Source organism: Mustela nivalis (genome assembly GCF_964662115.1).
Source record: "Mustela nivalis genome assembly, chromosome: 7".
NCBI classification, from domain to species: Eukaryota; Metazoa; Chordata; class Mammalia; order Carnivora; family Mustelidae; genus Mustela; species Mustela nivalis.
Genome location: NC_139026.1, coordinates 3,868,001 through 4,137,440, shown reverse-complemented (window position 1 = coordinate 4,137,440; position 269,440 = coordinate 3,868,001). Strand labels below are relative to the sequence as shown.

At 50.5% G+C, this 269,440-nt stretch overlaps 6 protein-coding genes and 3 long non-coding RNA genes across 31 annotated transcripts; 5 read left to right on the top strand and 4 right to left on the bottom strand.

Moving 5' to 3' along the window:
• Positions 1 to 3,579: 3,579 nt before the first annotated feature.
• LOC309869187 lies at positions 3,580 to 11,859 on the bottom strand. The gene is made up of 2 exons (XR_014314040.1): positions 10,427 to 11,859; positions 3,580 to 10,391 (listed from the first exon to the last, which is right to left on the bottom strand). It is a non-coding gene; the product is annotated as an uncharacterized lncRNA (long non-coding RNA).
• Positions 11,860 to 15,075: 3,216 nt separating this feature from the next.
• On the top strand, positions 15,076 to 35,334 carry NUP50 (nucleoporin 50). 4 transcript variants are annotated; one of them, XM_082739829.1, is made up of 9 exons: positions 15,158 to 15,532; positions 19,864 to 19,942; positions 22,339 to 22,422; positions 25,633 to 25,819; positions 27,007 to 27,648; positions 29,365 to 29,446; positions 31,147 to 31,265; positions 31,544 to 31,649; positions 31,947 to 35,334. In XM_082739829.1, exons 2-9 carry the CDS (start codon positions 19,874 to 19,876, stop codon positions 32,047 to 32,049), a joined length of 1,392 nt encoding a protein of 463 aa, XP_082595955.1. In that variant the 5' UTR covers positions 15,158 to 15,532; positions 19,864 to 19,873; the 3' UTR covers positions 32,050 to 35,334. The 4 variants fall into 4 exon arrangements, with proteins under 4 accessions (XP_082595957.1, XP_082595955.1, XP_082595956.1 ...); XM_082739830.1 differs by lacking the exon at positions 15,158 to 15,532 and adding an exon at positions 16,657 to 16,733; XM_082739831.1 differs by lacking the exon at positions 31,544 to 31,649 and having other exon boundaries at positions 15,076 to 15,532.
• Positions 35,335 to 38,243: 2,909 nt separating this feature from the next.
• Positions 38,244 to 73,574, bottom strand: KIAA0930. Of its 6 annotated transcripts, XM_082738837.1 has the most exons (12): positions 65,857 to 66,164; positions 64,892 to 64,984; positions 64,525 to 64,663; positions 53,193 to 53,344; positions 49,268 to 49,393; positions 49,026 to 49,103; positions 48,650 to 48,751; positions 47,655 to 47,795; positions 46,927 to 47,121; positions 44,063 to 44,225; positions 42,736 to 42,894; positions 38,244 to 42,475 (listed from the first exon to the last, which is right to left on the bottom strand). In XM_082738837.1, exons 4-12 carry the CDS (start codon positions 53,304 to 53,306, stop codon positions 42,435 to 42,437), a joined length of 1,119 nt encoding a protein of 372 aa, XP_082594963.1. In that variant the 5' UTR covers positions 53,307 to 53,344; positions 64,525 to 64,663; positions 64,892 to 64,984; positions 65,857 to 66,164; the 3' UTR covers positions 38,244 to 42,434. The 6 variants fall into 6 exon arrangements, with proteins under 6 accessions (XP_082594963.1, XP_082594964.1, XP_082594962.1 ...); XM_082738838.1 differs by lacking the exon at positions 64,525 to 64,663 and having other exon boundaries at positions 65,857 to 65,964; XM_082738836.1 differs by lacking the exon at positions 65,857 to 66,164 and having other exon boundaries at positions 64,525 to 64,652; positions 64,892 to 64,953.
• Positions 73,575 to 104,729: 31,155 nt separating this feature from the next.
• Positions 104,730 to 112,205, top strand: UPK3A (uroplakin 3A). Its single transcript, XM_082739857.1, has 6 exons — positions 104,730 to 104,886; positions 105,609 to 105,764; positions 106,658 to 106,937; positions 108,641 to 108,723; positions 110,336 to 110,468; positions 111,856 to 112,205. Exons 1-6 carry the CDS (start codon positions 104,835 to 104,837, stop codon positions 112,013 to 112,015), a joined length of 864 nt encoding a protein of 287 aa, XP_082595983.1. The 5' UTR covers positions 104,730 to 104,834; the 3' UTR covers positions 112,016 to 112,205.
• A 6,016-nt stretch (positions 112,206 to 118,221) lies between these two features.
• On the top strand, positions 118,222 to 144,322 carry FAM118A (family with sequence similarity 118 member A). Of its 14 annotated transcripts, none has more exons than XM_082739846.1 (10): positions 121,228 to 121,510; positions 122,295 to 122,383; positions 130,776 to 130,831; positions 131,583 to 131,835; positions 134,286 to 134,474; positions 136,254 to 136,382; positions 137,680 to 137,965; positions 139,613 to 139,645; positions 140,388 to 140,471; positions 143,161 to 144,322. In XM_082739846.1, exons 3-10 carry the CDS (start codon positions 130,785 to 130,787, stop codon positions 143,178 to 143,180), a joined length of 1,041 nt encoding a protein of 346 aa, XP_082595972.1. In that variant the 5' UTR covers positions 121,228 to 121,510; positions 122,295 to 122,383; positions 130,776 to 130,784; the 3' UTR covers positions 143,181 to 144,322. The 14 variants fall into 14 exon arrangements, with proteins under 14 accessions (XP_082595973.1, XP_082595969.1, XP_082595981.1 ...); XM_082739852.1 differs by having other exon boundaries at positions 121,243 to 121,510; positions 134,253 to 134,474; XM_082739853.1 differs by having other exon boundaries at positions 121,243 to 121,510; positions 122,292 to 122,383; positions 134,253 to 134,474.
• On the bottom strand, positions 123,676 to 128,143 carry LOC309869188. Its single transcript, XR_014314041.1, has 2 exons — positions 127,620 to 128,143; positions 123,676 to 123,811 (listed from the first exon to the last, which is right to left on the bottom strand). It is a non-coding gene; the product is annotated as an uncharacterized lncRNA (long non-coding RNA).
• Positions 144,323 to 145,683: 1,361 nt separating the features above from the next.
• SMC1B (structural maintenance of chromosomes 1B) lies at positions 145,684 to 221,332 on the bottom strand. 2 transcript variants are annotated; one of them, XM_082739820.1, is made up of 25 exons: positions 221,115 to 221,332; positions 208,311 to 208,499; positions 205,811 to 205,923; positions 205,519 to 205,722; positions 202,124 to 202,362; positions 199,905 to 200,163; positions 198,842 to 198,982; positions 193,921 to 194,003; positions 193,142 to 193,349; positions 190,068 to 190,253; positions 188,559 to 188,738; positions 180,722 to 180,868; positions 174,242 to 174,379; positions 173,635 to 173,751; positions 172,141 to 172,247; positions 160,936 to 161,077; positions 159,963 to 160,108; positions 158,506 to 158,659; positions 155,939 to 156,037; positions 154,004 to 154,160; positions 152,988 to 153,142; positions 151,806 to 151,957; positions 149,906 to 149,975; positions 147,393 to 147,503; positions 145,684 to 146,217 (listed from the first exon to the last, which is right to left on the bottom strand). In XM_082739820.1, the coding sequence occupies exons 1-25, from the start codon at positions 221,221 to 221,223 to the stop codon at positions 146,116 to 146,118; spliced, it is 3,708 nt and encodes a 1,235-aa protein (XP_082595946.1). In that variant the 5' UTR covers positions 221,224 to 221,332; the 3' UTR covers positions 145,684 to 146,115. The 2 variants fall into 2 exon arrangements, with proteins under 2 accessions (XP_082595946.1, XP_082595947.1); XM_082739821.1 differs by lacking the exons at positions 145,684 to 146,217; positions 147,393 to 147,503; positions 149,906 to 149,975; positions 152,988 to 153,142.
• LOC309869174 lies at positions 149,924 to 150,968 on the top strand. The gene is made up of 2 exons (XR_014314028.1): positions 149,924 to 149,996; positions 150,245 to 150,968. It is a non-coding gene; the product is annotated as an uncharacterized lncRNA (long non-coding RNA).
• Positions 221,333 to 221,353: 21 nt separating the features above from the next.
• Positions 221,354 to 235,820, top strand: RIBC2 (RIB43A domain with coiled-coils 2). Its single transcript, XM_082739822.1, has 7 exons — positions 221,354 to 221,657; positions 222,471 to 222,552; positions 225,408 to 225,752; positions 229,070 to 229,188; positions 230,107 to 230,334; positions 234,616 to 234,782; positions 235,667 to 235,820. Exons 1-7 carry the CDS (start codon positions 221,544 to 221,546, stop codon positions 235,743 to 235,745), a joined length of 1,134 nt encoding a protein of 377 aa, XP_082595948.1. The 5' UTR covers positions 221,354 to 221,543; the 3' UTR covers positions 235,746 to 235,820.
• The last annotated feature ends 33,620 nt before the right edge of the window (positions 235,821 to 269,440 follow it).

The window sequence follows — 269,440 nt, the reverse complement described above, 5'->3', positions numbered from 1 at the left end:
AGGCAGCCCTCTCTACCTTTTTAACTTCCTATTCAACCTTCTCTTCTTACCGAGTCCATGTTTGGGGGGTGAATCCTCACTCCAGCAAAGCTGGGGTTCGAGATGAGTGGCTGGTGAGGGGGGCGGACCTCGATCTCAGCCCAGCGGTACTAGATCGAGCTCTCTAGGCTGTGGTGTGTTGGCTTCCTCTCTCTCTTTTCTCCTTCACTGTCTAAGGAGTCACTTCAGTTTAACTGAGGCTGATCATGCAAGCAAGGAGACCAGAAGGAGAGGGAAGCGTACCTCTTTTACTGGAGTAGCATTTATGATTATAAGTGGAATAAGACACTTGTTTTAACAACATGAAGGCTGTCTCGGCTTATACAACCTCTTCTCTACTGTGAGTACTGACATCTTTACTTCACTCATGATCAGTGTTTTCCAGTGGAGAAACGAGACAGTCTTATGTGTTTTCTGTTTTCAAGTATCAGGAGGCCCAGAACACTGGCCAGGATGCTAGAACACAGCAGAATAAATGCTGCTGCAAACCTGCTTCCCCAGCAGGACTGCACTTCTCTCTACCAGAGAGCCATAGCCTTTTGTACCCCCACGTAGCTTAGCATATGGGAAGTTCCTAAAAACGCTGACTGGATCGGATATTTTATTTTATTTTATTTAAGATTTTATTTATTAATTTGACAGAGAGAGAGAGAGATCACAAGTAGGCAGAGAGGCAGGCAGACAGAGAGGGGGAAGCAGGCTCCCTGCTGAGCTGACAACCAGATGTGGGGCTTGATCCCAGGACCCTGAGATCATGACCTAAGCCAAAGGCAGCAGCTTAACCCACTGAGCCTAGGTGCCCCTGGATATTTTATTTTAAAATCTGCCTATGTATCATCATGATATAGATACAGTTTGTTATTTTTCAAATGATATATTATTTGGTGACTTCAGATACAAAGGATTTGGCCAAGAACTAGGCTCCAGTGCCACGTGGGCTGGAATTCAAGCTCAGGTCCTCCAGGGACTGACTGGCTGTGGCACAGAATGATTTTCCTGCAGAGGGAAAATTCAGATCCATCTAGAATTCCCTTTCCAGCTAAATATCAATACAACAATGAGGGAGAAAAGAGTGTTTTGTGTGTGTGTTTTTTTTTCTTAAGAGACTAAAAGAATACCATTATAGGAATTGTCACTGAAAGAAATACTACAGGATTTATTTCAGAAAGAAAACTCTTGGAAGACAGAAATCTAAGAAAAAGTGTTGGATAAAGTAATTGGCAACCATGTGGCAAATCTGAACCAGCACTATTTAAAAACTATAGCACACAGGGGCCTGCAGTGGCTCAGTTGTTTAGGCATTGGATTCTTGATTTCGGCTCAGGTCATGGTCTCGGGGTCATGAGGTTGAGCCCCATGTCAGGCTCTCTGCTGAGCGAGGAGCCTGCTTAAGATTCTCTCCTTCTCCTTCTGCCCCTCCCAAAAAACAAGACAAAACAATAGCACTGAGAAGTGATCTGAAGGCTACAAAAATGAGATGGAAGTTAAGTAAGGAACAACAATGGAATAAAGATAGGAGGGGTGTTTGGATTAAAGCATTTTAAGGTTTGGGTACTATTCAAAACTAAAGAAGAGGTAGCAATTAATTTCAGATTAAGTCAAAATAAATGTTAAGTATAGAAAACAAACAAAACCTCAAACCTTTAAGATGGGGTGGAAATGGAGGAAGGGATACAATGAAAACTCAATCCATCCAGACAAAGAGAAGAGTTTTTTGGGGGCGCCTGATGGTTCAGTCGGTTAAGCGCCTGCCTTCAGCTCAGGTCATGATCCCAGCGTCTTGGGATTGAGCCTCCAGACGGGCTCTCTGCTTGGAGGGGAGTCTGCTTCTCCCACTCTCTGCCCCTCCTCACCACTTGGGTTCTCTCTCAAATGAATAAATATTTTTTTAAAAAGGAGATTTTTAAAGTCAAATAAATAAAAAAACATTAAAAGTAGGAAGTACAAAAGTAGGTGACAGAAATGAAAGCACACGCATCTACAGTCACCATAACTGCACCCGGAGTAAAGTTAGCTTTGGAAGACAAGCTCACAGACAAGGCAGAAGTAAGGAAAGTGCACCTTTGCTTATTTATTTATTTATAAGAAACACACCATAGCTGAAGCGCCTGAAAGATTGAGACCAGAGGGAGAGGAATGGTTACCAGGCAAATATTACCCGAAAGAAACCTGGTGCAGTTATTTCAGTATTAGAAAAAAAATAAAAGACAGAAAGTATCATTAGAGTTAAGATGCTATGATAAAAGGAACATTTTTCTCACAAAGGTACAAAATTTCTGAACCTCTATTGACCCTAACAACACAATCTCAAAACATATAAACCCCAAATCGACAGAATTATAAGGAGAGATTAATAAATCCACAATCAAAGTGGGAGAATACACCATCTTTTCAAGGGCATATTGAACATTCATGAATATTGATCATGTACTAAGCTATAATGTGAGACTCAACAAATACAAAAAAACAATATAATAAAGACCAATTCCTGAATTTACTATCATAAAAATAGAAATCAGTGACAAAAATAAGCAAAAAATGTTTATAAGTTACAATTTTTGAAAATAAATTTCAAAATAATTCATGAGTCAAAGAAGAACTCAGCAAGTGTAATTTAGGGCTGAGTAATAATATTTTTACACTTACCCTTCAGTGTTCCCCTCCACCCCATCTTGACCAATGCTGTCAAAGACAACACACACACACACACACACACACACACACTGTGTTGGAAATGAAGAAACCAAACAGTCATTGTCTACAGAGGCTCCAACATTGAAAATCAAAGAGGATCAAGCACAAGCCATTGCTGGAGACAGTTCAGTAAGATTGCAGGATATAAGATGAATATCCAAAAGTTAATGATTTATCTATATGCCCACAATGATTATCTAGAAACTAACTTTTAAATTAGTTTTACAATAGTTATAAGTATTTAGGTATCTAGGAGCAATTTAAACAAAAGATGTGTAGGGGCACCTGGGTGGCTCAGTGGGTTAAAGCCTCTGCCTTGGGCTCAAGTCATAATCTCAGGGTCCTGGGATTGAGCCCTGCATCGGGCTCTTTGCTTGGCAGGGAGCCTGCTTCCTCCTCTCTCTCTCTGCCTGCCTCTCTGCCTACTTGTGATCTCTGTCTGTCAAATGGGTAAATAAAATCTTTAAAAAAAAAAAAAGATGTGTTAAATTGTAAAAGTTTCTGCACAAGAAACGGATGAGGAAACTTGATATTTTAGAGATGGGAATGCTCCTCAAATTAATATTAAATGTTAATATTAAATGCAATTTCACACAAAAATATCAACAGGGCTTTCTGAAGTACTTGTAGACTGATTCCAAAATGTATGTGTAAGTGCAAAAGGCCAAATGTAACCGAGAATGCTTTGAATAATGCAGGAAGACTTACTTTGTTGGTTATCAAGACTTACCATGATGTCATTATAATTAAGTTACTGGTATGAAATAACATACTGTGAATCAAAATACAGACAGCTGAAACAGACTTGGGCATATATGAAACACAATACGCAGCGAGCTGGTATTACAAAATGAAAAGATTTAATAAACGAGGCTTGACATAGTTCCTGCAGCGGCTTGCACACAGCTGGTTAGAGCTAGGGAGGGCAAACAGGATCCTGTTTTCCAAATCCATCTGAAAACTGGTGGTCTCAGCTCTGGTCACTAACTGTGGCTTCTGACTGGAGGTGCAGACAGAAGGGAGCAGCCATTGTTGTTGCACCCCCCTACATAGTCGGAAGTACCCCCTCCCAAGGTTCAAGTGACTTCTGGGGATCTAAAGGACCAGTGTCCCTTTATGCTCCCCCACCTTCATTATTCTCTTTTTTCTCCTCTTGGGAGCCAGACATTAAAGGTTAAGACATTCAAAAATACTTGCATATATGGGAAAAATTAGGAATGAGTCATGCATGCCCAAGGAAAGCCTTGGAAAAGACCTGAGATGTTAAGTTTACACCTCAGGTTGACCTCTAGCACAGAGCCACCCTGCAATTAAAAAATAATAATAACAAAAAACACCAAACACCAAGAAAGTGGGAGAATTTGATTTCCAACACTACCACATTATTAGATTCAAATGTCCAGTTTTCAACAATAACAAACATCACAAGGCATGGTGGCTCAGTCATTAAGCATCTGCCTTAGGCTCAGGTCATGATCCCAGGGTCCTGGGATTGAGCCCTGCATCAGGCTCTTTGCTCGAGGGAAACCTGCTTCTCCCTCTCTCACTCCCCCTGCTTGTGTTCCCTCTCTGGCTGTGTCTTCCATCAAATAAATAAACAAAAATCTAAAAAAATAAAAAGGCGGAGGAGAGGGAGGAGAGTGAGGAGGAGGGGGGTATGGGGAGGAGGAGAAGGAGAAGGAGGAGGTGAAGGAGAAGGAGGAGGAGAAGGCCCATTCAAAAGGAAAAAACAAAACAGAAACTGCCCCTGAAAAAGACCTGATGGTAGACCTACTAGACAAAGACTTTAAAACAACAGTCTGTAAGCTGTTCAAAGAACTAAAAGAAGATGTGAAGAAAGACAAGAAAATGATGTAGGAACAAAATGGAAACATGAATAAAAGAACAGTAACCCTAAAAAGAAACCAAGAAGAAATTCTGGAACTGAAAAGTAAGATAACTGAAGTGGAAAATTCACGGGGCACCTGGCTGCCTCAGTCAGTGGAGCATTTAACTCTTGATCTTGGAGTGGTGAGTTGAGCCTCATGTTCGGTGTAGAGATCACTTAAAAATAAAATCTTTAAAAATAAATCTATGAAATGGAAAATTCACTACAAAGATTCAATGACAGATTTGAACAAGCAAGAAAGCATTCCTGACCTTGAAGCTAGGACAGTGGAAATGATCAAATCTCAGGAAGAGAAAGAAAAAAAGATTGGAAAAGAAAATTAGCAGAGCCTAATGGACCTGTAGGACACCCTCAAGGAGCCCAACATACATATTGTGGGAGTCCCACAATAGGAGAAAAGGGCAAAGAGAATATTTGAAGAAATAATGGCGGAAAACTTCCTAAACCTGATGAAAGACACAAATATAGACATTCAAGAAGGTCAATGAAGTCCAAGCAAGATGAATCCAAAGACACCCACAGCAACACAATATAATTAAACTTGTGAAAGACGGAGAGCAAATCTTTAAAGTCGTAAGAGAGAAGCAAATCATCAAGTACAAGGGACTCTCAGTAAGACTATTAACAGATTTCTTATCAGAAATTTTGAAGGCTACAAGACAGGGGGCCAATACTTTCAAAATGCTAAAAGGAAAAAAGAAAAGAAAAGAAAAGAAAAAAACCCTGTCAACCAAGAATCTTATATCCTTCAAAAGTGAGGGAGAAAATAACCCCCAGATAAATAAAACTTGATGGAGTTCATACCACTAAACCTGCCCTGCAAGAAATGCTCAGGAGAGTCCTGAGAGGTGACATAATAGAACACCAGAGTAACAAAGTTGTACAAAGAAATAAGTATCTCAATACCTGGGCAGTTGTTTAAAAGCTAGTATTGTAGCAATGGTTCACAAATGCGGGTTTGTTTTTTTGTCTTCTTCATGACTTAAGAGACATACATTAAAAGAATTATCATCCTAAAAGCTAATATTATTGTCACTTTGATTTATAACTCCACATTTTTTCTAGATAATTTAAGAGATGAATGCATTTACAAGAATTATTAATTTATGTTTGGGTATACAATGCATAAAGATATAATTTGAGGGACATCAACAACCAAAAGGGGTGAGGACAGAGGTGTAAAGCAGCAGAGCTTGTGGGACACCTGGGTGACTCAGCTGGCTAAGTGGCTGCTTCGGCTTGGGTCACGATCATAGGGCCCTGTGATTGAACCCCTCATAAGGCTCCCTGCTCACCAGGAGTCTGCTTGTCCCTCTCCCTCTGCTGCTCCTGCTTCACTCTCTTGGTCACATTCTTCTGCTCTCTCACTCAGTCTCTCTCAAATAAATAAAAAAATCAAGAGGAAAAAAAAGAAGCAGAGCTCTTGTATGTTATTTAAGTTAAGCTGATATAATTTCAAATTAGAGTGTTATAACTTTAGGATGTGAAATGTAATCTCCATAGTAACCACAGAGAAAATAGCCCAGAATATAACCAAAAGGAAATGGGAAAGGAATTTAAACATTTCACTGCAAAAAAAAAAAAAAAAAAAAAAAAAAAATCAACTAAACACAAAAGGTAGTAATGGAAATGAGGAATAAAAAAAGCTGTAAGATATACAGAAAAAAAAAGCAAAATGACCAAAATGACCAAAGTCCTTCTTATCAGTAATTAACTGTAAATGAGATAAACACTCCAATCAGAAGACTGAGATTGGCACAACGAATAAAAGTGCATGATCCAACTATACACTGTCTACAAGATACACTTTAGATCCAAATACACAAATAGACTGAAAATGAGAGGTTGCGAAAAGATACTCCACACAAATGTAACCAGAAGAAAGCAGGGGTGGCTCTATTAATATCAGAGAAAATAAACTTTAAATCAAAAGAGGATACAAAAGACAATGAAGGTCATTATATATTAATAAAAGGTTTAAAGCAACAAGATATAACAATTACATTTACATACCTAAACATTTGTCCATTTCATCCAGGTCATACAACTTCTTATCATACAATCATCCATATTGTTTAGAGTCCTTTTTATTGCTTGAAGTCTGTTGGAACATCTCCTCTTGCATTTCTGATTTAACAGTTTGAGTATTCTCTCTTCTTGGTCAGTGTAGCTAAAATTTTGTTAATTTTATCTTTTCAAAAAATTGATTTTGGGTTTTTCTTGACCTTTCTCTATTTCTTTTCATGTATTCCCACTCTTTTAAAAAATATTTTATTTATTTATTTGACAGACAGATATCACAGGTAGGCAGAGAGGCAGGCAGAGAGAGAGGAAGGGAAGCAGCCTCCCTGCTGAGCAGAGAGCCCGATGTGGGGCTCGATCCCAGAACCCTGGGATCACAACCCACTGAGCCACCCAGGCGCCCCCCCCCTTTTTTTTATTTCTTAGAGTAGAAGTTTTGTTCATTGATTTGAGATCTTCTTTCTAATATAAGAATTTTGTTCTATGCATGGCATTTGCTGCTTTCCTTGAGTTCTGGTATATTGGCTTCATTTTCTTTTATCTCTACATATTTCCTAGTTTCTCTGGTGATTTTTCTTTGCCTAGTCATTATTTATGACTGTCTATTTAAATCTCGTATTTTAAGTCCCCCAAATTTCCTTCCTTTATTAACTTCTCGTCTCATTCCATTGTAGTCTGAGTACAGACTTTGTATGATTTCAATCGTTTTAACTGTAGGAGGCTTTATGACCTAACATATGGTCTATCCTGGAGAACGTGTTGTGTGCACTTGAGAAGATGTGTATTCTGCTATTGTTGGGGGAAGTGGTCTAAAGATGCCTGTTAGGTTTAGCAGGCTGAGAGTATTGTTTAAGTCGTCTGTTTCCTTGGGCATCTTCTGGCAAGGTGTTCTGTCCATTACCGACAGTGGGATATTGAAGTCTGTAACTATTATTGTTGAATTGTCTATTTCTCTCTTCAATTGTGTCACTTTTTCTTTCAGGTACTTTGGTCTGGAGGTCCTTAGTCCACCATTCCAAAAGTGCTTCCACCTTTAATGTCTTATTATTTTTTTTAAGATTTTATTTTTTTTTATTATTCTCCCTCGGCGCACACCACCCACAGAGGACAGGCTATGAGGACTCAGCCAGACAGCAGCCATCAACTGGCCAGGAACGGGCCCTGCTGGAGACTGACCTGAGTCCTTCCACCTCTGGAACAGCGAGAAAATAAATACCTGTTGTTTAAGCCACCCGATCCATTCTATACCATGTTTCTCTCTAGAGAGAGGCCAGTCAATCAGACAAGGCCCTAGGCTTCAGGAGCACATCATCTGGTAAGAAGGGCATCTCATGAGAATACAACATGGTCAGTGCTTCTAACTCAGCCTGGGAGTTCTGAAAGCCTCCACAAAGCACACATCTGAGCCAGGTTTTCAGAGGTCTGACCAGGAGAAGAAAGAGCGACCCAGGAAAAGAGAACCCCCCGCAAGGACTGCGACTGCAAAAGGCAGATGCAGCTGGTGAACACTGAGAGGCCAGAGGGTGCAGAAGGCACGGAAGGGAGCGTTGGGAGAGGAGACTGAACAGATGCACTGGGCACGGGATGGGAAGGTCCCGAGTGCCAAGACCAAAGAGCCTACATTTAACATAAGGTTATCCAGCCCCATACTCATTTACGAGGGCTGTCAGAATAAAATACTAGACTGGACATCTTAGCAACAGAAATGTATTTTCTCACTCTAGAGGTGAGAAATCTGAAATCAAGGCGTCAGCAAGGTCGGTTTCCTCCGAGGCCTCTCTCCGTGGCTTGCAGGTGGCTGCCTTCTCCATGTCCTCATGTGGTCATCCCTCTGTATGTGCACCTGTGTCCAAATCCCTTCTTGTAAAGATGCAGATCATACTGGATTGGAGCCCACCCCCAGGACCTCATTTTAATTACCCCTTTAAAGATGTATGTCCGAATGTGGCCGCACTGAGTTATGGGGGTTACTACTTCCACATATGAATGGGGGCACATCAGCCCAGAACAACAGCACAGGAAGAACACAAGTGAGTTCAGGACCTCGCCTGCTGGAGGACAGTTTCCTTTTATGCCATCTGTTCACTCTCCCCCCAGCGAACTCCCAGGTTCTGAAAGATTTCATCTGCCAACCTACACTTGACAAACTCTTAAAAACTTATAAACTTATAAAACTTAAACTTATAAACTCTTCATTTATAAACATCAAAGACAGCGTGGCAGTCAGATCGGATCAGCAGGCCACAGCGAGAACTACCATACTGAGCGGATAACATCTCAGCCAAGAGGGAAATTTGCCACTTACGTAACTCATGAGGCCTTGTTGTGGGGTATGCACGTGCGGCGAGAGACAGACCTTCTGCAGTGTCAGGAGTGCTGAAGGGTGCACTCCTGCATGCACAGATGCCGAGTGTGTCTCTGCCGTAGCACTTAGTATAGCGCGTTGCCATTCTGTGGCTACATGACTGCATCGCCTTCTAGCTTCTGAATCCCTGCCAACAGGGACCCTGTCTCACTCCTTTTACCACCCCAGCAATGCCCTCGATTGTCTTAAATGGATTAAGCCCATTATCACCTCTTTAAGGCCTCTGGAGAGCACAAAACCACAAGTTGGAAACCACTGCTCCAGGATTTTAAATGTATGTGGAAGACCCTACAATCATATGTTCTTACCCCCTCCTCCCCATACACTCTCACTTTAAATGCCAACACACGGCAGAAAAAAGACACCACAGAATACGGTGTTGAGAGTGCTGCGGGGTTCTGAGCAGGGGTGATCAAAAGCTGGGGTGTTCAGGGGGCGTCGGACTCTTGATTTCAGCTCATGTCATGATCTCAGTGTTGTGGGATCAAGCCCCAAGCCCTGCATTGGGCTCCCTGCTCAGTGGGGAGTCCACCGGAGATTCTCTCCCTCCCTATAATCTCTGCCGTCCCTCCCTAACCACCTGCCAAGTTGAGGGCCAGCTCTTGGACACTGGTGGTACCCTTCTGCCCTGATGTGAAAATGTTGGGGTTCGGGAGCAAATAGTCAACAAAGAATTCTTGAGACGTCTTTGGCGCAAAAAGGAGGTCTTATTAAAGCACGGGGACTGGACCTGTGGTTAGGAAGAACAGCACTGGGGTCGTGAGGGGTAGACCGTCATACGCTTTCAAGGTGAGAGGGGTTTACGGAGAGCGCAAGTCCCCAGGGAATTTTTGAAGCAAGGTTTCCAGGACCTTGAGGGGCTAGCTATTGTTAGGAAAAGGTCATTTACTACCATCTAATAAAATCCTAGTCATGAGACCCTTTGGGTGTTTACTGGTGGGTCATATGCTTGGGGGTTATTGCTAACATGCACCTTGTGGGGTTGGGGGGTGGATAGAGATAAAGAAGTTTCCAAAGGAAATTTTATATGCTCAAGTAGACTTACAGGATCCTGGAGGTTGGGAGGTTGGGTTGAAGTTGCCTTTTGCCCTTAGCCAAATTATTAACATTGAGGCAGCTGAGTTTTTAGAGGAAGGTTACTCTGCCTGTGTCAAGGGCTTGTCAGTGAGCTGTTGACTTGTAAGAAGTTTAATTCTTCCTCTTTTGCCTTTGTTCTCCATGTCACACCCCACCGCGAACCCTCCCTGTCGCCTCTTTCAATCGAAGTACTTCCGTTTTACAGATAAATAAACTGAGCTTCAAAAGGCGTGAGTACGGCTGCAGGTCACATATGGTGGGGACAGAGCTGGGATTCGGACTCTGGTGTGATCATGGAACTCGACCCTCTCAAGACTCCATCCCACCACCTCCTCCATTGCCTCTGGGGCCATTTCAGAGTCCCTCACTTCAGAGCCATACAGACTGGAATGGAATAGACACACGAGGAGACCTGCTTCAAATCTGTGAGAAAAACCTGTCTGTCCTCCTGAGTTTCTCTCTTCTCTGAGCATCTAAGTCCTCTGGTCTACCCTCAGACTGCAGGCCTGTCCCCTTGCCCTTACGGTCGTATCCGCTAAGTCGGTCTCATCATGTCCACGCGCTTCTTCAGAGAAGGCTCCCCAGAACGGACACGTGAGAACAGACCTTTCTGGGGTGCTTACGTGCCAACGGCTCCGTTCTCAACATTGCAATCACGTGACTTCAGTGTAAGCTTGACCACCCCGTCAGCCAGATCACCATTATTACTCCCCATTCTGGAAACGAGGAAAGAAGACACAGAAAGTAAGTTTCTTGCTCGAGGCCACTGAGCTAGGAAATGAAGGCTGCTATCAAAACGCAGGCAGCCTGTCTCCAGAGCCCTGCGTTCTCTCAACCTCCACCCTCTGTCCTGCCTCTTCCCGTGCCTACTCCAAGTCGGAAGAGACCACCTCCGCTGTTTCGAACATCATACTCCAAGTAACGCAACCGGAGATCATGTGGCAATTACACCCCGTAGGGGCATCTGAACATTGTTCAATGCGTGTGCACCCGTCCCTCTTCTTCCTGACCGAGACAGTCTCCTAAAGCCACAGACCTGGAGAAGTATGTGGCAGGGGTGGCAGGTAAGGGGTGGACGGGCAGAAAGGAGGCTAGGAATTAGAGAGGTCCAGACACGGAAGCAGTTGAGGGACCCAAGGGTACAGCAGCAAGCAGGTGGACGGGGAAGAGCAGCATCAGACCGGCTGCAGGAAGACGGCGGGCTGGCTTAGGAGAAGTCTCACAAATACCATTTGCATCACATTATTCCTACAAGTACCCAGAGGCAGGCCGGACACTATCCTCAGCAGCATCTGGAAATGCGCCCGCACACGGCGAACCCTTTAGATGTGGAGGGGGATGGAAGAACAGTTGGGTCTCTTCAAAGATACGGTAGATCTGCTCATGTGCCTTCTCTCCGGCTTCGTCTCCAAGACCCAGACACCTTAACTACTCCCCCCACCCTCCTTCGCCAGCCCCGCCCCCTTTCCACTCACACAACATCCTTGAGGCCCCTCAGCCTCAAGGCTGAATGTGTCCTTTCCGGCTTCTGCCCGTGGGGTCACTCGCTTTGGAACTCAGGACAATTTCTGCCTCTGCCACCACTGGGCCGCGACACCTCCTGATGATTTTCTTTCGTTAATTCCTGTCAGCTAATTTCATTCCCAGAAAAATTATACAAAGGCGCCTGGGTGGCTCAGTGGGTTAGAGCCTCTGCCTTCAGCTCAGGTCATGATCTCAGGGTCCTGGGATCGAGCCCCACATCGGGCTCTCTGCTCAGCAGGGAGCCTGCTTCCCCCTCTCTCTCTGCCTGCTCTCTGCCTACTTGTGATCTCTGTCAAATAAATAAACTCTTTAAATTAAAAAAGAAAGTAGAAAAATGACACAATATGCTACTTCACATCATTCAGTGTTTTGAGGTTTTTAAACGTACTATATGCAGTTTTCTGAGTGTAAAGCCTCAAGAGAAAACAAAGAATTCTAGAAAATTCAGCACTTTGTTTTCATCCTTCTGCACTGATGCCAGAGATACGAAAAATACAAAAACATAAGATGTGAAATGTTGGGAGTGCCCAATGTCATGGAATCTCTAGGACAAAACAGGCCAGGCCCTGCCCAGTGTTAAGACAATCAGGATACTGATTAACTGAACGTATGGAGGGAAATGATCCAGCCTGGGCAACCATAAAAATCCCTGGAGGTTAAGCAAAGTGAAAGGGTTTTTTGAAAGGCAGATTTCAGAGATAGGGTCTCACACCTTTGGAGAACTATTCTGTAGATTTTACAAAGAGCTTCACTAACCACATAGCCAAATTCAACTGAGGGAGATAGCTCAGCATGCAAACCATCTCTATTCTCCTGAGTTACAGACAGTTTAAAGCTATCATTTCATTAAGCACTGAATTCTACCACATAATGTGCAAGTCAGCTACAGTGCTATTGTACACATAAATCTTTTATTTGCATTAGAAAGGCATCAATCACCTCATGCTACAATATGTAATTAAGAAGTAAATGTACTATTTCCCTTAGGCTCACAAGATAAATGTTGCATTCCTGCAAGAACAGAAATTGTGATTTTAATTTTAACTAGCCACATTTCAAAGATAAATAGTATTGACCCTTGAAAAACATGGGAGTTAGGGTCACGGACACTGCCCACCCCACCAGCCAAAAATCCAAGTGTAACTTCTGACTCACCCAAAACTTCACAGCTCATAGCCTGTTAATGAGAAGTCACTGAAAACATAAACAGTCAATTAACATGTATCTTGCATGTTATATGGATTGTACATTGTACTTACAATAAAGTGAGCTACAGAAAAGACAATGTTAAGAAAATCATAAGGAGAGGTGCCTGGTGGCTTAGTGGGTTAAAGCCTCTGCCTTTGGCTCGGGTCATGATCCCAGGGTCCTGGGATTGAGCCCTGCATTGGGCTCTGCTCAGCGGGGAGCCTGCTTCCCCCTCTTTCTGTGCCTGCCTCTCTGCCTACTTGTGATCTCTGTCTGTCAAATAAATAAATCTTAAAAAAAAAGAAACAAAGAAAGAAAAATTATAAGGAAAATACATTTATTATACTATACTGTATTTACTGAAACCAAAAACAAAAACAAAAATCCACACGTAAGTGGACTCCCACAGTTCAAGCCGGTGTTGTTCAAAGGTCAACTGTATATCCGTGGAAGGCTACCACTACTTACCTATCTGTGCCCCAAATACTATATTGCAAGTAATCTAGAATTTATACTTGGTGGTTAAAAAAAAATTACAGCTGGATTTATAAAAAGGCACTAGAACCAATCTGGAATGAATGGGATTCACAGACAGAACCCAACAGGGAGATTCACAAGCTACTGCTGAGAAAGGAGCTTGGCAGAGTCTGGGATACCACTTCTTCATCTCAGGGTAAGGTGCCTCCAGTGCACTCAGAACAGTCAAGCCGGAGGTGCGACTGGGGGTCGGGAGGTGGAACAGGGCGGAAGGTGGCTGGAAAGGTTTAGTGAGGAGCGTGCACCACAGTCACTGCGAAGTGTGGGCGGGGACCTGGGGAGACTGAGTGGCCTCTTCGGGCTTGACACCAAACAGCTGTGGAGTCCCCGACCGTCGGCATTCCGTGGCTGTGCAAAGGGACCCCGGGCTGGAAGTGAGACCCGGGCCTTGGCACTAATCAGACGGACGGTTCCGGCAAGTCTCACGTCCTCCCGAAGGGGCTCTACGGCCAATTCTCTTTCCGATGATGGAAACGGGACACCAGAGCGCGCCCCCGGAGACCACGCGGTGGCACACGGCTCACACGCCTGGCTGCACGCGCGGTCCGCAGGGCTCCACAGTTCACGCGCCGCGCGGACGCCAGCCAGCCAGCCAGCCCCCGGCAGGACGCCGCTGCCCCCGGCGATCCTCAGGGGAAAAGCCAAACACCCGGCCTCCTCGGCGTTCTGTTCTTCGCGGAAGTCCCGCCGCGACGCGCAGGAAACCTGCCTGGACTTTAAAGGTCCACCGCGGGCGCCACCTGGTCTTGACCGTTCCGCGCGCCGTGCAGCCGCTCAGGCGTCCGGGACACCGCGGCCCGGGGCGGGCTCTCCGGGCGGGCCCCGTCGCACCGGGCACCGCGAGCACACCGGTTTCGACAGGGGAGACGCGCACTCCGCGAGGTTACCGCAGCCCGAGCCGTCACCACCTCACTCTCCCGCGGCTCCGGCGACGCTCCTCTTCCGAAGCACGTTTCCCGGTTAGATCCCGCGGGGCCTGGTGCCCCGGCGCCCGCGGCGGACAGTCTCGCGCCCCGCTGCCGCGGGCAGGTCTCGCCCCCGAGTCGCGCCGCAGCGGCACCGGCCCCCGCCCGGCCCGAGCCCCGAGCCCCGCGGCTACGCCGGAGCTTCCCGACCAGAGCACGGCAACACCCGCTTCGGTCCCGCGGCGCGACTCCTCTTCGAGGATCCCGACTCCCGGCGCGATACGGAGCGCGTCGCTCCGCCTCTACGGCGGCCACTGCGGAAGGCAGGTACCGGCGGGATGGCCAGGGGGTCCGTTTCCCCTCCGCCACCACCCCGGCCGGTCTCCGGCGCTCCGCAGTCCCAGGCCGCCCTGCCCTCGGCGGCCCGGCACGGCGCGGGCCATCCAGGCGGGGTCGCGGGGGGCAGCTCTCGGGGACAGGATGGCGACGCCGAGCATCCGATGCCACTCACGTTTCCCGAGCACCGCCGGCCTCTTCTCAGCACCTCGCACGAAACACCCGAGCCCCGACCACGCTCACTGGCGGGCCACGCCGTCACGAGCGCTTCTGGACCCGCTTCGTCCTCTCCGGCGACCCGCGCGGAAGCCGCGGAGCGGACGCGTCCGGCCGCTGACACGTGACCGCCGCGCAGACACTCCTGCCGCGGGCGCCGGCTCCCCCGCGGAGGCCCGCGCGTGCGTCAGTGCACGCATGCGCGCGCAAGCGCGAGACGGCGCGCGCCTCCCGGCAACGGTTTCCAGGCAGCTGAGCGCCTGCGCGGCGCGACGGTCCGCAGCCCGCGGAGGGAGGTACTGCTCGCCGAGGGAAGTACTGCTCGCCGAAGCACCGGCGCGCTTGCGCAGTAGCTGGACGCGGGCGTTTCTTTTCTCCCTCTGTATAGAGTTGGTTTAGGCCGGGGGCGGGTGGGTAGGTTGGAGTTATAAAATGGCGGCCTGGGGCGCGCTGGGCGCTGTTCTTCCCGCGGTCTCTGGTTGAGCTTCCTGCTCTCCCTCACGGCCGAACACAGAGAGGCGAGGCCCCTGGAGGACATGGTGTTGGAGACCCCGGGCTTGCTGACCACCAAGTTCTTCGAGAATCTCGGCGCACCGGAAGCGACCCGGCGCGCTCCTCCGGGCGAGCAGCGGCCGCTTCCCACCCGAGGCCCGCGGCTGCAACCTCGCACCCGCTCGCGGTCGTTCACCCGGCTTTCGCCGCAGCCCCAGCCCCGCGAGTGCCGCGGCGGCCGGCCGGGAGGTGAGAGGCAGGCGGGCAGCGTGGCAGGGGAAGGGGCCGCTCCCGGGGAGGGGCGCCGGGGTCCCGGCACCGGGGTGGGCCTGGAAGGGGGAGCCGGGCTGCGGGGCCCGGGCTTGGGGAGGTGGAACCCGGGGTCAGACGCAGTACCTGGGCCTGGGAGGGGGATCGTGGGCTGGAGGAGTCGGGTGAGGGACCCGGGCCAGGAGAGGAGGAAGCCGGGGTCAGGACGCGGGACTCGGACCTGGAAGGGGGACCCCGGGCTGGAGGAGCCGGGCTGCGGGGCCCAGGCTTGGGCAGGAGGAGCCCGGGTTCGGACGAGGTAGAGTCCCTGGGCGTGGAAGGGGGATCGTGGGCTGGAGGAGCCGGGGTCAGGGCGCGGGACTCGGACCTGGAAGGGGGACCCCGGGCTGGAGGAGAGGGGCGAGGGGCCCAGGCTTGGGCAGGAGGAGCCCGGGGTCGGACGAGGTAGAGTCCCTGGGCGTGGAAGGGGGATCGTGGGCTGGAGGAGCCGGGGTCAGGGTGCGGGACTCGGACCTGGAAGGGGGACCCCGGGCTGGAGGAGAGGGGCGAGGGGCCCGGGCCTGAGAGGAGGAAACCGGGATCCGGATTCGGGACTCGGACCTGAGCTTGGGGAGAGGGCTGAGGGGCCCGGGCCGCGGGGCGGTAGGGGTCAGCGGGCGGGGTGGGGCGGGATGGCCGCAGCGGCGCGCGGTCGGTGCTGGTTGTGAAGCCGGCGCGGGGCCGACCTGTCGCGGTTGCGGCGCCCAATTTGGGTGAGGCTCTCCCAGCTGCGGGGCCCCCGCGGCCCCGGCGGAGGCAGAGGCCGGATTGGGCAGAGGCTATCCCGGCGTGGCCCATCTCGGTTGACTTCCCAGCGCTTCCCCTCGGGACCGCTTCCTCCTTGGCTGGCTCCCCTCGCCCCGCTCGCTCCCTGCACTGCCTCTTCGGCGTGGCCTCCCACCCCGCAGTGCGTGTCGGGCTGCTGATCGCCCCTTCCCTCTGTTCCGCGAAGAAATTTTGAGACTTCGTTCTTCCCTAGCGTCTCCGCCTCCGGGGTCCGCCCCCTTGTCCTCGTCCTCTCCTCTCTGTCGAGCACGGTCACTTCTGTTTCCATCTTAGGGTGACCTGGTGTTGACTGAGGTTCATCCCGGAGCATGAGGCAGCACCTGGTGGCCCAGACCACGTAACTCGCCAGGCACGAGTAACCGCTTTCTCCAACTATGGAAACTCTCAATGTTCTATCACTGCTTCATACCTAGGAATCATTTTAAAATTTACTGCCCTTTTAACCCCAATCTTCACTTTAAAAAAACGTTTTTTAAGATTTTATTTTTACCGTAATCTGTCCTGGGGCTGGAACTCACAACCCCCCAGATGGAGAATCGCATGCTCCACCCACTCAGCTAGCCAGGCTCCCCCAAATTCTTAATGACAGCCAGGACTGGGCGCCTGGGTGGCTCAGTTGGTTAAGCAACTGCCTTCCGCTCATGTCATGACCCAGGAGCCCCGGGATGGAGCCCCGCATCGGGATCCCGGCTCTAGGGGACCCTGCTTCCCCCTCTGACCTTCTCCCCTCTCATGCTCACTCTCACTGTCTCCCTCTCCAATAAAGAAATAACATCTTTAAAAAAAAAAAAAAAATTGCCAGGACTTAAGACTCTTTGGGTGCTGGGCCTTGTCCTGAGTACTTTGCGGAGATTTTGGTTTTTTTCCCTTCCTCTTCTTGCATTTAAAAAACTATGTATATATTGTCTGGAGCATCTTGCTTTGAAATAAAATATGGACGGTGCTAAAATGTATTTTAAAGCCTGGCTCATAATTGAGTTTCTTTTCCTACCCTGTGCTTTTTACCATTTTGAGGAGAACGAATATTTTATAGCCTTTGCTTCTAGCAAAACTTGTTTCTTTAATAATATTCGTGAAGCCCTTCTGTGCTCCAGGCACCGTTCTGAACCAAGGTTTTTCTCTATCTTCCTTAATTTTCACAGCACCTTCCTCAGATGGAGAAAGTGAGCACAGCACTCAGATAACTTGCGGGAGGTCTGGCAGGAAAATGGGGAAACCGAGAGGCCAGTGTCTTGTATTTTCTAAAATAAATAGTGCCCCAGATCACGCTGGGTGACTGCTGGAGAGCCTGCCTAGAGCGGGCGGGTTTGGGACACCTGGAGGGGCAGTAAGCAAGAGATCCTGCCCTGTGGTCAGGTCACCTTACAGAAGTACGGTGACCTGGGGAAGCAGCCTCCGTAGTGTTGGTGGCTTTACTCCACCGGTTATCTCACTTGGGGGCCCCAGTTAGATGTTACAGTGTCACTGCGCTGTTTGCACTTCCCACTCCCCCACTTTCTTGCCTTAGTAACCTACTATAGATCTTAGCGAAACGGGACCTTCCCGCCTCTTCCGCCCCCTGGTGGAGGTGTTCGTTACTGACCGGGGAAAGAGTCGTGTCCCCACCCCCACCCCCAGACCCCCGCCTCTGAACAGTCCAAGTTCAGTAAGGAGCTATGTCAGAAGGTCCCCTGTTTGCTTTTGTTTGAGTGACCAGGATTAATGGCAAAACCTGACCGCGTATTTGAGGCGGGGGGGGGAGACCTTAAAAAGGGGGATTTGCAGGTAAGCTGAGTGTCATACTTCATTATCAGCATTATGGCTGTTAAAACCAATGATTTTACCATTAGGAAAAAAAACCCTGGACATACGTGTAAAGTAAAAGTTCAGGTGGTATTAGACTATTAAAAGCTGGCCTGGGTGGCTCAGTGGGTCAGGCCTTCGGCTCAGGTCATGATCTCAGGGTCCTGGGATCGAGCCCCAGGTCGGGTTCCCTGCTCAGCAGGGAGTCTGCTTCCCTCTCTGCCTGCCTCTCTGCCTACTTGTGATCTGTCTCTCTCTCTCTCTCTCTCTCTCTCGGTCAAATACATAAATAAAATCTTAAAAAAAAAAAAAAAAGCTGACAGTCCCCTTTGTAATTACTCTGTTGGGGGTTAGAATTTGAAGGACTTCGGAATGTCAGCATTTGAATTTAATTTCGTAGATACAAAAGAGAAATGGGCAATGTGTGAATGTGTGTCTTAATGACCACAAAATTCTACGATCCAACTCTGGTGGTTTGTGGTGTTGGGATAAGTGAGAGTGGGCAGAGAACATCAGGAGTCCAGACAGGTTTTAGGAACCCTGAAGGAACTGGGTACTTGCCCCGGGCAGGATGGGCAACAGAGGAATTGGAGGGGTTTTTTGGTCCATTTGACTGGTGAGTTAGAAAACAGCCAGGCCAGCACTCAAAATGGAGTTGAGTTGTTGGTTGTTGTACTAATGTTGGTTGTTGTACTAATTTTGTTGTTTATAGCAAAGAATATATATTAGGATCAGAAAACATTGCGGATTGTAAGGGATGGGCAGTAGCCCCCTCTCTGGCTAGGTTAGGTGCTTGTGTCCTGGGGAGAGAAAACTGTCAGTCCTCGACTCCTCCTGTGACACGGCTTTAGAGGAGCGGAGTGATGGCTTATTCTTTGAACTTGTAAATGATATTCTGGCTTAACAATATACACTTTGGGGTAATTAAATGTTCATTCAGTCTTGGGAAATTTATTTCTATCAACTGTCTGTAGCCTAAAGACTAGAGTACTTTGCGGTGAAGGTATTTCCAGTGCCTTGTTAACGTTCTTATCTAAAGATGAACTTCTTTACTGGATTGTCTTTAAGAGGATTTTAAGTATTTAAAATGTTTTGCCCGTAGCAAGACTGTAATTGCTACTTAGCATAGAATAAAGTAAGTGCTTGTTGATGATATATATAGTACTTAAGATTTCAGATTTTTAAAAGTCAGTGTTTTGTTTTAATTTTTTTTTTTCAAATGGAGCCGGTTTCGGGTTTTGCAGGAAGAGTGCCGGTGTTCTTAGAAGACCTGCGCTGCCTCCTTCTGTATTCCTTCATTGCGATGTGTACCGCTGTCAGTGCTCGTGAAGGCCCTTCCCACTGATCAGGAATGGGTTTGGGGTTTGTTTTGGTTTTTTAATCTTATTTCATGCTAGAGTGAATTTTTAAAATTCTTTGTAAAAATTTTTTGTAAATTCTTGGGAAACCTGGTGGTGCAGTCAGTTAAGCCATCAGACTTTTGGGGTTGTCTCAGGTCATGATCTTAGGGTCGTGGGATCACGCTCCTCGGCAGGCTTCCTGCTTGCTCGGATCCTCTCCCTCTCCCTCTCCCTCTGCCCTTCCTGCTTGTGCGCCTTCTCTCTCTCAGATAAGTCAGTACATCTTAAAAAAAAAAATTCTTTGTAAGTTCTTATATCTTGGTCTAGAAAAGGACGTTTCACTTCTTTCTACTTTTCACTTAGGTTTGAAAATATGGCCAAGAGGATTGCTGAGAAGGAATTGACAGATCGGAACTGGGATCAAGAAGACGAAGCAGAAGAGGTAAGCTCCTTCCCCAAGAATGATTTCCTGCCGCTTCTCAATTTCAATTCATTCTGGGATTCCTCAGGAAGATTTTGTAGTAAAATTAAAAGGTCTTTTAAAGAACAGCCTGAGCAGAAAATGGTTTGGTCTATTATGACCTGTTAGTTTAGAAATGAGTTAATTACATTTGGGGGTCTTTTTCTGCCAGCGCCTGCTCCTGAAATATTCTGCAGCTTCGCAGAAGCACCTTCCTGAATGTCATGTACTTCCTGCATTCTAAACCCGTAGTTTTAGTCAAGACAGAAGAGTGAGTAAGCGTTCTAGTCGTGAGCTCCCCAAGGCACCGGTGCTCATACTCGAGCCGCGGTTCCCCACCACGTGCATCTCAGTCTGTCATCCCCGCAATTGGAGATTTCAGATCGAGGTGCCGCCTGTGCTCTAAAGCCTCTTGGAGGCCTCTCTTCTTTCATGTCCACACGGATCTCAGACCTCCCCGCTCCCCCAAATTGCAGTAATTGGGATGGAATTTAGAGTGGCCTAGTTTCTTTCCTAACAAAATAAAAGTGGTCTTCCCTGAGGAAAAATTTTAATTTTTCTCTTCCAAATTGTAGAACACAGCTGCCTTTTTGTGCCTCATCAGCAGTTTGAGCCTCCCTGGCCAGTTCACTGAGGAAATCTGTAACCAAGTTAGCCTTTTGAGTTAGCAGAATAGTGCTAGGTTTAAGGGGAAAAAAAAGAAGAGGTGTGTTCCAAGCTTATTCCTAAACCATCTTCCTTTTTTCCGAATCTGTCTTGTGGTATGAACGTTTTCCCCTGTACACATAAACGTATTAGTATGTTGAGGGAAACCAAAATCACAAGTATATTAATATCTTGACAAGGTTTTTAATATTCCTAACTGGCTTGGTGCTTTTGAACCAACTCCTTGGAAACTTTCTCTGGGTCTTATGCACAGTGTTACATTCTGTGCCTGTACAATTTATGGTAACTGATTAGTGATTTGCTTTGACGTGACATATTGCAGGAGCGAAAGTGAGTCCGAAAGGACCTTGCCCTGAATTCAGGACACACACAGCCAGACGGGCCCTGCTCTTTAGTGCAGCGATCTCGGAGTTTAACATTATCTAAGATAACTACAGAGACCGTTTCTTACAGGAAGTATTTTATGCCAGCCCTGCAGGTTAGAAGGAGGGTTGAAATAAAAGATACTCAGCCAATTCCCGACGGCGGGCAGAGCTCTGTCAGCCGTGGGATGAGCAGCAGCTGCCACAGGGTCGCTTCGAGCCCAGCGTGTGCCCGTGTCTCCAAGATGATGGGCAGATGGACAAGGTTTCTCTTAAAAATCAAGTGCCTATTGATAAATCCAAACTTTTTTTTGGTAGCTGCAATCATAAAATCTAGGGTCTTATGACTGGCTCTGTTACCCACTGTTAATGATCTTTAAGGTATCTTTTGGCTTTTGAAGACCAGATTTTTGCTGCTTAAAACTGTTTTTTTTTTTTTTTTTAAGATTTTATTAGTAGGTAGGTAGAGAGACAGGCAGAGAGAGAGGAGGAAGCAGGCTCCCTGCTGAGCAGAGAGCCCGACATGGGGCTTGATCTCAGGACCCTGGGATCCCAGGCACCCCTAAAAGTGGATTTTTATTCTAAGTTATATTCATATCTTTGAATATATTTGAAATTCAAAGAACTTGTCCTGAATAGTTTCCTACCAAACTTGTTTTTGTTAACATCTTATTTATGTACTTTTATTATTTTTTTAAGATTTTATTTATTTATTTGACAGAGATCACAAGTACACAGAGAGGCAGGCAGAGAGAGAGGAGGAAGCAGGCTCCCTGCTGAGCAGAGAGCCCGATGTGGGACTCGATCCCAGGACCCTGGGATCATGACCTGAGCCGAAGGCAGAGGTTTTAACCCACTGAGCCACCCAGGTGTCCCTGATTTACTTACTTTCAGATTGGGGAGGGGTGCAGAGTGAGAGCGACAGTGTCAGGCCGACTCCACACCGAGGACAGAGCCCAACATGGGGCTCGATCCCACAATCCTGAGATCATGACCTGAGTTGAAATCAAGAGTCAGAGTCTTAACCGAGTGAGTCCCCAGACACCCCTCTAGAGACTTTTGACGGTCTTGGCCTTGTCAGCACTTTCCTGTGTGCTGTCCTCTGGACTGTGATTCAGAGCCTGGGTTTACATAGATCTGGAAGGTTTCGGACTCACCTGAGTAGCTTCAGGAGTCACAAGATAGATAACAGACGTCAGCTCTGTCGCAGGTGCCCTCTCCATAATCTGTTACAGTATTCACAGTACTTTAAAACCGGCAGATACTAAGATACGTTTGTCAAGCGTTTTGGTTAGCGTTTCTTCTCGTTTTGGGCCTTCTCTTACTGCTGTTTAATTTGTGTACCTACAGGTGGGAACGTTCTCCGTGGCCAGTGAGGAAGTCTTGAAGAACAGAGCCATAAAGAAAGCAAAGCGTAGAAATGTTGGATTTGAAGTGAGTGTTTTCTTATCACTTTTGGTGTTAAACACTAATTTGATTTCTAATTGCAGAGCCTTTCTACCTCTGGGAGCCGTCAGGTCGATAAATGCTTCTTCAGATGCTTTCTCTACTTGTGAAAACCCTTGAGGTGGACCAGGTGGACCGTGGGAGATAGAGAACAAGAAGTATGAGGCGCCCCTTATCCAGCTGTGGCAGTCCCGTGTAGAGCTAGCCAGATGCGAGCCGAGGGGCGGGAGGAGGAGGAGTGGGTGACAGGTGGAATGAGGGAGGGGAATGCAGGCTGTTCTCGCGCTCCCTCTGCTCCCTGGCATTGAGGCGTGTGGTGGGGGGCTGGGGGTGTCTGTTAGCTGTAAGGGAAGCATTTCACATGTAGATTTTCTTCCTAATGTAGTGTGTTACAGTATTTCCTTCCTGCATTCACAAGGGTTAAAGATGAGTCGTAACTCTTGAAGTCACATGGTCTGCATTCAGCCATCGCTCCGCATTTAATAACGCTTCCCTGGTACAGTCCTCAGCGCTCAGACACGTTCTAGATGCCTGCGAGCTGGCTGGGTGGCCTGGCCGTCTGTTGTCTCGCTGGAGGAGCTGGTGTGCACGCCCTGGGTGGCAGCCAGAAGGCGCCTATGCAGTGACACCTTTGTGGTGGCCCTGTCACTTTCCTCTGGTCAATTTCAATCTTAAAGACTGATGTCGGGTTGGATGTAGTGATGCCGGATGGCTCCCTACGGGGGAAGGACAGCTTAATTAGGGCGGAAGTGATTGGTTTACTTGGGAAAATGTATTTTAAGGGCCTGGGGTAAATCGCAGGGAGGTTCTGTAGGAGACCACGGTGTATATATGGGTGGCTACCTGGTGCAGGAGGAGGGGTGACTGCTGGATGCGGCTCTGGGAGTCGCCACCATGCCGGACGTTGCAACCAGGGTGTAAGCTGAGAGCGGCAGCTCGTGCCGTAGACTGAGAAGCCAGAGGAAGGAAGAGCGCTCGAGGAGGGATGGTGCCTCTCGGGAGTGCCGGTGAAGAGGTAGAAACCATGTAGACCACAATCCAGACTTGGCCCAAGGGAAGGGGGTGGGGAGCCCTCTGGCTGTTAAAGGAAATGAACATGGATGGCTGAAATCTACATGATCATTTCAGCTATAACTTTTAGAGCTTGAATAATAAGAAATTAAATGTTATGTCATCTGCTTCAGTGCCGAAATGTGCCTTTTCCCATAGAGTTGACTTTTGAACAACATGGGTTTGAATTGCTTGGGTCCGTTTATATGCGGGGGGTGAGGGGTGATTAATAAGGAGGGGGTCGGCACACCTGCCCCCCACATTAGTCCGGGGTCGCCTCTTGTGGTTTTGTCCATTCATTCAACAGACCTGCTAAGCGCTAGAGATACATTGGTGGGTAAAAACGGGAGTAAGTGAAATATCCATGCCCTGTGGAGCTCACATCGTGATGATGGAAGAGACGCGCTGAGTTTTTGTCTTTCTTCTCTAAGTGCCATGGAGGGAAATGAGAGAGGGAGACTGGCGGGCCCGGGAGCATGTCCGTTCCGTGGGGCCCAGGCAGACAGCTTCTCATTCACTTCTTTTTCTGGGTGACTTCCGTTCTTTTTTTTAAATCAGTGGTTCTTCAATTTTTGTGATAATCCTAGAACCAATTTGCTATTAACAGTTTCTAAAATCACTATAAATAGCCTGTGGCTTTTATTGATTTTTAAAAAGATTTTATTTATTTATTTACTTGACAGAGATCACAATTAGGCAGAGGCAGGCAGAGAGAAGGGGAAACAGCCTTCCTGCTGAGCAGAGAGCCGGATTCGGGGCTTGATCCCAGGACCCTGAGACCATGACCTGAGCTGAAGGCAGAGGCTATTAATCCACTGAGCCACCCAGGCACCCAGCCCGTGGCTTTTAAATCTCCCGCAGAATAATAACAGGCTCTGAGGAGCCACTCACCGCTTTCAGCTTTGCCCGTGGAAAGCCGTTGCAGGATGGTAGCTGTCCGTTTGCGGTCTTCGGGATAGTGAATGACCAAATCAAATGAAAGCATCAGGGCCTAAGGCACATTTATTACACATGTTAAAATTCATACAAGTTAAGGTGTTTGCCTTTTTTGCCTAATTTTATTGCCATAATTGTATCTGTGGTGAGTAACCCATCTGAAATTTCTGTGGATGTGATTGAAACTTTTGTTTTTTTTGAAAACTACAGTATTATTAGGCTAACCAGCCCATTCAGAAAATGAAGAGTTTCTGGTTGAAGTAATATTTTTGTGAGCTTCTGATTATAATTCATTTGGGTGAAAAATGGAAGGTTTGTGCACTCCCTTGGATGTCTGGAAGCACGGATTCCGTGATGTTTCGAAATGTTCCGAGAACGTTTCCTAGAGCCCCCCTTAGAGCTTGGATCCAGGAAGCAGATCATGCCCACTGTGGTGTGACTAGTCTTGAATGGGGGGGCGGGGGGGAAGGGGCCTTCAGCAGAGCAATGTAAACTGGGGAACATTCCTCCCGAGAGTTTGCAGGGGCGGAGAGCGGGTGTAGACGCTCACAGGGAGGACCAGACATTTCCAGAGCATCGTGGGTTGGGGATGCGAGGAAGCCAGCGGCCATGGGCAAGGTCTACTAGAAGGACCTTGCTGATGGAAGCAGGGAGAAAATCGAGAAGAAAAATGCTGCCTCTGGATTTCTCAGCCAAGGGAAGGTCTAGATTTGAGAGTCCACTCACGTTGCCAGAAGCTAAAAGCTACAGGAATGCTTTAGGAAGTCGTGGGAGGAAGGGTAAAGATACTTTGATCAGTCAGCCTGGCCTGATACTTCTACAGCTCCCTTAGACTAATGGTTTGGGCTGGAGTGGTGTAAGAAAAATGCTTCATTAGGGGTTTAGTCGTTTTAGAATATTTTCAGTCCTAATTCTGAGGCTGTGTGCACAAATTGATTGCATCAGTCTTTTTTTTGCCTTCTGTACCTTAAATATATTTTTAAAAACAAGTTTCACTGCACGTCCCTATCTTCCTGACTGTCAGGAAGGCAGCTTTGGGCTGCAGAGCTGTCACTGTGAGTTAAGTCGGGCTTAGGTCCGGCTGCTCCCGTTCCTCGGTGCTGGCCCCATAAGCGTTTTGGGTGCTGCTCAGCGGACACGACCCTGTTGTGGACTTGCTTATTTATCTGGGAAGCATTGAGTCATCTAGCGTGTGTTCTCTCTCTGTTTCAGTCCGATAGTGGAGGGGCCTTTAAAGGTTTTAAAGGCTTGGTGGTACCTTCTGGAGGAGGCGGGTTTTCTGGATTTGGCAACGGTGCTGGAGGGAAGCCTTTGGAAGGGCTGTCGAATGGAAGCGGCGTGAGCAGCGCCCCTCCCTTCTCCGGCGCCAGGGCAGCCACGGAGAGCAAGGCGGCCTTCGGTGAGTAGGTTCTTCTCCCCACACTCACATCTGTGTAAAGACTGTTGGGAAAATAACTTGGCAATGATGTTTTCCTTGTACTTCATCTGGGTCCTGGAGTGACATGAGCAGAAACAGCATGGTAATGAAAGGGAAATTAGGGAGATGTTGACTTTTTGCAGAGTGAGTAGAGCGCGGGCTTTTGAGCCAGAACAGACCCAGGTCATTGGCCCTGCGACCCTGGTCAAGTTCCTTAGCCTCTTAACCTCCAAACCTTGGACTGTGAAATGAGAACGACCCTCGGAACTGACCTGTGGGGGAAAGGAGAAGAGGAAGCTCTCCGTGGACCCTCCAGAAAGACCTGCCTCCCCTGTCTCATTTGTTCTCTGTGTACCAGGGACTTGCCCACACCTGCGAGGATCTTTCGGGTCCTCCCCCTAGATTGATTTCACTGGGGATGTGACGGCCTGATCCTGTTTTGAGAGACTTGGTCCAGAACTCTTGGGATCAGCAACAGAGAACGGACTCACGGGCTCCTGTCTTTGGTTTTCAGAAGCGATCCTGGCTGGTTGGATTACGCTTAGCTAGTGATTTTAACTGTTTACTGTTTTGTTTTGTTTTTCTAAAGATTTTATTTATTTGACGGAGAGAGATCACAAGTAGGCAGAGAGGCAGGCAGAGAGAGAGGGGGAAGCAGGCTCCCCGCCAAGCAGAGAGCCCGATGCGGGGCTCGATCCCAGGACCTGAGATCATAACCTGAACCGAAGGCAGAGGCTTAACCCACTGAGCCCCGCAGGCGCCCCTATACTGTTTTGTTTTAATGAGGTGGAACGTGTAGTGTGATTAAGCCGGCACTTCCTGTTAAGGTTTTGTCTGCATTAATGTCTGTTCATCCCTACAACCTGAGGGGTTAAGTTTTGTACTAATTATTGTGACAGTTCCGGGGGAAGCCAGCCTCCTTTTCAAGGAAAAGATTATTTTAAACTGTAGAAGTTTAATGCAAGCACATCATAGACTGTGTTCTTGGTTTTTGTGATCACAGATATTTTGTGATCCTAAATATTCGCTGTGCACATACTTCCTGAACTGTCACAGAAACACGGGACACAGTAAAAGCAGAAGACAGGAAGACAGAACAGCGCGCAAACCCAGGTCATACAATCAAATCAGGGCCTCAGTAAACTCTTCAACCTTTGATTTCCCTGTAGGATCCGTTGCTGCAAATGGTCCTACCTCCTTGGTGGATAAGAAGGTTTTAGCTCCCAAAACCAACGGGGACAGTCCGCAGCCCTCCGCTTCCGGCCCCCCCTCTGGCGCCGCCTGCCCCCGGAGCGCCTACCACAAGCAGCTGGCGGCCCTCAACTGCTCCGTGCGGGACTGGATCGCGAAGCACGTGAACGCCAACCCGCTGTGCGACCTGACGCCCATCTTCAGAGACTACGAGAGACACCTGGCGGGGATCGAGCAGCAGCACGGGAGCGGTGGTGGCCGGGGCTCCGAGCGTGAGGCCGGTCCAGTGCCGCTGGCCACCCAGTCCCCTTCCCTGTTCGGGGCCGCGAAGCCGCAGCAGGACTCGGCGTTCCCGTTCGCCGGCGGCAGCGCAGAGGACAGCGCCGAGAGGAAGACGGAGCCGCCCGCGGGAGCCGCACGTGCCTCGTTCAGCTTCGGCAAGAAGATCGACGGGTCTGTCCTGGGCTCCCCGAACTCCGGCCCCCTGACTGGGTTTTCGTTCTCTTCAGGAAACTCCAGTTTCTTCGGCAAAGATCTGACCCAGAATAAACCAGCGTCTTCATCGTTTTCCGCGAAAACGTTGGAGGTACAGGCCGAAGGCGGCACTAGCGACTACAAAGGTAATAACAGAGTCTACCCTCCTAGTCTGTCTCGGAACCGAATTCGGGTTTAGCGGCACGAACGTGGCTTTGCGGTTCGGGGGCCTCGGGACTCACGGTGGGACTCGCCGCTGCCCGGACGTGCTCTCGGACACGCGAGTCTGGCGTTTCCGTCCTGATGAAGTCCGAGCTGGTGCGCGGCGCTGCCGTGAGCGCTGCGAGTGTGAGTAAGAGTGACGGCTGTTTCGGTGTCGGGCACGGCGACTTGGAAAAGGATCAGATGCATGGTTTTGCACATCAGAAGGTTCAGTGAATTAGCGGTGATTGAGAATTGGGTCTTAACCGAAAGAAAGAACTGGTCATCAGTTCCGCGGCGTGTCTCGTGTTTGGAAGTTTAGTCGTAGGCGAAGTCTCCTGGCCAAATAGTACTCTGCTGTGAATAGAAAAGGGAGACTGTGCACCACCGCAGGAACCAATGGGCGGGACTTCCCTCGATGTGTCTGGACTGCAGCCACCTTTCCAGAAGTGTCTGCCTTGGGTGGCATCAGTGCCCCAAACTGGGGCCCTTCACTGCCTGTTCTTAGCTTTTTGGAAGGAGCGGTTAGTGGCCTAGGCCCTCCTCGTCCCGTGGTGGCTGCGAACACGTTGTGTGAAGTCACTCACTTGTAAGCGGTTAGAACGCGCGTCTCGCAGGAGGTGTTCCCTTCTCGATACTCCAGAATGGAAGAGACCAGCCGTTTTCTCCTGGAGCGAAACTTCCATTCCTTCGAGCCCGTCCTCAGGCAGGGGCCCTCCAGAGCAAAGCACAGACTAAAGATCTCCCCTTTTATTTCTCTGCCCTAAATACGACGGCTCCTCCGGCTGTCCCCGGATCGGCGAGGCTGTCTGTGCGGGGGCGCCAGTGAGGCTCCGTCCCCTCGCCGTGCCTGATCAGAAAGTCCTGCTGCTCGTCTGGTGGCTGCGCTGCTCCCCGCGCCAGAGGGACCGAGAGCTTGTTCGAGTCTCGCTGCCGGGGCCTGCCCTGGAGAGCCTCGCTCACGGCTGCCTTCTCGGGAGTTTGAGTCTTGTCCCTTTGACTTGTTGGAGCACCAGAATTGCTTTTCTGAGAGTTGCTGTTTGGCTTAGTGTGTGTCCTGAGACCATCTTTCTCCGGAGGCTGGTTCTTTGCCTCGGAGTGTTGGGGTCTCCCTGGGGCTGGGCTCAGCCCTCGAGGCCGCCCGGGGCCCGAGCCTCTAGATGTGGCGCCGCAGACGCGGCCTGCTCACGCTTCGGGGCGGTGTCGCCGACAGCCTGCCCCGTCCCCAGCTTTATTGTCCTCCTCTTTGGCCATGGCTGAGACCGATTCCTTAGCGGGACGCACACGGCGTCCCAGGAGCGTCGGGGCTGCAGCCGGGAGGGGCCTGCGCAGATTCTCCTTTTCCCGGGGGGGTCTGGAGTCTGTGTTTATTTCTGTTGAAATTGCTGCGCTGAGTCATAAGCGCGGATGGTTTTCATCCCAAGGCTTTCTCCACATTAATATTTAGAAGAGGGAAGCGTGCTCCATTAAAAATTGCCCGAATTTTTCACAAAATAATTAGAATTCAGTGAGTCGTCGTTCCTGTGCCCCCCACCCCCGCCCCAGGTCGATGCGTGCTTACGGGCAGTTTGTGGATTGAGGTGCTGGGGCATGAGTGACCTCTGCTGTGACGGTTCTAAGCTCCTGATTTGAATTTCACTGAGTTAGTGTTTTTCTAAAAGGCGGAGATGAAGAGGCGAGTGACGAGCCCCCCAAAGTAGTAGTGACTGAAGTGAAGGAAGAAGATGCTTTCTACTCCAAAAAGTAAGTAAGAGTCCGGGAGCCCATGCGCTGGGCGTGTTGTCAGACACAGAAGGACATGGAGGGCGGCCTTGGGAGCAGCCTCCTCCGCCCAGGACTTGCTGAGCGGCCCGTCCTGGGGTCGGGCTGGGCCTGGTCTCTGAATGGGAACCAGGGGGAATTCTGGACCGGTTCTTTGGAAAACAGATGAATTCTAGAAATTTCCTCCTGGGTATTTCCTATTCTTTGCTAGTATTTTTGTTCTTTCTTGCTTCTAAAGTGCTTTCGAAACAGGCTTTTCTTTGCCCCCCACCTTCCTGCACAAAGTCGGCGGGTCCCTGACGTCCGCTTCGGTCTTTCCTCTGCTCTCTGTCGGGAGGGGCCTCCCGTCCTGGAGACCTGGTGGGCCCTCGTGGGTTTTCGCAGCCAAAAGCTCTGCCACGTCCAGCTCTTCCTTTCTTCCCCAGTGACGAGAGCAGGGTCGGGATTTTGTTCACTTGTGTTTTGACAGGAGAGCTGGTGCTTTCAGCAGAAAGCAGAGGAGTATTGAATCATCTCATCCCAATGAAATGAAATTAGTACTTTTTAACATATTTACAGAAAAGTCAGTGGTGCCATTTTAGAACCTTCGCTAGATGTGTCTTTTTCAATACAGAAATTGTGGACGGAGCCCGCGGTGCGCGTTGACCGTCCCCGTAGCCTGTGGGATTCCCGAGTGTCGTCTATGAGAACGTTCAAGAGTCCAACAGTTCCTTTTTCTTGTTTTTTAAATTTAATTTCACAGGTGATCTCTATAGGAGTGATTTATTTCCTGATTGGAATGAATCAGAGGAGCGGGCAGTGGTTTGATGTGCGTGTTCATGACCCAGGGAGATACGTGACCCGGCAGGCTGGGGAGGCTGTTGGACTACGTTACAGCCCTTGCTTAATGGGGCGCCTGGGTGGCTCAGCTGGTTAAGCCTCTGCCTTTGGCTCAGGTTGTGATCCCAGCATCCTGGGATGGAGCCCCGCATTGGGCTCTCTGCTCGGCGGGGAGCCTGCTTCCCTTCCTCTCTCTGCCTGCCTCTCTGCCGACTTGTGATCTCTGTCTGTCAAATAAATAAGTAAAATCTTAAAAGTGTTTTCTGGGGCGCCTGAGGGCTCTGCCTTCAGCTCAGGTCATGGTCCTGGGATCAAGCCCTGCATTGGGGCGCCTTGCTCAGTGGGGAGTCTGCTTCTCCCTCTCCCCCTGCTTGTGCTCTTTTTCTCTCAAATGAATTATTTATGTTTAAAAAAAAAGGGATTTCCAAAATTTCAGCATTTTGGGAGAATAAAAATTGAAGGAGTCCTGAAGAAGATTCAAAAATAAGTAGAAAGGGGAAGAGCGATGGGGGAGGGTCCCGTATTCTTCCCGTGCCCGGAAGGCCAAGACCGGCTTCTTGAGCTCGGGGCCGGAGGAGCACAGCAGGCGTGCGGCGTGTTTGCCGTGGTGGCTGGATTAAGGCGGGCTTCAGAAAGTGGTGTTTCCATGCTCCACGCGACCCACTATTTTAATAATTGGGAAGAAGAGGGAAGGACGCTAGACTCTCTAACCTGATTTTCTTCCTTGGGTTTTACCCAGACCCAGGATGAGTCAATCCAAGATTCATCCCGGTCTTTGCCGACAAAGGCTAGATATGCAGCTGCTGCTCGCATATCTGGCTGTCTGCCGGGTGTCTGACGGCCTCGCTGCTTCCTCCCCACAGGTGTAAGCTGTTTTACAAGAAAGACAACGAATTCAAAGAGAAGGGTGTGGGCACCCTGCATTTAAAACCTACGGCCACTCAGAAGACGCAGCTGTTGGTGCGGGCAGATACCAATCTAGGTGGGCATCTCGCGTCTCGGGTGGCTTGCTGGCCCCAGGAGGGCGTCCTCCGTGTGAAGGGTTGTGCTGCGGGTAGGAAATGACCAGTCACACACGGCCGGCACCCCCAGCCTCACGCTTAGAATCGCCGCCAGAAGGGGCCCAGGCTGGGGGCCGGGGCTGGGCTGTGAGGAAGCGGTGGGTACCACTAGGCCCCGCCGGGCTGGGTTGCAGAAACTTCTCTGCGGCTTTTTCTTTCCTGTGGGCTTGACTCGTGGGTGATGCCATCGCCGTCGTAGCGCTCTTAGCCGGTGAGCCACAGAGAGCTGCTTTGCTGACCGTTCTGCCTTCGTTGGAAGGACCTCGTGAAGGCTCCGGGTCGAGCCAGCGCGTCCTCCCTCCGCTGTGAGCACGGGCCCCTGTCCAAAGGCCTGGCCGCTGTGACGGTGCGCGGGGGTACGGGCGGGAGGCAGCGTCTCCGCCGTGGGGCCTCGCGGGCCTGTCTGCAGGACACCGCGCTGACGCCTGCATCGGGGAAGCCGGGCCCTTCTCCCCCGACCTTCCCGACGCCTCCCAGTTTTAGATCTGTTCGGTCCAAGAGGGCTTCCGTTCTCTGGGTGTGGCTTGCCGAGGCTGTGGTCGCGGGACCGGGAGTGTGGTCTGTGTGACCGTCACGTCCTTTTCTCCCTTGTCGACTTGCAGGCAACATCCTGCTGAACGTTCTGATTCCGCCCAACATGCCGTGTACCCGGACGGGGAAGAACAACGTCCTGATCGTGTGTGTCCCCAACCCGCCCGTCGATGAGAAGAACGCCGCCGTCCCGGTGACCATGCTGATCCGGGTAAAAACAGGCGACGACGCGGATGAGTTGCACAAAATCTTACTGGAGAAAAAGGATGCCTGAACACGCGTGAACTAGGATTGCCGCCGAGTTGCTGCTGCCCCACCACCCCTTAGACACAGTCCGTTTCGCTTCTTACTTTGACATCCTGAGAACTTAGAGGTAACTGAAAACTTTGTGAGGAAGATGAATATGGCCAATAAAACCTTTAAATGTTAAGTGTCAAGAACCTGTATCCTCCCTTCTTAAGAACTGTCTAATGTGTAAAATACGTTTGAATGACATTTTATTGGAAGATCTTTAATTTTCACTTATTAAACTGACCACAAGTGGTTTCTTAATAGGCTGAAATCAGGGTATCGATTAGACTTCCCAATGGCTGCTCCGATCCACGGGTTTTGGGGTCTGCTGCTCCCACTGGCCAGGCTTTCGGGCAGCCCCCCGTGTCCCGGAGGAAGCTTGCCGGCAGTATTCTCCCCGGAGAACAGCACTCTTTGCAAACAAATCATGCTACTGCGCTGCCACCGCCACCGCCACCGCCACCGAGGTGTTTTCCTTTGCTTTCTCACGTCGCCGGGGTTTTCCAACAGCTGAACCTGGTCGGCGGCTGCCCCTGCGCCTGAAAGGTTTTAGCTTCTGTTTGCAGACTTGGCCCTTTAACCCCGCGGGCTGCTCTACCTGATTGAGGAACTGCTTTTCCATTTGAAAAGGAAACAAGTAGCTTGTTCTTTGGTTTTGTAGTTTCATTCTTGAGGTGCTCTTCTCCACCCCCCACCAAAGAGAATAGAGGGGGATTTGCCAGAAATGAGGTTTAAAAGCACAAATTTGGTAGCTTATCGTGTATGAGCCATGGACACCAAACCGTTGCAGAAATGAAAGTCGAAGCTTAGTACGGAAGAAAGAAGACGTCTCAGCTGTTTGGGCCACGCTGAACCCTCGGCATCCTCGGAGCTCGTGTGCGTTAGCCTGGAAACATGCAGTAAGGTAATGGAATTGCAAGTGTGCGCGTCAGTGTGGCCTTTAACTTTACACAGAAGTATATTCTGCATTTGATACCTGAAGCTTCCACTTTTTTTATAAGTCAGATACTCAGTATGTCCCATGCGGAAGGAGCCACGGTTCTGCGCCAGCGGCGCCATGGCCCTTCCCCACAGCTGTCCGAGAACGGATCCTAGTGTTCTTGGCAGATCCTGAGCAGGTGAATTAGATACAGATTTTCATGTTTAAACGTCCACTCTCATTCCTCATTAATCATTGGATGCTGGTACCATATGACCGCGTTTCAAGGCTCAGGGGCCGTGCCTGAGGGCTCACACTCGTATGTTCCGATCTTCAGTACGTCCTGTCTTCTTAGAAAACTGTAGAATAGTTGTAGATAGTACAGTTGCTTTTTAAAAGAAGCTATAGTTTTTAGAGATTTATAAAGGGGGCAGGGGAACCATTTTTATGATCCAGTACGTTAACTCAGGTGTGACACCTGACGTGTGGCCTCCGGCCGCCCGCTGACCATGTGGTTTTCGGATTCCGGTGAAAGACTCTGGTCCCGTGTGTGCCTCTGCACAGACGCAGCGAGGCGTGCGTGCACATGGGGGCTGTGGTCAGGCTCTCATGTTGGGACAGCTAGGGAGGGAGTGGCAGTCATTTTTTCATTTCCTTTGTAGAATCGAGAATACTCCTGAGTGTGTGTAACAGGTCTGTGAGTTCTAGGACGGGGTGGTCGGTGGTGTCCCAGCGGCCGTGGCCCACCCGGCCTTGAGTGCAGTTATCCAGCTGCTGGAGGTTGAGGAGATGCAGGGCACAGATTTCTGTCCTGTGCGGCCCAACCGTGGTCCCCAGGAGCCACGAGGCCACTTGGGCACTTTAAGGGAGGGCACTGCACTGGCGACAGCCTCTGCATGGCCAGTGAGACGTTTCCCAAACGTGGCCCGACAGTATCAGGATTGGGTCACCTTTCACCCCCACCCCGGAAAAAGAGTTGATCATCTTTTTTGCATCAGTGGGTGTGTGTGGCTTTCTCTTCTGACATTCCCAGCAAATTGTTGCTGCTAAGACTCACTGTTAAAGTGACAATTACAGGGACAGGTGTGATGCATGTGTGGTCCTCACATGGTATTTCCTTCATGTCGCTTCCCCTTTAGGAACTTGCTGGTCTCGAATTGTGTATTCATAGGAAAGAGCCTGAGTGTGTGCGAATTTTCCTGTAAAACCTAAATATTTGTATGTTGCTTGGGGGAAGAGGCCCCTTTGGCCCCCAGAGGGCCGGTCTTCTTTCCCTTGCTGTATTAGTAGCTAAATTCCACCCCACGGGTTTAGTTAGATTTATTTTTTAACAAAAACGTTAGAAATTAGGCTTTCAAGTGTTTAACGCTGACTGAAGTTTATACCATCTATGTGGCCTGAAGGGAGGGGTTTTTAACCTTTAATCTGAAATCAGTTGTGTTGCATCTTGACAAATACCGAGTGTCCCAGTGGCCTTTTTAACTGGTGTGTCCTTTTGAGAGTTCCCCAGTAAGCAAAAAAATGAGCGTTGTGCTGTCCTCGTGTTTAGAATTATAGGCTGGAGGTGTGTGTCCAGTTTTTAAAAGCAGTTTTGGTTGTGTCTGACCATGTATGGATTTTCTTGAAAAGGATTATAGTTTTACAATTTCAGTTCTAAATCATATTTTTGATATGCTGCATGCCAAAAAGAATCTACCTGTTCTGGGGTAGAGGGAAAAAAATTGCCATCTTACTCTCTGAGTGCAGAACAAGTCATCACTGAGAAAGCCTTTTTGGTTTCATTTTAAAGTTAAACATGTCTTTTGAACAGCTGTCTGTTCCTTGATTTCTGAAGTCAGAATGCAAGCACAGTGCATTTTGAAGGATTTGCAAACCCAATGGCTCCCTCCCAAACCCCCTGGGTGTTCGTTCTCATTCTGGAAGTGAGAATCTGTGGTAGAAAATGGTGAGTCCCGCGGTGCCGATGAGGGACTGCAAGGAGCCTGTTCAGTCCCGCACTGAGCACCGGGGGACGTTCTTGGCCAGAGGCAGTCATGGTTGGGACCCTGGACTCTGCTTGATGCGGACGCCATTGTAACAGATGTAAGACTTCTTAGCAATCAGATAAGTTGTTTGCTTTCTGTTTTACATAGGAAACTGTTTTCTTAAACTAAAATACTTGAATTGTCAGACAATGTAATCTCAGTTTGTATTAGTTTTTGAGGAAGTGTAATAATCCATGAAATGTGAATAAATGGAAAGTAACAAAATCAGTGTTTGACACTTTTATGTCCCTCGTGTCAATACAAGTCCGGTGGGCTGGAGGGAGTGGGAGGGCGCAGAAACCCCAAGGCGGCAGAGGCCGTGCTTCCTCTCAGCCCCTACGCGCGCCGGCATCCTGTTCTAAGCCACTTGAGGGTCTCTTACAAATGAGAATGGGCGTGGTAGCTGCATCACGGGGCCCCGACCGGAGCACTGCGCCAGGTGCTGAGTGCTCCTTTGGCCCTCAGGGCAGACTCCCGGACAGGCTCCATGGGGCACTTCCCAGAGCTCGGCGCTGGGGCGGGTGAGTGCGTTTCTTACGGTACACACATGGGTTTGGGATCTGCGTCCAGGTCCGTCTCAGGCAAAAATCTGTGAACCGTCCGAAGGGTATTTTAAAACTATAAAGATGAAGATGATCAAGGAAAAAACACATTGTAGTTCTAGAGCTTTAAATTTTCAGTGATCCAGAAAATCACTATTAAGGCATTAGCAGACTCAACTATAATACAGTTGCAATACGATTTTGGAGTCAAGTGCTGAGTGGCACAGACGTGTGTCCTAATAAGGTGCTGTGGAGACAGACTTACTCCTGGAATCAGTCCCAAACCAGTAACGTCCCGTGGGAACTAAGTGACAGGAGAGGGTGCTCGTCCTCAAAACGCACTGGTCCCTTGTAGGCACTCAGCAAATGGGCTGCTGAGAACGGGGTTCTCCAAGTGTGGAGTTGGCAGCGGCAGTGGCCACACCTTGGAACTTGCCAGAAATGCAGACTTGGTGGGAAGAACAGCGTGGCTTTTGTTTTGTTTTTTATTGGGAAATTCACAATTTTATTTTATTTTTTTTTTTTTATAAAGATTTTTATTTATTTATTCGACAGAGAGAAATCACAAGTAGGCAGAGAGGCAGGCAGAGAGAGAGAGAGAGGGAAGCAGGCTCCCTGCTGAGCAGAGAGCCCGATGCGGGGCTCGATCCCAGGACCCTGAGAGCATGACCTGAGCCGAAGGCAGCGGCTTAACCCACTGAGCCACCCAGGCGCCCCGGGAAATTCACAATTTTAAAGTGTAGGGTTCAGTCCTTGTTCGTATAGTCACAGAACTGGGCAAAGATCACCATTAATTCCGGAATATGTTCATTTGTGGGTGAATGAGTTTCAACAGACGCTTCTGACACAGGCTCAAGTCTGAGAACGGCCCCACCCTCACAGGCTACGTCCCTGCTCTGCTGTGATGCCCTTCTGGCACATCCCAGGAGCGGGGGACAACTGTGCCAGCCTCGGCACATGTCTCACCTCCACCTCTGCACCCAGGAAGGGAGGAGGTAAGGCTGGGAAAACCCAGGCCTGAGTCCCACGTGCCCGGGGGAGCCACAGACCCACACGGACTACGCCCAGCGTGCCACTCGAAGGTGTGCGTGTGTGCCCATTAAAGGACTAAACTTGACTGGCTTCCAGAATGGTCTCAAATCTTCAGAACAAAATTGTTTATTCGAAATATTAAAGTTCACTAAAAGCCATGGTTCTTTCAAACTGAGCAATCTAATTGTTTTATTAAAGTCAGATTCCAAGATGAAAGACCCTTAATCCACACATAGGAAAAGAAATAATCTTGTCAAACCTATTGGGCTTAGGTAGAGGCCAAGTCAGCTGTGAGCATAAGAAAGGAAGTCTTTTGTTTTGTCATCCCCCAAAACAAACATCCTCCCTTCGCACATAAGTTTCCCAGTTGTTCCCCTCATTTTAACAATCACGAAGCACAGCAGGCTTATCTGTTCAGCATGTATATATACAATGAACTAGGATAGTGCATGGATTAATTTATTTTACATTTTCCCCTCCTCCCTATAGAAAATTCCCAAAGGTTTTCTCTTCCAGCCAACATGTATTTCTAAAGCTAGGCCATGACGGTAGTTCCTAGACGTTCCTCGAGGACTGGCTAGGACTCAGACAGCAGCATTAGCCTCCAGGAGGAGGCAGCCCCTAGGACGAGGTTCTGGTGCAGCTTTCTCCAAGAAGAGCTGTTAAATAGTTTTCAGGCGACTGTTTTAAAGGGGCCTCCTCCTACCTCTTTAATGAGAAGGGGGTTTGACCTGGATGGCAACAAAGACATTGTCTTTTAAAAGTTTCACTACCAGACTGCCTGCTTGATGACCGCTCTCGCAATCTGCCCTTGGTGAAGCTGCCTCAGAAAATTCTCCCGGTTCGGATGTTTCTAATGCAACGGATGTTTGCAAGAGACAACCTTGATGTGATGGTTCGCACTGTGTTTCTAGATTTGTGTACATGTTCCTCTCAGACCCCCCTTCTGTGCTCTCACTTCCTCTCATGTAACTTCCCGCCGTGGTGGAGGCCTGACGCCTGCCCATCACCTGAGACACAACTTAGAGTTTGCTCCCGGGGCGAGTGAGCCCACTGCCGCCGAGCCTCCGTCAGCCTCTGGTAGGCAGAGTCAGCTCCAGAAATGTGCAACAGCGCGCCCACCCCCCGGAAACTCTCCCCGCAGCCCAGGGAGCCTGTTCGGAGGGACTCCTGACTCTGATCCTAGGCATTCTACCATGCATGAGACCTTTGTAAGAGGTACTCCAGAAAAAGCTACTGCTCTGTGGGGACTGGGAGCAAAACTTGAAACGCGTATCTTGTGTTTGGATTTTGCAAATACTACCTGGAACCAAACCCTGTCCGCGGGCGCCCTGACCCCGTGGCTGACCCAGCGTGGCCGGAGCCACGGCCCGGGCTGGTTTCTGTCCATCTCCAGCATTTCTAGAAAGGAACTCCTGTGAAAGCTCCAAAAACGCTCGAAGAAGAAATCTTTGGGGGCAAATTAAGGTTCAGTCACTAAGTTTATGCGTTGCCGTAACGACGACTGTATTTGATCTGAAATACCCGTTAAAGAAAGAAAAAACACCAAGTACAGATTCATTGGAGGAAAACACTGAGGAAAAACAAATTTAATATCCAACATGCAAATCAACTTTGAACAGAAATGCAAAAACTTAACAGCTCACAGCCAACCAAATGCTGCCCAGAGATGGTTTCTGTACGCGGAAGATGGTGAACCGAGAAGCTGCTTGTTCATGGAAATACCCCAGACCACGAGATCCTAACACGTTTGATTACACCATTCTGGTGCTTTTGCCAAAATATATTTTGTAGAAATCATTTTAGTTAAGCCTCAAAGTTGTGAAAAATTGCCCCAGGTTTTCTTTGCAGGTTTTGATTCTTCTCACAGGGAGAGAGTTTGCTTGGGAACCGTGAGTGCACGCTGTGAACACCTAACCCGCCCGGCCTTCGAGAAAAACGGAATGCCCCCAGCCGCTCGGCCGTGACCTCTGGTCTCCTGAGCTCCGGGCTGCGAAAAATCAAGGTGCCTTCTTGTCTTGGGGATGGTAGAAAACTGTAAACACAAACTCTCCCCACTGTGGGGGTCTGAACCCACGGCCGGCCGGGCCGCTTGGTGTCCGGGTGACTTGGCTTCTGCGGGCGGGTGTCCTGGTTCTCCAGACCATTCGAGACAGGCTCAGAGAAAGGGTCGGAGGATTTCTCCTCCCACCGAGGACCACGTCCACACCACATCAGCCAGTGGAAAGGAGCAGAGGGGAGCAGCCTTGCGTGTACCACCCCCCAAACCGCCTGAGGGCTCAACCCCCCCAGAGGCCATGTGGCACCCTGGCCATGGGACCCTGGAGGGCCTCCCACTTCCGCTCCTGCTCAGGGGGCCTGGTGGCAGCCGGCACGGGCTTGCTGCCCTCCCGGAGCCTGATGTGTTTTAAGAGAAACCTGCTTTCTGATCCAAAGGTGAGAAGAATCACCATCACGCCAACAGCCGCTCGATGTTGGAGACCAGATAGGAAACCCGGTTCTAGCCGTCACTTGCCAGAGACCTCTTGAGGCTCCCGGCAACGCTGGCAGCTTTTGCACACGTGACATCTTTGAAGGTTCTCGGCCAACGACTTCGAGCCTCCCTGTTGGGACAGCATCCGATGTGTTCTTCAAGCCAAGTCACTAGAATTTGCCAACCGCACGGGGCCTGCCTTCGGGAATGTCTTCTGATGAGGAAAAAGCAAGTTTTTATTTCACTTTTCGATTCTGCTGTCTAGACGGTCTATGCTTCCAACAGCAGCAGCAGCTCCCGGTCTCCTAGTTGGATCCTTGGAAGAGCAGTCCCACCGGGCTGGTGTCGCGTCGCGAGCGGCCAGGGCTCCGCGGAGGACAGGAACCTGACCAGCTCACGTGCGCGCCGTCCTTGAAGAGTCCACATTCCCGGGACCGGGACTCATCGGAAAATCTAGCCATCCACAAGGCGACCAGGCTCTGGAAGATTTTGTTCTGTCGCTTACATTTTAAATAAGATTTTTCTGAGATGCTGAGCCTCGGCTATTTCTACCAGCAACTGGAAGCTCCTAGAAGGCATCAGCGCACGAGACCGAATGCCCCCTCAGCCTGCGGGCGCTGGAAGGTGGACGAGAGGCCACAGGCCGCCCATCAGATGCCAGGACCGTGACATTTCTTATGAAAGGAGAGCTTGCTCTCTTATTCGTGTCCTGAAAAGTGACACCGCGGTGCCTTCACAGAAAAACCACACTTTGATTCCAGTTCCCACTGAAGAAATGTGCGCGTGCTTTGGTCATCCCCGCGTTACACAAGAGACAGGCGTGTTTCCAGAAACATGAAAGATGGCCTTACAAGAAGTGACAGCCGGACACGCCAGGACACTGGGGGTATGGGCTTGGCCCCATCACTTGTCATCTCTTACTCTGTCACTGATGTCCTTTGTCACTTTGAAAAGAACCTCAGGGTGACAGCTTACTGCCTAGTGACCAAGTGCCTCTCAAAAAAGCGTGATTAAAATTCAGCTTCAAACGTAACCTCCAGAAGAGGGAAAGGGCGGAGGGCGGACGCTGCCGCCCACACGCTCCTGTCTGTCGCAGGGCAGCCGTGTCACCGACGCCTGGGTGGGCCGTTGGCCGGGCCTGCGGCTGGGGATGACGACCGAGCCCGTGTGTGTAAGTGATGCCCCGGTGTGGGAGCGGAAACGGCCAAGCCGCGTGTACGCCGCTGGCACATTACAAACGAGGGGTCATCTCTGGAACGCCACTGTGGCGCCCATTTCTATGACCAGCAAAGCCCTTGTGCGCATTACTGCAAATGGCCCTCAGGTGACCTGTGATGTGCATCTGTCACTTTACAGAGGGGGCATCGGACGTGTCCATGGCTCCGCCAGCAGGGTTTGGTTCCAGTGGGGGGACCCTGAGAGCAGAGGGAGGGCCGCCATCTTCCTGCGTCTGTTGGACTACCTCATCCTTCCGTGGAAGATACACCGGGGCTGTATTTCCCCCAACACCTGAGTTCCAGAGTCTTCAGACCCCGGACGACCAGGGAGAGAGAATTCCTGAAGCTGTATCTTAGCCTCCCTGGACACAAACGTGGCGGCAGCATTTGGCTCTCCTGGAGAACACTTCTGGAACTTGGGACCGTGCTCAGGGATCAGAGGCTCTGCCCCAGCACGTGGCGGAGAGGCCCGACTCTGTGCTGTCCTGAAACACCGCTCTGGAACGTAAAATTGTGCAGACAACTGGGATTCGGCTAAGCGGGGGCTGGGCACTGCCACAGAAGACGAGAATGTTCCAGCCCAGCCCCACCACACAGAGGACGGCTGGGGGAAGCATCTGAGAGTCCGAGAGTCTGCCCGGACCCAAGCTCTGCAAGAGGCTGCCTGACCCAGTCGTGCACCAGAACCCTGGACGCTTCATGAGGTAGGTGGTATCAGCCCCATTTTACAGGTGGGCCAACTGAGGCAGAATGAAATGCAACAGCTGGCTTTAATAACAGCGTATAAAATCTAGAGAAAGCCCCAAGGTAGCCCCTGTTCCCAGAGCCCAGCGCAAACCCTCAGAGCGCGCAGAATAGAGCAGTGGGAGGAGGAGCCCTCCCCTCCTCCCCGCAGAGAGGGTCTCCGTGCACACAGCAAACCCCCCGATACTCCTGGGGACTCCAAACAAAACAACATCGCAACAGAGACCCAGCTGACAGTTTATTCCCAGTGGGGCAGGGGAACGCTTCCGCTCGAGAGGGCTCGTGGTGTTGAGAAGAGCACAGCGTGTCATCATCACAGGTGGGAATCCCTCCGGCCCCAACAAGGCCGCTCGCGCAAACCCACTGGGCCAGCCGCCTGGAGGTCAAGTCCTCTTTGCCTCAGTGAGTCGGTCTGAGAAACGGGACCAGCGCACTCTGCCAAAGCAAGCTCCAGGAAAACAGCCTATCCCCTCCCCGGGTCCCCGAGGATGGAGGTTCCACCTAGAACCTTCCTGGGAGGAGGCCAACCCCCGCCCCCAACCCTCCTCTCCTGGCTGACTACCAGGCTGTCCCACCTGCTCTCAGAGTCCCGATTCTGTGGGTCACGCCAGCCGAGGCGCAGCGCGGGATGTCTCCAAGGCGGAGGTGTGTGTGTTGGTGGTGCTCTTTGGCTGGAAGCAAAGGCCATTCTGGCAGGATTGGGGCCTTTCTGGAACCGGGCGTGGGGTGAGGTATTCCCAGCCCAGGGCAAAACCCTCCGACAGCTGCGTGCCCCGGCTCCCCGAGGCCGCCCGTCTGTAACCAAGCAGTAAACAAGGGAGGGCGGGCAAGTCGGGCCTAACTCGGGCGCGGAAGTTCATGGGTACAGCAGGACGGAACCGTGAGCCAGTTGTCGGGGAGGCGCGGACCCTCGGGGGCCTGTGCACCAGCGGTCTGCGCGCAGACGTCGGGGCGGTCGGTCCGGACATGCTCCGGCCGCCGGCCGCTCCTCTGCTCTCTCACAGCCTCTTGGCATCTCTGGGCCTCTCGGGGTGCAGAGGGTGCTGCAGAGATGGGCCGGGGGATGGAGGGGCGCGGGCGGGCGGGCGGGCACGGGGGTGGTGCAGGAGCCGAGCCGGCGGGGGAGGAAGAGGCACTTCAGTTTGGGCTGGTGTTCGTGGAGTCGGCCCTGGCCCCAGGAGGCGAGCGGCCCCGCCTGGCTCCGGCTCCGGCGCTGGGCTGTCACAGAAGACCCCGGTGGCGGTGAACAGGTAGGCACTTGGCAGCACCCCCAGGGCCGGGCAGGGCTGGGGGGCTCTGCGCAGGCTCTGCACACGGCTAGGTCATCAGGATGGGCTTCTGCCGAACTTCCAGGATGTCTATGATGGCGGGAGGCGGGCGGACAAGACAAGGAAGTGTGGGTCCCGGTCAGTGAGGCCCCCAGAGCTCCGCCTCACCTCCCCCCAAGCCAGTCACTCCACCCCCGCCCCAGGGCTCTGCAGCCATTCAAGGGGGGACGGGAGGGACCCGACGCAGACACGCACTGGCGGGTCCCAGACTTGAAACGGGGTCAGGGTTACCGACACCCCCCCACCCCCCGCCCCAGAGAGCGATGGCTTTCTGCTGCGGCCCACGCTACCTGTTAAAATCCGATGCAGTGGCAACGTGACGTAGGTCAGATGTGCATAGAGAAGGAAATTGCCATCCGCTCTGTTCAGCTTCAGCCAGGACCCAACAAGGGACCGCCCCGTGCCGGACAGGGACCGAGACCGGAGGTTGGTGGCATTATGCAGATCAGCTGGTGGGTGGAGGGCCGTGTCAGAGCCAGGCCGCAGGCCCCCCCGCAGGGCCAGGAGAGCACCTCCCACCCCAGGAACCACCTCTGCCACCAGCCCCTCCACGGCCCACACCCGCCCCAGAGCTGCAGCCCTGGCCTGGGACCCCGACTCCCCCATCCCTATCCAGCCCTCCCCTCCCCTCCCCTCCCCTCCCCTGCCCTGGAGAGGCTCTCGTGTGGGTTCTGGCTTGTCGCCTGTGTCATTTCTCTACTTCCCTGTGACCCCGTCTGTCACTGCAACACGGTACCACCAGTCTGCAGTGCCCAGGGCAGGGCTGGGAGGAGCCATCCTCCGGGTCACCCAGGGAGGCAGGCTGGGTGGTCATCAGCCCTTCCCTACTCACTGGGAAAGGAGCCGAGGTGGGGATGGCGCTTGCCCAAGTGCACACTAGAGCAGGTCAAGGCCAGGGCGTCTGTCTCTGGGCCCCAGTGCTCCAAATAAGGACCAATGTCTCTTCCGTTCAAGGTCACAGCCCCAGCTCTGGCTAGGGCCCCCCTGTGCTGTCGGCCACCCCCTCAGCCCCCAGCACACACGTGGGGTGCCACGCCTTGTCTCTGGGGGGCAGCCTGCCCCCCTACAGTCCTTCTCCACAGGGACGGCTGAGCAGTATTTCTGATCTGATCCTGTCACTACCCTGCCTAAACCCTCTTGGTGGCTTCCTGCTGCTTAGATGAGGGTGACCCCCACTCTCTCTGGCTCATGGGTTGCAGGGACCCCCACGGGCTTCAGGCAGAGACGTTCTGGAGGCCACCAGAGGGTGGGGGAGCCCGGAGGCACGTCCTGGAGGGAGGGAGGGCCCTGAGGAGGACCCAGAGCAGGAGGCTGACAAGGCACGAAGGCAGGCATGGGCCCGAGAGCTCACCTCACTGGGCACCGGCTTCTAGAACCCTCTGTGTGGAGCAGTCCATCAACATCAGGGAAAGTCTCAAGCCTCCTGTCCTTGCCCCCTATTCTGACCCCAGACTGGGAGCTCCATGAGGCAGGGATTTCTGTCTGTCCGTCTGCAGCTCCCTCCCCAGCCCTGAGGGGCCCCTGGCACCCACCAGCCCCCAAGATGTGAACACACAGGTGAACCCAGAGGGCCCGGGAGGGCCGCAGCAGGCCCTTGGTCATGAGCAAGGCGCTCACCCCCGCCGTTGTCCTCGCGGAAGAGCTCCTCACTGTCGTTGGCCGAGTGCGACTTCTTCATCTCCGCGATCCGGTTCCGGGGCACCTTCCTCTTGAGGGACGGGGAGAAGAAAGCGGGCCGGTTGTTCCGCTCTGGGGTGGGGGGCGTGCTGAAGGAGGTCACCTGGAGACAAAGAGCCTTAGTCACTGGCGCAGCCCGACCACCGCTGGGGCCCCTGACACCACCTGCCGGCGGGCCGGCCTCCTGGGCTGAGCACGAGCCAGCTGCCCTCCGCGGGCCCCCAACACCGGCCGGCCCGAAGCCAGACCAGCTGCTGATGCCGCTCAAGCCCTCCCACGGAAGCCTCCCGCTGATCCACCAGACGGGAATTGGTAGGAAGCCCGTCCAACCAGCGAGGAAATGAAGGTGGGACAGCGGCCTTGACCTGCCCAAGGTCACCCAACAGGACAGGGGCAAAACCAGGATTCAGCCCAGGTCTTCTGCCTCCTAAGGCCATACTCTTCACCCCAATTCCTTCCCCTTGGCTAAGATGCCCCCACCCCGTCCCTCTCCGCCCCAGCGCCCTCTCGTGGAGGGCAAAGGCAGAGCGGCCCAGGCTTCCATCCCCTGGGCTTGTAACCACACTGTTGAGCAAACGTTCTGCACAGCCACGCAGGGTCAGGCGGGGGCAGCACAGGAGACAGACAGGCACACAACACTGCTCCCTGCCCTCAAGGAGCTCACAGTCTGGTGAGGGGTGATAGACTTGGAAAGTGACAGCCACAAACTGAAGGCTGCTTGCTTAGACAGAGAAAGGGAAGCACAGGATACAGGGGAGCACCGAGCAAAAGGGGTCCACAGCCTGGGAAATCAGGAAAGGCTTCCTGGAGGAGACGCTGCTCGAGATGGGTCTTGAAGGACGAGTAGGAGTTCGCCAGGTGAAGAAGGGGGGGAAGGGCGTTCCAGGCAGAGGGAACTTGGCCCATCTCCTCCCTCCTCCCCATGCAAACAAGAATCTGAGGAACAAGGTGAGCTGGGACTGAGACTTCAGGAAGTCCCATCAGCCTCCTCGTCACGGCTTCCGACATCCACCAAAGTCCCGGCGGCCGCTGGGCTCCAGACGGTCCTCCCATAAGCCAGGGAAGGTTTTCCAAAGATAGAAAAAAAACAAAACACCAGAAACCACAATACACACAGAGTCTGCATTTGTCGTGCGCTGGTTACAAAGGGCCCTCTGGAAAGGGGGACACGGGACAGTAAGCACAGAGGTGGCGGGGGCCTGAGCAGCCCCCAGGAGGTCAGGCCCTGCCACTCGCAGCTGCGTGACCCTGGCAGGTCCCCTCCCTTGACCCTGGGCCTCCTTGTTCCCCTGAGCCAGGGACCTTGGCCTTCACCCCCAACGGCCACCCTGGGAGGGAGCGAGTCCCACTTCCATTCGGTGTGTGGGAAGAGCCAGGCTCAGCAGCTGTGGTGCCGTATCTGTGGTCGCTCAGCAAACACATGGCCAGAGGTGGCACCCGGCCAAACCAGCCCCGCTGGAGCTCAGGCTGCAGGGTTTCTGCAGGGCCTCGGTGGCCAACTCAGGACCATGGAGTAGAATCAGACTCCATTTCTCCCAAATCAGCTCAGAAATGTATCCACAACCTCCACTCACAAGATGAGGGAGGTCCCCCGCCCGGAACCCTCACCCACGTCTGCGAAAACTAGCCCGGGTTGTTTTTATTCGGCTTTCCAATCACAGTCATTGCAGAAGAAAAAAACCAAGAAAGGACATAAAGAAGAGGAAGAAACGTGCTGTGGGACCGGGAGACGGGCACGGCTAACAGTTTTACAGAACGAAAAGTCTAGCAAACACACGCTTGCTCGTCCCGGGCACGTCAGCAGGGCAGCACGCTTCACGCCCTCCATCACTTCCCCCAGCGGGTCAACAGCCAAGGGGAGCCAGTGGCTAGGGAAGCACCCCAGCGTCCCACCCGTGTCAGCCGCTGTGTTACAGCTCCCTGAGCCTCCCAACACCAGTGCTCCCCATTTCTGGGTGAGAAAACAGGCCGAGACCTGCCCCAGGTCACTGGAGCGGCCGCACCCAGACTCCAGCCCACACAGTCTCACCCCAAAGTCCCTTCCTGCAGACGGGCTGGCCAAGGCTGCTCCCCGGACCACCACCCCCCACCTGCCTGTCCCTTCGGAGACCTGGGGCTCCGAGCAGGCTAGAGCAGCTGGGGGCTCAAGACTTTCTCCTGCCCTAGCCCTGACCCCACTGGGGCCCCGGGGAACAAAGCTGCCCCTGACCTCGGCTTCCCACCCCCGGGGAAGGACGGTGTCCTAGAAAGAGTCGGGCTCAAGGGCTCGGTGCTATCACACCAGAGCCGTGGGACCTACAGTGGCACCAGTCCATCCGGCAAGCCCGAGTTTCCATGTCTACCCACGGGGCTGCTGCGGGGACCCCCAGCACTTGAAGGTGCACGACACCTTGTGAACAGGGGGCTGGGCAGAGGGAAGAGCTGGGCGGCTCCGGACCCTGTGCTCTCTTGCCGCCGAGCCTCACGGGGCAGGAGGGGAGGCCGGCCCATAAGCATCCCAGGGCACTCCCCGGGGCAGGCCTGTCGTGGGCGCACGCTCGGCCAGCAGGGCCCGGTGAGGCAGGGGCCGGGAGCAGCCGGGGGTCCCTTCGGCTGGGCCCAGCTGCAGCAGCTCAGGGAAGCAGAGACCACGCCCTGACCTGCTGGGTGACCTTGGGCAAGTCACTGCCCTCTCTGCATCTCGGCCTGCTCCCCAGAGGGTGGGACGATGACACCTACTCACCAGGGGACTTTAAAGATCAGGGAGGCGTTGGGAAGCGGATCCGAGGCACGGAAGGCCCCTCCCCGAGCTGTGCAGCCCTTACCCGCTCGTGCATGGGTGAGGCCGGGCTGGAATCCTCTTCAGTCCCGCAGGGGGACGTGTCCCCAGTAGACACGCGGCTGACGGCCATCTCCGCGTGGCCCTTGCCCTGTGGCCCCTTCATGCGCACGAACTCCATGTTGTTGTACTTGTAGAAGCCGAACGACATCTTCTGTGCCATCCGGGCAGCCACGCTCACCTGCAGACATGGGGAGATGGCCCGAGTCAGCGCCCATAGGGGTGGACACGGAGTCATGAGGATGACCATCCCCCAAAGAGCAGCCCCTGAGGGCTACCCGCTCTCCTCTGGGGGCCGGGGGCCCCCCAGCAGGCAGGGTCGTGCAGGAATGCTTGGGGGTCAGGCAGATGCTCCTCCCACCGCCCGACGACCCCCGCCTCGCAGCAGGCAAAGCGCCAGGCTGGGCACATAGCCAACCCCGGGGGGAGCCTGAGACCACCCCCACGCCTTCCCTGGGGGGACCAGCTGCAGGCGAGAGGCCCGTCCACCTGCATTCCACCCCTGCCCCAGCAGCCAGGTTCTGTTTTGGGAGTGTTTGCACACAGGGTGGGGCCGCTGTCCCTCTGACCCAGTGTGCCCAGACTGAGGAGCGACACACCAGAACGCAGGCCCTGAGCCACCTACGAGGGGCCTGGGGGGCCGTAGGGGCTCTGAGGAGCTGGGCAAAGACAGAGGGCCCGGGGGGGGGGGGGGGGCGGTGTCCTCACACTTACTCGGTTGTCGTACACCTTCTTGAGGGCTTCGTAGCGGATGGAGCCCTGAAAGATGACCCCTTGGAACAGGTTGGTTTTGTCACTGGCCACCAGCTCCACGCAGACCATCTCTCCCTCCCCCACGGTCATGTCGCTGAACACCTGGGACGGGGCACAAGGAAGTCAGCTGCCCCCACGGGCCCGCGGCCTGGCTCCTGGCTCCACCTCCTGTGGCCCGCCCGCCCACCCGCCCGCATCACGGCTCCAGGGCCTGGGGCATGGACCCAACTTCAAGGTCACACGGACTCCGGTTCAAATCTTGGCTCTGCCACAAACAGGCCGTGCCAGCCTGGGGACAGCACTTAGTCCTCCGAGCCTGAGGGGCCTCAAGGCAGCAGCCCATCGAGGAGAGACCCTGAAACACGGGCTCCTTCTTCCTGAGTCTTCCCTGGGGTCCTGACCGCCCCTAGGGGAGTACAGGCACCACTATGGGGACCTTGGTGGCGGCAGAGAGCAGCAGAGCAGGAGCTGGGCAGGGGCAGGGCACCGGGTGAGTCACTTTCTGCCATGAGTCCTAGTTTTCCCAGCCTGAGCACAGAAGCTTGGCCCAGAAGCTTCCACAGCCCCACCCCCTCTGACACCCTAGCATCCCGCAGCGTGGAGGCACCAGTTTGGAGTTTCCTCGCCGCCCTAATGACGCCTCCTGCCCGGGCAGCCCTTTTTATGGATGTTTACGACGCGTTCTCCCATTCACGAGCTCGTGGGATCTTCGACCCCAGTGGACACATGATCACGACACTTATTTTACAGATGAGAAAACAGGCTCCGAGGGAGGTGAATCCCACCGGCTCCAGTCCAGCGTCAGGAACAGCGGGAGCCAAGGGGGTAGGAGTCAGGATGCCTCCGCTGCCTACTGCCTTTGCCGGGCTGCAGGGCTGTGAGGCGGGAGGGAGGCCGGCTTCTCGAAGCCCTAAGCAGAGCCCTTGGGGACACATGGCTGGGCACGAGGAGCTCACCTCCTCGAAGCTGTCGATCATGAAGAAGATGTTGGGGTAGCTGATCTTGGATTCCTCCCCCTTGCTGTCCATGGGGTGTTTACTGGGGGACGCGAACACTTGCTGAAAGGGAGAGGTTTTAAAGGACTGATGAGGCCTTGCCTTGTACCCAGGTCACAGCCACTCAAGGGATAAGTTCCTGTGGTCACATGGCTCAGACCCAGGTCAAAGCCAGAGGGAACCACTTTGCAAGAAGCCTGATGGACGGAGTTTTGGTCAGACCTGCCCCTCCAGGCGGGGAAGGAAGGAGGAGGGGGCGGGGGGAGGGGTCGGCTCCCCCACCCAAATGCTAAGCAGCCACAAGGCTGAGCCCCCAGGTAGGAGGCCTGGGGCTTACCTGGGATTTCTTCTTATGGATGTGGATGTCCCCCCCGTCAGTGCGCGTGCACACGGCACAGGTGACCATGTAGTCCAGCTGCAAGGGAGCAGGCAGGACACCGCGCGTGGAGGGGTCTGCTGTCCCTCAGCCCCGCCACAGCCCTCCCCCCGGAGCCCGGCCCCCACCACACTGTGCCCCTGGAGACCCGCCCCCACCAGACAGCCCTCCCCCTGGAGCCCGGCCCCCACCACGCTGTGTACCTTCTGCAGGATGAGGTTCAGGCAAACACTCTCCTCCCAGTCAATGTCGGGGTCTCCAAGGCCCGGCAGCTTCTTGGAGTCGCGCCGGTACACCTCCACCTCCACCTCGGGCTCCGCCTCGGCCCGCTGAGGGGCACAGGGCACAGATGAGTGCCGGCCCCCTCTCCCTGACTACTGCCGGGACAGCCGCTCAGGCAGACACGGACTCCCGCCTGGCTTCTCCGTCTCCGGCTGTGCGGCCCCAAATCCATTGAGAAGGAGCCTCCGAGGTGGTCCCTAGAGCCCGGCAGCTCGGCGTGGGGATCCCAGCCGCCTGTCCCACCCACACTGCTTCTGTTCAATCTGCCTGGAGGCGACCGTCCACCCATCCGCCCACCACCACCACCCTGGGCCTAGCGCAGGAAGCCCGCAGGTTGCTATGGCAACCGGGTACCAGCTCTGCGGCAGGCTGGGGAGGGGGCGGGAGGCGGCCCTGGCTTGCCACAGAGAGGCCACAGTGCGCAGGCGCCTGCCCTGGGCTCTCCTGGCTCTGTTCTTTTGAGTGGCGGGGGCAGAGAGGCTGCCGGGAACGGCTTGTCCAGTCTCCGGTTTGTCCTTCCCTGCCCACCCTGCACGCTTTGGGATTGCGGGGTCTCCCCACATCACTGCCCAACCCCCTGCCCTCCAAACATGACAGACACCACAGGGTCCCCTCGAGGAGGTGCCGAGTCACGTGTGTGCCTGGCACGCCCCCACCAGCACCCCACGGGTTGGTCCCTTCAGTGGGACTGTCCTTAGGCCACCGTGGACCCCTTTCTCTGTCCTACAGCACTGAGGCCCGGTGTCACAGCCTTCTCTGTGTGGCTCCCGGCTGTTCCCCCCACCCCCCCACCCTCTTCTCCCACTACCGCAGCACTAAGCGCTCTGATCACTGGTGATGCTGTCTCTCTGCCCCAGGAGACGCGGGCTCCCCAGCACAGGGCCAGGTCTGAGTCATCCCTGGGCTCCCAGTGCTGCAGGGAGGGGCAGCTGCCTAGGGCTCACTGCGGTGTTTGATGGAACATTCTCGCATATCAACAGCTGGACTGCCACATGTTCCCCCAACGGACCTCAACACCCCCAAACCTTCTAGGAAGCCTGCACACGGTCCGGGGACCCCAGCCCCAAACAATGCAGTTAGGATCAGGGAACTTCTCTTGCTACCTCTTCACCTGGCCTCTCCCTTCTCCCGCCTGCTTCCTGGAGAACTCAAGGCTGAGAAAACCATCCCTAACCAGAGCTGAGGCCTCTCCCCACACCAAAATTCAGGGTCTGGCTGAGTCTCTGATCCTTATTAGAGCCTCTGGTCTTAGCAGGCTGCCTTTGGGAAAAGATGAAGATTTTGCAAAACATACAAAAACCAACCCCCCCGCTCCCCACAAAACCCAAACAAAACCCAACGTCTACAACGTGAACTCCAGCAGATGCCGAGGGACCAAGGGTGCAGGCTGTACCCTCGCTGCGTGCCCTCGGGCAGAACGGCCCCGTTCCAGTTGTGCAGGTGAGCCCTGGCGCTAGAAGCCTGCGTCCCTGGGCTGAGCTGAGGGAGGACAGCATGCCCACGGTGGGTGTCTCTAGCAGTGAGGCTCCCTAGGGGCTCGCCACCCTCTGCCAGGAGACTCCTGTGGTCACACTACCCCACACACCTGGCCTCCCAGGTGTGCGCAATGGAAGGACCTTAACCTCACCGAGCAACTGCCCAGCCCCCATACCAGGCCAGGCTGAGCGGCAAGTCGGGGCAGACAAAGCTGGAAAAGCTGGTCTGTCCACGACACCCCCCGACAGAGCAGGCACAGCGAGCAGGGACGGCGGAGCTCTGGGCCAGGTCCAGGGCCGCTCAGCTCACGGGCCTGTCCTCCAACACCGAGCCCCGCCAAGTCCCACCCGCTGCGGCTTCTCTCCTCCCTTCCAGGGCGCGGTCCCTGCCCACCGCCGAGGCTGCTCTGCCCACGCCTCCCCAGCCTCTGGTCCCAGGTCCATCGGGCTGTCCCCCTTCTCGTCCTGCCGGACTTGGCTCCTCAGGTCTCGCCTCCCTGCTGGTCACGCCCCTTCCTCCCGGCACCCCTACCTGGCCTGCCACTTGGTCTCCTGCTAGTCCCTCCAGTGTCAGGCTAGCTCGGAGCTCTGTCCGAGGCCTCTGTGACTATCCCGCCTCCAAGTCCCCCTCCTTTTCCCACACATTCCCATGCCCCAGGGACCATCTTGGAGCCATCGGTCCTGGAGCCCTGCCTCTGTCCCTGAGTCTCTGCTGAGTGTCCGACAGGAGACCCACCACCAGAAGACCCCGGAATCTGGCGTCTAGGCTCCCTGGCGCCTAGGACTCAGCCTGTCCAACACCGAACCCTGCCCTCCTCTGACAGCACTGGACCTACCCTGAGCCCATGGCAGCGACCCGGCTGTCACGTGGAGCCTTCCCGCAGGCCCCCGTCCAGTCACCCGGAGCCCTGCTGGTGGAGCCTATGCCCCTGGCCTTCGTGCCGCCCGCCGCACTCCCTTGCTCCCCACCCCCTCCCCTGCCTCTGCTCCAACCTCAGTCGTTCCTCCAGCTGCTGCGCAGGAGCTAAACGGAACTCTGACCACGTCCCCCTTCCTCACTTGCTCAGAGCTCCAGGGACCGACCCGAACTGCAAGGCATGGCCTTCAGCATCCACATGATCTGGCCCGAGCCTACCTTGTCTCTGCTCCCGCCTTTCTACACGGGGCCACATGGTACCAGCACGGGCCACCCGAACGAAGGGGCTTTGACAAGCTTCAGGCCCACGATTGGGGTTACTGTCCCTTCGTCTGGGAAAGCTCTTTCCTTCCTGAAGGCTCACCTCACCCATGTGGCCTCTGCTGACCATTTCTGTCCCTTCCAGCCACTGGATTTACCCTTTGGTACTAGCTCTATGATGCGCTCCTGGGTCCCAGGGACAACACTCGGTCCCGCAGCCGGCGGCTGGCATACCACGTGAACACCCCAGGACCCAGGCCAACCCTGGGCCTTCCTGCATGTCCCACAAGCCAGCCAGACCAGCTCTCTGGCGGCCAGCACGCAAGCCACTGTGTCTCCTCTGCAGAAGGCACCAGGCCTGTCCATACACAGAACTCCCAGGCCCTGTGTGTCAAGCTCCGCGAACAGGGACAAGCAGGGACAAGCTCCAACACTTGACATGTGGGCTGCAGCTCCCAAGCCGCGGCCCAGGGATCAGAGGGCTCTGGACTTGGAGCCACGATGGCTCTGAGTTCCAGACCAGACTCCCTCACCCTCCCGATTTTGTGATTAAAGGAAAACAGTGCATTCCCCTGTTTGACATAAGGTGCTTACACATTCTAGAAGCTAGTAGCGTTTCTGAAAAACAGAAAGGAACACATGAAGGCTGTTTTACTAATTCCTCCACGCGCTTAAATGTGGTGGATGAAATGGCTCGGCCGAGCCCCTTCGCCCGAAGTCCCTGGGCTCCCCACCTGCCTCACTGAGTTGCAGGGAGGACATAAGAGCTTCGAGAAGGAAAGAGCCGAGCACGGCGTCTGCTGCAGGGCGAGGGCTCAGAACCGCCAGGCCTCCTCCTCATCTTCGAAGCCGCTCAGCCTGCCGCTGGCCAGGGAGGACCCTAGACTCTGGGTTCAAATCTTTGCTCTCCTGTTGATTGACTTAATAGTATGCTGGTCAAACCACCTCACCTCTAAACCTGTCCCCTCAAAGGGACAACAGTGATGTCATCCCTGCCTCTCAGGGTCCTGGTGAAGGGCGGCGGGAAAAGCTACGCCCCGCCCCAGTCTCCACACAGCTCCTGCCTCCCACGACGTGCTCAGTCAACTGCGTTTCCCCCTTGGGACCTGCTCGAGGTCTGCAGGGAAGCCCACCCGGGCAGCTATGGGCAGACCCCGCAAGGATGCTTGGCTGGGGCCGGAGGGGGCCGCTCACCTTCCTCCCGTCCACGCTGCCCTCACTGCCTGGGTACGCCAGCTTCCGGCGCACGTAGAAAAGCATGTCGTCCTGCCGCGGCGCCCATTTCTCCATGAAGTAGGTAGAGAACATCCAAGTCCAGAAGACGATGCGGTCATCCTTGAAGCACCCTGCCGAGGGAGGCGAAGAGTGAGAAAGGACGAGTCAACCTGGCCCTTGCATGTGACCTTGGCCAAGCCCTGTCTCCCTCTCCTCCCCTCCCCCAACCTACACTTCTGGTCTGTGATGTCCAGAGCCCCCTGCTCCCTCATCACCACCCCCCGACTCCCCCCACTCCCAGCCAGGGGACAGGGGCTCAAGGACACCTCCTGCCAGGCCCAGTGCCTCCACCCAGCAGAGCCCAAGAGCCCCGGCCCCCGGTCCCACAGCCCAGCCGACCGCAGTGCGCATGAATCAGCAGCTTCAGGGGGGAAGGAAAGCCCTTTGAGAGGCAGCGTCACAGCGTCTGGGCTGGGAGCAGCAGCCGGGCTCTGGAGGGAGCTCCGGAGGCTGGCACCACCCTCGGCCAGCAGCCCCCACCCCCACCCCAGGCTGCGGCAATTCCCACGGAGAACCCGACTTAAAGGAACAGCTGCCCTGTGCCAACCAGCCTCGGCGGCCGGCAGGGGAGGCCCCCACCCCCCCGCGCCCAGCGGAGCCCGTCATCAGGCAGATCTGTGCTCCCGTGATCTTTGCGGAGCCTCTTCTTTTATGACAAATAAGTGTTTCTTTAGGATCCCTAGATCTCTGTCGTCACCCTTCTCGGAGGAGGAGAAAAGGCTCTTGGGCTCTGGTGGGAAAGCCCCGGGTTTCTGCCCTCGCACAGCCTGCAGCGACCGTGACAGGCCGTTTGGCCTCTCTGGTCCCCAGGTTCCCCCGCGAATGTCGGCTGCCAGACACCTGCCAGGGAAGCGGCACAGACGGAGCCCGCGCCTGGCACAGAGCAAGCCCAGGCAACGCGGGCCTCCTGCCTCTCCGGGCAGATCCCATGCAGTCTCAGGACATGCGACAGAGCCGTTTCCTATCATCGAAACGCTAGATCGTTGCTGGTTTCTTCCTCTCTTCTGCAGAGCGTACTTTCCCACTGTGACCCAGTCCTTGTACTCTGGTGCCAGAAGGACCAACCCCCACCCTGAGAGACGGGGAAGCTAAGCTGAGCACCCCCGGTGGACTCCCCCGCGCCCCCCGCCCCCCCGGCAGTTCAGAGGCCCCACCAGGACTGGCAGGTCCCCTGATCAGACTCCTGGGGGCTCAGCCATCAGGCTCTAGAAGGCGGGGTCGCTCGCAGAAACCCCAGACTGCTCACTCCAGCCACATGGTGACCAGAGAACCTGGGCTGCAAACCAGCCCGAACCCCCTGCCCAGCCGCTGCCCACAGCCTGGAGCCTACCTATTCCCATGACCTGCTTGGGTCCCGGGTGAGGGCAGATGGGGGTCTTCCCATCAGGGGTCTGGGTCAGTGCGCCTGCCTGGTGGCCCCGGGCGGAATCAAGCCCCCCGCCCCCCATCTGCGTTCCTCCTGCATCACTCCGTAGCGGTTCCCACCCACTCTGATGACCCGCAACGCCCAGTCCCACCACTACAGACCCCCTGCAAAGGAGAGCGAAGGCGCCCTCCCTGCGGGTCCTGGGACGCCCCCGAGAAGCGTCTCTGGCTGTGATGGACTGGGTCCACACCTCAAACCCCTCCGTCTGCCACAGAGACAGAGGGTGGCCACCAGTGTCTGTCCTTGGGGCCAGGCACTGCCTTCCGTGGGTGATCCCTCTCGTGGCGCTAACAGAAGTCACCCCATCGTGGCCTGGTGGTAACTGGGCGCCCGGTCAGCATGGATGAGAAGTACGCCTGCCACCTGTGGGCCCGGGCCACATGGCCTACACAGGCTTTCGCCTCCCACGGTCACGACGCCGGTCATCCCTGCCCTGGCACAGACAAGACCAGCCCTCGGTAGGTTCGAGGACGTGCTCAAGTTCACAGCATTAGACACTACTGAGGCCCTCGGACCTGGCCAACCCCACGCTCAGGCTCCGGAAAGATGTTCCGCGCTCCACTCGGCAGCTCGGTGAGAGTAAGGGCCGGGAGGCTCCAGACCCACGGCGTGGCGAGCAGCGGTCCTGCCCCGGGAGCGCAGTGCACGGATGGCGTCCTGGGCTGAGGGACGAGGGGTCCGGCTTCGGGAGGACGTTCTGGACGGGGCACAACATATGCACCCTGTGCTATTAGCCTCCGCGCCCAGCGGGGGCCAGTAGGGGGTCCCATTTCCCTGCCTGGCAGAGCTAAGCACACCTTCTCCACAGCTCCCCCACCGGGGTCCCAGGAGCCTGAACCACACTGACGGCCAGGGCGGACTCCTCGTGGGAAATCCCAGCCGCCCTCCCAGGACCCCACCCTCTCCGGGCCACACAAACGCTCCCACCAAGCTCCCAGCAGCCACACGCCAAGTCCTCCTCCCCACACTCACAGCCACTGGTACGGGAGCGAGGGCCACCTCCGCGGGGACGTGCACGGCCGCCCCGACGGCCCGCCCTCCGCACCACAGCCACAGGACATTTGTTTAAACGCCGCTCCCTGCCCCGCCTGCAGCCTCCCCGGAGCACTCCGCATAAAACCCAGAGTTCTCACCCGGCTCCGTCCTGTTCTCCGGGCTCCAGCGCACACTGACCTCGGGTGCTCTGTCCCTGCTTCCCCTCGTCTTCCACTCCCCTGCCCTGGGCCCCTCCCGGCAACACTCAGAGCCGCGATGTCGCCTCCTCACAGAACCCCTCCAGGCCCCACATCAGACGTGCCCCCTGCGCTCTCCCTGTCACGTCACCTGGTTTCACGGCTGCCGCAACCTTATCCCCCCTGGTGTTCCCACGTCTGCTGTCTGTCCCCACAGCGGGAGAGCATCCCAGGAGTCGGGGCTCTGTCTTGATCTCAGAGCCCAGCAAAGTGCCAGGCATGCAGCAGGCACTCCCTAAATGCTGCATGAACGGCTTAGCCCAGCTGCACAGTTGGGAGGTGGCCCCGCTAGAGCCGTCTCCCGGGAGCCTGGGCCTCCTTCCATCAGCCACAGGCCCTGACTTCACAAAGATCTCCCGGAGAAGCCTTAGAAGCCCTCCTCGCTGGGCTCTCCGGGGCCTGGGGCCACGACTCCACGGTCACACCGTGGGGAGCTGTGTGGGGCAGTGGGCCTGCGGCGGGCACTGAGAAGGTGTAATGGGAGAGGAGAAGAGAGGGTGTCCAGTCTGGGCCAACCGCCACCCCGCTGCAAGGGTACCTGCAAGTTCGGGGACCCAGTGCCAGGGAGCTCTGAATGCAATAAGGGGCTTGAAGACTCGCTGTGCACTGTGGGACAGAATCCTCGACGTCACGATTTCAGCACCGGCCTGACGACCCCAGAGGGAAGACACCCCAACTCCAGCACAGCTTCCTCTAACACGAAGCCAAGAAGGCCCATCGTGAGGCGGGAGCGGGGTTCGAGGCAAAGAGCCACAGGGACAAGGGCCAGAAGGGGGCCGTGGGCATCACCGCGGGGAACAGGCCCGCAGACCACCTCCACGCCCGGGACGCTCGAAGTCAGAAGCACAAGAGAAGTCACAGCGGTCAAGAGCCGCCTTCCCGAACATTCCAAACTGCCCTCTAGTCCAAGAGAAGCATCACTGAAATCAAAGGGAGCGTGAAGCCGGGGGAGGCGAGCCGCGGTTCGGTGACCCGCGTCTGGGACACAGAGGGACCCCGACCACAGCGAGCATTGAAGGGAAACGCCCACAGACCCTAAAAATGGGGAACATACCAAAAAGGAAACGTAACCAGTTAACAAAAATGCGGGAAAACACTCATCTCACAAGTAATCAGAAATTCATTATGGGGCGCCTGGGCGGCTCAGTGGGCTAAGCCTCTGCCTTCGGCTCACGTCATGATCTCAGGGTCCTGGGATCGAGCCCCGCGTCGGGCTCTCTGCTCAGCGGGGAGCCTGCTACCCTCTGCCTGCTGCTCCCCCTGCTCATGCTCTCTCTCTCTCAAATACATAAAACTTTTTTTTAAAAAGCAGAGCAGTGGTTGTCCCCACGCGTTCTGTTTCTCACGCTGGTGGCTTCACGGGTCCATACGGCCGGCAAACCTCATCCGCGTGGCCACGTGGACGCACTCTGTCTCACGTGAATCACGCTCTGGTAACGCTGATTCGAAGTTGTAAGAGGCAAAGCCAGCAAGGGCGCTGCCCGGGGACGCTCGTGCGCTGCGGAAGAACACACACCCCCTCGCCTTTGTGAAAAGCAGATGGACGTTCTCCTACTCCTCCGAACTACTTTATGCAGGGAAATAAAAACACAAAATAACAGCCGTGGGCACAAAGCTCTTCCCTACGACTGTGCATGAGGGCCAGCAAGGTAACAGCCCAACAGAGGAAAAGAAAACAGCTCGCTGTGCTGCCCCTCGGTCTGGGGGGATCCGCTCCATCTGCTAAGCCGATCTCCGTCCCTCTCGGAGAAGAGCACAGGTGCACCTGCGGCCACAGGGAACACCAGCAGCACACACCAGAGTGACCGGGGCTGTGAACCTGACGGGGAATAGCTTCCACTTCCTCCTGCTCTGACTCTCAGTATTGCTGAGTCCGAGGATACCTCCTCTTCCCGTGAACGTACAACCTGATCAGTGTCCACAGGCTGATGAGAGAGGGAGGGAGGGGGGCGGAGTGGGGACTCCTGTCTTCAGAGAGACACTCCCAGTCCGAAGCGAGGGGCGAGACTGGGCGAGAGAGAATTCAGACTCCAAGCGGCACAGAGCAGCGACCGGCTCTGCAGTCACACACACCTGAGGTCAGGTCCCGAGTCACCCCCGCACTAGCCAGGCAGCCACTCCATGCGACCTCTCTGGATCTCAGGGACCCCACCCGTGAGATGGCTCTAACCTCCCACCCTCCCAGAATCCACGGTGAGGACCAGGCGAGAGGCCGACAGGAACACCCTTTGTCAAGGCCCATCCACGTGTGGGTTCGTGGGGACGCCCTGTACCACTGCTCTGCTTGTCTCTGTCCACAATGTGGCCTTTCCCCAGGCCTGCCCAGCAAGAGATGCCCTGGGTCACAAGCCCAGGCAGGTGCCACTCCAGCAGAGAGCTCCCTAACCACCCCACCTCCCCCCATCCCTGTCTCCCCGCCATCCGGCCGCCGTGGCAGGAGGTTTTCAGGATCCTGAACCAGTGGACACACCTGTGGCACAGGGGCAGACCCTGATGCGGAGCCGCTCACCTGGGCCACACCACGGACCCTCCATACCCGAGGGCCCAGCTTCCCTGCTGGCCTGGGGTCCTACAGCAGCATCCTAACGGCCCCCTTCTCATGATGCATGGTCGTTCCGTTCTGGAGTAGCCATGGGATGAACAGTATCGCACCAGTGCTCCCGGGGGAACCCAGGTAGCGGTTCCTACGAAATCTCTGGACACAACATTTCCGCCAATCGATCAGCACGTGACCTTGCTTTACGTGTGTTTGTTTTGTGACTTGATGTAGTGTTTTGTGACTAAATGTAATTTAATGTAGCAGTGGTTTGTCAACAGTGGACGCAAGGCCAACAGCACAGTAACTTGTGCCGAACACACACGTGTTATTTAAAACATGTGATCTAAAAAAAACACCAAAAAAATCCCCAAACAAACCATGTGATCTTTTCCATAAGGGCCAGTTACAGCCTTCTCATGCCTGGGGCAGACTCTAGCATTCTGCTCAGGGACCACTTTAAACAGCAAAATCATCAACACAGAGCACAAAATGCAAAATACAGGGACTAAAGTGTCCCCAAACGGACACTTGTGGAGAACATGACTGAAATGAGGCTGAGGGTCACCTCATTTGACCTCGGGGTGGGGGGAGCGCACCCACTGAGCTCCCCAAGTTTTCTACTTTGTGCATATCTGCAATTAATTGTGAAAGCGCCATAAGTACTGAGTTGGGGGCTACAAATAAATTTTAGCAAGCACGTGAATTTGCAAACATGGAATCCATGAATAATGAGGACGGACTGTCTCAGAAATACTGGCATCCGTCAGCTCCAAAGGGCCACGAGGGCCAGCTGTCTCCCCTGCCTCAAGCAAATTATTTTCCATTGACCAGACCTTTGAAAAATCATGAATTAGATTTTTGGGAGGCACTCCTTGAAACCACCCCAGCGCTCTTCAGGACCATTCAGCCACATGGTTAAGCCAGCTAGAGTACCGCCCTCATTAGAACAGTTTCCAGGGCACCTAGGTGGCTCAGTCTGTTCGGCGTCTTACTCTGGAACTCAGCTCAGGTCTTGAGCGCAGCATTGCTGACGAGCCCCATGGGGAGCTCTGTGCTGGGAGCCCACTTTAAAACAAAACAGACAGTCTGCAGCCATTACAAATGAGGACTATGCATTACAATAGAGAAAACTGTCCAAGAACTACTTCTAAAAAGGCTATATTGGAGTAGCACGCCAAGAGATGTTTTTGAGAGGGCAATTCTACCAGATCCTCAATAAACAACAGCTCCTATGCTACTCACACATTTTTAGAGCCTAAGAAATTTGCACATTCTTTTAAACAAGGAGGCATAATGTTGATTCCAAAAATAGAGCATGCATACACACACACACACACACACACACACACACACACACACACACATGCACGCACACACAAGGGAAGTAGAGGCTAATCTCACACATGGAAAGAAACATAAAAATCTTAAATACAATATTAAAAAGAACCAAGCAATCCACTAAAAGTGTATCCCATTTCCAAGTCAGATTTAATTTAGGAATATAAAATTGGTCCAATACTATGAAATGTATTCATATATTCACTATATATTTACAGATTAAAAGAAAAATAATATATGATCATCTCTATGATGCTGAGAAAACTCCAGTAAAATTCAATACTCCTTCTTGATTAAAAAAAAAATTCTCCATAAAATGAGAATTAAGGGTATTTCCTTAAACACGATCTATATCTCAAGTAGAAAAGGAAACAAGTTAAGTATTACCGCAATCCACTATGATTAACATTGTTCTAAAGGTACTAGACACGTTGCAGTTAGACAATGAGGATGTTAATAACAGAATTTGTGAGGAGAAGGTAAAATTACCATCTTACCGATGACATTGTACCTGACCTGGAAGATGCAAAAAATTCAATTGAAAACAACAGAAGTCATAAGTACAAAGTCACCAGTACATCCAGAAGCCAGCGGTTCTGAGACACACCACCATTCCGGCTAGAACGTATAATGGGAAGAATTAACTCCATTCAGAATTTTTTTTTTAAATAATAATAAAAAAAAAACTGACTTGAATGATTGAAGGTTTGCGAGTTCTTGGGTAGGGATATTCAAATCACTGAAGGAAAAACTCCACTAATTCGTTAAGTTAACACGAGCCAATAGAAAACACCAAGAGAGTGTTTCAGAATAAGTGGGAAGAGCCAGGACAATTCCGAAAGAACGAGGTGGGGACAGGGTCTCTATCAGAGAGCTAGGGCCTCCTGCCACCCCTTGGTGTTGCAGACCTAAAGCCCCTAGAACTGTGGGATGCGTCTGCCTGGTGCAGAAGGCTGGCTTGCAGGAGAAACCGGCCAGCGGGAAGAACAGGGACCTGTAACCCAAAGGATCCTAGCAAACAAAACACCGAGTCTCATCAGACGCTAAAAATACAAACCGAAAAACAGCCCTCAGCCCTACAGCGCCAAGCAGAAGCCGACTCCAACAACTTCTCCACCATTTTCCTGGACAGATTTGGTCATGTACACACTGGTTAATTTCGACCATTCCCCGCCCCCCGCAGAACGGTGACTTCATCACTGTACCATTTCATTGATTCTATCTTCAGACAAACCTGGAAGCCAACCACCTCCCACAAACCACCCTTCTGCCCAGAGCCCAGCCACCAGCTCACGCCCGCCTCACTGGCACAGCTTTCTAACTGGTCCTCACGCCTCCATCAGTTGCTGTCGCTTCCCGGCTCAGAATCCCCCTTGGGTCACGCCCACCCTTTACTCTAGAGTCTACCTTCTCCGCAAGTCCTTCCCAAACCACCCGGTTTAAAATCGCCAACCCCACCCCGAGCTTTCCCGATCCCACTTCCCGCACCTGTCACTACATAACGTCATCTGCGTTTTTACCTGTTTATTTTGTTGGCTTTCAGGCTTTTCTTAGGACAGAAGCCAACATGCATTTTTCTGCAAAGGTCTAGACAGAAAATATTTTAGGTTCTGTCTCAACTACAACATCGCCCCGGGCAATGCACAGCTAGTAGGTTCCAACCCCTTTATTTACAAAAACAGGCAGTGTCAGAACTGGCCCGGGGCAGTGGTTCGGCAACACCTCTCTCTGCTCCTAGGACTGGGCTGCGTTTTCACAGAGGTGCCCCATGAGAACGTCCGCTCCGTGAAGGTCTGTGTTTGCGCTTTGGTCATTCGGTTCATTGCTGCATACTCAGGTCCTAGAATAGTGTCTGGCCGAGAGGAAGCAATAAACTTTGGCCAACGAAACAAGTAAGTGACATGAACTCCGTGACCGGTGAAGCCAGGACAGCACTGCGCATGAACACACCGATCCGTGGCCGAGCACAGAAACTACCGAAACAGGAGACACGCTGTGATTTCGTGCACATCAAGGTCGCCCTTCAAACCCGCAGGATGAAGACGACGGGCCTCCGGCCACGGGCCTTGCGACAACGGGCTAGCGAGGGGAAAAGCAGCAGCCTGGGTCCCTGCTCATGCCGACACAAATTCTAAAAGATCAAAACGTTTAACGTTAAAAGTAAAATCATAGAAAGAAAAAAAAATGGCGGGAGAACTTTTTTTATTCTCTCAAGAAACGAAAAAAACCTTTCTAAGTAGAACACCAAGGCTTTCAAGGAAAAGATTCATCGAACGACATAAAAATAAAAATTGTCTATGGGGAAAAAGCCCCACATGCGTCATAAAAGAAAACAATGCACCAGAAAAACTACTGGAACTCTGATCTTGTGTCTAATTTCCCTAATAAATAATAAGCTCCATGTAACAAATATAAAATAAGACAGAATAGGGGCGCCTGGGTGGCTCAGTAGGTTAAAGCCTCTGCCTTTGGCTCAGGTCATGATCCCAGGGTCCTGGGATCGAGCCCCGCATTGGGCTCCCTGCTCAGCAGTGAGCCTGCTCCCCCTGCCCTGCTTCTCTGCCTACTTGTAATCTCGGTCTGTCAAATAAATAAATAAAATTAAAGTAAGACAGAATGGAAAGCAAAGGAAGATACAGCTTTCCAAACGCGAAAACCAGCTCAACTTCATACAGTGAGAGGAATATTCTTTGAAAACCACCAAATTCTACTTTTCCACCTCGCAGGTTTGTAAAAATCGGAACACCTGACCACACTCCCAGGGGGAAGGGAACGGCGAGAAACAGGACCTCACGTCCGGCTGATGAAAATCCCCACGGAGATGGCAGGCACTGAAGAGCCGCACCTGCTCACGCCTTCTAGCCGGCAAGTCCACCCCCTCGGGTTTTTTCCGAATTATGTAATTATGACAGTGGTGTTTGCAAAATACTGCAACGTTCCTCTAAGATCTCTGGGACAGAGGAAGTGCGACGAGGGAGCGCAGAACCTGGAGGAAGAGGTTCTCACTACTAAGGCGAACAGCCGTGACCGAGTGAGGCCTGGGGGAGGGGACGGAGCGCAGGCGCGGAGCAGTGCGGGCGCTGGGCTTCCTCCAGGCTCCGGCAGTCCCAACAGGGGCCAGTGAGCCCCGAACCCCTGGAGGCGTTTCCCACTTGTAAAAGGGTAGTGAGAAGGGAACCCACCTCCCCAACGCTGCGGGGAGTTTGCGGGCGGGGACATGTGAGGCCTCCTGCAGGGTGGGCCCTGGGCAGGCGCCCAGGTTAACAAGCATTGCTCAAGCCGCTGCCGCCTGTGTCAGCCTCCCGGGAGGCCAGAGAAAGGAGACTCTCATCTTGAACCTCCTCATACCCTTTGGATTTGATGCCCTTGTGGCACGTTTACCTACTCAGAAAGTCTCAAAAATATATTACTCTTCCCCCCAATTGTTTTAGTAACAGTGCAGTTACTTGGAAAAATGCATAGGCTAGAAAGTTTAAAAAACAGAAACAAAAAAGCAGGCCAGCAAAGTGCACAGAAACGCCTCAGTGAAAGAAACCGTGAGACGGAGGGAGTCGAGCAGATGCCCGCGGGGTTAGGGTTCAGTCGGCCTTCCTGTCGCCCAAACACTACAGAGATGCCCGTGAACTTAAATGCCACTGAAGGCTGTGCCAGGCGCTGTGCTCAATGCTTACGTTCCCGAGTCCACACTCGGAAGCGGGTTTTAGTCACCAGTGAGGTCACGGGCCGTCCGAGGTCGCAGGCACTGCACCCCTCCCCACCCCATCCACACCTGGTCCGGTCTGGAGCCCACACTGACCGAGGGCCGCTCTCCGAGGCCGGGTGCCGGGAGCTGGGTGGGGGGGGCGGCGGCAGCCCCCCGGAAGTATCACACAGGTGTGTGTGGCCCACCGTGTCCTGAGTCTACGCAAGTCAGAAGCCACTAGGGAGACTCCCCATCTGAGGGGTCACACTGAAGTGGGCGGAGCCAGGGGCAGGGCCACCTGGTGTGGCCGGGCTAGGGGTCTGGAGGGGAGCGGGGGAGTTGGGGTGTCTCTGCTGTGGGAAGGTGCCCCCCGAGTACACGCCTAGCTCGGCAGCCGCCTCTTCTCTGCCTGGCCCCCTCCCAAAGGCGGGCGGGGGGGTGGTCAAGTGGCCTCTCTGGGGCGAGTCCAAGGCAGCCCTCAGCCCCCGGACGCTCCCCCGCACCCCTGCAGTGGCCGGATGATGAATAGGGCCTCTGTGGTCCCCTCAATGGGCCTTTCACCGACTCGTGCCTCTCAGTGCTCCTCGCCAGCTCAAGCCCTCCCTCGGGGCGCAAGAGACAGAGCTTCTGCCCGGGCGCCCTGCCTGTGGGGCCGAGGCAGTCAGACAGAGAAGTGCGGGTCAGACGGGTCCCCACGGCCTGGCCAGGGCTCTGCTCCGGCCTCAGGGAAGCAGGGCTCTCAGGGCGGCAAGGGGGCCGGGTCAGGAGAAGCCCAACACCCCTGCCGGCTTCCCTGTCTTCTTGAAGTCCGGGCTCCTTCTCCAGGTGAGCCGGGCTGTCCGGACAGCCCCGCAGTCTGTGGCGTGGTCCCCCCGCCCTTCTTCCTGGACCAGACACCGGTGTACCCACAGCCCGCCACGGTCCGCCTCTCCTCGCTGACAGGTCTCCACCCTGACCATGCCCATGGCCCCCATGTGTCACCCCAGCCGTCACCTCCCCCCGCCCAAGCCCTGAGGCCTCCCACCTCGTGCTACCTCTCCTCTGTCCACCCTCCGCGACACCCTGCGGCGTCAAGTCTCCATCTTCGTTCAGCTGATGAGGAAATGGGAGGCTCCAGGCTTGAGTCACCTGTCTGATGTCACTCCCGGCTTGAGTCACCTGTCTGATGTCACCCTGCAAATCTCCAGTCCGGGGATGTCTTCCCAGCCTCCGCCTCCGCATGGTTTCCCAACCCCCGAGCGCCCCGCCCCGCCCCGCCAAGCCAGGCCCCCCTGCTGGCAGCGGGACCAGCACCCGCGCAGGGCAGGGTACCCAACAGCGGGTGGGCAAGGGCTGAGCACGGAACTGGGAGGGGGACAACCACCGCCAGCTCACAGCACGCCCAGAAGCTCTGAAACTCACCCAAAGCCTCCACCACCAAGGCCTTTATCCTCCGCCCTCTGTTGCATTTCCAGCCCTCAGGTCACGGCCGGGATCACCCTAAGAGCTGACTTCCTGGGAGAGGAGAGCAAAGCCGGACTCAGGTCACCCAGAAGGACCACAATGGCAGGCGTGGCTGGGATCCCGGCCAGGGTGGACCCGCTCCGCTCCCAGAGTGGCTCTGTGGGAGGCCCCCAGCACAGTGGGAAATAGACCTTGACTCTGTCCTCAAGGCCCTCTCTTGGGGCATCCGCCAGACTGGTCCACCGCCCACCCGCTGTCTCCAGAAGTGATCCTCTGGGCTCCCCCACCCCTGCCACTCGGTGCCCTCCCCTAAACCTTTCCAGGTTCGAGCCCACCCAGCAGTTTGGGGCCCAAAGAGATGCCCCCCAGTCTGCGGCCCACCTCCTGAGGCTGGGACCTTATTCCAACTCCTGACTCATTGCTCTGATTCGTGAAACACGGGGCCTGTAAGACCGGCTGCAGGTCCCCCGAGGAACCTCCGAGGCTCCCACAGACACCCAGGCAAGACGCCCCATCCCAGACAGGAGCTGGGAGCTGGGAGCTGTGACCTCCTGGCTCGCCCCACCCCCGCCCCGCCACCTAGGCTTGAGATCACTGGGTCACTGGCCGGGCCCCAGCACAGCGTTCCTCTTCCCGGGGCCTGCACTCTTTCCCCCGAGACGGGGGTCCCAGCCCTCTACTAGGCAGCTTCCCCCAGAAGGGCCCCCTCCCACATCCGTCTCCGCCTCCTGATCCCCCCTCCCCTCCCTGCTTCATGGTGGAGACGGGCGGAGGGCGGCAGGGCTCCTGCTCTGGGCCGCACCAGGGTGAGGCCGCTCGGGGAGGAGGTGCCAAATGCCTCTCCTTGGGGAGACGGACGCATCTGAGGGAGACACTGCATAGGCCACAGCCTCACGTCCCAGAGGACTGGGCCCCAAACCCACACTGACTGCTCTGGGACCGTGAACACCGTGCCCCAGTGGCTCCAGGCCTCGCCAGTTCCATCTGCCAACAGGGCGAACACAGCCTCTGCTCAGGGCCGCCACGGGAAGGACACGCGGCTGGGCGCACCCCCGCCTGCAGGAGCTGCTCTGGCTCCCGCCCTCTTCCGGAGCCCACGGGCCTCCCCAGCCTCCCCGGGTGCCCTGCGGCCCGGAATGCAGACACAGCTCAGGAGTCCCACCGTGGGGGGCCGCTCCCCTCCACCCCGGGTCAGAAGGAATCCCGAGTCACCCCAGGAGGCTCTGACCCCCAGGCAGGGGGCTCAGAGGCTGTGCAGGCTACAGCCCGAAGGGGAGGCCACGGCTTGGGGTTGTGGGATGACAGGGTTCCCGTTCCCCCTGTGCGGGGTGGGATTCGGGGTTCTTCCTGTTTCTGCCTCTTCCCGTTTCACTTCCGTCAGCTTGAGCCAAAGCACCCGAGTGGCAGGGACCTCCCTGAGGCGTGGTGTCACCGGCCCTGACTGTCACAGGTGGCTGGGACTCACGCGCCACACCTCGGGCTGAGAATGGCGCTGCGGGTCAGTCTGCCCTCCCTCCCTTTATGTAAGAGGACAGTGAGGGCCAGAGGCAAGGGCCTTGCTCAAGGTCACCCTCACAGGCCCCCTGGATTTGGCCCCGGGCCCTGTCACCTGTCCCGGCAGCCTCCGTGATACTCTCTGCGGCTCTAGGTCTGGAGACTGGCCTCTGCGCTGGGGGGAGGCAGAACAGCCATCGTGTTTGCATCCTACCCCCCGGGAGAGCAGAGGCCCAGAGAGCGGCAGGGATCTCCCCGAAGCAGCACAGCACTGGGGGACAATTCAATTTGGAACGTTCTCTGCCGTCCTCCTCAGTCTGCCTCTTCCAGGGAGGCCCTCTGTGAGGAATGCCCACTCAAGGGACACCCCCCAAGAAACGATCACCTCTTCACCGCACATACCCGTCCTCCGACCCCCCCACTGCCCCCCCACCCGCTCCCTGCAGCCTTGTCTGCTTCCCCTTCTCCCTCCGCCCCTCCCCCGCCCCCTCATTCCCCCTCTCTCAGATACATAAATCTTAAAAAAAAAAAAAGATAAACAGTAACCACAACTCCACCTACAGAAAAAAAAAAAGAAAACCGAAGCCGCCTCTTTCTACTTCTGTCAACAGACATCCTTCGGCTAATCACTGGTCAGGAACAGACACTCAAGCTAGCTGGGCGCTTGTGCCATGTCACGTCAGAGGATTTCCTTTTATTTATTTTGAAGATTTATTTATTTATTTGTCAGAGAGACACAGAGAGTGAGCACAAGCAGGGGGGGCGGCAGGCAGAGGGAGAAGCCGGCTTCCCACTGAGCAGGGAGCCCGATGCGGGGCTCGATCCCAGGACCCCGGGATCACGACCTGAGCTGAAGGCAGACGCTTAACAGACGGAGGCCCGCACGTGTACCAGGATTCCCTTTTTAAGAGGAGGGGGTCCTCCTCAAACTTAGCTGTGGCTTCTGGGGCCCTGGGTTGTAAAGGCTCCACCCCAAGCTGGGTTTTCCCAGACTTTAGCCCCTATCCCTGGTCCATGTCTCGGATCCCCTATTTGCAGGTCCAACGGCAACACCCCAGCCCCCATCTGTGGCCAATGGGACCTAGGACGAATGTGCTTGAGGACACACCCCTGCCTCGCCCCTGACTGGCCTGCAGCTGTGCCCCCTGCATGGGCTGGGGATTGGGGGAGAATCAAATCAGGCATTCATTCCAGCCCTTGGGACCCACCGGGGTCAGGGTCCTCTCTGAGCCCCGCCCGACTGTCTGTGACACCCCAGGCTCAGGCTGGTGGACTTCCACTTCAAGTCTGGACAACATGGAAAATGTGTTAGGAATTTTAAGTCAGAAACCATGACTAAGAAACCAGAGAACAACGAAGAATTCTTTTATAAAAAGGCTTCGCAAAGTTAATAGTTGTCTCTGGGTGACTGCAACGGTGAGTAATTTTTTTCCCATTTTCTTAAATTTTCCAGTTCCTATAATGTGCATGGAACTTTTTTTTTCATTGGGAAAACATTTGTTTGGGGATTCCGAGGCTGTTTTCTCACGAGGATCCCGCGTGGGGCTCCCCCTCCACGGCCTCGGGCTCTGCCACTGTCCCAGGCCGGTAAAAGAGGCAAGCATCAGCAGCAGCCAGCAGCCGCTGCAAGGAGGGGACACAGCAGGGGCAGAGTGGCCGTCGCCTGCAGGCCCAGGGGCGCCAGACGATTCAGCCCACTCTGGTCTGACAGAGACACCCCTGCAGCCCGGACCCTGGGGCTCTTTAAAGTGGGAAGTCCAAAGTCCTCGGAGCTCCCAGAGTCTCTGCCTGAGGAGAGAACCACCCCACAGCCTCCAGGCTGCTCCAGCCCCAGACACGGCCTGAAGCCAGAACCCACAGGCCTTAAAAACAGGCCCAGGAACCGAAAGAGGCAATGCCACCACTACAAAGGGTCACACTTCCTCCCCAGAGCATGGGCCCAGGACCAGCCTGGCCTGCCTTAGCTGGGCTGGAGGGCCCGGGACCCCAGGGAACCCCGGGAAACTGTCTGCAGGGAGTGCACAGCAAGGCAGCCCCCCAGAGCACACATTCAACTCCAAGTTCACGCCGGGGCACGGGGCCAGGCCCTTCCTGTCCCTCCTAATGACAAGGGCAACAGCGAGGAACCCTGCGCCAAGTCTCAGCCGCTCCCCACGCTTGTCCGTGAACCTGCCACTTCTCACAGAACTCCCACAACCCACAGACTCTGCCATCGCCGCTGTGCAGGGTCACAGGCCCCCAGTCTTCCCTTCCAGGCACATCTCCCACCAAAATCTCCCGCCCCTCACCAAAGTCCAGCCGCACTGACCCCGGCAGAAGGGTGACGGGCTGGGCCAAGGCTGTACGGTCCTCTTCCCGATTCTCAGACTGGCACCAGGTGTCCGGCGTACGTGGGTGTTTAGCCGGGGCAGAAGCTCACCGGAAGGCAACGTCCCTGCTTAGTGCCCTCTGGCTCATCGCAGGACTCCCTGCAAGGCAGCTCGTGGCCTCTGACAGGTCACACAGACCCCAGTCCCGCGGCCTCCCAGCGACCTGACCTTGGGTGAGTCAGTTTGCTCTCTGAAGCTGCTTTTCTCATCTGCAAATTGGGGAACTACCAGACTGCCAGGGCTGCCAGGCGCCTGGCGCACAGTGGGCGTGCCGGGTGCCAGGCAGGCCACCCCACAAGTCAACAGCCACCACAGTCCCCGAGGCCCGGCCAAGGGCTCAGCCACTGCTGCAGCCCCAGCTCCCACACAGCTTCCCTTGCAGCCGGCCGGCTTCTCCTCCTCGGCCCCGGCAGGCCCTGCCCCACCGCAGCCCCTCTCAAAGGCCACACCTCGCACCATCCCCCCATCAGCCGTGGGGACTCCCTCCTCCGTGCCTCCGGAGGGAACCTCTCATCCTTCGACTTGAGCCCTTCCTCAACCCACCTGTGCCTGGGAGCAGTGCGCGTGTGTGATGACCAGGCTGCCAGCACCCCGAGGGCAGGTGTGGGCGGGGTACCCCTCTGCTAAGAGCTTAGGTTTATAGACAGATTCGGCCCCTTCCCAGCCACGTGAGTAGGGACACGTTACTACACCTCTAAACCTGCCTTCGCTCATCAGGACGAAGAGAAGGGTACCACAATACCTACCTTATAGGACTGTTTCAAGAATAAAAGGAAACCTTGAACATGAAACTCTCCTTTGGCCCCACAGAGAGAGAATGCCCTCAGCCACCTAGAAGGGGGCCAGAGGCCAGGCAAACAGCAGTTCTACAAGGTGCACAGCCTAGGCAGGGCCTGAAGACAAGCAGCATGAGGGGGCCTCACCCCTCCCAGCACCTGCCTGTCCTTGGTGGACACCAGGTCCCGGGGCCGGGTCAAGTCCACGGGGCTTTGCCGAACGTCAGTGGCGCGCCGCCCCTGCTGAAAGGGAGCCTTCCTGCCCAGCGTGCTGGAGCTGACGTCCCAGGCCCACGAGAGAGCCCAAGCCCCAGAGGAAGGATCAGGCTATGTCCACTTTTGGTCCAGATGTCTGCATCGCCCATAATCTGGGCATTGGACCTCCTGACTCTTCCCAGCTCAGAGAACCCGGAGCCCCACAGAAGCTCGCTCAGCCAGCCAGCTTGGTTCATCTGTTCCCTGGAATCCCAAGCAGTTTCCTGTATATAAACCACCCCCAGTCCTGCTCGGAGCAGCTGCTGCCAGCAGGAGCTTTGCTTCGGCTGCCACAGTGCACCTGGCTTCTTTCCCCTACTCAGCTGTGGCCTCCCGCAAGGCAGGGTCAGGCCCGATCCCCCCACCCGGCACTCACGAGATGTTTCCAACACAGATGCTGCTGAAGGAAAGATGCAACCATCATGTTTGCATCCACAAGGTGCCTTTCATCATGACAGCCGAGCGACAATCCCTGTGTGGGGGCACCAGTCCCCTCTCCCGTCTTAGAGGCTGTGACTCAGAAGTGACAACAGTGTGTCTGGGGTCGAGCATCGCCACCAGAGGCTCCCTGACACCTTTGAAACAACCTCAGGGAACATGGCATGCTTGTGAATGACCGCAGCTTTAATGACACAGCAACGGCGGCCTGGGCGGTTTACATTCCTCCATCTAACAGGTTGTCACAGCTGTAAAGGGAAGAAAGGCGGAAGTGGTCCGCGGGCCGTGTCCACGTCCTGGGTTCCCGTCTGGGTGCACAGGCCAACCACCGGGTCCTAACTCTACTTTGGCAATAGGTCACTGTTAAGCTTGGCCCTCTCTGAGCCTCCCCTCTCTCATCTGATAAATGAAAGATGGTCAAAGTGAGCCCTGCTAAGAGGCCAAGATTCCACGTTCTATACACATGCTCATCCTTAATTTACAAGCCCAGAGAGTCTCTCATTTGCCTGCTAAATGTTTCCTGGGCACCTGCTCTACTGGGCCATGCCCTCGAGGGGCTCACTTGCTGGGGAAACAGTCACACAGACTCTCACAAAGCCACAACAGGCCTGATAAACCCACAGACATGCACCTGGTATGCAGAGCCCAGGAGGAGGGACAGGACGTGGAGAAAGGGTTCCCAGAAAGTGGCAGCGCAGGAGTGGACGCTTAAAGGACACCTGTAGGCGTGTGTGGGGCAGGTGAGAAGGGGTGGCTGTCCAGGAAGAGAAACAGCATCAGAGCACCGCAGACCAAGTTCAGGGGAATGCGGGACGGGCGGGATAGGAGGGTGGGGGCAAGACAGGAGACCCTGCACGGGAGGGAGGCGAGGGCGCCAGGACAGGAGACCTGAGGCCTTGCTCCTCCCCAGAGGCAGCACAGCAGGCCCCGGGGGGGCTAGCTGGAGGCATCTGGGGGGGCGGGCTCTGGGGTCAGACTGGCCAAGGGTCAATGCCCGCCATGCTGCTTCCTCGCTGACCATCTCTACGCAAGTCTCTCCCCTCTCTGAACCTCTGGATTCTCTGTGGCATGGAGAGGATATTCCTATCTGGCAAAGTCAGAATCAAACTGAGCACACACAATGTCCTTGCACATAGTAAGCACTCCGTAAACGCCAAGTGCTAAAATTAATTACTACTGTCCTTAAGGAATGGCCCCGTGGGCTCCCTGGGACAGGGCCTGACAGGGGAGAGACAAGATGCTCAGTGGTCGAGGACGGTGGGGGAGTGCTCACGTGAAGCGGGGAGGGGCTGCGTGGGGCTTCCGGGCAAGCAGGGGGAGGGGCCTGCAGCAGATGGTCCCTCGGACCCCTCCCATCGCAGACAGCCTGAGCCAGGTAGCAGGTGCGCCTGCCACCTGGCGTACAGCCCAGCACACAGTAGGTGCTCAGTGAACGTTTGCTGAATGAACAAACAAGGATCCTTCAACATCTGTGCAAAATGAAGTCGTGACACCTTTTCAGAAAAGACACCTGAGAAACCCATCTCCTGGTCCATCCTTACTTGGTAGGCACCCCCAATGCCACGCCCGCAATTCCCACCCCTGCCCACAGGAAAGGTCGGTCCTGGGGCAGGCTGGGCTGAGGGGACAGGTGTCATGCCTGGAGGACTGGAAGGAGGGCTGCAAGTTACTTCCTCTTCTCACTCGCTTCCAGGGCGTGGCCTGCTGAGGGGCCTGGAACCCTAGGGCAGCGGTGACCCCGCTGCTGTGTGACCAGAGGGGTTATGTTGGCTCTCTGGGACTCCCTGACGGTGAGCAACGAGGGGAAAGGTAGAATCTCCAAAGCTGACATTCCCTGCTTCACAAGGCAGTCACCCACACCCACACCCCCCGCCCCTCCCCAGAAATCCCCAGCTCAGACTGGGGGTGGGGGTGGCTGACAATGTGGAGTGAAATCCTTTCCGCATGAAGAAGGGAGGGGTCTTTTCACGGAGAAAATGAAAAACCCACCCTACAGGGGAGGGGGCTTCTCAGCTTCAGTCTGGGCAGGATCCAATCCCAGCGATGACCTCACACCCAGCCAGGCAGGGAGACCCCACCCACACCTAACAGTCCCAGGCTCTTCCAAACAATACCAGACACCCCCACCCCACCCCACAGCAGACATATGACCTACGGCCTCAACTGAACAGGGTCACACCCAGAGAGGCAGCAGGTCCTGCTCTCTGTGCTAAGTGGGTGTCTTCTGGGGGCCAAGGCCCAACAGGTTCCACTTGGAGCTGATGGGGAGCAGGCGAGGCAGTGCGGAGAGGTGCAGGAGACAAAGGCTTCAGGAAGCTGGGCATGGTGGCCACGACACACTTGCAGGGAGGTGTGCCTAGACCCCACTGGGCCCTGCCCCCCCATTCCCGTGCTGATCTCCTGGTCTCCCCAGATCCCACGCCCACACTCCCTGCAGTGGAACTGAAGCCCCGGGGAGGGCTTCCCAGGGAAGGGAGGGACCTGCCACAACCACGGGCGAGGAAGAAGGGTGAACAGACATACTCGAAAGGACAGACAGAGGGAGACACCGAGAGACCCGGGAAAGGGGAAGAGACCCAGCAACATTCTCTTGCGGAGTCGCTCTTGGGACCGAAATCAGAGACCAACACACAGGAACGCAGGAAAAACCTATCCGTGGGGAGCTGGGGGCGCACGGAGGAGGCCAGGACACGCAGGGGGAGAGCCAGACAGAGACACACACACGCACAGAGACACACGCAGAGACGGACACGGAGACGCACGCAGAGACGGAAACACAGAGAGACGGAGACGCACGCAGAGACCGAGACGCGGAGACCGAGACGCGCACGGAGACGGAGACACACGCAGAGACGGAGCCCGGCGCGGAGACCCGCGGAGGCGCGCACTGCCCCGGCGGGCGGCCCCGGCCCGCCCCACTCACCGAGGCCGCAGACCTCACGGCGCAGGCTGAGGCGGCCGCGCTCCTCGGCTATGGCGCGCAGCATGCGCTGCAGCGAGCGCTCCTCGGCCTCGGCGCCGCCCGCAGGCTCGGGGGAGGCGGCGGCAGCGGCGGGGAGGGCGGGCGGCCCGACCCGGAGCCCCGCGGGCGCGGGCGCCGAGGCGCAGGCCCGGCCCGGCGGCCGCGCAGAGGCCATGCCGGGCCCCGGCTCATCGCCCGCGCCGCGCCCGCCGGGGCCCCCGGCGCGCCCCGCCGCCCCCGACCCGGCGCCGCCCGCCGCGAGCACCAGTGAAGCCACAATCCGCCTTTGTGCGCGTCGCCGCCGCCGCCGTCGCTGTAGCCGCCGCCGCCGCCCGGCTGCCGAGCCCAGGGAAACGAGCGCAGCTCCGCGCCGCCGCGGCCGCCCGCGCGCCTCCAGGCCACCGCCCGCCCCGCCCCGCCCCGCCCCGCCCCGCCCCCGCCCGGCCCGCGCCCCGCCCGCGCCCCGCCCCGGCCTTCCAGGCCCCGCCTCCGCCCCCGCGGGCCCCGCCCCTCCCGCCTACCTTCTGCTTGGCTGGGCCCCGCCCCGCCCTCGCCACCGCCCGGCCGTGTCCCGACTCACCCCCGGACCGCCCCGCCGCGCCCCCGGCTCGGGCCCCGCCCCGCGACGCTATCGCCCCGCCTCCTGCCCGCTCCCGACCGACGAGGCCCCGCCCCGGGCCCGGCCTCGGAGGCCCGGAACCCGGCGGGCGAGGTCCCCTCCCCACCCCCACCAAACCTGACCGCTCTGGCCCCGCCTCCCTCGACACCAGCCACGCTCTTCCTCCAACGGCGGTCGGGAGCCCGCCTCGACCTCCCACGCGGGGCCTCCTGATCTTCCCGGGCCTTGGTCCCTGCTCCCACCTCCTCCAGACGCTACCCGCTCCGCGGTCCCCGAGACCCGCCCCCGCCCCCAAACCTCGTGCTGCTGTTCGCCCGCCCCCTCTGCGCTCCTCTCTCCCGCTCCTGTCCCATGCAAGAATAGTTTGTCACCTGCTCCCCACACTGCCACTCTCCTCCCGGTGCAGTTGCGGAGGAACATCCTCGGCAGAACCCAGCGAGAGCTCACCCGTCCCCATAAAGTCAGAGGGAGTCTGATGCAAAGCCCCGTGTCCCGTACGCAGTCCTTCGCCGGTGCCAGGCAGGGCGCTGAGAAGGGCTCTGAGCCTGTGGCTGACTAGGTGGGAGGACATGGAGGAGGAGGGACGCACGAGGTCAGCTGGGCTGTGATCCTGATGAAGGCCAAGGTCCAGCCAGGCACCCTCGTGTGCCGGCCTCTGCTGATGGGGAAGACCCTGGCAGGAAGCAGCCAGAGGCCTTCCCAGGACCCACGCCTGCCAGCTCACTTCTGGAGCTGCTGGGAATGGACAGTCCATGCTGGGAGGGAGTCTCAACTCTGACCCACAGGAGCAGGTCCTGCTTCCAGGCCCCACCTCACCCCCCAACATCCCTGATGTGCACTGCGAAGGTCTTATAGGCAGATTTTTTTCCCAAGAAATACAGTATAGTACTATAAATGTATTTTCCTTATGATTTTCTCTTTTTTAAGATTTTATTTATTAGACAGAGCACGAGCAGCAGAAGGGGCAGAGGGAGAGGGACCAGGCGACTCCCAGCTCATCAGGGAGCCCCAGGACCCTGGGATTGTGACCAGAGCTGAAGGCGGACACCTAACCGAGTCACCCAAGCGCCCCAAGCTTACATTATTGTAAGAAGACAGTACACGGTAGATACGCAAACATGTACAGTACACACGCAAACCAACACAAAACATGTACTTATCAACTATGTTACCGGCAAGGCTCCTAGTCAACGGAAGACTATGGGTAGTTAAGGTTTGGGGGCGTCAAAAGTTACATGGGGGGTTTCAGCTGTGTCGGGGATGGCATCTCTGCAGCCCCGCCAGGCTCAAGGGTCGGTTGTGCTCTTCTCCCCCGTTCTTGTACACGTTCCCTGATTTCCCAGGTCCCAGTGTCCCCTCCTCAAGTGGCCTGTTCTGACCATCTACCTGAAACCCCCCTGCCCTCCCTCTCTTACCTGCTTTATTTCCCCGCCCGGCATGGCCCTCACGTCCTCCGACATCACACCGCACACCAGCAGGCCGTGTATCACCCAATTCCTCGCGGCTCACGGCTGTGTTCCTGATGCCTAACCCGTTGCTGGGCACATGGTGGACCCCGTGTAAAGGAGCTTCGGATGGGTGGGCAAAGAATGGGTGACAGGCCTGATAGAAAGCAGGAAAGCCTCTTGGACAAGGCAGTAAGGAGGCCTGGGACCGTGGGGCCGGCGAACAGCCTGGAGGAGGAAATGGGGGGTCTGAACCCTGATCCAGGCCTCCCTGCTGGTGTGGTGCCTTTAGGCCTGTGTCCTCAGCTGTACAATGAGGTCACCGGACTGAGGGCTGTAGCCTCCAGCTCCGAGTCTGGACAATGGGGCTTTGGGTTGCAGGAACGGGAATGAGACATGCTGGGGGCTCACAGGCAGGCAAACCCAATGGCCCTCTCCCCGTCTGTCTCCTCAAACTCCTTGAAAAGCCCTGCCTGGCCTCCCCTTTGTTCACGCTGTTCCCTGTGCCTGAAATCCTCTCTTCCCCCGTAGGCTCGCCTTGGAGGCCTGCTGTTGCTGGGAAGCCGTTCTGGTTAGGCTTGGCCAATGCACTTGTGTTCTCTTCTGCTTCATAAACTGCACACACACACACACACACACACACACACATGGCCGCCTCCCTGGACTCCGTGCCACAAGACCAGCACGGGGTCAACGCCTGGGTCTAGAATGGCACAGGTGGCAGAAAAATGTTTGTCGAGCGAAAAAATGGATATCACTTTGGTTCTCTGCTTTTTGTTTCAATAATACTCCTGGTAACTGTCCACATAGGGAACTTTTTAAAAAAGATTTATCTACTTATTTTAGAGAGAAATAGAGAGGGTGCAAGGAGAGGGGCAGAGGGACAGGGAGAGAGGGAGCATCCTAGAACAGACTCCCCACTAAGCACAGAGACTTGGGGCTCTGTCTCAGGACCCTGAGATTGTGACCGGAGCCGAAATCAAGAGTCAGACTCGTAAACAACTGAGCCACCCAGGTGCCCCGACATAGGGAACTATTTTTTTTCTTTTGAGAGTAGATATTCTATCTTTTAAAAAAAAGATTTTATTTATTTATTTGACAGACAGAGATCTCAAGTAGGTGGAGAGGCAGGCAGAGAGAGAGAGAGAGAGAGAGAGAGAAGGAAGCAGGCATCCCACCAAGCAGAGAGCCCGATGCAGGGCTCGATCCCAGGACCCTGAGATCATGATCTGAGCCGAAGGCAGAGGCTTTAACCCATTGAGCCACCCAGGCGCCCCCATAGGGAACTTTGTCATGTCAGCAAATGTTTAGTGCACATTTACATGAGCCTGGCCATAGGGCGTATTCTGTTTCTTGATCTGGGTGTGGACTCCCTAGTGAGTGCACAAAAATCAAGCTGTAAGTTTGTGAGTTATCTACTTTTCTGTATATAAACATTCAGAATATAAAGTAGAATTAAAAAAATAAAAGATTTAGGGGCACCTGGGCGGCTCACTGGGTTAAAACCTCTGCCTTCGGCTCAGGTCACCATCTCAGGGTCCTGGGATCGAGCCCCGCATCCGCTGAGCCCCGCATCCGCTGAGCAGGGAGCCTGCTTCCCTTCCTCTCTCTCGGTGGGTCTCTCTGCCTACTTGTGATCTCTGTCTGTCAAATAAATAAATAAAATCTTTAATAAATAAATAAAAGATTTATAATTCCTGATAAAAATTTGGTTTAGCCATATTTCCTATGACAACGAAAAAGCTCTTTTCTGCAAATAAATGAACTGCACGTTTAGAGAGACTACTTGGGGGGGGGGTGTAGGCACAATAGTGCTCCCCAAAGATGTCTAACCCTAAATCCTGGAGTCTGTGTGTATATGTTACAGAGCAAAACGGACTTTGCGGAGGGCATTAAGGGCTTTGAGAGGGACTGATTCTCCTGCATTATCCACAGAAGCTCAGTCTAACCACATAGATGCTTAAAATTGGAGGTTTCCTGGCTACAGTCAGAAAGAGACGTGACAGGAGGAAAATCAGATAAGCACATGGTCGCTGCCTCGAAGGTGGAGGAAGGAGCGACAAGTCCAGGAATGCAGGAAGCTTCCAGAAGCTGGAAAAGGTCAGGAAACAGATTGTCCCGCTAGAGCCTCCAGAAGCACATTGATTTTAGCCCAAAGTGAGAGCCCCGTTGTACTTCTCTGGAGCTGTAAGGTAATACATTTATGTGGGTTTAGGGAACTTATTTTGTTAGTCATGCCGGCGATAGAGAGAGCCCCTGGCCACCAACCTTCTCTCCTCCAAGCTTCTGTTGACTGTGCAGTGGTGCACGGGTCCGGGGTGAGAGCTGAGACCGTCCCCCCTGCCCGTAGTGTTCCGTGGATCTGGAACTGGACTCTGATGGTGCATCTTTTCTCCTTGAGAAGACGGTTCTCCGGGGCCGAGTCAGGTCAGCACAGCCCACCTTGGGTGAATGAGCACAGGAATGGCAAAGGGCAAGTTCACGGGCTCTTGGATCGCTCCAGAGAATCCGCTGAAGCCCTCCTCGCGGTCATGTGAGTTTCCCCGCCTGACTTCTCCCGCCTTATGACTCGCGGTTCTCCTTTGCCGCAGTCCCTGGTCCTCAGCCTTTTGCTGCTCTGGAAAATGAAACCCAACCACTCCCAGACAGAGACCTCCTGCAACACTGGGTCTTTTCTCGGCTTTTCTCACCGGCCACGGAGGTCGGGGCGCCCCCCGAAAGGTTCCCCGCTGCCCCCCCTGTCCTCCTCCAGCTCTCTTTCCGCCACGCGCGCGTCGCACACGAAATATTTTTTCATCCTCGCTGTTGTCAGAAATGCCACCTTTAGCACTCTACATTTTTAAAATAGATCCCTGCTAAAATTCCCCTGGAGGGGATAACCTTAAAGCTATTTTAGGCACCCGCACAGTAGCGAGAAGAAAGGACTCAGAGATTTTGAAAGAGAACGTGCCTGATGGGACTGGGGGTGGGGGAGCGGGCTTGATGCCGGAACTGCTTGATGCCGAGGAACTGCTTGATGCCGGAAGCTTCCTGAACGTGGACAAGTATAGCCCTGAGCCCTGGAGGGCAGCTACTGTCTTTGTGGGTTAGGTCAGACTCGGGTAACCTAGAAAGGCAGAGTAATGTTCACAGTCACTCAGCACGTGAAACCCGGAGCCCGGAGCCAGGATTCGAACCCTGGCAATCCAGGAAGGAGGAGACAGCCAGGCACACACCCTTTGGCATCAACTCATCCCTTTTCTACTTTTAAGTCAGAAGGAACATGGGATGATAAGCTTTAAAGGGAGAAGGCTGGCTTCATGGAACTGCACGGCCATGGGGTGTTTGCTGGGAAGTACAGTTGTATACTTGTGGGCTGCCCGGGGATGAGGGCGTGGTCTGTGCTAAGTGCGGGCAGGGACGAAATAAGGAAAGAAATCTCACCATCAGGAGGGAGACCTGGGACCCACACAGTTTGAACTTGTCTAGGCCCTTCTGCTCCAGAGCCTTGGGCTTCCCATCTGTCAGCGAGGAGGCTGAATTAGATGTCCTCTTGGGCCTTTCCAGCCCCGACATTACGGAAGGACAGGTGGGGTACGCTGGGACAGAGAGCGAGAGAGCCCGCCCTTCTTTCCTGGTTCCCCCAGTCTCCTGCTGCCAGAGCTCCTGCCGAGAACCTGCTTCCCCCGTGCGTGAACACACAGCTTTCTCCCGCTTGGGCCAGTAGACACTCTATTAACAACCAACGTTGTGCACGACTGTGAAACCCAAAAATAAAATGGCCAAATTAAGGGATGCTTCGTTAAATGCCTAAAAGATATAACATGGTATCATCTCTATTTCGTAAAAGATTTTATTTATGTATTTATTAGAGAGAGAGCGTACCGAGACACTCAAGACTCCCCACTCAGAGCAGAGCCCAAGATGGGACTCGATCTCACAACCTCCAGATCACGACCTGAGCTGAGATCAGGAGTCAGTCGCTCAACTGACTGAGCCCCCCACGCGCCCCTCATCTTTATGTTCGATTTGATATTTATAATAAAAGTCTCACTGCGTTAGAGAACTCTTTGTGGATTAGGTTTTTCTCAGGTCACAAGGACTCTGAGAACACCGGAGAGTTGGTGGGAAATCCGAAATTAAAGATAGTGATATATTTTGTCTTGTTTAGCAAGGATGCAGGACCCCCTGTGGGCTGGGCACTGTTTTCTGACTTCGCAAATGCTGGCACTGAATTCTGTGACTTGGGGACATTGGCGTCCCTCTTCCGCAGATGAGTCCGCTGGGGCCCAGAGACGTTAGGTGACTCGTCCACAGTCCTCCAAGGCAGAATCCGGTGGCCAAGTAAATTCAAGAGCAAAATTATAAAAATCCTTGCAGATTTTTTTTTTCCTTGGGGGAAAAGCACATTTGGTAAAGGTACATTCATGTTTGAGATGATGTAGGCACAGAGACTCCAAAAGCAAGAGTGCCTCAGGCCACCGAAGGCCTGAGAAATGACTCTGTCCCCCGAGGCCCAGCATGAGGCCTGCACCAGGAAGGCAACACTCAGAGGTACCGGGGCGGTGGGGGCTGGGGGGAGGGCGCATGTCTCAGTGGGTGAAGCATCTGCCTTCAGATCAGGCCATGATCCTGGGGGCCCGCATTGAGCCCCACATCAATCTCCCGGCTCAGGGGAGAGTCTGCTTCTCCCTCTCCCTCGGCTTCTCCCCCGTTCATGCTCTCTCTCTCTCTTCAGTAAATAAATTAAATCTTTAAGAAAAAAAGGAAGAAAGAACGCTGACCGCTCGCTGTCCGCTGTGGGGGTGGGGGGCAGCGGAGAACCGACATGGCGCTTCGGAAACACCCGGCCCTGGGCTGAAATCACGGCATCAGCTCGTTTCATCCACACAGTAGCTGGCCGCTTGTGCTGAGAGCGTCCCCGTTTTATTGGACAGTAAACTGAGGCTCGGAGACGCCGAGCAGCGCATCATACAGCCAGGGCTCAGCACAGCCGGGCTTTGAGCCCATCGGCCTGGAGAAGAAGGCACCGGCTGCACGGGTGCGGGGGGCTCCCTTCGGTCGTTTGGGTGTATGTATTAGCACCTACTTTGCGAAGGCTCGTGGCTGAGTGTCTAGAACCCGCCGCTGTCCTTTCCTGGCGGAGGCGTCGGAGGCAGTGGTGGACCCTCGAGCTTTGGGAGCCGCCCCGAGGTGCCGCGTACGGGGCTTCATAAGCGAGACGAGGGCGGGCGTGTCCGTTCCTGGCACCTGCCCTAGCGAAAGACCGCATGCTGGGGGCTTACAGCAGAAAGCTCTTCTCTCACGGTTCTAGAAGCCAGAAATAGGAAATCAAGGTGTTGGCAGGGCTGAGACCCTCCAGAGGCTCTAGAGGGGCCCTTCCTGCCTCTCCAGCTCCTGGAAGCTCCGGCAGCTCTTTGGCTCCCGGCCACGTCCCAGTCTCTGCCTCTGTTGTCACATGCGCTGTCCCCTCTCTGTCCACGTGGCTCCTGTCCCTCACTACCTCTCTCATATAAGGACACTTGACGGTGGCCTCGGATGTTCTCATCTCAAAAGCCTTAACTTAATTATATATCTGCAAAGCTATTTTCCAAGGAAGGTTGCTCACCTTCACAGGTCCCAGGAAGACCTGTCTGGGGGCGGGGGGCGGGGGAGGGGGTCCTGCTACCTTTGCACGCGCAGCACGCATTCCATCTTCTGATGGTGGGTCTGGATATTTCCTCTGGGACATACTCGGCCCCCATTCCAGCCCACGTGGGCGAGCCCTCTGGGCCAGGGCTGGCCCCTCCCAGCAGAGCAGCTCTCCAGCACAGTGACTGGTCCAGGGCTCGTCCAGCTGGAGCTGTCTGGGACTCTGGTCGTCTTTGTGGGGGGCGGGGGGGTGTTCTGAGGGCAGCGGCTTGCAGCCACAGAGAGGAGAGCAGGGCTGAGATTTGGAATGTGAGGCCCAGGCTTTCATGTGCAGGGGCCCACACACTGCCCTTCCTGCTAAAGCCAGCTCAGAGGGGGTTTTGTCCCTTGCTCACGACCGGAGCAGAAGTACACTAGGAACAACCCCTCATTTGACATGGGATGGATTTTGGTGTCCCTCTTGCCCTCAGGGTCCTCTTAGCCAGAGATGGAAAGGAGGGGCAGGCAGTGAGCTGGGAGCCCCTGGTAGGGGCTGAGGAGGCCTCGGGCCCAACCTGCTCATTGCACAGATGGTGGGCCGAGGCCCAGAGTGGTGGGACCTCCCTGAGGTCCCTGCTGCCTAGAATGTCCCCGGCCCTCAGACCCCGACCTGGCTCGCCCTGCCCTGCCCCATCCGTCCTGCTGCTGCTGCCTCGGTTTACTAAGGTTTTCTTCCTTCTCGGCGAGGCTGTTCTGCTGTCAGTGGGCTCACTCGGGCCTCGCGTGGGCCGAACTCCCGCTCTTCATCCCGGGGTCTGTGGGGAGCATTCGGGCTGTGAACTTGAGTGGGGAAAACATCACACCTTTATCTTCACTCACTTCTGACTCAAACTGAGCACCTTGTTCATTATGGTCGCACGTTACAGACCACAGAAATGTCACCGACCACGGTAGGATCTGCAGCTTTGTCAGCGACGGGCACCGGGCCTGGGCTGGGGGTCTTGCCCTCCCAGAGCCGCCGCAAGAGCCCAGGGAGCCCCATGGCCTCCAAGAGGGGACGCGATCTCAGATTTGAGTGTGTAAGGATGACCGCAGAGTCAGGGAGGCCCTTGCGGGGAATGAGGCTGCTGCCTGGGTCAGGGGAAGGGCCAGGAGTCCTGGGCTGGGGGAGGCGCTGCAGGAATGGGGAGGGAGAACCAGGCCAAAGGTGAGGAGGTCACGGTGGGAGGCCTCAGGGGCCTGTATGATGGGCAGCCCGAACGCCACTGCCCTCACCCCACCCTGAGGCCTCTCTCCTCCCCAGCTTTCGGGACACCCCCAACCCCGACTTCCCGGACCAGGTCCTGTAGGCATTCAGTCTGGTCCTCCAGGCTCCGCCCTGGGTCCCCCTCCTGACTCCCACCCACCAGCCTCCATCGCATGCGGGCGACTGCCCTTGCGAGCCGCACCTTGCCCTGGGCCCCGCCGACTGCACAAGTTCACCCAGAGCCCAAGACGCCGCCGGCTGCCCGCCTCCTCCTCCTGCAGGCTCTGCAGGTCCGCCGTGCGGGCCAGAGATCCAGGAGGCTTTGCTGCCGTCCCTCGACCTCGTTCTCATCTCTACCCCACCCGGTGATTTCTCTTCCCCGCTCGTGCGAGTCCCTCTGCTTCACACCGTTCCCCACTGTCACTGCCCTGACCCACGCGGCTGGCTCTTCCGCCTCAACTCTGCGGACACGTGCCTGCTTTCTGTTGCTGTGTGACCAGCCACCACACATGTGGTGGCTCGACGTCTTGTGGTGGCTGTAGACCAGAAGGGCAGACCCGGCACCCGTGGGTTCGTGCTCAGTCGGGCCAGCTGGAATCCTCGTGCCAGCAGGAGCTGGAGTCTTATCTGATGGGGCAGGAGTCCTTTCCCTGCAGCTGTAGATCTCGTGGAATCTGTGTCCTCAAGGTCACAGGAATACACCTCTCCGACTGCCGCTTCAAGACTCCCTCTTGGAAAAACTCACCGGATTAGGTCAGGCCCACCCTGGATGATCTCCCTTTGGATTAACTCGACTGATTAGGGACCTGATTTACTTTACACCTGCCAAATTCCCTTTTGCCATCTAACTTAACGGGTTATGGGAGTGATGTCCCCTTGTAGCTATAGGTCTCGCTCACACTCAAGGGGAGAAGATCATACGTGGGCACCCAAGCTCATTTTAGAATTCACCTACAACAGACAGCCTCTCCATGGGGTCTCCGCAGCCTGAGACCCCTGGCCCCTCCAGCCCAGCCTCTGCTGGACAAGCAGGGTGATCTTTCTTTCCTATCCGTCTGTCTGTCTATCTGTGCTTCTACCTATCCTTGATCTATCTTTCCTACTTCATTATTCTTTTTTTTTTTTTTTCAGCTTAAATATGGAAAATTTCAAATAAATCCCAAACCAGAGTGAATAACATCACGGACCCTCCAGGAACCTATCACCCAGCTTTGAACAACTGTTAATATCCTAACTTCTTTTCTTCATGTCTCTTTTTTCCTGAGTATTTTGAAGTCAGTTTCAGACGTGGTGCGTGTTCCCTTCTCAATACGTCAAGATGTGCATCCAATTTTTTAAATGGGTGTTTTCCATCACCACAGCTCCATTGGCCCTGTAAGAAAATTAACCCTTTCTAAACCCCAGTAGCACTCACATTTCTCTTCCAGCCCCTCAAGCATTCTTCACCAGCTGCTCTGAGCCAAGATCCGAGCCGCTCCAACATCCAGTGTGCGCGTGTCCCTTCGCCACTTAGCACCTCCTGGTTTCCCTCGCTCGCCCCATCTGGTGCCCCTCCCACCCCTGCCCCCCGCCTGCTGGCCTCCTTTCTGCGGTCGGTGGACCCTGTCCTCCTGGCCACCGCACCTCTGTGCCTGTGCTTTCTTGCAGAATGCTCTTTGTGCCTTCTCTTCCAGTTCAGCTGTCTTCCCCCAGGGAGGGCCCAGAATCCCCGAACCAGGTCCCACTCCCATGTCCTCTGATCTCTTGGAACCTGTGTTTGCCCTGAACCTACTCTTGGTTCGTGATGACCCACTCACAGGCGTGATTTCTTGCCTGCTCTCTCACTGCCCAATCAGCCTGCAGCGCCTGAGCGCGAACATGTCAGTTCGCTCACCAACATTTCCCCACCGCCTGTCCACAGCCCCCAAGTCAGTGACTGAGTGAGTGAGCCGGGGTTCCGTTAAGGTCAGTGCCGTCCCCACAGGAGCCTGGGACACCCTGCTGGCCAGAGGGGAGTCGATGGCAGAGGGACGTGGCCCTCAAAAGTACAGGGCTCGCCGTGAGAGTGCTGCTGGCCCAGTGGTCATTACAGGACACCAATAGCCCAGAATGGTTCCCGGGACGCCTCACCCCTCTCACCTCCATCTGCCTGGCCCAACAGGATCTGGGACCTGCCAACCTCACCCAGCTCGCCCACAACCAAATCAACAGAGAGATGCCACGGGGAGCAGGGGGCCGCCCTCCCGGAGGAGGAGACGTTGATGCTCAGGGTGCAGGGGTCGGCGGGAGCTAAGGCCTGGAGGCAGGAGGTCTCTGGGGAGACATAGTCAGGGCCAGTCAGGGCCCAGAGCAGGTGGCTCAGAGATGGTCTTCTCTTTGGTCTGCACGGCCTGTTAGAACCGACAGTCTAGAAATAGACCCACACATACACGGCGTAGTGGGGAGAGAAAAGGATTTCAGCAAATATCATCGGATCAAACGATGTCCGGATACCAAAAAACAAAACAAAAAAAGGACCAAAAAAGAACCCCCCAAAACAAGAAACAAATATTCACTCTGACCCCACCCTGCATACGAAAACTAATTTTTGCATCTATGAAATGGATCATAGACCTAAAAGAAATCATTAAAATAGAAAACATCTATGAGAAAACATGAGAGAAAAGTCTCAGTGGCCCAGGGAAGCTGTACACAGAAGCACAAGCCATAGAAGGCATGATTGATACATTGGACTTTGTCCAAGTTTAACATTTTGCTCTTTGTGAAGCGCGTATCCAGCAAAGGACCTATCTCTGAAACCTCATTTCCAACCTTTTTTCATCCCTCAAGGAGCCCTTCTGGACATTTCTCTCCTCATTGCCCTCATGAATGTTTAGTCCCACAGCTGTTTCTGTCTTGTACGGACCTCCGTGCCCTCCACATAAAGAGAGGACGCACTCCCCCTCCTCCAGGAACAACTTACATCCCCGTGGGGGCATACACCGAAAACGAGTAATGGAGAACACAAAAAGAACCCTTATAACCAGGCAGTAAGCAGACATAAAACCCAACTTTAAAAAAAAATGTTTTTTATTTTTAAGTAATCTCTACAAGCCCAGCACGGGGCTTGAACCCATAACCCTGAGATCAAGAGTTGCACACTCCACTGACTGAACCAGCCAGGTGTTCCCCTAACACCACTTTCTTTTTTAAATAAACCTTTCAAGGGGCACCTGGGTGGCTCAGTTGGTTAAGTGTCTGCCTTTGGCTCAGGTCATGATCCCAGAGTCCTGGGATTGAGCCCCAAATCTGGCTCTTTGCTTAGCAGGTAGCCTGCTTCTCCCTCCCCCTCTGCCTGCTGCTCCCCCCAATTGTGCTGTGTGTGTGTGTGTGTGTGTGTGTGTGTAAGAGATTAAATAAAATCTTTTAAAATAAATAAATAAACAAACAAACAAACCTTTCACCAAAGAAGAGACTGGGATGACCGATAAACCCATGAGAAGCAGCGTGACTTCATTAGTTGTTAGGGAATCAGATACGAGACACCACCACCCACACACCAGAATGTCCAGAATGTTCCAAACTGAAAAGACGGACCATTGCAAGCATCAGCAGGGACATGGCAAAACCAGACCCCTCATACCCTGCTGCTGGGAGTAAACACACGCCCACACCCACTTTGGAAGACAATTTGGCAGTTTCTTAAAAAGTTAAGCATATGCCAGGCACCTGGGTGGCTTAGTCGGTTGAGCGTCTGTCTTCAGCTCAGGTCATGATCCCAGGGTCCTGAGATCGAGTCCCGATTCGGGCTCCCCGCTCGGTGGGGAGTCTGCTTCTCCCTCTTCTTCTGCTGTGCTCTCTCTCTCTCTGTCAAATAAATAAATAAAATCTTAGAAGAAGAAGAAGAAGAGGAAGAAGTTAAGCATACACCTCCCATGTGACCCAACCACTCCCCTCCTAGGATTTCCCCCAAGAGAAACGATAGAGCGCTGTCACCCAGAGACTTGTACTGGAGCGTTCGCAGTGGCTCCTTGGTAGTAGCCAAGAGGAAAAAAATGGAAACAATCCAGTGTCCCCCACAGGCAAACGGATCAACGAATTGTACCTCCTTACAGTGGAATACCACTCAGCGCTAAAAAGGAGTGAACTATTAATACACATAAGCACACTTGAATGAAGCCCAAAATAGTTCTACTGAGTGAAAGAAGCCAGGCCAAAAAAAGAGAACACGTATAATTCCATGTATATGAACTTCTAAAAAATGCAACCAAATCTCTTACAGAAGAGGCACCAGGAAACTTTTGGGGGTGATGGAAATCATTACCCCAATTACCGTGATGGATTCAAGGAACTATGGGCATACCTGTCCAAATTCATGTATCTGTCAAAACTCATCACATCGTACGTTTCAAACGAGCATGTTTCATTGCATGTCATTTACACCAAAAAATCTGTAAATCAGTTGCCCATCCAAAAAATGGGGCGATGTCAATTAAAAAAAAAAAAAGTTCTTATTGCCGATTTTACCTAAAAAATGTGACTGGCCGGGGCCCCTGGGTGGCGCAGTCAGTTGAGCGTCAAACTCTTGGTTCCAGCTCACGTCAGGGTCTCAGGGTCATGAGATCGAGCTCCGCCTCGGGCCCCATGCTCTGGGGAGTCTGTTTGAGATTCTCTCTCCCTCTCCCTCTGTCCCTCCCCTTGCTTGCACGGGCTCCCCGGTTTGCCTGGACCCCGACTCCCTTGGTTTCTCTGCACTCGGGCATCGGCATCTCGGCCCCCCAGGCAGATGAGCTTTTGGCCTGGGGGTAAGGCAGCTGGGGCTGGGTTCTGAGCAGGGGGCGACACAGATTTGCACCTGCAGACCCTTTTCAGGTGGCCCAACAAAGCCCCTCTCGGTCTGGCTGCCTCCAAAGGTTGCCAGGGATGGCTGAGCAGCCACTGTAAACCCAGGTTTTGGGCTGAGTCTGGGCAGAATGAGAGCTCAGGGGCGCCTGGGTGGCTCAGTGGGTTAAGCCGCTGCCTTCGGCTCAGGTCATGATCTCAGGGTCCTGGGATCGAGTCCCACATCGGGCTCTCTGCTCAGCAGGGAGCCTGCTTCCTCCTCTCTCTCTCTCTGCCTGCGTCTCTGCCTACTTGTGATCTCTCTCTGTCAAATAAATAAATAAAATCTTTAAAAAAAAAAAAAAGAATGAGAGCTCAGTCTGTTCACGACAGACATCAGACCGTCAGAGGTAGGGTCGCTGTTGCTTTCTTATTTATTTATTTATTTATTTTTATTTATTTGACAGAGAGAAATCACAAGTAGATGGAGAGGCAGGCAGAGAGAGAGAGAGAGAGGGAAGCAGGCTCCCTGCCGAGCAGAGAGCCCGATGCGGGCCCCAATCCCAGGACCCTGAGATCAAGACCTGAGCCGAAGGCAGCGGCTTAACCCACTGAGCCACCCAGGTGCCCTCGCTGTTGCTTTCTAGAGAGGACCACAGGGGACCGTCTGATGGGTGAGGGGTGAGGAGGGCCACAGAAATTGTGCTAGGACTCCCTTGTACATGATTTCTGTGCTGGGCTGTTGAGTCTATGGCTGACCTGGAGCTCTCTGCCCACAGGCCCCTTCCACCCTGTCTCGCTGAGACGCAGGGGACCCGGCTTTACCACACCTGTAGCTCAGCGACCCAGTCAGTGCAGCTGGTTGTAAATATTTGCAGACCTGTCCCATGCCGCATTAGCCACAACCATCCCTCTCTCCGCTGCCTCAGTGCCCCCCCCCCCAAGAGGAGCAAGGCTTGCTTCTCTGAGGACACACCTTCTCCTAGCCTGTCCCTCTTTGGAGCTGCTAATGACCAACATCAGTTAGGAAACACGAGATTTGGAGGTTCCAGAAACTGGGTCCATCCTGTGACCTGGAATTTGCCCAGAGTTTTGGGGCTCTTGTGGTTCCACCAAACCTGGAGGGGGGTGTCTCCTGAAATCTCCCACTGACTCCTCTCGGTTCTCGAGCACTGAGTGCATAAAACAAGCAGAGGGTTTCCCTTTGCGCTCTGGTTTCCAGGAAGCTCAAAGGCACTTCTCCTTGACGTCAGAAACGGCGGAGGATTTGCTTCCCGTGAACCTGCAGGAGTGAGGTGGGATGCTGGGACATGCGTGTCCACCTGTGTGGGCCTCCCCTTGCACATGGAGGGGAGCACGGGAGCGGGGGACCTGTGGGGGTTGATGGGGTAAACTAGGAGAGAGAGAAGGGGCCCCAGGCAGGGGGACAGAGCGAAGGGGACGCACACTCCAGGGAGCTGCTGCATGGCTTCCCAGCTGGGCTCCCTGCTTTCACTCTCAGGCCAGCCTGTCCTCCCGCCCGCAGCCAAAAGGGCCTTCTAGCGCCCAGGCAAGACCCCACCCGCTGGCCGCGCCCTGCTGGAAGCAGAGGCAGAGCCCGAGTCCGCCCCAGGCCCCAGGGCACCGGCAAGCCTCCCCGTCGGAACAGCGCGTGGGGCCGCCGCCAGGGGGCGCCCGACACCAGAGCGCTGCCCTCGGGGCCAGGTCCTGCTCTGCTGGCTTTGCTCCTGCCGCAAAAAAACACACTCTGTGCACATCATGGCCTCCCTTCCCCCTTAAAGACCCAGTTAAGGTATCACCGCCTCCAGGAAGCTTTCCTGGGCCTCATGCTGGGCCAGGTTTTTCTCCGAGGCTCCCACAGCCGGCTGGGACCTCATTCACTCTGCTGGTCACTGCTCCTGTCTCCCAGGAGGTTAAGACCTATCACCCCAGAATGGCCACTCTGACAGTGGTGTCCAGGTGAATAAATCCGGGAGCGTTGCTGGGTCATCAGTGGTGGACGTCCTGGAACCCCCACCCCTCCTTGCTTAGGAATGTTCGGGAATGGGCTCCCTGGCTCCCACCCCGTCCCATCTCATGTCTGTAACCCTGAGGACGTGCCCTCCTAGACTGTGGGCTGTTCCTGCCTCAGTTTCCCCACCTCTAAAGGCGAGGTGGCCTTTGCAATAGCTGCTCCCTCCCCCAAGACACCCTCCCGGCATCTCTGCCCTCGGTCTCCTGCTTCAGAGGGGCGTTCGGCTGGGGTGGGGATCGTCGTTGAGACGCCTCTTGGATTTGTGAGCAGTAGTAAAGGACTCGGAGGTGTTTGGAAATTATTTTCTCACAACTAATCAACCAGAGAGGGTTCCAGGGGTCTGTGTAATGATCGGTGACACTGTGTGATCTGAGCCTCCGGGAGTGGCAGCTGACGGACGTGGCATGCCTCGTGGGCAAGACGGCTTTGCAAAAGCGGATCGGAACGTTCTAGAACACTCAGACCCCCGCTCCCCAGAGTCCCTGCCGGCCTCTGGTCACATAGGCACCGTGTAGGTGATGCGTGACAAAAACCAGAGGGACACTCGCTGGGTTCATGTCCCCATTCTGACTCCGGCTTACTGTGTGATCTTAGGTGAGTTACTGAACTTCTCTGTGCTTCAATTTCTTCATTTGGCAAATGAGGGGGTGATATTAAAGCTAGTCCCCGCCTCTTCTTCTCAGGAAGAGTAATGAGTAATGAGACAGGAAGAGTAATGAGACAGCGCCTGCCTAACGCTCAGGGGAAGGCCCGGCACAGAGGAGATGCTTGGAAATGTTGCTTAGAAGTATTGCTGTGACCTAAGCGGAGGGTCTGCCCATCACCTGCTCAGGGCCGTGAGAGACCAAGAAAAGGCTGGGCCCGCGGGGCCTGGCAGGCCTGTGCCGTCACGCTTTGGCTCCCAAGACCTGTCTCCTTGTGCCCTTCTCTCGTACCCCCGAACACATATGGGAACACACCTGTCCCCTTAGCTGACAGTTCCTGGAGGAGGACAGGGGTGGGCAGAGTCATGATCCCTGGGGGAAGAGAGGGGTGTTCCTGTCCTTTCCTGGGCGAGGACTCTTCATCCCGTGTCCCAGATTTAAGGGAGGGGGAGTTTCCTGTGTGGGCTGAGAGGAGGAAGGAATGAATGAGCAATGGGTGAATGAATGAATGAGTCTGGGCTGTGGCAGCGGGCGGTGCGCAGGGCCATTGGCTTTCCGCGGCCTTGGATGGAAGTTTCTGGGCCCTCCACCTGCCAGCTGCGCGGCCCCAGCTCTGAGCTGCCGCGTCCTCCCCTGAGCCGCCCGGCCCCGGGCCCAGCCTCTCAGAGGGACTGCTTGTGTGCTGAAGGAACGTGCCCGTGAATCTAGCCCCCCAGGGCGGCGGTGTGGCCATATTGGGGGGTGGGGCCTACAGGAGGGGGTTCAGTTAGAGGAGGGCAGAAGGGCGGGCCAGGATCCCATAGGGTTCGTGTCCTTGTAAGAAGAGACTCCGGAGAGCCGGGTCCCCCTGCGTGCGCATGAAGGAGAGGATGGTCTAGGTCAGGGACACGGAGAGAAGGCTGGTGTCTGCATAAGGAGAGTCCCCACCAGTGGGGTCAGCGGTCCTCCGTGGCGCACAGCACGTCTGGGTTCTCGAACAATGCTGGGGCTGGACTCTGGCTGAGCACCAGGTCCCAGGCTTCCCTGCTCCCTACTCTCTGCAGGGAGGGCACCAGCGTTCCCCCTCTCTCCTCCCCGCTGCCTAGGACCAGCAGAAGGGGCCCGAGCTACCATTTCCACCTCTCCCGAATTAGAAGGCAGGCTCCTGGCCCCTGAGCGTTCCCCAGGGAAGAGTGTCCACCGAGGAAGACTGGATGGTGGGACCCCCTTTCCCAGAGGATCTGGGCTCAGCCACTTACAACCTGCCTCTCTCGACACCTGTGGGCCAGGCACTGCTCCTGGGGCACCAAGACTGCCCTTGGGGAGGTTATGTTTAATGCAGGGACACAGACAAGAAACAAATACACCTCGGATAGCCCTCAACAGGTCAGTCCTGGAAAGCTCCAGCAGAGCGTGGCACCTGGGGGGGGGCGCAGTGGTGCCCTCTGGGGTCACCTGTCTGGGCGTCTGCGGCTCCAAAACGGGGGGTTTCCCAACCTCTGTGATGCAGGTGCTCCCAGCGCAGAAGTGCACACTCGCCCCCATGCCTCTCCAGTATCAGGAGACCAGCCATGACGCCCTGTCCCTCGGGTGGGCTTGGTGTCTTGTCCCTGGGGAGTGAGCAGGCCCCAGGGAGACCAGAGCTCAGGGGTCACACTGTGGTGCTCCTGGGCCCGCTCTGCCACCCCGACACAGTGGCCTGTGGTGTGCTGAATGGTGGCCTCCCAAAAGATGCTTCTACCTCCCGATCCCAGAACTTGGGCATTGAACCTTCCAAAGACGATTAATTAAGGGTGTTACTAGAAGGACTTTATACTGGGTTATCAGTGTGAGTCCCAAATGCAATCACATGTTCCTTATCAGAGAGAAGCAGAGGGAGTTCAGAGACAGGGAAGGAGCCCATGTGACCCTCAGAACAGAGATTGGAGCCTGGCGGCCACCAGCCAACCCTGAAACTGAAAACCAGCCGTGAGGAACAAATTCTTCCAGGAGCCTCCAGGGGGAGCACGGGCCCGCCCACACCTGATGGCAGCCGTTGGCCCCAGACCCGGGCAGGGATAAATCTCTGTTGTTGTAAGCCTCCCGTTTGAGGTGAGGTTTTTTACATCAGTCCCAGGAAATTGAACATACCCACCTTTAAAATGGGCATAACAAGAACTCCTACCACAAAGGCTATGGTCAGGACCCGAGAGGAGGTAGAAAATTCTTTGATCGGCTCCTGGCTAGCACCTAGCAAGTGCTGAGTACACGAGACCCTGATCTTTCCGGGCCACCCCTCTGCCTGCTGAGGTTAGCGAGGGCATGGGCCAGCCAAGGCCTGGCTACAAGGTCTGAGCAGGTGAGCAGGGAAGATCTTACCCTAACGAGCATCTCCTTCTCATGCTCGCATCAGCTCTAGCCCTGCGCTAAGAGCTCTGTACTGTGTACTTCCTCCATTTAAGGCACCGTCCCAGGCTCTGGGGACATAGGGAGCCCGATACAAATGGTTTTTGTGGCAGGGGGGGGTGGGGGTGGGGCGTTGGACTGATGAACAGGACGATATTTTCTGAAGGCAGCAAAGCAGGAGCCCGGGATGCTGAGAGCCTGTGGGATGCGGGTCAGGAACCGGTCCCCAGAGGGAGGCAGAGACATTTCAGCTCAAGCCATCAAAAACTAGACTAGAATCTGGCACGGAAAGAGGTGGGGACAGACGGGAGCAGGTGAGCTCTCGAAGGCAGAGAGGACAGCAGCAGCCTGATGGGGAGGAGGGCCGGCTCGTGTGGCTGCAGCTCGACACAGAGGCCAGGCTGCTGTGGGAGGGGCACCTGGGAGCCATGTCCACGGTGGCACAGGCCACGCATGCCGGGCTTGGAGGGTCAAGGGGAGGGTCCTGGACTTCCCCCTGAGACACACAGGAAGCCGTGGAGATATTCCAAACCAAATAGTGCGATCCCCAGGTCTTGTGAACCTCTCTGCATCACGACATACGCTTTCACGCCTGCTAGGGTGTCTGTCATACACAAGACATGGGATGTGGGGGGAGTGACCCCTCGGGCACTGCTGGTGAGAACGCAAATCAGTGTGGCCGCCGTGGAGAACAGCCCGGCAGCTCCTCGAAGGGTTGACTAGACCGGAACCGCGCGCCCTAGCCATTTTGCCGCAGGTGTCTACCGGAGAGAACGCGCCTGTCCGCGCGGGAACGTGTGCGCGGAAGTTCATGGCTGCAGGAATTTTAATGGCCTCAAAGTGAGAACAACCCAAATGCCGATCAGTGCATGAATGGGGAAGGACCGCGGCGTGGCCTGGCCATATTGTGGAATATGGCTGTGCAAAGGGACAGAGTCCTGATAGGTGCTGCGACTGAGGGCGCCCGGGTGGCTCAGTTGGTTAAGCGCCCAAGTCGTGATTTTGGCTCAGGTCAAGATCTCGGGATTGTGAGATTGAGCCCCTGAGCCCCTGACACAGAGTGTCAGGCTCTGTGCCGAGTGCAGAGTCCGCTTTAGATTCTCACTCCCTCAGTTCCTTCCCCAACTCGCGCTCTCTCTCTCTCTCAAATAAATAAATCTTACCAAAAAAAAAAAAAAAAAAAAAGGATGAATCTTGAAAACATTGTGCTTGGTGAGAGAAGACAGCCGCAAAAAGCCTCATAGTGTGTGATGCCAATTATATGAAGCTCCCAGAATAGTCCTTAGAGACGGGAACTGGCCTGGTGGTTGCCAGGGAGAGCGCGAACAGGAGGGAGCTGACGGGTGTGGGACTTCTCTGGGGTGTGATGGAGACGTCTGCTCGTCTGCTCGTGGTGAGGATTGCACAGCCCTGCAAATAAGAACCACAGATTTACGCACTTTATATTTCATTTATTTTTTTTTAAGATTTTATTTTTAAGTGACCAATCTCTGCACCCAGCGTAGGGCTTGAACTCAGAGCCCTGAGATCCAGAGGCAGATGCTTCACCGGCTGAGCCAGCTGGCGCACCGAACGGTGCACTTTAAATGGGTGAGTTCCGTGGGTTCGGGCGGAGAAGTCTCTGGGATGCTGCTCTCCAGCCTAACCCACTTTATCTTTCCCCAGATGGTACGTTGTTGGGACTGGTTTTTCCTGGAGTTATAATCACAGTTGACTCTATTTCCACTTTTGTGGTCCTGCTCCATGCTTTCAGCCGAGGTTTGCCTCACTAGTCTAAGCTTAGTCTTCGGCCGTGCATTCTTGTGTGCACTTGCCCTGTGATCTGTAGGATGTTTGCAAACATTTTGGGCTCCACTCCCTAGATGCCAGCAGCACCCCTCCTCGTCACCCAGCGGTGTCAATCAACAGTGCGTCCAGACATTGCTACGTGTCTCCCGGGGGCAGAATCATCCCTTGTTGAAAGGCATTGAATAGAGCATCCTTCGAAGGTGTCTTACGGTCCTGCAGACAAACCTGGCCGCATCAGGGTGTCGGGGGAGGAGAAGGAGGGGGAGAGAGGTTTTAATAAACTGGCTTATGTGATGGTAGAGGCTTGGTAAGTCCCAGATTTGCAGGGCAGCCATCAGGCTGGAGATCTGGAGAGGCTGACGTTCAAGTCCAGGAGCCAGCTGGAGACAGACCTCACTCTTGCTCAGGGAAGGTCTGTCTTTTGTTCTATTTCAGCCTTCAACTGATTGGGTGAGCCCCACCCACATCGTGGAGGGTAAACTGCTTTACTGGGAGCCCACTGATTTAAATGATAATCTCATCCAAAAAACATTTTCACAGAAACATCTAGAATAATGTTTAACTAAATATCTGGCCCCTGTGGTCCAGCCAATTTGATGCATAAAATTCACCATTACAAAGTGAGGCTACCCACAAAATGACTTGCTAAGAAAATCTTTTTCTTGCTTTGGTACTTTTTTCTTCTTCCCTCCTTCCTGCCTTCCTTTGGGTTTTTATACCGGCAGAATTATTTTGGAACTATTGTATTGTATTGTAAACAAAAGCAACTAAGTATGTATGTCGGTGGGTTAGGCATCAAGATTTTCAGGTGAGAACATAAGGAACAATTATAGAATTCAATAATAGAAGAATGTTAGAACTACCTCAGAAATATTGACACAAATTCATGTTTCAAATAACTGCAGTAGCCAGCCATTAATGACAGGTATGTCCCCACGTCCCTGTGGGTGAGCTAGAAGCCTCCTGCTGAATCTGGAACGCTGTGGTGAACCACAGGGCAAGAAAGACTGTTAAGGATCATTGGGGTTATGTCACAAGGATGCCAGGGCTTGGTTAAGGGCTCCCTTTGGCCAAGGTTCTGACAATTTGAAGATCAAAGGAAGAAAACTGACCCTGCTTGATTAAAGCGGACTAACTCTATGAAGAACCACGCCCATAGTGATACAAAGTTACCATTAATAATGTCCCCGGGAGGGGGGCCATACTAGAACGTGCTTACACTGTCTTATCTCTCATTCCATTATTGTATCAATAAAGAATACATTTGTTTGAAGATGTATTCTTGCTCAAGGCAAGGACTCCTAGAATAACCCAGCATTCTGTAACTTCAATCGTTGCAAATTAGGATTTGTTTCATAATCACCTCAGGGATGGGCAAATGGGCGTGAGCAAAATAAGATTGATAGAAGTCCATCATTGTCAACGCTGGGGGATGGGTACTCGAGAGTCATTGTGCAATCGCTCTACCTTTGTATATATTTATAATTCTCCATGATGAAAAAAAATTTTAAATCAACAAAATTAGCCAAGTCATTGGTGAGGCTGTACACTAGGTACATATTTTATTAGCTCTACTTCTGTGTGTGTTTTAAATTCTCCATAACAAAAATAGTTTTCTTTTAAAGATTTTATTTATTTATTTTTAATATTTTATTTATTTATTTGACAGAGATCACAAGTAGGCAGAGAGGCAGGCAGAGAGAGAGGAGGAAGCAGGTTCCCCACTGAGCGGAGAGCCCGATGCGGGGCTCGATCCCAGGACCCTGAGATCATGACCTGAGCTGAAGGCAGAGGCTTTAACCCACTGAGCCACCCAGGCACCCCTAAAAATCATTCTTTCCTAAGTGTTCACATTTGCTAGAGCCATATGTTAGAATCTAAGGTTTGAAAGTTGAATTCAAAAGCTGGGGAGGAGACCCTTAGCTTGTCCCTTCCCGTGGGGCCTCCAGCCTCTCCCCAGACGAGACACCCTCCATCCGCCCCTCCTGATCCCAACAGCTGGTCTAGAGGTGGAGGTCACGGGCAGGAGCTGGGTCTGCTGTCTTCCAGCATACTCTCTTCTTGCCCCTGAGGCCTGGGGGTCACGGGCAGCAGGAGGGGCTGCCCCACCCCCTGCTGGGGTGCAGTTCTAAATGTCTTGTGCCAACGTGCAGTCCTCTCCGCACGGGCTTGGGAGCCTCTGCCTGGCCAGACCTCACCCCCCAGAGCCCAGCCGAGGGGCCGCTCCCTCGGGGTGCGTGTCCTGCCAGCCTGGAAGGTGTCCCAAGCCCAGACTCCAATAGCCTCTCCCTAGCCTGGGGTGGGTTTTGGGGGATGTGTTTTGTCTGATTATTTGACGAATGTCTCCCTTCCCTACTATACAGCATCCTGAGCGTGGGGTGTCTTTCTTCCCACGATGGTCAGGATATTGTATCCCCAGTGCACGGTCACAGGCCATTGATACGCACTTGCTAAATGCACGTTCATTTGAGGGAAGGACACGCAGCCATTGTCACAGGTGCTCTCCCGCGTCCCACCTCTTATGCCTGTCCCGTTCTAACCAATAAATGGAATCCCCGTGGGAGGCCTCATGGACGGCCATCCCAGCCTCCAGACAGTGCTAGCAGAACCTTCTGCAGGGACAGGAATGTTCTAGCTCTGTTGGGTCCTGCATGCCGTGTGCCTGGCTACCCCACACTGACCAGGTGGCGAATACATTCGGGGAGCTGAGTTTGCTCTTGTAGTTATTTTAGTTTAGGAAGACGTGGCTAAGCAAGCAACTGCCCAGGGAGCCTTCCTTCTACACACACTGTCTCAGCGAATCCTCCCAGCCGAGTCCTTTGCTGTCTATACGGGTTTATTTCATCCTCCGAGCAGACCCGTGAGGGACAGATGATGATCGTTTGCAAAGGCTGACACTGCGCAGTGAGCCCTTTGCTGGCCCAAAGCTGCACAGGCGGGGTGGGCGGTAAGTCCCGTGTGCTTAGCCTGGATGCCTCCGGGCCTCCTCCCTAGGCAAGTGTCCAGGGAGGCCCAAGGCATTCACAGGTTCACAAGAAGACATTTGTCGGGCATCTCAGATGCCCTGATGGGGCTTGACTTAGGGTGGGGACAGGACAGGGAAAAGTCATTTTAGATGTGCGGCTGCGGGCCGGGTATCTCCAACACCCAAAGGGCAGGGGCAGAGAACACCCAGTAGGAACTGTTCTGTATCTGAGCTCGAGAGGCAGCAGACAGAGGCCAGGCCCCCCGCGTGCGTGTCGGCAGGGATGCAGGAGCACATGTGGGGGCAAGAAGAGGGGCTCCTGAGCCCGCCTGCTGGGGCTGTGCTGTATGGCTGTCCCCAGCTCTTCCTTCTGGGCCTCGCTGGGTCTGGGTGCTCGGGGGGGCCCTTCCTGCTGGCCAGGCAGTGACTGGGATGGATGGGGCTGGGGAAGGGTTGAGCAGGAGCCAAACCAGACCGAGGCCTGGAGTCCGGGCTCCCAGTGCTCAGCCATCCCCCGGGGCCCAGCCATCCCCAGGGGTCCTGTTTTCTCCTCTGTAAAGGGGAGGGGGTGTGGCGAGGGGAGACCCCAAAGGCCCACCCGAGCTGGTACAGGGAGGAAGGGACACGAGGGAGGGGGAGGTGCTTGGGACATGAAATGCCCCCTCTCCTCCCTCCTGGGCCTGGGCTCATTCTCCTGGCTCTGCGCCACCTAGGTCGGCTCTGGGTGAGGTGCCAGTGGGGACTCCCCCAGGCGGCTGAGGGAGAGCAATTCTGAGCCAACCAAGACCTTTGTGGCTGGGCAGGAACGGCCCCCCCAGGCCTGGCAGCCTCCAGATCCCACAGAGAACGGGAGATGAACGTCTCAGCCGGCTTCCTGCCAGAGATGGACAAAGCACTTGGGCTCTTCTCCACCAGAGAAGCCTCACCTTCCCCAAGGCCAAGGGGGTGGGCACCTGAGCATCCCACGGACGCCCTCTGCTTCAAGGACAGCCCTTGGCCTTGACTCCGGGGCTCCAAGAGCTTCCCCAGAAACCCAGCGGGTCCTACCGCCCTAGGTCCCCTGTGCCCTAAGGAGCTTGGGGACATTCGGGAAAGGTAAGTTCAGGTTGTAGATCAGTCCCCCACCTCCTGCAACCCTCAGCCGTTGCTGGGTGGGGGTTGATGGGGAGAAGCTGCTGCTGCTTCCTCTGACGGGGAACCAGCCCCTCGGATCCCAGAGTGGACACCATTGCAACAGTAAGAATGCTGCAATTTGACCAGGGCCGGGAGTGGCTGGGTGGCCCCACTAAGCTACTTTCCACTGTTGGACTCCAGAGCCTCAACTGGGAAATACCGAATGAAAAGTTCTAAAACCCATGTCTTTTTTTTTTTTTCCTAACTTGGTTTTATTTTTCTCAGTGTTCCAAGATTCATTGTTTATGCACCACACCCAGGGCTCCATGCAGTCCGTGCCCTCCTGAATGCCCACCACCAGGCTCACCCAACCCCCTCCCCCCTCCCCTCCAAGCCCCTCAGTTTGTTCCTCAGAGTCCACAGTCTCTCATGGTTCGTCTCCCCCTCCGATTTCCCCCAACTCCCTTCTCCTCTCCATCTCCCCATGTCCTCTGTGTTATTCCTGATGCTCCACAAGTAAGTGAAACCATATGATAACTGACTCTCTCTGCTTGACTCATTTCACTCAGCATAATCTCTTCCAGTCCAGTCCATGTTGATGCAAAAGTTGGGCATTCATCCTTTCTGATGGAGGCCTCATACTCCATAGTGTATAGGGACCACATCTTCCTTATCCATTCATCTGTTGGCTGCATAATATTCCATTGTATATATGGACCATATCTTCTTTATCAATTCATCTGTTGAAGGGCATCTTGGTTCTTTCCACAGTTTGGCGACTGTGGCCATTGCTGCTATGAACACTGGGGTGCAGATGACCCTTCTTTTCACTACATCTGTATCTTTGAGGTAAATACCCAGTAGTGCAAAAGTAGTAGCTCTATTTTTAATTTCTTAAGGAATCTCCACACTGTTCTCCAAAGTGGCTGCACCAACTTGCATTCCCGCCAACCGTGTAAGAGGGTTCCCCTTTCTTTCTTTTTTTTTTTTTTAAAGATTTTATTTATTTATTTGACAGAGAGAAATCACAAGTAGATGGAGAGGCAGGCAGAGAGAGAGAGAGAGGGAAGCAGGCTCCCTGCTGAGCAGAGTGCCCGATGCGGGCCTCGATCCCAGGACCCTGAGATCATGACCTGAGCCGAAGGCAGCGGCCTAACCCACTGAGCCACCCAGGCGCCCATGGGTTCCCCTTTCTCCACATCCTCTCCAACACCTGTTGTTTATGGTCTCGTTGATTTTGGCCATTCCAACTGGTGTAAGGTGGTATCTCAATGTAGTTTTGATTTGAATCTCCCTGATGGCTAGTGATGATGAACATTTCTTCAGGTGTCTGTTGGCCATCTGTATGTCTTCTTTGGAGAAGTGTCTGTTCATGTCTTCTGCCCATTTTTTGACATGCTTATCTGTTTCATGTGTGTTGAGTTTGAGGAGTTCTTTATAGATCTCGGATATCAGCCCTTTGTCTGTAGTGTCATTTGCAAACATCTTCTCCCATTCTGTGGGTTGCCTCAAAAACCCATGTCTTGATTCCCCCTCCTCTCCAGACCCATCCGACCTATGGTCTTGCCCATCTCGGTTAAGGGCCGCTCCCTCCTTCCAGTCCCGCAGGCAAGAACGTAGGCCACCCTCAATTTCCCCTCACCTGTTCCCCATATCCCATCATCAGCCCAAGTCCTGGTGGCCCATCCTGTAAAATGTGTCTACTTTGTGACCATTCCTCCTGCTCACGCTGATGTCAGCCTGCTCTGTGCCACGATCTAGCTCCTTCCAGAAGAGTCTGCTGTGAACTGAGACACACTTGGAACCTGGAAAGACTTTCTTCTCTTCTACTTCTGTTCATTTAAAAATTCTTCCAATTGTTCATTCAACACTGATGGGCATGGACCCTGGGCAGGGCACAGAAACCATCGTGGGGAAGAGGACACTATCATGGCCTGGGAGGGGCTCTTCTTCTGGGGCTTGGGGGAGGAAGATACACCAAAGGCATGATGATATCAAAGCCCACAGGTCACGTGCAGGAGAGCCACGGAAGGAAGACTTCCGGAGGAGAACGGATTGGGGCTGGGCTTGGAGGACAAGGGACCTCCATGCAGAAGCACGGCCCAGGCCCCCCAGGCAGTGGTCCCAGCAGGTGCAGAAATGGCCTCAGGGCAGCAATCCAGGGGAGGGGACTTGAGAAAGCATTAGTTGTTGACACCAAAGTCAGGGACAACAGAGAAAGCCCTTGCTTTTGGAGCCACAAAGGTCAAGAGAGAGCATGGGGTGCTTGGGGACATGCCAGTGTCCTGTGGGGCTGGTGCCAGTGGTGAGGGGTGAGGGGGAGGCAGACAGGTTGGCCATAGTGAGCTGCCACGCAGGGCCTTGGACGCCAGGGTCAGAAGCGCGGCTGTGTCCTGAGGACCGTCAGGGTCTCTGAGGGGCTTTACACAAGGGAGGTGACAATCAGATTTGTACTTTAGAAATGCTACGGTGGCTTCTGGGTGGAGAGGCCCTGGAGAGGTGACAGGCGAGAGAACGGACTGAGGTAGAGGCAGGGCCGGGTAGGGTCCCATGGGGCCCCATGACTTAAATTTAAAATCTGTTTCCCTATTTCCTCCCTGGGGGTCACTGGGCATGTCCATCTGTCCAGTCAACTGTGTCCCCCCCAAATCCATAGGCTGAGGCCCTCAGCCCCAGGACATTAGAACATGACTGTGTTTGTAGACAGGGCCTCAGAGGAGGTAATTAAGGTAACATACAGTCCTTAGGATGAGCTCTAATCCAACCTGCCTGGGGTCCTCAGAAAAAGAGGAGGTCAGGATACAGACACACACAGAGGGACGTCATGTGAGGACACAGGGTGCGAACGGCCGTCCGCACGCCCAGAAGAAGGGCCCTGGGAAGAACCAGCCCTGCCCACGCTTTGATCTCAGACTTCGGGCCTCCAGAGCTCTGAGAAACCAAGTGTCTGTGGCTCAGGCCCCGCCTGTGCTATTCGGGTCCGCAGCCCCAGCAAACTTATATGGTGCGCCAGGCAGCGTAGCAGGATGGGGAAGGAAGAGACAGATTCGAGTCACTTGGGGGACTGGTGTGCCCAGCCCATGGTAGGCACTCAGGACAAAGCTATTGAATAAGGTTGGATTCAGCATGAGAAGGGCCAGAAAGGGGGGACTGGGGCAGCCGGGAGAGGGCAGGACAGGCCTGACCTTGCTGCGCAGCGGGTGGCAGCCAGGAGGCGGTGGGAGACATGGAAACTCCAGCCTTGTCCACGCCCCAGTCCCAGAGCATTCACCGCCCCCCCCCCCACCACCACATTTCTTGCCTCTGTTCAGCAAGGGGGCACCTGCTAGCCCAGCTTCCCTGAAAAAGAAACAAAGGCTTTGGAAAGGGGCAGGGTCTTCCGGGACTAGCAAGGTGGGAACGCTGGGCAGGACAGGTGTCTGGAGCCTGGGGGAGCGGGAGGGGAGGCCGAGAACAACCCGGGGCTGCGGGTGAACCCCTGAGCCCCCAAGGCCCGGGGCTTGGGCCGCTTTGCTTCATTTTGTTTGCTTTCATTTCATTTGGTGTCAAGGGGACCAAATCTGAGCACATTGGAAAGTTTGGTTTTCAGGACCTCTCGGATGTAGCAAACACGAAAAGCCAGAGAGAGCCTCTGGGGGCAAAAGTTACCCACAGCGCCTCTGACTCCTTAAAAAATGAGTAGCAGAAACCAGCTCAGGCCTCTCTGGTGCTGGGAGAAACATTTCTGGGTCAAAAATTTCCAACCCATAAATTCCCCATGTTTCGAATTCAAAGGAGGACTGCGCAGGGCTGGGCTTTGCATAACCTTTCACATCCCAGAACTTCCTGCTTGGTGGCCTCCTGACAAGCATGTCGTCTGGGCCAGGGTTCACAGAGACAATCTGAGGTGCCGAGGTAGAAAAACAGATTTAAAGTCAGACTCAAAGCTTGGTGCCCTGGAATTTGCTTGATCTGAAAGGGAAATTAAAAAAAAAAAAAAATTTCTTTTTGGCAAAAAATGTTCTTGGAATGTGCACCTGGGGTGCGAGGCTGCAGCAGGAGATTGGTTTGGGGGTCCCTCCTGTCCCCCGTTTCCCTCTACGAACACCAGCCTGGGAGTCTCCCCGGTGAAGGGACCACGGTGACCCTCTTCTACACTCATCGCTCTTCAGAACTGGCCAACAAAAGTCAGCATCTTTGAAGTGCAGACTTGTTTATAAATGCAAGGCTTTTTTTCTTTTTTTTCCCAAGAATGTTTTGGGGCCTTAGCAGATTGTTATTTTAACTCTTTTCCCCAGATGTTCTTGCCATATTTGGGCAAGACAAGAGACCGGAGGACTTTTTGTATGTTTTTTCATGAGAAACTGCAGGGTCTGGGAGAAGACCAACGTGCCTGGGGTCTTCTCCCTCTCGTGGGTGACCTTGGGCTGAACCTTCATGATCAGCTCAGCCAGTCCCTATTCAAGTCCAGGTTCACAAACAATCGTTGGACGTTGAACAAGAAATGTCAGCCCATAAAAATTCTTAGAGGAACCCCTACTGCTTTGCCCAAAAGATCCTTATCTCTGGGGCAGAGACTTTCTGCTACATTCTGTCCCCGGGTGATAAGGATCTGAGCGTCTACTCTGCATGTCAGGGCTCCGGCGATTGGACGCCTCCCCATATCTCTGAGGCCCGGAGACAGGAGCAGCACGTTTGGTTTTTAAAAACATTTTTTTTTAAAGATTTTATTTATTTATTTGACAGAGAGAGATCACAAGTAAGCGGAGAGGCGGGCAGAGAGAGAGGAAGGGAAGCAGGCTCCCCGCTGAGCAGAGAGCCCGATGCGGGGCTCGATCCCAGGACCCTGAGATCATGACCTGAGCCGAAGGCAGCGGCTTAACCCACTGAGCCACCCAGGTGCCCCTTAAAAACATTTTTACTTGGGCAAATTTCAAACTATAGACACATCTCAGGAACAATATAATAAATATCCATACATTTGGGAGGGGGCTGGGGGTAGATGCAGGCTCCCCGCTGAGCAGGGAGCCCAATGTGGGACTCTCTCCCAGGACCCTGCCATCATGACCTGAGCCGAAACCAAGAGTCAGCTCAGTCAGCTGAGCCACCCAGGTACCCCTACAGGTTGTTTTTAGTAAGAATTAGCCGAGGGTTGCAAGGGGCAGTGAGTTGTTTGGTTTCCTTCAGTCTACAACGGTTCTCAGCCTTTTGTTTTGTGTTTACCTCTGCTTTTGCTGATAGAACATTTGAAAGCATCCGGGCCAGCGGGCTTGCAGAAAGACCCTCAATTTGGATTGGTTCGAGTGTTTCCTTTTGTTTGGATTCAGGCTTAAGTTTTTGGATAGGAGCATTATCCAGATGGTCCCGAGCCTTCTGAGGCACCACCCGGGAAGATCAGGAGGTCAGTCCACCCCGTTCCTGGTCACGTGAGGTTCGAGTCCCTCACGAAATTGGCACCCCGATTCCTGCACCTGTTGGTCCTTAAAATTCATTCCTCTGTGGTTTTCACACTGATTGAGAAGATGCTTTCCTGAAATCCGTTATTACCAGCATCTTTGCAGAACGCTGATTTGTGTCTGGCATTTCTTGTACATTTATTAGTTGGTATTCTTTGAAGAAAAATGTTTTCTTCTACAACTTTTTTAAAAAGTACCAGTATTGACTCATGGATTCATGTCTCATCCAATGGGCTAAACACGTCACTTCCACACACACTTTATTTTGTGTGCAAATTCCACGGCGCCGCTGGGAGCCCGTTCAAGCCCCTCTGTGCCAGTACCTCGGACATCCCCTCATCACCGTCTAGCACTTTAGCATCTAGGCTCCTCTTGACCTTCCCTGTCCCAGCCCCAGAGTGACCCTGTCTCCAAGGGGCCCTGGTGTCATTTACTGGGGACTGCTGTTTCACAACCCAGAGTGCTGAGTGGGGGCTCCTGCCCCTTGGGAGTCACTGGGGCAGACAGAAGAGCTTGGGAGTTGTTATTTTGTCACCAGGAGACTGCGAATTCAAAACTCCACAAGTTCTTCCTCCTCCTTTCCAAATCTCCCTCTTCCTGCAGTGAGGGCCTGGGTCCTGACCCCAGTTTAGGATACCACGGGTCGCTCCAGAACCCTCTGCCCTCCCAGCTGCCTGGCTCCTGCGGAGTGGGGTCCAGCTAGAGTCCTCTTCGCCCTTAGAGAGCTCTCTACAAGCCAGCGCAGTCCGACGAGCCTTCCGGAGTCTCTCACACGGAGTGTTTCTACATGGGGCTATGACCTTCGTGTTATACCTGGATTCCTTACTTTCTCCTGGTTTCTAGTTTTAGTTTTCTCCTATCCTCACTGACTTATGTCTGAAATGTAGAATGTAATATTTAGGGTGCTCCTGGAGAAAAGGCACGATTCCGACGCTGGAAGGAACCATCTAGACCAGGGGAAGCCCCCAGCACGGGTTTCAAGCCCAGAGCAGGCCTTTTGAACCAGCAGGGGCTGGGAGGCAGGACTGCGCTCCCCCCATCTGGGCGTTCCCGGGAGTCCGTTCCCGCCCTGGCCTCGCACCTGTGAACCCAAAGGGTCACCCTGGGGTCCCCGGAGGGCTCACAGGCCCCGGACTGGAAGGTTTCCGCGACGCACCTTCTCGGATTAGCGGGTCCTTCTCCAGCAGAGCCCAGCCCGCACCTGGCGCTTAGTGGGGTCTCCATAAATAGCTGCGGGAATTAGCGCCCCCATCTCCCAGGGTGGAAGCGGCTGCTCAAAGAGGGGATGTCTTGCCCCCAGCCCCCCGTGTATCCCAGACGCCGGGACAGCGCCACCCCAGCCCACCCCAGCGGCGCACCCTCGGCGCTACGGAAAGGGCGCGGGGAGAGGCCCCACATCGCCGGTGGGGTCCTCTGGCACGTCGTGGGGCGGGGCGTATGCAAATAGCTCGCGAGGGGGCCGGGGATTGGTCGGCGCGGGCGGGGCGGGGCGGGGCCGGGCGCGCCGAGGGAGGGCCCGGGCGTCCAGGTGCGCGGACGGTGAAAGGCGCGGGGCTCCGGGGTCCCCTGCACCACGCGCCCGCGCTCCCGCGCTGTGTTCCGGGCTATGCCTCCGCTCTGGGCCCTGCTGGCCCTCGGCTGCCTGCGGCTTGGCGTGGGTGAGCGGGGAAGAGGGAAGGGGTCGTGCCCTGGGAGGGCGGGCGGCTGAGTCCCGGGCCCTGACCCTCCCGCTGTCCTCAGAGAAGCCAGGGTGGCGCGTGGCCTTGGGGACGGGAACTTCGCGTGTTCGCTCCAGGAACAGGCAGGATGCTGCTCTGCGCCACGCCGCAGGCTCTGGGGATTCAGATACTAATAATAAAGACAACACTGATTAATAAGTTTCCTTGGGTGGGGGTTCCCCGGCTCATGGTCACAGGTCCCTGGATGGGTGCTGTGGAGAGGCAGGGACAGCCACAGAAGGGGCCCAGCAGGAGAGTGACAGGGTCAGACGTGCGTGTTAGAGCAAAGGACTGGGGTTGGGGAGAGGCTGGTTTCTGGGGTCCCAGTGAAAAGAGTATAACTCCAAGACTGGGCTGACTGGGTGAGGAGATGCTTTGGAGAAGCAGTGGGGTCCTTGGCAACTGGCCATCTATGGGTGGGGAGAGAGGGCAGCCGTTAGCCTGGACTGCTTGGTTTGGGCGGGGAGGATGGCTGGTGAGGGCTGGGGAGCTGCCTGGGTGTGAGACAGATTCCGGAGATGGCTGGTGGGAAGGTCGAACCCCAGGGCCCGTACACCCTAGGTGCCCAGTGTTGTATGCAGACATGCGGGTGGCACAGAGTGTGCCTGCGGGTGTGGACAGTTCTACTGGAGGTCAGCTCCCGTCCTCACTGCCTCCTCTAGGTGTGAACCTCCAGCCCCAACTGGCCAGCATGACCTTTGCCACCAACAACCCCACCCTCACCACGGTGGCCTTGGAAAAGCCTCTCTGCATGTTTGACAGCTCAGCGGCCCTTGACAGCACCTATGAGATCTACCTCTATGTCCTTGTCGACCTAGGTAAGGGTTCTGCTTCGCTTGGGCTGCGCTGAAAGGGGGATTGGCCTGTCTGCAGTAGGAGGAAAGGAGGCAGGTTGTGGGATGCTCTCGCTCTGCCGTTCAGCGAGAACGCTGTGCCTGCCCTGGGCCAGCCCCGGGCTGAGTGCTGCAGTCACACATTCCTTTTTGCCCCAGAGAGATGTCCCGGCTAGCGGAGAAGTGCAGACAGCACTGGTCACTGAGCACATACATGACCCTCAGTGCTCTGCATACCTTAGCCCTAGCATTGCAAGACATCTGTCCCATCACAGAGCCAAAAACCAACAGAGGCTGGAACGTGAGCCCGGATCTGTGTGGTGCCTCCAGCACCAGCCCTTGCCCAGCTTGCCCAGGTGGGGCACGGCCAGTGTTTGTCAGAACCACGCGCTTGGACCCGCGTGCTCTGCGCCAGTCCCGCCTGGTCACCGGAGCAATCCTGGCTTCTGGGAGAAGGAACCCAGTGACAGCCCTCTTGCATTTCTGGTAGCTGGACGTGTGCAGGAGCTCATTCGGGGCCCTCCCCCGGGCCCGGGCCCAGTGTGTGCACACCGCGGGCTCTTTCTCTCCCATTCACAGTTGGGGCCGGCGCTCTCGCGGGGAGGGAAATGATCGAAGTCTGTCGGGATGGGAGGACCCGGCAGCCCATCCTGGCCCGCAGGAGGAGGAGCCGTCCTCTTGCCCGAAGTCCAGGGGTGCTGCTTCCTGTCTCCCCCAACGTGCAGGGAGCCCCTGAGGCAGGCCCTGCCTGGGACCCTGGGGCCCAGCACCTACTCAGAGCACTGCTCAGGGGATGTTCGGGGATTGGGTGACCGGCTGAGGGAGTCCTTTTGAGCCCGGGGTGGCCAGGAGCCTCACCGCTGCCGCCGTCCCTACAGCGAGCTCCAGGAACGCCTCCGTGCAGGACGACAGCAGGACTCCCCTGAGCTCCACGTTCCAGCAGACAGAGGGAGGGAGGACAGGCCCCTACAAGGCTGTGGCCTTTGACCTGTCCCCCTGCAGCGACTTGCCCAGCTTGGATGCCCTCGGGGACGTGGCCCGGGCCTCGGAAATCCTGAATGCGTACCTTGTCAGGGTGGGTGCCAACGGGACCTGCCTGTCAGACCCCAACTTCCGGGGCCTCTGTAACCCGCCCCTGTCTGCAGCCACGGAATACAGGTGAGTGTGAGCGGTCGCGGGGGAGGGGCCGCTATGCCCCCGCCCTGCTCAGGAAGACCCAGGAGGGGTGCAGCCTGGGGGGCCTCATTTCTTGTGCCAGGACCATCCCGGGTCTCCTGAAGGGACATGCTTCGGGCCCGTGTGACCCGCCCCAGGCGCTCAGAAGGAGCCCTGCTTGCCTGAATCCTCCGCCACTGCCACTTTGAGATCTGCATTTTTTTTTTTTTAACAGGGGGCCTGTCTTTCCATTTTGCACGATTCCACAAATTCTGCGCCTGGTCCTGGCTCATCCCCCGCGTGGCGGTCACTTCCCCAATGCACGTCATCCGCCAGGGGAGGAAACCAGCTGGCCCAGAGAGGGAAGGGGTCACTGCATGAAAAGCAGTGGCCTCACACGAACTCGAGCCACACTCAGGGCTGTTCCAGCTCCTGCATCATCCTCGCTTGTGCTTTTTTTTTTTTTTTAAGATTTTATTTATTTATTTGACAAAGAGAGATCACAAGTAGACAGAGAGGCAGGCAGAGAGAGAGGAAGGGAAGCAGGCTCCCCGCTGAGCAGAGAGCCCGATGCGGGACTCCATCCCAGGACCCTGAGACCATGACCTGAGTCGAAGGCAGAGGCTTCACCCACTGAGCCCCCCAGGCGCCCCTGGCTTGTGCTTTTTATCTCCTCCCATCCCCATCCCCAACCCCAGCAGGTCCCTGATTCCTTTTCACACTCGTTTCTTCTCCGTGCAGAATCCCGTGGCCATGGGGTCTTGCCCGGTACACCCACTCCCGTTACCATGGAAACGCCTAACGTTGAGTCTCTGCACCTGCTAGGCACACCTGGGGCCCAGACCATCGCTCACCTGCCAACCTGACTGAGGGCTCGCCTCTCCTTTGGCCCCCACTGTAGGGCAGGATGAAAGCCTTAGTGTCTCCTCCCCATCCTCAACCTCTGACCTCTGACCTTATTCTTAATGTGGGAAAACCTCCCCCTCCACCTACCTCCTCCAGCCTCCTGCCTGGGGGACACAAGGCCCATCTCCCAGCGTCTGGAATTCTCCTCTTCAAACCCAGAGAAATGGGAGATTAGGCAAAAAAACTGGAAGCTGTAGAGATCCGAAGGGTCTTCATTTTTTTCAAGTGTTAAAGGAGAGGCTGTTGGTTTCGAGTTCTCAGACCATCTGTCTTTTTAAACTGACCGTATCTGAGGCCTCAGGTGGGAATCTTGTGCTAATCTTCCTTTATGATTAGTGACTTTCAGCTGGGGTTTTCTACATAAAACGGTAGTCCTGTCCCGGGGCAGTTGGGATGGGGATAAATATTCTTTCTTTCTTTTTTTTTTTTTAAAGTCCCTTTTGTGATACCAAGGACCAGGCTGGGAATGGTGGAAGGCAAGAATGTGATGAGGATAACTGAGTCAGTATTCAGCAGATACGTTATATCCGTCCTACAGATAACAGAGAGTCGGGGGCCCCCAAGGGGGGCTGAGAGGAAGGCTGCTGAAGTCTTCATGGAAAGTGTCTGGGGGCAGGAATAGGGGGTTACAGCGCCATGGCCACGCCCAGGACTGTCCTGCTGCCCAGAGCCCACCCTATGGCTTCCATCGTTTAGAAGGACCCTCTCTGCCCCCCACCCCCATCACCCTAATCTCTTCACCTGCCTGTGGCCGGGCACACGGGGTAGACAGAAGTCCCCGTCTCTCCATCTCCCTGCAGGTTCAAGTACGTCCTTGTCAACACGTCCACGGGCTTGGTACAGGACCAGACCCTGTGGTCAGACCCCATCCGCACCAACCGGCGTAAGTAGAGGGTCTGGGCTGGGGGGCGACCCTTGGGCTGTCACTCGGTCAAGTCTCCCCAGTCACGGCAGGCCAGTGGGTTGGTGAGGAGACGCATCTTCAGATGATGTGACCGGAGATGCCCCGGGTGCTGTGGTGGAGGCAGGTGAAGAGCAGGTGGGCACGAGTGAAGTAAAGGCATTTGCCTCCAAGGGTCATGGACTTGACCCTGCCTTTCCCTCCCAACCCGCCCCTTTGTCTGGGCCTTACAGCCACGTGACACGGCTCCAGAAGGTTCTGGGTGGTTCCGGAGGCTAGGACTCAGTGCAGGGGCGAGCCTGGAAGGGAGCAGGAGTGCTGCCCACCTCTCCACCCCGTTCTCTGGAGACTGGGTGGGTGGGCTTCCTAAAGGCGGGGGGCTCCAAGGTCCAGGCACCTGCCTGTGGCCCTGCCCTGTCCCTCCTCAAGCCTCCATCCGGGTTCTCAATACGCATTCGAGGTTTATACCCAGAACCGTATCTGCTGAACCTGAGGGGCAATGGAAGAGATTTCCAACGGCAACCTTGACAGCACTCGACCCTAAGTTTAGAACCTTCTCCCCCAAGATGAGATTCATGCCAGGATGGGCTCATCCTAGAGCCGAGAGCCTACAAGCTCTCGGGTAGGGGGGAGACAGATTCTGACCTGGGTCCCCGCTTCGTCCTGTAGAGCCCCCACCCCACCATGGGAAGCTTGTGGGGCACGAAGTAGTTCTCACAGCTTGCTTGAGGTCACATAGCTAGTGAGGGGTATAGACAGGCGTGTGTGCACGTGTGGCCGGGGTGGCCCCCTCCCCACCCTTCCAGTGGCACGCCCGTGCATTGTGGTCCCCCAACAACAGGGCTGCCTTGGGACCATGAGTGCCGAGTTCAAGCCCAGCCTCTGCGCCTCACTGCTCTGTGCCCCCCTCAGGACCTCAGTCTCCACATCTGAGAAATGGGAAGAAAAATCCTTGCTCTGCCTCCCCAGCAGGGTTCCTTGGAGTAATCCAGACAAAAGCGCTTGGCCTGGCTCTTTTGGGGCAGGGCCTGAGGTCGGCTTGTGGGAAGAGTGTGCCCTCTGGGACCCGACAGACCTGTAGGCTTGAGTCCGAATGCCCTTGACAGGAACTCGAAATCCCTGCGCGGCAGTGAGTGATCTAAAGAATGCGGGTCTCGTCCGGTCTACATGGGAATGGCCAGAAAGCGGCCAGCTCACGGGACAACCTATAAATTGTCCGCTTAGTTCCAGAAGGGTGACACAGGCCGGAGCAGAGTAGGGGTCGTGGGGTACCCCACTCCCTTAGGCCAGGGCCCGTTGTCTCATCTCTACTTGCTTGTGATCCGTGTCCCATCCATCTCACCAGAGTTGAGTCTGGTTAGAGTTTAAAATCATCCAGAAAGACAGTTAAAAGAGGAGGAGACGAGGGAGTCGGCAAGCGGGTGTGGGGCAAGCAAGGTAATCGCACCGCGGACCGGGCGGAGACAGATTCTGACCTGGGTCCCCGCTTCGTCCTGAGATCTGTGGCTGCCAGGGTGGGGTGGGATGGCGGGTATTCCCGGGAGAAGGCTGGGGGTGCAGCATCTGGGGGCTAAGTGGGCCTGTGTCCCTTCAGTCACCCCATACTCAGCGATCGACACGTGGCCCGGCCGGAGAAGCGGAGGCATGATCGTCATCACGTCCATCTTGGGCTCCCTGCCCTTCTTCCTGCTCGTCGCCTTTGCCGGTGCCGTCGTCCTCAGCCTTTTGTGAGTACCTGCTAGCTGGAGGGCAAGACCGCGGGCCACCCTGGACACACTCCGCCCAGAGGGGCTTCCGAGGTGGGGGTGACCCCAGAAGGCGAGGGAGCTGCCTTCCATCCTGGGTGTGCATGTGGGGGTCCACGGAGAGGGAAGCAGTGTCCTGGGGTCGTCCGGCTGGGTAGGGAGGGGCTCAGCCCTAATACCTCTCCTTCTATGCCTCAACGTCCTCATCTGGGAAATGGGGTGCTCATACATCTTGTCCTTCCTGTCATGACTGTTAAGTGACATGATCCCCGCAGAGTTCTTAGGCGGCATCTGGACCCTGAACAGCTCTTAGCTTTTTTAGTCATGATTCACCCACTGGCTGGACAGGTGGGGAAACTGAGGCCAGAGGGGTTAAGGGTGGCTCAGGGTCACACAGCCAGTTAAAACAGAGCTGGGACCAGAGCCCTGGTCTCTCGAAGCCCCCATCGGCTCCGCCGTGTGTGTGTTTGGGTCGGGACTCGAGGTCTCCTGTGTGTGTCTGGAGCAGTTAACAGGCTGCCTGGTGGGTGTCAGGTGCATTCACGATCCTCTGGTCCTGGGGGGCTGGCACAAGGGGGTGCATCGGGGCTCCCGCGGGTCTGTGGGAATCCAGAGGAAGGTGAGGAAGGCCCCACCTGGAGCACCAGGGTGGGCTTCCCGGAGGAAGCGGCAGCAGGAGCTAAGTCTCTTTGGGATGGGAATGAATCCTGCGTTTCTCAGCCAGAGGGAGGGAGCCCCCAGGAGGCTTTGAGGACGGCAGGGGGCCTGTCCCAGCGTGGATGGGGAGAGCCGATGGAAAAGCTTCCCGGAGTAGGTGAAATGAGTGCACACAGAAATCAGCTCGGTGGGACCGCCGCGGGGAGGATGGTTGCCTTCTGACATCTAATAATGAGAACACAAATAATAGATAAGATTAGCCACCAAGAGTCTGGTCTGTCTGGCCAGACCTGGGAGTGGGAGGACATTCTTCTGTCCCTCCCTCCTCTTGGACAACACGTCCTTCGGGAACCCAAGTTCCTGTTACCTGACTGTGGCCTGGCTCCTGCATTTATCCCTCCTCCGGCCCCTTCCGGCTCCGGCCCCACCAGACTTCCCACGGTGGCCCCAGAACTCTCAGCGCTTCCTGTCACATGCCTGGAATGCCTTTCCCAGCCCCACCCTCCTCCTTCAGGGCAGAGCAACTGTCCCCTCCTCCGGGAAGCCTGCCCATGGTTCCCACCTGGACTGCTACGTTCTGTCTGGGCATTGTTTGCTGTGCCTGAGACGGCGGCCAGGAAAGCAGTGTCTAAGTAGAGACTCCCCGGCCAGCTGGAGGGGTTTAGACTTGCTTGGTGCCCCTAACCCTCGCCCTCTTCGTCCCCTTGGTCAGGGACACGGGCAGCTCGGACAGGGAAACGACACATGACACCCAGATCACGCAGGAGGCCGTCCCCAGGTCCCTGGGGGCCTCAGAGGCTGCGTACACATCTGTGAACCGGGGGCCGCCGCTGGACCGGGCCGAGGTGTACACCAGCAAGCTCCAGGACTGAACCCGGGCTCCCCCCGCCCCGGGCGGCCACACTGTCCCGGCTGGCCTCACCCTGGGGACAGTGGGGAGGGGGGGTGAGGAGGGGGGTGCCTGCGCACAGCAGGTGCTCACGCCCTGACCCCACCCGAGGAACAGGGCACGTTGGTCCAACTTGCAGGAAGGCTTCTAATAAAATCGTCCTAAGATTCTGAGTTCGATAGAGACGTACTAAAGGAAGGAGTGAGAAGGTGGGTGAGTGAGTCGGCGTCATATGGAGGGTCGCATTATTTCTCTGGAGGGTGGGGGCAAGGGTCTGATTTTCCATCGGAGTCGGGGTGGTGAGGGTTAGGGAAACTGAGGCTATGGGAACATCTGGACAAAGGGTCCTGAGAAACGGGCTGTGCGTGCAGTCATTAGATAGTGTTTGGGGTCTGCTGGCCATGAGGTCCTAGAAGCTAAAGTGGGCACCCAGGGGGCAGCTGCTGGCAGCTCCTGTCAACCCCAGCAGCCGTCTCCTTCCCTCTGGGGCTCAGCTTCCTCATCTGTAAAATGGGCTGATATAAATGGCTAATTTCAAGGCTCCTTCTCAGCTTTCGCTGAAGACCCAAGGTGGGCAGGCAGAAGAGGGGTACCAAGTCCACTTGGGGGATGAAGGGACTCTCCCAGCCCTGCTTCTCGGCTCAGATGACTCACTTCCCTCTTCTGAGCCAGGTAGTAAGACTACTTCCCTTTGGGGAATGAGCAAAAGGAGTCACAGTGCCACTTCCCTTTTCCCTGAAAGAAGAAATGTGTCAGAGCAGGTCCGGGGTGTAAGGCAGGAACACTCCCCGTTGGCTGGAGGAGGCCGCATTCCTGAGAGGTGCCATGCTCCCCACGGGCCTTCATCACCAGTGTCGGGACGGGGTGCTCTGAGGGCCCTGGATCGTTCTCTGGGGGCACGGACGCTGAGACACACACAGATCTGCTAGAGGGTTCCAAGGCAGAGGAGGCAGGAAGGAGGCAGAAGCTATGGGAAGAAGCCTAAAGGCAGGGGTCTGGAGAAGCCAGAGCCACTGAGGGTCCCCGGAGCCGAGAGGAGCCCAGACCCTGGGCAGCGGGGCTGGGAGGGGGCGATGGTGCCGCTCTCTAGGGGGCGCCCAGCCCAGGTGTGCCTTGGACTAGCTCCCGATCCCTCCAGACTGTCTTCCAGGACCCCGGAGTCGGCCTGAGCAGCCACTGGAATTCCCGCCTCCCCCGTCTCGTGTGTCCTCCCCAGCCCCGGCTCCGTTAGGACAGTCCCTCAGCGCTTCCCTCAGAGCATGCCCGGCTGCGGCGGAGGGGAGGAAGCGCTCCCTGGCAGTCCGCTGCTGTTGGACCTTCGTGCAAGTTTGCATTCTGCTTCTAACATGCCTGTCTTCATTTTTATTTTATTTTTAATCGAGGTGAGATTGACATAACATAAAATTAACTGTTTCAAAGCAAACAATTCCGTGCCATTTCGTACATTCTCAGTGTTAGGCAATCCTCACTTCTACCTAGTTCCAGAATCTTCTCGTCACCGCAAAAGGAAACCCTGCACCTATGAAGCAGGGACTCCCCGTTTCCTCCTCCCCCACCCCGTGCCCCTGACAGACACGGATCTGCTTTCTGCCTCTACGGATTCACCTGCTTGGGACAGTTCATATCGATGGAGTCGGACGCCGTGTGGTGACCTTCTGTGCCCGGCTGCTTTCACTTTCTCCTATTTTTGAGGTTTATCCTCATCGTGGCGGGCGTCCAAACCTCATGCATTTCTGTGGCCGAGGAGTAAGCAGTGCGGTACCCGGGTCTCGTTCATCGACTGACTGGTGGACGCTCGGCTTCTTGCCAGCACTTGTGACCGCGCTGCCGTCCGGCATGGCTCTGGGCACGCCTCTTCATGGACTTTGGTGAACGCCCGTGTTCAGGTGTCTTGGGTGTGCACCTAGGAGTGGAATTGCTGGGCTGCACAGCCGTTCTATGTCGGACGTGCTGGGAACCACCAAATTGTTTTCCAAGGGACCGTACCGTTATGTGTTCCTGCCAGTGACGTCACGTTTATTTTAGGATCAAAACTGCTGGAGTGCTTCGGTCGCTGTGGAGAGGGCCCCAGAATTATTCTATGGACTTGGGTCTGGATCCATTGCCTACCCCGCTATTTGAAGAGCAAGACCCCTCCCCGCCCGCGGGAACCCAAGCCCCTCTCTGTTAGCAAAAACTCCCACCTCTCTGGGGCAGCGGGTCTGTCGCTGTCCCTTGATGCCAAGTCCTCTTACCGCTGGCCTGGGTGATTGAGGGCCCAGGGCAGGTGTCCCTCCAGCTATGGGGACACCTCAGCACTAGCTCACGACACAGAAGCTGGAGGGACAAGCCGCTGGAACACAGATGGGCAGACCCATCCTGGGGCCGTGAGGAAGTGAGCGGATGAATGACCTTGTGTCCCTCACTCAGGCGGGACCCGGTTCCCTTGGTCAGGAGTCTCCTCTCCCCAGGGAGGGTTAATGTGGTCCTGCTACTGGCCCCAGGGAGACTGTCGGGAGAGGCTGCTGGCCTCCCTGGAATCAGACAGATCTGACGCACCTGTCAGCCGGGAGACCCTGGGAGACGCACTGTGCCTCCTGCCGGCTCTGCGGCCTCATTTATAAACAAGGTGCCGGGAGTGGGGTGCGGAATGCTGTGCGCCCGCCGTGCGCTCGTGAGGATGAAATGGCTGTCATTACTGGGCCTCCCTCCATGACGGCTCCCTCCGCGCGGTTGTCTCTGTCTCTGTCTGCAGCGGTGTCCGGACTGAGCTGGGGAGCACGATTCATGTCCGTGACCCCGTGTCGCCCGGCTCGGCACGTGGCAAGGGCAGGAAGGGGCAAACGGAGTTTGGGTGTGACTTCTGGGCCGGGGGCCGGGGCTGCTGGGTCCCTGGTGGTGCCCTCAACCAAAATGGGGGACAAGCAGGTTGGGTCGGAGGGTATCAGGACTTTGGAGTCACTTAGAAGTTGCCTCTGGTGTAGCCGGTGGAGCTGAGTGGAGACGGTGGTGTGCTCAGGTCTGCAAAGCTGGGGGCAGCTCCGTGGTGGTCTGAAAGGAGGATGGGAGGTGTCGGAGATCCCCCGTGCCCACCCCCCACATGTTGAAAAGGTTATGCTTGCCTTCCCCACCAGCATCAGGCCCCACCGGGATGTGCTGTGGCCACTTCTGAGCGGCAACTCAAGAGCCATCAGGTGGTTCCCCTCTAGCGAGGGAGCCCAGTGCCCAGGGGCTGCCCTGCCCGCCAAAGGCATGGGGGAAGAAGGCCCATGCATGCAGCACAGCCTCAGCCCACGGGTGCCGCTCACGGGAACGAGACCTTGTGTTGCAGGCCACTGGGACCTCAGGCCTGGCTGTCCCTGGAGGGGAACAGCTCCCAGCCTCTGCCCGGAGGCCCCTGCGCATAGTCACATAGGCCTTGGAGGAAATACTTCCCCACAGCTGCTCTGAGTCTTGGCCAAATTCCCCGGGGATCCCCCCTGGACAGATGAGCCCAGGAGGCGTGGGAGTTGTCGCCACAAGGCTGAGTGGCACCCGCCTCCGCATCTTCCCGGGAGGCTGCCGGGAGCCGGTGTCCCATCCTCGGGTTCCGATGAGGTCTGAGGCTTCCTGCCTCACCTTCCTCCCCTCCCGGGGGTGAGGCTGTCCCAGGAAAGGTCGGTCCAGGGTGTCCCATGATCCTGTGACAGCCTCCTGGCCCCTTCTGCTTCGGACTCAACCTGGGGCACGTGGAACGCAGGGCGCTGGGGTCTTGCTTGGCTCCTCCTTCGTTGTCTACAGCTAGCAGGGATTCCGGGCGTGTGTCCGCAGCTGAATCCGGCCGCCTGGCCCGGACACTCGGCATAAGCTGCAGCAGGCTTTCTGATACGCTGAGCAAACATGACGCGTGGCACTGTGGGACGGGCTGGGCTCACTAAACGGGGCTACAGAGCAGGCAAAGGACAGAGCCCGTTCAGCATGGGGACCGGGAAGGAGGGATGCCCAAGGCGCAGGAAGAGAACTCACTAGAAAGCTGACCCCCACCTACCCGCTGTGACCGCACTCTGCCTCTGGCCTCCGTTCTCCCGCTCAGCCCCAGAACCTCCCTGTCACGGAGACAGTGGCGCTGCTGCTCACCGTGTCACCCCAACACACACTTCCGGAGAAAACCCAGCCTGTCTGGAGTCCTTCCATCGGTCCCTGGGGAATGTGGCTCCCACGCCCCCCCCCCCCCGCCCCGCCCCATGCAGCAGCAAGGAGGGAAGGTCAGCCAGCAGCCTGCAGAGGGGGAGTTCAAGGCACAGGCCAAGAGTCTGCTAAGTGCCAGCCGGCGGTCTCCAATCCGAGCAGAATAACCCGCGTTGGTGGGCAGAGACAGATGGGCCATGCTGAGTGGGGCTCATGAGTTCTGGTCTGGACTGATGCCTCCCAGAAACTTCTAATTCTATATACCCGCAGGGGAAATTTTCCTGGCTCCCGTCTCAGGTTCTGAGGCAGCCCCTCTCCCCGCTGTCCCGCGGCCGAGGTGGCAGGGCTTTTCCAGCTAAGCCTTCTGCCTCTGCACAAGTATTGCTTCACCTTCCTGCCCACCCCAGTCAAGGCTCAGAAATTAGCTAATCACACAGACATGCTGTGTGACCTGGGGCAAAGGAGGAACCTCTCTGGGCGCCCTTGACCTCATCTGTGCGAAGAGGGTCAGACTGCTGTTGTAGCCTGCTCTAAAGCAGGTGATTTTTTCCCTGGGATCTGATCAATCACAAAGTGAGGCCATTCAGTTCAACCCAATCAAACCCCGAACTCTGGGCTCAGGAAAGCTTGGAGCCACCCGTCTCGGCAGAAGAACAGAAATGCATGGAGGAGTTGTCAGAGCAGAGCCTTGCACCAAGCACAGTCTGGCCTTCAACACACAGGTCAGGCTAGAAGCACTGCAGGAATCAGGGCTGGAATAGTCAGGAGGGCTTCCTGGAGGAGGGGGTACTTTTTCTCAGATTCCTACCATTTCCAGATCCAGAGCGCCTGAGGTCTGTCAGTGGTGTTTACTTAGATGCTGAGTAAACATTGACAAGTTCCTGGGATGTCGTGTTTCTTGTTCCTCCAGTTTTAATAATTTTAAATTTCACAAACAACGCAACATTGGGCTGCTTGAGAAAAGAGAAGAGGAGGCCACAATGCCCTTGAGTGAGGCCTCAACCTCATGTCCCGTGCTCTCCTCTGGAGTTCCGAGGTCACATTCATTTTGTCTCCTCTTAGCCTCCTCCTCAGAGCCCTCTACCTGCTGGAGAGGAGCCTGCGTCACTATTGCCCCTCCTTTGTGGCTCATGTGACCATCTGAGGATGGACATGGCAATTGCCCAGAGGCAAGGGCTGGTGTTCTGGGCAGCGTGGGCGCCTTGCTCACCCAGTCCCTCCCTTATGCCAGCCGTGGGGTGACCCTGGGGACGTGGCTGCCCCCGGGAGCTCAAAAACTCCTGCTGGGGCCCCTGTGGCTCCTTCCCCTGCCCAGGGAGGCCCTCACCTCGTCCTCCAAAGCTTGCTTTCTCCTCCCACCCCCAGTGAACTCCGGTGCCCTGGACGACAATCCCAGGCCTCCGAACACGAAGGGTCAGTGGGGGAGGTTTGTCCCAAGTCAGACATGCCGTCGGAACATGAAGGACGGCCCAGAACCTGGAAGCAGATGCATCTGGCCTGTCTACCAGCTTGTCTCCCTGCTTACACCCCCCTCTTCATCCGGTTCTCCATTCGGCAGTCGGTGCTCCTAGCATGTCGTGTCCTCTCACGGCTGCTCTGCTCCAGGTTTCACCAAGTGCAGAAGCTGGAATCTTTCCCCGACGGTGGGACTGCCGGAGCGGTCCTGCCCGCCGGCTGCCGGCTGCTCTCACTTCCCCCAGCCGCAGCGTTCCCTGGCCAAGGCACACTTGGGTGTTTCCAGCCTCGGGCTGTTAGGGTTACAGCTGCTGTGAACATGTGTGTGAGCTTTGACGTGAGTGATTTTCATTTTCTTCCGGGATGGAGAGCCAAGGGTGCAGTTGTTGGGTCACAGGGCAAGTGTGTGGTCACTTTTTAAAGAAACGAGCAAACTACTTTCCAGGGGGGCTGGAAACCACTTACATTTCCCCAGCGGTGGGTGGATGAGCCGATTTTTCTGCATACTTCCCAGCATTTGGTGTTACCACTATTTTTGAAAAATATTTTATTTGAGAGAGAGAGAGAGCGAGCGAGCATGGGAGGGGGGAGGGTCAGAAGGAGAAACAGAGTCCCTGCTGAGCTGGGAGCCCTATGCTTGGCTCAATCCTGGGACTCTGGGATCATGACCTGAGCCAAAGGCAGATGCTTAACCAACGGAGTCCCCCGCGCCCCCTACCCCCCGCCCTAGGCGCCCCGCCATTTTTTATTCTAGCCTTTCGGTAGGTGTGCACTGGTTGTAACACTTCACGTTCCCAGCGGCCGTGCGTGAGAGTTCCGGTTTCTCCACACGCTCAGCAACAGTCGGTGAGGCCGGTGTTTTTCATTTCGGCCGTTCGAGCGGCACGCGGTGCTGTCTCATTAGGGGTTCGATTTGCATCTTTTCATGTTCTTATTTGCCATCCACGGAGCTACACCGACGAAGCATGTGTTCAAGTTTCTAGAAAATTGGGTTGTTTGTCTTAGAATGCGTTCTATATTCTAGATTGGGCCCTTGCTCTTCTGATATGCGTCTTGCGAATTTCTCCCTGGTCTGTGCATCACCCTTTCATCTTTGTTGTGGGGTCTGTCCCTCACCCAACTTCCCTTTTCTTTATAGCCTCATCCTTCCCTGACAGGCGTGTTTACTGCCTGCTTCCCCTCCGATGGTGTCAGCCCCATGAGTTCAGGGGATGGCTCTTGGGTCACGTCCTCAGCTCTTAGCACAGTGGGTAGGCAGTACCTATTTGTTCAGTGGCCATGCCGGTCCCCCGGCCATATCACAGCTGCAGGGGTAGGGGACATGGATTGCTGAGTGGAGACCCTACAGCAGGTTGTTGCGAACTTTTAGGTCAGCATCAAGGAGGTCTGAGCTGGGGCATGGGCACGAGTGGCGACGGGGCAGAGAAAAGGCCAGACCGACTTTTCCAAGGTACATTTGCGAAGCTCCCTTCCTCCCTCTCCTGCCAGCAGAACCATCCCACTAGCCATACACACCCCACCTCATCCGGCGCTGGCATCGCGGCCCTACCTGCTGCCAGGCAGGAGCAGCATGAGCTTCTACAGGAAACTGATGGGGGAGGGAGTGTCCAAAAGTCATAATCAGCTCCTTTTCCATTGGAGTGTCTACAGCACGCATGCATCATGCAGGGACATAAATGCACAGGGGGAGGGTGTGTGTGTGCCATGTATGTTGTCCTTGGCAGATGTGGTCCAGGGTGTTTGACGCCTGGATGTCGGGCTTCTTACACCAGTGCTATGCGTGTGTGTGCTGCGGTGTTGGCCTCCCCACACAGTAAAGCAACAGCTTCTTCTCCAGGACGGAAGGACTGTTGGCTGGTTGCTGCTGTCTTTTCTGTTTCCCCCTCCCGGAGACCTTGTCCGGGACTTTATGCCTCTCTCCTCTCTGCCAGTGCCAGCCTCCCTCTGTAGCCAGACAGCCCCTGGCCCCGGTTCCCAACAGATCCCCACTTTGCAACTTGGCCTGCATACCGAATCCTGTTGTCCAGTCTGTTCAAGGGGGGTAATATCTACCCGGTACGGTGACTGCGAGGATGAAAATGTGCAGGAAGAGTTTATAGGACGTGCGTGTAGCACGTGCTCCATAAACAGCAGTGAGCACACGCACACAAAAGCAGGTCCGTTCCAAGAACTGCAGCGTTTCACCGGGCAGCCCCTGTTGCGTGCCCACCAGAGCACCACCCCTCCGGCAATGAGTGGAGTCCGTCCCTGGGCTGGGGACGCTGGGCCTCCGTGTCTCACGGACACACCTGTTCACTCTTTTGTTCAACATCCGCTAAGGCTCGCGCCAGCTGGGTGGAGGCTAGGACACAGACGACTACACCATGTGACACGCACAGGACCATGCCAGCGCCATGCCAGCCCCTTATCTACCCCGAGAGCGCTTAAGGCTGCCAGGTGGCACCACCTCTCAGTAATTTTCCACAACCCGAGAGAAGCTGCGTCTCTCTTGAGATCATCACGATGGCGCTTTCCGAAGGGGGCAGCCCCGAGGGCTGAATGAAGGGACGAGGGCTCAGGGGAGTGCCCCGCACCGCACAGGGAGCCCTCTTCCTCCTGTTTACTCCCCGGCCACCATCCTCCCCCACAGGGGTCCCCCACAGGGCCCTGGCCCGGAAGTTCACAGGCCCGCTGAACCTCAGAAGCTTCCCGGGTGGGCTGGGCTGGGGAGAGCAACCAACTTTGAGACCAGGCCCGGAAAACTGTGCGAGGAGAGAAGAAAGAATCATTAACTCGGTGGCTCGGGCAGGGCAGGGCAGGGCAGGGCAGGGCAGGGCAGGGCAGGGCAGGGAGGGCAGATCCGGGAAGGCTGCGGGGAATAAGTGTTTTTCGATCCAACCGGGTCTTACTCAGGGAAACCGATTCCAGACCCAGACGAGAGGCGGGACCCCTCGGGAGGGGCATGGCCGCGTGCTCCTGCGCCGCGTCCACGCGCGCGGGGCCGGGAGTTCGCGCCGTCAACGGACGCAGCCCCTCGGGCACAGACCGACAGGCCCCAGGGCCTCGGGCCCCAACCGCAGCCCGTGCCACTCCGCGTGTGGGGCGCGCAAGCGCGGGGCCCTCGCGCCTCCACCTGCACCTGGGCGCCGCGCCCCGGGCTCCGTGCACGCTTCTGCGGCCCCGGGGGCGCCCGTGGGGGCAGGGAGAGAGACGAGAGGCGCGCGTAGTTTCCGAGTGCGAGGGGCTCCGAGAGAGCGGGGCGCGGGGCTGGGGACAGGACCGGCGACTTCGGGTGGGCAGGCCTCTGGCCAGCAGCGCCGGCCTGGGGCGCGGAGAGCCGCCCGGGGCCCGCGCGCGATCGCGGTCCGGGGCGCGGCAGCCTAGCGGCGCTTCCGGCCTCTGGGAAACGCTCGCCGCGTCCCTGCGAAGTGCGCCTGCGCCCATTTCGCAGACGCGGGGAGCGAGGACGCGCAGCGCCGCGGGTTCGAAGGCGCGAGCTCTCCGCGCGCCCTCCACCGCGTCTGCGCCGGAGAGCCCGAGGGGGCGGGGCTCCCTGGGGGCGGGGCCGGCGGCCGAGGGGGGCGGGGCCGTGGCCTCGGCGGGGCCGTTGGTTTCGCGGCGGAACCTCCGCGCGGCGACGGCGGGCGTGCGGGGGAAGGCTTTGCGGCGGCGCCGAGGCCGCGGCCCAGGGGAGCGCGGCGGTGAGGGCGGCGCGGCGTCCGCTCCGGCTCCGGCCCTGGCCCCCGCCCCGGCCCCGGCCCCCGCCCCGGCTGCGCGCGCAGCCCTCCGCCCGCAGGCCGCCCTCCGCCGGCCCCGCCCAGCGCGGGGAGCGCGCGGCCGCCCCGAGACCCGGAGGTGAGGTGGACCGCTGAGCGGGCGGCGGGAGCTGGCCCCGCAGGTGAGGGGGCCGGGCCCAGAGCCCTTTCGGTCCCGGGGACCCCTCCCCGCCCTCCCCGGGTCCCCCCGAGACGCCCGTCGGGACCGTCGGGACCCCGAGACCCTGTCGCAGCCCCTGGCCCCGTCTGCCCCTGCCGCTGGAGGGCTCCGGAGCCCCGAAGCCCTTCGGGATTTCGCCTAGACGCCCGGACCCCCCGAGGGCCTCCGAGATTGCCCGGGACCCCCGAGCCCGCCCCGGCTCCCCCGTCCGGGTGCGCAGGCCCTCGGGGCCCTCTCTCCCCAGCGCCCCCTCCCCCAGAGCCCGAGGCCGCTGCATCCCCCCATGCCCCCCGCCCGGGGCGCCCCCTGCCTGTCCACCTCCTGCTCTGAGCGTCCAGACCCGGTCGGCTCATCTCCAGGCTGGTTTCTCAAACCCGAGGTCCGGGACCCCCGAGGGGCATCAGCGACAGCCTTCCCTGGGGCTGGAAATTGCTGATGATAATATAAAAGTGGGGGCGTCTCCTCGGTCACCGGCTGACCCTTTGTAACGGAGCAGGGGTGTGATCTCGGCCCCCACGTTTCCTGTGTGTTCACCGTTGCACTGAGGCCGGAGCAGGGACAGGGTTGAACTTTTAATGCTCTTTGGTGAGACTCCAGCGGCCCCGCAGAGGAGTCTCAGAACCCGGCTGAGCTGGTGGGGGGAGGACTGCGCAGGGGAGGGGTCGGGGCGAGCCCGGCGCTGAGGCTGCCGGCTTGGCTTGATTTTTTCATTCTTGGAGCTGATCGTTTTTCTGAATGCCCAGTAGTTTCCAGGAATTGGCACTGGAGCTGGAGACGAAGAAGTCCTTGCTGTCAGGGCCCATGCCCGCGGGGTGGACCGGGGGAGGTGAAGCAGGTCGGTAATTGTCACCCCGGGATAAGAGCCGAGTGGTGGCCTTGAGCCCAGCTGGGGTGGGAGCCCAGCTCCCAGGAAGTGGTTTTGGAAGGGGAGGAAAGCAGACGGGTAACAGGTGCGCTGGTCTTGAAGGTTGAGGTTGAGAAGTTTGCCACAGTCATTCCAGGGAGGGGGGTGGAGTGTGTGTTTGTGAGAGGGAGGGGGAGAGTGTGAGGAAAGGCAGAGAGTGTTGCCACAAAGCATAGCAGATCTTGGAAACAAGCGTGGCCACAGCACAAAACTGTCCTGGGGGACAGCTGGAGGTGTATTGCTTCGTTAATGAAAGGGGTCCTCAGGGTAGTATTAGAGGGAGTCTTAAGTGGGGTGAATCCAGCTTCGTTCCCCGAGGCTCGTGCCCTTGGTCCTTTCTTGGATCACTGCTTCTGCTGTCTCCTGAGGAGATGGCCATGCAGCTCAGGGCAGAAGGAGGGTAGGAGTCGGTCCGTGGGGAGGATTGAGGGAGATTCCAGGGAGACCAGAATGGGGAAATGGAAAAGTCTGGCAGAGGGCAGGGTTTGGGGCGCAGAGTGGCGGAGAAGGGGGTGGGCGAGGGGGGTCAGGATGCAGGCACGGGGTCGGGGCCCACAGAGGGAAATGGGTTTCGTGTTCATGAAGAATCCCTGGCTGTGGTGGTGGGGCGGGGTGGGGGCTGTTGTCTGGAGGAAGCTGGGTGAGAGAGAGAGGGGTCCTGGACCGGGGTGGTGGCAGTGGAGACCGTGGCTTCCTCAGTGTGGGTGTCCTCCTCAAGTCTGGACCCCGGAGACGGCCGTTCAGTCCTTTCCTGGCGTAGCCTACACTATGCTGCCTGGAAATTGACTTTGGAACTTACCAGTCCCTGTAGGAGAAGTTTTGTCCTTTTGTCCAAAGGGTGGGTGGTCCCGAGGGCTTCATCAGGGTAACTGTATGTCTGTGTGTCACCGAGAGCCCAACACCCACACAGGAGATGCACGCATGGCTCGGGGGTGGGGGTAACATGAAGGGGCAGGTTTGTAGAGATGGAGCAGCACAGAGGGTGTGGAGGTTGGACTTAGGGGCTCTGAAGGAGAGGCAGGTTCAGATGGGTCCTGGGGAAATGTCCCTCCTGAGACCGTGTGGTGGTTCTCAGTGTCCACACAAGTTTGTGAGGACACAGGCAGTGGCCGAGGGCATGGGATTTTGGGTGGTAGTGAAAATGTTCGGGGTCTGTGTTCCCTGAGGCACTAGTCTCGTGCAGCTCTCAGGTGCTTAAAATAAAGCTGGTGGGACTGAAGAACTGAATTTGTTAGATTTATTTAATTTTAACTAATTAAATCCAGGAAGGACAGCCAGTCACATGCAGGATGTAGTGGGAAGCATCCTGTTCTAGGCTGTGTTCTTTCCAATGTGACGCTTTCACTGTTTCCAGCAACCCTATGAGACGAGAGATAAGATTCCTTTTTTACAAAGGAAAGAGAGTCCCAGAGTTGAGTAACCTACGCCGGTTTTGTAGTACAACCAGCATGGGCGTTGTTTAACTCCTACCTACGGCTGGGCCTTTTCCTAGAGAACCTGCTAGAGCCTGGAGCCTCTCCTTGTGGAGGAGAGTGAAGTCCTTCTGCAAGGCAGCCTTGTTCCCGCCCAGCCGGCCCAGCCCTCCCGGTCAGGGCCCTCCCCGCTGAAATCATGGTGGATGGTGGGGTGGAGAGTCAGGCTAGACCAGAAACCTGCTGGAGCTGGTGGTTTTGCCTGCTGCCTCTTAGACCTTCCTCGTGGTGGCTGTTGCTTTTAGCACTTCTGGAAAAGGAGCCCCATAAGAAAGCACGGGAAACTAGGTCAACCAAAACACCATGGCTAGTTATTTGTGAAGATTTGGTGGTGAAAAGAGATGCCTTAGTTGCAGTAAGTGCTTTAGATGAAGTTGGACTCACAGGGGAACAGGGAGTGCCCAGGATGGTGCGAGGTTAGGGGCCATGAGCGAGGAGTGAGTTTCTAGCTTGTCCCTAACTCCTTGGGGGGCTGGGACTAAGTCACTGCCTCACAGAGTCTCCATTTTCATTTTTCTAAAATCAGGGCCTCTGGCATCCCCTAACCATTTGGATCCCTTCAGCTCTAGAATTCTGTAATGTTACATCTCATTAGAGGTTTACTTTCTAGAACATCTTTTTCTTGGGATAGCTAAACGCTGGTGGTTCAGCCTGCCTTTAGGCCTTCGTGGGGGTGTGTCTTACCCTTACTGACTTATCATTGAGGACCGTGTCTGAGTTAATTGAATGTCTGATGGACAAACTGGAAAGCAGACAAAGCAGGTTGGCAGGGCTCTTGGTGAAATGTCAGGTGTGTGTGTTTGCCGTTCTGAGCCACACTCGCGTCAGGAAAAGGTGCGCAGAACCGTATTTACCGTGGTGACCCGCCTCTGGGAGGGTTTGCGGTCATCCTCGCCAGATGAGGGGCGGTCGTGACGACCACTTGGTCAAGATCACAGCGTCGTTGACCGGATTAAGTGGGATGAAGCATGTAGAGTGCGTGTACTGTCCCCTGAATCTATAAGGGTACGGAAAACGTCAGTAATGAACGTGGCAGTTGGAACCAGACCGTGACTTTGACATTTCCTATGAGCTGCGGGTTTTGTTGTCCTCTTCCTTTGGGATATGTGCCCAGGTCAGTCTGGAGGCACTGGTTGCAAGAAGCAAATGAATACAGTATAACTGTTAAAATTAAGCTTTTTTTTTTTTTTTTTGCTGTCGAACTTCTTTGACCGCCTTTAGAAAGTGATTGGTTCAATGTCACATGTTCAAATTAAGGTTTTCTGTAAACTGAAGAAAAATCTTTCATCCTAAAGATGCCCAGTTAGCAACGGCTGGAGGAGCTCTAAGCAGAGCCAGGGCTGAACGAGTGCGAGGTCGAGCAGGAAGCCCCCTGATGGTCAGGGCTGGCCGCTGCTGCCCCGGTAGTTCATAGCGGGAAACATTTTACATCTGTTCAGGAACCTTCAGGAACCTTCAGGATAGTGGACGCACCGGAAGTTTGCACAGCCGTCAGTGGCGTGGGGGGTGGAATTCCCAGCTGACCCGTTTGGAAGCAGCTTCAGAGAGGTGTCCCTGCTGGGGAAGGGGTGGCGTTGTCTTGACTCCATATCTCGTGTTTTCCTTGGTGTTGGTGTGTCTGCACCCCCCCCCCCCCCCGCCTCTGTTGCAATTGCAGTGGTCTCAGGGCTAAGCCTCTCCTGCAGTTCTGGAAGCTTCATTGTTGCCCATTCGTACCTTGTTTCCAGATCAGGTGAACCTAGTCATGCTAACCAAGCGCACCAGAAACACTGTTACCACTTCCAGATGGTTTCCTGGTGGTCGGAAGTGTGGCTGTCCATTGTCCTTGAAAACCTACTCCCATGACCCAGTGATTTCTGCTTCTGTGCCCGAGTCTACCTGGGCAGCCAGGTTGCTCTGAAAAAGGCAGTTTGTGGGAATCCCATCAGACTGAGAGGGGAGGGTGGTGTGAACCGCTGGGTTCGGTGTCGGGAGCTCGGGGAGCCGCACCGGGAAAGGCTTGCTCCGTGCTTGCCAGGCTTCCAGGCCTGCTTGGGGGAGCGAGAGTACAGCCTGGCCTCCTCGTAGGACATTCTAGCCCTCAGGAACTGCACTGGGGTGGCGGATTACACTTAACTCCAGCTGGCCTTGAACGACACGGGTTTGGACTGTGTGGGTCCACTTACAGATCGTTTTCAGTAAATCTCCTGGACGTTTGAGACTTGTGACAATTTGAAGAAAACGGACAAGCTGCACAGCCTTGAACTAAAACACTGAGAAGTTAGGTATGTCCTGAATGCACAGGGTATTTGTAGATACTAGTCTATTTTAGCATTTACTACCGTAAAGTCTACACAAATCTATCATAAAAAAGTTAAACAAAATTTAGACTGCACGTGACTTCTCAGTGGAGAGACAATGTAAACCGATATAGAGAGGCAGCATCGAAATGAACTGTGCAGTAATCCTGTCCGAGGGCCGGATTTTGTGGCTCCCTCTCGCTGCACGTGGTGCGGCGAGTTCACGGACCGCCCTGCCTGCCTAAACCCGTGTGCACACGTCTGCCCGTGAACGGCTCATCTCCGTAAATTTTGTGTCTCAATAAAAACTGCTCCCTTGTGCCTTTTCCTATTGGTAGTTCAGTTTTTGGGGGAGTCCAAACTTGGATGAAGATTTTCAACCCTGTGGGCTGCCCCTCACCTGTCCCCCGCCGCCCCCCCCCGCCCCCGGTGAAGGGTCCACTCTGTTTCCAAGTCTCCTGTCTTCTGTGAGCAGCACACGGATGCGTCATTTCTCAGCGTGGGTCACTGGGTAACAGTAGCATGCAGTATGCTTGCTAGTATGTTCTACAAAGGCGGGCCCTGCTGCCAGTCACTTAGAGTCACAGGGACCCATGTTGGACTTTTTCCACGTGTTCTGGGAGCGTCTCATTCCATCACTCTAGGGATCGAGTACAGGTGACGTAAAAGCTAACATCTGGAAACTTCGACAGATGTTTGCAGAATCCCCTCCCCTGGCGTGTGCGAGGAACGTGTGTGCACGTCCAAGTTCAGCCGTCTTCCCTGTCCTCGGGTGCCACACGGAGCGCGCTCCCCTCCTTGCTGTCACGCCGCTCAGAGTGCGTGGAACCCACGTAAACGAAGAGGTTTTTCTCAAGATGCTTCTGAGGACCCCACAGATTCTCATTTGTGCCTTGTGCTTGTAAAGTGAAAGTATAATTTGTAATAGAAAGTGGTTACTTTCCATTCTACTTTTTTTCCTGTGCTGAGATCATTCTCGAATGATCAGCATTTTCTCCTTCCCCCTAAAGTGTGATTCGAGCGCTCCCTGAGCAGTTCGTTCCTTTTATTCTTCTCTGGTGCTTTTCTCGTCTGCCTTTTCCGCCCGGTGCTCTTGCTGGCGGCAGAGACCAGTGGGGGCGGTAGGCGTCCCGGCCAGAGGTCAGTTCTGCGGGGCAGCGTCTGGGCCTGCTCCCGCGGGTCTTCGGCTGGCCTCCCTGGGGTCTCCTGCGCTTGTGTGCGACCTGGCTGCGGGACTGGCACCGACGAGCCCCAGGCAGCCTCGGACGTGTTGGGGCGTCAGGTGTCGGGCTGCCCGACGGTGTGCCTCATCTTCCCACACACCTCCCTGGAGGCCGTTCACCCTCCTGGGAGGCGAGACCGTGCTCTTCGGGGCCCGAGTGCCAACCCAGCTGGCCCCAGAGTCAAAACACTCACCAAACGCTTGCTTGCCGGTCCCTCCTTGGCCGGAGACGTCACACGATGAGGTCCAGAGTTAGGAGTGTTGGGACTGCACGGGCGTGCTTGGCAGGAGGCAGGACGGCAGGCGGGGTCACGAGCCGTCCGGCGCAGTGGGGTTAGGGAGTGGTTCTGCTGGCTGTAAGTCACGGAGGCCGTGTCCATGGTCGATTCTCTTTTGTGCTGGAGTCCGTGTGATGAACGTTTACTTTGCACTGGAGCGGGGGGTTCGCGGAAGAAGGCAGTGCGGCTGCTCTCAGGCCGGCTCATGACACGCTCGTGAAAACATCCGTGAACACTTTCATTCATGGCTTTAGATGAAAACGACAGAACTGCTTCTGCAGATCTGTGTTGGGGCCTGAGTTTGCTTTCAGAAAGTGCTGTTGGGTCTTTGAAAAAAAACGGGTTGCTATGATGACTTGGCTCTGGGCCTGCAAACTGTGGTGACGGCATGGTCACCAAGGAAACCAGAAGATGCAGCTTCTGAAGGTCTCTGAAGGCTTTTGTTGGCTTGGCAGAGTGGCGGTGAGTGTGGGAGCCGCCTGGCAGGGGCTCGCCGTCCTGCCAGAACGTCTGGGATCTGGCTCTGGTCGCTTTGGAAATCTCCTGTTTGGCTCTTGGTTTCAGAAGAAGGGGTTCGTGGGGAACTTTCTCGGTTCTGGGGAGCTTTGGCTGAGAGGCCAAGTCTGTGGATGGAACAGGAAGTGAGGTCGTGTCTTCAGCGCCGTGTCAGCACGAGCCCTGCATGTCTGCTCGCTCCCCCCTGCGGGCGCGGGCTGCTCTCTCACTGGGGCCTTCCCCACTGGCGACCTTGCTTCCTAAATAAAGGTGACAGCGGTGTGCATGTCTAGGGGCCCCTCTGCCTGTTGCGGTTGGAAATGGGGCCTCCGTTGGACTTGCCGTCCAGGAGCCAGCTCGTGACCTTCCTCAGGCTCGGGCGCAGAGAGAGGGCTGAGCCTTTACACCAGCAACAGGCCGCGTGCGGGGGCTCGCTGGGATCCGCTCGTGCGTGTGCGATACCCCCCGGGCGAGGCTCGCTCAGTAAACTGGAGGTCACGTCGTTTTGGAGTTACGTGTAGCCCGCAGGGGTCTGAGGTGTTCATACCATCGACCGATGTGTGTAAATGCAGTGTTTGGGTTCCTGGTTGGCACGAGGGTCCCGTGTGGGCCCCCGCAAGCCCAGAGTTGCACAAGAATCGAAAGAACCACAGGTAGACCTTTTGAAAGGTCTTTACCTTGGAACCGGTGAGGGGCATTTCTGAAGTCTTCCATGGACCAGTGACCATTTAGAAAATCCCCCACGGTGTTGGGTAGAGGGGCCCGAGAGAAAAGGGCCCCCTTCGCAGGAGTAACCGGGGGGTGTGCGTGATTGGGGGGCAGAGCCGGGGGGCGGTTGGATTCGTCTGCTGATGAGCATCTCGCTCTGACTCGTCCGCCAGGATCGCGTGGGTGCGGGCCTTACCTTCTGCCCGGACAGGGAGGTTAGGACTTGACTCGCCGGCAGCTCAGTGCCCGAGCTGTTCGTCTCAGCACGGCGAGCCCCCCCAGCACCAGACTGATGGGAGCTGCCGGGCTTCCAGAACCGAGCTGCCGGCAAGAACGTGTGTTCTATAGTTGTTAGAACCAGGGCTGGGAGAAGGGTTAGGGCAGCCGCTGAAATCTCAGGGCCGGCAGGCAGGCAGGGCTCCTTAAGGCAGTGGGAAGCCTCCCTATTTGTTACTGTCCTTAGAAGATATCTAGTAGGTTTCACGAGACTCTGGACTGAGATTGCTTAACATTTGGGGAGAGGTCAGGGGCGCCACTGGGAGTTTAAAGGAAGCTCTGAACCCTTCGAACAGGGGTGGGACGGGGCAGGGACGGGGCAGGAGGAGGCATCTAGGCGTCTATGCTGTCGTGTGCACATCGTCAGGGGATACTCTTAGGATTCCATGTAGCTCTAAAATCTAATGATGCCATAGGGTGATTGAGCGTTGTTTACTTACTGGGAAATTATTTCTGGTGACCTGATTCTGAGATTAAAAAAAAAAAACCAACAAGACTGCATGTTCAGAAAGGTGGCTTTCCATCAGGGCACCCACATGTTCTGCTGAGCACTCTTCTGGAGAGTTTGCCGGTATGTGCTGAAGTATTTTACGGCATTCCTTAACTCAGCAATTCTACTTCTCAGAAATCTCTCCTAAAAAAATAGTTCCAAAATGGAGAAAAATCTTTGTGCCCAAAGATGGTTGTCAGGAGGTCCTTTTTTTTTTTTTTTTTAAAGATTTTATTTATTTATTTGACAGAGAGAGAGATCACAAGTAGACAGGGAAGCAGGCGGAGAGAGAGAGGGATGCAGGCCCCCTGCTGAGCAGAGAGCCTGATGCGGGGCTCAATCCAAGGACCCTGGGATCATGACCTGAGCCTAAGGCAGGGGCTTAGCCCACTGAGCCACCCAGGCACCCCAGGAGGTACTTTTTAACATATATATATTATTTTTTTTTGAGAGAAATTTTATTTATTCATTTGGCAGAGAGAGAGAGAGTGATTGTGTGTGTGCACACACACGAGAGATTGCACAAGCAGGGGGAGCAGCATGTAGGAGAGGGAGAAGCGGACTCCCTGCTGAGCAAGGAGCCCGATGTGGGGCTCAATCCCAGGACCCTGGAATCACGACCGAAGCTGAAGGCAGATGCTTAACCGACTGAGCCACCCAGGCTCCCCAGGAAATGCTTTTAATATAACACATGGAAAAAAAGTGGGCTCTGACCTTTGGACACAAATGATGGGGAAAATGTAAACCATCTAGAGGCCGTATACAAATGTTCGTAACAGTCCTTGCTCATAGGCAGTAGGGTTCTGGGCTTTTCCAACTTGATTTTTCTGTGTATTTCCTTGTTTACAGTAAATATTCTGGAGTTGGGTGAAAGTGATTCTGCAAAATTTGTAGACTGTGGAGATAGCTTGGCAATAGAGACCTAGCTGGTCTACAGTTCTTGTTTTACATAAGCTAAGAATCAACTTTTACTTAGTTTCTTCTGACCGGATTTCAGTGCGGCAGACCTTTGATTTTAATGCCAGCTTGAACTCTCTTCGTGGTACTAACAAAAAAACTTGTCTGGGAAATGGGAGTCACTTCTCACTAATTTTTCTCTTTAGGATTTACAGATGGATCCAGCGGAAAAGACCACAAACAGAAGTGAACAAAAATCCAGGTAAATAAAGTCAGCTGCACCTTCACACGGGTAGGTGGTCCCGTCGTCCGTCTGCTCGGGCGCTGCGTCTAGCGCCTGCAGAGGTGAGCGCGGGGTGAGAACTTGTGTCAGGAGGGAAGCTCGCGTCTTCTGCCGCCGCTCTTCGCTTCCGTGGGAGACGTGTTCCAGAAGGCAGTCTTCTCTTTGCCCCGGGAAGTGACGGTCACCTAGTCTCCACGTGACCCGTGGTCCCGGGGTCCCGTCGGAGCCGAGGCATGCCAGTGCCGCTGGGGAGCACTGTGACCTCCGGGGCCGTGAAGCTAGATGAGGAGGTGTTAGCTCCAGTGGGGCTCGGGGCCTAAGAGGCAGAAAGCCAGCTTCGGCCAGGAATCTCCTTACCTGTCCCTGCCGGCAGGGATCATTGTGCCGTCATGCCTGGTATTACAGGCTCTCGGCAGCTTCAGAGGAGTTAGAAGTGCGAGCTTTTTGTTCCCGTGTGTGTCACTCCAGCGGATGCTTACCACCCCGGGGGCCTCAAGATGAGCAGGACATGCCTGTCCCCAGGTCGCTGGGGGTCGAGGGCAGAGCACGAGCAAGAGATGTGCAGAAGGGAACAGCACAGGCTTCATCCTCTGGGGGCGTGCGGGAGCGGAGGGTGTGCGTGGCCGTGTCTACCCGCACACTTCGCCCGTGTTCCTGGACGCTGTCTTTCCTTGAGGTGGCGATACTCGCCATGGTGACTTCTGTTCTCCCCTTCCGTTGTTTCAAGTAGAAAGTTCCTGAAAAGCCTCATCCGGAAGCAGCCGCAGGAGCTGCTGCTGGTCATCGGGACGGGCGTCAGTGCAGCCGTGGCGCCCGGGATCCCTGCCCTGTGCTCCTGGAGGAGCTGCATCGAGGCGGTCATCGAAGCGGCCGAGCAGCTGGAGGTGCTGCACCCGGGGGACGTGGCGGAGTTCCGCCGCAAGGTGACGAAGGACCGGGACCTGCTGGTGGTGGCGCACGACCTGATCCGGAAGATGTCGCCTGTAAGTCTTTCCACATAGGCGCTTCCAGCTTCCCCTGGGGACGCACTTCTGGACCCGGTCGGTGGACCCGTGACCACCACAGCCACGTCCACGAGCCGTGGTCAGGCCCTGCGCTCTGCAAAGGGCGGCTCAGGAGCTGGGGGTCTCGCGTCCGGGAGACTAGTCCCTGCGACAGCCGTGGCCGTGCCGGGTGCACTGGGGCTCCTCGAGTCCCCCCCCCGCCAGCTGGAGCCTGAGTCTGGGCGGGGCGTCTGCCGTGTCGCCATGCCGCGGGGTTTCCTGCTGTGGGCGGAGGGGTGTTCTTGAGGTGCGTTTTGGGTGGAAGCAGGCCAGCCACAGATCTTCAGATGACGGCGGCTCCGCAGACTTTTGCGGACGGGAGAGGTTAGAGCGGCTTTGTCTGCACGTAGAGGAGACGTAGAGCGGACGGATGCGAGAAGGTCGCTGAGGGGTGCCCTCGAGGCAGGGGCGCTGGTGCGGCTGTGGGGCTCCGCCTCGGGCAACTGCTCGGCCAGGTCAGCCGCCAGGAAGCCACGGAGCATGGTAGAAGCTCGTGGCGGGTTTCCGCTCGCTCCTTCCAGACTCGTTAAAGCACAGCCATCCTCTGAGAGTCCAGGTGGGGGTCGGTGTTGGAGATGCTGCGCAGAAAGCAGGAAAAGGAGTGTGCAGAGCCGCTGGGGAGCCTGGGAGAGGTTAGCTGCTGTAACGACACCCAGCTCTTGGCTTCCATGTAAACATTTGGGCCAGCAGCTGCAGGGGAGCAGGTGTCTTGCCAGTGTTGGGGCCCTGGGCCCTGTCTTGCTGCTCTGCCATCTTCCTGGTGTGGCCTCTGCCTCATGCTGTGAGGTCGCAGGAGCTGGGACGGTGTGCCTGTCCGGCCAGGGGGACGCAGGGGCAGCTCCTGCCTCCTCCCCCCCAGGGCCTGATGCGGGAGGCTTATCAGCCATGTGGCCGCTTCACACGTGGACGTACCCAGCTTTCTGGAGCCTGGGAAGGGTTTTCAGCCAGACAGCTCTCCCCCATGGGGCTCTTCTGTTAATACGGAGCTCCTGCAACCTAGGGCAGGCTGGCCTGCCGCCCATCTGGTAAATACGGCTCCGGGGACACAGGTGCGCACAGCATCTGGTGCCGCTTTCCAGCTGTGGCGCAGAGTCGAGCAGGTATGACTGCACCTGGGGATCCCACACAGCCTCCAGCAGTGGCTCTCTGGTCCTTCAGAGACGGGGTGCTAAGGCCTGTCCCCGGAGTGGGGAGAGGGGCGAGGACAGAGAAGTGTGGGGGTGCTGGGTGGCGTGGGGGGCACGTTCGGGCGAGGTTCGCTTGGAGGAGAGGCCGGCGAGGCCAACACTTGTCTGGCCTGGTTAGCGCCCCCGCACGCGTGGAGCGTAACTATGCTTTACTTTGTGTATTTTGTGAAACTTCCTAACGCAAGTTATAGGCTTGTCTGGACGGCGGGGTTCCCCGCACCCCGCCGAGCAGGCTGAGAACTGGGCGGGCTGGGGGGCGCTGTATCCATGCTCCCGAGGAATCCAGCAAAGCGCAGGAAGGGCGGTGGGCTGGGAAGGTTGAGGGGCTGGGGCGGTGGATGCAGTGACGGATTATGGGGTGTCAGCTGCTGAACGGGACAAGTTAGGCTGGCGGGGTGGAGACCCGGGTCCATGCTGCCGAGCCAGTGGTGTGCCGGTCTTCGTGGTGGTGGGACGGCCCTGGGAGCCAAGGTGCTGCAGGGTCAGAGGGCGGCAGCCTGGGCCAGGAGTTCTGGAAGGGTCCCGCTCTTGGTGGTGATAGGTTTGGGATGTGACCAGAGGCTGGATGACTGAGATGGGACGAGCTCTGTGGAGGAGAAGCCGTGATACGGGACGGTCATTTCAGTGACCGAGAAGGCAGCAGGGACTGTGACAAGTACAGCTGTGCCTGTGCGGCGCTCTCCGGGGAATCTGTAGTCTCTCCTGTGGTCTTCAGAGCCTCCCACGATCTGCCCCCGGGTCAGCTCACCTGCTGGCCTTCCCCCTGCTCCTGTCCTGTGACGGGGGCCCCTTGCTCGCCCTCGGACCCAGCCGTGCTGCCGCTACCTCAGTGCCTTTGCACTTGCTCTTTCCTTTGTGTGGGACGCGCTCTCAGAGGCCCTTGATTTCCTTAGTTCTCTAACCAGCGCCCCTTATCAGAGGCCTTCCCTGGTGCCCTTTGGCCCACCAGCCCCTGCCCCCAGCAGCACGTGGCTTTACTTCCCCATGGCATGGGCCACTACAGACGTATCACTTGCTGTTTGTCCGGGGTCTGTGTCCCTCCTCTAGGGTTTCAGGAAACTCGGCGAGTCCGGGTTTCCTTTCTTTAGAGCCAGCGCCTGGCGTACTGCTGCTCAGGGGCTTGGCGCTTGAAAGAGGACGCCTTGTAACTCCTGTTCCGCCTCTTCGTAGCGTACAGGTGACACCAAGCCCAACTTCTTCCAGGACTGCCTGATGGAGATTTTCGACAACCTGGAGCAGCACATCCAGAACCCGCTGGTGCTGCAGTCCATCCTCAGCCTGATGGAGCGAGGCACCAAGGTGCTGACCACCAACTACGACAACCTGCTGGAGATCTTCGGGCAGCAGCAGAGCAAGCCCATGGAGTCTCTGGACCTGAAGGACAAGACCAAGGTGCGGGCTGAGGGCGGGAGCGGGGTGGGGGGGATCTGCGCTGCAGGGGGCACGGCCCGAGCTTCCATTTTCCAGCGCGTTAGTGACCGTGAGGCTGACGGGTGATGCCTTTCCTGTCTCCGGACTTTGCTCACCACCCGCCCTTGTCTTTCTCGTGCCTTCTGTCTGGCAGGCTTCCCACGTGCGTGGACTCCTTACAGGCCGGGGCAGGGGTGCGGGGAGCAGGGGCAGGAAGGGCCACGATCGCCCCCGGTCCTCGTGCTGTGGAGCGTGGGTGCTCCCGCCCTTGCTTATGCATCGGGATTATGCCACGTGGAGCGTTTTCATCTTGGCCTTCTTCCTTACTGTCCGTCTTTGAGCCTTTTGCCGTCATGAAGCGTGTTCAAAAGCACGCTTGTAAGCCGCAGTGTCCCGGTTAAAGGACAATTGTCCTTCTCTTACCATTAGCGAATTCCTATGATTATAAGGAAGGCTTTGGTGAAAATCCTTATGCTTCCGTGTCTTTCTGTTTACTTCTTTAGGGTAAATTCCTAGAAGCGTTGTGGGGTGAGAGGGCGCAAGTATTTTAGGCAGATGATACGAATTAGCAAATTGCTTTCCAGAGAGTAGCCAGTTTATACTCCCGGCCACACAGGAGAGTATCCACTTCCTGCATCTTGCGAGCACATGGTGTCACTGGAAAACAAAACACATTTCCCCCACTGAGGTGAAAATTTTACATTTTTGTTTCTCTCCTTGCTTAGGGTGATCACTTGTGTTTCTTTGGCGACATGTTTGTGTCTGCTGCGTATTTGTTCAAGATTTTATGTCCTTGCGGATACTGGGCTCCCCACTCCTCATCTGGCTCCGCCCTCTGGGTGGTCTTGCAGGCCCTCTGCGCAGAACCCCAGATCTAGAGGTGGCCCCCCCGTGAGGCCCCGCGTAAGCGTGTGACTGTGGCCCGCTCAGACCCCGGGCTTCTCTTCTGCAGCTCCTTCCCTAGATCTCGGCAAAAGCCTGGCACATGGTGATGTGCCTGTGGGACAGCCCATGAGGATGGGTCGCACCCTCTCCTGAGCCGTTAGTGACACGTGAGGGGACACGTACTCTCCGTGCCCGAGCCACCTGTCCCCACTGTGAGGCATGCTTGCTGTTGGGAAAAGTGTCTTTGGAAATATGCGGCCGAGGGCTTGGGACTGAGCTGCCGGTGGGCTCCTCTGTTTGGGTCCAGCCCACCAAGCTGTGGGGGTTTGTCTAGTCGTCCAGCGTCCTCCACCCTCGGGACCACCTGCCGCCGTGAAGGCATGAAGGGTAACGGGCAATTGGTGGGATGTGCCTCTTTTTAGGGACTTTTGTTCTAGGTCTTGAGATGAAACCAGTGTAGAGCTATTTGATGTTGTTTTTTCATATCTATTTTTTCTGGGCGTAAACACTGCATATACACGCAGGAATTAAAACACAACGTGTCACTTAGAACCTAGAAGTTCTAAGTGTCACTTAGAACGTGTCACTTAGAGCGTCCTCTCAATCCCGGAGTGTCACCCGTCTCCAAGTGTGTTGTGGTCTCAGGCTGGAGGCGGTTTCTGCGCAGCTGTCTGGCTACCGCCGTCCTCTTGGATGGGGCGGGAGCACCAGCAGCCCGGTCGCCCTTGGGCTTTGCGGGTGGCAGTGTAAAGTGAGACGGGTCCCTCGCTCTCTCCGGGGTAGGTCGGAGGAGCACGCGTCCAGGGGAGAGGTTTTCCTCGTCTGCCTGCTTCAAGTAACGCCCGCTTCCCCCTTGTCTCGGCTTGCTTCTGGCAGGTCCTGCAGTGGGCCAGGGGGCACATCAAGTACGGCGTGCTCCACATCCACGGCTTGTACACGGACCCCTGCGGCATGGTCCTGGATCCGTCGGGCTACAAGGACGTCACGCAAGACCCAGAAGTAATGGTATGGCCTGCCTTTGTTAGGCACTGGCTGTGTCCCTTGGGCCGTGGTGGCCATTAGTTCCTTGGTGGCCCTCCGGGTAGTCTCTTAACCTCCAGGCCTGCTTGCCCCATGGTGCCCACGCCTGGCCTCGTTCTCAGCTGTCTTTCCAGATGCCTCAGACTGACGCCGGCGCTCACGCGGTGAGCCCCGATGTTGTGGGCGGCCTGCGGGGCCCTGTGCTCTCTGTGTGCTCTCGCTCGGGGGCCACTCCTGCCGTGTCCTCTGTGTGTGCGTGTGCGCGTGCTTATGTGTGCGCGCACACACACTTTCAGGCACCTCCTCTCCTGTCTCTGCTTGGCAAGCGAGCTTTTAAAACCTCATTTTTTAGTTTCATTCTCTATGAAGCTTTTTTATGTCCTGGAAAAAATGAAGAGTGGAAAAGCTGCTTTTCAGCTTTTGTAAAGTTTTTTATTAGTGCACTTAGAAACCACAGTATCTTCGCTGAGTCCCTGGTTATCCAGGGGTCAGGTGCTCTGGTCCTCATGCTGATGCTGGCCTGTGGCCCATGGCACAGGCGTGGCCCGACGGGTGACTGGTCACCGTTGGGAACTGAGAGAGGCCGGGGTGGACACAGGCCTCTTGCTAAGGTGTCGGGTGTCTGAAGCGGTGACTCCCCATTATCTGCCTGAGCGACCCCCTGAACCTTTGCCACTCTCTCTGCCCTGCTCCCTGGGGTCACTGTCACGGGTCCCCTCCCTCCTCAGCTCTTCTGCCCTCACTCCCGAAAACCCCGTTCTCCTGACAGCAGCCCCCTGGTTCCCCTCTGTGATCCGTGGAGACCATCAGTTCCCGAGCATGTGTGCAGTTCTGAACAGAAACAATTGGAAAGTTCTTGTTTTGTGTTCTAAGAATTTAGAATTGTGCCCGGTCCCCGAGAGCCAGGTTGAGGGCTGCAGCACCAGATGGCTGGCAGCTGTGGCGGGCGTTAGGCTGTGCGCACGCTGAGGTACACCTAGAGTGTGCCTGGGATCTGCGTGCCTGGGATCTGCGCCCGTGACCCTGCCTGGGGGAGGAGGGGGCTCCCATGAGTGCTGAGCAGGGACCGCACTCAATGTGGGCCCGCGGGCTCGCCTGTGGCACCAGGCGGACGTGACCAGCACATCTGGAGCGCGCGCCCCTCTCGCCGTGTCCCCAGCGAGGCTGGTGGGGAGGGCCTGTCACTGGGCCCCTTCTGAAGTGTGGGTGCGTCGCCGGCAGTCGGGCCGAGGGTCCTGCGGTCTTATGGGCGAGCGCTGCAGTCTCCCCGCTCGTCTTCTAGGAGGTCCTCCAGAACTTGTACCGCACCAAGTCCTTCCTGTTCGTGGGCTGCGGAGAGACGCTCCGGGACCAGATCTTCCAGGCCCTGTTCCTGTACTCGGTGCCCAACAAGGTGGAGCTGGAGCACTACATGGTCGTGCTCAAGGAGAACGAAGACCACTTCTTCAAGCACCAGGCGGACATGCTCTTGCATGGGATTAAAGTCGTGTCCTACGGGGACTGTTTTGACAACTTTCCTGGCTACGTGCAGGACCTCGCCACGCAGATCTGTAGGCAGCGCAGCCCAGGTAGGGGTTTTTCCTTTTTGGCTTCTCCAGGTGCAAGGCTGAGAGAGTTCTTTCCAGTTCTTCCTTTTGTTTCGAGATACAGATACAATTTACACGCCATAAAATGCAGCGGAGACATGATTCTTATACCACTAAGTTCCCGGGCCCTCCAGTGACCCTTAAAAAGGCGAGTGTGTCAAATAGAAGGTCAGGTAGTCGGTGCGATGGTGACATCTGTGCATGGGACGTGAGCGCATCGAGCTGTGCCGACAGCAGTCTGCGGCTCTTCCGCTGTCGGAGGACTCACCACACACCTGGTCACCTCAGCCAGGAGATGGCGCCCGCCAGCAGCTGCGGGGGGGACGTGGAGGCTGGGAAGGTGCAGAGCCCTCATGCACCCTTACCCCTTGCTGCGTTTCCCAAGTTCAGGCTGCAGAGGCACAGAATGCTCTCACCATAATGCATGACCGTGTTCCCCTGCGGGCCACACACCTTTTCAAGTGATTCTCCTGGGCCAGCTCTTGGCGAGCTGCCAGGAATGACCAAGATGACAGAGCAGATTTCAAATTGGTTGTCCCAACTTAGGGCAGTTAACGGTTTTGAGTTTGGGTCATTAAACATGGATGACGCAGACTCGGAAAGGTCTGGACTGGCTGGATTTAATTACAGCAAGAAGCCAGCCCCCTGCCTGGGGCAGTTGGGTCAGCCACTGAGCCGCTTGCCTGTGCCTGCTGTGACCTCAAAGACTAGAGGGTGCCAAGGTCATGGGTAACTGGACACACACAGGGTCCAGCAGCGTCGTCTGTCCCCGCTAGTGCCAGTCAGAATCGCGAGGGTTAGTTAGTGCGCCGGCTTCGGGTGCACGTCCACGGGGGAAAGCAGAGTCAGGCCACTAGTCTGTCTCCCGAGGCAGAGGAGGAGCCAGGCAGATGCTTGCTGGGCCACACTCTGCTCTGTTTCATCTCAGCCTTCATTTCCAGTCCCAGTGTCCATGGCCACTAAGTAGGTGATCTGACAGATGGCGAGAGCAGCTCAGAGAGGGGTGTCAACTTGCCTAGCTCACGCCCAGACATTTTGGAGCTGGGACTGGAATGCAGTGTGTCCCAAACAGGCCCACGGGCCCGGCTCTGGAGAGGGGCGGAGCTGCTCCCCGTCCTGCCCCTACCCACAGCCACTCCTGCCTCCGCATGCATGGCTCCCCGGGGGACCAGGACCTCATGGACACCTGCGTGAGTGTGGGCCACATTCCCGGACCTGGCAGCCGAGTGGGTCTAACGAGGTGTCGGGGCCAAGAGATCTTTGGATTTATAATTCGTGACCCGGTCCTTAAGGACGTTGTACTTAAGGTTCACGAAGGATCTCTTGACCAGAGAGGGTGGTGTCCCAGCACTGGCAGTCCTGACGGTGGCAGCGGGTACCATGCCCTTTCTCCGTGTGTACCAGCAGCCACATGCCGACCCCCTGGTCCCCACGCCGCCACTGGGTGGAGGAGAGGAGAGGCGCTTGCTGGCTTACCCTCGCCCCCCGGGACGCTCGAGCTGGCATTCGGGGTCCCGGTCACTGTCGCTGTGCCTCTCTGAGCAGGCCTGGCTGCCGTCCCTGCCGCCGGCCTGAGGAGGAGGAGGCCGCTAAGTCTTGGCTCTGCTGACTGTTTTCCTTTCTCTCCAGATGCTGACCGAGTGGACAGCACCACACTGTTGGGTAAAGCAGATCTTGATTTTTACCAGCCGGGTTTTTGCCTCCACGTTCCGTTACCTTCCTGCCACCGTAGAACCGTGAAAGTGTTTCCTACAGTAAATCCCTAGGCCGTAGTGACCCACGTTCAGTGGAGACGGGGGCCAGTGGGGCCTTAACGATCTCTGCGACAGTGCGGGGATCACAGATGTGTCCCCGCCGTGGGGAGGCACAGCATAAACCTAGCTTCTGTGCTGGCACCTGAAGGTCCTTTCCTGTCCCACAAGTACGAGCCGCAGGGCAGTCGGAACCAGGTTCGAGTCGAGTTTGAGCCCCGGGTCTGCGTTGGAGCAGCCCTCCGGGCCCCTCGGACGCCTTCGTCGCAAAGGTTCTGAGTGTCCGTACGCGTCTTCTGCGTGCTGTTCCTCCGCTCTGGCTGGTGACAGTCACAGGCTAGGACCGGGTTTGGTGGCCGCGGTGGCCTCCTGTGGGGGCCATCTGCTCGGGTCAGTGGGGTGGGGGTGGCAGGGACCCCGCCAGCGTCATGCTCCACCTCCCATCTCTGACTTGTCACTCCGCGGAAGGACGCCTGTAGTCGAGTCACTCCGTCACCCGTGACTCCCACGTCCATCCTTTGGGACAAAGAGCACCCTGGGGCATCTGGCAGGGTTGCGGGCCGGTGCCTCAGCACAGTTAGATTTATAAACGGGTCCTTGGGGGGTGGCTTCTGGAAGAGATTGGCTTGCAAGTAAAGGTTTTGGTCTTTCAGGGAACGCGTGTCAGGACTGCGCCAAGAGGAAGCTGGAGGAGAACGGAACGGAAGTCTCCAAACGGCCTCGGCAGTCGGACGCGGGTACGGTGCTGTCGGTGCCCCGCGTCGTCGGGAGGTCCGGCGGGGTGGCGCGGTGGCAGGCACGGTCTCAGGTCAGCCCGCAGATTTCACAGGGCGCGTCCGCCACGCAACCACGGCCAGTGCACTGAGCAGTATCATCGGGCACCTGGGGCTACCCGCTGTCCTGACCTATGTCCCCTCAGTCTCCAGAATAAACCACTTCCAGTCACTATTTCATTTTCCCTCCGTCACGGACTGAGCTGTTCGTAAACCCATTACCCGAGTGGATCAGGCCTGGGGCCTCCGGGACGGGGTCTGGTGGCGCTCACCCGGCCCGGCCTCCTCTCCCGCGCCTCATCTCTCGCTGCCCGTCGCGGGTGGGACTCCCGGCTCTGCCCTGAACCCCCTCAGCCCCCTCAGCCCCGAGCCTCTTCTCTGGGGGCAGCGCTGGGTGTGTGGTCACGGCCCAGGCTGGAGCAAGCCTCCCGGCCTGTCTGTGGGTCGTTGCTAGGTTGGGGAACAGAAGCGCTTACCTCGGTAACGGCGCCCGCCTTCCCGTCCTGCTTCAGCGACGTGCGAGCTGCGTGGCGGGGCTGGCGTCGCTGGTGGGGCATCTTCAGTGTCGGGGCGGGTCATCTTTCTGTTTGCTGGATGCTGGCGTCGCTGCTGTTGCTCTTTATTTTTTGAGGAGTTTCTAGATTACTGTTTGCCTTGTCCAAAAACTCACGTTTCAGTGTTTTTAACGTGTCATTCTCTTGGTCATACCGCCCGGCCCGCTTTCCTGAGACCCTGACCTTCTGCTCCGCTGGGCGCTCCTGGCCTCCCGCGCCACTGCCCCGCTCCTCCTTCCCTGCACGGACCCCACGGGAGCTATCACAGCCCCATGTGCGGGGCGCTAGCTCCCCGGGGCTCGGGGGGCCTGCAGGTGTCGTCTTGTGGTCCTGCCCCTCCGCACATGGTAGGGGTACGGGTTTTGCTTCCCACTTTCCGAGGGACTCCGTGGTCTCCGGGTCCAGGGTTCCTGCTGGGAGAGAGTCTGTTGCGTACCCAGGTCTCGTGACCTTTGGGTGATCTGCTGTTTTCTGTTTTGGAAGCTTTTAGGATCACCTTTTCTCATGTTCAGAAACTTCACAAAGGCGTGTTTAGGCGGCCGTCTTTTTTTCCACACTTGGCTCAGTTCCGCCCCCTGCTTCGCCAGCCCCGGGTTAACTGTGGTTTCCTTGTTTCTTTGGCCTCTGTTCCTTCCTCCTTGATTTCGTCCTGCTTGGAGCTCCTGGAGTGATTCCTGCGGTCTCTTATTTTCTCTCACGTCGTGTTCATTTTCAGTCTTCATTTTTTCAAAAGCTTTCTGGGAGGTGCTGTGAATGGTGTTGTAGCCTTTGGGTTAAATTTTCATTTTGAGAGTGTTTCCATCCATTTCTGAGAGCTCTTGTTTTCTCATTTATTTTCTGTCGTAGGATCTTCTGCCCCTGTGACTGTGACAGCTTCTCAAATCTGTAGAGACACTAGGGGCTTGCTGGGATATCTGACTTGACTTCATTCCAGAAAACACTGGGACTGAGGATTTTCAGATAACAGTTAATTTTTAATTCCTTTAAATAAGAAAATCTCTCAGCTCTCTGATAGTTGAGAACGTCTGGGGCTGTGAAGCACGTCACCTGTCGGTACCTGTCACTCAGCGTTTAAACGAATGCTTGGGGGCGTGTTTGAGTGGCCTGGGATGCGGCGTTTTCCTGCCGCAGCACAAGGAGCTTGTGCTGTCGAAATGGTCTGTTGTGGCTAAAGAGATTGCCGAGGAGGGCAGGGGACGCTGAGAGCCAGCTCGAGGAGCGGCTGCGCGCAGTGTCGCTCCCGGGTAGGCCTGGTGGCAGGCGGCCACTGAGGCACCCCTGCAGCAGGCCCTCCCGCATATACCTCTGTAGGGGGAGGATGCCGTTGGAGCAGCAGTTCAAGTAAAGTTCTTTCCAGTCTACGGCAGATGTTTGGTGTGGGAATTCAGCTAGTAGGGACATCTGTAACCAAGTCAAATGAAAACAGTGAAATGAGCTTGCACTGGCTTCCTCCAGGACAGGTGGCTTTTTCCGGCAGCCTCTCTCCTGCTCCTTGCTTTCGTCCTGCCTGGGACCGCTCGGCCACTGAGCGAAGCAGGCAGATGTGTCTGTTCTCAGCCCGCGGTGCTGCTGCTGTGCTTGCGTGCCTGTCCTCCTGCTGGCCCCGGGGCACGTGGCGCTGTGGCCGGAGAGCCAATGGGTGTCCAGGGTGTCCCCCCGTGCCAGCACCCCCTGCCACCGCCACTTTTCCCTGGGCAGGCATCTCCCCTTCTAGAAAGCCTTCCGGGTCCCCGTGGGCCGGAGCGCGAGGAGGAGTGTGGCCGGCTGTCGTCTGCTCGGCTGTCCCACAGTGCGCTCCTCCCTGCCCTTCGGTGGGCTCCTGCCATCGGCATGGTGGCATGGCCCCCACTGCGGGCTGACCCCTGCAGTCTTCTAGGAAGGGAAGGGGCACCCCACCTGTGGGTCGGGATTCCCTGATGGCGTGTACGAGTCAGAGCCATGTCTAGGCAGTGGCTCCTGCTGCTGTCTGGAGTCACTTTGAAAGCGTTTAGCAGGAAGAAAAGCTGTAGATTGTTCCGGAACTAGATCCTCTTGGAAATACTCCTTTAAGCCGAGTTTAACATTTCGTATCCCTTTTTTTCTTTTTTTCATTGAAACAGATGATGCTGGAGGGTCTTGAAATCTTTAAAACCAATAAAACCTGCAACTTGAAAACCAGCCTTCTGTAACCGCAGTGCCGTAACCCAAACGATGAGGAATGTTCGGAGACCTCCGCGGGGGCTCTCTTCCCCGAACCCACCCTACCCCCGACGAGCTGTGTGGCCGCGCGGCCTCGGAGGCTGGTGCGATCCCACCGTGGGCTTTGGCTGCTCGGGAGGTGAGGCGCCGCGGCGGGGCCCGCTGTGCGGCCGGTGGCCGGCTACCTCAGGGACCGCGCGGCGGGCAGCCAGCCCGGGCCTCCTGGCTCCTGCTCCGCACGCCCCCATCGTCAAGGTGGTTTTTCTAATAAAAGGGGAGGGTGAGGACTGTCTAAGCAACAGGAGTTGCCAAAGAGGAAAAAAAAAAACAACAAAACTAGACACTTAAATTTTCTAATCTTTCTGTGGAAACGTCTGTTATTGTAGAGAAACGTACACGTGTTTGTCATTGGCTAGTGGAGCAGGAGCCGGTGCTCGGAGGCACGGCACCTGCTGCCGAGAACAATGTGTTTGAAAAAGACCAGCTCAGTGGGCTTCTCCGGAATTCCCTAATTTTGGCGACTTCGGCTCCCGAGAACGGCAGGCCCGAGCTCGGCGGAGGCCCCGGACGGCAGCTCCCTCCCGGCCGAGTCCGCTTGCCGGCCGCCGGCTGAGAACCAGCAAGTGCAGCACGAGACCAAGATCAAAGCTTTTAGTTAGAGGGTCGAGTCCAAGTTTTCCGAGTTTTTATTCTATGGGGTAAGGTCCAACCTTTCTGTCCATCTCTTCTGAGTCTCTTCCTCCAGCCCAGTTGTTAGCAAGGCAGGCAGAGCCTGCGGTCCGGGTCTGCTGGGCACAGAGTGCCGTGCCAGGCGCTGCTCCAACTGTGACCCTGGCGGGGACCCTGCTTGCTTTCCCTTTCAGAGGCTGCTGTTTTTGATGTGGTTTCTTGTGAAATCCCACGACACTCTCATTGATGGCGCTAGAGCTCCCCCTGGTAGAGGGAAGGTTAAGAACAGGAAACACAAGGTTGGGATGTGTCATGCGTGGGAGAGAAGCCAGAGACCCGCTTAAGACTTTTTTTTCTTTTTGAAGCATGAAAAATCTTCTGTTATTCTGGTCATAAATAAAATTTTAACTTCAACTTTGTGTGCTCGATTTTAGTTGTGACAAGGCTGGACGTGATGTAGTTGATGAGGAGGTTTATCCTGAGTTACCGGTTGTGAAGTCAAATGATTACTTGAATGTGTTTAAATTTTTTTAAAAGGCAAGTATTTAAGTTGTTTTTTTAAATACACGTTTACAGAGTGCAACCGGGGATGAATGAATCTGGAAGTTGGCTGCACACAGGGTAGACGAGCATGGAAGCGCTGCGTGGGCAGTTCTGCCGACACTCGTGAAAATGCCAGTGTCTTCCAGCGCGACCGATCTGTTAGGAACGACTTGGGTGTCACTCATCTGCCTGTGTGTGATCTCGCTGGGGAGAAACACTGGGTTGGGGGTGATGACAGGATGGCCGCACGCCGCCCCCACTGTCTGGTGGTTGGCAGCAACGGAGGTGCGTGTCCTCCCACAAAACAGACCGCACCTCAAGGGATCACTGAGCGTGAGAACGGCCCAGGCAGCGATAAGGGACTGCCCTGACCTCATGGGGCCCTACAGGAACATTTCAACATGAAGCTGATGTTTCCAAGGCAGAGAAAGTCCTTGATTTTGAGGGTGTTGCTGATGTTTTCTTAATAAAGGAACAGAAGGTAGCCAGAGCGGCTTCTGCTATCTGCAGCCGATAGAGTTGGGCCGGGGGAGGGCAGGAAGCCTCTCTGTGGCTTCGGTTCGCTTGCTGGGCACAGAGTGCCCTTCGCTGGCGTGAAGCAGGGAGCAGTGTTCCCAAGTGAGGGCCTTATTCCTTCAGCTGCCTCCCGTCAGCACCTGGGCCCAGGCTTCAGTGGAAGACCATCAGCACCTCAGAATTTCTTTTTAATTCCATTTTGTATTGCTTTTTATGTTTACATATTTACAAACTCGTGTCGAGGGGTGACTTTCAGTAGATGGCAGTGAGGGAGCTACTCGGCTAGGTATTAAATTTCATTCCATTTTGAAATGGAAATATTATTGAAAATGCAGCAATTTCCTTTCCTCCCCATAACAACGTACGTAATAGTCAGTTACTGGGGAAAGCCTGTGTTCTTCAATATTTTGTTAAGAGAAATTAGAGAAACTTAGATTTCACTAAAGCAGACATAATTTAGTTTCACCTTAAGATAGTTTTGTTTCGGGGCACCTGGGTGGCTCAGTGGGCTAAAGCCTCTGCCTTTGGCTCAGGTCATGATCTCAGGGTCCTGGGATTGAGCCCCGCATCGGGCTCTGTGCTCAACGGGGAGCCTCCTTCCCTCCCCACCACACCCCCCCGCCTGCTACTCTGCCTACTTGTGATCTCTGTCAAGTAAATGAATAAAAAAATCTTAAAAAAAATAGTCTTGTTTCTGGAATTGTAGATTGGAAACGTTTAAAATTAGAACATTCTTTATTGGTATTTTCAATATTGATAACATCCTCTGAAATAACTTCTATAAAACACAGGCTCGATGCCCTAGAATTAGTATACTTAAGAATCAAGAGTTTGCCTTAAAGATTACTTAAACATAAAGGCAAGGCCTGAGTGAAAATAATGCAGAATTCAACATTTTTCTGACTGGCTTTCAAAGTGGCAGTTGAAATTATAGCACAAAATTGTACTTTTTTTTTTTTTTAAACCCATACAATGCTAACTCCTAAAAAACTTGACCCACGGGAAGGGCCCTGAACTTGGACAGAAGCAAGCTCCAGCATCTCGCAGGTTGCAGCGGCACACAGGCTGCTTGACTGCTCCCACACGGACGGAGCACTGGTGACCCTGACCTGCCAGACTGTCCTGTTGGCTTAGGGTCACTTGCGGTCCTAAAGCAACTCTCGGTTTCTTTTGCTGCTTTCCCGGCCTTCGGTGTCTGGATACTGAGAAAGATCCAGGGTCAAAACTCTGCTGAACATGCAGTCATCGTGCTGAATGAGAGAGGACATGGGAGAGTCAGCTCTCTGCTTAGGGACAAAGTGTCATCAAACATCAAGGAAGGGCCACTAGGGAGCCTGGATTTGCACTTAAAAAGGGGCCCTTTTAGAGCCACTGGTCTCCAGTTATGCGAGCTTCATACCTGTGCACATGCCAGCCCAGAGTACATCAGTGGCTCACGGAGCGCTGTGAGCGAGGGGCTGCGGACAAACAGCGGCTCAGGAGGGGCGCCAGCAGCGGACACAGGCGTCCCACTGGCTAAGGACATGTGCCGCTGCAGGGGCAGGCAGTCGCTCCACCTCCCCACACTAATGTGCACCTCGCCCTCACCTGCCTCCCTGACCCAGATGCCCCAGACCCCTTCTTCTCTGAGCCTGGAATGGTGTGGAAGCCCCAGTGCCAGCCAGCGGCCCGTGGCGGACTCCTCACCAGGTGCGTCTGCCCTGTGCACCTACAGTGCCCGTGAGAGTGAGCGCTTGGCCTCGCTCAGCTGACTTTGCCGGTCTGATGTACAGAGCCCCGGCCCCAGAGAACCAAAGATGGGCAGAGGAAAAAGATCCTTTTTGCTCTCCTGCGCTGGTATGAGAATTTCCAGCGGCCCCTAACGTCTTGGAGGGACAGGAAGGGAGGCTAATTTTTATCTTCGTTTAAATGAAAACTCGGGAAGTCAAGTGTCCCCAGACTGAACAATCTGAACTTCCTGAGCTGATGGAGTAGCTGAAGGAAGGTGAATTCTGAGTCACTAGACAACCTGGAGTGTCTGATCAATTTGTTCTTTCCTCTAGTCCTTTTAAAAGCTAAATGGGGTCCTTTAGTGCGGCCCACAATGCATTTGTTTTGCCTGAAACATTCAAACACTGGAAAACATGAAACAATATTAATATTTGCTGGGTATGTCAGTGTGTACCTTAACAAAGCTATCCCGCTGTTCTGCAAGTTTGGATTTGCCTTTTCACTTGAAGCATATCTTAAAAATATCTTTGTACTGCCATAGAAAAAAATTAGTTTTTAAAATCTTATTTGGTTTTAAAAAAGTCACTTAAGCCTGTATTTATCAGGCGTGGCGATGTGGAAATCAAACCGTGTCTCCAGACTGCACTGGTGCACGTGGTGAGGTGTTGGGAAGCAGCCGAGGGACGCTTCTCCTCTCCCCGTTGCTGGTCTTTACCTCTGGATAGACGCCGATGAGCGCGTCGGCTCGGGAGTAGAACTCCTCCTTCAGGGAAATGATGATCATCTGAAACTGTTCTTGACTCTGCTCTTTGATGTAACTTGAGACCTGAGGGGACAAAAGTCCACATTTCACCAGCAGGGAAAGGCCTTGTTGCTGGGCCCCCGGACAGTCACTATGCCTAGTCAAGTCTCCAGCTTGGCCCGTGGTGGGTGACAAGGTACCTACTTGCCCTTCCGGTAACTCAGTAAAATCCACTATGGAAATAATTCAGATTCTAAAGTAAGAGATTAGTTAAAAACCTGTAAACCTTATTAAATCTATCATCTAAAATGTCAAGAATGTTTTTAAGAACAGAGCACTAATTTAAGAGACCGTCCGGTGAAATTGCAGTCAGCGTTCCTAACTGAAACTGACACCCAGACGCTATGTGCGCGTGCGGACCGACTGGTATTTAAACTTACAGTTTCCTGTGGCAGGAAAGCCAGGAGTGGGAAAAATGGCAATTATATATGTATTCAGGACCATAATATAATTATTTGGTTGGAGTTGAACTCAGTGGCTCCTTCAGGAAGTTCAAATCCAAGTCACGAGAATGAGAACAAAGTGGGCTCTGGACGGAAATGTCTTGTTGAATAAACTACTCAGAACCCAGAGAAAGATGGGGAAGAACGTGGCCACAGCTTCACAGATGTCTGCCAATTCCCAGCAGGTGTCTGCAGGGCCATAAGGGCTCTTCTCTGTCTGTGTCAGTCCTGACTGCACCAAGGCCGTGGAGGCAGGCACGGCAGCCCCGGGCGGGGAGCAAGTCACTAGCCCAGGTGAGTGATGAAGAGGGGGACCGCCCTTGGCTAAGAGGCTGGATCCACCAGGCAGAAGGAACTCCATCCGGCATTTGAGGTGATGGGAGCCACTAGAATGTGGCACTGTGATGTCCTGGGATTCTGACACAAGTGGAAGGTGTGGCAGAAGGCATACGTTTGGCCTGGAGAGTTACTTGTAAATGGGGGCACTGGACCATGGGAAGGGCGGGGGAGCTACTTCGGGTCTCGTCGTCCTACATCTGCTCATACTCAGGGCAGTAGAGTGGCCAAGAGGGTAAACCTCAAGGGAAGACTGAAAGTTAAAGGTTTTTAATACAGAGGATGGCTGCCAACAGAAAAGCCTTAAGTAGGAGTCCCTAGAGATGGCGGTGATACAAACATCTACATTTTGCTAGAAGAAAATGTAGAAACATCTACATTTTGCTACCTTAAAAGAGGCAGTCCGCAAAAACAGATGCCACCCCAGCACACACAGTGTGGGTGCGGAGTGCCTGGAGCGCGCTCTTGGAGATTTCTCCCACAGGAGTCAGGCCATTGACTCCAATTAGCGGATGCACACTGGCTGGCATTCAAGAGAAACAGATTTTCTCTTGCCCCATGTCTTCCTTCCCTGGTCACCCTGAAGCCTTGTGGGTCCCAGAAGGTGGCTCTGTGCTGTCCTCTACAAGGTTCAGGGGACTGGGGGTCCGTTTTCTAAATTTTGTGACTGTGGAGCTGACAGGCTGTCCTCAGGTGCTCAGTGCCCCGTGTGGGAAGCAGGGGCCGGGAGAAATCTGGGTCGGAGGAGGCCAGACTGAGCAGCGCTGGGGGAAGACCGGCCCTTCCCGGCAGACTCCACAGACGGAGAGAGCAGGCAGGCCAGCTTCAGAGACAGCCTGCCGGGGTGGCCCCGGGCACTGGTCTGAGAAGGACTCCTTAGCCAAGCTCACAAGACGAAGGTATACAGCAGGACGCCAGCTTCCACTGGGCCTGGAATCAGAACCAGAGCCTGATTCACGCATCCCCGAAACGACAGCCCAGGCAGTAGGACCATGAGACCAGAGTCTGCGGGCCGGAGTTATCCCGTCACTCAGTAGCCACGGACCGGGCACTTTCCAGAGACCAACTCTGGCCTTTGGTTGGGCTTCCATGACTGACTGTTCGCATGTCAGAAAGTCACAGTGGAGGTAGGTGGCTTCAGTGTTGCCCTCTTTCGGGGGGCTTTCTAGATCTACGCTGTCATCTTCACGATGCAGACCTGTTTCCTTAGTTCCCTCATCTCAAATCCTGAGAACAGGATCCTGAAGTACAACAGTTGGATAAGTTTTAATAAATTCATGGGGGGACAGAATTTGGGGCTTTGTTAACAACTGATTTGGTCCTATTTGCCACAGGGCCTCTGCGTGATCCTCTAGGTCCCAGTATCTAGATCTGGGGACAAGTTACCCACTAGCAATGCTGTGGATTCAGTATAGCAATCCTCCTCCGACTCCCTGTTTTGATTCCCCAATAATTCATTGAGAGTCCCCTAAACCTTGAATGAAAACTAATTTTCAGATACTTAGATTTTTAGATACTTAGATTTGATTTTTAATCAGCAATTATCCAACAAACCGTGTGTGTTCAGGATAAACCGTCTTTCTGACCAGACCGCGATCCTTGAGTGGTGCGTGACCTACGGGAAGTTAACAGCAGAAAAAACCTGACCTTGCCAATGTTTGTGTTGTCCAGAGCCGCGTCTACTTCGTCTAACACAAAGAACGGAGCAGGCCGGAAACTGGAACGAGAGTACAGCCCGGTGAGTCACGGCTTTCTACTACGAGGGTTAACGGTATTCAGAGAAAATAAGATAACATCATCTTGGATGCTTTAGCCTCAGTGACCCAGGAGCCCGCCGATGCTACATCGAATGTGCAACGCTTGGTCCGCGTCTCCCGTGACCGTTGCACGTGGCACCTGGGGCTGCCCCAGTCCGTGGCTCTGGCGTCACGGATGACCGTCTACTCCCCCGACATGACCCCTTGCTCCTTCCATCTCTTCTGCCAGCTCCTCTCCGTGCAGTGCCCTTGGGCTGCTCACCCACTGGTCAGCTCCCCCGGTGACACCATCTCCTCTCAGGGTACCGATACCATCCACGTGTGGACGGCTTCCACGCCTGCCTCCCACGGCCAGTGGCTTACTCCACAGCTCCGTGTGGGTGTTAATAAACAGCTCAAGCTCATCCCAAATCCCGCTCCTCACCTGGCCCTTCAGACCTACTCTCTCCCAACGTCTTCCCACTCTAGTTGATGAGGGGTCATCCTTGCCATGTCCTTCACACCCCATGCCTTGTCTGCTCGCCTCTGCTCTCACCCTCGTCCAGCCTACCCTCATCTTCCACCTGGACTGCTACAGCAGCTTCCTAGCCCTGTGCCTGCCACTGTTGTACACAGTCTATTCGCTACCGATGCCAGGTTCTCGCTGGCCTCAGGACATTTGCACTTGCTATTCTTCATGTCTAGAACATTCTTCTCTTAGCTATCTGCAAGACTTGCTCCCTTCCTTCCTTCAAGTCTTTGTACCAACACTGCCTTCTCAAACAGGCCTCGCAGGTGGCTCTTTAATGCCGCAAACCCTACACTGCTCCGGCTTCTTAGGGCCTCCACTCCCTACTTTGTTTCTTCTCTGTAGCATCTGTCATTTCCCAATAGTCTCGGTGTTGGAGAATTAGTTTACTAGTCTATCTTCTCATTTGTCTTCCCCAATAAAAATGAAGTCTCTCCGAGGCAAAGATTTTGTTCTGTTCACTGCTGTCTCCAGAGCCTACACCAGCCCGTGACACACAGTGGATATGTAGTGTCTGCTGAATAAAGGAGGGTAGTGGCACCTGGTACTAGCTCTGTTCTGCTGAGACTTGCTCAGAACAGGCTCATGGTCTGATTCCTGCTGCCTGCTCTCCCCAGGTCTGCTGGCTTTAATGCTATTGTCTGTGCCTGTCCTGTACTGGCCTCTTTTTTTTTTTTTTTTTTATCCCTGGGAGCAGTAACGAGCAGCTGGAGAACTTAGGTTAATCTTCCTGGTCACGGAAGCAGAGAGAAGGCATCACGGGCACCTAGATCTTCATCTAAGGATTTGCATGTTGCAAGTCATTTGCCCTAATTTTAGCTACTCTTTTGATTTACTTCACCAACTGCCACCATGACTAGTGGAAACGAGGAGGTTAAACGTTTTTTTCAGAAGAAATGCTTCATTTAACATTCTCTACATAAACACAGGTCCCTGAATTGGCGCTAGGAAAATAATATACAGGTCGGGAGTTTTTGTTCCCTTTGGGTTTGTTGTTAACTGTCGGCAATCCTGATTTCACTTCTGGCTGTCAGTATTTTTTCTTTCTTTTCTGTAAAGCTGGAATATAAGCAGCTACTGATAATTATAGAGATTTAATGAAACTCTGTCAAAGACTGAATTGTGTGTTTGATTTGCAGTCTAAATTATTATAGGCCTAAAACAAGCCTGAATGTTGTCGGGCTCAGTGAAGCAGTTTTGTATCACATATGCTAAAACACCTTCTGTGGAAGGGTCCATTTTGTTTCTGCCCTGATGCAGAATCAGGTCACTGGGACCTTACCTGTGCACGGCGAACAGGAGGGCTAACGCGGCCACGCACTTTTCTCCCCCTGACAGATTGTCCATTGGCATGAACCGTTTGCCTGGTGCCACGCAGTTATAGCTAATTCCTTCTAGGTAAGGCTCTTCTGGGTTCTCTGGGCTAAGAAATGCCTGAAACACAGGTTATTTATTTAGCAAAATCAGAAAAGCCATTAGTAAATTTCAACTTCAGAAACTGCAACAGAGTTTGGCTGCAAAATATTCTGCCGGTTAGGTTTTCCTCCACTGTGATGGCAAAACATGAGCGCCCGCGGCTCGTGTACAGAGCTGGCTCTACAGTGTAGTCACAGGAAACAGGGCTGCTAGGTGTGGAGCAGAGGGAAAACATGCTCACACACACGAAGAATCAGGCCTCCCCACAGGCCTGCCATGCAGACCTCAGCAGCACGTGCCACGAACTGGACAAAAACAATCTCATTCAGTGCACTTGGGGCCCATTTCCCAGCCACTTACTGAACACCTACTGTGGGCCAGGTACTGTGGCTACAGAGATGAACCCAAGAGTTACTGGGTTTATTTCAGTTTATTTCAGTCTTGCTTTACCAAAAATAAGTAACTGTTTGTGGCTAAAATTCTAAAAAATGATCCAGGATCAGCTGTTGGCCACAGAACACCCCGAGAAAGGTAAAAGCAGGTGTGGCAGACCCAGTAGACATCTGAGTCCACATTCAGTGCCGCAGGCTCTGCCCCGGGGATCAACCATGGAACGGGCAAGGGTTCTAGCAAAGAGACTGTGGACACAATCCTGCCTTCGGTTCTTTCTTTCTCCTGACCGCAGGTCAGCCGTCTCCCAAGACACTCTACGTTATATGTCCCTTCACTACAGAGACTGCTGACGGTTCCATAAAATCAAGTTACCAGACAGCAGAACTGCAGCACTGCAGAGAATCTGGAAACTAAGTGACCTAACCCCTCTTTCAGATGAAGAGATGGGCCCAGAGAGATTCTGCCTTGTTCAGGCTAGCCAGTGGTAGAGTGAATGGGATCTAGAACACACACAGTTACTATGGTAACTGATCTTCTGGAACTGACTTTGCTCCAGAAGTGGGTCACTCAGATGATGTGACATTTATTTCCCACCAGAAAAAAACCACCAGCAACACAAAGTTCCCAGGAACATCGGTGGGTGAAAAATACATACTTGGGCACTGACGTTTCTGCAGAGCTTCTTGTAGATTTGATCGATTGAGATCGAGACGTGCTCAAAACACTGGCTGAAAAGGTCATATCTCCTTTTTTTCACCTGTTCAAACTCTTGCCTACACATTCTGGCTTCCTTTCTGCTGGCCTCAAAAGCTAAGAGAAAATCAATGTTCTTTATTTTGCAGACCACTGAGGGGCTGGCTCCTCTTATTTCAATTTTAAAGCACAGAATATTTTATTATTATTAATTTTCTTTTAAGATTTTGAGAGAAAGCACACAAGCAGGGGGAGCAGTGGGGAGAAGGTGAAGCAGGCTCCCTGTTGAGCAGAGAGCCTGATGCGGGGCTTGATCCCAGGACCCTGGGATAGTGACCTGAACCGAAAGCAGGTGCTTAACAGACTGAGTCACCCAGGCATCCCGAAAGCACAGAATATTTTTAAAAACTGGATTTTGAGTTTGGTTGTCTTGAGTAAAATCTACATTTAAAATATCCTAATTGTTATTAATTCCAAGAACATGGCTCTTAAAATTGATGAGCCCTTTATCTGCTAGGGCTAATTTTAAGATAATAATGACAAATTATGAAAGAGTATCTAATATGACCATCCTGCTTGTATAAAAAAAAAAAAAATACCTGTTCTAAAATAACCAATACACCTGGGGTGCCTGGGTAGCTCAGCTGGTTAAGCGTCTGACTCTTGGTTTCGGCTCAGGTTAATTTCAGCATCATGAGCTTGAGCCCACATGGGGGTGGGGGGTAGTCTCTATCTCGAATAAATAAATGTTTTAAAAAATAACTAATACACTTGTTTTTAAGTTAAAGCAGAACACTTTTAAGAAGGAAGCAGTGCATATTAAAAGTGCACATTACTATAAGACAACAGAGGAAGATATACAATACAAATAAATAAAGCTAGATAAAAATAAAGCTACAGTTGCTAATAAGTGTTACGGAGATCCAAACCCATCAACCCAAGAACATGGCCTTGCCAGCAGCTAGAGCTCAGGCTCACCGTCTGTGGACTCCTGAAACTTGTCTCGGACAGTCTTCAGGTTCTCCAGGGCTCGCAGGTTTGGGGCCGCTGTCTTCAGCAGGACGTCCTCCTGGGACGCCACCTGCTGCAGCAGGAGCCTCAGGCAGGCCTCCACTTCCTTATCAGTTTGTAAGGCCTGTTAGCCCGCAAGGAACAGGGATTAGCTTGCCCTTCCAAACTGCTGAGTAATTAGGGCCCTTCAGAATCCACCCCCTGCCTCCCTCCCTCCACACCCACGCACTCCCTCGCACAAAGCCGTCAGGGTCTGAACCGCACTAGTGCTCGCTTCCAGAGCAGCTGCGCAGCTGCGGCTCCGCTGTTCAAGATGCCTCTCGCCCGGACCACGCTTCCCTCCTGCACTTCGTGGTCTGGCTAAAGGGCAACAATTCACATGGTACCTTCGCTTACTCATTCATTACAAACTACTGACCATTTCCTATGTCGGAGACACTCAGTGATGAAAACTGCTCTGGCCTTGCCCTTAGAGAGCTCACAGGGAGGTCAGACATACACATGGGCATTGACAAGCGCCTGAGATGCTCTGACCGGCAAAAGCACAGGTAGCATGAGACAGGGAGAAGGGATCTAGCCCACAAGGAGGGGTCGAGGAAGCTAAACCAGAACAATGGATAGAGCCTGAGTGAGGATGGAAGGGAAACAGTGGTGCTGGCCTGGTTTTCCAGGAAAGCCTCTTGCCCTCCCAGGATCTTTAATTTATATGTGATAAAGGCGATGTTTTAAGTCATTGAGAAGAGAATTCCTTGGAAAATGTTGCATAAACTGGCTCCATAGGTAACTTCTTAAAAGCAGACTCTTACCTTTTACCATATGCCAAAATAAATTTCAGATGAATTAAATAGGTAATGAAAGCAAAACCATGAACAGGGTAAATATTTACTCAGTAATAATGTGGGGAAGGATTTTCTAAAATGAAAGCACTAAATAGATATAGAAAAGACAAAGCTTTTTTCTGATTGCCTAAAAATAGCATAAACAGTCCAAGAGCCCAGTGAATAACCAATACTAACCCAAGAACACAACATATATTAAGAACACGAAATTAAAAGATGTGGGTATTGCCACCTGCCATCCACGCTCTACTCCCTCCTTTCTCATGGAGCTCGTGTTTGACCATTTCTCCCTCAAGCTCCCACTGTAGCTGGGGGTGGGGGTTGGGGGACCCTGTTTGATGTAAGCCTAGACCACCCTGTGCCCAGAGCTTTTGGTAGGGAATGAACATGTGGTCCAGTTCAGGACACTGAGATGCGGACACAGTTCCGAGAGGTCTGTCGGACAAGCCCTCTTCCACTTTTAAGAACATGTCACTACAAAGGCAGCCTGTCTCTTCTCTGAAGGTCATGGCTGTGTGTGGCTGGAAAGCCAAGAATGGCCATTTTGCCCTCACCACGAGAGGCAGTCTTAGGATGGAGTCAAAACAGAAAGAAACCTAGCATCGTAGGAACTTATAGGGATGTCTATGACAGAGCCAGAGCTGCCCAATTAAAGAGCCCTTGAAACCGGACCCCAGATATGTGCCCTACAGCCGTGAAGGTGGTGTCCCCTACTGCAGGGGCCGCTAGAGTACAGTGGCTACTCTGTCTCTCGCACAATTGCTCGGAGACTAATAATCATGGTGACTCTACAAGGAGAAAGTCCTTCAAAAAATGCTGACCATAGAAACTTTTCTTCTTTGGGAAAAAATTTCATAGTACTCATGTTCTGCTGAACACACAGTGAGAAGTGGTCATCTCAACATTCTTAAAAAGCTACCTACTTAATACCATTTCTTCAGACGACGTTAAGAAATCTACTTTTCTCCCTGAATGTAGGCTCTATGGTCCAAAACGTGTGCTGTAGCATATTTAAACATTCATTGTCACAGTGAGTCAGTCCTAATGGGAATCTTTTGATTACCTTCAGATCATCCGTCAGAGAGCTGTAGTCTATCTCGAGGGCTTCTTCTTTCTCATAGATGTCGACCGTTGCCTGGGTACTTTCTGCTTCAGTTCCCAACTGAAACGCAGAGGAAGCCCTTTGTTATATGAAATGGTGATCTCATCCAACCGCCCAAGGCTTCCGGTTGATGCCCACCTCACTCCTTACTGGGGCCTCCAAGGCCATGTCGATCTGGCGACAAGATGCCCAGGTGCTTCCACCTGCACGGTAGGAGTTCCGAACTAGTGATCTAGTGCAGTCTCCCTCATAACAGAAGGAACTTCTGCAAGAGCCCTGGTAGGTCTAGTTAACGTACCCTTTTTTTAAAAGATTATATTTGTGAAAGAGAGAGAAAAAGAGAGAGCAGATGAATAGCGACAGAGGAGAGGGAAAAGCAGGCTCCCCCCTAAGCAGAGAGCCCAATGTGGGATGTGATCTCAGGAGCTGGGATCATGACCTGAGTTGAAGACAGATGCTTACCTGACTGAGCCCCCCAGGCGCCCACATATCCTCTATCTGAACACCTCCAGTAGAAGGGAAATCTCAGGTCCCACCTCTCAATTATGGGAAGACAATTACTCCTGTAACAATTATTATAAACATTTCTACCCAGTGATCCTCATTCAGCCCACTGGAGAGAGACACTTTAGATCTCATGCCTTTTCTATTTCAGGCTTTACAGAGAACATCTTGTACAGCACTTCTGGATGTGCCTACAAAATTCTGATCAGGAAGCTCACCACAATAGGCCCTCCGTATTTCCAGTAGAAATTGTTCCCTAGGAGAGGAAATCTGTCTCTGTGGCCTCTACTCCCCAACCCTATATCCCCCTTGGGACCAGAAAGAACAAATGCGATCCTCCTCCTGGGATGGACAGTCTTCTAATGGAGGAGGACGACATATTCCTGAGCCTTCCCTTCCCAATACAACACGGGCTGGACCTTTTCACTATCCTGAACGCTTTACTCTTTAGAAGCATCATACTTTAAAAAGTGAATGCAACCCTATCACTTTTTCTTTTGAGATAATGATTCAGTATTATTCCAGTGTAAGGCCTTTAAAACTTGCTCTGAAATACCCCACCACGAGTATGAAATTCTTTCAAGCCAATAAAGAAGTCATTTCCGTTCAGGTGGGCATGCTGGAGAACCATACTGAAGGTTCAGTAACCGAAAGCAATAGAGCAAAGCAGCGGCACGAACACTTGACCAGTAACACTCACTTCGACGTCAGCCATTAAAGTTGCTTCCTCCTCTCTGTAACCGCTTCTAAAATGACATTGCCTTTTATTTATTTTTTAATATTTTATTTATTTGACAGACAGAGATCACAAGTAGGCAGAGAGGCAGGCAGAGAGAGAGGAGGAAGCAGGTTCCCTGCGGAGCAGAGAGCCAGATGTGGGACTTGATCCCAGGACCCTGAGATCATGCCCAGAGCCGAAGGCAGAGGCTTAACCCACTGAGCCACCCAGGCACCTGGCATTGTCTTTTAAACAGATGTTCTGTTTCTTTCTGTAGTATGATAACTATTGTTTTTCGGCTCCCATCTATTTTTGCTGTTCACAGACCCATCCCTTCTCTCTCTGCTCCTACAAAAGTGAACCCATGACCCACAGTTCTTCTCCAGGATTTTCCCAATAGAGAGCACAGGGGAGGGTTCTCTTTCCCTCTGGTCAGAGCTGGTGGTTACAGCTGCAGCCATGTGGTGAAAGCCAATTTGGGAGAACAAAGCCAATATATACACTGAGCCAGAAAGAGTTCTTGACAGTGTTCAAATTCCCAGACTGGGTCAGGCATGAGACCTCCCCCTATCCTGCCCCCCACCCACCCCTTTAAAGCCATCGGAGTTGGGTTTATGTAGTTTGTGGCCAGGAAAGGGTTTTCTCCTTTCCTTACCTCCTGTCTGGAATGTGACCTCTGCTACTATTGAGAAAAAAAGACAAAGACTTTTTGAGTATGAGGTTATGAAATCAATACTGGCAAGAGAAGACGTGTTGGTATGAAAGATGCTTCACTCTGAAGACTCCAAAGGACTCAGGGCCTTCCTGGGGCGGAGGGTGGATGGAGGGAGTAGCTGTCCAGCTGTACAGCAGAGCAGAGAGGGGAGGGGGATGTGGAAGGGAGACCCCAGGGCAGAGCTCAGAGATGACCCATGAGGCAGGACAAACCCGTCTTGTCACTGGCTGTGGACGGGGTAATGGGAACATGCACGTTCCGAACACAGCAGCAGCTTCCCTAAAACCCCACCAAAGGCCATTGACATCAACAGCTCTCGATCTCCGACTCCTCTCGGGATCTAATGTGTAGAAAAGAAACTGCGGCCCTTCCTGTGGGGCTAGGAGGACACGGATCAGCGAGAGACGTAAGAAACTGCGTGACATGCCCAGTCCTCTGCAATGAGGACCGTGGTGGGAGGATGCCTTTCCACCCCCCGGAGCCTTAGCAGCAGAGGGAGGATCTGCGAGGCTGGGACCTCGAGAAGCAGCCAAAGGGCGTTGCAGGCAGCTGCCCGCGGCCACTTTACTCTGCAGTCCTGCGGGCGAATACCTCCACTTCAATGATGTCGTCCAGTGACCCCAACAAGAGGATGATTTCAATGTCTTGAACTTTGCAATCAAGCAGCAGATTATGCTTCTCTAGCCGTTTCTGTTCCAAAGAAGTTTGAATGATTACAACTTCTTTTTGCCATTTTCCCACTTCCCTGTAAATACACAGATATGAAAAGTGATATTTTACTCCTTATGTAAAGTTGCACCAAAGAAGAAAAATGAATGTGTTGTAAATGAATTTACATGGAAAAAAGAGTCTTTTCTTGAGTGCGATAAGTTCTAGAGTTACCTCACTGATGCTTCTAATAAAACTTTAACACTCTTGAGAAAGGCCATGACTGTAATTAGTTAATCCAAGGGAGCATTTTTAAAATAATAAAGATAATTTCTTTAATCAGGCTAGCTTTGTTTCAAAATCTGTATAATTTTTCAAGCTGCATTTCTCCTTCAATATAAGCTCTACACTTCAGACCTCAAAACAAGAGAAACAACCTTTAAACAAGAAAAATGTCTTACCAGTTAAGTCATTACATATCGAATGGTCTGAATGGTCTGAACTTTTCTATTACAGCATTAGTATAATGCTCTCTATTTTAAATGAGGGCTTGGGGATTTTACTACTTAAAACAATGTGGGATTTTAAAGAGGATCTAGAAACAGGACCAAAAAATAAAATAAATTAAGAATATGATTTTCAAAAATATGATGATGAACAGAGATGTAGTTCTGTTTAAACTAACTACAAAAGTGAAAAAATTCAAGAGTAAATGAACTTTAAGTCCACTCAAAAATCGTAGACAAAGAACTTTCTGGCTCTATCCTGAAATGCTGTAAGTCTTCAATCAGTGGGCAAAACCATGAAATGCTGAGTTGACCAAACCAGAGCACATTTCATCTAACTGCTTACAGTCGTGCCCATCATACAGGAAAGCAGAGGTCACACTGGTACAGTGGGTCGCCTGGTTCCAAGTGTCATCGTCCCCTTCATGACAGACACACATGCTTAGCACGTGCCAGGTACTGTTCTAAGTGTCCTATGAACAGCCCCTCATTTAATTCTTACAAGTGTCCCGGGAGGCAGCCGCGGTGAGCGCCCCCAGGTTACCAGAGGAGGAAATGAAGACGTAGTGTGTAAGTGGCAGGGCTGGGGGACGCGACCATGCAGACCGGCTCCAGACACCCCCTGCAGGGTTTGTCCCACAAGCAGAGTCACAGGGATTTAGGGCAGGGGCTCTTAGCACAGGCCCACATTGTCATCTGCCAAAGAAAACTATTCACTCTAAACAACTAACCACCTCTTTTGGTTTTTCCCCAGATGAGAACATACTTGAAAGGTGTGATGTGGGACCAAAGGCAGCAAGGGCACAAATTCAAATAACAAAGCTTCCTACAATAAATTTCAAATTGGCAGTAAACGTCTTCAAATTGCTGGTTGTGGTCCTTCCAACTAATTACCTATCAATAGCCAGAAATCGCTTCCTCTCTTCTTCCAGCTGAGCTTGGACCTTCTCGGCGCTCGCATTCTGAGTGAGAAATACGTCCTTAAGTTGCTGCCGCTTTGCCATGAGATCATCCACAATCTGCAGACAATTTTCTTCAGCCTGAATGAAGACGATTTACATTGTAGACTCACCGTCTTTTACGTTAACAAGGCCCACAGATCATCTTAGTGTCAAGAAACCAACCCAGTGATTCTGGGATAAACCCTCGTTCTGGGTGGTGCACGAACCTCTATCCCACTCTGTGGGACCCACTCTGGCTCTACGCCTCTTGGAAATTGGCGATTCCTACCTTTCTTTGTCCTTCATTTTGGATTCATTCCCCAGCTTAATGCCATCTGACTTCTGTTCCCATTGTCCAATGAAGACGTTCTTGCTACTCGGACCTCTTAATTGGCAACCTGACAACCGCCCCCACGTCCTCTTCCCGGCATGGTGGGGTTTCTGGCTCTACCTCCACAACCCGTGCGACCACTCCTTTCAGAGTCCCACCCTGGCCTCACGGCCCCGCACAGTGCTCCGGCCTGCCTGGGAGTCTCAAGCACTTACAGTTTCAATTCACTTCCAGAAACAGGCCTGGGCTCCTCCCACCCTCTGTGCCCCCCTCACTTGCCAGAGATCGCTGCTTCGGTGTCACACAGGCAGCTCCAGCTCCGCGGGTCTGGAATGTTCTCGCTCTTACTCGCTCTTCTATCCACCCATCACCCCAACTAGGACTCAGGAGTCATCACTGGCGTCCCTCCTAGGCTTAGGCTCCCACTTCAACATCCAGGAATTCGTGAAACTGCTGATTTGACTTCCAGTATTTCCCAAATCTGCCCTCCACACTTTCTGTGCCCAGGAGGACACTTCAGCTCAACCCGTGTTTACTCAGTGGAGGAAGTCATCGTCTCAGTGACAGGGCGCCTCAGCCACCTGTTCTTAGTTACCTGCTTTAGGTTATCGATGTCTTCTCTGCCTTTCTGGACGGTCTCTTTTAATTTGTTGATCTTACTCAGTCTCTTCTTCAGCTGATTGCGACTGTATTCGAGTTGAACATTAAGCCGAGTTTTTTGTTTTTCAAATTCTAATCTAGTATAATAGAGCCAAGCGTTACATGTGGTAAGGAGTCTCTTAATTCTATACTTTTTAGTTGTTATTATGAAAAATTTTAAGAAAATACAGAAGTAGAAGGAATGCTATAAGGAATTTAGTTCATGGTCAAGCCTGTTGTATCTACAGTTGTATTTGTGACTTTGCTCCAACCCTGGCACATCTCAGACATCATGTAACTTCATCAGTAAATATTTTAGTTTGTATCTCTGGAAGTGGAGTGACCATTAACACAAAACCACAAGCTACTGTAGATACAGATGATGACAATTCTTCAATATTAGATTGCTCTCGTTACCAGATTTCCGGAGTCTCATTAAAATCAAAACAAAACAGGGATGCCTGGGTGGTTCAGTCGGTTAAACCGCTGCCTTTGGTCCTGGGATGGAGCCCTGCATGGGCTCTTTGCTCAGCCGGGAGCCTGCTTCACCCTCTCCGCCCCACTCATGCTCTATCTCCCCCTTCTCTCTCAAATAAATAAATAAATAAATAAATAAATCTTTAAAAACAAAACAAAACTGGTTTGAATCAGAGTCCACACACTGCATGTGGATATGTGTTTCTTGAATCTTCTGTAATCTGTGGGCTCTCCCCTCCTCTTTAAGTTACAATTTATGTGCTCATTCTCATTTATTTAGTCTGTCTTTCCAAACGGCTAGTCACCCACAAACTGCCAACGTGGGAATGGAAGAGCACCTCTCTCCTGAAGCTCCTTCCCCCTTCTCCAGCCTCACGAACGCCTCATAAAGAACTGCAAGACCAGCTGTAGCTCACCCTTCCCATCCTCTCGCCCTCACATGCCCCGTGAACAGGATCCTTCAATCCAGACAGACTTTCAAGCACTAACTGTTACGAGAAACCACAACAAGAACAATAATGATAAATAGAGAGTGATATTCAGTGAGAGGTCACTGGGTGCCAGCCTGCCACATGTGCTTTTACACGTGCTTTAGTAGTAGGACTCTGAGAGGCTAATACCACTCTTGCTGTTGATAAGGAAGCTGAGCAGACATGGCACAGAGCCGAGTTTGTTGCCCCAGGCTACCCCATGAGGAAGTGAGGGAGCCCCGGTCTGGTCCGAGACACACTCAGAGTCTCTGCTCTTAACCATCGAGCACAGTGCCCGCAGGGGGAGTTCAGAACAAATTCTTGAAGGATTTCTTCCTGCTGCAGGAGGCAGACATGCAGACTATGGGAAACACCTCTTCACTTGGCTCGGGAGCACCATACCGCTCTGGCTTTCCTGCTCCCTTACTGGCTGCTCCTTTGATGGTTTCTGGTGATCTTACCCAGGCTTTAAGTACCACCTGCATACAAACAATCCAAGAATTTATACCTCCAGCCAGGACCTCTCCCATGGACTCCTAACTTATAGACTCAACTGCCTACTCCACATCTCCAGGCAGATGTCAAAGGCATCCCAGCGCACATAATGGGTAAGTTACTAGAAGTCGTAAGAGGTTTTAGCAAAATCATGTTACAATCGAAAATTTGATAGCATTTTTCTATACCAGTAGGAACCAATTAGAAAAATATTATAAAAATAAATATTACTCATAAGAGGAAAAAAAACCTATAAAATATCTGGGAAGTAACTTAAGATCACACAAGATCTGTATGAAAAAAACCTTTAAAATTCTAATATAGGATATGGATGATTAGAATAAATGAAAAGACATATTAGGTTCTTAGGTGAGAGGATTTGATATTTTGAAGATGTTCTTTCCAAATAAATCTATAAATCTGACACAATCTCAATCAGAATTCCTGTAGGATTTTTATGAGAAACCCAGTGAACATATATAGGCATAGTTCTTTAAAGAAAATCTATCAAAGTTCAAGTAGACTTCAGAAAAAAGAATATGATAGGGACTAAAAAGGGGCATTTCACAGTGATGAAGGGATGAATTCACCAAAAAGACATAATGTTCCCAAATTATGTATGGACCTAACCACAACACTGTAGAACACAGGAAGTAAAAACTGACAGAACTGGAAGAAACTAAAAGATCCAAAAGTATACTTGGAAATGTCAACACTCCTCTCAGTGTTTGCTGAACTAGCCAGAGGACCAGTAAGTACAGAGAGTACTTGAGTGATACCAACCAACTTGGTTTTAACTGACACCCAATACACACTGCTAAATGCCCCATGGGTCACTGAAAGAAATCATAAGGGATATTAGAAAATATTCTGAATGGAATGAAAATACAACATACCAGAAGTAGTAGGATACAGCTTAAGCAATATTTACAAAGAAATATAGTTTAAAATTCTTGTATCAGGGGGGGTCTGCGTGGCTGAGTTGGTTAAGCATCTGCCTTCAGCTCAGGTTGTGATCCCACAGTCCTGGGACTGAGCCCCACATTAGGCTCCCTGCTCAGTGGGGAAATTGCTTCTCTCTCTCCTTTTGCCCCTCCCCCTTCTTATGCTCGCTCTCTCTCAAATACATAAATAAAATCTTTAAAATAAATAAGTAATTAGAATGCTTATAATAGAAAACAATTAATCCAAAATAAGTAGAAGAAAGAAAATAATAAAGGTAAGAGCAGAAATCAACCACACAGAAACAGACAAACTACACAGAAAATCAGGCCAAGTGAAATAAGTCAAGCAGAGTCAATTATCATATGGTTTCACTTATTTGTGGAGCATAACAAATAGCATGGTGGACATGGGGGGAGTTAGGAGAAGGGAGTTGGGGGAAATTGGAAGGGGAGGTGAACCATGAGAGACTATGGACTCTGAAAAACAATCTGAGGGGTTTTAAATGGTGGGGGGGTGGGAGGTTGGGGGAACCAGGTGGTGGGTATTAGAGAGGACATGGATTGCATGGAGCACTGGGTGTGGTACAAAAACAATGAATACTGTTATGCTGAAAATAAATAAAAAATAAATTAAAAAAAAGAAACAAAATGTATAAGAAAATTTTAATCACACACACACACAAAAAGAAAATCAATGAAACCAAGAGCTGCTCTTAGAAAGGATTAATAATAAATTAATACACTTACAGCTAGGCATTAAGAAGAAAAGAAAGAAGACAAATCACCAATATCAGAAATAAAAGAAAGGACACCAGTACAGATCCTACAGACATTAAAAAGGCCAGAAAGCAAATATTATTAATAACTATGTTAATAAAGTTGACAACTTGGATGAAACACAAAAGTTTCTCAAGACACAAACTACCAAAACTCACTCAAGAAAAATGATATCCTGGGGGCACCTGGGTGGCTCAGTCATTAAGCACCTGCCTTCAGCTTAGGTTGTGCCTGGGACTGAGCCCTGCCCTGGGCTCTCTACTTGGTGGGAAGCCTGCTTCTCCCTTTTCTATTCCCCCTACTTGTGTTCCCTCTCTCCCTGTCGCTCTCTGTCAAATAAATAAATAAGATCCTAAAAAAAAAAAAAAAAAAAGAAAAGAAAAAGAAAAAAAAGAAAGGAAAAAGAATATGAATAGCACTATATCTATTTTTTAAAAAGATTTTATTTATTTATTTGAGACAGAGAGATAGCAAGAGAAAGCATGAGCAGAGTCAGGGGGAGAGGGAGAAACGGGCTCCCCACTGAGCAGGGAGCCCAATGCGGGGCTCAATCCCAGGACCCTGGGATCATGACCTAAGCCAAACGCAAAAGCTTAATAGACTGAGCCACCCAAGCGCCCCAGCCCTATATCTACTAAAAGAACTGAATTTGTAACTAAAAACCTTCCATAAAGAAAAGTGGGTGGCCCCAGTTGCTTTACTGGAAAATTTTACCAAACTTTTATGAGAGAATAATACAAAATTCTACAAAAACCCTTCCAGAAACCACAAGAGGAGACAACAATTCTTGACTTATTTTATGGGTCTCACATTACCCTGAGAGAAAAACATGGTAAAGATGTTGCAAGAAAACAAAACTATATATTAGTATGCTCATGAATGTAGATGCAAAAATCTTACTGAAATTTTAGCAAATCAAATCCAGAAATATTTGATTTTAGCAAATCAAAATAAAAAATACAAATATGACTGAGTGTGCTTATTCCTAGGTATATAAAGTTGGTTTAACATCAATCAATATAATTTACCATATTAATAAGTAACAACAGAACCCTAACCAAGCACTCACTCAAAAAATGGCAGAAAAAGTATTCTACAGAATTCAATATTCATTCCTAAAACATTTCAGCAAACTAGAAATAAAAAGGAACTATCTCAACCTGCTAAAGGGTACCCTAATGTTAAAACCATACTTAACCATGAACGAGTGAATGCTGTGGCCCTAAGACTGGAAGAAAGTCAGGATGTGTGCTCCTACCACGTCTATTTGTTCAACATTGTACTGGAGGTCCTAGTTAGTGCAATAAGGCAAGAAAAAAGAAATAAAAGGTGCACTAACTGGAAAGGAAGAAATAAAATTTTTTGTCAATGAAATATGATCACCTATGTAAAAAATCCTAAGGAATCTACAAAAGAGCTCCTAGAATTAACAAGTGCAGCAAAATTACAGGATACAAAGTCAATTTATAACAACTAATCCTGTTTAGGGGAGCCCAGGTGGCTCAGCTGAGCATTGATTTCAATCCAGGTCATGATCTCAAGGTCTTGAGATCAAGCCCCATGTTGGATTCTGTGCTCAGCGCAGAGTCCGAGATTCTCTCCTTTCCTCTTGTCCCTCACCCCATTCTCTCCAAATAAATAAATAAATAAATAAAATCCTAAAAAAACTTATACCAATCTTAATTCAATATACTAAGAACATCTATTTGTAACTGATAATTACAAACAATTCTATAAATAATAGCATAAAGATATAAGGTACTTACAAAAAACTGAACAAAATATAAGACCTGTACACTGAACATCAAAGAACATTAATGAGAGAAATTAAGGAAGATCTACATTAGGTGAAGACAGACACTGTGTTCATGAATACTGTTAAAATGTCAATTCTTCCCAAATTGATTAATGGATTTAACACCGTCCCAATCAAAATCCCAGCAGACTTTTAAGAACAATTGAAGAGCTGATCCTAAAATGTACATGGAAATGCAAAGGACATAGAAGAGGCAAGGGCTTGACCCTCCTTGTTCACTGCTGTAGTCTCAAGTGCCTAGAACGGTTCCTGGCTCATGGGATGCTTACAGTAAATAGGTGTTGAATGAATGAATGGACCATGAGAGAATTAGAATTAAAGGAAATGGGCCAAAATATTGATGGTTTTTATTTCTGGACAATGGGATAATGACTGATCTTTTAAAAAGTTTTCTCTATGTTCATCAAGAGGCACATACTACTTTTGTATTTAAAAATTCTACTTGAGGGAGCCTGGGTGACTCAGTTGGTTAAGCATCTGCCTCCGGCTCAGGTCACAGTCCCAAAATTGAGACCCACATTAGGCTACCTACTCAGCAGGGAGTCTGCTTCTCCCTCTCCCTCTGCCCCTTCTCTTGCTCTCTCTCTTTCTCTCAAATTCTTAAAAAATTTAAAAATTATACTTGATTATATGAAAACCACAGTTGGGGCTTCTGGGTGGCTCAGTCAGTTAAGTATCCAACTCTTAATTTTGGCTTAGATCATTATCTCGGGTCGGAGAGCCAGTCCCGCGTTGGGCTCTATGCTGGGCATGGAGCCTGTTTGAGATTCTCTGTCTCCCTCTCCCTCCACCCCTCTACCCATAGCCCCCATTTCTCTAATAAATAAAAACAAAAGCCCATAGTTAAGATTATGCTCAATGGGGGAAAACTGAGAGCTTATTCTATAAGGTTAGGAATAAGACGAGGATGTCTACTCTCACCACTTTTATTCAAAATAGTACTGGAAGTCCTAGTGATAGCAACCAGATAAGAAAAAGACATAAGAAACATCCAAATTGGTAATGAAGGAGTAAAGCTTTATTTGCAGAGGACGTGATACTATATATAGAAAACCTTGAGGACTCCAATAAAAAACTACTAGAAGTGACAGATAAATGAATTCAGTAAAGTTGCAGGATACAAAATCAATCTACAGAAATGCATTGCATTTCTCTACACTAATAAGGAAGCAGCAGAAAGAAATTAAGAAAACAATCCCATTTATAATTACACCAAAAATAATAAAATATCCAGGAGTAAGCTTAACCAAAGAGCTCAAAAACCTGTACTCTGAAAATTATAAAACACTGATGAAAGAAATTGAAGAAGATACCAAGAAATGGAAAAATATTCCATGCTCATGGATTAGAAGAATAAATACTGTCAAAATGTCTATGCTACCCAAAGCAATCCACAGATTTAATGCAATCTTACCAAAATATCAATAGCATTTTTCACAGAACTACAACAAACAATCCTAAAATTTGTATGGAACTACAAAAGACCCCTAAAAGCCAAAGAAATCTTGAGAAAGCAAAACAAAACTGGAGGTACCACAATTCCAGATTTCAGGTTATACTATAAAGTTATAGTAGTTAGAACAGTACATAACTGGCATAAAAACAGACCCACAGTTCAATAGAACAGGACAGAAAGCCCAGAAATAAACTCACAACTGTACTGTCAATTAATCTTCAACAAAGGAGGCATGAATATGCAATAGGAAAAAGACAGTCTCTTCAACAAATGGTGTTGGGAAAACTGGACGACTACATGCCGATGACTCAAACAGGGCCATTTTCTTATTCCATAAACAAAGAAGAAACTCAAAGTGAATTAGGGACCTAAATGTTAGGCATGAAACCATAAAAATCCTAGACTAGAGCACAGGCAGTAATGTCTCTGACACTGGTCACAGCAACTTTTTCCTGGATAGGCCTCTTGAGGCAAGGCAAACAAAGGCAAAAATAAACTATTGGGACATCAAAATAAAAACCTTCTGTACAGCAAAGGAACAAACGGTCAACAAAACTGAAGGACAACCTACGGAATGGGAGAGGATATTTGCAAATGATCTATCCAATAAAGATATATATATATATATATATGATATATAAAGAACTCATACAACTCAATGCCCCCCAAATCAAATAATCTAATTAAAAAATGGGCCAGGGCACCTGGGTGGTTCAGTGGGTTAAGCCTCTGCCTTCTCAGGGTCCTGGGATTGAGCCCTGCATTGGGCTCCCTGCTCAGTGGGGAGTCTGCTTCTCCCTCTCCCTCTGACTCTCCCCCTTGCTCATGCTCACTCTCTCTCAAATAAATTTAAAAAATCTTAAAATAATAAAATAAAAGGACAGAAGACATGAACAGACATTTCTCCAAAGAAGACATAAAGATGGCTAACAGACACATGAAAAGATGCTCAGCATCACTCATCATCGGGAAAATATAAGTAACAGTGAGATATTATCTCACACTTGTCAGAATGGTGAAAATCAAAACAAAAGAAACAACAGGTATTGGCAAGGATCTAGAACAAAGGAAACCCTTATGCACTTTTGGTGGTGCAGCCACTGTGGAAAACAGAATAGAGGTTCTTTAAAAAGTTAAAAATAGAACTATCATATAATTCAGTAACCACACTCCTGGGTATTTACCCAAAGAACAGGAAAACACTAATTCAAAGGGATATACGCATCGCTATGTTTATAGCAGCATTATTTACAATAGCCAAACTATGGAAACAGCCCAAGTGTCCATCAGGTGATGAGTGGATAAAGAAGATGTGGGATAGATATACAGAATGGAATATCATTCAGCCATAAAAGAGAATGAAATCTGGCAATTCACAACACCATCGATGTAGCTAGAGTATTAAGCTGAATGAAATAGGCCAGTCAGAGAAAGACATACACCATATGATTTCACTCCACTGTGGAATTTAAGAAACAAAGCAAATGAACAAAGGAAAAAAAAGAGACAAACCGAAAAACAGACTCTTACCTATAGAGAACAAATTGTTATCACAAGGGGAGGAGGGTGGAGGATGTATGAAATTGATAAAGGAGAGTAAGAGTATAGTTACCTTGATGAGCATGGTGTAACATGCTTGATGAGCATGAACTTATATTGAATATATATATATGTATATATATATAATCATTATATTATACACCTGAAATTAATATAACACTGTAGGCTAACTATATTGGAACTAAAATATAAAGTAAAAACATAAGTAAAAATAAAAATTATATTTGATTTTTATATCTATAGGAGATGATAGATATTAACAAAACTTAGGCAGTAATCATTTTACAATACATGTAAGTCAACTTGTTATGCTATACACCTTAAACAGTGATGTATGTCAATTCATCTCGATAAAACTGAAAAAAAGGAGCACCCAATCAAAAGAAACCAATCATCTAGATAAGTACAGTATAGAGACCTTAAATAATCTGCAGTCATAAATGCTTTGTTTCCTATTTCTGTATGATTTGACTCCTTTTAAATATAAGATGACTGTATCTCCAGCAAAGGGACTGTCCTCTAACCTACAATACAATCTTGTCATTGTCACTATTGTACCCTTATATTCAGAATTTATAGTCATAATGCCAATGCAATTATATTCAAAAACATAATACATGGATGTGGTATGAAGTTAAAAAGATGTAAGGATACACAAAAAGTAAGTATCTCTATCCCACACTCTCAGTCTCCTCGGAGGCAACCACTCTTCATGCTCTCTAAACACACGTGTACATATATTTTCCCCCCAAGAATGTCATTTGTCTCAGTTTTCTTCGTGATGCTATTGCCGTGCAGAACCTGTTATTTCTACACATTTGTATTTTATCTTTTCTTTTACAGCTTCCAGCATTTATGTCATACCTTCCTTAATCTGAGATTATTTTTAAAAACTTTCTTATGACATTCTAGTATTCCTATGTTTTCATTTATTTACTGAAATCTTTGATCCAGCTGACATTAATCTGAGTATAAGGAATGAGACAGGGATCCAAGTAGGTTTTTATCCAGGTTACAAACACATGTATCCCAACATGACTGCTGAAAGTATATTTTTTTCTCCACTGATATGAAATGCCAGTTTCATATTAACTCGAATTTCCCTTCGAGATCTGAGTGTATTTCTAGACTCCATTTATGAGCAAGCACCTCAAGATTTTAGTTAATCCAACTTTACATATGTTTCAAAGTCTGGGAGTTCTAGTCTTTTCTCATTATCTTTCCCAGATTTTTCTTAGCTAGTTCAGAATATGAACTCTAGAATCATCTTATCTGTTTAAAAAAAAAAATCTTGTCCACACATATATTGAGAGGGTATGTAAATTAGAGATTAAGTTAAGGTGAACCAACTTCTTTATAAAACTGTTTATAGGGTCTCCCTATAAAAAACTAGTATGTTTTTCTTTTTATTCAAGATTATTTCTCTGTCTTATTTAAAATATTAGATTTCTTTTATTAAGTAAAGTCTATCCCCAATTTGGGGCTTGAACTCACAACCCCGAAATCAAGCATTGCATGCTCAACCAACTGAGTCAGCTGGGCACCCCTGAAGGTTTCTTTATGTACTTTTGGATTTAGTAAGTTTACTCCTAAGTATTTTACCTTTCTCATCTCTTAATATTTGAGGTATTTTCTCCCTACATATTGTCTCCCTGGTAGCTTCTATATAGAAAGTCTAAAACTTTTTAAATTAACTTTTATATTTTTAAGTTTCATGTTAATATTCATATCCAGCCATATTACTGAATTCTCTTTGTTTCTAACAAAAAAGTTTCTAATTTGTTTTCCAGGAATTTCTAGATATATATCATATAACCTGCAAATAGTGGAAGTTTTATTTCCTCCTTTGCAAATGTTTATACCTTATTTCTTGTCTAACTCTATGGACTGGGATTGCTAGAAGAGCATTAGGTAAGAGTGGTGATGCCGAATATTCTGCTCATTTCTCACTTTACTAGGAACACTCCTAGTGTTCCTCCATGAAAACATGATGCTGATTTAGAAGAAGGTGTATTCTAGCTGAAATTAATGATGTACTATATGTTGGCTAAATGAATTTAAATAAAAATTTTTTAAAAGATTAAAGTATATTTAAGATTTTTAAATCAAGAACGGATGCTAAATTCTGTCAAGTGACTTCATCTTCTCTAGAGTTGATTGTGTGATTTTTCTTCTTTGATCATTAATATGGTAAAAATTATAGCAATAATTTCTTATATTGAACCACCCTTCTATTTCTGGAATGAGGTCCACACTAGATAATGGTGTATTGTTTTGTTGGGTTGTTGCACTGTTTGTTTCTAGGTAACCTTATTTTATTTCATTATTTATAGATAAGAATGATTTAGAGTTTCTTATGGGATGTGTACATAACATTTTTTGGATTTTTGCATCAGTATTATTAAATATTATGTTCATTTCATAAAAGGATGTTTCTTCCTCTTCTATAGTATAAAGTAGTTTAAATACTGAACATTTGTTTAAATATTAAATGATGAAGTTACTTGTGCCTTTAAAGTTTACTAGTTCAGTAAACTTTAAACAGTGATGTTTACTAGGATGATTCTTTGTGAGACCTCATGTGCCTGGTGAATCTGGGGAAGAGGGTGCTGGGTAAGAGGCTTTTCATGTTCTTCTCTTATGGCAACTGATCTTATATTTTTCTATCTTGGGAATATGTTATTTCTTGAAGATTATCAATTTTATCCACATACATGGGTATTTACAGAGAAATAATTAAATTATCTTACTATTTTAAAAATAACTGCTATGTGTGTAATTATGTCCCCATTCTCTTATTTTGTATACTTATGCTTTTTCTCTTTAAAAAATTATGGAATAAAAGAATTATAGCTCTTCATAAGAATATGAATGTTTACTAGCTATTTCTTGATGAACTGAAATAAAGACTCACTCAGTTGCAATTGCCTTAAATTAAGAAATTAGGGTTACAGGGGAGCCTGGATGGCTCAGTTTTGGCTCAGATCAAGATCTCCTGGATCATGAGACCAAGCCCCACACTGGGTTCCACACTCAGTAGGGAGTCTACTTGTCCCCACCCCACTCTTTCTCTCTAAAATGGATAAATAAATCTCTAAACAAAAAGAAATAGCAGTTACACTTATATATATGTGAGTTGCTTACTAACATTTTCTAATAAAAATACCTTTTCTGATCAATTTCTTGTTGCTGTTTAACATGTTTCTTCTCAAATTCACGAATATTTTCCACACCAATTTCTTCACAGAAGTGTTTGAAAATCTCATCTTCTACCTTTTAAATTATTTCAAAATAACTGGCTTAATAATTAATTTTAAGAAAGTATACATACAGACAATGCTTAAACCTAAATTTTTCCCACCAAGAATTTCCTATGTTAGGCCAAAAACTAATCTGAAAAGCATTACTGTACTCTGAGGAGCCACTGTTTTTTTTTTTTTTTCTTTAATTCCTCAAACTACACCCTCTATTTTCAAATTTCTTACTCTAAAAACTAAAGAAAAAAGCTCATAAATGGCTTTATTAACCCTTTTGGCTTTATGAAGTGTTAGAAACCAAATCAGCACCATTTCCTTTATATTAGCCACACCATAGTATAACATTCTACATAAATAAGTAAAATATTCCTTAGATATGAGTGTTTATGACTATAGAGTCTCGGGCAATAGAAGCCAAAAGGACTGGAGCATAGAATTAAGACAGAAAGATTTGGAAGATCTAGAATGAGCCAAATCCAACAAAACAACATTTAACCTTGATAGTTTTAAAGCCTTGAATTTATATATAATTACAGGATAAGAGAGACCTGTTTTAAACAGCAGGACATATTAAAATAACTTTCAGAATATAAATTAAATATGAATGGGACATGATTGATGCAGTGACAAGTTACAATGTACATAACTAGATAATCAAACCTATGGAAGGTGTCAGTTCCACGTGCTGAGGCCATGGTACTCCACGCAGGCCGGGCAGTAGTCCGACATTAAGCTTTGCTCTGGGCATTGACAAACAACAGAGCACCCAGAGGCTGGCTGCCAGAGCTGGTTTTAAATCCACGATTAAAGCATTAGGAGTACTTAACCCGGAAAAGAGATAATTAAGGAGCAACAGAAGTGTGGTTTCAAATCTTGCGATACAAGGCAGAACAAAGCAATCGGTGGAAGTTATTAAGTGACAGTGGGACAGACAACTTTCTAAGGATTAGAGAGGATCAAGAGCAGAATGAATTAAGTCGGAAAGGTCCTGTCATTTTATAAGCAGAGGCTAGATGACCAAATCTTTGTTGCATCAGAGCCAAGCACCCCATATACATAACAAATGTTCAAGAAATAATTACTGAGGGAATGAGTAACTTTAAAAGATAATCTGAAAGAAAGGGTCTTCCTTTCTGGTGGTAAGGACAGTGGGAGAAGAAAGAGGCTGTAATTCTTACAATGGGCAAAGAGAGGCTGGAGAGCAGAGTAACTACACACTGGTCATTATCTCTCCGGGGGGGCAACAGTGGTTCTCCAAAGACACAGAGAAACTCATTTGGCAAACCAGTAAAACTCGGGACTTATCAAACTGCTTTAGAGTATACTCAAGAAGCCCTAAGTCTGGTATCTGGTCTACAACTGTATTTTACACGTCCATCAGTAATAAATACAGCATTCAGGACCTTGTCTATCTTTTCTTGAAATTCTTCAATTCTTTGTTGGCGCTCTTTGATGCCTTCACTCAGCATGGCACACTGAGACTCAATATTCAGTAGTTCACTTTGTAGCTGAGACTGTTCCTAATGACAAAAGAGAAAGATTATTTTCAATGGAACTGTTTTACCTTTATACAATGAAGCAAACAAATGTGAAGATATCTTTTAGAACAAAAAGGGAATCCTATGGGATATGTGGATGGCTCAGTGGGTTAAGCGTCTGCCTTTGGCTCAGGTCATGATCCCACAGTCTTGAGATTGAGCCCCGCATGGGGCTCCCTGCTCAGTGGGGAGTCTGCGTCTCCCTTTCCCTCTGCTGCTCCCCTCTCCTTGCGCTTTCTCTTTCACAATGAATAAAACCTTTTTTTTTTTTTTTTAAAGGGAGTCCCTGAGGTAAGGTAAATGGAGGAACAGCTGAATGTCAAGATTAACAACCATAAAAATAAACTAGAATATAATCTCAATCATGGGGTAAAGTGTAAAAAGTACATTTCTATAGCGTATAGAAATGTAATTCCTGAAGTTCTCTGTCTTGGCTCTCAACTCCACCCAGTTTTCTGTAAGCCCATATTACCCGGAAAAAAGCAGCAAGGTGCTTCTTTTTAATCATCTCTAGTTCACTTTGGGAGTATTTGAGTCGTGTATGAGTTCCTTGTACTAGAGTCTGTATTTGTTTCAAATCTGCTTCCTTGCGAAGTATCTTCATTAAATCCTAAAAAGAGAGAGAGAAATAGAACATTTTACAATAGAAAGGCACTTTCACTTTTTAAAGAGCTTCCATGTGTCATAAGTCACCCACACCACATCTTCCCCCTTCTGATAAGAGACAGGCAATTAACTACACAAGCTACATGGGAGTGGGGGGCCACAATGCCCTACAGCACCTTTGAGACTAAACTTTCTAGTAGGAAACAGGAGTGAGAAATGAGGAATGGGAAGTGTGTGTTCCACCCAAGGCACACGAGTGACCTAAATGGCATCAGCCTTGCTTTTAGTGGATGAATTTAGAGGAAGCATTCCCTTCCTCCTTCACCCACCCCATTACTCAACCAAATTAACTCTAGTGTATGTATATTCTATATTTTACTCCCAGTCTTTACATGAATACATGTGTAACAGTCACCTATGTATGGTTTTTTTCACTTGTGTTTTACAAATTTAGAATCCTATTGAATGTGCTTTTCTTTCTTTTTTTTATTTTTTAAAGATTTTATTTATTATTTTACAGAGAGAGATCACAAGTAGGCAGAGAGGCAGGCAGAGAGAGGGGGAAAGCAGGCTCCCTGCTGAGCAGAGAGCCCGATACAGGGCTCGATCCCAGGACCCTGAGATCATGACCTGAGCCAAAGGCAGAGGCTTTAACCCACTGAGCCACCCAGGCGCCCCGAATGTGCTTTTCTATCTCCTGTTTTTCTCATTCAGTTGCTCACGACTGTGTATTATTCCAGGATGTGATTGTACCATTATTCAACTGTTTTCTTAATGAAGGGCCCTCACTTTGTTTGCAGGTCTCTGTCATTACAAACAAGGGGGCAGAACATACTGTTTATTTCCATGCAGTAGATTTCTCAGGGTGAAATCAATGGGTCAAAGGTATTCATGTGTCTAAGAGCTGCTTCCCACTGCTTTCTTAAAAAGCTGTGACAAGTCACGTTTCTATAATGTATGACTACATGTTTCTTTACATCGCCTCCAGCATTTATATATTTTTTCCCAAGCCTTACGGATAGGTGTGGAGTAATCTGAATTTAATTTGTATTCCCTTGCCATTCCACTGAGCACTTCCTCATGTTGATTAGACAATGGACTTTTCTGCAAACGGTCTAATCTTCTCCTTTCCCCAGATGTTCTCTCATAAGGCCTTTTTCATGTCAACTTATAGAGAAATCTTTGATGGTATAGAAACTAGTCTTCATTTTAAACTTAAAAAATGTATATATAGGGGCACCTGGGTGGCTCAGTGGGTTAAAGCCTCTGCCTTCAGCTCAGGTCATGATCCCAGGGTCCTGGGATCGAGCCCCACATCGGGCTCTCTGCTCCGCTGGGAGCCTGCTTCCTCCTCTCTCTCTGCCTGCTTCTCTGCCTACCTGTGATTTCTGTCTGTTAAATAAATAAAATCTTTTTTAAAAAAATGTATATATAGTGGCTTTTATCCTTACTTAAATTTTTTTTTGCATTCAGGTTTTTAATTCATCTGGAATTTACTTTTGTTACAATATGGGGTATAATATTACTATCTCTAGATAAGCAAATACCTTTTACTAAATAATCCATCCTTTTCCTACCAGATTAAAACACTTTGTTTATACTGAATCTTCAAATATAGTGGACTCTGTTTCTGTAGGTCCTATTCTGTTCCATTAATCTGTCCATTTTTACTCCAAAACTACCACAGCTTGATTACAATGGCTTCTAATAGAATTCTGTATGCTGGTAAGACAAGTTCTACCATCCTCTTTCATACAATTTTTTCATAGTCTCAGGGAACTCTTCATTTGTAAGAACCAGAATATCATTTTCGCAAACTAAAAAATCCTCAATAATATTTTAATTAAAATTGTATTTAGTAACATATGAATTAGAGGACTTCTAACTCAAGAATATAGTAAGTCTTTCCTCTTTGTTGTTTTATGTTTCTCATTAAGATTTAGTTTTCTAAATAGTTACTGTGCCTTTAGATTTACATTTATTCCTATGAGAATATTTTCGACTTTTAGATGCTTCTTGAGAGAAAAAAGTTTTATTTATGTAGCCCTCACATTAGCTTATTAATCTAGTAGTTTTAAAACTATAATCTTATCAGTAAAAAGTTAGTATTTCTCCTTTCAAAGATTTATACAAATTATTTGTGTCTAACTGTATTTAGTATAACTTTCAAGACCACATTATTTAATAATAGTGACAGTAGATATCTCTACTTCCTGATTTTACATGAAATGGTTTTAATGTTGGGGCACCTGGGTAGCTCCGTCAGTTAAGTGCCCACTCATGATTCTGGCTCAGGCCATGGTCTCGGGGCATGGGATGGAGCCCTGCGTCAGGCCGTGCTCAGCGTGAAGTCTGCTTGAGCTTCTCTCTCCCTCTCCCTTTGCACCTCCCCCCACTCCCATGCTCTCTCTCTCAAATAAATCTTTGAAATAAAGTAAATAAATAAAATGGTTTTAATATTCCACCATTTAAGCAATTACATCTGTTGATCTTTGGTAAACATGATTTATTTAAATAATTTCCAACCTTACTCTTTTACTTAGCACTTTAATAAGGACTACCTCCTAAACTTTATCAAATACCTTTTTACATATCATATGAATTTCTCCTGCCTTCAACTATGTTGCTGATCAGTTAATATTAGAACATCCTTATTTTCTTGGAACAAATCCATCTGTATTTAGGCAGATGTATTTTTCTTTTACTACATTGCTGAATTCTCTAGACTGATACTTAATTTAGGAATTATGCACTTACATGCACAAGGGAAGTCATTCTCCAGTTTTATTTTTGTAGTATCTTTATAATATTTGTAATTAAAGTTATATTAACTTTATAAAATAAACAGGCAAGTTTATGGCTTAAGATTAGAATTCTATTAGAACTCAGCTGTAAACCCATGAAGCACCAAGAATCTTTGTTTAAACAGTGGTAAAATATACACAACTTAAAATTTACCATCTTTACCATTTTTAAGCGTACAGTGCATAGTGCTTAAGTGCATCACTGATGTTGTGCAGCTCATTGCCAAAAGTCTTTTCATCGTGCACAACTGAAGCCCTGTGCCCACGAACAAGTCTTCATTCTCCTCCCCGCTCAGTCCCCGGCACCCGCCATTGTACTCTCTGTCTCCATGAATCTGATGACTCTAAGGACCTCGTGGAAGTAGAATCCACCATACTTGTCTTTTTGTGACTGGCTGTTTTCATGTAGCATAATGTTCATCCATTGTGGAGCATGTGTTAGGATGTCCTCCCTTCTTAAGGCTGAATATATCATTTTGTGTACAGAACATATTTGTCTGCTCATCTACTGTAGCACACTTTGGGTTGCTTCTACGGTCTGTCTACTGTGAATGATGTATACCTATCTCCTCTAGACCTTGCTTTAAATTCCTTGGAGTATATATCCAGAACTGGAATTACTGGGTCACTTGATAACTTTATTTTGAATTTTCTACAATTTTCCATAGCTGCTGTTTTGTTTTCCTGGTGTGTTTTTTCAAAGGTGGGTCACTCGACTAACTGTGGCTTTAAAAAAAATGTGGGTTTACGATTCTCACGCAAAAGCTGTCTAGGGCAATGCAGTTCTTCAACAATAAATGTAACTTTTTTTTTTTTTTAGATTTTATTTATTTATTTAACAGACAGAGATCACAAGCAGGCAGAGAGGCAGGCAGAGAGAGAGGGGGAAGCAGGCTCCCTGCTGAGCAGAGAGCCCGATGCGGGGCTCCATCCCAGGACCCTGGGATCATGACCTGACCCGATGGCAGAGGCTTTAACCCACTGAGCCACCCAGGTGCCCCTAACTTTTAACTTCTTAAAACAATGGTTTATCCTCATGCTTGCCGTCTCTTGGTACAAGATGTCTACTGCATCTCCAGACCACCTGACTGCATTCCAGTAAGGAAGAAGAAAATGCAGGAGATAATGCCAACACTTTCATTTATACCTCTAAAACTGTTACATGGCCACGGGCAGCTACAATGAAACTTGGGAAATCAAGTTGCTTTGTTTTGTTTTTATGACTCTTTAATAGAGCCCAGAAAGAAAGGAAGACATTGTGTTTAGGGACTGGATTAGCAGACTACACCACTGCCTGCCATTGCTTAACTTTTCAAATGTCCCATTTGTTTTTGGTCAATCTTTATTTATATATTTGTTTTTATATTTTTATTTTTAATTATGTATTTTTGAAAATCTTCCCTTTCAGGTTTTTAATTATTTTTATTATATAGTTACTTGCTCATAAGATTCTCTTTAAATTGTTTTAGCCTTTTCATGCCTAGTCTATTTTTGATTCTCACTTTTCCTCCTTTATTAGAATTGCAAAGAGTTTATTATTATTATTAGTCTTTCAAAAGAACAGCTTTTAGATTCACTGGTCCTTTTCTATTTGGTTTGTCTTCTAATTTCAACTTTAAAAATCCCATTGTAAGTTTCTGTTGTTTATTGTGGTTTGTTGTTCTAATTTCTTAAAGTAATAAATGTCCTGATGTCTCATCTTTCTTCTTTAATAATGAAGGTATTTCTTCTTGATGTAACTTATATGTGTCTTAAGACTTCCCATTTATCACGTTTGAGACACTTTGTAATTTGCCTTTTGATTACTTCTTTGATCCCCAAACTATCTACAAGTGCCTTTCTTAATTTCTATGCAAACAATAATTTTTAAGTCACTACTTCTAACTTCATTAAGTTATAATCAAGATGACCTTTTAGAAAGATACTTTTTCAATTTTGGACGAGCATATAATCAGTTTTTAAAGTGTTTCATAGATATTCTAAACAATATCTCACTTTTATTGAGCCCTTACCAGTGTTCTACCAAGTTCACATTTATTATACTACTTAACCCTTTCAATAGCGATGAAAGAGGTGCTACTGTTTTCCCCGCTCTCAGTCCAGGGTCCAGGGAGGAGGCTGACTACAAAGAAACCAGGGCATGATGGAAATGTTCTGTGGCTGTGGGGGCAATTACATGACTACATACATTTGTCCAAACTTACTGAATCACACGCTTAAAATGGGTGGCGGTTATTGCATATAGATTATACCTCAATTAACCCAAAGAAAAATCATATATGACTAAGAACTAATTTATTCATACAAATAATTCTTAGGGTGGGTAATAAAATAATAGGCAACCTTATAGAAAAATGTGCACAGGAAATAAGCAGTGTGAAGAAAATTTACAAAGAAACAATTACAAGCGGAAATGTTCAATCTCAGGTATAATTTAAGAAATACATACTAAAACAATTGGATCATACATATATTTTCTTAACCAGGCAAAGATGGAGATATCTGCTAATATTTCATGTTGCAATCCAGGGACTTACAATACTACCAGTGTTCTTTTGATGGTAACTTAGCAACACCTGTCAGTAGTATAAATGTACAGATCCTTAGACCCAGAAATTCCACATATGGAATAGAGACATATTCATACAAATAAAGATATTTTACATAATAACAACAAATGTTTATATAATACTCCCACATGCCAGGAACTGTTTTTAAGTATTTTAACTGGATTATGTAATTTGATCCTTAAAATAACCCTAAAAGGAAGGTACTTTTATTATACCCATTTTGTAGGTGGGAAAACTAGGGTACAGAGAGGTTGGGTAACTTGCCCAAGATCCTACCACTAGTAAGTGGCAGAGCCACGATTCAAACTCGGGCAGCACGGCCACAGAATTGATACTCCTGGGTACTGTGCTTTTCTCCTTTTCTAAAGAATGTTTAATGCCACCTCGTTTGTAATAGCAAAATCCAAAATATCCATTATTGGAGACTGGTTAAGTAAACACAACCTATACAATGAAATACCAGCCAGGATTCACTAAAAATAAATAGTTTTCTGTATGTTAAGATAGGCGAGCCTGGTGGTGGGTATTAAGGAGGGCACGTATTGCATGGAGCATTGGGTGTGGTGCATAAACAACAAATCTTGGAACACTGAAAAAATAAAATTAAAAAAAATAATAGTAAAAAAAAAGATAAAAGCATGTCCATATTATAGTGTTAAATAAAAAAGCTTGTTGCAAAAACTATTTGTAGCAAAAGCACATCATAAAACAAATAGGAAAAATAATACATATATTTCGTAGACAGAGAAAATTTCCAGAGGCTCTGTATCTGTGTTCAGCAAATATCACTGAGATATAAGGACAGGTTAAAGAAATATTGTCTATAACTTTATTCTGTTTTGCTTTACTTGAAATTTTTTTTACTTGAATTTTTTAAAGTATAGGCATGATAGTATTTATTACCAACAGATTAATTTAAAAACACAATTATTCTACAATTTAGTATTCCACCACTTTTACAGCATGGCTTACCTTTAATTCCTGGATCAGCTGGGTTCTTCTGTCTCTTAAGGTCTTTATCTCCTTCTCATCCCAGCATCTAGCCTTGTATCTTAAATCACTTGACCCTCCAGAGATTACCCCAGATTTTAAAAATAATGTTCCATCAAGAGCTACTGTCTGTAAAATTAAAAACATTTTATCCTGGAGAAATGCATATAAGGAAGATAAAAATAGAATATAATATGGCAATTTTTACAGCTGAGAATTTATAGATGAGAAAACCATTTACTGAAATTTACTAATAAAATACCTAGTTTATGAATGGCACTAGCCAACATACAAATCACAAACAGAACATTCTGTTTTGCTAAGGCCCAAAGCAGTTCTAGACAACAAATTACTAGCAGTTAAAAAGGTTCAAAATAAATTGTATATTAGAGTGTCTGTGTGGCTCAGTCTGTTAAGCCAACTTAAGCCTGCCTTCAGTTCAGGTCGTGATCCCAGGGTCCTGGGATCGAGCCCCACATCGGGCTCTCTGCTCAGCGGGGAGCCTGCTTCCCTTCCTCTTTCTGCCTGCCTCTCTGCCTACTTGTGATCTCTGTCCAATAAATAAATAAATAAAATCTTTAAAAAAAAAGAATCTTAAAAAAATAAATTGTATATTAGTTCCAAACATATTTGATATTGAGAAGCAAACATCAAAGATACTTGTATTTTATATCAAATAACTTGCATTGTATAATCCTGTATTTTGAAGAACTTGTTATCACATGTCAATGGCATATTATGAAATTAGCCTTAGCAACATTAGGATACTAAACAGAGCACATTCTCCAAGGTGCATACGAAACGGGGACCAAGAAACAAATTTAAATGGAGTCAAAGGCATAAAATAGCTTCAAGTTTATTGTCCTGTGATTAAGTATTTGCTTTACGGAGTAACTGATTCTCAGTGTTTTGCAAGTGTTTCTGATCATTTAGTGAAAGCAGGAGGACCACTGGGGGAAGACTGGAACCAGCAATGTGAGCTTCGGAAAAAAAGCCAACAAACAGGAGTCTCATTCATTCCTTCATTCAAACTTTCCCCGCGTGCCATGTGTTTGAGACATTCCGTACTGACACCGGAGCGACCGGAGGGAGTGACATACGGCACTGACCCCGGGGGAATCCTGCTAGGATGAGAGGCTAGAATCATACTCAGAGCAATCTGGAAGCATAAAACCGGGGGTCCCACCCAGCTTCTCCACAGAAGGCTTCCTGGAGAGGGGAGGTTTTCATTATGTCAGAGGAACTAGTTAGAAGTTAGTCAGGAGGAAACCCCGTTTCTCTCCCTCGCAGTCAGAGGTGCGTGTTGCAGGCTTGTATGGTGGCTCTGGTCTGCTGATAGAATATTGCTCTGTCACCTTTAGTATTTGAACGACTCTTCAAGGGAGGTAGTAGCCTTGTGATTTTCTGGAAGGACTCAGAGGCTCCCCTCCTTCCCAGCTGTTAGCCTGGCAATGAGTCTGCTCATTGGGTCGGAAATGGCTCTTTGGAAAAGACTAGATCTCACTGGATGGCCAGAGCAGAGGCATGGAAAGCGAGCTCCTCGGGGGAGGCAGTTAGTCGCCTGACCAGGAAGCCACTGCCACACACTCCGCCGGCTCCTGCAGCTTCTCCAGACAAACCTAAAGCGGTATGGAGGCGGCATCGCTCTCCTGAACACCGTTAGCTCGTGCTGGTTTTGCTGGGCCAAACCACCCGCTCTTGAATGAGAGGTGAAGACCCACATAGGCTCCTCCGCTTTCAGGTTCTCCGTAAAGCTTACTGTACTGTGTGACGATGTGTCACCAGTGACGTGTATCCCTCACGTAATTTTCCAAGCCACTCCGCAGTCCAGGAGAACCCTACAGCTCTAGCTATTGGGTCCGTACGTCAAGAAGGAAGGGAGAGTGTTCGACTAAGAAAGTTTCCAGCAGGCCTACTGAGGAAGTGCCGTTTCCTTCCACTGGCCCCTTCTAGACTGCTCCACAGTGAGATCAGGTTTCTGTGAGCAAGGACCGAACGGGGAGAGACACCACGCAGGCAGCTGCAGTCGCTGACACAGTCAGGTCGGACGCAGCCAGGAGCGGGGCGGTGGCGGAACTCCGGCAACAGAGCGCAGACCTGCGAGCAGACAGTGTGTGCTCATGTGTGACGGGGTGGGCTGGGGAAGGCGGGACGTCAAGGGTTTAGAATCCTTAGAAGGTAAAGTGAGAGTTGAGGACCAGCTTAGAGGTGAGGCTAGCAGGCAGGGCAGATGGCGGAGCTCTTTGCGCACCGTCAGAGGAAGCCTTGGGAATGAGTACAGTCGGGGATTGATGGGGTTTACGAAGGGCATGGCCTCGGACTAGCACCGACTGGGGCGATACAGCACGCAGGAGAGAGAAACGATCGGACGGGAGCTTTAAATAGACCACTCTGCCAACTATTTGGAAAATGGATTGGTCCAAGTGAACTAGAGGCTATGGTAAGAAATCAGCCAATAGTAGATAGGATGAATAAAAAGATTTGAGAAATGTTTAGAAGGTATGATCAGAAAAGCCTGGGGATTATAGAGGTTACAAGGAAATCCTTGAGGCAAAACGAGAACTTCATTTGGCTAGAAGAGTAAAATTAAATGCAGGAGATCAAGATTCAGAAAGAACATAAATTTAGACATGCTGATTTTACAATGCTTGTAGGCTAATATTTTACTTATTTATTCAAAAGGTATATTCTGATTACTTTCTGAAAGAAATTAGATTTTATAAATTAAAATAAAGATTATAATAAATATAAATATGCAATAAAATATCTACAAATACTAGAGATAAATTACAGTACGTGAAAAAAGAACCAAGTGTAATAATCCATATTATTATAATGAAAAATCACTGAATTCAATTAAGCAGGTAGAAAAAGAAAGATTTTCAATATATGATGTTGGGGCAGGTAATTAACCATTTAGTGGTTGGGGGAAATGTGTCATTTAATGGTTGGGGGAAAGCTAATACCTACATCTAACAAAACAAAACATATCAAAATAAATACTGGATTAAAATTAAAATACAGAAGTCATACCACCAAAAAAGTGAAGAAAAGTTAAGTAAATATATACTTGATCTCATATAATTGGGTCTTACAAAACTTTTGTAAGTTTTGTTTTTACATATATAATTGGGTCTTGAGACCCAATGTAAAAACAAAACTTACAAAAAGTTTTGTTTTTACATTGGGTCTCAAGACCCAATTATATATGTAAAAACAAAACTTACAAAAGTTAAGGGATAAAACTGATTTCCAAGTATATAGCATAGATACCATAGTACACACTAGCTCCTTCTAGAGTCAGATGCCAGATTTAGCAAACAGAAATCAGCATGCCCAGTTAAATGTGAATTTCAGATAAACAATGAATAGTTTTTGAATAGAAGTATGCCCAAACATCTTTGGCAACTGTATTCTAAGAAACAAGTTAGGGATGGTTTTCGTTTTCCTTTTTGAGCTCTATTTTCCAAAGTTTCTAAACTGCACGTTTATTAATTTCTATTTCTGATATATAAAAACCAAACCTAATACTGACAAAGGAGCTCCATGCGGGCTGGCTTAGAAAGAGCTGTATCAAGAACTCTGTAGAACTAAGAACGTGCCACACTGCATGTGGGATTACAGTACCAGCAACCTCCTCCCCGTCGCAAGGCAACTCCTCCGCTGTGAGCAGGGGGTACAAACAATGGTTTTCGGAGGTTCTTCCTTTACTGCTCGGTTGGCTGTTGCTGTTGTTACTGCAGCCATTTATATGCCTCCACTGTGCTCGATGGAGTGCACGAATGCTATTTGATTCCATGGTCACAAGCCCATGAGGTAGCCAGTATTTCCATTTTATAAATAGGGGCTAACAGATATCGGGTAACTTGCCTAAGGCCATACGTGGGGACTCAAGTCCAAGTTGGTCAAACATCTATGCCCATGTTCTCAACCACCATGTTATACACCTCCTTCAATTGCAAAAACGTAGTGAGCAACAACTCATAGTATTTATGGATCTTAGGGGTTTTAATAGTTCCTGGGTTTATTAAAACAATTTATTTCTTCTAAAGGTAAGCATAATCTTGATAACCTATTTTCATTTGATTTACAGTCAAATTCCTATCTCAGAAGGATGATAATTTTTATCTCCAGCCTGTAATTTCCTTGATTTATAGCTTATATTAAGCGGCCTGAGCAATAGTCCTATGCCTACGTGGGGGGTTACATTCCTGAAAAATAACCTCACTAACACAATTGGAATTTCATTTAAAATAAGGAGTTAAAGGAATTTTTAAATAACATTAAAGTTCAAGAGGTATGGGGTAGAAAAAAAAATTCTTTGGCATTAAAATGTATTCTCAGCAGGATTACCAACCATTCTATTGCATCAACTTCAACTGTTTCAAGAAATAGAATCTCAGTGTTATAAACTGCTAACATGGATTCTATAATTTTTATGTTATGTGGATTATACATATTTTTATTCTTTTTTTTTTTTAAGATTTTTAATTATTTATTTATTTGACAGAGATCACAAGTAGGCAGAGCAGCAAGCAGAGAGAGAGGAAGAAGCAGGTTCCCCGCTGAGCGGAGAGCCCTATGCGGGGCTCGATTCCAGGACCCTGGGATCATGACCCGAGCCGAAGGCAGAGGCTTTAACCCACTGAGCCACCCAGGCATCCCAGATTATACATATTTTTAAAGTTGCCTTTCACTGGTATGAAAATGAAAATTTTCATGAAATGAAATGATAAATGAAAAATGATATACTTTATCATTTTATTTCTGAACAGATAAGAGAGTCAAATATTTCAAAGTTCAAAAGATACAAGACTGTAAAGTGGAAAACTCCCCTGGCCCTTGCCACCCATGTGCCTTCCTCCCAAGAAATAATCAATGCTGTGAATTTCTTATGGATTCGCCCAGAAATGCTTTTCATAAACAGATACATGCATATCTCTTATTTCCTCACTATTTTACACAGATGGTCACATACTATATACTAGTCTACATATTAGTTTTAAAAAAACTGAATAGATCTTGGAGACTGTCTCATACTTGTATATAGAGAACTTTATTCTTATTTAAGGTTGCATGGTATTCCTTTCTATGAAAGCTCTATAATTTTATTGGACTAGTCTTATCTCGATTGTTTCCAATTTTTCCTGTTACATAACAGTGTTTAATAAATAAATCTTGTATATGCACCATTTCATATACATGTGAGTTTATCTGTAAGTGAAGTTCCTAAAAACCACAACTGGTAGAACTTCCCTTCATGGAACTGATACGAATTTATATTCCCACAGCAGTAAGTGGGAGAGTCTCTTTCTTCATAAAGTGTTAATCAAACTTTTTTAACACTGCTCAATCTGACAGGTGAAATGAGTATTTCGGTGTAATTTTAATGGGCATTTCCCATATTTTAAGGGAGGATGAGTTTTCATATTTAAGAAATATTTAAGAAAATTTTATTTCCATTTATAAAGTATTCATATCCTTTGTCCATTTTTCTACCTTGTGTTCTTTTCCTCATTGATTTGCAGGAAAATCTGCTCTTTCCCATGAGCCGTAATTGTTGTCCCTGTTTTGCCATGTCTCTTGAGTTTGTTTATGGTCCTTTTTGCCATGCAGAATTTCTTTAGATTTATGTACATGTGCTCACTCTTTATAGATTTTTTTGTCATATTGAAAAGGTCTTATTTTTTTCTGACATTAAGAATAAATTCTCCATGTTTTCTCCAAGTATACCTACAATTTCATTTCTTACATTTATACTTCAAATCCATTCAAAATGTATTCTGATATCAAGTGTGAAGTTTAGATTCAGCCATATTCTATTCCAGATGGCACCATTTTTTCAAATTATTGTACCCTGAATTTTATTCTTTTGCTCAGTGTTGTAATTTTTGGAAAAATGACTTTTCATGAATTATTAGCTAGTTAATGACATTTTTCTGGGTCTGTTTTCTGCCCTACCATATTAAAAAAGCAAAGCATAAACCTTCCCATATACTTTTCTGAGTAACAATCATCTAGTCTGTGGGAAAGGAAGCAAATAAGTGGAATAATCACGTGTTTAAATAGGTTTCAGATTTTAAAATTTTGCCATGTAAATTTTAAAAATATTTAAAAATTGAGTTATCATAAAAATCCTGATGCTCAAACTATAGCTTAGCAGAACTGCTCTAACTTAAATTATGTAGTTTGTACACACTATGTAGTTTATATATAAAATATCATTTTGTGATTTCACCTGCAGTATTTGAATTAAAAAAATTCTAAAACATGATATCAAGTCTATAGAAAGATAATCAAGTCCCTGGAAAACCAAAAGCACAATGAAGACATCAGATGATTCCTGTGAACATGTGACATCTATCTAAACATTTTACACATCCTAAAACAGAGAAAATTCTATAGATGGAATAATAATGATAGGAAGAAGATAAAAGTCTCTAAACTATATTTAAGATACAAATAAGACAAATGAAGCAGATTAAAATTCTGAAATAATGAAAAGAAAACAAGAATCAGTCTTGCAGGACTAAGGCATTAGTTACTGCAAACAAGAGGTAAGCCGTAAACATGTTGCTGAATGAAGGAAAGGATTAAACAATCTTGCCTTCATGTGACTTCTTTAAATTGATCACATAAATCTTCAAAAGCCAATTTTAAAAACACATTTTACAAAGATACAAAAATCTATTATAGCATAATTAGATAGCCAAATAAGGTACCTTTAGTAATCACTGTCATTGATTTCTACATATTAAATTTAATTTAATATGTAGAAATTTAATTTAATATGTAGAAATCAATGACAGTGATTACTAAAACAGTGACTGAATTCTCAGAAAGATTACTGAGAGAAGTACTAAAATGTCTGAAAAATTAATCATGTTATTAGATAAGCTACTAAGTTTAATACTGAAAATTCTTACTTTTAATAAGAAGAGCCTGTTTTGCATTAATTTGCAACTGTGGACATTCTAGATCTAATGTGTAAATTAACTACCGTTAAAAAAAATGATTAGCGCTTCGTGAGAGCTATTTGTTGGGCACTCAAATGAAATTGTGCACATTATTACTGAATTTAACCCTCTAGCTCTACAAAATAAGTGCTATTATTTCCCCAATTTTAGATGAGAAAATTATAAGTGCAGAGATTAGCCTGAAGTCATGTAATTAATTACTAAGTAGCATCACCGGTCTTAATTCATAACTTAGGCTCTTGGATACTGGGTCATACTTCACAAATATAGTTTTAAAAAAACAGGTAATTTTAGGAATTTAACATTCCTTAACTAAATAGAAACTGTTCAATTGAGTAAAACAATATTTTTAAATCAAAATCAAAATCATTCCCTTGAGATTAGGATTCAGTGACTTCATCTCAATTATGCTATTTCTATAACTTTAAATGTGTTAAAACCTTGAATGTGTAAAAGGATAGTGTCTGCATTAAGCTATGGAAGAACTAAAATAAGTACCTAAAATCTTTCCCCTGGTATTCAGAAACACATGCATTACATATGTGAATGCCAGGAAAAAAATCAGAGATTCACCAAGGACATTTATTTAGGCTATGATTACAATAAATCTAATTTCCAAAATATAATTTATGATAATGGAGAATATAATAGAAATTAATTTTTTGAAAATTCAACCGAACATTATAATAACAACCACTAAAGCCATAACTGTCTTTGGTTTTACACTAGTTTTCCTCCTGAAAGAGAGCCTATGAAAACATATAGATATTTATGTGGATATAGTATGTCAGTCTTATAAATACTCCTTCAAGTTATCCCAGAGTATGATGTAAGCCTCTTACTTTCCGTCTCTCAGGTCCACCGAATGCGATATGCCTTGCTTCTTCCACAGTCTCACAGACAAGGCCATTTCCACACACAAACTGAATTACTTTCTTCAGCTGAGGAAACTGAGTCTTTATGACATCAATCACCATTTTACAGCCTTTTATCTCCCTTAATCTTTCATTGATTGGCTTGATCTAAAAGGTTAAAAATATTTGATATATTAGATACACTAAAAACCAAATACTACATCCTCAAAAGGCATAAATAAGCGTAACAGCAAAAAAAAAAAAAATTTAACAGTACATACTTATTTGTAATAAAATTTTGACAAGAACCCGAGGAACTATATATGTTGTGGCTCATGTAACATTTAAAGAAAACACACTTCAGCAGAAGCCAGAAGACATAATTTCCAGATTCAACTCTGCCACTGACTGGTTAGGACAAAACAATGCATGAGAGATGTTCCATACTCTCAAAATTAGGGTCCAGTGGGAGATAATACCCATTTACATAGGTGTCAAAAGAGTGGCACATCATGACCAGGAAAGCCTCCAGACCTTCTTTGATACGAATTCCAAGCTGGGTTTGTAAATAGATTTTTTTAAAAAGCATCTGCAATGATTACTGAAGAACAGCAAGAATGACCTCGTTTTTATGAGAAGAAGCCACCGAGAAGTAATGCCACCGAGGGACTGGGAGTGAGCGGCCGGCAGCCCAGGCTAGGGCACGAGCTCTAACCAGTGTACAGCGCCTGCCGCTCAGCATCTTCAGAGCTGGAACAAGGAGGCATTTTCCTTAGTGAGCAATAAAAAAACCCATAAAGGGCATCAGCTACAATAACAGCAAAGTCCTGCCCCAGGAATTTACTCTGGATCCCCGAATGCCTCTCAATACATACTTAAAGGCCCCAAATTTAGTCTGTGCACCAAGGGCTGCTGAGTGTTTACTGCAATGTCTGTCACTCTGGGGCTGCATATTTAACAGCTGAGATCAGGTTTGGCATTTCATGGAGAGACCATACGTCTTAACTGTTCCCACAGTTTGCTATGGAACAAAAGAAATTGCTGGCGAGTAAGCTAAAGTAATGTTCTCAAAATCATCAAGGTAGAATTATAGCAAAACTAATTTAGGAAGAAATATAAAATCAAGAATTATTATTCTTGGCACGCTTGGGTGGCTCAGTCAGTTAAGCATGTGCCTTCAGCTCAGGTCATGATCCCGGGGTCCGGGGATGAGTTCCACACCGGGCTCCCTGCTCAGCAGGGAGCTTGCTTCTCCCTCTCCTCTGCCTCCCCCCCTGGCTCATACTCTCTTGCTCGCTCTCTCAAATAAATAAAAATCTTAAAAAAAAATGATCATTCTTCGCCTACCAATACATTAACACCAGCCATTCGAATGACTAACTGACATCCAAGCTATGATTTTTTCAATCACTACCATAGTTTATGGCAATAAAGACACACTTTAAAAGACAAGATTTTATCACTACTAAGCACTAATAAATATTACAAAATTCTTACATCAAGGTAATCCAGAGCAAGGAATGTCTCCGGTTCAGCTCTTTCTTCCTTCAGAAATCGAATACAATCTTTTGCTACCTTTTCAGAGGCTACAACAATGGCAACCATGTACCGGCCAAAAAGTTTAGTAACAGCCAACTGGTATTTCTTGTGAATAGGATGACAGAGGTCAAGGAGTCTTCCAAACTTAGCAGGTTTCAAAAAAGGAGAAAAACAAACATATTATTGAGGAACATATAATTCATTGTTTCTTATGTAACAAAGCATAAGAGCCCAAAACTAATTTTATAAAATTATAAACATATTTGAACAGAGTCTTATTCAAATGGACATAGATTTCATCATGAAGTATCCATTTGGATGTAGCACTTCACCAAAGAAAAGAGCTGTGAGTACTGGATGGCTCAGTGGTTAAGCGTCTGCTTTCAGCTTAGGTAATGATGCCAGGGTCTCAGGATGGAGCCCTGCATCGGGCTCCCTGCTCAGCAAGGAGTCTGCTTCTCTCTCTCCCATTCCCCCCAACCAGTGCTCCCTTTCTCGCTGTGTCTCTCTCTGTCAAATAAATAAAATCTCAAAAAAAAAAAAAAAAAAGAGTAGCGAGGAGAGATTAGCCTTACAAAGGTATTAAAATATTTTATAAGGCTATGATAATAGTATTTGTCCGCTCTCTTAGTCATTAAGTAAGAACCAGTGAGGTACCTAGTACATGCGGATACTCAGCTAGACACTGTGTGACCATTACCGAATAAAACAGACACCCTGGCCTTACCAAGCTTTTCGTCTAGTAGGGAAGAAAGATACAAATAGCAATTACGAGCACTTACGAGAGCAATTACGAGTACAAAATGCAGCAGTAATCCACACTGTGATCCAGCACAATGTGCTCCGAGAGTGCATACTAGGGACCAGGCCAACTTGAGGAGGCAGGGGACTCCTCCTATGAAGAAGCGTTATCTGAGGTCTGAAGACTGGTCAAGAATTAGACTGAACATCAACACCTTTACTAGAAAATGTCAGAATGTCAGCCATCCTGTATCGTCCTGGGAATACCTGAAGATTCAATTTTACATCTTCCTACTCTTTCTTCATTTGCTAGGTTCTACTTCAGGAATACCAATTTTGTTATGATAGACCGTCACTAACTTTACTGTTTATCATCCTGCTCTTTGTTTTTTCCTTGTCCATTCACCTGTGATTAACTCAAACCTTACTGCTAGGTCAGTAATCTGACTTCCAGCTGTGTAACCCATTCTCCTCGCTACTTGACAATCTATTAGTTCAGTAATACTGTTTGTTCTTTTTTTTTTTTTTTAAACATTTTTATTTATTTATTTGACAGAAAGAGAGATCGCAAGTAGGCAGAGAGGCAGGCTCCCTGCTGAGCAGAGAGCCGGATGCGGGGCTCAATCCCAGGACCCTGAAAGCAGAGGGTTAAACCTCTGAGCCACCCAGGTGCCCCTACTGTTTGTTCCTGATTTGTTTTCATAGCTCTGCATTTTACTTTTCTTTGCTTTAGCTCATATGTGAATCTGGTTGTGCAAATTCAAGCTCTTATGGGGGATTTTGTTCTGTAACCTTCTCCCAGACTAGGCTCTTAGACTTCCAAGTGCTTTTTAAATTACCATTTCTCTTCATTTTCTGTGGATCTGTATCTACCATACTGACTGTTTTCACCTTGCTTACATTTAAGGTGGGCAGCTCTGTGCAGAGCCCGAAGTTGCTGTGCTGGCTAACTGTTTCGCTTGCCTCACCTAGAGCTGAGATGGCTATCTTCTCTGAGGTGATGGACCAAGTAGTTTCTGATCTAGACCCTCAGTATTTTCTGATTTCCTAGCATCTTAGGGCTTGTAAGACAGGGACAAGTGAGGGTTGAGTTGTGGCTGTGTGTGTCTTTTGTTTGAATATCTGTTTTACTCTTTCTTAAGTTTTTCCTTGCCAAGGAAATACCTACGGCCTCTACCATGGGGCAGGGGTGGGGGGGTGTGGGTGGGGAATCCCATTTCTGCCAAAGGGCTTTGAATTGGCCTTCACTTCCATCTAAGAACATTAGAGGTTCATGTTCCTTGATTCACCAGTTTTTTAACCAAAGGAAACAAATAAATGTGTGTTGGCTTTTTGCTAGATTAAGGGATATTAGGGAAGGATTCTCAGGAAGTAATCAATTTGTTAGTTTTCCTTCTGCAGAGTTAGGAACAAGAAATGTTACTGTTTAATCTTTTCTTTTTAATCATGGACTATCACCATTTTCTGAAGTTCTGGCATTAGATATAACAGCCACTTCTTTTGGTCGTTACACTCATTTTCAAAACTAGTTTTGCCATTTTCTCTGGTATTGGGGGGAAGGATTCTGTGACCTAGCTTTACTCCTTCATCATGATCTAGAAGTCAAGGCCAGTTTCAAAACAGTTCATGCGGCTAACAGTACTGAAAGCTAAAAGGAGGTTCTCACAAACTAAGGACTGCACAGTGTACACTGGAGTTAGTGACATGAGAGTCAGAGGCCACAGCCATAATGCCAGAGGAAATAATTCTGTGAAGCTGACACCAAGCAACAGGTTAGCTTTTGCTGTATCTGGGCTAATGAAATACATTAGCAAAAGTGGGTATGTGTATCCACGGGTATCAGCTTTACAGAATAAAAATTCATTGTTTCAAAAGTATGCCAATGATACCTACTGCAAATATATTTTTTAAAAATTGAAACCATGAAGAATATGCAGTTTGAGACTATCTGCCTGGGGTGGGAGGGCCAGACTATCTTATGGCACCTGTGTCCTTTGAGGATACTGGTCAAACTTAGATTTTTTGGGTAATAGGTTCACACTAATGTTTCCTTCCAATAATTACTATCTATATACACTGCTGAAAGTTATCTAAATTTTGTTGCAATTATTTACTATTAAGTTTTAAATATAAACAATCAAACACAAAACTAAAAGATTTCTGAAACAATTCTGCTTTCTAAAAGCTAATAATTTCTAATAATAATTAGAAATAATTCTGTTTTCTAATAACATTCCTAATCCCAAATAAGAAGGGCTTTTTGTTTCAATTAACTATTCATCTCTAATTACCACAGAATCTGGGTAAAGTCTTTTCAGGTGCTCCAGAACCTCCGCTCTCTTTTGCTGCCGGTTCCCCTCATGGTTGTCAATCCCAGCATTCTGCAGTTCATTTCTAATAAGATTCAGTTCCTCATTAACTTCAGACATTCTTGATTTTGTGTTTTCAATTTCACCCACTAGCATTTCCTCTTGCTGTTTTTTCTCTTTCAAGCAATCCCTGCATAATAATAACAATAAATTACACAGCAAAAAGAAAAAACAAAATTTAATTACAAGATACATTCCACTGTGGTCTGGCATCGCAGGGGAACAGAATAGTGTTTATCAATTTTAAGTGATGAAAAATACAATAAAATAAGCCTAGCACCAGACATGGTCAAAGAGATTTTGATCATTCTTTGTTGATTCAGAAGATGCACAGTTCTGAATACTGAGGAAGTAAGGATCGATTGCTATAACAAGAACAGTCGTTGTGGGCTTAGTAATAAGTAACCACAAACGAAAAATAAAAGTTCTGGTGGTAGGATACTTAGGTTATATTAGTTTTCATGACCTAACTTTCATTATAAAATATCAATACCAAAATTACACACTTGAAAGTTTATATTTTTAAAACTTACTGTATTTACTTATATGGTTAAGTATAATTTTTAATTATCCTCAAGGAAATTAAAAAAAAAAAGAAGTGAGAACTTTAGGATACAGTCGGTGGAAGCTTTCATTTCATGAATATCCCATAAATATACCAGACACATGAGACCTGAGAAAGCCACAAGAACTGTACCTACATGCATGTTTTTGTATACTCCTCCAACTTTTCTATTCTTTTTTTATGGTCTTCTATTTGTTCTTTTATTTGTTTTAGATTTTCCTAAAATAGGGAAAAAAACATAAAATCAGTATCGGCAACTCCAAACAAAATTATTTTTCACCATATTGCTAGAAATGACTGTAGAATTGTAAGATATTTCAAATTTGAAGCACATCAAATATAACCTTATGAAAACACACGTAAGAGCAATGTTTAACTCTGAAAAGGCAGTAAGGGATAGAGCTTTGTGATTTTAAGTGTCAAGGCTCAAATCCTGGCTTCACCATTTACTAGATAGTTGACCTCTGGTAACTTCTAAGGGTTGATTTTCAAAGACCTCACATATCTCATATGTGTTCCTCAAACTAATTCATTCAAAGAATATTTATTCTCTGGATATCTTATACTAGGTATGAGAGATATAATAATAAACAGAAGGGGCACCTGGGTGGCTCAGTTGGTTGAGCATCTGCCTCGTGATTTCAGCTCAGGTCACGATCTAATAGGTCCTGGATAGGGCTGCTCGTTGGGAAGTTTGCTCGGGATGCCATCCCTCCCCCACTTGTGTATGTATGCTCTCTCTCTCTCAAATCAATCAATCAATCTTAAAAAATAATAATGGACAGGACAGAGTCTCTGCTCTCAAAGACTGAGGGCTGGTGGGAGGCAGTCAATCACACAATGATTCCAGGGCAGTGACTTGGTGTTACAATAGCACAGGAACCTGCAACGCAACAATGGGCCCGTGGGACTAAGACTTCTCTAAAGTCTTGCTCCATTCACTTTATCACTAAATACAAGTGATGTGCTAGCCTTCAACTGCTTTCACCTCTAATCTTCCCCTGTTCACCCTGTGTACTACAGCAAGATGAACCTTTCTTACTCTATTACTAAGAGATCTAAAACCAGGAATGTACCAAAGTAAAACACACAATTCTTTTTCAGTGTATAATACCAGGAAAGAGAAGAAATGCCAATTTTCATGTGGAAAAGGACAAACATATTCTATAAAGATAATTATGTCATTTTACTCATGTGTAATACAAATTCACTGAATGAACACTTCCTTTGCCAGGTGCCAGAGTTATAACAATAAGCAACACACAGTTCCTTTGCTCTAGGATTCACATATTTTGAAATGAAAGTTCCATATTGAAATTCTATTATCTCCCTAAAGAATTCCATTCAAAGCAGCAAAAACAAGATTAATGAGGAATACCAAGTTAAGTCAACTGGAAACACCGACCTCTGCCTTTACTCCAGCCACTTTTAGGGTTTGTATCCTGCCAGTTGAGTTCCTTCCTGGTCATTACTTAGGTCAGATGGGTCTCTTTGGGGTCACCATCTGTTACACAATGAGCTCAGAACAAACTTTGGATATGGCTTAGGTTAAACAATGGGCTTTGCTGGGGCACCTGGGTGGCTCAGTCAGTTAAGAGTCTAACTCTTGATTTCCGTTCAGGTCATGATCTCAAGATGGTAAGGTCGAGCCCAGTGTCGGGCTCTATGCTGGGTGTGGATCCTACCTCCTTAATATTCCCTTTCTCCCTCTGCCCCTCCCCCCTGCTCACACATGTGTGCATGCTGACTCCCTCGTGTTCTCTCTCAAAAAACAAAATAAAATAAATAAATGGGCTTTGCTGAAGAAAATGTAAAAGGCCAGGGTGTCCGCTTGACACATAATGGGGGACAATCAGACTGTCACAGTACCAGTCATTCTGGATTTGAGATGCCAGTTGTCTGGGAAAACCCAACACTGCCCAGAACCTCGTGACCTCGGGTTCTGTGGAAAGTTAAGCTCCTCCTTCCACAGAAGGGAGCCACTAGTCCTTTGGGAAACTGAGTACCGGTAACAGATTTCCCCATGTCTCTCTAGCCTGATGTGTTTTTCTTCTTCTACAAATGTTTTTATATTCAAAAGACAATTGCAACTCAACCACCACTTACTGACATCTAAGTACAAGGTTCACAAAGGATAGTAATAAATCCTGCTTTTAAGACACTTCCAGTCTAGTAGAACTGTACCAATTACCTGCTTTTTCTTCAATCTGATAAGAGCCCTTAGGTATAGGTTAAGCACAATGGGTGATTAGATGAGGAAGAAATCATATTCAGGTTCTTGGTGGGGAGAAAAAGCAGGCCAGAGAAGGCTTTGTGATGTGGGCAGCTACAGAATTTACCAGGTAAAATGAGTAGGGTTTTCCAAAACTAGCATGTACAAAGGCAAAAATGCACAACGAGTATTTGCTGAAATCCATGTAAAATTTTATAATGTGACATTAATTACACAAGTGTTTTCAGAGTGGTTACTGCTCTGGTACTACATCTGTTTTTGTCCCTCCACAAAACGTCCTCTCTTCCACTCACGGTTAGCACGCAGTTCCCCTTTCCTACTTGTTCTCATTTTCCTCTGCCAACGCGCAGCAAGACTCCAATGGGGGGCTGAGATGAGACAAGGTCTGGAAGCACATCCCAGCTCCTCCACTTACTAGTCCAGTCAAGTTAACCACCTTGTGTCTCGATTCCTTCATCTGGAAATTCATTAGGTCAACAAATATTTATTGATTATCTGCTCTAGATAAGGAACTATTCCGGGCACTTGGGACCCATCAGTGAACAAAACAGAAAAATATTCCTGCTTTGTGGAGTTTACATTCTAGAGAGGAAGGCAGACAAATATAACATCTAAGTTAAATCATGTGCTAGGATAATGGCTGTGGGAGAAACAGAGCTGGGGAATGGGGAACAGAAGTGTAGTGCGGACTGTAATTTTAAACAGGGAAATCCGAGTAGGCCTCATGGAAGGCAACATTTGAGCAAAGACTTGCAGGATGTGAGGGAGTTAAAAATGAAATGTAGGAAAAGCATGTTCCAAGCAGAGCAATAACCAGTGCACAGGCTCAAAGGCAGAAATATATCTGATGTGTTCCAGAGGCCAGGAGAGCTAGATCACAGGGAATAAGAGAACAGAAAAAGAGGAGATTTGAAAGGCTAATTGGGGTGGGAGAGGTGAACAAATCAGGTAGGTCTATGTACTCGAGAACCTTGACTTAAACTTTGTGTGTGATGGTGAGCCACTGGAGGACTTAAAAAAGGCAAGTTTCATGATCTGACTTAGATACTAAAACCATCTCTTGGGTACTGTGCTGAGACTGTTGTGGAGGAGAAAAGAGTGGAAACAGGGAAACGTAGCAGGCTACCACAGTGGTATAAACAAACAAAAAGAGGGTGATGTGGAACAGCAGCAGTGGAAAGAAGGGAAATGATTTTTGGTATACTTTCAGGGGGAGCCAGCAGGAATTTCCTAAAAGAGTCAAAAAACAAACTCCAAGTTTTCTGCTCTGAACAACCAGTAAGATTGAACTGTCATCATGTAAAATGAGAAAGATCACGTGCAGGAAGCATTTGGGTGTGAAGATCAAAAAGGCAGCTTGGGATTTAAGTTCGAGATATCTATTCAACATCCAGAATGGAGATGCTGACAAAGCAGCCAGATACATGAGGCTGTGAGCAAGAAATACCAGTTTTGGAGTCATCAGCAGATGGTGTGTACACTATGAGAATATAGGTCACCAAGGCAGAGAATGCATAAAGGAGGAAAAACCAGGATGAGAACATACTAATGCTAATATCTACTTTATGAAATTGTTTGAGGATTAAATAAACTGGGTTCATAGCAGGGCTATAAACATGTATATACACGGCCTGTACAAATACACACTATATTACAGTATTACTGCTGTTGTGTCTGGAGAATGTCAGACCTGTTTCCAGAGACATGTTTCATTTCGAAATCCCAATCATTAGCTTCCCCGTCTCTACCTTAGAGTAAACACCTGCTCTATAGTATTGTGAGACATACAAGAGCTAAGGAGCGCAAAGTGTCTAGCAAAGTAATCAATAAACATTGTTCCTCTAAATTCCAAATATCCACATATAAATCAAGTGTCTGTATAATTCAGAACAATTTCCATTTACAGTTCTTATCAGAAATGGTCCTGCTCGGGCCCTGGGTGGCTCAATTGATTAAGAGACTGCTTTCAGCTCCGGCCACGATCCTAGAGTACAGGGATGGAGTCCCTGCTCAGTGGGGAGCCTGCTTCTCCTTCTAACCCTCCCACCTCTCATGCTCTTTTTTTTTTTCTTTTTTTAAAGATTTTGACAGACAAAGATCACAAGTAGGCAGAGAGGCAGGCAGAGAGAGGAGGAAGCAGGCTCCCTGAGAAGCAGTGAGCCCAATGTGGGACTCAATCCCAAGAACCTGGGATCATGACCTGAGCTGAAGGCAGAGGCTCTAACCCACTGAGCCACCCAAGCGCCCCCCCCACCTCTCATGCTCTTAAAAAAATATCTTAATCTTGGGGCGCCTGTGTGGCTCAGTTATTTCTCAAGATTAAACAGGTCAGCGACAGAACAAGACTGGCAGGAAGCCAGGTCTGCCTTACTCGGGGCAGGGGTGGACACGATCATGCTGTCTCGGTCACTTCCTGTGTAGGGCATCAAGCTCCTTTTGAGTTGTGTCCTTAATGTCCCCACAGGACTTTGCATTCACCTCTATTATGATACTTGTTTGTTTTTTCCCTTCATCTATCCTCCTCCTCACCTTACTGGACTAAAATACATGTAAGAACAGAAACTATGGTCTGCCCTGGCCCATCACTACACAGAAGTGTGGAAAATACTTACTGTATACATGCATGGAGGCAAGGTCTACTTCTACCTTAGACCAAGGAAAGAGCTCCTGGATGGTACTAAGCAGAAAACTGGGAATCCAGAATTTTTTAAATTAATTGCTTATGTCTTGGATAAATCCATTTATATATTAAAAAGCGGATACAAAAACAGAATACAATTTCATTGAAAATAATTCCCAGTCATGACTGCACAAACCAAGGTACCTGAACTTCTCCATGCCTCCTCTTCTCAAACACCAGTCTTTCTTTGTCAGCCTTCTGTTCCCACTGCAGCTTTTCCAGCTGTTGGGTCATTATCGCCACTTTCTTTCTTACTTGTTCCTTCAGTTCTCTGTAACGATCCAGCTGCAGAAGGAACAGTTAAATATTACTAATTCACATAAGAAGCATGAGAGGAAATTTTAAAGATACCATTTACTAGCAGATAATCCTATCAAAAGTTTTATATAAATTAGTTGATAGTTTGCCATGTTCTCCAGGTAAGATAATGCGAACACAAAATGAACCTCTTATTTAAACCTGCTTAGACAATACATAAGGCATTCAAAACCAACTTTATGTTTCTGTAAGAAATTCTTAGACGAGAAAGGGGATTAAAACTCATTAATGGCCCAAAAGCAAGAGTTCAGATAAAATTACAGATATTCAGATAAAATTATATCTATTTATACAGTTTGTATGTTATGATGTAAGATTATTATAAAATTAATGAAAGATAAATGATAAAAATTCAATTAAGAGAATTTTGAAAACTCTGAATTACAAATTTTTGGGTATCTACTAACAATTTATTATAATTAAGTCTTACATACCAAATTGGATATTAATTCACCACCACATTTGAACTACCTCAAATAATCAACTTTCCTCCTGCCAGTTAAGTGGTTATGTTTTTTTAAAGCCACATATATCTTATTTTTAAGTTTTTATAATATTTATAAGGAGAAAATGATTACCTTAAAAACATAAGAACATAGTTTAATTACCTAGCCTTTTTACAAAATGATAGTAGGTAGTCTTTTTGAAGTTTTTCTATAACTGTAATTAACTCACAAAGGTTATGCCATCTAATCTTATAAAGTAAAAATAGCCTAGTCGAAAGATTAAGTTTAACTCTGGATACAGGCTGAAAATTTTCAACCCCTATTAAGTTAGATGAGGATTGTCTGAGGATAATCTCTTAAAATATCAGAGAACATTCTTTAAATTGTTTCTAAGAAGCTGAGATAATAGAAATGAAAAATTTCTCATTTGTTGACTTGTTCACCTGACTGGCTTCTAGTTCAATGTCTCGCCCCTTTTGTAAGATTTCTTCCTCAACCTGCTTTTCAAAACTCCTCCATGCACCATCTAAATCAATCAGCTCTGTCTCCAGGGCTTTTATGTCATCTTCCTGTTTAGAACACTGTTTCTCACTGTCCTTTATTGATTTCTTAGCCACGTCTAATTTCTTGAGGTGGTGAGAAGTGTTTTCTTTGGCTTTAATGTATTGAGGCCTTTTCTGATTTAAAAGCGCTTCAAGAGATCTAAAAAGAAAATAAAGTTTGCTTTAAAGTAAATTAAATCTATACTATATATAGGAAGTTCTTTTGATCAAATCATACATTTAAAAATAAATTCTAAAAATTAACTTTCAGAGACATAAGCAGATCAGTGATTTCCCATCAGGGCTGGTGGTGGGGCCGGGTGGGGGTCGTTATGGCACAGGGGAACTTTCTGAGTGGTAAAGCTACACTGTATGATACTATAATGGTGAGCATATCACATCATGCATTTGTCAAAATCTATAGAACTTTATAGCACCAAGAATGAACCTTAATGTAATGTATGCAAATTTAAAAAGATCACTTAGGAGGTCAGGGGATCCTAGATGGGATATAACCAAAACATCTACTAATTACCAATCTTGGTTTGAAACTCCTTTATGGGAGGGGGTGAGGGGAAAGGAGCTAACCTAAATAACTCTGAAAATGACTCAAGTCTAAAAACTAAAACAAAAGGAACTGTACATAAGCATTATACTCTAGTTGCTAAAGCTGCTCCCCATGAGGGCACGGGTTAACAATTCTGGGATTGCTATGTGTGACTACTGGAGTTGAAAATGAACAGCAAATGGTAAGATTTAATCCCTTTTGATGGCTGAATAATATTCCATTGTGTATATATCCCACATCTTCTTTATCCATTCATCTGTTGATGGACACCTGGGCTTCTTCCCATAGTTGGCTATTGTGGACATCGCTGCTATAAACACTGGGATGCAAGTGCCCCTTTGGATCACTACACTTGTATCTTTAGGGTAAATACCCAGTGGTGTGATTGCTGGGTCATAGGGTAGCTTGACCTGGATGGAACTGGGGGTATTATGCTAAACAAAATAAGAGAAAGACAATTATCATATTTCACTCATATGTGGAATTTAAGAAACAAAACTGAGGATCATAGGGGAAAGGAGGGAAAAATAAAATAAGACAAAATCAGAGAGGGAGACAAATCATAAGAGACTCTTAATCATGGGAACAAAACGAGGGGAGATGGGTAGGGGGAAATGGGATAACTAAGTGATGGGCATTAAGGAGGAGAGCATGTGACGTAATGAGCACTGGCTGTTACACATAATTGATGAATAATTGAACTTTATACATGAAACTAATGATACCTTATGTTAATTAATTGAATTAAAATAAAATAAAATAAATAAAAAATAAAATGAAAAGCAGACTGTGGAAGCCAGGTTTCTCACTGTTGCAATGGAGTTTATAGACAGGCATAGGCAGGAGAAGGCCAACATCAACAGTGATGTCAGTTTCATATTATCATGTATGAGACAGATGGTATATCATACAGATTATATGTTGACATTCCTGATGTGATATGATGACAATGACATTTTACTTCTGTGGCCTTCCTCCTCAAAATCCATAAACCTTTACTAATTACAAGAAAACTATCAGACAAATACAAATTGACAGACATTCTACAAAAAAAACCTGGCCAATATACCTCAAAACTCTCAAGGTCACCAAAAATAAGGAAAGTCTGAGGAACTGTCATAGCCACGAGGAACCTAAGGAGACACGACGACTAAATGTAATGTTGTATTCCCAATCAGAAATAGGACACTGGGGAAAAATCAGAAAATATGAGTAAAGTATGGGCTTTAGTTAATAGTAGTGTCTCAACACTGGTTCATGAATTCTGACAAATTAATAATGACCACTGGCTGTTAATTAATAATAATATTATTAATAAAATTAATATAATAAATTAATAAAAATAATCTATCAAATAAATAATGTGAAAATTAATATAAATTAGGTGTGGGGAATAGGGGAACTCTTGCTATCTTTGTAATTTTTCTGTGCACTAAAAATATTTCAAAGTAAAAAATTTTTTTTTAAAAAATCTACCTTAAAAGTGTCACTTATATTTTTTCTATCAATGTACATAAAATCCAGTTGTTAATAACTATTTTTAAGAACTCACTTTAATTCTTTTTCTGTTTGTTGTAGTTGTCTGGTTAACATTCCATGTTCCTTCTTCTTGGCTTTCACTATATTTTCATGATGGGAAAGAGACTCCTTTGTGACACTCAAGTCCCTACTCACGTGCTCTAACTCAGTGTTCAGGAAATGAATTTTCTTCTCATTATGATATAGTTGGAAAAGCTGTAATTGTATCTTGTTCATTTTCAGTTCTTCAAGGAGACTCTGATAACGTTCTGCCTATAAAACAGTACAATTCAACAACCATTAAAAGGAAGTATATTTAAAGGTGACTTTTCATATACTCAGCATCAGTACCAACAAACCATCTCTAAGAAATCAAATTACTTACTATTTATCTATTATTTATTATTCACAAGTTATTAAATTTATGAAATAATTACTTATGTCACTAAGAAATAGTATTGTCAAAAGTAGCATTATTTGGAGAAGGTTTCTGGATACAGTTATATAATACATCAGTAAATGATTTTATTTTCATCCACTCAGTGGTAGGAACAAAGAAGTGGCACCTGCTAACCTGGGTCTTTGTCCCATTTCTGTCTTGACCTCAGAGTATGGCAAGTCCATTAACACTTCTGACATCAGCTTCCTAATATGTAAACTGAAGGAAGTTATAGGACTTGTAAGGTGCCTGGCAACTTCTTTTTTTTTTTTTTAAAGACATTTGAGAGAGTGTGTGCGCACACTCACATGCACACAAGCAAGGGAAGGGGCAGAGGGAGAGAAGCAGATGCCCTACTGAATACAAGTCTGAGGAGGGGCTCAATCTCTGAACCCTGAGATCATGATAACTTCAAGGATTCCAGGTAAAATTCCTGCTATAAGATGTAATTTTTTCTGTGATCAGCAATATTAAAAATTCTAAAATATATGTAAAATGGAAGAATTTCCTTAGCATTTGTACTGTTAATAAAAAAATGGGGCACCTGGGTGGCTCAGTGGGTTAAGCCTCTGCCTTCGGCTCACGTCATGATCTCAGGGTCCTGGGATCGAGCCCCGCATCGGGCTCTCTGCTCGGCGGGGAGCCTGCTTCCCCTTCTCTCTTTGCCTGCCTCTCTGCCTGCTTGTGGTCTCTGTCTGTCAGATAAATAAATAAAATCTTTGAGGAAAAAAAAAAAAAAGGAATAAAGCGCTGCCTTGAAGGGAAATCTCCTAATCAATGATATATTCCGAGTAATATGTAAACAGCCATTTGCCATGACACGGTAATAAATAGTTGGGCAATTCAATGATTCTAACTGTCTAAAGTTTGAAGTTTAGTAACTCTACATTTCTATAAACTGTTTCAGTATATTATGGATACCAGAGTCTTTCACTGACATCATCCCTCTCCACTAACAAAACCAAGGACAAATACACATACGTAAAAATATGAAGAAACAGAGAAACATCACAATGAGAAACATATCTACCTTTCATTTATTTCTTCAAATATTAATGACTGCCTACTATGTGCCTGGACCTGTTGAGGGGACTGTAGTAGAGAAGAAGATGGAAATAGTCCCTGCAGGGCGCCTGGGTGGCTCAGTGGGTTAAGCCTCCACCTTCGGCTCAGGTATGATCTCAGGGTCCTGGGATTGAGCCCCGCAACAGGCTCTCTGCTTGGCAGGAAGCCTGCTTCCTCCTCTCTCTCTGCCTACCTCTCTGCCTCCTTGTGATCTCTGTCTGTCATTAAATAAATAAATAAAATCTTTAAAAAAAAAAATAGTCCCTGCTCATATCAACTTACAAGTTAGTTGTTCTAATGGTGGGAGAGGGAATGAGAGCATAAACAAGCAAACATAATAAACAAGGTAATTTCATACAGCAATACATGTTACAAAAAAATAGGGTAATGCAATAGCACTAGGGAGGGGCGCCAACTTAGATTGGCATGTGGATACCAAATGCTTTCCTGAGAAAATACCTTTTAATGACAACTTGAATGAGAGAGTACTGGCCATGGAAACCATCAGGCACACAGTTGTCTGGCAGGGGAAACAGCAAAAGCTCAGAGCTAGAAGTGAGCACATTATGTTCAATAAACAGTGAAGGTCAGTGTGGTGGGAGAGGAGAGGAAACTAAAGCTTGTGAGGTGGGTAAGGGGCCATATAACTACACGGAGAGGGACACTAGAGGGAAGCACTGCACTGACAGAGATTTTGGTTTGTTGTTCAAAAAAAGATTTTCTTTATTTATTTGAGAGAGAGGGTGAGAGAAAGCATGAGAGGGGAGAAGGTCAGAGGGAGAAGCAGACTCCCCACTGAGCAGGGAGCGGGATGCGGGTACTCGATCCTAGGACCCTGGGATCATGACCTGAGCCGAAGGCAGTTGCTTATCCAACTGGGCCACCCAGGTGCCCACTGATAGAGGTTTTATGCAAGAGAAAGACAGACTGATTTCCATTTGACAAAGATTATTCTAAGCACAAATAATTATCAACCATAAATAAGACACTATACTAGGCATTGTGAAGGGCAACAAGAAATACCACAGAGCAGTCTCTGTGCAGTGTGTCTGTGGCCTCCTACAGGTTCCCAGTACGCTCTGAGGGAGCTCCTGAGGTCCAAACACTTTTCATAAGCCCTCATTTGCTTTTTTCATTGTGTTGACAGTTGCACCGATGGAGGATAAACCTGCTAGGCCTTCACATAAATTTGGTTTGATGCAGGAGATAAGCGATTCTTCTATTAAGCCATGTATTAAGGAGATGATAAATATGTAAAACAATGCCACCCTTCTAATTAGTTTGAAAAATGCAGCTATTTTTCATAAAAATACGTCATTTATGTTAATGTATGTTTACTACTGTTTTAACATTGACTATTAAAAAATATGTATATATTTTAAATTTAATTTAATTTTTTCAGTGTTCCAAGATTCATTGTTTATGCACCACACCCAGTGCTCCATGCAATACGTGCCCTCCTTAATACCCACCACCAGGCTCACCTAACTCCCCACCCCTTCCCCTCCAAAACCCTCAGTTTGTTAAAATACATTTTTAAAATTTCTCAGTTTCAAATATAATAAATATTGGTAGATATAAGCCACATTAACACAAACTCTTTGGGGGCCTTATACATTTGTAAGAGTGCAAGGGGACCAGATCCAAAAGTTGAAAGCTTCTGTCATAAAAGATATAAAACCCCCAAGCTTATTTTTAGTCAGTAAAATCAGATATTTTTGTGGTTAAAGTTGTACTGCCTATTAAGGAAAAATAAAAACAAAAAAAAATAGAAACTATATCAAAAAGTTTATTTTTAACAAATAGTGGACTTTCTTTGTCTTACATTATTTTTAACATCTTGTTAGTAACCGCAAGCCAATACCTAGCAATGCTAACAAAGTCTTTGTGTCCGACACTTACTGGTTCCACCATCACAACCTTACCTCTTCTTTCTCTAACTTTGCATGTTTGCGTTCTGCGGCTACATTTTTCTTCTTATTAAAATTAAACTGTGCATCCTCTTCAGCTTTCTGTAACTTTCTTTTCTTTTCCTCATATTCTCCAATAAGCTCTCCTGATGTGCTGATCTCCTCAAAAAACTGGGTTCTTTCTTTGGGTTTTTTCATTGAAATTGACTCCACAGTTCCCTTTTAAAAACAGTAAAGCACATCAACATATAAAATATATGGCTGTATTTTCAAAATCATGAACAAACAAACCAGTACAGCTCCTTACCTGAAACACTAGACAGTTCCGTGCTTTGACTATTATGCCTATCTTTTCCAACTCAGCTACATACACAGAACGACTCACTGGATTATCATCAAAATGAAATTCTGAGCATCCCCCTAAAATAAAAGAAAAAAGCTATTATTGGAAGTATAGATACCAGACATGTAACAACCATTCAGGGTTTAGTAAAATTACTTCTCTTATTGAAATGGTCAGTTATGCAACAACATACCTGTTATTAATAAATACATTTAATCAGTCAACAAATATTGAATTACCACCATATGCCAAGGAGTATTCTACAGCAGTGGACAAACTGAATGAAAGTCTGGATCTCAAGGAGTTTAAACCTTCCAATGCGGACACACAAAAAAATGAGCTATGTAAGTACAACAATTACCACATGAGAAAACGTTAAGTGCTAAGGAGTAAGAGAGCTGGGAGGGGGACATGGAAGTCTCTGTGTGTGGGGAATAGGCATTCTGGCTTTGAATAGGATGTTACAGTCTGAATGTCTGTGCCCCCTCTAAATTCATATGTAGAAATTTTAACTCCAAAACGTGATGGTATTAGGAGGTGTGGCCTTTGGGAGGTGATTAAGTTGTGGCTGTGGAGCGCTTGGGGACAGGATTGCTGACAAAAGAGATCCCACAGAGCTCCCTAGTTCCTTCCACCAATGTGAAAGCATACTGAGATGTCTGCAGCCCAGAAGAAAGCCATTCATTGGACCATACTGGCAACCTGATCTTGGACTTCTTGCCTCCAGAACAGTGAGAAATACATTTTTATTCTTTATAAGCTATTTGTTACAAGGTCGCTGTAATCAAAACAGTATGGTACTGGCATAAAAACAGTCATAGAGACCAATGGAACAGAACAGAGAGTCCAGAAATACTGCATGATCTCAGGTATATGCAGAATCTAAAATAGTTAAACGCACAGAAACAGAGATAGAATGGTGGATGCTAGCGACCGGTGGAGGGGATAAATGGGGTGAGGTTGGTCAAGGGTTACTAAGTTTTAGTTATGCAAGGTGGTGAGTTTTGGAGATCTAACGTATAGTAAAGTGACTACAGCTAACAATACTGTATTATATACTTCCAATTTGTGATGAGGGTAGATCTTAGGTATTCTCACCAGAAACACACACACTCATCAACATACAAAGAAAACAGTAACCATGTAAGGTGATATATATGTAAATTAGCTTGATTGTGTTGTTCATTTCACAATGTATATAAAAACAGATGTATACCTTAAATACATGCAATTTTTTAAATTAGCATTTTTTTTCTTACTTTTTTTCTTTTAAGTAAGTTTTAGGCCCAATGTGGGGCTAGAATCACGAATCCAAGATCAAGAGTCACCTGCTTGGGGTGCCTGGGTGGCTCAGTGGGTTAAAGCCTCTGCCTTCAGCTGAGGTCATGATCCCAGGATCCTGGGATCAAGCCCTGCATCGGGCTCTCTGCTCAGCGGGAAGCCTGCTTTGCTTCCTCTCTCTCTCTGCCTGCCTCTGCCTACTTATGATCTCTGTCTGTCAAATAAATAAATAAAATCTTAAAAAAAGAAAAAAAAAAGAGTCACATGCTCTTCTGACTGGGTCAGCAGGAGACCCTAGATAGATATATGCAATTTTTACTTGTCAATTATACCTCAATAAAGATGGGAAAATATAAATTTATGATGATTTTTTAGATAAATAGAGCAGGCTAGGTAATCTTTGCTGCAACAGAGAGTTTTGAATAAAAACCCAAAGGAAGTGAGAAAACTCACCGATAAAGATATCTATGTGGTAATGTGGTGAAATACTTAAGTTACACACTAAGGTATAAGTATTTCCACAATTATCAGCGGCTGAATCTGGGGAAAGTTAATAAGAGAGTATTTATACACTAGAACATTAAGACCATGTTCTAGTACACAAGAACAAAACACCAAAAGCAAAAGACCAAAACCAAGACATGCCTATTTTACAGAGACATTGTAAACTCTTAGCATATAGAAAAGATACACACATAAGCAACTCTCAGTCTTGCTTACTCAGGAAACAAGGGTTTATTTATCAAATTCCTGTTTCCTGAATAAGTGACAAAAATGCAAATTCAAATATTTCATTTGGGTTGCTATTTGGTGATAGAAAAACTTCCAATACAAACCAAAAATATACATAATAATCAGTTTGTCACAAAGAAAACCATAAACCACATATGTAGAGAACCTCCTTCATTTTAACCTAATAACCGTCAAATAGAAAAATGCTATTTGACGACAGGAAAATGTGAACAAATCCATCTAAAGAAGACTCTTAGTGGAGAATCAAACAGGTTCTATTACTTGCTTCTGAGATTTGCCATCTAAGAGGAAGAACCCCCCCAAATCTCTAGTTTACTATGCCAGTGGAATAACAAATCACACCCTCCAAAAAAAGAGAAGAAAACAGATGATCTGACTTAACTTTTGAAAAATCAAATGACTCATAAGCAATTATCTACCAAAAAAGTACCTCGGATAATCCTTGTAAATGTTTTCTCTTCTCCACTTTCCTCCACATACACAATTTTCACACTTGCAGAAGAGGAGACGGGTCTTCCAATATGTGCTCCGTGAATGAGTTCTTGAATATTTTTCACTCTTAAATTAGCTGTTTTCTCTCCCATTACAAAACTAAGTGCATCCATTACATTAGATTTTCCTGGGAAAGAAAAGAGAGTAAAAAGTTACTCCTTTTTTTTTTAAATTTATTTTTTATTTTCAGCATAAAGTTATTCCTTCTTATTAATAAAAAACCTTGCCCAGAGTCAAATAAACCAGGCCACCCTTGGAAAAGAAATAGAGCCAATACACATCTCAGTAATACTGTCTCGTCTATATTTAGGATGTGACTGAACAATTTTATATAGATCACTGGTTTCTTCTATGCAGCTATGGTAGAGCATTAAGTGGCCTAAATTTAAGATTAAATAAGGGGATCTAAACCTCAACTCTCTTCCATTATTAAATACTATACTATGGCAAATCATCTCTAAATTTTAAAGACTTTTTAATTTGACAGAGAGAGAGAGAGATTATAAGTAGGCAAAGAGCAGAGAGCTGATGTGGGGCTCGATCCCAAGACCCTGAGATCATGACCTGAGTTGAAGGCAGAGGCTTAATCCACTGAGCCACCCTGGTGCCTCTCATCTCTGAATTTTAGTTACTCCATTTTATGACTACTAACAATCACATACTTTTAAAAATGGCTAACTATATACAAGATATTCCCACGGATAAGAAAAAATCCTAAATACTTAGCTAAAGTATTACATTAGCTTAAATACTTATGATTGGTAGGAGTTGGTGGTACAGCAGCCTGAGCCTACTTTTTAAAAAAAATATATATTTATTTATTTATTTGAGAGAGCATGCACAGTGAGGAAGGGCATGCACAGTGAGGAAGGGCATGTGGGGGAAGCCAGAGGGAGCGCCTGCACCCTTCTGAATTAGTGTTTTTGTATTCTTTGGGTAAATACCCAGTAGTCTGATTACTGGGTCACAGGCTAGTTCTATTTTTAACTTTTTTTTTAAGATTTTTTTTTTTTTTAATTTGACAGACAGAGATCACAAGTAGGCAGAGAGGCAGGCAGAGAGAGAGGGGGCGGGGAAGCAGGCTCCCCACTGAACAGAGAGCCCATTGCAGGGCTCAATCCCAGGACCATGGGATCATGACTTGAGCCAAAGGCAGAGGCTTTAACCCACTGAGCCACCCAGGCACCCCTCTATTTTTAACTTTTTGAGGAACCTCCAAACTGTTTTCCACAGTGGCTGTACCAGTTTGCATCCCCACAAACAGTACTGGAGGGTTCCTTTTTCTCCACATCCTCACCAACAGTTAACATCTCTTGTGTTTTTGATCTCAGCCATTGCGGCATGTGTGAGGTGTTAGCTCATCATAATTTGATTTGCATTTCCCTGATGATGAGTGATGTGGAGCATCTTTTCATGTGTGTGTTGGCCATCTGTGTGTCTTCTTTGGAGAAATATCTGTTCATGTTGTCTGCCCATGTTTTAGCTGGATTATTGTTTTTTGGGTGTTGAGCTGTATAACTTCTTTACATATTGTGGATACTAACCCTTTTCTAAACCAATTCATCTTTTGAGCCAGCAATTCTTCTTCTAGAAATCTATCTCCCTCATACATGCGTACAACTATACAATGGAAAATACACAGCTATGCAATTCATTATACGTTTTTTCTAAGAGAAGAAGATCAGAAATAACTCAAGTGTCTAGAAATTAAAGGAATACCTGAAATAACTGTATAACAGCCACACAAGGAGAATTACACAGCAGAAAGAGAAAAGGATGTAGTCAATGAAAAAAAAGTTTATAACAGCATATATAGTAAAAAACTAAATACAAACTTTGGCATAAAGAGAACTAAGGGGTTAGAAATAGCAATACAAATCTATTTACTTGCATTTGCAAAAAGGGATACTGAAAGATAATCAAGAAATGGTCATTTATACAAAGTGGAGAGCAGTACACAGAAACTGAGCTGGACACATGTCAGCCTCTCCTGGTCCATTTTCCTCCCTGTTTTTTGCCCTGTATCAATAGGCTCTCATACCTTTTGGCTTCTAGCTGGATTTGGTCAATGGGGAGCTCTGGCAGGAGGGAAGGAAAAAAATGGGATCAGGGTATTTATTCCCCTACTTCTCTCTCTGTGAAGTGGCTTCCAACTAGCTGTGTCCTTTGACAGGTTCCAGCACTTAAATTTCCTTCTCTCTGCCTTGTGTGGTGACAGATCCATCGTGCTAACCCTGTAATTCCTCTAGTACTTGGAATTCCTTTATAGCCTCCCACACCTTTGTAATTAGTCCCTTTGTAAATAAACCTTCAATAAATTGTCCTCATTTGAATGTGCCACCTGTCTCCTGTTGAGACCCTGACTGATAGAGGGTAAAGGGCAGAAGCAAGATTTCTCAGTGTATCCCTTTCTATAGTTTTAACCTTTGAAATACATATATTTATTACCCATTTTAAAAGAACCTAAAATTTTAAAATTCTGTAAATGACAACAATCAGAAACAAGTAAACCTGACTGAATATTAAATATAGTCATATTCAGAAATATTTTATTTCAAGGGACTTCAGATTACAAAATTCTGAATGTACATTCTTCATGGGATGTGTTTTAAGGACCAAAAAGAAGCACAAAAGAATTCTAAATTTCCTTTATTTTCTTCATTGTTTGAAATCTTACTGATATTGATAATTTTAAGATTATTTTCTTTATATCGTACATTAAAGCAAATACATAATTATATGAGTGATGTTAGGAACTAAGATTTTCAGGGTAATAAGAAATATTTGCAATGACAAGCATCAGGAAACAGTGAAAACACAGTTATATTAAAACTGAATGCAGGGGTGCCTGGTTCAGTTGGTTAAGGGACCAACTCTTGATTTTGGCCTCAGGTCATGCTCTGGGGGTTGTGAGATCAAGCCCTGCATGGGGCTCTATGCTCAGTGGGAAGTCTGCTTGAGACTCTCCCTCCCTCTCCCTCTGCCCCTATCCCTGCTCTGTCTCTCAAATAAGTAAGAAAATAAATAAATCTTTAAAAAATACCAAATGGAGAATCTCAACATGAATTCAATTTTTGTTTTTTACTTTATTAGGATTTATTCATTTATTTATTTTAGAGTGAGTACAAGTAGGAGCGGAGAGGGAGAGGGAATCTCAAGCTGACTCCGCACTGAGTACATAGCCTGACTGGAGGCTTGATCACACGACGCTGAGTTCATGACCTGGGCAAGAAACCAAGAGTTGGTGGCTTAACAGACTGTGCCACCCAGGCGCCCCATGAGTTTGATTTTTAAAAAATTACTGTAACATGGAAAGGTGCTCAAACATAATAATCTCTAGGGAAAGGCGTATCAAAACCACAATGAGATAAAATTCTCATTAACTAGGATGTCTAAAAGAGAGAAGACAATAGCAAGTGTTGAAGATGTGGAGAAATCTGAACATTCATTGCCAATAGGAATGTCAAAATAGAGCGCTTCCTTCAGAAAACAGTCTGGCAGTTCCTCAAATGTTAGACACGGTTACCACAAGACTCAGCAACTCCACTCCTAGGTATACATCCAAGAGATATGAAAACATGTCCACACAAAGACTTGTACACAAATGTTGAGAGCAGCATTATTCAAAACAACCATAAAATGACAACAATCCTTCAACTGGTGAATGAATACAATGCGGTACACCTTGCAATGAAGTATTATTCGGCAATAAATAGGAATTAAGGACTAATACATACATAACACAGAGGAACCTCTTAGGTTAAGTGAAAGAAGCCAGACAGAAAAGGCCCCATATTACATGGTTCCATTTACATAAAGTGTCTAGAATAGGAAAATCCACAGAGACAGAAAGTGGATTAGGGGTTGCCAGGGGCTGGATAGAAAGGAGATAATGGAGAGGAATGCTAATGGGTACAAGGTTTCTTTTTGGGGTGATGAAAATGTTTTGGAATTAGCGATGACAGTTATACAACCCTGTGAATACAATGAACATCACTGAATTGTTCACTTAAAGAGGACAAACTTGATAGTATGTAAATTATATCTCAATAAAGCTTCTATATAAACAAAAGAACAAGTCTGAACAAGTGCCTCAAGTATTTCCTAGCTCCAGCCACTGAAATGGCCTAGACTCACTATTACCCAAACGCACTCATCAAGAGCACTGAGTATCTCTTGTTCTCAGATCGTGGTCTTTAGTAAATTTCCTTCAAAAAGAAACCAGAAATAATCAGAGCACTGGCTATTTCCAAGTCTGAGGCTGGGAAAATTGAAGAATAGCCTGACTGGAGCATCTTATGTCAGAAAGTAAGGAAGATTTCAAATATTAATGAGGTCATGACCAAAGGACACAGGAGGAAGCTTGAAAGAGTTCCTACTGACTAAAGATATAACAGGGTGAGCATCAAAAACAATAATGGTTTATGGGGTACCTGGGTGGCTCAGTCAGTTGGGCATCTGCCTTTGGCTCAGGTCATGATCCCAGGATCCTGGTATCAAGCACTGCATAGGGCTCTCTGCTCAGTGGGGAGTCTGCTTCTCCTTCTCCCTCTGCCCCTCTAGCCTACTTATGCTTTCTCTCTCTCTCTCTTTCCCTCAAATAAATAAATAAAATCTTAAAATAAAAAAACGAGTAATGATTTTGGTGGATTAAAACACACCATATCAATGAAAATCTATGGGTCCATAACAATAGTAACCAAAAAAGAGATAAACTCATTTTCACCATTTATACTATTATATTTCATTTATGAAAATACTAATTAAAAAGGACAAGCATTGGGAATGCCTGCGTAGCTCAGTTGATTAAGCAACTGCCTTCAGCTCGGGTCCTGGGATAGAGCCCCAGTTGCCCCTTCCCCTCCCCCTGACAACTGCCCTCTTTTGCTTGCTCTCTCTCAAGTGAATAAATAAAATCTTAAAAAAAATAAGACAAGCATGTATTATGTTTTTCCAATGTGAACTGTATTTTAGGTTTCTAATAATCCCAGTCAATGAAAAAAAAACTTTTCTTAAAGCAGGGGACTACCACTCAGTGAATGTAGAAAAAGCATGACATATTATAAACACAATTTTGCAAACCTTAATAAAATGCCAATTCAGTCAGGATTATTAAATGGCATTAAAAACATCTGGGTAGCAAATCCAGTAATTTCGACATTGGCTGCAACAGTATTTTACTAGATAGGTTCCCTGAAGCAAGGGAAATGAGAGCAAAAATAAACCATCGGGACTACATCAAAATAAAAAGTTTCTGCACGGCAAAGAAAATAATCAACAAAACTAAAAGACAACTTGCCAAATAGAAGATATTTGTAATGACATATGCAATAAAGGGTTAGTATCTAAAATACATAATGAAGTTATACAATTCAACACCCCAAAAACAAATAATCCAACTAAATAATGGGCAAACAACATGAACAGATATTTTTCCAAAGACACACAGATGGCCAAAAGACACATGAAAAGATGCTCCACATCACTCATCTTTGGGGAAATGCAAATCAAACTATAAAGAGCTATCACCTCACACATGCTGCAAAGGCTAAGATAAAAAAACATAAGAAATAACAGTGTTGGTGAGGATGTGGAGGAAAAGGAACCCTCGAGCACCATTTGTGGGAATGTAAACTGGTGCAGCCACTGTGGAAAACAGTATGGAGGTTCCTCAAAAAGTTAAAAATAGAACTATCCTGTGATCCAATAATCAGACTACTGGGTATTCACCCAAAGAATACAAAAACACTAATTCAAAAGGATACAGCCACCTCAATGTTTTATAGTAATGTTATTTATAATAGCCAAGATATGGAAGCAGCCCAAGTGTCCATGAACTGATGAACTGATAAAAAAGATGGGGTATGTATTGGGACGCCTGGGTGGCTCAGTTGGTTAAGCAGCTGCCTTCGGCTGGGGTCATGATCCCACTGTCCTGGGATCGAGTCCCGCGTCGGGCTCCTTGCTCGGCAGGGAGCCTGCTTCTCCCTCTGCTTCTGTCTGCCTGTGCTCGCTCTCTCTCCCTCTGACAAATAAATAAAATCTTAAAAATATATATATAAAAATATTAGTTAAAAAAAAAAGGTGGGGTATGTATATACAGTGGGGTATTAGTCATAAAAAAAGAATGCAATCCTACCATTTGCAACAACATGGGTGGAACTAGAGAGTATAATGCTAAGCAAAATCAGTCAATCAGAGAAAGACAAATACCATGATTTCACTCATGTGGAATTTAAGAAATAAAGGGGGAAAAGAGGCAAACCAAGAAACAGTTCAAAAAGTGAAAAAGAAAAAGAAACAGATTCTTAAGAACAAACTAATGGTTACCAGAGGGAAGATGGTGGGGGGAAGGAAATAGGTGATGGGGATTGAAGAGTACACCTAACACGGTGAACACTGAGTAACAAGTGCAGAACTGTTGAATCTGTAAGGGCCTACTTAATCAGAGGGAGCCATTTTGTTGTTCATGCAGTAAACTTAGATTGACCCTGCCCCTCCCAAAGGAACCTACTTGCAAAGCCCAGATACAAGGGCGGGTCAGGCCAGGTAGAGTCAGCCAATCAGTGGGGCACACATACATCTACTAGGGTGAATTGTAATTCAATTGGCCGCCCGTGTGTGACCTAACATGACTGTGCAGTTTTCTCTGTGTACTGCAATCTCATTGGCCACCTGTGTATAGCCTGGCTAAACTACCTCTATAAAAGTTAGTCTGTGAGGCTGGGAGGGGTCACCTCTTTGCAAGAGACGGCCCTGACCGGTCAGTTTGATTCTCGATGCTTGGCACGAAATAAAGCTTTGTTTGACCTTCACTTTGTATCAGTCTCGCTCCTTTGATTACGGACCATAATAGAACTGATATACTGTACTCATGAAACTAATATAACACTGTGTTAACTATACTGGAATTATAATTAAAAACAAAAAAAAATTTGGGTAATTGGTGGATACGGAACATTTTTCTAATGTCAAATTAACACTAATAACCCTAGAACATTAACTAGTTAGAAGGGAAAAACTAATTGTACAATAGAGTAATCACTGTCACTACCCTATTCCAGGGGTCAATTTTAGCACTGGTGGTAAAACAAATAGGTATTGTGATGTAATACAACGTGAAGTACACAACATCACCACCTATGATGGAGTCTAACCAAAAATGTTTCATTTGAGCCTATCAACCTTTTAGGTATTGAATTTTTTCAAGTGCCTTTTCTTTATCAAGAAATAAAATGGATCTTCTCTCTCATGGGAACAGATGAAGATTATTGAGGTAACAATGTGGCACATGGATTAAAGTAGGGTAAGACAAAAGTTTGGGAGCTCAGCTAAAGGATTACTTATATTAATCCAAGGAAGAAATGATAAGAGCCTGAAACAGTGAAAGAAATGGGAAGCGGTAAGAGGACAAGATTATTAAGGTAGTAGAATTGGCCCAGACAGGGTGTGACAGAGAGAACTTACAAGGATGAAAGAGAATTCATTTAGGTGGTAGCCATATACAACTTGGAACTCTGGGAGAAAAGCATTCTAAAGTCCAAGGAGCAGCAAATGCTAAGACCCTGAAATGGAAATAAGATTGGTCTATGTAAGGAAGGGGGAAAAGAAAAGCACTTCTGACTGGAGCACAGTAAATATGGGGGAAGTGACTATTAGAGAAGAGAAATACACAGGAGCCAGATCATAAAGGCTTTGTGGATCACGGTAAGAAATACTGGATTTTATTATTTTTAAAAAAGATTTTATTTGACAGAGAGAGAAATATCACAAGTAGGCGGGGGGTGGGGGTGGGAAGCAGGATCCCCGCTGAGCAGAGAGCTCAATGCGCTCGATCCCAGGACCTTGAGATCATGACCCGAGCCTAAGGCAGAGGCTTAACCCACCAAGCCACTCAGGTGTCCCAGAAATACTGGACTTTATTCCAAGTGTGGAGGAAAGCCATTGGAGAGTTTTAAGTTGGGCAGTGCTTGGATTTATAGATTTACTTTTTTAGCCTGTTTTTTAAAACTGCTCACTCTGCTGTGAGAATGAATTGCAGAGAGACAAGAAAGCAAGCAGAGGGACATGTTAGGAAGTTACAGAAATAGTCCAAATGAGAGTTCTAGCAGCTTTGGCTGGGTAACAGCAGTGAAATGTGGCAAGAAACAACTGGATTTAGGATGCATTTCAGAGGTGGAGTTATTAGGATTTACAGAAGGTTAGACAAGGGAAGTGGGCTGTAGGAGGAGGAATAAAGAATTACTCTGGGTATCTGGTCTGAGTGAGTAAATGGTGCCCCTTACTGAGAAGGTAAGACCTCAGAAGGAACAAGTTTGTCTGGAGGAAGTAGGGGAGAGGAAATTTGCTACTCTTTCTCATTATAGTATTTTTTAAAGATTTTGTTTTTAAGTAATCTCTATGCTCAAGGTGGAACTTGAACTCTACTGAGCCAGCCAGACACCCCTGATTATAGTATTTCACATGTCTACTAGAAATAGTAAAAAAAAAAAAAAAAAAGCTGAATATTATAGCCTAGGCATATAATTTTGAAAGCAGCATAAAGATGGTGTTTGAAGCTATGAATCTGGGCAAAGAACATAAGGTATACACAGACAGAGGACGTATTTCCAGGGGGTGGGAGGACTCCAGTGCTTAAAAAACCTAGGGAAGAAGCCACCAATAACTGAGGGCTTGCCAGTGACACAGAGAAAACCTACTTGGTATACAAAGTCAGAAGCGCAGAGGCTCAAGGGAGAGAGGAAATGTGACCTGCCATGCCACCAAGACAGCAAGACCTTCTTTGACCAACTTCTTTAAAAACAACCCCAGCATTTCTGATTCCCCTCCTGTTTCTATTTTTCTACTTAATACTTGACATTAACATTCTACACACTTCTCATATTTTGTTGTCTGTCTCTCTGCACTTGAATGCAAGTTCTACATGGGAAGGGAGTTTTATCTGTTCACTGATGAGAACAGTGCATGGGACTTAGTAGGCATGCCATTATTTTTACATGAATGAAACAACACTGATAAGTCAAACAGGATGAGGAAGGAGACTGGCTACTGACTCTTACAAGATGTAGTCAACGGTGACCTAGATAAGTGTCATTTCAGTGGAGCTTGGGACTGAAAACTGAATCAAGAGCACCGAGGATGGTTCAGAGAGTTTGCCTGTACTGATAAAATGGGGCAACAGCCTAAAGAGACAGTGAAGTTCAAGGCTTTCCCCCAAACATTTCATTATAAAACTTCCAAACACACAAGAAAGTTGAAAGAATTTCACTGTAAACATCCATACGTTTACCACTAAATTCTACAATTAACATCGTACTATATTTTCTTTTCATATAGCTAGCTATCCTCTATGTTATGAGACGGTTAATAAGGCATGTATCATTGCCAATGAAAATTATCCAATAAGGGAGGAAGATACAGTCCAAAAGAGAAAGAAAATCACAGAAGCAAAGAACCGAGGAGGGGGCAGGGTATAAATCACAAGTGGAGAGGATAGCCTTAGGCTCAGGCACACTTGTGGAACTTCCCTGCTCAGCAGTCCCTGCTCCAAAGTCTATTTTTTCCATAAAGCTAAATACATCATTCTGGCCAGGACTTAAGTAGGATTCCAACACTACACATCACTGCTGCTCTACACAAGTGTACTACATTCTTGACAATTTGGGATATAACTGTCCCACAATAGACTCACAAATCCCTAGAAAAGTACTCTTTATTCTTTGGGCAAGCTCAAATGCTAATTCCTCTAGAATATTTTTTCTTATCCTTACATCTTTCTGTCCATACCTCCCTATATCAGATCTAGTATTTTCCTTCAAGTTCCATAAACAGTGTTATCGGGCCTTCTATTTCAACAAGTGTGTCATTTTCTTATATTCCCAATGTCTTGGGACCAGAAGCTGTCTCATTATATATATCTTTCTTCTGCTCCTAATACTATATATACACAAAAACAATTTGTTAAATTTAAGTGGAAAAACATCAAGGTTAGGATTAAAGATGAAATTTTTCCACTACCCACAAAAACCCCCAACATTAGATTTACTAAAAACAAGTGAGAACATATCAAATTTTAACAGGTGCTAGCAATAGGAAATTACTACAAAAAGAATGACCACAACTAGCTAAATTAAAGTTTAAGAGAAAATGGGTAGAACAGAAAATTATCGATCGGTTTAATAAAATCTACCTAAATGTGCCAGTAATTCTGTAAGATTTTTAAAAAGATGATTTATTGACAAATATTCAAATGAATATATTAAATTAGTCCTGGATTAGCATTATACTGAGTTTTGGCCATCGTGTAGGAGAATGTGAATAGCCCATGCAAAATTCAGCAATAAGTAAACCAGAAATTTTTATTGTGGGGAGATATTAAAGGTAATGTTGAAATAATCCATGACTGGCTTTATATGGTTCTGAGCAAAGTCTCTGGGTTACCAGTGACTCTCAGGAGGGGAATGGAGCTTCCAGGGCATGTGGGATAAGTTGTAAAGGCATTTTCAAGATAATCTTAAGATATATTGTTAATAATGATATGTACTGTTGAATTAAGAAAAGAAGTAAGATTGAAACTTACGTTTGGCACTAGTTTAAAAAAGTTCAAAACACCACTTTATCTGGATCTTAAGCAGCAGTGGGCAAATAATTTAGGCTGACTCCAGTATAAGACTTTACTCAAATACTCATTCAAATATCACACTGTTGGAAGAACACGATATAACAGAGCAACGCTTCACATAACCACCAGTTCAAAGGTGAGAATCTACTGATGGTGGGGCCTACTGACGTGAGAAATGAGTGGAGATTATTATAAATACTCCTGTATTCTTACCTTTATCTTTTCAAAGTCTTTTTGATAACAGAATCAAGGAAATCTGGCCTGAGAGAGCCGCAAAAGATGTGAGTTGGGAAAAATCTCACAGGCCCTCTGCTGCTGAGGTCACTACGTCTGTGGATTCTCACCGCAACGCAGTAGGGAGCCTGGCCTGGCCTGAACTCAAGTGCAGGCTCTGCCCTTCCTGGGTGACTGTGGAGTCATCTGGACCCTCTGAAGTTCAGTTTCCTAAACAGTAATGTGGGCTCATAGTCCCTATAGCACTGAAACAGGGGTGCCAGGAGTGTGGTACAAGCTCCACGACTGCTGTTACTATTACAATATTCCTATGCAGACGTCTCCTTGAATCCAGTCAGTTGTTCAGGCTCATTAAAACCAATTACTTCCTTTAGCTCTCTCTCACTGAGTCTTTGGAGGAGACGAGAGGTGCAGCAGGCAAGACGGAGTCCCTGCTGTCAAGTGGGTCTGTGTCAAGCAATGAGGTAGCCAGTAAGGGCATCGCCGCAGAGGCCGCATGTCACCTAGACCTGCCCCAGCTCATGACACACACAGAACCGATGGCGAGCAGGAACAGGAGCTCCGCAAAGGCCCAAGACTGATGAAATCCCTTTACACAGAGGGACACCGGCCCCTCCGTGTCTGACCACTTCAGAGAGACCGCGGGGAAGGCTCTGCCGGCGGATCTTCCGACGGAACAGAGACCCCTCCCTGCCTGCACACCCTGAGCCCGAAGCGCCCGCGCTGACCCTCACTGGGGCCTTATCTCAACTGGGGCCTCGCAGACTGGCTTCAGGACGCGCAGGGTCACTTCCTACCTCCTGCCCGATCGTGTTCTTTGTGGCTTGCGCTTTGCCTGGTGCCGCGGAAGAAGCCAGGGGGAAGCAAGCGGCCTAATGTCACTGGGATCGGAATCCTGGGTCTGCTTTACAAGGACATCCGTGCCCCCGACGAGAGGGGACTAGGGCTCGGCGCGGGAGGAGAAACCGGCAAAGCCCGGGGAGCCAGGGCAAAGGAGAGGAGGGTCCTGCGCAGACCTGGGGCTGGGTGCGGAGGAGGGTCGGGGCCCAGCCGCACAGGGCAAGGGTGGGCACCTCTCGGGGGAGGGCCGAGTATGGGGGTTGGAGGGCGAGGGCCAGGGTCCAGGTGCCAGAAGGCCGGGGGTCGGGCAGAAGGCATGGGTAGGCACCTGGCGGCGAAGGGCCGGGCAGCTGAAGGTGAGGGCCGGGGCGCAGAGGGCGAGGGCAGGCACCTGGGGGTGAACACCGGGCGCTGGAGGGCGAGGGTCGGGGTCTCGGTCTGGGCCCCGGAGGGCTGGCGCGGGGGTGGGGGAAAGGTCGAGAGTCAGTGGGCAAAGGTGGGCTTCTGGGAGCTGGGCAGAGAGTGAGGGCAGGCACCTGCGGGCGGGCGAGGGCCGGGCGGCTGAGGGTGAGGGTCCGGCGGAGGGGGACTGGGGCCGGGGGCGGGGGCGGCGGCCGAGGGTCGCGCTCTGGGCGGCGGCGGCCGAGGACGGGCCGTTGGCGGCCGAGGCAGAGGCTGGCGTCGGGGCTAGAGGGGGAGGGTCGGGTTCCGGGGTGCGGGCTGCGGAGGGCCGAGGGCTGGAGAGAGAAGGCTGCGTCCAAGCGACGGAGACAGTAGGGGTCTGTGGTCCAGGCGAGAGTGGGCCCGGGGGCTGGGGGCCGAGGCGGGGCCCGGGCGGCGAGGGCAGAGGGTCAAGCTCCGGGTCCCGAGGAGGGGGAGGGTCTCGGTCCGGCGGCGGAGGGCGGGTGGGGGTGAAGGGGTGAGGCTGGCCGAGGCCCGTGGGCAGCAACGGCCCGAGTCCCACACGCGAGGTCACCCGCACGTCCCCTTGGGCAAAGTGGGGCCTGGACGGGCGGGGCGGGCCGACGCGTTCAGGGTCCCAGTTACCGGAGCCGTTGGGGCCGACGATGCAGGTGAACCTCCTGAAAGGGCCGATGACCTGGCGGCCCCGCCACGACTTAAAGTTCTCCACGAGCAGCACCTCCAGGCGGCCCATGGCTGCGCCCTCCGCGCCTCAAGCGGCTTCCCCACACGCCGCCGGCCGGGAAAGCGCGGGAAGGGCCTCGCGGAGTCTCGCGAGAGGAGGGCGAGCGCCCAGCGGGCCCCGCGCCGTTCCTAAGCAACCGGGTTGTTTGCGTCTCGGAGGCAAGCGGCCCGCGCGCCCCGCGAGGTAGCGGGAGCCGCGCGCAGAGCTGAGGAGGCCGCGCGCCTCGCCGCCGCACCAGCCTCGCTTAGGCCACAGCGAGCTTTATCCGTGTCCCTTTTTCATCCCGCGCGCCTTAAAATCCCCTTAGGGGCTCTTCGCCGCTTCCCGTCATGGCGCTGGCGCAGCCCAGGGACCTGGAGCAGTCCTTGGCTCTGGGCAGGAGGAGGCACAACGAGCTGTGCCGGCAGAAACGGATCTTCGACGCCAGGAGCAGGATCATCGGGGTGAGGTCCCCGGGCCGGGGCGGCGCGCGCGGGGCGGGGACGAGGGAGGCGGGCGGCGGGGCTGCGGAGGCGAACCCGCGCCCGGGGGCCGCTGATCGGGCGCCGCCGCGAGCCGCGCCGCGGGTGCTGGGGGAGACGGGCTCGTGGTGCGGACCGCCGAGGGCGGGGAAGGCCCTCGCAGACCCGATGCCGCTCGCTCTCCCGGCCCGAGAGGCGCCCGGAGCCCTGCAGCAGGGAGGGGCTTGCCCGCCGGGGCGGCTCCGCGGAGGCCGGGGCGCGCGGGTCTCCTTGCTCTGAGCCAGATTTTCTGCGTCGTCGGGGGCTCCTTCCAGTGCATCCATGGGACAAACGCCAGTGGCCTTCCTGCTTGGTGGCAGGCCTAAGCTGGTCCCAGGCAACGGGGATCAGGGCAATCCCTGCCTGGTCTTGCAGAGTTCGTGGCCCACGGGGGAGAGGAGAGGCAGGCCCTGTCGCATGACTGTGCGCCGCTATGCAGTGCCGGGAGGGAGGGGCGCGCAGGAGGTCAGGGGAGCACGGACTGGGCCTGGGAGAGGAAGTCAGAGAGGGCTTCCCGGAGGAGGTGTTGGCTAAGCTGTATTCTGAAGGTATCTATTGACTAGGACAAGGGGAGAAAGGAGCTCTGGGGACAGGCTGAAGATCCAGCTGCAAGCAAAGGCATCCAGGTATGAAAAGACCTGATGGGTACCTGAGACGACCAGTTAACAGTGGAACAAGGCTGTAAAGGGGTAAGTACGATGGTCATCGTCGGACTAAAATGATCTGTAGCTCGTCTCCGCTTGTTTCCCTTCCCAGGGAGACACAGAAGCCTGGGATCTTCAGGTTCGTGACCAGAAAATAAAAGAAGCAACCGAAAAAGCTAGACATGAAACTTTTGGTGAGCATTTCCTGAAGCCTGCCCAGCAGGTTAGGGCCGTGTACCTCTAGCATCCAGTCCTCGCTCTTCAAATATGTAAAACTTGTCATTTTCACACCTCGTCCTCCTCTTACAACTTCACAGTTGCCTGTGCTCAATTAATGTGCTGATTCTCTCTCTCTCGAAAGGCAATCTATGTGAGTGTAGGAAATATATTTTGAGGGTAAATGTACATTTTTATTGGTTTTCTTTAAAAACTGGATATGAAAAACTCTAAACACACACCATTCTCTGCACAAAACTTCCAGGCCTCCTGGGGACAGCTGCTTGCACTAAATGACATGCACACCCTCTTAGCTCACACCCCTGCATTTACTCAGAGCTGGATATGAGAGCGTGCTAGCAGAGGTAAAAATTTCAAATAGAATTCATTTCCCACATCGGGTGCAACAATGCCAGCTTATTTTTTTTAAGTACCATAAGGATTTTTTATTTTTTTAAAAATATTTCTTCACTTATTTGACAGGGAGTAGTAAGAGCAAGGGCAGGGGGAGGGGCAGAGGGAGAGAATCTCAAGCAGACTCTGCACACATTGTGGAGCCCAACATGGGGCTCGATCTTATGACCATGAGATCATGACCTGAGCCCAAATCAAGAGACACTCAACTGACTGAGCCACCCAGGTGCCCCCATAAGGATTTTTTAAAAAGAAAAAAAGCAGGATGCAAAATTGTATATACCATGGGTTATCAACTAAATGTGAGAACATATTTTTAAAAATAAGCTTAGAAAAAGACAGAAGGAAAGTATACCAAAATGTAAGCAGTGGTAATGTTGGAGCGATAGAATATGAGTGAGGTTTATTTTCTTCTCTAGTTTCTGAACAGTTCACTTTTTTGTGTGTTGTGTTTAAAAATAACTCAAACTTACAGGAACAATAGGACAGGCACATACATATCCCCTACCAGATTAGATGTTAATATTTTGCCAAACTGGCTTTAGATATCTTATTTTTAAGAATTATTTTCTAGTGCACCTCGGTGGCTCCGTGAGTTGAGCCTCTGCCTTTGGCTCAGGTCATGATCTCAGAGTCCTGGGATCGAGCCCCACATGGGCACTCTGCTCGGTGGGGAGCCTGCTTCCTCCTCTCTCTCTGCCTGCCTCTCTGCCTACTTGTGGTCTCTCTCTCTCTGTCAAATAAATAAATAAAATCTTAAAAAAAAATTCTTTTTGAGAATTAAATGCTATATATGTATGTTTGTGTATGTATAGCTATAGATAAATAAATGCTATAATTATATATAAAATGTATAAATGTTTAAATGTATACATAAATATATATAAGCCCTACATGTGTGTAGGTATAGCTATAGATAGATAGATAGAGCTCTCCCCCTCCTCATCTTCCCTCTTCCTCAGACAGGTACATCATTTCTATGCATGTTTCTTATAATATTGTACTATTTATGTACATATTCATGACAACATAAAATTTTTTGTGGGTGTTTTAAAATTTCACCTAAATCTTACACAAATACATTGAATGGATCCCTTGGATTTTTTTTTTATTTAACATATTTTTAAAATTAATCAGTCATGGGATGCCTGGGTGTCTCAGTCAGTTCAGTGCCCAACCCTTGATTTTGGCTCAGATCAAGATCTCAGGTTCCTGAGATCAGCCCCTGTCGTCGGGCTCCTGGCTCTGCAGTGTATCTTCTCTTCCTCTCCCTCGGCCCCTTCCCCTCACTTGCACAATCTGTCTCTCCCTCTCTCAAATAAAAAAAATCTTAAAAAAAATAATAAAAATAGGGACACCTGGGTGACTCTGTCAATTAAGCATCTGCCTATAGCTCAGGTCATGATTCCCAGGTTCTGGGATCGAGCCCTGAGTTAGTCTCCTTGCTCGATGGGGAGCCTGCTTCTCCCTCTGCCTGCTGCTCCCCCTGCTTGTGCTCTCTCTTTCTCTCTCTCTGACAAATACATAAAATCTTTAAAAAATTAAAAAAAATTAATCTGTGATCTGCATGTAGAATGTTCATTTTAATTATCTTTGGTATTTTATTATATGAATTAGCCACTATTTCTTTATTCATTCCCTTACTCATGGCTGATTTACACTTTTTCCAAACAATGCTGCAATGACCAGGCATGTATTGTGTCCCTAGTACACATAGGCGAGAGATACCTAGGAGTGGAACTGTCATTGTGTGTGCGTGTTTTCAGTTTTACGAGATATCGACAACTTGCTTTCCAAAGTTGTAAGTGTACCAAGTTGCACTCTCCCAAGCAGTGAATGAGAACTCTTGTCTCCTTACTATCCTTACTAATGTCCTTACTAATATATGCTATTATTTGCGTTTTAAATATTTTGCCAATTTATCAGATGGTTCCCATCTTGTAAGGCCAGCCATCTTTTCAGAAGCATAGTGATCATTTCGGTTTCTTTATAGTGATTTGCCTGATCCTATTCTTGGCCCACTTTTTACTTTGATTTTTGGTGTTTTTGTTTGTTTGTTTGTTTTGAGAGAGAGTGTGTGTGTGCAGGCGTGGAGGGGGAGGGGCCAAAGGAGGGAGAGAATCTTAAACAGGGTTCTCATGAAGAACTGATCCTAACTCCTGACGTGATCAGTCATGACCTGAGCCCAAATCAAGAGTCGGTTGTTTAAACAGCTATGCCACCCAGGCGTCCCTGCTTGGTTTTTTAAACTGATTTGTAGGTATTCTTTATATATTCAGAATACTAATTCTTTGATGCTTGTGTTACCTTTTCAGAGGCTTATATTACTTTTAGAATCACCAAAAATTATTTTTTAAAGCAGATTCAAATTTTTTTCCCTCCAAACCTTAATTTTACGGATTTGTTCTATTTCTTCTAGCTGCTGAAATGAGGCACAATGACAAAATCACATGCATATTAGAAGGCCGGGAAAGGAGGGATAAGAAAAGCCTCTGTAAAGCCATCAGTGAGTTCCAGCAGCACTTCCAGAGGCCAGAAATGCGCCGTGAATTTGACCTATCAGACCCCCTAGCCCTTAGGAAAGACCTTCCAGCTAGGCAGTCGGATAACGATATCCGGAATACGGTGTCAGGAATGCAGAGATTCATGGGAGAGGATTTAAACTTCCGCGAGAGGAAGAAATTCCAGGAGGAACAAAACCGAGAATGGTCCTTGCAGCAGCAGAGGGAGTGGGAGGACGCCCGCGCCCAGCACAGAAGTGCAGGTAATGCAGCGAGGAGGACACATTGCTCTGAAAACTGTCTTCAGCAGCCCAGCCCCCTGGTCCTTTCCCCGGCTTCGTTTTGTCTCTTAAGTCCTACCAATGTGCTGTGTTGACCAGTGTCAGCCGGCGTTCTAGGACTTAAATGTCTTCGGTCATATGTCAGTCATGTAGGAGAGCGGCTCTGACCTTGGACCCCGAGCCCGGGCTCCAGCTGGGTGCTGGGGTGCCCCGTAACTCGGAGTGCCACGCGCCCTACCCTCGGCGTGCTTCTAGTCTGCTGGGAAGACGCCGATGCTGCTGGGGCTGTTAAGGGCTGCGCTAGACTCCCTACAGGGTCTGAGCGGCGCAGCCAAGGATGCCGTCATCGCGTGCCCTCCCCAGACCCTCCAGGCCCAGAGAGCCTCTCTGGAAGAGCCTCCAAGGCCAGAACCAGCCTCTCTCCTGGAGGGCACTGTAAGTCCAGGACATCCTGCCAGCACTCCAGTGGTTTCTGCTTTACCAGAGTCTCTGCGCGTGGCTCCCAGCAGCTTCTGATCTCCGGCGACTTCTCATGCCAGGAAGATGCGGCAACCCAGAGGAGAGTGTCACTGCTCTCAGGCATGTGCCAGCGAGGGGACAGGACAAAGAAGTGCTTTGGTGAAGACTGAACAGGAGCTGTGACAGGGAGCGAGGCCCCCACCTTGCCTGGCTGGTGGTTTCCTTGCAGGCTTCCTGGGCAGCTCGCCCTCCTCCCAGCCTCCCCCCCTTCTCTTCCTGCTCTGCTCTCCAGGAGTGATGTCTCCCCAGATGGCCCACCCCCACCACACTTCTGCCCTCGCCCCGTCCCAAACGTGCCTGGCCTCTCCCGAACTGTCACCAGGACCTCCATGCTGCCCCACCCCAGCTGGGTTTTCAGACCTCTCCATCCGCAGCCCGTGCCATCCCGACCGCTTCCTCCTCCTGGGAACACTCCCTTCCCACTGGCTTCCAGGACACACCCTCTGCCCTGTGCTCAGGCCCTTTGCTGGTTTCTCCTCTCCTTCCAAACCTCCCATGCCATTGCTCACCGGGACCCTCTGCACCTCTCCTCTGCACCTAGGGCCCAACCCCAAGGCATCTTGATTCTTTCCTTTCTCTCAAATGTCACACCCACCTCCAGCAGCAAATCATCTCATATGGCAACTAGCTCCCTCCACCCCCTCGAGGACCATTCTGGACCAAGCTATCAACATCAGTAGCCTCGAAGAGGTCTCCCTGCTTCTGCCCGTGTCCCTCTGTAATCTCTCCTCAAGCCAGCGAACAGAATGGGCCTGCTAAAAATTAAGCTAGATCTTTGGCTCAAAACCTTCCAATAGCTTCTCATTTCACTCAGAATAAAAGCCAGATTCATTTTAAGGACCAATAAAGTTTTCCGTCTGGACTGAACCCCCAACACACTGCCTTTCGCTTACCCCACCCTTGCCGCGCTGGCTGCCCCACTTAGAATGTTAAGGGCGTCAGGTTCATTTCTGCCTCAAGGCCTTTGTACCAACCGTTTCATCCGCCTGGAAACATTTCCCTATATACCTGCATATTCTGCCCCATATCCTTCTTCAGGTCTTTGCCGAAATGTCATCTTCTCAGAGAAGTCTCCCTGACCACCATTTTAAACGTCAACCGTCTACCTTCCCCCATTGCCGCACTCTTGTATCCAGGTCTCCACAGCAGTCATTACTGACCTACTACGCGGTTACGTATTTGTCGACCCTCCCAGGATCCCATCCCCAACTCAGCGAAGGCAGGAGATTTGTCTGTTTAATTCACTGCTCTCTCTAGTTCTTGGCACATAGCTACCTATTGAAACATGCATTTGTAGGCCTTTCAAAAAAAATCTCACCCACTTCCCAGGTGCCCCACTTTTCCATCTCTGACTGAGAGCTTTTGTCTCAGCCTTGGTCTTGCCCCTTGAACTGACCCCTGGACATCGCCCCAGGCACCTCAGAACATTCTGGAAAGTAACCCTAATTTCTCTCTGGCTCTGTTCCTCCTCCACTCGCCTCCCCTCAGTGAATGACAACTCTGTCCTAGTCAAGCCACAAACCTGGGAGTCGTCCTTGAAGCACCCCTGTCTCCAGGCCGCCCTCAGCTTCTACCCCAGGGGTGTATCTGGAATTGTCCGTTTCTCCCAACCCTGCTGTCACCACGGTGACCCAAGCCACCGCCTTTTTTCACCTGGAGGGACCACGCCAAGGGCTCTCTAATTGTCCTGCATTTCCTTTCTTGTTCTTCCCAGTCTAGTCTCAACATAGTAGTCCCAGTGCTGCTTTCTAAACAATGTCACGTTGGGCAACGTCACCGCCACTCCCTCCATCCCAGCTTAAAGCCCTCTGGTGGCTTCCCATTGCTTATGGAACAACACGCAAAATCCTCTGTAGCCTACATGGCCCTGCATACTGGGCTCCCACTCAGCACCCCCCACCCCCACCCCGCGTCACTTTACGGCCCCTACCTCGCTCGCTCCATTCCGGCTTCTTGATTTCCTTTCCCTTCTGGATCCTGGCAAATCCCATCTGACCCTTTGCACCTGCTTTCCGCCCTTTCCCTCCTTTGCACTAATGCAATGTGCTTTCATAGGTATATTTCGGGGTTCACTTGTTTATGACCTTGCTCGTCTCCTGACAGTAAGTTCCGAGAAGGCAGGAAGAGCCCTGGACGTCTCACCCACCACTGGGCACTAGGTGCCCGGCAAAGCGCACAGTCCGTGTGTGCTCCCGGGCCAGCCGAGGACATAAACCGGCACGTGGGGCGGCCGGAGCTCAAGGGGAGCTGGGGCCACTAACTCGTCACTGGAGTTTGGTCTTTGTTTTTGGAGATAATGACACCGCGGGCCACCAACACCGTGTGAAGAAACTTGTGATCAGCGACTTCTTAAAAAGATGTAACCAGCGGGGAGTGGAGGAGTTGTCCCGCCTCCCCTGAGAGGGCTGGAGGCTCAGAAAGGACGGGTCACAGTTCAGGTTCACAGAGTTAGAAAGCATCTGGGCGGGGATGGCAGCCTGCTCCTGTCTGACACTCCGTCTTTAGTCCTACTGTGATTGCATGGCTATCTCCCCCACCTCCGACACCCCTCCTCTGGGGAGCCCTCTTGGGTGCCCCGGCAGAGCTCCCTTGCCCATTGTGAGGGTGATGGACATCAGGGATCCCCGGTAGGAACGCTAACACCCCGTGCCCGCACCCAAGAGCTTGACCTGAATCCTCTGCTCTGTGCATACCGCAGGAGAAGAGACGCTCTGCTCTGCACGCCTGGGAAGGAGCCGGGCTGCGCATCAAGGTTTGGCCGCATTTTGCTTCCTTTGCAGAGGGTCTCTGCTTGAAGACAAGGCTGCAGTTTGATGAAACAGCCAAGCATTTGCAGAATCTGGAAAGCGCCACCAGAAAGGCAGTTTGCACAGCCGTGAAAGAATTCAACAAGAGCCAGGTACGTCCCAGGCTCCTACTGGGGGCTGAGGACACGCCCAGAGCACCCTGGGGAGTTTCCCTCCGGGAGGTGAGGGTGAACCTCTGTTAGTCCCTCTGTTAGTCGGGTGTCGTGGTGTCAGCGTCAGGGGCAGGGCCCGGAGCCCAGCTGTGTGCTAACAAGACCAGACTTTTGTCTGCCGCCTGGGAAGAGCTCCCCAAGTCTCAGTCTTGTCATCTATGGGGGGAGTAGTGATGACACCCAACTCTGTCAGGTCAGGGCGGGCCAACTCGCGCTGGGGTGAGTGGGGGACACTTCCCAAAATTCAGTCTGGGGGAGCCTGGTAGCTCGATCGATTGAGTGTCCAGTGTTTGGTGTTGGCTCAGGTCATGACCTCAGGGTCCTGGAATCAAGCTCCACATGGGGTTCCCTGCTCAGCGGGGAGCCTGCTTGAAATTCTCTCTCCCTCTGCTTCCTGCTTATGCCCATGCACACGCTCTCTAAAATAAATAAATAAATCTTAAAAAAAAAAAAAAAAGTCACCACTGTTGTGAATCACTCTGTCTGGGTGACCGGCCACTGGGAGGGGAACAGAGCCCTGCCCCGAGGTGAGTGAAGCCAAGACAATGGGAGATGGCAGCCTAACCTGGGAGGCAGCTCCCTGCTTTGGCAAATCAGTGCAAACACTTGCGATTCTCACACTCACAACCAACAGGTGGGGAGTCCCTCAGCCTAGACTATGCGCCCACTGGCATCCAGGCTTCTGGGGTCCGAGGGCCCCCCTGCATCCATGCTTGAGGAGTCTCCGCCCCCGCCTGTCCCACGTGCACTTTAGCAATCTCTTCTTCCATCAAGGGCTTGCAGGGAGATGTGCCCACCTGTACCTCAATCCCCACGGGGTCACTCAAGGCATCTTCCTTATTGTCTTCCTCTGTGCAGGCCACCGAGTCACTGGAAAGGAAAATCCGAGAGAAGAAACAGGAACAAGAAGACAACCTGGCTGAGATCTCCAACTTGCTGCGTGGAGACCTGCTCTCGGAGAACCCGCAGCAGGCAGCCAGCTCCTTCGGGCCGCACCGTGTGGTCCCCGACCGCTGGAAGGGCATGACGCAGGAGCAACTGGAGCAGATCCGCCTGGTCCAGAAGCAGCAAGTCCAGGAGAAGCTGGTGTGCGCCCCCCTCCCCTTCTCACAGAGCCTGCAGACATAGCCCTGGGCCCCCTGCTGCCTTCCTCCAGCATCTAGTCGTAGCTGCTGCTCTACTTGTCCCTAGAAGAACCCTTTGAGGAGTTTATGTTCTGGGCGGGCGGGGGGAGACGACAGCCAAATAACCCCACACATGGGCCATGTGCTTGGGAAGTAAGGCTGGGCCAAGGGAACGGAGGATGCATATATCTGGGGAGGGACCACCAGGCAAGGCGAGATTCAAGGGCAAAGGCCTTGAGGCAGGACCAGCTTGACTTGTTCAGGGAAGAGTGAGGAGCCAGGTGGCTGGAGTGGAGTGAGGACAGGTGCAGGAGGCAGCCTGAGTGGTGCAAGGTCACGGCCTTGGCAGTCCACAGGAAAGACTTGGCTTTCTCTGTGACTGTGATGGGAAGCTCTGGAGGGTTTTGAGCAGAGGAGTGATATGCTCTGACTTACACTTAGCAGGTTCTCTCCCTCAGCAATGTTGAGGAAGTGCGGGGTTGGGGTTGGGGGAGGGGAGAGATCATTGGGGAGGATGTTGCAGTGGTCAAGGTGATGGTGCTGGCGGGGGCCAGGGCACTGGCAGCAAGGGTGCTGAGAAGTGGTTGGATTCTGGATTTATTCTGAAAGTGGAGTGAAAAGGATTGGCTGAAGGGTTGGGTGTAGCATATGAGACCCAGAGGAGGAAGGATTACTCAGAAGACCTGAGCGGTGAGAAGGATGGAATTGGCACTTACTGAGATAGGATGATGATGGGAGGAGCAGGGTGGCAGGTGGAGTCGAAGTCCCAAGTCCCAAGTGCAACTTTGGATATGTTATATGTGCAATTATTAGGTTATCTGTATCTGTTATGATTCTGTGCCTGATCATGGCAGAAAACCCTAACAGCATTTTAAATAAAATAGAACTTGTCTCTTGCATGTAGACCAAATCCTTACGAAGATAGTCCAGGGCTGGTATGGCAGCCCTATGGTCACTGACTAATGTTTTGCCATTTGGCAACTGACTCCCACTTCCTAGTACAAAATAGCTGCTTGAGCTCCAGCCATCACATGCATATCCCATCTAGCAGGAAGAAGGAGTGAGGAAGAACACTCTAAGGACACTTCTCAAAATTTCACAGGACACTTCCACTCAAATTCCCTTAAATAACACTTAGTCACAGGGTTGCCCCAAATTGTAAAGAAAACCAGGAAAGGTGGAGTTTATTCTAGGCAGTAAGGTGCTGGCAGTTGTTTTACTAAGGAGGGAAGAAATATGGTTACAGGGAGGCAAGTACTACTGTCTGCCACAACCTCCAAGAAAAGCCAGCAGCTGGAGTTCAGAACAAGGTCCCAGCTGGCAAAGGCATAGAGATGTGGCCACACAGACAGCATTTAAGGTAGTGAACCCGGCTAAGGTCATGCAGGGAGTGAGTGAAGACAAAGAGAAGGGATCTAAGGAGTCATGGGACAGGCCACACCCCTACCATGGTTTATGAAGAGTGAAGGGGCTGGAGGAGGGGAAGTCAGAGAGGAAGGAGGAGCCCAGCAAGGGGAGCCCCTGGGTCAGACACTGCCACTAGGCTGCTGTGGCTGAATGCCATCCCCGGGCGCCAGTCCCTGCAGCCTCCATCTGGAGCATCCTTGGAGGAGGGGTGTGTGTGACCGAAGGTCACAGGCAGAAGGAAGCAGAGACCACAGGTGCAGACACTTTCGAAGTGTTTTGCCCTCAAGGGTGCAGCGAAAGGGGGTGGTAGCTGGTGGGGACACGGGGTCGAGAGAAAGTTGTTTGGTTTTTCAGATTATAGAAATAACAACATACTTGTCACTCTATGAGGACGACGCAGTAGAGAGAGGGGAATTGATGCTGGCAGGAACTTGTAGGAACCTGTGTCCTGGGTGGCAGGAGCACAGGGCTGTGGGAGCACTAGTTGAGGCTTGGCGTGGGTGGGAGTCCAGGCCAACCATCCTTGACTGTGGGGGCAGGGCGGCTTGTGGAGCCCCTCTTTCCTGCGGAATAGAAAGGGGGTCAGTGGTGGAGGCTGAGGGGGTCCATTTGGGGACTTGAGGACAGAGAACCAAGTGCTAACGGTCCTTTAGGAAAGCCGGAAAGGAACGGCCTGTGGTAAGAGGGCAGCATGGCCAGGCAGAGCCAGGGGCCCCCTGGAGGCTGGAGGTCATGAACTTGAAGTATCCCCAGTGAGTGCAGTCAGTGCTGTTCCTGGCCACGGCCGGCTGTAAGGGGACCAAGCTCAGGGCCTGCCTGCCAAGTCTGACTAAGCAAGAGTTTCAAGGGCACTGAGGGCGTCTGCCAGGGGATGTCAGCCATGGACACTGGGCTGAGCAAGGAGGGACATGAAGACACAAAGAGCGCCAGGACAGTGGAAAGTGTGTGGTGCATGGGTGGGAGGGCCTGGCGTGCGGTGATGGGCGGAATGACTGGAATGACTGTTGCAATCAGGGAACCGGAGAGAGGGCAGAAGAGGCAGGCCAGAGTGCTGGGGGTCAGGACACTTGGAGGTGGGGACAGTAGGGAGGCTGGCATTCTTGGTAATGACGGGGGGCGGGTGGGGCAGAAGTCCTCAGAGTGGGGTCTCTGGACCAGCAGCATCAGCATGGCCTGGGAACTTAGGAGAAATGCAGACACTCGGGCCCCACCCCAGACCTCCTGGAGCAGGGGCCAGAGTGTGTGGCTGAGAAAGCCCCCCAGGGGTTCCGATGCCCGTTGAAGTCCAAGGGTCAATGGTAGGCTCTGCCCAGGGTGACGACAGATGGGTCAGCACCTGGTCTTCAGGAGGGGGAATGGCTGAGAAGCCAGGGAAAGGCAAGTTCACCCGCCTGCGGGATGGGCAGGGCAGCAGACGGCCGCCTGTGGTGGGGTGACAGGTGTCATATCAGGCGAGTACAGAGGGAGGGACAGCAACCTGGCTCAGGGAATGAGACGGCTCCCCTGCCTGCTCTCCTCCAGGCCCAGGAGGTCAAGTGCGTGGGAGAGGCAGCGGGGATGTGGGAGCGGGAGTGGGGGCAGCCAGGCTGAGGCAGGGGAGCAGCCCAACGTGGGAAGAGCCCCGAGGTGGGCATCGGACGCGGGAGGCCCTGCTCTGTCCTTCACTCCTGTGATTCGCCCGGCTGTCTGGCAGGGAAGGTCGACCATCTGTCCCGAGAGCAGCATTTTTGTCTGATTTTCAATTTTGTAGGAAATTAAGACAGAAACACAAAGGGGGAAACGCCTACAGTAGGTCTCACCACTCAGGAATACTCCCCGTCCCGGTCTCACCACTCAGGAATACTCCCCGTCCCGCACCTTGTAGCCCGTCCCCGGGGCCTCTTCCCCCGCCCGGCCCGGCCCCTCCGGCACGGAGGGAGCCGGTCTGGAAAACAGATCAAGCACAGGGTGGTTAGGCTGCCTGTCTCCGAGTCCGAGGCGAGCACGTCCCCGTGGCCTCCTGTGCTCTTCCCGAAAGCATCTTGTGTTGTGCCTCAGGGCAACTGCGAGCAGCCTCATTTTGCAGGAAGGAAAACAGAGGTATAGACAGGTCAAATGACTCCCTGGGGGGGGGACCGGGGCCTCTGCCAGCCTATCTGTGCCTGGTGGCTTGCAGACCCGGGACTGCGGGGCCACTGGACCCTCCAGCCCTGTTCACTGGGTGGCTGGGAGCCCTGCCCTAAAACCTGTGGACAGGAGGACACGTGCTCGTCCCCAGACCCCTCCCCCACCCGCTTTTGCTTCTTTTCGCTCAGGACGGCTGATAATACTACTCAGGGTTCGGGGAGTGACCCCTTCGCTCTGCATTATTCCGGTTTCCCCTCCTAAGGCTCAGTGGTTTTTGTAGGGGATCTGGAAGGCCATGAGCTGAGATGCAGAAATTCACCCCTAAGATCATGAGACCATTGTCGGGTTGGGCGGTCCCTTTGCCGTTTTCCAGAAGTGACCAGGTGATCCCAGTGCTGGAAAGCACGTCCCACTAGTAGTGTCCCGGCTGGGAGGCCCCGCGTTCAGAGCCCTGTCCTGGCAGCTGCTGTCGGGACCGTCTCTGCTGGCCCTGCAGGCCTCAGAGGGCCGCCTGACACCTTCCAAGTGTGGGAAGCCACTGGGCCACCTGCAGTGATGGCAGGTGGGGGCGGTCTGCTCTGATTTCCTGCGCGATGTTGCTCACCCACCTGCCCCCCCAGCCTCAGTTTCCCCAGCTGTAAAGTGAGAGGCCAAGAGTCTCCTAGGTGATCCCCTGGATCTCTTCTGGGTCTGGGGACGGGTGGTGGTGAGTCACCTCTCCCCCCTCCAGAGGCTTCAGGAGGAAGAGCGGCAGCGGGACATGGAGTGGGACCGTCGGAGGGTACAGATGGCGCGCGCCGCTCTGCTCTCGGAGCGCCAGCAGCAGCGCCAACGGCGTGACCTGCGCAGGGCTCTGGACTGCAGCAACCTCAGCCTGGCCAAGGAGCAGCGTGTGCAGTGAGGGCCGGGGCGAAGGGGCCGGGGGAGGGGAGGCTGGGGTCGGGGGAGCAGGTGCGGCGATCCGGCTGAGTCGTCGGGAGGGTCGGGGCCGGCTGTGCGGGTCCACCTGCCCCGACTCTTTCCCACCCAGAGGCCCAGGGCCGGGGCTGTGGATACCCCGGGAGGCCCCTAGCAATAGCGGCTTGGGCAGCGCGGAGTCCTGGTATAGAATTCAAACAGGAAGGGGAGAACCACAGGCCAGAAATTAAGTGCTTAGAAACCGCTGGTCCCCACATGACCAGGTGACCCACCCTGGGAGGTGCTCACGGAGACACTAATGACCCCCAGTGGCTCAGACATGGGGGCTGGTGATGGAGAACACAGAGGGCACTGGGAGCCCCAGCGGAGGGCACTGGGTGGGCCTGGGGGAGTCAGAAGGCTTTTCCCAGGAGGCTATGTGGCTCAGACGTGGTGGGAGGTCGGTGGTAGCTGCCCAGTGCATGGGGGGGGGGGGGCGCTCCCAGGCTGCCAAGGGCAAGATGGAGTCTCTCTGTCACACTGATAGTCCCCAAGAGGCGTTCCGAGCTCCGCCTACAGAAAATGCCAAATGCGGATCCATAGGTGAACTTGTTAAAAAACAAATTATTTACTTATCTGTCTTGTTCATCAAGCTTTGGGCTTGAACTTGGCAGAGACGCACTGGTACGTTCGGCAATCAGGCGTCTGTTTCCCGGTGGATCCACTGTTGGCCAGTCACAGCTACTGGGGGCCCCAAAGGAGCACTAGAGATGATCTGAGGGGGGTCAGATGGGATGAACAAATTATATATATATATTCAAAAAGTAGAATATTTAGGAAACCAGGCATTTGCTGATTGTTCTTTCTCCTTGTTTTATTATCAGGAAAAAATATATGGAGGAAGTCTGTACAAATCAACCCACTAAAGATTATTTCACGCAATTTAATACAAGAAGTCGGTAATGGGAGAGACACTGTTTATGCCTAAAATGTAGTAGCTGTGAAGAGTGATGTTTATTAAATGAAGAAATCCACTCCGTGTTTCAGACGTCCCCTCTCACTGTTGTCCCGCGGACAAACACACATGGAAGCCCTCTGCCTTGTACGCGCACGAGGAGCCTTAGGTCCTGGAGCGGCCATGGGTGCTGTGGGTGCATGGATGGAGCAGACGTGGCCCTGCAAAGGAGCATCCCAGAAAGCGTGGCGTCTGAGGGGCTCGCGTCTGCCTGAGCCCCCGGGTCCAGCTGCTGTAAAGGTTAACACAAGCGCTCACTATGTGCAAGGCATTTAGAACGATCTGACCCTGACAGCAGCCAGCGGTGGGTATTTTTATGACTCATTTGCCCCTGGAGAGGAGCCTGAGACACAGACACGTTAAGTGACTTGCCCAAGGTCACGCTACGGGCAGCAACCGGCCTGGGGTTGGAGCCCCAGGAGTCCGGCTCTCAAACATCTCGCTCTCCTGGCTCTGGTAGCAGGGCCCAAAGCAAGAGTGGCTTCAGCAAAGCCGTTTACCTCCTGCTCCCAGAGACGTCCAAGCCGAGCTGCTCTGCCATCTCCCATCTCATGGTCCAGAGACGCTGCTCTGGGCCCCAGCACCCTGTCACTGGCCTGGCAGGGAGGAGAAGAGGGGCGCAGAGGGACCAGGCCGCAGAAAGGGGAAATTTCACCTCCATTCACCCTTGTAGGCCAGAAACCGGTCATGTAACCTAGTCCAGCCACACAGGAGGCTGAAACACTGAGCTGGCTAACCCTGTGACCAGGCAGAGCTTCTAGAATGGTGTAAAGAGTGGAAGAAGAGTTGTGGAGGGGACAACCAGCCGCCTGCCCCAGACTTGAAGGGTGACTTGGAACTTGCCAGAGGGGAGGTGAAGGGAGGCCTTGTATACTGGGCAGGGGAACTGTGTCTAGCCATAATGGGGTCTCTAGCTCCCAGGCCCAGCACAAGAGGATCCTACCAAGTTTTTCTTCCTTCTCCATGTAGGAAGGAGAGGGGCATGTGCACAGGACCGGTGACACTTCACCATTAGCCAAGACAGAGCGACGTACGCCGATGGGAGCTCATGCTTTCTCATCATGAGCCCTTACCTAAAGGCGACTTGTCCCGCCCGGTCTCCAAGCCCTTCAGCGGTGGTTGGGCACCGAGCCTGAGCATTGGCTGGGTCCCCGGGGCAGCATCCTCTAGCCGGGCACGCACACAGCCACGTTATTGGCGGAGCACAGCTTGCAGACAGACTGGGGGGGTGCGCAAGGGGTGAGGCGTGGACTTGAATCCCGTGGATTTGAACCAGGAGCGCTGCTGAGGCGCTGTGGGCCACCGAGTAGCCGCGTCTAGGGAGCGTGCTTCTGAGGGCTCCAGCAGCTGGCGGGGCCACCAGAAGGAGGCTGACGTCAAAGACACATTGTCTCCCGGCCAGTCCAGGCTCACATGGGCTCCCAGAGTGGCAAAGCATTTGAGCGAATGGCCCCATTGGGACGAAGTTCAAGCCCAGAGATAGCCTGATCATGCTGCCACCCCTCAGGGGAGGCGGGGCTGCTGCAGGTGCTACCGCGGAAATACGAGATGCATCTTACGCCAGGGAGTAGGGAACACTCAAGTCCATTTATTGGGCCTAATGGATGCCGCATCGCGTGAGCGGCTCGTGGGGATGGCTTGTTCACAAGTCCGTGGAGCCGAGATCGGCAGGCAAAGGAATGACAGGTCTGCGGGCTCAGCTCGCCCCTCGGACGTCCCCGTTAGGCAGCGGGGCAGTTCCACCAGACCCGCGCTGACTGTGCTCCCCCCGCAGGGGGAGGAGACCTCCCCATCCATCCAAATGGAGGCCTGTCGCCTCCGCGGCTGTCCACTCGAATGCGAATGGAGCGAGTACTCCCGAGTGATTGACGTTACGGTACCCCCCGCTCTGGGGGCGCAGGCTGGCCTGTGTTCCTTTCCTGGGGCTGCCATACCAAAGTACCGCAGACAGGGGGGCTTAAGCAGCCGACATGTGATTCGTCACAGTCTGGATGCCAGAGACCAAGGTGCTGGCAGGGCTGGTTCCCCCGGAAGGCTCTGCGGCTTCCCGGCGTTCACTGGCGACTTTAAGGGTTCCTTGGCTTGTTCATGGACCTCTGCCTTTGTCTCTACATGACTCTCTCCGGACGAGCCTTTGTCCAAATTCCCCTTTTATAAGGAAACCGGCCATACTGGATTAGGGCCCTCTCCAGTGACCCTATCCTAACTAATTACATCGACATGGCCTTATTTCCAAATAAGGTTACGTCTGAGGTACTGGATGTCAGGACTCCAACATGTCATTCCGGGGGCACAATTCAACCCATAACAGGCAGAAGGCAGCGGGCACCTGGTCCCATTACCTCCCGGGACAACCCCATTAAGGACATTGGTGGCCAGGCAGAGCAAGCCACGCCACTAGGAGGACACTGAGGAGGAGGGCACTGATGACAGAAGGGAGACCGTGCAGCCGGCAGGAGATGAAGTGGGACACAGGCAAAGTAGATCCTGGCAAAGCATGGCAGGGTGGGGGCCACATGGGCTGGTGGCCACAGGCCGAAGGAAGATAGTGTTCGGAGGCCACTGCCGCCGTCAATAATGCATTTATATGCCTGGAACCCCCGGGCCCAGAGTGGAGAGATATGCTCTAACTGAATTTTGCATCATTATAAGGAATGTTCCAAGAGGAAGGGCTGGCTTGGAAACTGGGCACGTGCACGCCCTCTGCTGGTGATCAGAAGCACAACACATCCCTGTGGTTCCCAGGTGTACACACACACTCACACACACACACACACACACACACTCTCTCTCTCTCTCTCTCTCTCTCTCTCCAGAGGGGGTGGGTTTGTTTTCTTTCATTTTATCTCAACATTTTACTATGAAAATCTTCAAACAGAAAGAATTGTGCCATATAGATGCATGTACTCCTACCTAGATTCTTCAGTTAATATTTTGCTGTATTTGCCTCCTTACTGATCCCTTAGACCAGCTTTAAAAATTCCACTTACATGCCACTTTCAAAAGACACATTAAGGGGCCCCTGGGTGGCTCAGTCAGTTGAACATCTGACTCTCGGTTTCGACTCAGGCCATGATCTCAGGGTCCTGAGATCAAGCCCCGTGTCAGGCTCTTCAATGATTGGGGAATCTGCTTGAGAATTCCCTCTCGCAGATCCCCTCTGCCCCTCCCCCTGATCATGCTCTCTCCTTCTCTTTAAAATAAATAAATAAATCTTAAACAAAGACACGTTAAAACAAAACAGCATAGAAAAGTTAAAAATAATAGGATTCCAAAGTTATTCGAACTTACCCAAATAAGTGAAAACTCGTGTCCACCCAAAAACCTTCCACCAGTGTTTACAGCAGCTTTCTTCATACTTGCAAAAATTTGCATGTAGCCAAGATGTCCAGTCAATGTAATCCAGACAAGGGAATACTATTATCAGCAATAAACAGAAATGAGCTATCAGCCTCAAAAAGACACAAGGGAACCTTAAACGTGTATTACTAGGTAAAAGAAACCAATCAGAAAAGGCTACATAATGAGTAATCCTAACTTTACATCCTTCTGGAAAAGACGAAACTGCCGCTGGAGTTGGTAAAATGATCAGTGGTTGCCAGGGAGTCAGGGGGAGGCAGGAATGAACAAGGGGCAACACAGAGGAATTTTAGGGCAGTGAAACCACTTGGTATCGTGCTCTAATGTTGGATGTAGGTCATCATACATTTGTCCAAACCCATACAATGTACAACGATGACCTACATGAGCAATATTTGCTTGCTGAAAGAGCAAATAGTGCATTGTGTTCTAGTGAGTGCTTTTGCCTCACCTCCTGTATCATTAAGGTGCTGCGTGCACCCTCTACCCATGTGAAGCTCTATGCTAAGTGCATTCCTCCCACACACTCTTTGCAAGAATCCTCACAAACCAGGATCATTGTCCCCATTTTCCACAGGTGAAGTCACAGAGTTGGAGGATTTCTGCTTCCAAGGTCTATATGGCAGAATGAATACCCTACAAAGTTTGTCCACTACCGCTCCATCAGATCCCAGATCAATTACAGTAACCAATTTATATGCATTGCCGAGCTCACAAGGGAGTAAATGAAACCATGGAAGTTATATTACTTATACACATGAAACAACAGTGAACTGAAACCAAAACCGTGAACATTAATAAACAGAGGCTGGGGCTGCCCTGGTGGCCAAGGTTGATAATAGGAATCCAGAATTTGGGGGATTAATAATTAGGAGAAAGATAAGAGGTCCTCATAAAGGGGGGTAATCAAAAATTGAGATTTCTACATTAATCTGGGACCCTGGAAGGTGAATACACCATTAGTGAAAGGGAGGGATGGGCAGAGACTTCTGGAAAGCAGTGTCTTCACCATGGCTGTGGGATAGTAATGGTGGTGATGGTGATGGTGAAGATGATGATGGTGATGGTGATGATGTGGTGGTGATGGTAATGGTAGTTATGTTGGTGATGGTGATCGTGATGATGATGATGATGGTGATGATAATGGTGAAGATGATGACGGTGAGGATGTGGTGGTAATGATGGTGATGGTGGTGGTGATGATGGTGGTGGTGGTGATGGTTATGTTAGTGGTGATGATGGTGATGATGGTGATGGTGGTGATGATGATGATAGTGGTCTTTGAGAATCTACACCCAGATGCTCACTTTTATATAGTCTCGGAGTTTCCATGATTTTCAAAGAGGGGAGAGAAATCCCCAGCAGAAAAATTAAATCTCAGTGTTCTCAGATTAGTTTTGTCTCCACGGAATGTACTAGAGGCTAACGTAAACAATCTCTGGACAAAAACAGTCCTAATTTAGACCCTCAGGATTCCCCCAGATTAAATTCAACCAAAGACAAACTCACACAAATATACAAAACTTGCCAGCAAACAAGCCGCCATGAGTAAACCTCAGTAGAGACCACCATTCAGATTCGGATCTCCCTAGAACTTTAGATAACGAAGTTATGGCATATGTTTTATTTTAAGTGTGTTGGTCTTCTGCATCAAGCCTTGATGGAGTAACTAGTGTGGGGCTACCTCTCCTGCTACAGACAACAGAAAACTGGACAAAATAAATAGAACAACTGTTTTCAGACATTGGACCAGAGATGGTGCCGGACTGTGATCTCCAAGAGGAGGGGAAGGAGGGGAGCTGTACAATCACCCAGCACTTCCTCCTGAAGGCATCACCGGACTCAGCAGGATGGGGGAGTCCGAGAGCACGCTGATCTCACTGGGCTGAGGAGGAACTCAGAGTCAGAGAAGCTGAGGTGGCACGAACCTCTGGAGCAGAGTTACCGCGTGACCCGCCACAGAATTCCTGGTTATCCGCCCATGCAAGTTAAAAACGTCTGTCCACACAAAACTATGTGACAGTATGATTCAGAGCAACATAATTCACAACAGCCAAAAAGGTGCAAATGACCCAAACACCCATTAACGGATGAATGGATAACCGAAATGTGTGTGTGTAAAACCACAGTGGACTTGTGTGAATGGAGTTCTGATAAATGCTACAACACAGATGAACCTGGGAAAAAATTATGCAAAGTGAAAGAAGCCAGATATGAAAGGCCACATACCATGATTCCATCTGTATGAAATGTTCAGAAGAGGCAAATCCATAGAAACAGAGAGTACGTTAGTTTTTTCCAAGGACTGAAAGATTCAGGGTTTCTCTCTGGAGTGATGAAAATTTTCTGAAATTACATGGTAGTGATCATCACCCAACTTTGTGACTATGATAAAAACCACTATATAGTTTTAAGAGTGACTATTATCGTACATGAATTATAACTCAGTTTTTCAAAAGCCCACAAGATACTGCACTACACAGCCACTAGAATGGCTAATAGAGAACAGACCATACGCAGCAATGACCAAGATATAGGGCAACTGGAGGCTTAATCCATCATTGGTGGGAAACAAGCAATTTTCACACAGTTAACCATATACTTAACTATACATTTAACTATGCACTTAACATGAAACAAAATGGACCACACATCTACCCTGTGACCTAGCTATTCCTGGAGAAAAGAAAGCATATATCCACAAAAAGACTTTTATGGAAATGGTCTGTAGCATCTTTATTCATGGTAACCTCCACCTGGAATCAACCCCTGGGATACCTACCAAAAAGTGATCTGGTAAACATATACGTCGCCTCTACCATTCCCCGATTAAAAAACAATCTACTAGCATGCCCCCCAAAATGGGGTGAATTGGAAACCATAACCAGAAACATCGTACCAGATCCCAAAAAGGGCATAAATCCAATTCTGTATGTGTGAAGTTCTAGAATCAGCAAAACTATTCTATCAGTGTTTGCCTGGGACAGGGCGGTGGAGATAGCCAGAAAAGCACATGAGGCAACATTTTTGGAGTGAAGGAAATGTACAGAAAAAGAAAAAAAGAAAAAAGAAAACAAGACTTTATGCCCCACCATCAAGAAGCAAAGGCAGGGCCCTAACACACCTGCTACCAGGTTCCAGGGGAAGGAACTTGGTGGCTGCCTGCCATGCCGATGTCCACCAGCAGGTGGCATCGTGTCTTGCACGTCACTGCCCTTTGCAGGGCCATCTTGTTTCCAGGCCGGCCTCTGGTCTCTCTAGGCAGGCAGACAAGGCTGGTGTGGGGGCTGCGGGTATAATCCACTGTGACAGCCACCTTGGAGTGGTGCGGCAGGGGTAACTGGTCCCCACACCTCTTGCCTGGTCACATGGCAGGTAGAGTCTGGTGAGAGGGCCTTCTGAGAACCTTTTCCAAAAGAGGCACCTTCTTGACCTATGATGTGTCCACATGATGCTAAAACAATGATGGAAAGAAGCCAGAGGAAGCCAAGTGAGTGCAGGACATGAGGTGTGTGGACCTACGTGGCCTTCCTCTGTGCTCACCTCCCAATCAGCGAAGGCCCGGGTGTCACCCTACATTCTTGCCCAACTACCCCAAATTCATGCTGCCCCATCTTAGAACCTAGCCACGCATCTGCCAAGCCCTGGCAGTTTTGCCCACTCTGTGTCTGGGAGGCCCACCCTCCTTTTCTTCTTTTGCCAAATGAGTGGTGAGTCCAAAGCCCTAAGGGCCAATCCCTAGCTGGTGCTGGTTACGGCCCCAAGGTGGACACGGGTGGGAATGCCTGTGATTTAGTGGGTCTTTTCTTCTTACCAGAGTGTTTCCAAACACACTCAATTGAGTGCCAGAAGAGACTTCAGCCCTATTGTCCACAATTGTTGAGGATGGAACATTACAAAATCCATTGAAGAAAGATGTGGCTCAAACTCGTCACCCCATAAGGTTCCCATTGGGGCTCTTGGGCTCAACAATTGTGCCTTTGTTGACTGGATGTCCAGTGGGGACTCACAGAGCCTGAGGACAAGACTGACGTCTCCCCAGGATGAGCACGGGGACCAGCCAACCACCATTAAGCCCCTCAGCAGTTTGACTCTGCCCTTGTCTTGCTCACGTGGAAAGTGGCCCTGATTGGCCTTTCGGCTCCAGGGCCACCACAGATGGCGCCAGGGCCACCACAGATGGCGCCCGTCTTCTTATGCCTAGCTCAAACTCGAGACTGGGGAGTCTAATAAGACCTGGTCGTCCTTTAATAGGGGGAGTCCATAGGTGAAGGTTAAGATGCTCCCTTCTCTGTGGCCGGGAGGGAGACGCTCAGAGCATAAGCAGAGCTCAAAGGGGTGGTGGTGGGCCTGCAGCAATGTTAAATCCCATCCGCGGCTGATGCTCACAGCGTCTAGCACAACACCGCACGGCACAGACCCAACATGTGACTCGAACCTTCATGAATCTGATGCGTTATGGCCACTTCTATTTTCCAGGTGATGAGCAGAGATTTTAAAGATTTGAATTAACTTTTCCAAGAGGGAGTCGGACTCCGACTCCCAGAGGACCTAGAAGGAATGGTCAGCGGAGCCCCCCGGTCAAGAAGATGGGTGACTGCTCTCCCAGGTGTGTCTCTAGCTTGGCCTTCGCCCTGGATTCCAGGCTCAACATCAAACACCCACCTGATAGCCCCATTTGGGTGTCAAAAGTCGAGTCAGTGCGTCCGGACAGAACTCTGACCAAACCCATTCCTCCAAGACGTCACCGTCTCCGTCGATGGCAATCCCACTTTCCCAATTGCTCAAGGCAGAGAGTTTGGATTCATTCCTGGGTTTTCTCTCTCTCACATCCCACATCCACCCCATCAGCAAATTCTATTGGCTAGACTTCCAAATATTTTAAAAATCTGACCGCTTCTTACTGCCTTCTCGGCTCTGCATCCAACCTCTTCTCTCCTGGCGGGCTGATTGCATTAGTGTCCTCACTGCTGTCCCTGCTTCCCCCTTTGTCCGCACACATTCTTTCTCAACAGAGAAGCCACAGAGACAAAGTTAAAATGCAAGTCAGGCAGTCTTTCTGCTCAAACCCTCCAGTGACTCCCAACTTGCTCAGAGGAGGGCCAGTTGCCTTCAAGGCCACGCAGCCTTGTCCCCCGCCCTGCATCTCCCTGACCTCCGGTCCTACTGCCCTGTCCTTGCTCACTCCGCTCCGACCACACTGGCTTCCTTGCTGTTCCCCGAACACACCGGCCTCATTCCCACTGCAGGTGCTTGGCGCTTGTGGTCTCCTACCTTAAAATGTTCTTTCCCTGGATAGCCACCTGGCCAACTCTAGCCTCTCCTTATAGACTCATTGTCAATGTTACCTTCTCGGTGAGGCTCTTTCCTGACCCCCACCTACGACGACAGCACCCCTCCTCCAGAACACGCTGGCCACCCTGCTCTGTTTTTCTTCGTAGGGCCCATCTCCTGCTATTCCTGCTTGTCGTCGGCCTTCGCCTGCCCCTAGAAGGGAAGTTCCCTGAGGGAAGAGACTTTGCTTTCATCCATGCCTTGCCCAGAGCCCTGAATACTATCTGACATTTATCTGTTGCACGGATTGATGGACTGTGTGGTGTGAGTTTCACACATACGCTGGTTCAGTCAGCATTCAGGCATGCTCGGGGTGTGTTCAGAGAACAAGGGGGATGAATCCACTGGGGACCCACATGTCTGAGGATCGAGGAGCTGCCGGGGAAACACTCATCCAGGGGCGAGAGGACAATCCTGGCACACAGCGTGTCCTAATTGTAATGGCTTGGCGGACAATAGAGAGCTGTGGCTGAACTCCATGGGACTCTTGTTAGAGACACAGGGAAGGTGCCAGGAGTCCAAGGACCGGTGTTCCTGTGGGCATGGGGAACACCAGGCAGCATGACCTTGAGTGGTACTGGAGAGGTGTCACAAGGCATCCGCATGACCAGCTAGCTTTAGTGGGGGGAGCATGGCACCCACCTGCTAGGGGTGATGAGGCCAACCACGAGAGCCCTACCACATGCCGGGAGCAGCGGTAGGCCCTGGGCTGCAGCAATTAACAAGGCCTGCAGCTAAGAGGGGCAGAAGGACACAAGCAAATACATGGACGAAATCAACTCAAGTGAACTTGAATACCACCAAGAAAATGGCCATGAGAGCTACTTTGTTCTATCCAACATTTTTAATGGCCATGTGGATGAAGCTCTAAAAACAAAACAAAACAAAACAAAACAAAACAAAAACCAAAAGCATTCCTCATGTGGTCAGGTGAGTAGAGCCTGAATCAGGACCTACGCAATCTGGAGCACGGCAAAATGGGATTCATTGGTGGCAAGTCGTCAAGATCTAGAATCAGTTTCCCCAAACCAATTATGCTAACTCATGATGTCAGAGTGCACAGGGCATCTAGAATGGATTTGGACCACAAGTCAAGGACAGCATGCCTGTTCTGTCACTCATTCATTCAACAAACTTTGAGTGGGTACTGATAGTGATAGGTATTGTTCTGCACAATGAAGTTAAACCAAAACAAAACGTACTCCTGTCCCTATAGGGCTCACATTCCGATGGAGGGACAATGAACAAGATAAGCAGGTCACTCTGTGAGGGAAGATAAGGATGCGCGCTAAAGAGCAGAAAAGGAAGGGGCGAGTGCACATGCGTTTGAGCAGGTGTTCTGCACTTTCAGGTAGGGTGCCTGATGTCACTGAGTTCCCTGGGAAGAAAACTGGTTAGATTAGTGCACGGGACATCTATTAGGGAGGGCAGCTGGGATCAACATGTGTTGGGGGTGGGGAAGAGGCAGGATTGGGCAGAGGGAGAAGTTGAGCTGTGACAAGGTCCGACAAAGATGTCGGCCAGTCCCACGTGGAATTCTGCAGATGGATGAGCTTTCAGAAACATCTAACATCAGGCCTTTCTATGCTGTGCTGGTCAGCCGCTGGATAAGGCTGCCCCTGGAAGGAGGTGTGGCCTTCCTCAGCTGAGGCAGTTCTGGAGGAGGGCAGGAGCAGCCGGGAAGCAGGTCTCCCATTCCTGCTTCCAGAGGAAGCTTTCTCCCATTCTAGAGGAATCTGGGCCATGCATCCTCTGTCCACCACGCCTGGGAAAGCATCAGCAAGGAGGAGATGTGGAAATAAGAACCTGAAAGTGTGAGGGCAAAAGCCTTTCCAGACAGAGGGAACAGCAAGTGCAAAGGTCTGGGGAGGGGCAGTGCCTGCCTGTCCAAGGAGGCTGGTGTGGCTGGAGCTGAGTGTGAGAGCGGGGCAAGGGGAGCAGGGAGGGCGAGACCGGCCTTTGCAAGTTTTAATGTTCCCTGGGAGTCAGATGGGTGCCTTTGGAGGGTTTTGACCAAGGGACAATTGACTTGCACTTAGTACAACTCCTCTGGTTGCTGTGGCAACAATGGTGTGTGGGAAGGAAACAGAGATGAAACAGGGGACCCGAGGGGACCCCACAGGAGTTATCCAAGTAGGGGGGATGCTGGCTTGGGGCCGGATGAAGCCGCGGTAGTGGGAGAGGTGATCTGCTTCCAGTTAAATGTTAAGGAGTGAACAGGCATGCGGACTCGGGGTGGGGGGGGCGCCGTGTGAAGGGGCACAGAATGACCCAAGATTTGGAGACCTAGCAGCTGTTTGAAAGGAATTTCTGTTACAAAAATTGACGTCTTCTCCCAAAACAATGCATTGCACTGAGCCTGCCCCACGGGGCCTGCCCTGGGCATTGAAGAGTCAGCCTTTCTCCAGGGGGCTCCTGGGGGGCTCAGTCGGTTCAGCACCTGACTCTCGATCTCGGGTCGGGATCTCAGGATGGTGAGATCGAGCCCTGCATCAGGCTCTGCGCTGAGTGTGTGGAACTTGCTTAAGATTCTCTCCCTCTGCTTCTGCCGCTCCTCCCACCTCACTGTCTGTCTCTTAAAAAAAAGAAAAGTCAGCCTTTCTTCAAACCCTCTGGTTCCTTTCCTCTGAGTGGGAGTTGCGGAGCTACCAGTGGCTTAGCCAGCGAGGTGAGAGGGCTGTGCGCACGGAGAGACCTCACACGGTTGCAGAGTTCAGAGAGTCCCTGCCGTCCAGCCGAGGCTCCTCTCCTGCCCTGGGACACCTGGCGGAAAGGCGTTGAGAAATTAGTGCGCTGGGTAGCAAGACCAGGCGACCCATCTAGTGGCTGTTATAACTCTGAAGTATTGAGGGCCACCAATGCCGGGCCCCAGGCGCTGCTAAGACTCCCCCGGAAGGCTCTCTACCTTCATAATGGAAGGCAGCGCGGCATTTCAGGTATGTTGTTTGAAATAAGGAGGCGATTTCCCCCAACCTCTTTCATGCCTCCCTCAATCTTCTCCACAGATCTCTCAGGATTCCGCGGTGCCAGGCAAAAATGCCCCATGTGGCGCCCATTTTGCTATTGGGATGTGTCACCCGAGGCTCAGAGAGGTGAAGGGATTTGCTCGAAACCACACAGCACGGAGCCCAGATGGGGACCCGGGCTGTGTGGCCCCACGGCCCACTTCGGATCTGCTCTCCATCCCTAACTGGAGCTCAGCCTGCTCGCTCGGCCGGGCCAACGGGAAGACCCAGCATGCCGAATGCGCAGAGACCCGGTCCAGGCGGGGTCTCCATCATGTGCCAGTCCTGGGTCCGTCGGGCATCAGGCAAGAATGGGCTCCAGGGGCTTGCCTCCCAGTGGGCAGCCTCCGGGATGACTCCAGCCTGTTTGGGGTGGGGGTGGGGGGGCAGTTCTCTCTCCTGGGCTACAAGGTGGCAAGTTGAATGGTAGGTCCTGGTGGGTGGGCGGGAGCTGTCTGGTTACTGGAGCACCACGCGGGGAGGAAGAGAGAGGCTTTCCTGACCTTGACTCAGACCTGGCAAGGAAGCCCAGGAGGAGGGACAGGAGTCCACCAGTCTCCTGATTCCTTCCATATGGCAGTGTGCACAAGACGGGGGGTGGGGAGGTGTCTACAGGAAGGCACTGGTGTTCGGAGATGGGCCTCCCCCACGCAGAAATAGCTACAAGTTCTCTGGGTTCTTTTGCTTCCTTCCAGGGCTCCCGGAGACGTGCCTGCCTCGTCCACAATTGCCCCGAGGCCCAGAGGGTCCTGGGGGCTCCTGGGGCCAAGGCCCTCCCCTGTCAGCCTGTGGGCGCTGGGGGAGACGGATGGAGACCTGTTGTCTGAGGGGACCCTTGTAGTTCCCACGCAGCGATGGGGCACAGGTGCTGAAGAGGGAAGAGTGGAGTCCTGGGAGCGATGGGAAGACAAAGGAGCTTTCCCTCCATGAAGTTCAGTTTTCCCGGCTGTAAAATGGGACCATAACGCTGGCCTATCTCTCAGCGTGACCAAGAGGAGTAAGGGGATGAAAGCACATGAAAGGCATCCCACCGCCGTGGCCTCCCGTTGGTGCTCAGAAGGAGTCGGAAACAGTGGGGAAGTAGGCTGCGGAGCCACATTCCCTGGCCTTATGCAGCAGCTCTGCCTCTCACAGGCTGTGCGCCCCAGGAAAAATGACCTTCCAAGGCCCGTTCCCGCATCTATAAAACAGAGATAAGAAGCATACCATCATCCCAGGAGTATGGAGATGAAAGGACACGGCTGGCTAAAGTGCTCAGTGTATAGGATAGATGTCAGAAATGTTAGCTATTTTTTTTAAGATTTTATTTATTTATTTGACAGACAGAGATCACAAGTAGGCATAGAGGCAGGCAGAGAGAGGGGGGGTGGGGGAAGCAGGCTCCCCACTGAGCAGAGAGCAGGATGCGGGCTCGATCCCAGGACCCTGGGATCATGACCTCGCTGAAGGCAGAGGCTTTAACCCACCGAGCCACCCAGGCACCTCACTGTTAACTATTACTATGTAAAAATAAACTGACTCAAGTGGGCGGGATCTCTCTCTCTCAAATATAAATAAATCTTTGGTTGGTACTTGTGTGGCTCTGTTGGTCAAGCATCAGACCCTTGGTTTGAGCCGGCCCTGCCCTGGGCTCCGTGCTCAGGAGAGGGTCTGCTTAAAGATTCTCTACTGCTGCCCCTCCCCCAGCTCGGCTGCTCGCTCTTGCTCCCTCTGTCTAAAATAAAAATACACAGGGCACCTGCGTGGCTCAGTGGGAAGCCTCTGCCTTCAGCTCAGGTCATGATCCCAGCGTCCTGGGATTAAGCCCCGCATCGGGCTCTCTGCTCAGCGGGGAGCCTGTTTCTCCCTCTCTCTCAGCCTGCCTCTCTGCCTACTTGTGATCTCTCTATGTCAAATAAATAAATAAAATCTTTAGAAAATATAAAATAAAATAAAAATACACAAATCTTTAAACGTACACTTGGGGATACCCAGGATTCGTAAGTGAGCACTATACCATAATGTCACTGAACAGACCCCAACCATGACCTAGACTTTGACAGAGGCAAGGGTAAAGTTCTCCATCTAATTTCAAAACATTACTTCTCTATAAATACTTTCCCATTTCTGTCTCAGAGAAGCCACCGCTCCCTGTAATAAGCCCTTAAAACCTTTGGAGGAAATGTCAACAGAGAAAAACTAGCTTGTCCTGACCTGTGGTAGTCCTTTCTTCGGTCAGCAAACCCTTAGGGAGCACGGTCCGTGTGTCTGGGTGGGGACACCAGGAGACAAAGCCCAGGCCTTTGTCCCTCAGGCGCTCACCGTCTAGGGGCCTCTGGGTGCAAGTTCAGACGGACCGGCTGAAATCGACCGAGGGGCTGGCTGTCTTCCACGCAGAACCTCACGGAAAATGGCCATTCTGGAGGCGAGATCCAACAACCGTTTCTTGGAATCGTAAATGTCTGAGGGTTGCTGCAATGCTCTTGGCTATCTTGTTGTCTTTACCCACCAGAGCCAAGTTTCTAATGCTACATCTGTGTGAGTATCTTTTGGTAATAAGAACCAAATGTTGTCGGTGGGAATGACTGGAAATTACACTTGAGGATCAGAATGTGGGGTTTTAGATTCCCTCTTGGAAGGCAGCACTGAGAAACAAACACAGAGACGTTTTCCCTATAAATCACCTCGGGATGTTGCAACACTCGGGTCGCCTGCCCCCTCCCGTCTCCGGGCATCGGGAAGGCTGGGGTGAAGTGTCTCGGGTGAATGAGTCCCCCATCTGGAAGGAAACGTCCCAGGGTGCAAACAAAACCTCCGGCCCCCACCTCTTCTCTGAGCTTCTTTTTCTGCTACTAGAAATCCCTACCCGGCTGTCCCACGGGTATCTTGCCTCAGCGTGTCCAGAACTGCTCGTCTGTCTGCAAAGCCCACAGGGACGAAAGGCACCACCTTGTCCTGGTCCTGGGCAGGAAGTCGGGGACTATCCCTCCACCACCCGTGCCACGCCCACGTCTCTCAAGCTCTGGTCACCCCTTCTCCATCCGCCTGGCCCCTGTCCTGGTCTGGGGGTCTCCTCCAGGGTCTGGACCACTGCAGTCGGCCTCTGACCGACAGCCTGCTCCCCACCCCTCCAGCCAAGGTGATCTTTGGAAAAATCCAGATCCCACTTGGCTGTGGTTCTTTCCCAGACCTGAGCTGAAATCTGAATCCTTGGGTGTCTCCTTGAATCCTACCTTCTGAGAACGATGTTAATAATGACAACATGAATTCTTACGTAGTATGTAGTAGGGGCGGGCGGGGGGGGGCTTCCAGGAACAGGCCTGAGACCAGGACACCCCGCGTGAGACTATGCCCTTCCTCCCATTCGCGGTGTCCTACATAATGGAACGGAGGAGCCCGGTGGTGGCAATTAGGCACCTGCTCAGAGCAGGACCCCGGACGTGGAGGTGACTCAGATGCGGTCTCTGCTGGGTGAGGCTTGAAGCATGTGTAGTTCCGAATGATGGAAAGGAACGTTTCTAGAAGGAGGGGCCCGAGACAGGCAGAGCCAGCTTGAAAAGGACCTTGAGCCTGGAGATGGCCAAAAGATTGGACCAGTGCCCGTGGGCTACGGAAGCTGAGAGTGTTAGCAAGGCAGTGGTGGTCAGCGCTGGGCGTTGGGCACATAAGGTGACCACAAACTCCCCCACGCCCCCTTTCCAAACATTAGTGACCTTCCCTTGGGCTTGTAAATCACGAGGGGGGACAGAGACCACCCTGGGCCCCATCTCCTCTCCCCTGGGCCTGGGCCAGCACGTCGTGGTGCTGTGGGGCCCTCCTGCTGCTCCCTGAAGGAGCTCTGACGCAGAACAGATTTCTATCACTCGCTCTGTTTTGCTTCATTCCTGGAAGGCAGCCAGGGAATAATATTTGCTGCGTGACTCTGAATGCGTGGACCCTCTTTCCCTGAAACAGCTCCCCTACCGCTCTGCCCCCGGAGACCCAGAAGGCAAAGCCAGTAGGAGTTCAGTGCGGATCTCGTCTGTTGGCGGTATCCCCAGCAGGGCCGGAGAATGCTTAGTGCCTGCGGAGTCCCTCCCTGTCCTAGGCCGGGGCGCTCCATGGAATTCTGACGACAGCCTTGCGCGCTGTCTACTATGCGCGCGCCCATTTGCGGAGGAGAAACCAAGGCTCTGGGGGGCTGAGTCTCTGGCCCAAGGTCGCACACTTGGCGGTGGAGTCGGGACCTGCCTCCAGGCCGTGTCACCCCACAGAGGGTCGTGAACAACGCGAGGGTGGCGTTGCCTTTAGATGGCGTTGCCATCGAGCAGAGCACAGTGCACGGACCGTTCTCTCTCTCTGTCCCCTCTCCCTCGGCAAAGTCCCGGGCTGGCTGCCCCCCGACCCCCAGCGCCGGTGAGCGTCCACAGCTCGGGGTGCGGAGCCTGGAGCAGAGTGGGGTCACCGCTGGTCCTCAAAGGAGGTTCGCTAGGAAGCGCGCATAGATGCATCCTTTGATCCCACGCCGAACAGCCTCCCCTACCTGCAGCTCCCACGGCCCCAAAGCCGGCCCTCTCCACCCAGCACCTTTTCTGGATTCGGTCCTAAAGGCCGGGGGACAGCTGTAAACCGGTATCTGCGAGGGGACGTCCTCCCTCCCCACTCACTCGCTCTAACAGCCCCAGCCACCCTTTCCCAGGGGCCGCGCCCACGGCAGCTCCCGGGAGCGCTCAGCTCTGCGGTCAGCAATTCGTTGAACATCCCGGGAACGTCCCCGCATTTCAGCAAACTCATGATCGACGGTGTGTGGTTTTCCTCCGGGAAGGCGGGTGCGGGCTGTGGGCACAGACGGATCACAGAGCTGACCGGGGCGGGTGGGGGGTGGGGGGCGGCCTCCGCAGGCGCCCCTGTCCAGCCACCTCGGCTGGAGCCGCGGCCTCCTCTGCGGGGCCACGTAATTGGTTCTGCATGGGGCTGTGCTGGTGTGTGTGGAAATCAGGACGAAGGAATTCGGCGGGAATGCTGCTGTCAGAGACGGCGTGGCCCGCTCCCCGTGGGCGCCTCCACTCACCTGTTCCCAATTAGGGGCTGGGGAGGGGGGTGGGGGTGCTCAGGGCCCACAGGCAGTTTGCGCAGCTCTTTGGCCAAACCTACCTCTGCGGGCCCTTTGTGGAGCTGGGTTCACGGTCTCCTTTCTAACCCGCAGACAGAGAAAAGCCCCGTGGAGGTAAGAGAGAGCTCGAGCCGGCCCACTCTGTTGGATTTTACGAGAAGGGACGGCAGCTTGCCCAGCCCTGTCCCCCGCTGGCCGGCGCCAAGCACCCAGGCTCATGGGGCTGTCACCGCTCGGCTGGATGCTTCCAGAAGCGGCTGCCGCCTCGATTCAAGAAAGAGCTGGGCGGAAAATTTGGGAAGGAGCCGTATTTTCTTCCATGGCTTGGGCACCACTTTTGCCTTCTACAAAAATACACTTTGCTATATTTAGGCAGTGCATTAACTGGACTGTCTCTCTCTCTCTCTGTCTCTCTCTCTTTTCTTCCCCTCAAGAATGTTTGTCAGTTTGTTTTTGTCATTTGATATTTTCTCCTACCACCTGGGGAAATCATCAAGGGCTCACATTCCTGAATCAACTTTTCCTGCTGTTCGCTAATTAAAATAAACCTCTGGCCTGTTCACCACCTCCTAGCGGTGTCAGTGGAAAGAACTGGTGCATGTTTCCCCAGCCCCCGGGGGGAGAGGCGTCGCTCCAGTTTCTGGGGCATCTGCTGTGTGCCAGGCACTGTGGTGGTTCCCGTCTGCGCTTCTGCTCTCCTGGGCTCCCGTCCGCTGTGCGTCGTGGGACCTGTCATCCCCGCACCATGTTCTAGATGACAAAACCGAGCCCTAGGGGGTCACGGTTCAGCCCCAGGGGTGTGCGGACCCTGAGATCTGACTCCAGGCTGATTTGACTCTAGTTTCTGTGTTGAACACACGCTCAGGTAGAGCAAGGAGCGACAGATGTTTCCGAAATTCTGTGGGCTTTATTTTCACGTGGCATCTAACTGCTCCTGGAAGATGTCCTTTGGGGAAGGGGCCCTGACCTGGGGCTCCAGGGGGCGGACCGCTTTCCCAAGGCTCCCATACCCTCCCAACACCACAGTGAGAAGTCCGCCTGGCTTCCAGCCCTCACCCCAAATGGAAGCGACAGTGAAGTCCCCTTCACTGTTCCCAGAAGCCCCGGGACTGCAGGTCTGAATTCAAAGAAGCCCCCAGGTCCCTCTCCCAATGCAGAGCTTGGTAAGTTTGGGGAAACCCCTGCCTCCTGGATGGTGTCGTCTCTTGCTAGCCTGCGGCAGGTGGCCTCCGGGCCGCCATGCAGCCCCTGGCCTGGCGTCTGTGTGGGGCAGGCAGCTTCGCACGTTACAGCACTGACGCCCTGCAGCAAGGACACTATCACCCGCGAGAGCTCAGCCACATTTTCCAGAACCGTCCCTTTAGCTTTAGGGCCTAATAAATGACGGTGACAGAGACACAAAGAAATAGGCCGTATTGTTCCACACTTACAACGCACCAGGCACATTTTCTTGCTTAATCTGTACCATCACCCTAGGAAGTAGGTTCTGTTATTATCCCCATTTAACAGATGGGGGCACTGAGGCTGTCATGTGAGAGTACGGGAACCACACGGCCAAGCTTCGATCAAAAACGCAAATCCGACGCCATCGGTCTGCTCCCTCCTGCTGAGCACCCGCGCAGCCCAGTCTCCTGGGGGCCACACCCCCCACTCTGCCACAGCGGCACTCAGTAAACCCTGTCATGCCTCTGGACCTTTGCACAGGCCGCCTGTCCCCGCGACATCCCCTCCCCACCTGGTCTGCCTGGCAAATTCCTCTTCTTCGGCTTTTAATACCTATGTGAGCCGCAGCGGTTTTGATCTCCTTCTGAGAACAGCTCTCTCCTTGCTTGCTCTGGGCCCTGCTGCTCCAGCACACACAGCCGTCAAGGGACATCTTGTGCCTTCTCCAGTTTCACCGTCCACCCCCTGCAGCCAGTGGTGGGTCCTCAGATCCCGGAGACATCCCAGAGGCGGTGCCGGATGTGTGTGTTTAGGTTCAGAGGGAAAGGCTTGGCTGGGCCGTGAATTTGGGGGTGAGTGACATAGAGATGGTACGTGGATCTGCAGCAGAGGAAGAAAGGGCTCGGGAGAGAGACAGTGGGGAGAGAAGAGAGGACATCCAGGACCCAACATGGGACGAGCAAGTAGAGGCCGTGGCTGGGGGCACAGGAGAAGACCCAGGGGGCGCCGGAGCAGGCGGGGGCTGCTTCCAGGAAGAGGGAGTGGTCGCCACCGCGAACGGCCTCGAGTACGAGGTGGTCACTTTTTTCTACCCGCACTCGTGGCCTTCCGTGTCTTCCACAAGACGGAGGACAGCTTGGGGCTGGGGCTTAGCTTTGCTTCTAGCCGCACTCCCGGCTCTCACCCCAGGGGCTGCTGCGGGACCCAGTAACAATGGAACCGCGGAACTATGCCATTTCCGGTTTTCCTTAAGCAGGCGTGAATTTGTTTTGGGGAGATCGGGCCACTTTCTGGGACTTAAAGATGGGTAGATGTGTCCTTTGATCACAAGAGGCTCCCGCCGTCCCCAGGGAACCGTGGCAGCAAAGGTGAGGTCCAATGAAACACCCAGATGTGCTGTTCCACTTGGGAGGGGGGACCCGGCTGTGCGCGCTGTGGCTTTGTTTGGCTTTTAAACACTGACTGGTCAAAGTGAGTGATGTTTTCCAGATGCTCCCATCTCCTCCAGCCTGGAGGCCGGCCGGCCAGCTGGGCCCCCGCCGTGGGCCTCTCCTTTAGTCCCCCCTTGCGGGCAGACAGGCGGCCTCCCGTGGGCCCCACTTCCATCCGCCTCGCTGTGGCTGTGGCTGTGACCTTGCTCCCTGCTGTAGAGGAGGGTCAGGCAGGTGGCACCCGCCGGCCCTTCCAGCTCCCATTCTATAGTTGTGTCCCTCCTGGGCAGGTACCAACTGCAGAATCAAAGTCCGGCGTTCAAGGACCCCTACAGGGTTCGTAGGAGTGGGTCTTTTATTTGAAACATGCTTCATAATCTTTTCTTTTTTAAAGATTATTATTTTATTATTTTTGAGAGAGAGAGAGAGAGAGAGCATGCACAAGAGCCGGGGGAGGGAGAAGCAGGCTCCTTGCTGAGCAGGGAGCCCAACTTGGGACTCAATCCCAGGACCTTGGGATCATGACCTGAGCCGAAGGCAGACACTCAACTGACTGAGTTGCCCAGGTGTCCCAAAAAGTGTTTCATAATCTTCAGAGACAGCACCTACAAGTCCTGAGCTGCCAGCGCAGCCCCATCTCCCTGGGCACCGCCGGTGCAGATCACGGTCCCGTTGCCTTGGTAAACCCACTCCGCCAAAGTCAGCCCCACACTTGCTCCTGCCTCCGAGAGGCTGTCCTTTGGATTTTATTATGCACTGACTTCAATCGATGGATTGTTTTATTCTTTTTGAGTAAGAGAGCTTTTTTAGATTCTGACCCGTGAAAAAATTGGCGAGAGGCCTATGTTAAAATTTCTCTTTAACCTCTCATTTTGAAATAATCATAAACTCATAGGAAGTTGCAAAAACAGCACAGAGACTTCTCTGCTTCTGGGAAGATGGAGCAGATGCATTTTTCCTTATTCCTTTCATTAAGTACACCTCAAAAATGAACATTTTATTATAAATATAAGAAGATTCTGAAAGATGGAGAGGAGAAAGGCCGAGAAGGGGCTTCAAGACCCAAGAAACAACACGGTGGTGAGTTCCTGGGTTCTCTTTTGCTGTATGTAGCCTGGACTTGGAGCCAAGGCAGCTGCCATTTGGAAATGCCAGCAAGCTCAGACACCAGAAGCCCAACAAAAGCCTGTTCTCTCTAGCCAAAGGACCGAGAAAGGGCAGCCCAATAAGACAGAAAACTTTTAGACAAAAACTGCCCTACTTTAGCTAAACACACAGGAAAAAAAAAAAAAAAAGCCTTGCCCACATACCCCTAACCGGGCTGTAATGAGGGGCCCCAACATCCCCACTGGGCTGGTGTCAGAGATGGCTGAGTAGGGGGCCAGGACTGTTATCCCAGCCAGCTGGTAATGAGGTCTCTCTCTGTGGTGTCGGTACAGACACATGGGGAGTCTCGACTTCTCCCCCAACTCGGCAAAGACATCTTCCTTCTTCCCCATGGGGGTTTTGTGAGAGGAGGCCAAATAGAGCTGGGACCTTCACCATGGCCCGGCAGTAACAAAGTCACAACCCTCCTCCCTCCCCCAACCCGGGGCTCAAGGCGGGAAGAGGTAACAGAGCATCTCTATCTCTCCCAGCTGGGGAGATTTCAGTGGAGCCTCAGTGGGGAGCCAGGACTCCTACCCACCCTCCCACCGCCCAGAGGGAACAGGAAGCATCCACCTTGGATGTCAATGAAGGCTGAGTGGAAAACCAGGACTTCTATCTTCACCGGGCAGTAATGAGGCAGGGCCCCCGCTTCCCCTGCCAGAATGGTATGAGAGAAAGCCAGCTGAAACAGAAGGTTTAAATAAGATCCAGAGCTGCATACGTAATAGGAGAATATCCAGGTTTCAGTTGAAAATCCCTCAGAACCAGAAAGGTCCCAAACAGAATGAAAAAGGACAATAAATAGATACCAACCCTGAGATAGTTAGGTGTTAGGTTATCTGGTGAAGATTGCAAAGCACCCGTGATAAAAATGCTTCAGCAAGCAGTTATGAATATGCTCAAAGCTAATGAAAAATAGAAAGTCTCAGCAGAGAAATAAGAGGTAGACAAAGGAAAGAATCTGTGAACAGAAATCATCTGATTTGGACAGTGAGGGAGGGGGCGTATTAAAAAGCCCCAGTGATCCATGGCATTATATCAAAGGATCAAATATTGTTTTATCGGAGTCCTAGAAGGGGAAGAGAAAGAGTGTGGGGCTGAAATAATCATTGGAAACGTCCCAAATTTGGCAAAGAAACATAAATTACAGCTTCAAGAAGGTGAGCAAATTCTAAATATGATAAATTTAAAAAAATGCACACCAAGACCCATCATAGTCAAAATTCTGGGAACTAAAGATGAAGAAAAAATTCTAGAAAGCAGAAGAGGAAAAAGACACTCTACCCAAAGGGGAAACCATTCCAATCACAGCAGACTCCTCATCAGAAATCACAAAGGCCAGAAGAAAGTGGCACCATATTTAACAAGGGCTAGAAAGAAACATTTAGAATTCTATACTCAGGAAAATCATCCCTGAAAGGAAAGGGAAACCAAGACATTATCAGACAAAGGAGGAACTTTTGTCAGTCGACCTGTACTAAAATGATTATGAATGGAAGTTTTCTAAACAAAAAGGAAACAATAAAATGAGGAAACCTTGGAACATTAGGAAAGCAAGCAAAAGGATGGGAAAATACAATGAGTTTTCCTTCTCCTCTCGAGTTTTCTAAATTTACTTTGACATTAAAACAAAAACTGGCTGATGTGGTTCCAAATATATGTAGAGGAAATATTTTAGGCAACTATAAATGGGGGAGAATAAAGGAACCTGAAGGGAGGTTCAATTTCTCCACTTCACTCTGATTGGTGAAATGACACCAGTAGATTATGATAAGCTTCGTATATATAATGTGATACCTAAAGTAACTACTAAGACAGTTATGCAAAACAATAAATTAAAAAACATGAGAGACAAATGAAAATGTAACTCTAAAAAATATTCAAGTAACTCACAGGATGACAGGGGACAAACACAGGGAAATAAAAAAAAAAAAAAGAACAAATATGAAACAAAAAACAAAAGGGAGATTTAAGCCCTAATATGTCAATCATTAAACTAAATGTAAATGATCATTTCCCATGTGAAAACAACTAACAGACAGAAATTGGCAGTGAAAAGACAGGAGTTAGTATAGTGGATTTTGAAGATTTTGTTTATTTATTTGTTTATTTATTTATGAAAGAGAAAGAGAGAGAGAGAGAGAGAGAAAGTTGGGGAAGGAACAGAGAGGGAAAGAATCCCAAGCAGATTCCACGCTAAGCATGAACCCCAAAGCAAGGCTTTATAAGGGCTCAATCTCACCACCCCAAGACCATGACCCCAGCCAAAACCAAGAGTCAGAAGCCCAACTGAGTGAGCCACCCAGGCATCCTAGAATAGTGGATTTTACTTATTTATTTGAGAGAGAGGATGAGAAAGAGAGAGAGAGAGAGAAAGAGAGAGAGAGCAAGCATGAGAAGAGGGAGGGTCAGAGGGAGAAGCAGGTTCCCCAGCAAGCAGGGAGCCCGATGTGGGACTCGATCCGGGACTCGAGGATATGACCTGAGCCGAAGGCAGTTGCTTAACCCACTGAGCCACCCAGGCGCCCCTAGTATAGTGGATTTTTTTAAATGACCCAATTTTATGACGTCCACAAGAAACTCACTTACACTGGCATAGTCAGGTTAGAATCAAAAGAGTAGAACATGATCATGTAAACATTAAATATTAAAGCAGGTGGCTATATTAATAATATCAGATGAAGTAGATTTCAGAGCAAAGCAAATGACTGGTGATAGAGATTATACAATGTTAAAGGATAGATCCATCAACAACACACCCCAATTCTGAATGTGCATCATGTAACAGAGCTGCAAAATATGTGAAAGTAAAATGGGTAGGATTGAGAGAAGAAACAGATAAATCTACATTTATACTTGGGGACTTTCACGTGCTTCTCCTGGTGACTGATAGAACAGCCAGACAGAATACCAACAAAGATACAGAACTCAAGGACACCACTGACCAACAGCATCTAACAGCATTTGAAGAACCCTCTCCCCAACAATGGCAGGACACATGTTCTTTTAGCTGCTGGGAATCACACACCAAGACAGACCATTTCCTGGGCCAGAACACAAACCTCAAGAAAATTAAAAGAAGGGAAACTGCACAGTACGTTTTCTAATCACAATGGGAGCCAATTAGAAACCAATGACAAAAAGCTAAAAGGAAAATCTCCAAACACTTGGAAAGGAAGCAGCATGCTTCCAAATAACCTATGGATCAAAGAGGATGTCTTAAGTAAAGGAAAAAAAAATACATTGAGTTGAATTAAAATAAAAATACAACATATCAAAGTGTGTGGGCACAGCTAAAGCTGTGCTGAGAGGGAGATTTATAGCACTAAATACATATGCTAGCAAAGAGGAAAAACCTCAAATCAGTAATTCAGGATTCCACCTCAAGATTCAATAAGTGGAAGTGGAAAATAAACCCAAAGAAGTAAGGAAATAATAAAGAGCAGAAATCAGAAGACAGAAGAAAGAAGAAAAAAAAATCTACAAAACAAAGAGTTGGTTCTTTGAGAAGATAAAACCGACAAACCCAGCAAGACTGACAAATTACAGAGAGAATATACAAACTGTCAACATCTGGACTATAACAGAGACTATCACTCCAGATCCTGCTTTTAAGGGTTGATAAGGGAAATTTATGAGCAACTCTACACACATAAATTTGGCACATTATTTGAAATAGACCATCTTCTCTGAAAACACATACTAACCACAAATCACTTGATATGAAAGAGATAACTTGAACAGCCCTACAACTATTAAGAAAATTGAATTCATTATTTTAAAATTCCTATAAAGAAAAAAGAAAGAAATCTCCAGGCCCAGATGGTTTTGCTGGAAAATACTAACAAATGTTTAAGGAATAATTATTAATTCTACACAGTCTCTTCCAGAAAATAGGAGGAACACTTCCCAAATTCACTTTTATGAAGTTGGTATTATACTGATATCAAAACATGATAAAGAAAGAACAATTTAAAAAAAGAAAAAAAAATTGCAGACCAAATATCCTTCATGAATTTAGATACAAACATCCTTAACAAAATACTAGTAGGTAGAATTTAGTAATATATGAAAAGAATTATAAACCATGAGACATGAGATTTATACATGTAGGGTTTGTTCCAGAAATGAGATCCAGTTCAATATTTCAAAATCAATTGATGTCTTATTAATGAGCTAAAAAAGAAAAATAATATGATCATATCAACTGATGCAGAAAAAGCATTTGACAAAATTAGACCCCATCCATGATAAAGAACTCTCAGAAGAGAGGAACCGAGAGGGATTTCCTCAGCTTGATGAAGAGCATCTACAAAACCCTACAGCTAGCCTTGTACTTAATGGTACAAGACTGAATGCTTTTCCCCTAAGGTTGGGAACAAGGCAAGATCTGCTCTCCCCATTCTTACTCAGCATTATACTAGAAGAACAAGCCAGTATATCAAAGCAAGACAAGGAAATGAAGGGCATTACAGACTAGAAAGGAAGAAATAATACTGTCCCTATTCACAGATGACATTATTTTCTCCATAGAAAATGCCAAGGGTTCTGCAAAAAACTCCTAGCACTAATAGGTGAGTTCAGCAGTATCTCAGGATATAAAATAAATACATAGAAATCTACCTTTCCTATGTACTAGCAATGAACATGTGAACACCAAAATTAAAAGTACAATATCATTTATAATCACTCAAAAATAGAATAGTTAGGTATAAACCTGATAGAACACACACAGGATGAAATGTATACAATGCTGATAAAACAAATTACAGAAGAGCTTTGAAAATGGAGAGACATACCTTGTTCGTGGATGGGAAGACACAACACAGTATTAATGTCAATTCTCTTCAAGTGGACATACATGTTTAATGCAATTCCTTTTAAAACCCTAACAAGATTTGAACAATATATAGATAAGATTGTCTCAAAATCTATATGGAAAGACAAAGGAACTAGAGCAGCTAACACAGTTTTGAAAGGGAATAATATAGCAGGGGAATCAAAGTACCCAGTTTGAAGACGTATTCTACAGTTGTAGTGATCAAAATTGTTCCATTGACAGAGGAAAAGATATATAGATCAATGGAACAGAATCAAGAGCCTAGAAATAGACCCACTTGAATATGCCCAACTGACTTTTGATAAAGGTGAAAAAATAATTCCATAGGGAAGAGATAGCCTTTCCTACAAATGGTGCCGAAGCAACTGGACATCTATCAGATAAAAAACAAACATCAACCTAAGTTTCCCACCCATTAAAAAATTAACTCAAAATCACAAACTTACATGTAAAATGTAAAACTTTCATTTTTTTCCCCAAATTTTCTTTAAATTCTAGCGGGGCAACATATAGTACAACATTGGTTTCAGGACTGAAATTAAAATGTAATACTTTTAGAAAAAAGCATGGGAGAAAATCTTTGGGATCTGGGACTAGGCAAAGACTTCTTAGAGGTGATAGTCACAGCATTATTCAGAAAAGGAGACACTCATAAATTTGACTCATTAAAATTTAAAAATTTTGCTCTGTGAAAAATCCTGTTAAAAAGTTGAAAAGACAAGCTACAGACTGGGAAGAAATATTTGCAAACCACATATCCAACAAAGGACTAGTATGTAGAATATATCAAGAACTCTCAAAAAACAAAACAAAACAAAACAACAACAACAAAAAACCCTCACCAGTGAAAAAACCCCAAACAACTCAATTAGAAAATGGAAAAAAGACATGCCAAGACAGTTCACCAAAGAAAATATACAAAAAACAGGGACATCTGGGCAGATCAGTTGGTTAAATGTCTGCCTTTGGCTCAGATCATGATCCTGGGGTCCTAGGATCTAGCCCTATGTCGGAGGGGGAGGGGGTAGTCCCTGCTCAGCAGGGTGTCTGCCTCTCCCTTTGCTCCTCCCCACTGCTCATGCTCACTTTCTCTACCTCTCTCATTCACTCTCTCTCAAATAAAGTCTTTAAAAAAAGAAAAAAGAAACTATAGAGAAAACAAATAGGCACATGAAAAGACGGTCAACATCCTTAGTCATTAGGGAGACACAAATTAAAACCATAGTGGGATGATGGTTCATTCCACACCCATCAAAATGGCTAAAACAAAAAATAATGACAATATCAAATGCTGGTAAGGATGTGCAGAAACTGGATCACTTGTACACCACCAGCCTGGAAAATAATTGTCAGTTTCTTTAAAAATTAAATATTCAACTACCATATGCCCCCACCCCACCCACCGCCAAGCATTTGTCTTCCCTGGGTTTTTATCCCAAGGAAATGAAGATTTGTGTTTGCCCAAAACCCTGTGCACCAATGTTCGCTGCACCTTTACTCTAGGTGGCCCAAACTGGAATAACCCAGATGTCCTGGAACATTCACTCAGCAGGTTCACTGTCAGTCTGCGTCCGGACCTGTATCAGATCGAATGTCTGCTTTCCATTCCTGGTTTGTTAAAACTTTTTATCATGAATAGACATTGAGTTTATCAAATGCAGCTTCTATATGTATTTCTTATTTCTATATATGTGTTTTTATTCCTATATATATATATACACAGAAATGATGATGTACACAAATATATCAAATGATGAGATACACACACACAGAGAAATTATTATATAATTTATGTCATCTGGTGAATTACATTGATTAATTTTTAAATGTTAAACGTGCATCGCATTTCCATGATAACTCCAAATTGGTCATGATGTATTATCCTTTTTTTTTTTTTCTTTTTCAGAGGGGGAGAGGGGCAGAGGGAGAAGGAGAAAGAGAATCTTAAGTGGGCTCTGTAACCCTGGTACAGGGCTCGATCTCACAACTCCAAGATCATGACCTGATCTGAGATCAAGAATCTGATGCCTAACAACTGAGCCATCCAAGTGCCCCATCCCCCCTTTTTAATTTTTATTCATTTAAGTAATCTCTACACTCAGTGTGGGGCTTGAACTCACTATCCTGAGATCAAGCGTGACAGGCTCTCCAGACTAAGCCAGCCGGGCGCCCCAATGTCTTATCCTTTTGATACATTGCCGGATGTGATTTTTGACAGTATCTGTTAAGGATCTTTTGTGTGTGTATTCATGAGAGATGTTAAGCTGCAATTTCCTTTTCTTCTAGTGTTCTTGTCTGATTTTGGCAAGAGAGCAATGTTGGCCTTATGAAATGAGTTGAGAAATAGTCCCTTCCCTGTTTTCTGAGTTTGTGTACAATTGGTGTCATTTTTATCGCAGATGTTTGATGTAATCCACTTATGAATCTTTGAGTCTTCCCTCTGTCGGCCAGTCCCTCTACAGATACAGTAGGAGCTTAGCACATGTGGAATGAACGGATTTGTTCTTCCGGATCAACGGTTACAAACTGGAATGGCTTCAAGGCTGAACCAGTAAGATCAACAGGTCAAACAGTCACATCTGTAATAGGGAGTGGTGGGGTCTGTGGCTAGAGAGCAATGCAAAATCTTCTTTGTGGATCTTTGCTTTGCAAGCCCCGTAAGTAGTTCTAATTCCAGTTTTGTGAAGACACTGAGAAGGTGCTAGAGCCTTTCGTGAGCCCTATCATACTCAGAAATTTAAAGTATGTACATGTGGTTCTGTTTGTTGCCTTCTTTGCACTGGTTCACCCTGTTTCTCTGCCTCACTTCTCCTCTCTCTCTCTCTCTCTCACTCACTCTTAGGACCCTGAGATCACAAGCTTCTGATAAAGCGTCAGCATGTTTTAAAACAAAAGGGAGGGGGCATTCCGGCATTATGCAGCCATTGCCCAGCGAGGGGGTAGCTACCTCCCCAAAGGGAAGGGCAGGTGGGAGATACTGGCTCTTGTTCTTTTCAGCTCAAGGCCAGCTAGGCATCTTGCTGGCACTGCACAGTATTTGGGCAGCATTTCATGGATAGCGGGCCAGAGGGGTGCAGGAGTTAGAATTCTTTATCTGGGTTGTCCTTATGCCTTGGTTCCATACCCCCAAATGTTCTAGGGAGCCGTCTCATCAAGGAAGATTTGCAGAACTTGGCGTCATTTGTCCTAGGCTGCTGGATCCCCCTCCCTATCTTTCTGGTTTCTGAGTTTCACTCCCGGAAAGGGTCAGTCAACTAACCGTCAGTGCATGTCTGTCCTGGGTGGGGAGAAGCAAGACACAGCCGTGCTCTTGAAGACGCAGGACTGTGTCCCATCGTCATCATGGCTAGAAACCATCAAAGGAAAACATAATGAAATAATCTCGCATTCTGTTTCAAACGGCGAGGACATGTATTGTGTGTTTTGAAAATCTCTCCATTCAAAATTGCCCAAATAAGAAACAAAAGCTTGTTGCTTGAAGGGAGAAGTGTCACTACTGGAGGGAAACTGCTCATGGGGGACCGGTTCTTTTCCGAACACCCTTGGTCACTGAGTGCTTACTGTGTGGTGCTTTTAAAGGGGAGATGGAATGTTCTGTGACAGCAGAGAGGGTCACACAGGCAGCCCCGCCCCTCACTTGGGGTCTCAGTGGTGACTTCAGTGTTGGAAACGAATTTTTTTTTTTGGATCAGTTTTAAAGTCTTACGAATTCCGAATCCCTATGACCAAATTCTTACTTGTGTCTCTGAAGTAGAGGCCACATCTTTACGGGCCGTTTCATTTTTCTATTAAAGTTTAAAAAAATCTACTTTGAATTTTCCCTGGCTCCGAATGAAGTCATAAGATCTCAGAATTGCCAACAGATGCTCTCTCCCTAGAACGTGAGCCTGTGGGGAAGTTTTATGAAAGTGATTTTCGTGTGCAGAGAAAGATGAGACTTATACAAAACCTGCCATAAAAAATATGCACGTTCTCTGGGGAATGTCTCAGATGCGACTGCAGGCTTCAGTCGTGCATAGATAACAATGGCCTCTAGGACGTGCGTGTATTTTCCCCCTCTTCAGCTCGGGCTTGCTTTTTGTTTACTTGGCCTGTGTCCCCACTGTGACTCTGAATGGCCCAGACTCAAACCCGGGAAACTGGCATTTGAGATTAGGCATGAAATGAGGCGATTGTATACCTCCCAACTTTCTCATGCTTTCTGGATAGCCTCAGCCCCAAGGCTCTTGTGCGCCAAGAATGAACATAGCACTGGGGAGCAGCGCAGGTTGTTAAAAGTACTTGTCAAACGCACTTCCAAAGCTAACCCCATCTGGGGAGACAAAAGAAAGAGTATTACAGCCTATTGGCTCGAAAGCAGTTCACCCCATGGTTGGCCCCCCAAATGTTTCTCATTAAGGACCTTCCCCAAGGGCATGCCTGGGACTCGTTTATTCCTTAATTTCCAGCCCCTAGCTCAGCGCCCGACGGCGTTAGGTGCGCACCAACAGTGGCTCCATGGATTCTTCTCGTTTGACACCGAGAGGTGTGTTAAATGGATGAGACCCCAAGGATTTTGATTCGGGGCTCAGGGCAAAGGAAGCCATTCTGCCTTTCATTTCCAACACGGACTATTGGAACTCTGAGCAGACAGTGCCTGAAAATCTAAGGAGTTGCTTTGCTTGGAGGGAGGGATTCCAGAGAAAGGACGGAGAGAGGTGACGTGGGCAAGTCGCTGGGGAAGGCCTTGCCCTGCTCTGCGCGCCTCCCTCCGAACTCCCAGGAGGTGACTGACTCCCAGGAGAAGTTCTGGGGGGATCTGGAAGAACAGGGGCCGTGCACTCTTGGAGGGCTGGGCGGTGGGCTGGAGGCTGTCCCAAGGTTGGGGAAGAGAGGCCTGGCTGGTGGCTTTGGTTCAGAACATCCCCTCTCTTTGCTCGGTGACTCTCACCTGTTGTTCAGGACTCCAGTCAGACCTTCCCTCTGTGGATAGACTGTGCCGTCCCAGCCTGGGTCACCTGCCTCGTCCCCTCTGACCCTCTGTCTGTCATGAACAGATCACGAGGGATGGCAGTCCTCTGTGTCATTCCCAGCCTGTGAGCCTCCCCGGGAGGGACCATGTCGGTGTGTCTCTGCGATCTACCCAGGGTGTTCTACCCTTCCCCATGGCTCTTTCCTCTGCCCGCCTCAGTTCATCAAGGGTGTTCTGAAGGGATTGTGTTTCCCTGCCCCTACTCCCAGCTGTTTGTAAGATTTTTCTTTGTGTTTGTTTTATAACAGTTGGACTATTCTGTACTTTAGATTGTGGTCTTCTTTGTGCTTATCCGGTTTGGGGTAAACGGAGTCAGCTTTTGAACCTGTGTGTTGACAACTTCCCTTGTTTTCAGGGAATTCTGGGCCATAATCTGAGTGCTGGTTTGCCCCTCCCTTTTTTTCTGGGGCTATAATTACCATATGTAAGACCTGTTGACGACAAAACCATAGATCTTTTATCCTTTGTATTTTAAAAAAATTATTCTTCTTCCTCTTCTATGTTTCAGTTCACATATTTTTTACTGAGTTGTCTTTCTGTTCATCTTCCATGTGCTGTGTTGTGCCTAATCTGTTGTTAAACCTTTCCATTGGGCACTTAATTTCTCCATTTGAGGACGTCAGTCTGGTTATTGTGTCCTTTCTTTCATGTGCTGTGTTGTGCCTAATCTGTTGTTAAACCTTTCCATTGGGCACTTAATTTCTCCATTTGAGGACATCAGTCTGGTTATTGTGTCCTTTCTTTCTTCCTTCCTTTCTTTTTTTAAAAGATTTTATTTATTTATTTGACAGACAGAGATCCCAAGTAGGCAGAGAGGCAGGCAGAGAGAGAGGGGGAAGCAGGCTCCCCGCTGAGCAGAGAACCCGATGTGGGTCTCGATCCCAGGACCCTGAGACCATGACCTGAGCCGAAGGCGGAGGCTCAACCCACTGAGCCACCCAGGCGCCCCTGGTCCTTCCTTTCTAAAGATTTCATTTTGTTGTCCTTGTCATTGAAAAATCTACCTTTGTTATTTTGCCTACATCTTTCTTTATTTCCTTTGATATTACTAGTTTTAATTACTATTTTTAATTTTAATTACGATTTTTAATGGTTGGCTAAGGTCCATATCTGCCTCAAGTGTGGTTACGTGTCCCTTGACCTGTTTTCTCTTCATTATTTGTCATACTTTGTTTACTCTTGTCGTGTCTTGTGATTCTAACTGAATGCTGGACATTGTGTGCGCAAAGCAGAGGGGCTCCAGGGGACTTTATTCTCCTCTGGGAGTGGTTTCTCCTCAACTCCTAAACATATTCCTGCTTCTAACTAAAACAAACAAACAAACAAAAAAACCCACCTAAATACAAAACTGTCTCTAATCTGTAAATATTATGAGGAACATTTCACTCCAGTCCAACCAGAAACCGAGCAGAGAAGGGTCTAGGTTGTAGTTTTCGTCAGGGTCAGTGTGTCTCTGGGGTCGCTGTTCGCAGAGCATGGACTGGGAACCGGATCCCACCCAGCTGTCCCGCTCCCTGCCCCGTGGCTTCCACACCCCGCAAATACACGGAGCAGGGGGACAGGGGGTGTGTTGGAGGCAGGTCGTCTCCCCAGCTGGTCTTTTGTGCCTGAAGCTCCACTCTGCCTTGCAGGCTGACCCCTGGCTCCCCAGATGCCTGCACAGCACCAGAGCTCAGCAAATGTCCCACCAGGAGAAATGATGCCTGCATCCGAACTCTCTCAAGCTGCCTCCCCAGGCACTCTGCTGAGTGACTTCGTCAGCTAAGCGTCCAACTTTTGATTTAGGCTCGGGTCATAATCTCAGGGTTCCGGGGTCCAGCCCCTGGTCAGGTGCTACAACGGGGCTCCGTGCTCAGCAGGGGGTCTGCTTGAGTCCTCTCTCTCTTCCTCTCCTTCTGCCCCTTCCCCTCGCCTTTGTTCCCCCCCAAAATAAATACATCTTTAAAAAAATTCTCTCTCTCTGTTTCCTTCTGCCAAATCATGCTTATGTGAAAAAAACCCCCTAAGCATATGATTGTATCTATGCCGTGATTCCAGCTGTAAAAATCCTCCTTGCAAATCAATAAGAATGGGAAGGAACATGAAAAGTCAGCCTCCTAGGTTAGGGCGGTGGGAGTGTCCATTTTTCTCTGGGCTTTTGATTTCCCTTAATGTGATTAAGCTGTGGCTTATAGAATTCTAAAAAATACCATTTTGGAAACGAGGCTTGGCGATGTGGCTCTGCGTGAGGTCTGCTTGCCTGACGGTGTCCCGGGTTCTTGTAAATGGGGCACTGCCCCTCAGCTGTCCCCAGGCTGAGTTTTTGGAAGTGATCCCTGCTCTTTGAGAGAACCCCCACACTTCATCTGACCCCCGGCTTTGTCCTCATTGAGATGCCTTAAAAAGCTGGGGAGAACTCACGACATTGACCCATTTGAGTCTCCTGTTCATTTTCAGGTACTTTAGTGCATGGAGCTGTGGACTCGGAGCTGGGAGAGCTAGGGAGAGGGGAGCACTGGGGCCTTCCTGAGCCCCTGTTTCTCCACCTGTAGAATGGGTACATTCCTCCCTCACAGGGCAGTTTGAGGACTCAGGGCTGTGCTGTGTGTGGCTCACCAGAGCTTGGCTAAGACTGCCTTTGAGCCGTGGGGCCAACAGGCATGAGCAGATGATGGCGTTGGAGGCGCAGGTCACTGGTCTGATTAGACACACTCATCGGCCAGCCCCATTCATCCGTTCATTGCCACGATTCCACGGGACGCTCAATGTGGAGGCAGGACAAATGCGGCCTCTGCCCGGCCACGCCCTGAGTGGGAGTCTGAGATGAACTGGAGGCAGCCTGCACTGTGCTGAGTGAGCCGGGCAAATGGTGCACGCCAACACCGGCCAGCCAGGGTGAGGCTCGGGGGGCCAGGGCCATGGAGATCCAGAAGAGAGCTGAGGCAGAGACCGGCATCCCAGCCTGCCCCCACCGAGCCCCCAGCTGTGACCGACGTCAACCCCAAAATCCCACAGGGAGTTGAAAGTGTCTGGTGGTCCCAAACGTGAGAGCACGTGAGCTGTGGTCGTAAATGAGGTCAGCCTGGTGAACTGTGAAATCCAAAACACAGACATACTCTTTCCATGTTGGAGTGAACACGACACCTTTTGTGTTAAGGCTGAAATTAAAACCAAAGATAAGGTCAGAGCCCGTTCGGTGGTGAGATACAATCGTCTGTGTCAGATGATGGCGAAGCTTCTGTATCCACGTGGTTGGGGCGGGTGGGGGTGGCAGCGCTGAGATGCCCCCTGCCCCCGTCA

What these genes read in the sequence shown, in the direction of transcription:
- RIBC2 (XM_082739822.1), top strand. Translation starts at nt 221,544, where the DNA reads ATGGCGCTGGCGCAGCCCAGGGACCTGGAGCAGTCCTTGGCTCTGGGC. An exon ending in CCAGGAGCAGGATCATCGGG is followed by an intron (nt 221,658 to 222,470) that starts GTGAGGTCCCCG and finishes TTCCCTTCCCAG; the next exon opens with GGAGACACAGAAGCCTGGGA. An exon ending in GCCAAGGAGCAGCGTGTGCA is followed by an intron (nt 234,783 to 235,666) that starts GTGAGGGCCGGG and finishes TTTTATTATCAG; the next exon opens with GAAAAAATATATGGAGGAAG.
- NUP50 (XM_082739829.1), top strand. Translation starts at nt 19,874, where the DNA reads ATGGCCAAGAGGATTGCTGAGAAGGAATTGACAGATCGGAACTGGGAT. An exon ending in GGAGAGCAAGGCGGCCTTCG is followed by an intron (nt 25,820 to 27,006) that starts GTGAGTAGGTTC and finishes ATTTCCCTGTAG; the next exon opens with GATCCGTTGCTGCAAATGGT. An exon ending in GATGCTTTCTACTCCAAAAA is followed by an intron (nt 29,447 to 31,146) that starts GTAAGTAAGAGT and finishes TCCTCCCCACAG; the next exon opens with GTGTAAGCTGTTTTACAAGA.
- SMC1B (XM_082739820.1), bottom strand. Translation starts at nt 221,223, where the DNA reads ATGGGCCGCCTGGAGGTGCTGCTCGTGGAGAACTTTAAGTCGTGGCGG. An exon ending in TTGCTCTGGATTACCTTGAT is followed by an intron (nt 188,739 to 190,067) that starts GTAAGAATTTTG and finishes TTAACCTTTTAG; the next exon opens with ATCAAGCCAATCAATGAAAG. An exon ending in CAAGAAATTGATCAGAAAAG is followed by an intron (nt 161,078 to 172,140) that starts GTATTTTTATTA and finishes CTATTATACTAG; the next exon opens with ATTAGAATTTGAAAAACAAA.
- UPK3A (XM_082739857.1), top strand. Translation starts at nt 104,835, where the DNA reads ATGCCTCCGCTCTGGGCCCTGCTGGCCCTCGGCTGCCTGCGGCTTGGC. An exon ending in TCTGCAGCCACGGAATACAG is followed by an intron (nt 106,938 to 108,640) that starts GTGAGTGTGAGC and finishes ATCTCCCTGCAG; the next exon opens with GTTCAAGTACGTCCTTGTCA. An exon ending in CCCCATCCGCACCAACCGGC is followed by an intron (nt 108,724 to 110,335) that starts GTAAGTAGAGGG and finishes GTGTCCCTTCAG; the next exon opens with TCACCCCATACTCAGCGATC.
- FAM118A (XM_082739848.1), top strand. Translation starts at nt 130,785, where the DNA reads ATGGATCCAGCGGAAAAGACCACAAACAGAAGTGAACAAAAATCCAG. An exon ending in TGATCCGGAAGATGTCGCCT is followed by an intron (nt 131,836 to 134,252) that starts GTAAGTCTTTCC and finishes GCCTCTTCGTAG; the next exon opens with CGTACAGGTGACACCAAGCC. An exon ending in GGACAGCACCACACTGTTGG is followed by an intron (nt 139,646 to 140,387) that starts GTAAAGCAGATC and finishes TTGGTCTTTCAG; the next exon opens with GGAACGCGTGTCAGGACTGC.
- KIAA0930 (XM_082738834.1), bottom strand. Translation starts at nt 73,402, where the DNA reads ATGGCCTCTGCGCGGCCGCCGGGCCGGGCCTGCGCCTCGGCGCCCGCG. An exon ending in GCAGCGTGGACGGGAGGAAG is followed by an intron (nt 49,394 to 53,192) that starts GTGAGCGGCCCC and finishes TGTGCCCCTCAG; the next exon opens with CGGGCCGAGGCGGAGCCCGA. An exon ending in TCCATAAGAAGAAATCCCAG is followed by an intron (nt 48,752 to 49,025) that starts GTAAGCCCCAGG and finishes TCTCCCTTTCAG; the next exon opens with CAAGTGTTCGCGTCCCCCAG.